Source organism: Cajanus cajan, chromosome 6 (genome assembly GCF_000230855.2).
Source record: "Cajanus cajan strain Asha chromosome 6, NIPB_CcT2T_4, whole genome shotgun sequence".
NCBI classification, from domain to species: Eukaryota; Viridiplantae; Streptophyta; class Magnoliopsida; order Fabales; family Fabaceae; genus Cajanus; species Cajanus cajan.
The window spans coordinates 57,082,668-57,345,812 of record NC_138522.1 but is presented as its reverse complement, the minus strand read 5'-3'; the positions used below and the strand labels follow the sequence as shown (position 1 = coordinate 57,345,812).

The window sequence follows — 263,145 nt, the reverse complement described above, 5'->3', positions numbered from 1 at the left end:
ATTCTGGTTATTTGTTCTCAATTTGGAAGGTAACTCATCCCTAATTCGTGTAAATAATTAGAACTGTAAGAGACTAGCATTTTTTAAAATAATGCGCCACATGCCCAGCTTAATTATGCATTTCAATTTAATGTATTTTGATGCACTATTGCACTTTAATACATTAAATTCAGTTTAATATTTCTCCCTAACAATATATTTTTATGTTTTTTTCCACTGCGTAACAAGGATCATTTTTTCATCGAATAATTCCTAAAGAAACAAAAAGAAAACTATTCTAACATTTTTCTTGTGAAAATCTTAAAATGGGTAAAATCATAAATGAACAACATTATCAAGTAATCGCAAAGTTATATTTATACATATATATATATATATAAAGTACGATAATATTATTAGAGTGATTAGGATATCTCACTTAATTTGCACAAATATACAATTTCTTTTAAATAAAAAGATACAATGCACCAAACTACCTAGTTAAAATAACCTCTTTTAAAGGAAAAGAATAATAAAGATAGAAGGTATTACAACAAAATTAATTCATTAATTTAGATCAAGAAATTATGTTATAACAATAAATTAAAAAGTTTCAACAACAGTTTCCCACCAATGTGTTCCATTTAAAATGATCATTTTATTTTTGTTGACTATGGTATCTTTTGGTTCAAAGTTAGAGATTAATCTCCCAAAATACAAAAATCTATTTAAAAAGTTGATCTATATATCCTAACAAATATTTTTTCACAAAATCATTAAGACAAACTTAGAGATTCAAAGTTAAGAAAGACTTATGAAAAGAGATTTTTTTTTACAAAAAGTCTCATGATTTATATAATATTATAAGTTCATCTCCTTTTTAATTTTGTTTTTAAAATACCCTAAATCTTTCTTTTATTCTCTAAATTTTAAATTTTTTACATTTTCAACTTTTAATTTAGCATTTTCTTCTTCTTTTTTACACATTCTCTTTCCTCTTCCTTTCACAAACTAAAAGAGATCCAGACAGAATTTTACGAGGAAGCATGAATATATGGGACGAAATAACCTCACGAGCAGATTAGTTATTTAATTTTGTTTGCTGTTTCATCACCCCTTTTTTCTTTTATTTTTATTTATTATTTTGTTTTTTATTCGATCACAACAAAAATAAATTGATAAATAATGTCATTACCATACTTGGATATTGCAAGATCTTTTTTATATTTCGGTAAATATGGGGGGCACAGGCTGGGAAGACTGAAGAGACTTCAATGGTATCACGTGCGTTGTGTTGACTCCACCCCTTGTGCTTCGTTTTTATTAGCATATTCACAAGCCAAAATCACTTTTATTTTATGAATGTGAAATTGATTGATTTCACCCCTGTGCTTCACTTTTAATAAGATATTCCCGAGTCCAAAGCACCGTTGTCGTAATGAACCACTGGCTCGGTATAGTGATGTTATATACATTTCTGTGTGAATTATTGAATGTGTATCATCCCCATAATATAAAATATTAAAATGTAGCATAGTTCTAAAGCAGAGAATTTATATGCCAATCTTATTACCAATCTTGTAAGAAAGACAAAAGGAGAAGTTACAATTACAATTACAATTTACCAATCCTATTGAGAACACAAAATAGAAGTCCTATATAAGGTAGAAAGATAGAGAAGAAGAGAGAACAATGCATTTCCTTAATCTCCTATCCAAAATGGAACCAATCCTATTGTTTTATTGGAGTGTGATAGATGAATCAATCTAACACGTCTTGTCTTCAATCCTTGTGTATCAACAGTTTGGTTTTGAATAGATGGCTCATTAGAACCAAACACTAATTAATATTTACGTGGCATACAGTTGAGTAAGAGGCACATAGATATTCCCCACCTTGGCCTAAACTTCAGGACTTGATAATCCCAAGTGCTTGAGGTTGAAGTGACACGGAGTGTCTAACATCACCAATATGAAGACTGTGTTCCCCCAACGGGATTCTCCTGATCCCAGACTTATCCACTACACTTAAAAGCTTGCACACGTGAATATTCACTCCAACTCTCTGTTGACCCTTGGCACGAACATGAACCTTCTCAAACGCCACAAGTTGCTTCTCTAGTGCCCAATGAGCACCAGCACCTGCAGGTGGAGCAGAGAACACTAGCAACGTGTGTGTGCCATCTCTGGACCCCACATTTTTTACGTCCACCTGGAGCGTGATCGAGAGCTTCCCACACCGTGCATGGGACACTCTTATTGCCCTGTTTGACAAATTCGTCGCATTGGCACGCCGGTGACCATTCAATGGAACCGACACCACTGTGGGAGCACTTGCTAATGTATGAACAAAGTGTGTGTATGTTAATCCGTGCCCAAATGGGTACACCATTGGGCCATTGTAGAATCTATACGTTCTTCCTGGGTACCCTGCTGATTTACTTGCTCGCATTGCCATCTTTGTCATTGGCAACTTTGTTAGATATTCTTGCGGGTACCATGTCACAGGCAGCTTCCCCCCTATACTAAAATTGAAACATATTAATTTCAGACATTTTATATTTTATTATTTTATACTATGAGACATTTTACGAGAACAGACAAACCTGGGTTAGCTGTTCCAAACACTATATCTGCGATGGCAGCACCACCAGCTTGGCCCGGATAACCGGCCCACAGGATCCCCACAATTCGAGGGTTGTTCTTTGCAAAGCTGATGTCCAAAGGCCCACCGGACATTAAGACCAAAATGGTTGGTCCTTTTGAGGCAGCTGCCACTTTTGAAACAAGGTCTTGCTGACGCCCTGGCAAAAGCAACCCAGTCCTGTCCACGGTTTCAGCTTCAATGGACTGGTCCAAGCCCATTACCAAAACGGTTGCATCTGCTTGACGGGCTGCATTTATGGCAGGCCCAAATTGCCTGTCATTAGTACAAGCTACATTTTGGCAGCCCAACTGATGAATAGTCCGGGCGTATCTACCTATTCCTTGTAGGGGGCTGGTATATCCACATGCAATACCTATTAATCAGGTAATTAAACGATTAGAGCTTTCTTAATATCATGGGCATAGGTTTTTTCAAAAAGTTTAAGAAGAACATGGACTGATGGACTTAGTTAGTTAGTTACCACTTACCAGCATAGTTTCCAATCATTGTAACAGTGGCATTAGAATTGGGCCCAATAACAGCGACGGTATGGTGACGCTGAGGGGATAGAGGCAAAACAGGGCCAGTGTTCTTAAGAAGCACAATTCCTTGTCTTGCAGCTTCAAGAGCGAGGTCTTGATGGGCCGGTTTGCACACATCTTTTGGGCCCAAATGACCATATGGATGGGCCGATGGCTCTCCGTCAAACATCCCTAACCTCATTTGGACCGTGAGTGTGTTCACCAAAGCAGTGTTGACATCAGCTTCGCTTAGCAATCCCTTTTTGACCGCGTCCTGCGTGTGCACAGCTAGAAAAGGCCCACAGTCTAAATCCAAACCTGTGACATGGTCAAAAAAGAAAAACTAGTCATTAATTGTGGAAAAAGAGTCAAAAGTTAGAAGCTGAATTTCAGTTTTGATGTATTAGTGGTGAAGGAAATAATGAACCGATTAAGTAGTTTAGTGAGTGCTACTAGCCTGCTTTAATGGCATCTGCGGCAGCTTCTTCTGGCGTTGATGTGTAGTGTTGGTTATCATAGAACACACCAACGGAATCACAGTCTGATACAATATACCTAACCACAGAAAAGCAAAAAAGATTTAATTAATTTTTAGTTTTGACTATTGAACAGATGAAGGTGGTATCCGATGAGGAATTTGTTAGCTTACCCATCAAGTTGCCACAGTCCGCGAACAGTTTTCTTGAGGAGGTTGGGGTCGGCACAAGTAGGGACCCCATTCACTTGATTGTAAGAACACATGACACTCGCTACTTTCCCTTCGCTCACACACATTCTGAATGGCACGTCGAATGTATCCTCTATGTCCTGCTTACTCACCTGCACATTATCTTCCACAAAATTACTAATTACTAATTACTATTCAGATAACATCGTGTTATACTAATTCTTTAATGCAATGCCACAAGAATATTGACTCACGTCAATCCACTTATCATTTCTAAGTTTATTCAGATCCAGTATGGAAAAGAAAAACAATATTAACACACTTCTTATCATCTAACTCATACTTATTCCTTTTCCTTTAAAATTAATAAAACCATCCAAAGAAGCAAAATAGTAAGAAAAAAGACTAGAAAGAGGACCTTCATACATATCATCTTGGACTATATCACAAGTTCCAAGTTTAAGAAGTTTCTTCTAGCCGAGATATCATTTGACATATTTGTGAATGAATGATACTATTATCATTTCTAATTTTCCTGTAACATTAAAATTTAACTGCAAATGTTCATTAATTCACCGCCGGTAGTCACAGGTAGGGATGGCAAATATACCCGTACCCGTGGGTAATACTCGAACCCGTCCCGACTTTGACGGGGAATACCCGGTTTGACCGGGTACGGGTACGGGTAAAACCCGATATATTGAATCGGGTACGGGTACGGGTACGGGTATGTACTTACCCGCCCCGTACCCGTACCCGTACCCGTCCCCGTTCTCATTTTTAATTTAATATTCACATTTAATTTAATTATATTAAAAAAATTTAATATTTTTTTACGTATGATTATTTATTATAATGCGAGATAAAAAAATAACCTAATTATAATTATAATATAATAAAAAAAAAATTTAAAAATATTTTAAAAAAAAAATAAAATAAAAATTGACGGGTACGGATACGGGTACGGGTATACCCGATACCCGACGGGGACGGGGATGGGGATGAAAATCCATACCCGACGGGTATGGGGACGGGGATGGGGATGAGTTTTACTTGCGGGGACGGGGACGGGTATCATGAAACCCGTACCCGCCCCGCCCCGTTGCCATCCCTAGTCACAGGTCACCTTCAATAATCCAAGGAATGGAAGCGGCATGCCATGTGTATATATATACTCCATTTAATAACTTATATTTTATGTTAAATTTAATAAATTTAATTATAAATTTTTAATATATAAATTAAATATATAAATTTAAAAAAAAAATTAAAAATTACATGATACTTTATTATATAAATTTAAATAAATTTATAAAATATTTTTATGATTATTTATCAATTTGAATTAATAAAGGAAGTATCACATAATTTTCATTTTTAAATTTATTTTTTTGTAAATATAACCACTTCATCTGCAATATATATAATGATATTATTATGGAGAGTAAATTATTTTAATCTCTTCTAAAGTTCTAGTTTGAACCTCTCTACACAATTTTCAATTTACTAAATTTATAAAAGTTAAATAAATTCTATTCTAGTTTTTATAAAAAGCTAAGCGCAAACTCTCAATCTTTGTTTTGTATAAAATTGAAAAAAATTCTATATTAAATTTTTTGGCTTGTTACAGTGAATCCTCATTATTTCTTTAATATTAGACTAATTTCCTTCTATTTTATGAATAGATTATACTGTACTAATAAAACGCACCTGTGCATTAAAGTGGAAGCGATCGACGCCGTTCCAATTATCGAGGTCATAAGCGGTGAAGTGTTTGCAACAAGCAGCAACCTTCAACCGGTTAGCGTCGGTGCCCTGTAGGCCTCTGACGTAACTAGCGGCATATCTACCGGCTAGCACAGGGTCCTCACCGGGAGTTTCCTGTCCACGGCCCCACCTTGGGTCCCTGAAAATGTTCACGTTTGGACTCCAATACGTGAGCCCTGCTGTTCCACCGTTGTACATGGCCCTTGCTTCATCAGACACAACCTGCACATTATTAACCGCAAATTAATAATCTCTTTTTTCTTTTTCTTTACATCCAACACACTCTTTGCATCTCTTATTTTGTGTACTACGTACAATATATTTTTAAATTTCTTTTTTATGCATGGGAATTATGTTAATAATACTAGGTTCCGAAATTAAGACTCCATGTATATTACTCTAATTTTTTTTTTTATTTATCATTATACAATGTATAGACCTTTTTTACTCTATTATTTATTTATTTTAGAAGATTTTTTTTCTTCTAATTCTCTCTTATATTAATTTTTTTTCTTATACTCATAACTAATAAACATTTTAAACTAAAATTTAATAAATACTATAAATGAAGAGATAGACTCTTTCTCTTTACAGGCAGTAGTAGAACATGGCAAAATTCCCCAAGTTTTTCTTTATGGTTGATTCTGATATTTGGAAAAACATGAGTAGCATTATGTGCAAGTTGCTTAGTAAGGTCCTATAAAGGGGGACGGTATACAGGTCCCCACGGACAATGATATGCAAGTTGAAGCCAACCAATCACGGATGAACTAAACAAATTAATTAAGAGGCGAAAAATGAACCAATCATGATTCTTCAGTCTAATAATCATCATCTTCATTTTTTATATAGTACTACTTGCGAATAGCAATAATTTTATGAGTCACTTTCTCTAGCATACTTTCGATTTTAATTTGAAGAGATGTTAATTACTTTAATTGATAATAATTATAATAAAAATAAATTAGTCTAAAATTCATGTAGACTAAAAGAGTATTGTAATTTTTGACAAATTACAATACAGGTTAAACATTTAATTTATATGTATTATCAGCATAAATTTTTTATTAGATGCTTGTGTAAAATAATTTTATAATGACAATGCATATAAATTATATTCTTAATTTTTTTAAAAAAGAATTACCTTAATTTTTTTAAAACTACTTTTAAATTGTCTATTATATATAAAAATATCCTTAAAGGAATATATATTAATTAATTAGGTAAATAATTAAAGAAAATAAAATCCCAATATTTAAAAAAAATGAAAAAGTATATAATTTATTAACAGAATTAATTAAGTCTCATAAAAGGATTACAAAGAAAGATAGAAATTATTAAGGCAGTGGTTTGCAAAGATTCTTTGGAGCTGCCATCTCAATCTGAGCCCGTGAGTAGAAAAGTGAAGTAACAAATATAATTAAATGAATGGCTACCTCGCCGTGCACAATGCACGCTGTTTCATAACTCTAATTAAGGATGCAACTTGCAACCACGAGTGTGCCCACAATTGCTGTATGTGGTAATCAGTAATGTTACGTCTATGCCTCAAAATAACATTTCTATTACACTTGGTTACTATAATTGAGACTTCATAATTACTCCCTCATCTTTTCATTTTATAAGAGGATAAAATGTAAGTGCAACTTCTTAGATATTTTTAGAAATTAACCTTTTCGGTTTTTTAATTAATAATAAATTCTATTTTAATATATTAAATGTTAACATTCATAATTCTAATTTTGATTTCAAAACAAAAAATGCATAAGATAACTTATAAATTAAAACATATTCTCGTTGATTTATATTAAAAAATAATTATTTTTAGTTACTTAATAACTTCTACTATTATCCTTTGTTTATGACAAGTATGCAAGGAAATAATTATCTTTTAAACCAAGGGTGTGTTTAGCACATGTATATTTGATTGTTAATTAAATACGATATTGGCTGGTTAATTGTATAATAAATATTGAGAGTAATTAGTGTATGGCCTACGGGGTTGTATAGATATTAAAATATGATGTTTTTGGCAGATAAGTATTTAATAGTAGTAGTAAGATATATTTTATATTTTGACCTTAAATGTGTCTATAAATGTAGTCCTTAATTAATTGATGATGGCTAAATATAAATTAATTGTGGGGTTTCTCGTGTATGGTAGCTGAATATTAAGTATGCCGCGCGGGCAGGCGAAAGAGCAGAAATAAAGTACGAAGATGGCAACACAAGTTGACAGAAAACCACAGCGAGAAAAAGAGAGCATAGAAAAGTGAAGCACTTAAACTTATAAAAAATGATCAGAATGCAATTTACAGTTAAAAAAAATAGATGAATTAATGGTATAGAAGTAAAAAAGTAATTAAATTGAAATTAATATGAAAAATGATGGAAAGAAAATCTGACCCGTCCAATTGCTTCCCACAAAGAAGCGTTGAAGGAAGCAGCGGTGGTGATGACTTGAGGGAAGCTAGTGGCGGCGGGAAAGTGAGCATCAAACTTGGTTCCAGGGCCCACATTGGAAACGCCGTGAAGTGCTTCGGACCACCACTCGTAGCCTTTGATCCCAAGGCGTGGAAGCGGCGCGGCATTGTTCACCAGAAGCCTAACTTTCTCTTGCAGACTCAACCTTCCAATGAGGTCCTTCACCCTCTCCCCTATCGCCACGGAGCCCTTGCAGAACGCCATGTTGTTCGTGGTGGCATCTTTTGGGTCGCAGGCGAAGGGGTCACGTGCCTGGCACGTGTGCCAAAGGAGGAGGAGGATGAGAGCAATGAGGGGTGAGAAGGTGGAAGGCATTTGGGGAAACCGAAAGTGTGTGTGAGTTGGGTGAGTTAAGGAAATGGGAGATTATATATAGAATAGGTGAGTCGTGACTCGTGAGTGTGTGGGATATGATAGTACGTAGAGTAGATGCCTCCTTTTATGTATTCTCACTTCTCACTTTCTTTTTATCTTATGCTCATCAAACAACTTGTGAAATCTCAATTATGTCCATCAGATCACTCTTCTCAATGCCAATGCTCATCATGACTATACATATTAGCAACCAAGGAAACTCACCTGCCGCTTTTCATTTTGAGGGGCAACTAATCTCCCCAAACATAATTTCATTTTTACACTTCTTAAAAAATATTTCATATTAGTATGTTTAATTTAAAATACCTTCCTTTTAAAATATGTACACAATTATCATTATGAAATATCAATATTAATTGTTAAATAAGTGTATAGGTGAAAAAAATAATTAATATCATTTAAAATGTGCAAAACATAAAATAATTTGCAACAAAAAAAGTTTAAAATATAAAAAAATTATGGTATGGAGAGAGTGTATCACTGTAAATCTTTTTTTTTTATAACACTTAAATAATATAATTTTTTAGGTTAAATATTAATTTTTAGTTCCTAAAATATAAAAATGCAAGTCATTTTTAATTTTTGTCCACGCAATTTTGTTTTTTTTTTTTTTAATTAAGAACACTATTTTAGTATACTCCTTAACTATATTAAATAGTAGGTCAACTTATTATCTTAGATGATACTTAAAATTATCAAATGAGTCAGATTGATTTGAATCATAATACATGTAAGTAAACTAATTTGATCTTGTATAAGTCTTTTAAGTATTAAACAATTCATCACTCGACCTAACCATTTAGACAAACAAATTTAATGCATTTCCTTTTAGTTTGTTTTATTTGAATTTTATAAAGAAAAGTTAAAATATATTATACAAGGTCAAATAAGTCAAATAAATTTAAGACTAAAAAAATTATTAGTTTAATTAGTCTATCAAGCTAGCTAATATAGCTTCATTCTTCATTTAGTCTTTTTTTTTTGTCCAACTCAGCTTAATCTACTATACACTTTTAATTTGACACCTATAACTACCATTGATATATATTAGCATGTAACACTTAAAAAAAAAATCTAAAATAAATGTTATTTATTCATGAATAATAATACACTAATTTATATAACATTTTTTTTTGTCTTTTTTGATCTATATATTTTTTATCCTTTTTTTTTAAATCTCTATCGCTGTATCACCCATTATATTTATGCAGTATTCGAGGATAATGTGACAATTAATAAGTTAACTAATATATATATATATATATATATATATATATATATATATATATTGACTTGATTTAATTATTCTAGAGTAAATAAATCGAAAAATGTTAATTAAATCATGTTAGAATATGTATAGAAAAATATAATTTTTCAGTTTCACTTTAATAAGATATGTTAAATATGTAACAAAAGAATAATAGATGAAAAAAATTATAAAATTATGATACTTTAGAGTCAAAAGTAAAATTAAATTTAAAATCTTTTACAAAAAGGATTTTTAAATGGCTTATATATATATATATATCAATTAAATAAATCAGACAAAAAAAAACTGGTAAAGCTCATTCTAATCCATCTAATTTCCTCTTATAGTAATAAATATATATAGAATCTCTTTTGTGATTGAAAACTATATATGACCACATATTCCTTTCATTAAAATACAATTATAGTAATATAAAATTCATCCAATCCTCGTCACGTATCATGGTATACTCACCTTTTCTTTCTTTCTCTCACCTCTGCATTTTTCTCTATGCTTCGCACGGGCCCACAACTTAGTAAAACAAAAAAGGAAAATCATTGAAAGCATTAAGTTAAATTAACAATTTTTATTATTAGAAGATTTACTTAATTAATCAAACTTTTTGAATGCTTTAATAGTTTCATTCATTGGTACCGTCCTCATAGGCATGTTGATCCAACGTTTGGGAGGGGGCATTTGTAGTTCTGCTTTGCATCCAGTTGATCATATTTATTATAGAAAATTCACTTTCTCTAAAGCAAGAAATACATTTCGGAGACGATATAACGTTTAATAACAATTAATAATTATGATTATGATTATAGTAAATTACAATTTTGAATTAATAATTATAAATCTGCATGATTTTGTTTAAAACTCATTCCCCCAATTCATTAGAGCCAAATTTAATTATTAGAAACTAATAAGTAGGAAGCATGGGCTAAATATTAGATCAATCGAACTGACCCTCTTAGCTTTGGAGGAAATATTTTCCATTGCTTGTCTTGTTTCGTTGTTGCACGCCTGGCAAGTACAACTTATTTTGGCCAGAAGTATGTTTCAGTGACTCAGATAGTAGTATATATACCATGCTTTGTGGCTAATGTTTGTCACTTAACGACTATTATTTCTACAAAGTCTAGTTTGTTTGGCAAAAAGAAACAAAAACCAGGAAGTTGCATTTATGGAAAGTTGATATAAACTTATCCATTTATTTTTTTCTCTGCCAAATGTCCCATGCAGATCCAGAAAGAATAATTGACATCCTTGATGCAATCCATCAAATGAATCAAAAGTGTGTGAGTCACGTCATTTTGTTAGTTAAACATTTTACCAACATTCAGTAGCTTGATAGTTTTCACCCTTTAAGCTAAGTTGTTAACTTTGCGCAAATTAACCTTTTGTAAAATTGGTTGAGCATAGGTCAAATAAAAAATTCAGACACGAAAAAAGTGGAGTCATTGGTCAATAGTAGTGGACTAAAAAGCAACAATGCGTACTTCGCATAGGCTGAATTTACAACAAGTTAATAATAGAGATCAAGAAGCTAACTACCGGCAATGTTAGCTATCGGCAAAAGTGCTTGTTAGTTGAGAGTAGCTTCACTTAGAAGTTAGGCTAGGCTTAGAGCTTTTCTGGTTCAGAAATTCAAACCCAGAGCGAGCCATAGTGATGGTGGATATATCTCACATCACGACGCTGAAAACTTAACATAAAATTATATAATGCCTTTAGCGTAAGTTAGAAAAAGATAAACATTATTTTATACAAAAACATAAAGATCGACAGGCATTAGCATTTAGCACTAATGAACTCTATTTTTTTCTTTTATCTTTTTATGAACTGGTAAGTAAGGACTAGGAGGAGCCTAAGAAAGTTGAAACAGAGGGGGGACATTACTAATATCACCCAACAAGGACTTCTCTTGATAGATAAAGACAATTTTCTATGAAAATACAAGTTGCTCCTAGCCACCTAGGTTAATTTTACTTAGATAGTCAATGAATTGCTTATCTTTGACTGTTTAAGAGATCCAATTAATCAAGTTTCTTTTTCAGTCGGTGTTGTTGACTCCTATAATTTACATTTTCTAATTTTCCAATTGGGTAGGTGTATTTCATTGTAAGTTTGTAACTATATCTATAAGTGCTCTTCTCTTGTTTAAACCTCGAAGCATCCGAAATTCAAGTCACGAAAACAAAAATGAATGAGTGTAACAATATTATTGTCTGCACGTGTTGTGATGGGTGGAGAAAGAATGGGAAGATATTAAGAAAATATCCACTTGTGAGTGGGTGGTCAGTTGCTGGCAAAAGAACATTAATGAAAAGCATTGTTAGGTTTTCTTGGGAAGGCCTCCATAGTGTATTACACAAGTTTTGTCTGCTTTCTTCCCCCACGGGACCCATTTTTCTTTTCTCATCCTTCTAACCTTCATGTAATGTTTAATACTACAAAATATGATCGATTCCTGTTTTCGGATATTAAACCTAACACAACAACAGAAAGAAATAATTGATGAAGCCTTTTCCATATTCTGAAGAAAATGTGAAATATCTCTCAATACATAATAAGGAATATTTTGTTTTGGTTCAAGGGGTCCACGACTAAAACACATTTTTATATTGGCTGTATTTGAGTTGCCTCTGCCTCGGTTCACTGCATCTATTTTAAAAGTGACACACCTATGCCTCAGTGGATTACACAAGCATTTACCTATCACTCACTCACTGCAGATACCTAGAGCTCTTCAAAACCCAAACAAACACCAATTGGAAGAGAAAAGGAATAATACAAAAAGAGAATCACGGGAAATTGACCACCACTGCACCATCATACATCATAGTTCAGGGTCAGATTCAACAGCAGAAATTATTGGTCTGGTGGACCCCCACCTCTTAATATAAGCGTCTAATATCAAATTTAGTTAAATCTCATACAGCTTTAATTTAAATGATATAAAAATGTGTTAACAATTTCGCAGTGTTGGTCTCTTTGTTGTTACTAAATACTACCAACTAACTAGTGACTTGCAAGTATACCTGATGAATAATGATCTTTTGGGTACAACAAATAGACATCAAATGAATTTTACCCAAGAATTTCATCATAAAGGTATAACTAATATGCAAATGATTTTAAACAAACTTCATAATTGAAATAATGGTAAATGATTCGTAAATATACTTGTAGGCTACGTTTGACCGTATATACTCGAACTGATCATGCATCGGTTAACTACTTGGCTTGCACTTCCAATTTCGGGACTGCTATTGTTATTATTATGTATCATTCATATAAAGATGTCTGTGCAATGTTGTAGCATGACGGCCGCGCTTTATGGTACAAATAAGACCTTGCCTCTTTCAAGGATATAGACATCATACCATGATACCATTAACAACCTATTGAAGCACCATGCTCTATAACTTGGTAACAACACATATAATCTGTCAAAATTTCACATGTTAAAAATTTATATCCGTTTATTTCTCTTCATAAATATTAGCAAATTTTGGTATAAAAAAAAGAAATTTTCACATGGCCTTCTCATGTAAAAGTCTCACACAAAATGTTTCATTCACGAATTGGCAAGCTATCTGACTTTTTGAACGTTGTCCCCTTTTGGATTGTAATTTTTGTGGTCCTTGGATAGATGGATGTTGATCTTAACCCCATATTGAAATGATAGAAACTTTATAGCCCAGCTAAGAATGGTGTCCCATCACGTTTCCCTGAAAGGGAATGAATCCTTTGAAATAATTTTATCACTACATGAGAACCTAACCTTTAAATAAATCTTGTCGATATAATATGCCTTTATCATAAAATTAAGGTTTAAAAGAATGAACTGTGAGATCACAATTCCTGACTATGTCAATTTCTTTTCACTGGAGAAGAACTGTTCCCATGATGAACATTCCTTTTGCAACTTCAATGATGACAACTAGAAATTAATGCGAGGCCAAAAAATAAAAAATGTAAACACTGCTAGAGAGTAAACTCAAGCGTGTGGTATGCCCATGAGTGCATGACGTATACTTAAATTTGCATAAATCTGATTGGAAAATTTGTGTAAACAATATTTGATACGCTAGAGTCAAATAAGAGAAACAGATTGACTCATTTAATTTCTAGCGTCTTTATATTCTAACATTCATAATCATCGCATTAAGTTGGAAATCCAAACATACATGTTTTCCTCACTCTAAATTTTTCGTTGAAATATATATTGGATTTGTGTATCATTGGCTTGTAGCTCTAAACATTTGGCTTTTGTTTAGAAATATAATTTCATTTTCTTAACTTAGAAAATAGAATTTTACTCATAAAATAGAAGCAAGCTATCAAATTTTACTATTAAGCACATGAATTAACTGATACATGATTGTTTCAATTTAATCAATAATCTTTAAATTGAGTTCTAGATATACAATTGTACTAAATGCTTAAATGAAAAGAGAGATTTTTGATCTATAGTGATCTTACTTATTTCATACAGAATTATCTGAAATAAAATATAAAACCAAAACCAAAAGCACTGTGGGGGAGATTAGAAAATGATGAGTATAAGAAGACGAAGTTGACTTGGAGGTCAATTAAACAAAATTGTATGATGATGGATGTGGACATTTACTCTTTCGTAAAGTTGAAGCAAACAAAGCTAATAGGACCCCCCTCCCTGTTACTTTGAGATCAGACTGACAATTTACACCTGCATAGAAAAGCCCACAAAACATACTCCTCCTCTTTTGAATCATCATTCTTAATTTGTTCAAATAACATACATAGAGCAGGTGGAGCCCTCAAATTACGAAGTACCAACAAATTTATTTATTTTTGGGTGCTTTGTTTCTTGTAGTAAGATATACATATATCAGCATTGATTCTTTATGAAACTGTTCGTGGGCAAATATGAAATATCAAGTTCAACCTTTCTTCGAAATAATAAAAGAGTTCACCTCCCCCATAAGGCCCACTCTTTTCGGGTGTAATTATATATCTTGAAGCTCAACTGATTCACGTTAGCTGATCTGCTTTCTGGGCCGTTAAATATGTTTCGTAAGTGGGTCAGTCCTTGTCATGGGTTTATTTAGATTTCCCCCCCAAGACTTAGCTAGGGATATATTATCTATATCTCAATATATATAAACTAACCTATTTTAGGTGAAAATGGAATTAAACAACTCCACTTAAGGTTGATCCATATAATTAAGACAAGGTTTCTTAAATTTAATCGCACTTATTTATTTCACGTGAGTGAGTAACTTACGTAAACATGTAATATCAATATTGTTTTAAGAGGGTGTAAAAATGTTTGTATAATAATATTTTAGAAAGGTACAACTAAAAGAAATTGAAAATTGTGGTCCCCTCGTGTATATGAGAAAGAAAATGACATTGGACATAACCCTAAATTTGTGAAGGTGAATTAGTGTATGGTAGGTGTGAATTAGTATAACTTAGTTTTATTCTCTTACTTTCTTCTCTCTTCCAAAAGAAAAGAGTATTAATCTGAAAAGTTTATTATTATTATTATTATTATTATTATTATTATTATTATTATTATTATTATTATTATTATTAAGAAAAAATACAGTACGTCCTCGATTGAAAAATAAAATAGGTGGATAATTATTATTAATTGATTAGGTAGTTACTTTTTTATGCATTTTTTTCTTATTTTATTCTTAAAAGATATATTAGTGAAAAATATTGAAATATAATAGAGAAATATAAATGTCTTAATAAAATTGCACATCAAAGAAAAGTATCAATTTATATATGAATATAAATTATTATTGTATAATTTCAAAATCATTGTTATCACCACCATTATTAACATTATCACCATCTCACCACTGCTATTGTTATCATTACTACCATAGTTATTGTCACCATTTATAATTATTATCGTTATTTTTTACTACCAATGTCATTATCTCCACTGTTATCACTACCTTTATAAAAAAAATTACATTATTATTTATAAGAAAAATTATATGTAATAAGAAAATTTTTAATAATAGTAAAATGGTGGAATCAACAAGTTATTAGTATGATTGGATGGGACAACCATTATAAATGATCAATTAAATTCTTAACAAAAATTAGTCATCATAATCAATATTTTATGTCAATGTTTATTTAAAAGTTAAAGAGAGAAAATTAATTATCCTACCTCTTCTTCCTTATTATTTCATTTTTACTTTTTAAAAATACAGTAAATATTCTATAAATAAAAAAATGCCCAATTTAATTTTTATAAGATACTAATTGAACACAATTCCTATTTATTAGACATGTTATAAAAAATTTAAGCAACCAAATTATGCCATAGTAATTATATATAAATATTTATATTTTATGTAAATAAAATAAAAGAAAAAATTAAATTTTTTTAGTTTTACATGTGATATATATAAAGGAAGTTAATTCACGTGATTGTAAATTTTGCTTAAAATAAGGATAGAATTAAAAAGGTAAAAAAAAAGTGAGATTTAGAAAACGGAAGAAAATGTTTTATAAACACCGATTACAAGATAAAACATCCTACTAACATCCTTCAAAACTTATTTTTTTATTCTTTAATAAATTAAAATAAAATATTTGTGTGACTAAAAAAATAGTCATGTGGATGCATGTCTTAAGCGTGTATCTAAACAATTGGTGTGAGAAAAAAAAAATGGAACCAAAAGCTATAATATATATATATATATATATATATATATATATATATATATATATATATATATGTTAGGCATACTCGAAAATCATGTGACTCGAAAAGATTGATAGCGCTGCCTGAGAAGTAAAATCAACATATGATGAAATTATGGGACTCGAAAAAACAAGTGTTGCTCGAAAATAGTTGAAAAGTTGAGACTGTCAGAACATGGAGGTTAAGCCAAAACGGTTACTAAAAAATCAATCGAGAAAACAAGGAACGTGGGAAGAGCGGTTAAAGGAAGTTGAGTCAAGACCACGTAGCAAAGATAGTGGATAGCGGTTGAGTCAAAAGCGTACATATACAGAATCAACCGCCCTTGATTGCTCTATAAATACAAGGAGTACGGACCTTTACTAGGGTCGAAAAACTCATACTAGAATTGGACTCTGAAGCACTCTCTGCCTACACATACATATGGCTTTCGTGCACAAGATCGTTTTTGGGTATGACTGACTCTCGGCCACTTTTTTCTCTTTTTAGGAGTAGAAGTAGAATAGTCTTCTTGTTCGTTGTTTAATTACGTAGTGTATTCATGTACTTGGATCAATATGTTCGCATGTGTAACGTAATTTGATCATTGTACGAAATGAACTATGATTTGCATTGCTAACATATATATTGTTCACTCTGTTCATATTATTATTTGTTTGCATGAGCATTGCTTGTTAGTAGTAATAGAAGAACATTTCGAAACAAGTAGTTGCTAAGACTTTTTCATCCTACTCTCCATTCTCGGTAACACGATAACACACAGTAAGGCACCTAAATTGAAATACGTTCGTATGTTAATCTAAATAAAAAAAACCCAGGATTTGATTGTTAATTCCACCGTAAACAATATATATGTATATTTGACATCTAATATTTGTTTGATAAATAAAGTATTTTTTACACTTCTAATAAACACATATTTAAAAGATAAAATTATTTATCAATAATGTCACTCAATATTGATTTTGACATATAATTTTATAAGTTATTTTATTCATGTATTTAATTTCTCAATCTTATAACTTTTTTTTATTGTTCTCTTTTTTATTTCTCATCATATTACATCTATCATTTTTTATGTATTCCTTTTTTATACACAAAGGAGGGTAAAGTCTAAGGAAAACAAAAGTTACAAACGGTGATTATGGGTGAAAGACAATCTCATATTATTCTTCATAAGCAAATTAACTACTCCCAAATGAATTGAATCTAAAAATATGCAATTCAAGTTCCCAATGTAAAGCTCTAGCTAGAGGTAAGAAAATATGCAACATTCCCTCTCGAAGCACATGCGTAAGAGAAAGGTGTCAATCCCTCTTAATACAAAATCCAATGGCGGAGACCATGGTAAGATAGGGGCACTGAAGGATCTACATATAGTATAGTGGGGGCCCCACTATCATTTGATATATATATATATATATATATATATATATATATATATATTTATTAAAATAATATATTTTAAAAAATAAAAATTATATTTTAATAAAATAAATATATATATTTAAATTATCATATGTATAAAATATAAATTTAAAAAAGGTGTTTATTTATTTGATATTTGTTAAAAAAATTAAAAAGTTTAATTATAATATATATATATATATATATATATATATTAATACTCATATATATAATGTAATATATTAACAAAAATCAATTTTTAATAAAATAAAATTTGTAGCATACTTTTTATTTATTGTATACGTTAATTAAAAAAAATTAAAATAAAAAATATTAGAATATTTATGTTCTATTCAAAAAATTTAATATAAAAATATATTTTAAAATAAATTATCATCTAAAAATTTATATTAGACATTAAAAACATGTTTATATCATAAATAAATAAACTTGATTTTTTATAAAATTTAACATATTTATTTTTATATTTTTATTAGTGTTAAATTATTATAAAGTAGATCTTTCGAATTTCATTCCTAATCAAACATTTAAAAAATGTCTATGATAGATAAATAAGTCATATATAAGATAAGAATTTTTTTAAAAAAATTAGATTCAAACCTACTAAATTATAATATAATATAATTTGACCTAATTTATTTTCATCTTTAATTGTAACCGTAGATATAAGAGCTTGTAAAAAATAATTATGATATATTTATATTTTTAAAAGTTATATGCAAAATTTTTAATATTATAAATATATAAATAAATATTACTCCCACTGTCTAAAAATTCTATATCCTTCACGGTGATGATGCCCCTCGCTCCATTAGTTACAAACTGCACGGCCAGTTTGCTATCATTCTCAATCCACAAGAATTGATATCCATGCCTCCAAGCAATTAACTTCCAAGAAGATAGAATCCCCAAAGCTTTGCTATTAACACACTTGATGAGCCAATAATACGAACAAATCCAAGGAGCCACATGTCATCCTCGTTACGAAAAACTCCAACACATCCAACATGATGACCTTCATCAAGAACTGACGCGTCAGAGTTGACCTTGATCTAGGGTCCTTGTGGTGATTGCTAGAAGACTTCCTCCGATCGTGCAACCCAACTATATATGCATGCGATTTGATTGGAACCAGGGCACACGACCGAAAGCATGGTGACTTTGCCACGCTCGTTGCCAAACCTCACGAGATATACCTTGAGGCTGTATGATTTCACCCACAAAAATGATCTTATTCATGTGTTTCCATAACACATGGATACAGGCGATAAAGATGAAAAACCACGACACACCCCTATACTCGAAAACTCTACCAAGATTATCCTGAATCCTCTCTTGCAAGCTATGGGTTTCAAAGAAGAGCTCAGGGATTTGCAAGCCCACTATGTTCCAGATTTAGTTTGCATGTTGGCAGTCCCTAGCCATATATAGGATGATTCCTCATTAAGCAATTTAATCAAATTCATTTGTTGCACAGAAGCCTTAGCAAACAGAAGCTAAGTCATCCGCAAAAAATGACCAATTCCTTGATAATTTAATAGGTTTCCATATGTTGCATATGCAACCTCCTGTTCAATCAAATAGGCAAACCCCTCCTTACAATACACAAACGAAAAGGGTGAAAGTGGGTCACCTTGCCTGATCCCCCTAGATGGGCAAAAGCTTTTTGATGGAGCTCCATCAAACAATACCTGCATGTTAACAGAAGACGTACAAGTCATAATAAGATTACAAAAGTGCACTCCAAATCCCACCTAGCTCCTTTAGTGTATCTAAGAGAAAGCCTCATCGTTGTCAGTCACATGTTTTCTCCAAATCTAAGCCATAAACCCACTCTCTCCCTACTTCTTGTGCATGGAATGAAAAATCTCCTGAGCTATCACAACATTAATTGTTAATCCCATGTCTACCAGGAACGAAACTACATTGGTTGGGTCCAACTAATTAGATCCAGCATAATCAGCTTCATCCTTGTAGCAATAACTTTTTTAATGATTTTATAAACAACATTGCAAAAGCTAATAGAACGAAACTGGTTCATACTAGTAGGAGCATCACACTTTGGAATGAGCACAAGCAACGTACCATTAATTTGTTTCACGAAATCTGGATCAACAAATCTCTATCACTCTTTTTCTTTAACCCATACACCGGAATTTAGGGTGCAAGTTGAGTTTTTTTTTTTAATTGATAAAAAAAATGTCTTGCAAGTGACTTGTGACAGCTGCAGAAGTTGTATGAAATTCTATGTGACGTCGGTCTAGCTTTGCTTGACAATGTCATCCTAGATCGTGTTCCTTTCAAGTATCTTGCTCTACATTAATCTTCATCATCACAAACCTTTATCGGGCTTATATATTATGGTAGGCCATATCCTTACCCTTTCAATCAAAATCACTTTTTTATTTTATAATTAATGTAAAACTAATGTCTGAAATTAATTAATTTAAGTATACATTGTACTTACATCCAATGGTCTAAATTAATTTATTTAACTTTAAATTACAACAAAAGAAAATTAATTTAATTAATTTTTTTTTTATGTACAAACACTTAGAATAAAATCCATAATACCTACATGCTTAAGGATCAAAAGGTTAAATTATATTTTTAGTCTTTTATTTTATTTATTAAATTTGTTTTAATTTTTTATCTATTAAAATGTTTATTTTGATTTTAATTTTTTATATTTGAATCAATTAAATACTTTTAAAATAAAAATAATTTTTAATTTTGTAACTAAATTTTAAATCAATTTTTTTACTAGTTTAAGATCCGCAACTTAACAATAAACTCAATTATATAAAAAATTATAAAATTCAATGAGTTTTAATATAATAAAAATCGTATATAAAATATGTAAATAACTCCAAAATAATATGAAATATAGTATTTAAAATTTCAATTGTCTTTTACACTTATTTTTATATAATTTTATTATGTTTTTAATATTTTTTTATTTGAACTTTAGTTGTGTTTAATATATAAATGAATCTAATAAAATGAATTTTAAATATTAAGTCAGTTAAAAAATAATTCAAAATCATATTTCTAAATTAAAAACAATTATTATTTTAAAATAATTAAATTAATCTAAATTTAAGAAATAAAAATTATAATGAATAATGAACATTTTAAAGATAAAAAAAATAAAATACATCTAAACATCATGCTTTGATCACATGAATTGTTTCCCCATGAAAGGCCTTTACTCCCTTTGAACACGAGTTCTTACAAACAAACAGATCTTAAGATGACAGGAGTACATACATACAGAAGGCATGGCTGAACACGTAAAATGAAATACTATACCCACATAAGCCATTAACATATGTATAATATATTTGTATCTAAATGTTTGCAGAAATAAAAGTTTTGAGGAAGAACCAGCGAGACAGTTTCCGCTTAACCTTCTTCTCCGTAATGGTGTCCAAGCTAGGTTTCCACCCCTTCCCCGATAACTGCCTACTCATATACCCTTCCCTCCCTTCCGCCAAAAACTCACAAAAACCCTCCCTCTCTTCTCTCTTCTCCACCTCCTCCTTCCTCTGGAACAACCCTGCAAACCAAGGAAGAAGCCCCGAAGAAGAAACAAAGTACTTGGAATGCAGAGAAGAGTTAACGATCAAGAGAATCCGGCGACTATCTTCGCTGCTCAACCCCACAGGCTTCCCTCGCATCACCGGAACCATCACATACGTTTTCTTCACCTCTAGCTTCTCGTCAGCGGGTAACGGAGACGGTCTTTTTTGGTTCACGGCGGAGTGAAACTCCACCACCACCTGTTGCGGGTGGTCCAGCATGAGCTCCGCCGCCGTTAGTGCATGTGGCTCGTCAAATTCTTGAACCGAGCCATCCCAGTGAACGATTCTCCCCGTGGCGTCTCTAGCTATTTGGTTTCCCATGAGAGGGTGTGTTTGTATGTTCAAGGTTTTATTTGTGGATCAGTTGCCATTCCCACGACGGAGAATGTGAAATGACTTTATATGGAGGTTGGGACAGTGTACGATGATGTTTAATTTGTTAAACCGCTCCAACGTGTGAAGGATATAATGGTGGACTTGGTAGTTTCATTTGGCTGGGTCTTTGTGTTACGTTACAAGTGCATTATTACTTCACATTTTTTTGACTTGGAATTCGCCTGTCTCCCACGTTTATTAGTTTATATCATTAAAAAAAATAGGATCATCTAGAGTTTGATGTATATTAGATTGTGGGATGGCCCTTGCCCCTTGGTGGTGACCCATTCGATTCTTCTTAATTTTGCCTAGTCTATTTACCTAACTCCAATGTATATTCAAGGAACCGTTCAACTGCAATTTCAATTTGTTAATTTATTTGATTCTATTGTATGTGACGCAGTATAGTTTTATTGGGCTTACCTGTCTTTTCCCTTGTATTAATTCCCGAGCGCAATTTCTAATGACGGTCCAATTTGATTAAAGCCAATTTGGGTTGCTTGTCGGTCGTTTAATTTTTACCTCGTGACCTTTTCTTTTGAGTATTAGTAATATATAAATAATTTTAAAAATACACTTTCATCGCATATTATTTTCAAAAAGGTTTTGTGGACACTTCATTAGATGTAGAGATCATATCAAAACAGAAAAGGAAGAGAAAAATAAAAAATAAAAGTGATCAATTTGATTGGTGATATGAGGTGATAAGTGGAAGATAAAGATAAATGGCAAGTCCCTATAATTCGGTGTTTGAACTGTTTAAGTATCTAAAATTCAACACTCTTATATACCCTTTTAACAATTTAAGAGGTAAAACGAGAAAAGGAAAAAATGTCCATGATGATGAAATGGATAAAGATAAAAAGTAAATTATAAAAAGTTTTTAAAATTTTATTTTATGCAGAGTATTATTAGAAATTGGAGAAAGAAACAAAAAGTACATGCGTTCAAGCTAGGATACCCTACGTTGTGGGGTATCATTATTAATTTGATGTACCATAATATGAACGATGTCAATATGACGAATTAATATGCTCATATCGACTTCATGAGAGGTAGCACGCGAATTCTATGCAAAATTCATTGGAAAAGTTTTATTAAGATTTATGATGTAATAATGGATGATAGTAAGATGTATGCAAAATTCATTGGTAAGGTTTTGTTTTAAGATTTATGATGTAATAATCGACAATAATAAGATATAACAAGACATGTCATATATTGAACATTTATGGGTGATTTTGATTATAATAATATACATAAGTGAGAATTCTCATAATACAAATTAATTTAATAAGGATGAATTATAAATTCAAATCCATATTTTTATTTAGAGTTTATCTTAGTCGATTATGTTGTTGTTGGACATATTAAATCACTCATTATTCGATATTTATCGAATTACTTATAAATGTTTAATTTTACAAATTTCATACTTAAAATGTTTAATTCTTGATGTGATAGTCCCACATCAATTAGAGATATGATAAATAAATAGTGTATATAATTGAATAATAATTCTCATTTTACTAGTTAATTTTGTAAATTTGAATTAAACTTATAACTCATTTTTTTAAAATGCATCAAATGTTCAGTCCTCGACGTGAGTTAGTATATTAAGGATCTCACATCAACTATATAAATATATCTATATATATATATATATATGTGTGTGTGTGTGTGTGTGTGTAGAATAATTTTTATCTAATTAGCTAATTTTGTAAGATTGAATTTAATTATTATTCATTTTCTTAATATGATATCAAATGTTGAGTCTTTAACAAGAAATAAAAGACAATTTTGTGAAGTTGAGTTAGACTCAATCGACTTTCTTAAGAGGGTGTTAAGATAATTTTGTATTTAGGTTTCGTTATTCAAACAAAAAGAAATTTTTTTAAAAAATATTTTTTTATTTTTTTATTTGCAAAATTACTTGCTCTTATTTTCATCCGTAAAAGAAAATTGTTGCTCCCTAGTCTCTTCATTCCATAATATAGTTATTTTACATAGGTATAAAAAAAACTAATAAATAGATTAAAAAATTTAATTATTATACAAAATTAATATTTTAATAATAATTTTTTTTTGTTTAAAAATATTATAACATATTAATCACTTTCTAAATAATATTATAAAAGGATATAAATAAAAAAAAGAGATAATTAATATTATTTTAAAAAAATTAATACAACACTTATTTTAAGATTTTTTTTTCTTCTTTAAAAATGACACTTGTTACGAACCGAATAGAGTAAATAGTGCCAAAAATGATCATTTAAGAACGAAAGAGGATAACAAAATCATTTGTAGGATATATAGAGCGTATTTGTACCCGCCCTTCTCTATTAAAATTTCTTTTATTTAGAAAAATAAGAACATTTTGCTTGTTTGCTTAAATTTTCAAAAGAAAAATAATATTTTTAATATTATTTTGAGATTTTTTTAAAGTATATTTCTAAAAAAATTAAAATTATATTACCTTTTTTAAAATAAAAAGTGATTTATATAATTCATAAACTTTTTTCAGCAAAAAAAAAATTCACAAGCTTTCTTTAAATGTATCACCTTTTATACATTTCCTAAAAATTACTTTTTAAAAATCCTAATGGTAACTCATAAACTTCGTTCAACTCTCAAAATGTAGTTTCCTTATATTGCTTGCCATTTAAAAATAAAATACTATAAAATTACGAGGTTTGATTTAGTTAGCAAATTCTGATTGCAATATTGAAATTAAGGGCCAGCTAGCTAGCTAGCTATTTCATTCTAAGGAAATTAAGCACAAAATTAAAGGAATCAATTCTGTTGAAAAGATTGCTTTTTTTAACCTATCCTACTTTCTTATAATACTTGTTATCTTTTGGTCTGTCAGATATCTCTTTCGGGTCTGGGTCCCTTATATATAAGGAGGCCTTGCATTTGTAATATACACTTAACTTGATACTATTGAAATAAAGACTGATCTGCTGCATCTGTGAAAGAACATTCAAGAAAGATGTCAAACACCATCAGGATCGAGAAGTTTAATGGAAAGAACAGTTTCAATCTCTGGCGCATTAAGATGCGAGCTCTACTGAAGGAACAAAGAGTTTAGGGTCCTCTAGTTTCTGTTTCCGCGAAGAAGGAGAACGTTGCTAAATCATAGGAGAGACCATCTTCTGTGAAAAATGAGGATCTTGTAGAACAAGAAGAGAAAGCTCACTCATTGATTTTACTGTCCTTATCAGATGAAGTTCTTTATGAGGTAGTTGATCAAGAAACGGCTAGTGGACTATGGTTAAAGCTAGAAAAGCTTTACATGACAAAGTCAATCTGTAACAAGTTGTTGTTAAAACGAAGACTGTTTGGTCTTCACATGAAAGAAGACACACCTCTACAAGATCATCTGGATGAACTGAATTCAATCTTGATGGAGTTGAGAGACATAGATGTCAAGATTGAAGATGAGGATGCAGCAATGATTCTGTTAGCCTCACTTCCACCCTCATATGAAAGCTTTGTAAATTCTCTTAGTGTCGGGAAGGAATGCATCACGATGGAAGAGGTAAAATCAAGTATGCACTCGAGGGAGCTCCGGTTCAAGGCATCTGCAAACTCTGAGGGGGTAAATGGAGCAGGACTACTTGCTTTTAATTCTACCAAGAATGGTAAGAAGAAGAAAGAACAAGGGAAGAAGAAAATTAAATTCAATCCAAGAGACATCTGCAACTACTGCAAAGAACCGGGTCATTGGAAGAAAGATTGCCCAAAGAAAAGAAATCAGAAATCGGTTGCTGCTGCTACCCAAGAAGACTCCTCATTTGAAAATGAGCTCGTACTGTCCATTGTTGACAATCATCAACATTCTGCAGAACAGTGGGTACTTGACTCGGGTTGTTCTTATCATATGTGTCCTAATAGGAGTTGGTTCTTAACGTATGAGAAGAAATCTAGTGGTGATGTTTTCATGGGAAATGATATGGCATGCAAAATAATTGGTATTGAAACAATTCAGATCGAGATGCATGATGGTGTGATAAGAACTCTTACTGAAGTCAGACATGTACCAGATTTGAAGAAGAATCTAATTTCAGTTGGAGTTCTGGATACAAAAGGTTTCAAAATGCAATGTTGAAGGTGGAGTGATGGAAATCAGCAAGGGCTCAACTGTTGTTATACGAGGTATCAAGAAAGGAAACCTATACATGCTTCAAGGATCAACCAATTTAATCTCAGAATCAGTATCTGTGGCTGATAAACATACACCAGATTTGACACATCTTTGGCATATGCGCCTTGGTCACATGAGTGAGAGAGGAATGATGGTGCTAAGCAAATAGAAGCTGTTGGGAGATCATACAGTAAAAGAACTCAAGTTTTGTGAACACTGTGTTTTTGGGAAACACCACAGGATTAAATTTCCAAAGGCTCAACACACCACCAAGTCCACCTTGGATTATGTTCACTCGGATTGTTGGGGGCCCTCTCGAGTACCTTCACTTGGAGGAGGTAGATATTTTCTCTCTATCATAGATGACTATTCTAGAATGACTTGGATATTCATTATGAAGCACAAAAACCAAGCATTCAAATACTTCAAAGAATGGAAAATTTTGGTTGAAAATCAAACTGGTAAAAGGATAAAAAGGCTCAGAACTGATAACGGTTTGGAGTTTTGTTCTGCTAAGTTTAATGACTATTGCAAGAAAGAAGGGATTGTAAGGCAATATACGGTCAGGAACACTCCTTAGCAGAATGGAGTAGTTGAACGCATGAACAGAACGTTGCTGGAAAAAGCAAGATGTTTGCTGTCCAATGCTGGCTTGACCAAAATTTTTTGGGCTAAGGCTATGAACACAGCATGCTACCTGGTTAATAGATCACCCTCCACTACTATAGGTTGCAAGACACCTACTGAGGTATGGTCCACTAAACCTGCAAACTATTCAATTCTTAGAATTTTTGGTTGTCATGCATACTATCATGTAAATGAAGGGAAGCTTGAACCTAGATCTAGGAAAGGTTTGTTCATGGGTTATGGAGATGGAGTGAAAGGATATAGAATCTAGTCACCTTCTGAAAAGAAGATTATTCTTAGTAGAGATGTTATTTTTGATGAATCCCACATGTTTCACCCGAGATTGGAGTTTTTTGTTACAGGACAAGGAGTTAGAAGATGAAGCATTCGAAAATTCTCAAGAAGAACAAAGCAAAGATAATGATGTTGATAAGCAAGAGGCAACTTTAAGGACTCAATCTGAAATCGAGCCTAGTCAAAGACCTCGAAGGCAATACAAACCCCCTATGAGATATGGTTTTGAAGACATGGTTGTCTATGCTTTACATGTAGCAAAAGAAGTGGACTCACCCGAGCCTACCACCTACAAGGAAGCTCTAAATCATGAAGATTCAGAGAAATGGATCCTTGCCATGGGTGAGGAAATGGAATCACTTCAGAAGAATCAAACCTGGAAGCTTATCAAGCCACCTAAGGGAAGACATGTTGTTGGATGCAAATGGATATTCAAAAGGAAATATGGAATTCCCGGTATTGAAACAGTAAGGTACAAAGCACGTTTAGTTGCTAAAGGGTTCAGCCAAAAGGAAGGTGTGGACTACAACGAAATTTTCTCACCTGTTGTGAGACATACCTCCATAAGAGTTTTGTTGGCCCTTGTAACTTGTTAAGACCTAGAACTTGAGCAATTAGATGTGAAGACAACTTTCTTACATGGAAAGCTAGAAGAAGATATATTAATGAAACAGCCAGAGGGTTTTGTGAGTCAAGGAAAAGAGGACTATGTTTGTCAGCTGCAAAGGTCTCTATATGGGTTAAAGCAGTCACCTAGACAATGATACAAAAGGTTTGACAACTTTATGATCAACAAAGGGTTCAAGAGGAGTCCCTATGACTGCTGCGTTTATCACAACAAGGAGGAGGATGGGTCTATGATATATCTTCTACTCTATGTAGATGATATGCTGATAGCTGCCCGAGACACAAATGCTATACAAAATCTGAAGACTTTCCTAAATGGAGAATTTGATATGAAGGACTTAGGAGCTGCCAAGAAGATCCTAGGGACGGAAATCTACCGTTATTGGACTCAAAAGAAGGTTTTCTTGTCACAAAAGGAATACATACAAAAAATCTTGCTTCGTTTTGGAATGAACAATGCAAAACCCTTAAGCACTCCTTTGTCAACCAAAGAGAGATTATCAGCTATTTTTCAGACTCAATCTCAAACTGACTTGGATTATATGTCACGAGTACCTTATGCAAGTTCTATAGGGAGTCTAATGTATGCCATGGTATGCACAAGACTTGATCTTGCTTATGCAGTCAATGTTGTGAGAAGGTATCTGAATCAACCACAGAAAGAACATTGGAAAGTTGTCAAGAGGATATTCCGGTACTTGAGAGGAACACTTGACATTGGACTCATTTATGGAACCTGCACAAATTGTCACCTGGCTGGATACTCAGATGCAGATTATGCTGCTGATTTGGATGGAAGGAAATCAATCACAGGTTATGCATTCACTCTTGGAAACTGTTTGGTGAGTTGGAAAGCCACATTACAACCTTCTGTTGCTCTATCTACAACAGAAGCAGAGTATATGGCTTTGACAGAAGCTGCAAAAGAGGGGATATGGCTGAAAGGACTAGTAACTGATTTAGGCATTATTCAAGAGTGTCACTAGTACAAAAGACCCTTTTTACGTCGGGTATTTAAAGCCATTTACGTCGGGAAAGCATCAGACGTCATTACAGGAGACGTAAAATTTACGTCGGGGGTCAAACACCGACGTAAATTTACGTCGGACATACCCAGGTCCGACGTAAAAAATCGTAAAAATTTTATAAAAAAAAAAAGAAAAACGAATGCAGCAAAACGGCCCGTACTGCTTGGAGAACGGCCCGTTCTCCTTGCAGAACGGGGCATTCTGCTTGGAGAACGGCCCGTACTGCTTGGAGAACGGGCCGTTCTCCAAGCAGAACGGCCCGTTCTGCTTCCCAGAAATCGCTTTTCTTCTGGGTTTTCCTCCCAGAAATCGCTTTTCTTCCCAGAATCGCTTCTCTTCTCTGTTCTCCTCAGGCTTGGCTTCAGCCACTGGTTGTTCCTACTCAAAATATATAAAGAAACACACATAATAAGTTCAAAATACACATTTAGTCGTATGAACGCAAACTGCTTGTTTTTGTCGTATGAACGGAGACTGAATGATAGAAAAATTATAAGGAAGGAAGGACCGAAGGAGTAGGAGGCGGAGGGATTTACACAACGCGCGGGAGAAAGAATTTTTGAAATCTCCAGCTAGTACGTAAAGCTTGTTTTAAAGGAGAGATGCGGCTTATTTACGTCGGCCCTATAAGGGTCCGACGTAAATTTTAACATCTACGTCGGACACATTGTATAACCGACGTAGATGTTAAAATTTACGTCGGTCCTTTAAAGGTCCGACGTGAAAAAGTCATAAAAATTACGATACATGCCACCGCGTTTTTATTACGTCGAGTATTTGTATTTCCGACGTAAAATGGGTGACGTAATAGCTCTATTTTGCACTAGTGTGTGCTCTGATTTTCTGTGATAGCTTAAGTGCTATATGTCTAGCAAAGGACCAGGTTCATCATGAAAGGACTAAACACATTGATGTGCGGTACCATTTCATTCAAACTGAGAAAAGGATTAAGGTTCAAAAGATTGATTCAAAACATAATCCTGCTGACACGTTTACAAAGCCTGTCCCTAAAAGCAAGTTTATGCACTGCCTGGACTTGCTTAATGTTGACTGCTGGAAATAGCCTTTTTTTGTGGCAGGTGGCAACAGAGTTTATTTCTAAGATCATGAGGATATCTGTTTCAAAAAAGGTTCAAACGCAAGGTGGAGATTTGTTGAAAAGATTGCTTTTTTGAACCTATCCTACTTTCTTATAATACTTGTTATCTTTTGGTCTGTTAGATATCTCTTTCGGGTCTGGGTCCCTTATATATAAGGAGGCCTTGCATTTGTAATATACACTTAACTTGATACTATTGAAATAAAGACTGATCTGCTGCCCCGTGGATGTAGCCCAATTTCGATCAAGGGTGAACCACGTTAATCTCTTGGTGTGATTCTTCCTTTCCCATTTTTCTGTTTTTCTTTTTAATTGGTTTTTGTTTCTGGGTTCTCTATTCTTGCTTGTTTGTTCTTTTACTCTGTACAGTTACAACAAACTCCATGTTTTCTATAATAGTTTTAGACAATAATAACACAAATATATTTTCTTTTTCTAGTGAATATAAAAAATATTTTTTCTATTACTACGATATGTGCAAAATATCCACAATTTATATTAATGACTAATTTCATCCGCTTGTCTCAAATTGAGACCAATGATGATATATTGGAGCCTCCTCTGGATGTTCCATTGCTTTGAGCGGATGTTGCTGGAGACCGGTTTTTTGAGATTTTAGTTTATGGTTGTCTTGTTGCTTGTCGATTTTCTTTTCTTTTGATTTTTTTTTTACATCTTCAACTACCAAAAAATGATATATTGGTACCGAAAAATGTTCGAATACACGTTTTGAATTTTCATTAATATAAATAGATTTTTGTGGTCGTAATTAAGTTTTTAACTTTTTATAATAATTATTTTTAAAAAATCAAAATATATTTATTGATTAGCTGATAATATAAAAAAATACTGAAAAGGCATTACAACTAAATTCTTGAATTTAATTATTTTCAAAAACTTGTTTTCTACAATCTATTTTCAAAACAAAAATCAGCACAGTTTTTACATGTTTTAATTTACTATATCTTCTCCATCATAACAGGAAAATATATACTATTATTAATTGATGGCAACGTATAGCAAATAATGAAATAAATAAATAAATTTGTCTATAGAATCTTAACAGCATGCACACACTCAACCATGAAAATACATATAGTTTTTTATATACGCAGTAGATCCCCATAACTATTAACTACAACTCCAAAGATTTTCAAGTACGAACAATTTTCACCAAACTAATCATTCAATGAGGAATCTCTATGCAATTTGCATATAGGAGAGGACCCGTACTCATTGAATTCTACTAGAAATATCTTGTCAGTTATGATTATTATCAATTGACGTCTGGATATGAATCAAAAAGTAACATAAATGATTTTTGTGATTTTACTGTAATATTGCTATTTCACTGAATTATGTGATGGAAAGATCATAAAATAGGAATTTTCCTTTGTTATTGTTTTTGTTTTCCACTTTTCCCCAATAAAAAAGAAGAGTGGTGGCAGATTATCCAATTCGTTAGGCTTGCAAATCTTCCTAACAATAGAAGCAACTCAACATTCAAGAATGAGGACAAACATTGCAAAGTGACGCTCATAACTGCATAAGACATGTCACATGCCCACAATCACTTCAGTTCTGCTAATATCATTTCACTAATAATTCAAAAATTATAAAGATTTTTTATTTGTTCGGTACTGCGAATTATTTTACTTTCTCTGTAAACTGAACGCACAAAATTAAATAGGAATGAAAAAAACAATTAATTTATTAAATTTTTTTAATACCAATACATTCATTTACAAAAACTAGTAATTTTTTTTATTAAAATAAATATACACGAGGTTAATTTTCAGGCACTATCAATATAAAAAAAATCATGCTATCAATTAATAAAATATATAATAGATATAATTTTTAAAATAATAATTATAAAAATCAACAAACTTATCAATTGAATTATGATTAAATGACCATGTGATAATCATTTTGAAAACCTTCATATATACATGTTAGTGCAAAGTTAAATATTATGAAAAAATAAAATTGAAGACGCAGAGAGAAAATGAAGATCAAAATTGTGGGCCAAATTGGTGGAGAGGTGAGGGGGATTCGGAGATAGGATCCAGAAGGGGATTCCAGCGTGTTTGGAATTGGTTGACCTTTTTAATTGGGAAAACGGTAACCTCGTTTTGTCCGAGCCTTTGACTTGACCTCGAAATGAGTGACGGCGAAACCTTGGGCATTTGATTTCCCTTTGTCTTCTTTGTTTGGGCACTAACACTATGTTTCTCCGCAATGCCCATCTCCATCTTTGAAGCCTTGCAACGAACCCTATTCACCGGCAATAGCAGGTAAACCTTCCCCGCTACAAGCTCTTCATCGGCGAGTAAAGCCGAAACTCGACCTGTTCTGCGGATTTCGTCCACCGGACTGATGACGTGGCCTAATTCTTGGATCATGAGCTCCCCACATTTGGCGGGTAGCTTGATCTCTCGCCTGTTTCCACTCCTGTACAACAACATCGCTGTTTTTCTGCCTTTTCCTTTCTTCTTCAAAATATTCCCCACACTAACATCATTAGAGATGCAAGAACCACAACTCATGTTCCCCATACACTACCCTCCTTTACTCTACTTCAATTTTATTATTAAGATGCTTCCTTTTCTCTGCTCCAAGATGGGCTTCATCTCTTCAAATTTCAATCTCTCTTTATATGGTTCACTCAAATATTGGATTTTCAATTCGCATTTATTAATTATTAAATAACATTAACTATAAAATTAATATTCTGATATTTCAATATACACCTAATTATAATACTTCCTCAACCTATATTAGTATATATAAGTAAAAATGTTTTTTTTTACTAAAAAATAAGTCAATTTCATTAATGATTTTAATCAAAAAAATACTCATAAGACAATAAATGAGGTACTATTTATTATAAGTATGGTTAAAGATATTTTAAAAAATGTAGTATATATTTTACATAAAATCATAAAAATTAATATATGTAATTAAATTTTTTAATCTATGTAAAATAGATTATATATATATATATAAATATAAATAATAGATATTTTACTATCTTGAACTTAATTAATGTGGGCGAGAAAAAAAATATTATGTTAGACTGCAGTCACAATATAGTGAGTGAGTATATAACTCCATAAGTTAGAAATATCCGTATGACAGAAAAAAAAATACTTAATATATATGTTAAGAACAAAACTTGATTAATGTGTAAATGAATGGTTTGAAATAGATTAGATACGTCTCTTATTGAGTGTTTGACAAGGGGGTCTTGCTTTTATTTAACTTGTCTGTAAATTAAAACTATTAAGTAAAAAGTAAATTTTTTGTCATTTTTTTTACAATGTTGCGTGAAGATAATAGATATGCATTACAATTTCTTATTCTCTATATATATACATTCCAAAATATTCTTTAATCAAATTATGTGATGACAGATTTATACGACCCCTGATTATTAGATAAGATTTAAAAAACAAAAAAATTCAAAGTAAGGAAAGAATCTATCAACAGCGAGGTGTTGTGTGTGTGGCCTTGTCATGTGGGAGTGATGCAAATTTTGGCCATTTGAAAACGTGGATCGTTTTAAGGTAAACTGTATCTTAAAAGCTAGATTATTTTGATAATTTATTATATATACAATTCATTATAAAGTTTGTTTGGTTAAATTGACTGAAAAATAAGTTTGAGATGCTTAACATAATTTAAATACACAAAAATCAGTTTTCATATAATATTTTTTTAAAAAAAAATTATAGAACAATCATAAATTTCAAAAATTTCAAAAATAACTTACTTTGCTATTTAATATAAATTTAATTTAGATGAAAACAGCGAAAATAAGGGAAATCGTCTTTCTCAAAGTAGTGTCAAAAACGCGGATCTCTCTTTTTATACTTTTCTCCTATCTTTTTTATCTTTTTCTTTTTAAAATCTTTACAGTTCAATAAGTGGTATATTATCGTGCTTTTATAACTCGAAAAAGTTATTCTATACTCATCAAGTATAAACTTATGCTCTGTTTAAACAATTTTTTCTTATAAAATACTTTTAAGAAAAAGAAATAAGAATAAAAATAAAAGAATCTTATTAAAAATTATAATTAATTTATACATAAACTAAATGATAAAAAGTCTCTGGTATGGTTCTTTATAAAGTATATTTTAATTTATATAACTTATATAGAAAAATTATTTTATTTAAATTTTATATTTTTCTATAAGTGATTATAAAAAAATTATACATATATATATACTCATAATAAGAGATTTGGAAGGGAAAAATAGTGAGATCAATATATAATGTGATATAACGTAGAAAATAAAGTAAACAAGAAAAAATATTATACAAATGAATGAATATTATGATTATTTACGACTCTAAATAATAGACTCAACCATTGTTTTTTAAGAAGTTCCCGAGTTTGTCAGTTAGTGTGAGGTGCGAGCGTGTGACATAATCCTGCTTTCAACTATACTGTCTGAGTCAGATTCCAATTTTGAACGAAAATACCGAATTGTGGCTAAAATTCACAAAGCTCATGTTATGTTATGTTTTGTCTCTCATGTCTCGATAAAGTAACAAAAAGTTTCCTTCGATCGCTATGTTCAAGGTCTCACAAATGGAAACCTAACCATGCGCGTAACCTTTTCATTTGGTTTGTGTGCTTAACAGAATTACAATAACATCGGATTGCCTTTGCTCTCACTGCCAGCTAAAGCAATCAACTGTGAAAGGAATTTGTTTGAAAGAAAAAGGAAATACAAAATTACTACCTATTTCATGGTGTACGGATGCAAAAAAATTTAAATATAAAAATATAAATACGGCAAGTAACATGATAAAAAAAGAAAAAGAGACATATGAAAAAATAGAATAAAAAAAATAGATATATATATATATCATAAAATCAATAAGAAATTGAAATATCAAAATTATAATTCATTAACAATCAACACATTCTATGTTAGCGGTCTCATATAGAATAGAATTCAAAATTTAACATAGTACTTAAGCTATAAGGTTTTTCCGAGAAAAGATCTTCTCAATTAATTTCTTCCATTTTTTTAAAAACTTTATAGGAAAATAAATAAAATAGAGATAATATATACTTTATGGAGAGTAATATTTATTTTCTCAATAGCTCAATAATAGGTGAAATGGAGAGAATTTTTTTTATGGATAACTAAATGTGTTAGTTCAACTTATTTAAGTCCAACTCATTAGTCCACAAAAAACAAATTTAGTTAAGCTAGTCCACCAAATAAAAACAAGTTAAACACATTGGTCTGTTTTGTCTAAAGGTAAAAATTGGTGGATCAATGAATCAATTCGTAAAAAAGAGTTAAAAAATATTTATGTATTTAATTTGAGTATCTTTTTTAAGGTTTTTTTTTATATCTAAAAAATCTATATAAATTAGATAAATGGAAAGAAACTGATTTTGCTGGTAAGAAGAAGAAAAAGAAAAGTCACTATTTCAAAAACACCTCAATTTTATACTGGTAATAAAGTGATTGCTTCTAAATTTTTGACTGCCTAGCTTATTAGATTGACTATACAAGGCTCATCAGATCAACTCATGGAACTTAGACAACCCTAATTATTACACTGACTAATAAAAAATAAAAGTAAATATTTTTACACAAGTGACAATATATAAAGTTTATTTTATCGTAACTTCTGTAGACGGCTTTTTATTAATATTTGTTACAAAGTTGTGATAGAATGACACGTGAATGGCCTTAAACTTGAAGTAACAAACGCAATGTTAAGTTGCTGATTGCAATGCTGTTCTAGTGAGGAGTTCCATGGTTCAATCTCTTGAGCTTTTGTTAGCTTTGTAACATGGTCAGTACTAGTCATCATTATGACATTATATACAGCTTTAATAATATATATATATATATATATATATATATATATATATATATATATATATTTCTTATTAACAGAATTGACTTTTATTACTTGTCATTTGTAAGACTTTTTAGGAGCCGAAATAGCAGTTGAATCTTTGTATAATCATTTACTAAGGGAAGCCTGATTCTGTGTGAAGCTGGACCCACAAGCTAGTATTGTCTCTTCAGGTAGCCCTAAGCCAACTTGCAACTGAACTTCTATACTTAATCGTGATTGTTGAATATTTATTGTCTAATCTGATAAAGCATGCATGCCGAAAGATACACGCAAATTAGGAATATCTATTTTCTAGTTTGTACCCGTATGGACAGTTAATCGTGCTTGTTGCGGTGATTTATTTATTAATTATATAGATAAAACAGACATCACATCACATCACGTAAGTATGTTTTTATTTCGGATATATTTCATTGGAAAATAATCAAAGACAAAGAGTAGCTATTTCAGTATTTCGACTATTTCATAATATAACTGTAGATGAAACAAGCAATTTCCACTTAAAGGGCTCAGGATTCCCAAACATTTTTCCTGTTACATTTGCATTATATTATATATGTATACTAAAATCAAGCAATCTAATTTGTGTGGGGCAAACAAGAGTTAATATGCTCCGGAAAATGCTGTATCCTCCAAAAGCGAAATTCGAAATATCGTTGGAATTATTAAAAAAATTATTATTCTGAATTATTAAAAAGTTATTATTTTTAATAAATTTATTATAAAATAATTATTTTATAATAAATTTATTAAAAAAAATAATTTTTTTAATGATTTCGACAAAATTTCAGATTTCCTTTGGAGGCTGCAGGAATGCTCATATGCTCCTGAGAATATAAACGTTCTCCTCGGGAAGAAGGTAATAAATAAAAAAGAAAAGGACAATTATTGGTCTTATGGTTGTTTCACGATTACAACAGCACACTTTGCATGGCTGGCACAATAATCACTTACACTTCCAACAACCACCCTGCAAGGAGGTTATTTTCAATCACACTCATTCCTTAAAATTATAAATTGAAGGTGTCTGCAAGCTCCACGTACGTAGTACCTCTTAAAGAATCCATATCCATGTGTTCCTAATACCAAGGTATCAGCCTTAAGTTTTTGAACTGCACTGCATGCATATATATCACATCCTTCGCTTCTCCACACCCTATTACTTTCTCCACTTTGATCTGCACACACCCCTTATCATACGCGGAACTAATAAACTTTTCTATACATTTATTAAGAGCAAATACGAAGATAAAATAAATTTAATTGTTGGAATCCGAGAGAGATAATTCCAGAAAGACTTTCTAGTTAGAATTCGAGGGAGATTAAACAGATCATGTTAAGTGAACTTGATACCAAATTTTAAACCAAAATCTTAATGCGTCATATTTTATTAGTCTTTCCCACTGAGATTTAACTCAGTATACCAGCATATACTCATATCTAACGTGACATGAGACGATCATTTACACTTGTACATGAAAAAAAACGCTAAGATAAAAGAGAGTCGATAAGTAGGCATACATTTGTGGTGTTCAAGTTCTTGCAGATGGCTTCAGTTCTTTCCATTACTGAATTAGCCAAAGCATTGCGGTATTCTTCCATAGGTGAGATAGCATTAGTGGAAGACAAGTACCCTGTAAGAAATGAAGACTGGAACTAGTGAAACATGGAAAGAAACCTCAAATAACATAAAAAAGATGTGATTAGGAAATATGGGGAATGGGAAGAAAAGTAAAACATGCATATAGCAGCATTGAAGGCGTGGACAGGAGGAGGTGGCTTGACATAGAGGAGGAGTAGTTTAACGTTGGGGGTGTCGGCAACAAGGTTGGTGATACACCAAGAGAGTGCAAACATGCTCTCCTCGCTCTCATCCACACCCACCACTACCTTTACCTCTTTTCTCTCCATTATTATCCCTCACCCCCAAATTAAGGATCCTGCTATTGTCTCCCAACTTCTATGTGAGCAATGCACTACTAGCCTTAAAATGTAGAAAGCATTAATATGCTTTGCCTTTCGGGGTATAAGGAGAGTGTTAGGAACACGTACACTCTTTCAAACACTTATTTGATTCAAAGAAAAAAAAATTATAAAATCATAATAAATAACAACTAAATAATAAGTGTAACTTGCAAAATTTTATATTTGTCAATAAAATTCAACTCAATAACATAGTGTCTTCAAAACAGTGTATTAACATTCTTTATGTTCTCATTACATTATTATGCATAAAGTAATATATATATATATATATATATATATATATATATATATATATATATATATATATATATAAGTATCCGTTTCCTTTAAAAGTAGGTTTATTTATATTTACTTCGTTCAATAATTTATATTTTACATCAAATTTTAACGATTTAATCGTTGAATTTAAAATTTTTAATGCATAGATCAAATTTATAAATTTTTAAAAATTTTATAAATCATTTGATACTTCATTTTAAAAATTTATAAACTTAATCTATATATTAATAATAAATTTAAATTTAACGGTTAGATTGTTAAAATTTAATGTAAAATATGAATTATTAAACGAAATAAATCTAAGTAAATTTTTTCCTAAAATAAATAGATCCCTTATTATATATATATATATATATATAATATCTTCTCCCTCTTATCATATCAAATACATATTAAATATATTAGTTTTCAATTTTTTTTAGGTGTATATTAACGGGAAAGGATTCTCTCATGCGAGATTTTTACTTTATTTTTTTTCAATGAAAATTTTCACTTTTAAAACTTTATACCTTTCTTTGTTTATTATTTAAATCTTCTCTCATTTTTATTTAACTGAGATTTTACTAGACAAAAATGGCACATGAGATAATCTAAATTCATATATTAACATATTTTGTGTGCAAGAAGGTCTAAGCAAAAAAAAAAGGATAAACTTAAATATATCAAAAATAGTTTATTCGATAGATTGGCCTGATGGCCCAACAACCTAGGTTTCGAGAAAAATGACTTAAAAAAATTGTTTCAATTTCGTTAAATTTAGAAGACTAATTAAATTAAGTTGGGACTACTAATTTTTAGGCTCAAAGCCTACCGATTTTATTTGGTATGATATTTTTTTATATATTTTTTCTTTTAAAAATTTAAGTAAAAATAGAAAATAAAATAAAATAGGAGAATTTGGCTTCTTTAACAAACTAAAAAGCCAAAATAACATTGTTCAAATTCAAATAACCAAAACAACTCAATTTAGTTCAAATTGTGGCTCAGTTCAAATATTTAAAGTTTAGTTCGTTTGAATCAATATCAAATTCAGTTTAGTTCAAATGAACTTTATTTCAGACTCAATACAATTTTTATAAGTTTATTTTAGTTTAGTTCATTTTGTTCATCTTAGTTACAAATTGATTTCTAAACATAGTCAACTCGTTATCAAACTCTATTCATTAATGTTTCTCTCTCTTTTCTTTTTAACCCACGATAACATTGTTCACTTTCGAGAGAAAAGCAACAAATGGAGATGCAATAAATTTATCATGGAACTTTTTTTTTGTTTCTCTCCAACCCAATGTAAATATAAAAGTCTTTGAATCAATAAAATTGAACGAGACTAGTCAAAATGAAGCTACTTCTAATTTATGGTGAGAGAATTATATTTGCACTCTTTTTTTTTCTTTTTCTTTTTTACTTTTCTCAATTCAAATAACCAAAATAATTTAATTTAGTTTAAATTGTAGTTCAGTTCAAATTTTTAAAGTTCAATTTGAGCGAACTTTATTTTTAGCTCAATACAATTTTTTTAATTCTAGTTTAATTTAGTTCAATTTGTTCACCTTACTTACAAATTGATTTTCAAACATAATTAACTCATTATCAAACTCTTTTTTATTAATCTCTCTCTTCTTTTTAGTCCACAATAACATTGTTCACTCTTACGAGTACAATAACAAATAAAAATGTAATAAGTCAATCATAAATATTTTTTTTATTATTTGTCTTTGACCCAATGTAACACTAAAAGTTCCTAAATCAATAAATTAAATGACTAATTTTGAGCTACTTTTAATTTATTAGCACTCTTTGTTTTTACTCTTCTCACTCCCCTCTCATTTTCCCGTACTTTTTAAAATATTCAAACTATCTATCTTTCCTCCCCCTCTCGTCAATCTCCCCACCGCACCCGTTGTCTTATTTTTCTCTCTTTTATTCACTCTAAAAGTCATATTGGTCTTCCATTTTTATTTTTTTTTCACTTTTTACCAATCTTGTAAAAATTAAATTTTGTAATGTAGTTTTTACGTCTCGAAATCTAGTTTCGGTAACCTAGTAACGTAGTTAAAATTACTGAGTCACACCAGTCCAAAATACATATCAGAAAAAGGTAGGCAATGTAAAAAGCAAAAGGTAGGTTGCAAATAGTATCCTCCTTCTGGTATTGGCTGATTGGGGGGTGATAGTACCCAATAAAGGCCCAGACAAGTGGAGCAACAGAGCTTTGACATTGGCCCATATACTATACTTTCCTCTTACGGGAAATTGGGAATAGACTATTAAGTTGTGACAAAAAAAAATGCTTTAATTTACAGATATATATGAACCATCTTATCTAAGATATTCCACCTTTCGTGTATTTATCTTATATTATATGACCTTAATCTTAACGATATTATCCATAGAAATGCATGAACTTTGAAGCTAAGCCATCGGCATTCAACAACTAAGGATACCTTTCTAGTTTGCACTCCTTTATCAAAAGAGTTTAATTTGCAAACTTTGGGTGAGTGATTGCTTTGCTCCCCCTTTATTCTGTTTATTAGAGGACATGTTTTGGTTGTATTATAGAAGACTTAGCTTAAACTAAACTCAACAGTGACAGCATTTGCTTGATCTAACGGTTCGGAACAAACTTCGTTTTCAATTCAAACCACCACCAAATATCTCCAACTTCTATACATTACAATGATTCTATTAGGCAAGGTAAATCACTCTATCGGTTTACTAACTTTTTCAAGTTACCATTATTAAATTAACAATTAGCATGGAAGTTAATTTCTTCTTATCCCCAATTTTTTTTTTTTAAACTTAAATCTATTTTTAGTCCTTAAAATTTTGAAAATGTGTAATTTTGGTCTCAAATTTTTTTATTACAAATTTAGAATCTCTAGATTTCAAAGTTAAGTAGTATTGATCTACTATTAACACTTCATTCAAAATTAAACTTTAAAAACTAATGTATTTGTGAGTACTATAACTTGATAGTTACTTAAAGTCTATTTTCTTATGAGTTAGAAATATTTTTGAAAGTTTAATTTTTTATAAAAAATAAAAAATATTTCTTAATAAATAAACTCTTAAAAGTCTTTACAAGTTTGTATCTAAAATAATTCTTAATCGGATTGACTTTCGTATAAGAAAAAGTAATAGCACTATTTTTACAACGTATATTATTTTTCTTTTTAATTTTAATAGAAATTTATAATCTAATAGAATAATTTAATTTTAATTTTTAATACTACTATTTTCTCATGTGATACACTATTAATTGCATCTGCATGTAGTATAATTCGTAAACACTGCTCAATATTTTCTATTTAATTTTAAATAACATGTTTATTACTTAATTTTAAAACTTAAATGAATGAAATTCATAATAATAATAATAAAAAGAGTTGATTACTGATGAGGAAATGGGTAATAACAGGATGGTTAGGTGTGAAATTAGAATTAAAAGTTGGATAGATGAGGTACAGTTTTCTCAACGTAAGGTTATTGTCCCCACAGAGTGGCGAGTGGCGACCACTTGCTTATAGAAAAGCACCCATAAGAAAGTGCAAATTCAATCCCCATTAGTTGTGATTTGTGAGTTGTGAATCTTCTAAATGACAAGGATTGCTCATAATTGTTGGATAAATCCACATAGTTTCGAAGGGAACGATAAGAACAAACCAGAAAGGGATAAGCACGTGCGTCAGCTTACGAAACGGATTAAATAGCGTTGCTTTTTCTTTTCTTCACACGGCAGACAATTTTGAAATCGATTTTGTTAAGGAAATTGCATGCATGAGATCTAATAACAACATTAATAATACCATGTCATTTGTCACATACGTATGTAGGGTGTGTAATTGAACTATTTTCATGAATTAAGAAATAGTTGAACTACTGAATAATTTCCTTATCCATGCACTATTCATCACCTAAAAAAATCCAAAGATTCTAAAAAGCTTGGCGTGTAAAGGAGGAACACCGAAACCGAACAAGTCTAATGATGCGTTAGGGCGCGTTTGTGATTACTGATTAATCTAACCAAAAAGCGGGGTCCATGATTTCAAATTTCAGTTTGTTTTGAACGTTTGTTACCGTTGGCGAAGGATCATAGGTCCCAGATTTTAAACCTGTAAAGGGCAATTTTCGAACTGTACTTGGAGGGTCACTAGGAAAAAAGTATCTGTGTCTCATAAATTTTCGTTTCGTAGATGCAATTATTTGCAATCTTGCCCCCTTCCCTCCCAACAAGAAATAAACAAATAAAAAGGTGCACAGGATGTTTCATCCCGTTTGTTTTTTCTTTTTCTTTTTAATCCCTGGTTCATTTAATTGAAGCCATACCCATGTATTTCTTTTCTTTTTCTAGACATAGATGGATGTGAAATCATCCATATATTTGGTGTATACTTAGCTCCCTATTTAAATAGGACGTGTAACCTAATGTAAGAAAATGTTTACTCTTTTTCACGTAACACGTGCAAGTGTGTAACCAATGGGTAAGAATTTAGACAATTACTCAACATCATTAATTATTTGCTTAATTTTCCAACCTTCTCCAAGATACTACTTTGGTTTATCACCAAATCTGATAAAAGCGAATTACTAATTTGGTAATAGCAACCACTGATTCTACTGTTAAAAAAAAGTGAATCTAGAACAAATTTCCATTTGTAATTTTCTACTTTGCATTTGTGCAACCAGAAAATGGGAAGTGATAAAAAAGAAAATAACATTTACGACAGGCAATAGTTAGTTGGGTGCACATTGGGATTTCAGAATTATTGTCAACGCATGCATATCTGACCAAACAACAGGAAAATTGAAAAGATCACCTAATAAATGAAACATATTCTAAAATGTATAGTAGATAGGTTAAAATCTAAATAAATTAACAAAATAGATATCTTCGTGGTATGATAGGCTCTATTTCACTCCTAGATATGCTTTCCTTACAAAAGAATAGAAAAATATACATTTCTTTCCCCTTTCTTTTTCTATTTTCCCAATTTGCCACGGATTAAGACTTTTTTTTTATTTATATTTATTATTATAAGCAAGGAATCTGAATAAAATTACTCGGTTGTTCAACAATCTTTACAACCTGAAACCTAAAGGGTATTATTAGAGGAACTTTTTGTTTGATCATGTATTGCAAGCAAGTCCCTTTAGGCAAGGTCAAAGCTAGCCTTCGTGGTTAGGTTCTTTTGAAATGAAGTCATTAATTTAAAAATAAAATAAAAAAAGAGGGGGGCAATATCGGAACTCTAATTGTTTTATCTTTGGTATATAAGCTTGAGATTCCTGAGAGAGCATAGAAAGGAAAAGAAAAACAGAGTAGCGGACAAAATTTGAAAACAAAGGCTGAAATTTGAAGAAACAGAGATCATTGGGTTGAAATATATGGCAGAGGTTGTCTTGCTAGTCGATGATTTGAAATTACTTTCTGGGGTTCCTCGTTGTAGAATATGTCATGAAGAAGAGTTTGAAAGCTCAGAAACCATGGAAGCACCTTGTGCTTGTTCTGGGACCGTTAAGGTAAGTAAATACATATTTCCAAGTGGTTTTTTTTTGTGTGTATGATTCCTGGAATTTTCTTAATTCTCATCGATAACAGCGCCTTTGTTGTGCAGTTTGCTCATAGAGATTGCATACAGAGATGGTGCAACGAGAAAGGAAATACAACATGTGAATTATGTCTCCAGGTATAAACTTGGCTCATTCAATTTTATTTTCTGTGCATCATGTTTTCTCATGTTGTTTTATTTAGCTATAATCTAATTTGATTTCTAGATGGCAATCAATTTAGTTTTTTGTTCTTTTTCAAAAAATGGAAGAGAGTTATCGGTGTGATTGGGTGCGCTTCCCTGTCTGATTTTGACATAGAAACGATAACAAGTTCCTTTCGAAGTGCAGTTGCTTTTGTATTTGGCTTTTGCTCAATTTTGAAGGCTTTCCGTTTTAGACTTTAGTATACAATAGGATATAAACGGACTTACTCTGATATATTTATTTTTTTAATTTGATATATTAGGAAAAAGGGGGGCTGAATTTTTTTATCGTACATTCACTGAACCGAGCCCCATTTATATCGTATTGTATAATGATGTATTTACCTCCAAAAAAAGCAATAGATAGAAAGGTTGGGTGTATTAGATGAGCGCAAATTGATATATTAATTTTGGTTTTGCAGCAATATGAACCCGGATACACAGTTCCGCCAAAGAAGTCTAAGATAAATGATGAAGCAACGTCCATTAGGTACTTTTCCATAATATAATGTAATTGAATCAAAGTGCACTTTTAACTAGTGAAGTAATAAAAAAATGTGAATTTATATTTATAGGGATGAGGAAGAAGCATCAAACGGAAGAATAGAGATTATGGTTGAAGGAGTTGCAATAGAAAGCGAGTACTCTGAATGCAGCTCAGCCGCTGACAGAAGCGCGTCTTGCTGTCGATCACTAGCTATAGCTGTAAGCATTATCTTAATAAAATTCATATTCCACTCTTCATTCCAATGTTGTCAGTGTTGCACTTGTCAAAGTCCACTCAGACACCGCTATTGCCAACTGGGTGCCAACGCAGCCCCGGCATTTTCTTTCATGTGGCTCTTGGATTAAGCTTCAGCAAACTTTAATTCCATTTACCCGTTAACGTGTAGACAGACATGCTGAAAAATTAACTGACTACGTTACTTCTGCAGTTTACACTAGTCTTACTTGTAAGACATCTTTTCGCAGTGCTTACAAATGGAACGGAAGATTACCCATTTACTCTACTAACTGTGAGTAGTTGTTTTACCGTTTTAATTTTTATTTAAATCAAACCTTTGCCTACGGAATGCTAGAGACTAAAGAAACTTGGTATACTATTTTGATGCAGGTCATTATATTAAAGGCTACCGGAATTATTATACCCATGTACATAATAATTAAGACAATCGGCGCCATTCAGAACTGTCAGGATCCTGACTATGACACGTCAACATCTGACGAAAATGAGACGGCATAATGTAAATTCCTAGATTATTTGCTTAGTGTATCAGAGCATTATGATGATGCTCGTCAAATTCAAATATTTTGCGGGATAATTTATAATAAAATAAATAAAGTAATAACTTGTGCAACATTTATATTGACTTCAAAAATCTATTGGATAACCTGCTCAACATGTACAATGGGTCAGAGCCTTCAATCTAGTTATCTATTAGTTTAACTCGTATCGTATCACCGTTTTATCCGTAACTATTTACAAGCACAGCGCTAAACAAAACTTGTTGGACAACCAACATACAAGGCCATTTCCTACAGAATCGATATCAACGTAGAATACGGCCACAAAATTGCTTGCTTCTCAAAAGAATGAATTACTACTGTTATCTGGATGCCGGATGACAAACTCTTGAAATAGTTTAACATCGCAGCATTAGTTCTCTTGCTTTATCCTGAAGTTCACTTAGGGAACCGACGCAAATGGCTTCCTGGCAACTCAAATTTGTAGCAGCGTTGTTCAGTTTTTGTATGATAACTGCTATCTCATCAAGCCAATTTTTATTGGGAGGGTTTGTTTCAGTAGACACCTTTCTGCATTTACCATAAGTGGCCTCAAATTCTCTGGACTTTGCAGCAGCCTTCTGAAGCACGGAAGATGGAAGCCCTGAAAAAAAATTATTTTGCTTTATTATCATATGAATTTGTTAATAATTATACAACACATTAGAATAATGAGGCTTGGCACATTTGTACCAAACAATAAAATCAACATGACACTCGATCACTCATTTACAGTTTTACAGAATCCAGAGTGACCCAAAAGACGTTATGATTGGAAAATTAATGGTTGAAGTTGTGATCAAATACATCTTATAATCGCTAGGTTATTAAATTCTTAAATAATAAGTTTCTAATCACCAGTTATAATTTGGCACTTTACGGTCAGAAAATATAAGAGGAGCACAATCCATGTTAGTGATATTGCAAAACAACAAAAACATACCAGCTATCCGAGCAACATTAACACCATAGCTATTGGGACAAGCACCAGGGGTAAGCCTGTAAAGAAAGGTGACTTCGTCCAAACCTGCAATTCCAGTACCAACTTGGCATGCCATGTGGCAGAGACTGACCTTTACAAGCACAAAAAGCTAATTCAGAAATATGATTTAAGTTTCCAAACTAAAATTGACCAAAACAGTAGGTAGAACAAATTACTAAAATATAACGTAAACTTTCTATAGGACATCGTATCTAAATAGGACATGACTGGCAATCTTATGGGCACTCAAGTAAATTAACAAAACTAATGTAGGGAGATTAAATGCTTCTTACAAGCATTAGACCATGAATTCAATTTAGCACAGTACCACAGTAATGATTACACTGGACAAAAAACTGAGAATACCTTGGGATCTTTGAGATAATCTACAGCTAATCGATGATAGTGTGTAGAAAACAATCCCCGACATTGCACCTTTCGCACAAGATGTTCTAATACGGATTCCCTGACAAATGTTTGAAATACAGAAGGAAGAATCTGAGATGAACTCACCAGAAGCTATGAAATCAATAAGAATACATAAGGGAAAAGAGCATGTCCAACTAATTCCACAATAGACACTTACGCAATGGCTTGCCCATCAGAAGTTGCAGTCCCTCGCCCAAGCTCATCCAGAGCCACCAATGAATTACGTGTGGCTGATGACTACTCACCATCAAAAGTACATATTCAGAAAGAAACAATGCTTTAATAAGATCAGATTCAAACACATCAGTGACCCATAACAAGCCAAATAAAAGGGCTAATAAAGCTTCACGAAATACACACAACTAATTAATCCATTGCGGACAAAACATATAATTATATAAATAAGTGAGCTCTAAAGAAAAAAATGCAAAGGCAAAAGTTTTCTTCCTCCAAGTTGTGTCATTCATTGCTGCTTACATTTTAGAGAAAAAAGTCTATCATAAACCAAATAATCTTGTTCAGATTCAAAAGAAGAAAACATCACTTGAAATACAACTATTTCACAGGCGCTGTCTAGTGACTTGAGAGCAGCCAAATTTTATGCCTATTTAACCTTAATTACCAGTGATACAAGTTGATACTCAAAGGGACAACTTACCAGCATTGTTGCAGTTTCTGAAAGCTCAGTTAAAAATGTACTTTGGCCAGCCATTATATTATCTTTGGCCCCCATTCGAACAAAAATCCGGTCAATAGGTGACAAATCAAAACTTTCTGCTGGGACATTAGCTCCTACCTGCATAAGAAATTAAAAGCATAAATCCACAGATAAAAACTGGCTTATTTAAGACAAGACTCAGCAGGCAAGGCCAACCTTCCTACACAATCGCCCCACCCCTCCCTTAAAAAAAGGCAAATAAAGAATAGATAATGAGAAATGTAACACAACTTTAAAGCTTCACCTGGGCCAAAATTACAGTCAAGCAAACTTGACGAAGAAGAGTTGACTTCCCACCCATGTTAGGACCAGTTAGAAGAATAAAGCTAGCATGATCTGGACCACCAATGGTTATGTCATTGGGTACAAAGGCACTCTTGCCTAAGGTATCACTCCTAAGGACTGGGTGTCCCAAATTTTTAGCATGGAGGTAAGGAGCTTCTTTTGTGCATAATGTGCCTATGAAATTAGGTCTGCATGTTGGTCCTTCATAGTAGTCACCAGCAATAGCTAAACTGATCAAGACATCCAGTTCTGCAACATGTGAATGTAATAACCAATTTAAGCCATGTAAAATAAAAGGTTTTGATTTTATATTTACATGCAGCATCAAAAATCCATCTTGTAAAAACTCGAGTGCAAGGCTCATATTGAATCAAATAAAATGGCCGAAAAATAGAAATTGATTTCAGCTGAAGAAATATAGGTTGTAAATGTAAACAGGCATTACACAAAGCAGAAGATAAACTACACAGCATTACACGAAGCATGTACGACAGAAATGCATATTCTCCAAATTATGTACTTTTCCTTTTAATCCAATAGTCACCTTATTATTGAGCAGAAGATACTATTTTTAAGATAAACTAAATTCCCTCCACAGGCAGCTGGAAAGCCATTACATTAAAAATGACTACCAGTTTTAGTTTATACATCTATTGAAGTATCATACATCAACAATCTTAAAAACCACTTGTGAACTTAAGTGGGTGTGAGCTATGGATGACAAAATGACTGGGAAGGGCCACAGTATGTACCTGCAGTTGTGGACACCAACTGCTTCCACTTAGTGTGATGTTCACAAAAACGCGATATTAATCTCTGAAGTGTACTTTTAAGCAAGGACTCCTTTTCAGATTCAGCTCGGGAGAGCTGTCTCAAAAACAATTTAATATCTGGAGACCAGTACCTAAAAAAGCCCTGCATATACCGGATAGGGAAAATGAGAGAAAAATTCATTTATGTCCATAGTTGGTATATGCAGAATATAATGTATCAAGGACTAACCAACAATTTCACAGGGATTAATTTTTTTAATGTGATGCAACATGATAGTATACTCTTGTGTAAAAAGATAACTCGGGATAAAAGTATGCGCGATTATTTACAAGAAAAGCTGACAAACAATGAAACAGAGCTAGCAAATGGAGACACTCTGCAATTGGTTGGAATCTACTTTAAAAAAACATAATTTAGTGGGTCTCACTTCTTTAACGAGTTTCACTCATGATTTTGTAATTTTTAATATTCAAATCAATAATAGTGTGTTAGTGAATGTGTTAATATTTTTCGACAATGAAATATTGTTGTAGACTCAAATACATAATCTAACGAATTTGCATTTAATTGAGATAAGTCTTCAAAACATTGTGCGTCTTCTTACTTTCCTGGATGAACGCAGTTCATAATCCCGAGGAATATTCCTACTCAAATTTTCTGGCACTTCCAATAGGTATGAATCCTTTCCAACACTGACATAAGTAATCTGTAATAGAATAAGTACATTCAAAATTTGATTTTAAGCAATATAAAAAATATTAAACTCCAATTGCTTTGACTATAGATCTTACTGATGTATCTCCAAGTATTTTCCTTTGTTCCTTGAGATGCTTCAATAAACTGGACTCAATCTCTTTAACTGCCTTACAGGCCGAGTCATACTCTGTGTCAACTCCTTCACGAGGTATTATACGCCCAGAGTTATTGGCTTCCACCCAATCGAAGGCATCCTTGAAATGATTGAGATCCATACAGACATCAGGAAGACCTTTACCTGAAGTTGGCACCATTCAATACATTAAAATGCAGCTCCAGAATAATTTCATGACGTATTTATTGAGACTACTGTACCTGGTGTTAACAGATTATGAAGTTGTCTGGATTTGACATGATTCAAAATGACACCAAGTGAAGAGCACGCTTGTTCCATCTGTTCACAACCACGCAGAGCTGAAATAAACTCTTGCAGTTGCTTCTTGGATGCATCCTCATACAGAACCACTTTGTTAGCATTTCTTCCACTAGCTTCACTGCATTCATGAAGATCAAGGTGCATATATAGTTAAAGACTTTAGATTTTACAAGATGACGACAATCAGGACAGTTCATATAAATATCATACATAGTTGTGTGCAATAATTCTTACCTAGAGGAAAAGATGCGTGCAAGCAACCGCTCCATGTCAGGTAGCTTGGATAATGCTTTTCGAAATTCTAGTGCAGAAGGTAGATTAACTCCCTGAAAAACAAATCATATCTCAAAAAACAATCAATATTATGCACTGATTTTCTATCTGATGATTATCATCAGCTTAATATAGCCACTGTATCATCTTGTAGATGTCAACACCGTACACAACAGCCAACCTTCTATCTGTATCAGTTCAAAAGCAACATAAATAGAAAAGCACATTTCCAATACACGTTTAAAAAGACAACCATATTATATATTATTGAACACAGAAAATCAAATAAACTGCTAGATCTGGGGTCTACATGGAACAAGGGTACATTTCCCCAGAAAGAAGAGTCTGGTAATTATATAATAAACACAAACAAACATGATAAGATGTGTTCTCAGATTTATTTCAAATGAACACAATTTCCCATGACTAGTGCTAGTTAAAGTCCAGAAAATGATATCAAAAGTTGAGAAATTGAACATCCAAAAATAAGACAAGCAATACTAAAAAGATACAAACAAGAATAAATAAGTATAGCTAACATTAACAAAAAAAAAATCTTGAGCTTTAGAGCCCTGCTTGACTTAAATGGTGTATGATATAAAATAGCAACAGGGCATCCATAAAGTTCATTGTATCATGAAGGATCATCAGAATCAGAAGAGAAATACATGGTCAATAAACCTACCTTCAAACCTGCAACAGCTTCTTGGCGTTCCTTAATTGACTCCACATGACATAATGGTCTTGCAAGCCATGTCTTTAGCAATCTCTTTCCAAATGCAGTAACGCATTGGTTTAGTTGGGCATAGAGTGTGCTACAAGAAGCATCATTATTTCAGTAAAATATAGTAGTAATATACACATAAATTAAGTATCTTGTGTAAAATAGAAAGTGTAGATAACCATATCACAAACATACCCCGAAGAATCTCCATTCCTGCTATTCTCAAAAATCTCAAGATTCTCCAGGGCAGCCGCATCAAGAACCATGTAGGGTTTTGAAGCAAAGTCACCAAAACCAGAACATGGAAGTAACTCAAACTGTGCAAATCTAAGCAATCTCTCATCTAGAAAAGCCTGTTTCAGATAATAGAGAGCACCACCTAGTGCTGAAAGTGCACTTCTATTGTCATCACCTGTCTTCACCAGCTCCAGTAAAACATCTGGCAGGCCACTATCTTCAACACTAACATCATTAGTATTCCCATAAATTTTCTTCAATTGATCCACTGTTTTGTCAGCATCCCAGAATTCCACAATTGGGACTAATTCATTCACTAAAGGATTTCTGGTATGCTTCTGCAGTACTCTCTCCGTTTCAGCACTGAGTAGTTTAGCAGGTTTCACAATTTCAACAGGCCTGATCTCAGATAAGATACAGCACAAAGCACTGCACTCCAAGTCATCCTTAAACTGCCATAGAGTGAAGCCAATTACTATTTTTACATAAGGGATAATATAACCAATCAGAAGATTAATTAGGTCTATATTTGGTATGCATGCTCACTTTCCAAATAAATTCAGGAAATTCTAAAATAATAACTGATCACCAAGGCAAATGGAGGAAGGAACAAAGCAACCAAATGAATATTGAAATTTTGTGCAAAAGCCTTATACAGCTACAGGTAGAAGAATTCAATACTTAACAGCCAGATCACATTTGCAGATCCCATTCAAGGTTTGGAATAAGTTTATGCATAATAAAATTTAGCCAGAGAACTAGAATGAATGTACAGTGTCATACCTGTCCAAGAATAACCCTACTTGTGGCAACATCAACTATACAAACACCATAGATATGCTCTGAAATTTCATTTGGATTATTTTCGTGATGCTCGGTCAGGGCCATTAAATAAGCAGCTTCAGGGTTTGAAGACAGCAGCTCCCCATCCGTTAATGTACCTTTTGTAACCACTGCACATATTTCACGCCTTACAACCTAGAAGGAAAAAGAAATATCAAGTTAGAGACCAATGTTGCTCTATCAACACTAGGGTTAGCAAGAAAAGTATCTCATAAAATAAAGATATAAAACAATATTCTACACAGAAATATAAGGCTTGGTAAAAAGAGAATAAAATATAATGACTTCTCCTGGTCATTGTGAGATGTGATCAGACCTTATCTTTAGAGCCCTTTTCCTTGCGACGAAGCTCCAGCTGTTCAGGTGTTTCAGTCTGCTCTACAACAAGAACTCTATAACCCTGCTCAGCAAAGGCAACTTAGTAAGTTCCTCCCTAGTTGCAAGTTGGCTTCTTGGACATAATAATTATCTCAGTAGAAGAGATGAAATAAAAAAATAAAAAAAGCTATCTACGAGGCAAACCTTCCTGGCCAGTTTCTCCACATGCATCGAGAAATTCTTCTCTGGAAATCCACAATGAGGTTGGTCTCCCTGGAAGAGTCATATGGAAACCAGTAAGCATGCATTATTTAGAGCAAGCAAATAAGACACCTTGAGATTCTAAAGAAAATCAACAACCCTAGACACTCATGCACACCTTCATATACTGCAAGTCAAGCTCTTTCACGCCTACATGTGCATCCATTTCAAAAAGCTCATAAAATTTACCCATCTGCACCAACAATGAGGAAAAATATTCAATTTGGTTATAAGGAATGAACTAATTGCACCAACAAAACTTATCCAGCTCAAACCTTGAAAAACAAAACTTTGTCCATATGCTTTGACTTGAAATCCCACCACTGTTTCTGCATTTATCAAATGACAGTATTAATTGCATGCATCATTGAAATTTTGAGAATTTCACCCAACTGCTTTAGCAGTAATACCTGCCCATCCGACAAATTCTTTAAGAAATCAGGAGGCAAGTAAAGAGTTTTTGAATCATAATTATCATCTCCCGGCCGTCTTCGCTTGGCATCCCTGCGATCTCTGTAGCAATACCATACACATAGATAGCAACATAAAATTAAAATATATACCAACAAATTAAATGACTGAAAAAATGGCACAAACAGCCAATAACTGCAAACACATAAATGGTATTGGCATAGCATTTCGAGGCAAGAAAGAAATTTAGGCATGAAAAACTTAAAACACTACATCACTATACTCGGCACTCACACTTTCAGGAAGCGCAATTTCTCAGCTTCACGAGATGCAAATCTTTCAGAAGCCTCGGCAGTCACAACATTATCAGCACCGTTAGACGTATTTTTATCTGCAAAATTTAAAGGCATGACTTAAATTATAAATTACAAAATATAATAATCTCTCGTGTGTTTGGTTCGCATTTTAAAACTTGCAAATGACAGAAAAGACAAAACATTGCGTTCTACTTTCATGCTTTGGGAAGTGTGAACTCCTTTTGCAATGATGCAAACGGGTTGCTTTATGAATTTCAGTTGGCTAGTGACATCATCCAGTGGAATAAGAAGGAGCATCCGGAAAATGGTGCCAGTGAAGACGGGGAAAAATATTAAAGGCATGTATAAAAGTGTTGCCATTGGAGAAACAACTACAAGAGTGATTTCTTCCTTTTCCTTTGTTATGAAATCTTTACCATCGCCATGCAATGTTTTTGGCCATTTCCTTCCGTATTTAACAAACATGTGCTTTTGATCTCAAAATTTGAAAAATCCCATATAACACACTCTCCACCGCCACAAACGTAATAAAAACAAAACTAATAAGATAATGATCAATATCAACATCTGAACGCCAAAATTAATCTGAGAAAATTCAAAAAACAGTTTCTCTGCTAGAAAGCTCCATTGCTTAACTAGGTCACTTACTCTCCAAATTACTCGTAGGTTCCGACACAGAGAACTTAAAAGCTCCCTTGCCAACTTCCACTCCACTCTTGCTCTTTTTCGCAGACTCTTGTTTCACCGTTCCACTTAGCTTCCGCTTTCTACCCTCAACCTTCCCACCAGGTTTCCCTTTAGCCATCTCTGCTTCATCCCCTTCCTCCTCTAAGTCCGTATCTTCATCACCGTCCCCAGCATCCTCCAATGCAGCATTATTCCCCCAATCTTCATCATCGGAATCATCACCATCAGCAGCATCATTACCCTCTTCTTCTTCGCCGTCGTCAATCACCATCTTCCTAACGACGGGGACGCCGCGACGCAGGCGTTTAAGTTTCTTGGAAGAGGAATCCTGAAGCAAGTGGACCTTCTCCTTGGAGAGGTCGAGCGATTCCTCTTCGTCGTCGTCGTAACGAACGAGGTGCTTGGAGGTGAGGCTGTCGAAGGATTTGACGGAACCTTCGTACCAGGCATTGTCCAATGGCCAATAAACCTTGATCCTTCGGCCAACAACTTCTTGGCCGTAGAGAGAAGATGAGGGCGGAGAAGCGGAAGCGCCGATGAGAAGAAGAGGCTTGTGTTTGGCATTGAGAGGGGTAGGGTTAGGGTTAGGGTTAGGTTTTTGGGTGGTTTTGGAGAGGGTGGGAGAGGGAGAAGGAGAAGCGGATTTGGTGAAGAAGGAAGTGATTTGACGCTGCTGATTGACGAGCGGTGATCGACCGTTGGTGTTGCGACGCGAAGAGGACATAGCTGTGTACTGTTGTGTGTTGCAGAAGAGAGTGAAAGGGTTAAGGAGAGGGAAAGGGAATGGTATTGATAACTAGAATTGTTTCTGGGGCATGGCGGGAACACGCTACTACTTTTTTCTTTTTTCTTTATTTTTTTATAACCAATTCGAGTCTCTACTTGCGATGCTAGTACTAGCAGAGTAGTAGTGCTCGTTCAGATTTTGAGCCGTTTCGGAAAACGAAAGAAATGGGCTGCTTTTATTTTGTTACTAATTCTTACTTAGGGACGATGGTAAATCAATTAACCACAACTCAAGTTCATAAAAATGTTTTCTGCTTTTGGATTACAACTGTTATAAAATCATAAATTATTTATTAACTTTTTTTTACCAGAACTAGGATAGAAAATTAAAAAATATAAAAATAAGAAACTCGAGTTTGTGGAATACGACTTCAAAAGTAAAAATCACATTTCAAGACATATTTTTTAAAACAGTTTACATAAAAAATTGAGAAAAAAAATAGGATTGTCCACGTCCAAACTAATAAATAAATAAATATATATATATATATATATATATATATATATATATATATATATATATATATATATAAATTGATCCAAAGGTGAAAATATTTTTTCTTTAGTTTTTTCTGGACCATTTACTTTACATATCCGATCAGTTTTGTTTAGTGTTTACAAAATTAAATTGATCAAAACCAAACCAGTATTTTTTAATACACACGTGATATTGTATGTTGCTTATGTAACTTCTAATATTAATATTAACAGTTAAATAATATATTAACATATCGTTAAACTGTACAAAAATATTTTTTACTATTAATATATTAATAGTTTTTTTTAGGATTTAAAGTTTAAGATTTAGGACTTTTTGACTGAGGTTCAGAATATTCATCATCGACATTTAAATATGAAATGATATGTTTGTTAATTTTGTTGTTGATCATTACAAACATGATGCATATACGTATTTTTATGGCCTTCAATTATAATTGGATTCATCTTCTTTTAAATGCCTTCAAGCCCTTGGGTGTTTGCAGGGTGATTTGTTTCGATTTTTTCTTAAAAAGTTTTCAAATTAAATAAAAAATTAAGTTTGATTTGAATGAATTATATTAAATCAAACCAAATCAATCTTTTAATATTTAGTTTGATCCAATTGTTTTGATTTTAAAAATTTATTATTTAAATATTAATTAAAAATATGTAACATTATATTATTGATCTGATATAATTAAAAATATACAAATATTAAAATATTTCAATTACTTGATATATTTAACATCAATTCTTATTTTATTATTTTAGTAAAAATATTTCTTTAATATAATATTAGTTATTATATTAAATATTTTTTTACATGTATATAGGCTGTCACTTAAAAAAAATTGAACCTTATAAATAAATCATAATTTTTCATTTTAAAATCCAGTTTAATAATTTATAATCTTATAAAATAATTTTTAAGTATTATAACATATATTTAGAGAGAGAAACATATTTTAGTAGCTTAAAATTTTATAAAAACATATATTTATGTTATGTATCAATTTTGTATACATGCATTATGCATTTGAAAAAATATATAAATTAGTACAGTTTGGTTTAATTTAGTTTATAACAGTCTCAAATTGTTATCCAAAAATTAAATTAAATTGTGCGATTTTAGAAATTTTCAAATTAAATCAAACCACTAATTTGGAGAAAATTTTTTTATTGATTTCCAATTTTTTGGATTAATTTATAATTTTTTATTTGAGTTGATTTGATTTTGAACATCATTATTTTTAAAGTTATCATTGAGTTGAAAATGAACAATTAAGACCACGTGAGTGAACTATAATAAAAGTCTTCAAAACTAAGCTTAATTTTCCCGTTTGAGACAATAAAAATTTATATCATATTGTAGACTTTTTTTTTATCTTGTACCTATAAAAAAACTATAACATTACTTTTGAGGAAAAAGATTAAAACTATACATCCAGTGTAATATTACAAGAAGAAAAAGTAAGCTCTAAAATAAATGTTGTTGTAATATTAATTATCTTTTATTTAGTTATATCCTTAATAATATTATTTAAAAAATCATTATTATGTTATATTATTTATAGGAAAAAATAATTATAAAATTAATTTTGTAATATTGTTTTCTTTAATCTATTAAAAAAATTGATGTGTAAAATTATATAGAATGAGCATGAGAAAGTAATATTTTTTATATTAATTAAATATATGTTCGAAAACTTATCACATAAGTCATAACATCTACACGATTGCGTTCTCGTTTTGCCTTTATCTTAACCCTATGCCTCTGCCGTCGTCTGATGATAACTCATTTTTGGCGAGTCAGTGGCATTTCTATCTTACTACAGATGTATTCGGTATTGCTGGGAAAACTAGCTTCGTGAACTTCTAAAGATTTATGGAAGCAGAGATTTAATCAATTTCCGGTCGAGTCACAAATTTGGCTAGATGAAATTTAAATGGTTATATGGCTGAAAACAAAGCAAGGTCCATCGTTTTCCTAAAAGACTAATACCTATTTCCAATGTGTGCTTCATGTAATACTAACTTAAGCATACGAAATTTAAATTTGCAATAACTGTACTCAAAGGTAAAAAACGCAAATCTAACTGTAACAATACAAACAGCCTACATCAAATAAATAAAAACCAAAGTACAAAATATGATTTCCCCAAGTCCACCAAGCACTCTTATCCCAGCTTCTTGATAACAGATTGCCGCAAACCATGTTGACGGGGGAGAAGAAGTGCATCAAGCATCAATAAATCGTATATCAAAGGTGTGAGGATGTATCTGCCATACATTTAATGCTGCATACTCCTCCAAACACTCTTTTAACTGGGCTTCGCTGTATCCCTGTTTGAAAGCCAGAAGTTCTAAGGTCAGAATATTATTGTCTAGAGGGGAAACTGAACAAGTAACTTATCAACAGACAGTGCCTTGCTCTGGCTTCACACAACTAAAACAAAATTCTAAATGCTAGTAGATTTAGTTTAGTTTATAGCCAAGTATCGCATTGTCAGTAATTAATTCCAGAGAGGATCAAGAAACATCATGCAATTGTGCAAAAACTAGGAATAGTATTTACTCAAATTATGCCAGTCTATATAGATTCCCAAACCATTTTGGCTACTCATTTGACAATATATTCACTGTATGACTTTTTATTCAATGAAATAAATGATTCTTCTAATAGTTCCATGATCTTTCTACTGTTCAGTCCTTCGTGTTCAACAAACTTGAATCTAGACTCTTATCAAGTGTGATGCAAAAATCATATGGACAGTATTTGACTTAGACCAGTATGTACTTACCTTCCTAGATATCCAGTTCAGTGCATGGGCATAGCTGACATCCATTCTGTTACCTCTAGCTGCTTCATCTCGCAGTACGGAATAAATATCAGATATAGCATCCAGACCAGATTTGTGACGGTCATCAGAGTACAAAGAGAATTTTGACATCTGCATTAACCTCAGTGCTTCGTCCACATCACTCTGAGCAACAGTTTCAGAAAAACGGAGTCTTGCTAGAGCCTGTTTAGAAATTAAAAATGGAATGATATTTACTTAGACAATATAAATCATCAGATGCTTTCTATTTCACAATGTGGACTTAAAGGCAGAGGCAACATAAATGACTAATAACAGATCTTTAATGCCAAAATTTATTAACCAACACCTAAATCTGTTTTATTTTCAGACAATGCGCTTGGAGCGATGAAATATTTACATAAATTATTAACCCCAAAAATGAAAAGTCAATATAACCTAAATGGAATGCCTAATTTTATTGCTCTCTTTCACCGGTAAAAGATGAAGACTTACAGCTGATATGCGGAGAATACTGAGCAATGTTCTGACAGTTGTGTAGGAATGAGGAGCATTGGACCTTGCTTCTTCTTGACGAATGCTGGAGTATGCACTAGCAATATACTCTTCCAGTTCCCTCGGGACACTAGGAGAAATTCTTCTTGCAGCTGATATGTATGCACTGGATAAAAGCAAAACAATTCAATTTGTAATAGTTTTCTTTTAACGTAGCATACAACAGAACATTGGTAGACTCCTATTTGAAATTATATGAGCAGTTAGAATAAACATGCAATTAATTTAGCAACACATGTGCGCCATATACTCCAGTTTCTAATATTTTTAAAAAGGTTTAAAAGCCATTAGCGATCTTTCTTCAGTACTTACCGTAGAACAGATGGTTCAAGAGGAGTGAATCCTAGGGCGGGAGACTCCTTCTTTTGATGAACATATACAACATGCCTAGCCATTTCAAGATCATTATCCATATCAGCTCGATCAAGGATTAACCACAGAAGATCAAACCTTGATAGGAGGGCATGAGGAAGATTAATATTTTCAGCTGGAGTTCTTCTTAGATCATATCTTCCCCTTCACAATAAAATATGGATAAAATTAGAAATTGAAAGAAAAGGTCTGCACATCTATACGATCATGCTGCAACCAATGAGATGAAAAGAAATAATACCATGCTGGATTAGCAGCAGCAAGGACAGCAGTCCTCGCATTCAGGGATGTAGTGATCCCAGCCTTGGCAATGCTAACGGTCTGTTGTTCCATAACTTCATGTATAGCTGTACGATCCGATTCATCCATCTTGTCAAATTCATCAATAGCACATATGCCCATATCTGCTAGCACCTGAAATTCAGAATGTTCTTTCATAATACCCACTCATAACTGGAAACAACTAGCTAAAAGAACATATATTGTATTTATATAGGAGCTAAAGAAGTAATTTGATGCATGACTTATTATTTACCATCTTAATTTTGTATGAACTGGCAAGTGAAAACATTTCATGCACAGTATTTGAAAAGATTTTTCCTCTTTTTTTTTCAACCAAACATAATATAAGCACCAATAAGGATAGAAGGACTTGTTGCACTTAAAAAAGGAGGCTTCAATTACCAATGCTCCACCTTCCAGAACCATCTCATTTGTCACTGGATCTTTCTGAACAGCAGCAGTTAGACCAACTCCACTACTTCCTCTGCCAGTGGTGTACACCCCTCTGGGTGCTACGTTGATTATGTGTTTAAGAAGCTGACTCTTGGCAACACCAGGATCACCCATCAAACATATATGTAAATCTCCTCTAATCTGCAATCAAACGAAGACTATAATATTTAGTAATTTACTCGTGTATATGAGATACAGCATACACAATAAATCAAACAGAATGCAAAATGAGCTTAACTACAGAAAGTTTGACTAATAGTATTGGAGGGAGAGGGAGAGGGACAAAACACTAATTCCATACTTTTCCTTTAATCACTAATATCATTGTACTTTTGCAAATGACACCATGTCTTAATTCCTACTAATTCAACATAAATTTTGTGTAAAGTTTGAACTTTAATCAGTTAGCAAGTGGTTTTATTTATACACAGTTCATTACCTTCATTCCATCTTTCAACTTCCGATGGGGAGCACCAACAAGGAGAAGAAGCAGTGCCTTTTTAATGTCATCATGTCCAAAAATTTCAGGAGCAAGTGATCGTGCCAATTTGTTGTAGATGTCACCATCCTCTGCTAACCGTGCTATTTGTTCTTCTTCATCTCCTAGAAGTTCATAGCTGACAGAATAAATCAGTTAGGCGGCTGTTGCTTCCCCCCAAACTACTTTAATAAGAATTATAAGATTAACCAGTCGATACATATTCATTATGTTCAAGAAAGCCATTACAATATCAATACTTGCATGGGGTAAAACAAATGGTGCCAGTCAATATCAATGAAGATCTGGAAACTAACTTACTCTTCATATTTTTTCTTGAAATGAGTTACAGACATGGCCTCTAAATAGGTGTCAGCAACTAAGCCGGCACGCACTGCTCGAAAACCAGAGTACGCTATAGGCAGAAAAATCCCGGACAATTCAACCACATCACCAGGAGAAACCTGACAATTTACAAGAAGCATGAGTTAATAAATAGTAGCAGATAATTAACCATTAAAATTCTGCTACTTGATAACATATAAAGTGACTATTAGTTTAATGCCAATTGACAGGAAATAAGCAACCTTTCTTGTGAGTTCTCCTCTTAAATGAACAGTCATTGTTCGTGGAATATGGCCTTTGGGAACATGCTCAGATAATTCTTGAATTTTGGCCTGCAGTTCAACCATATCACAAATCTCTTATGCTAAAGCAAATAAGCAATTGTATAGATTATATATAACAGCATGAATAAAGAAAGCAAATGAATATGTTATGACTGAACCAGAGAGCAAACCTCTTGAAATCTCAAAAATTTTGATGCTCTCAATTGAAGGATAACATTCCCCTTACGTCTATTTGTATCACAACGCTTTGATGGACACTCAAACAAAGGCATGAAGACTCGAGCTGTTACTTCCTGTTTAGGGAGGGGGGGAAAATAACAATGTCAAGGACATACTGGCAAGCAAATTCCATACTAGTCTAGACACATCCCACAAAAGAAAATAATAATCCCTGACTAGAACCTAACTAGGTTTAATAGATAGTTATAATTCTTTAAATATTGTAGTTTAACATCATTGCAATCAAATTATGTAGACAGAGAAAATTTAAAAACTGTAATGGACATTTTTGAATCACCAAGAAAATCCCATGCAATAGTTCTTTTATTTTCTTTTTCCTGCATAAACTATTTTGTCAAAATTGTGCAGTTCAAGCAGTCATTCAACAATCACCTGGTAAATTTCAAAACCACAATCCTCGCATGTGTATACAGCCACTTTCATCAACGGTTTAACATCTGAGCATCGCGTCACAATGCCAGAGATTCTCACAAGCTGACCAATGTTGGAAGCCTTCACCTCCCTAATTGTAAATGGCCGTCCTTTTGAAGATGCTTTAATATAAACCTCACTGCAAAACAAGCACAAGGTAAGATTAGGACTGCGAGTCTGTGACATAAAAGCCAAGGTATAAACACTATACACAATGAGATACTAGTATTTTTGACATTACATAATACCCATGCCTATTGAATTTCTTTCCAAGCAAAACATAAGAAACTGGTCTTAGGAAACAAATTTCAGCAATCCCAATTACACAATTCCTAGAAATTGAATTGAATTGAATGAATGACAATAAAGCGAATCTCACTAGTAGCGCTTGATTTCAGGAGGCATCTTTTGAAGTGGATCAAAACCATCGGTGCCTTCGGGTCCTTCGTCGGATCTCTGAGTCATCAATATGTCATGGTCATCATCAGTGAAGGCCTCAGTGGACTCCGGCATGAGCTCGTCAATTGCATTGGAAAAAATCCCAATATACCTTCGAGTGTTCTCAGTAACACGCCTCAGAAACTCCTCATCCAGATCTTTGTACTGAAATTCTCCAAACATAACAACTTAACACAAGCGTGAATTTCGGTTAAAAACGTATAGTGAAGTGGCAAATCTTACGTTAATTAAGTCCTCGAGGTCGATCTGAACTGCTCGTGTTTTGTGGTTCGCGACATCTTGCTGAAACGCGAAAAGAGTAAGAGAGAAAGGGAATTAGGGCTAACGTCGTCGTTTTCGACGAGAGGCTGAGATAAATAAGAGTGAGAGTGAGAGCAAAATAGAGAAGTTACCAGAATGTTCATGTATTTGGCTTCGCCATTGGCATCTGCGAAGCTGGAAAGAAACTCTTTCGCCAGAGCTGGGAAAAGAACAATGGTTTAATGTTTGGGGTAAAAACCCTAATCGGAAAATTAAAAGGGGAAACCGTTTACCTTTGTCTGCATCGAAATTGAGGTCCTTGGTGCTCATGGTGGCGACGGCGGCTACAGGGCGAAAGACGAGCGAAAAATGTGTTGAGAGACTGAGAATTGGGCGCCAAACCTGTAAACAAGTAGGCAATTTTTGGCGGGAAAGGAACAGACTCCAAGATATGCTGCGGTCGGGTACACGGTAACGAATGATGTGGGAGCATTTAAGAACAATTATAGGACTGTCTATCTAAAAGCCCAAACTAGATAACGTATTCGGGCCCATGCTATTTACACAACCTTTTTACTTTTTGTACTGTCTATTTTCTTTTGTTGTATTTTTTATGGAAATTTGTTTTCCTAATGTAAAATTCCATAAAATGATTTTTTTATACAGAAATTAGTTTTTGTATTGTAACCAATTTTTTTTATTATGCTTTTTATTTTTAATTTTTATCAACAATTTGATAACTTTTATGAGTTGAATAACTTGTTAAATAAAATATACATATTAATGTATTTAATTTAGTTAATTTTGGAATTTAATTTTTATTTATTTTAAATAAATTTGATAATTTAATTACTTGATAAATAAAATATGAGGCAAAAAAATTAGAAAAATTCAAATAAGTCAAATTGTTAAGTAAAAATTAAGGTAAAAATATTAAACAAATACATTTTCTATTTATTTAGTCTAAAAAAACATCATTTATATTCACTTAAATAAGTCTATTTTTTTAGTCAATTTCTTCTCTGTCTTTTCTCTCATAAAATTTTTCTTGACTATTGTTTTTTTTTTTTGTTAAACATTAATGTCAGAACATTCTTGTAATTTCAATACTTTCATGTAGGCACGTAGCAACTAAAAAAAATATGTGGCTCATCTAGCACGTGTTTCACGAAAATTGATAGTGAAAAGAATGTAAGGAAAATTTGGTCTTTGAAGCAAATATGAAAGGCCAACATGATCATAGCCTACACTTCTAAGTTCCATAACATGTTTATGAAGAGATTGCATATTGTTCCTTATGTTTTGCCATCTTTGCATGTATAAGTTTGTCCAATATAGGGGGCTCCAGTGGAATTGGATCAAGACATCGTTCTACAGCAGCAACAATCACCTGTCAACAAAAAACCAAAGGTTCAAAGTAGATAAATGATGAATTATTATTATTATTATTATTTTTTGGAAAAGTATAATGCTAATTTGAAAAGGTCAGAACCAGGACAAGATTGTTTTTCCAACCTCATCAAGCAAGAAGTCCGTGACAGCTTCATCTTCAGCTATTTCTTTTAATGGATTCCTCAAGAACTGAATATCCAATTGAATTTGTTGGAATCCACTCCGGTTTAAAGTATGAAGTCGAACAAATTCTTGTAAACTTTTAAGGCACAATTTAACAATGGCCATAATAACTGATTCCTGCAATTTGCAAGTAAAGATTGATAAAAACTGTTTGCAACAAATTATTTAAATTTTGCATCACTTATATCATGATTATTCAAATTATTACCTGTGTATTTTCCACTTTTGTGAAAATTTCAACTTTTTGCTTAAACAGTTTTGCAAGGTGTGTTTCCAAAAGTTGTTGGCTCCTTCCCTTCTGAATATTTGAGCGACTCAACTTCTCTTCCCGAAAAGAAGTACTTCTTGATGAATTAGTACTTCCATTACTATCAGCCCTGCGGTGCTTTTGCAAATCTTGAGGTAAAATTTGCTTCACTTCAGTATCTGTAATTTTTAGCTGAAACATATATTAAATAAGATAAATCAATATGTAAGAGTATGTAAAAATTGCTTCAACTTATTACCAAACACATTCATCCAATAAAGATTTATAACTCTTTTCGTATATTATACTCTAGAGTAGACAAAAATAAATCAAATAAGATCAGTATTCTGGTACAATCCTCAAACAATTCAACACGACTTTAAAGATGAAAAGAACAGAGCAATTAATTTGAAAGTACCCACCTCTTGAAGAAATAAATCAACAAACATATGAACTTCTCTTGGCTCCTTGTGCTGTGCAAAGGCAAAGCAACAATTTCACATTCAAACTCTTTCAAAGATAAAACTAGTATTTTTATTTTTGAAACAAAGACATAAAAACATACTAACCTTAACCCAATTAGGTGTGGCAAACCTCTTCTTTACGAGAAGTGATATTCGCTGGGTTCTCATATTTATGTACTAAAAATAATAAAATAAAGAATATGTAAATGCTAATTAACTTGTCGATTGATTTTTTAAATAGAAAAAAAAAAAGATTTATTAAGCAGAGGGAGAGGTATAAGGGTAAGAATAATAAAGGCATTAAAGTGTAATGACATTATTAGTTGGAATGATAACAAAAATTCACACTCACAAGTATTCATAGAAAAGATCTATCATAAACAATAAACAAATAACTTAAATATATACTTGTGGATAATGAACTTAAGATTTTTTCCACCTACTATAAATAAAATAGGATAAATATGATAATATCCATCCCTGCATATATGTGTTATTTAATATTGTTTAACTACCCTGTTTATCTTACTTGTGATAAGTTAAATAGGAAGTTCATATTTTTTGTTAAGTTACAATTTCTTATTTTTATTGTGTTGATCAAATGGTAATTTGGTATATTTGAGTTAATTATTGATTATTTTTTATTTGATAAACTTATTTTTTGAAGTGATAAAATAATGTCAAATAAAAAAATACTTTAAAAAGATTTAGGATGAAGATAAGCATAGAATTATTTCAATAAAATTAAAGTTAAATATAAATTAATAATTTTTTAAATATATTTCTTATATTTTTAATTTTTATTCATAAGTATTCACTTAACAAATAACGACGCGTGGTATGGAACGGGAATGAAGGGAGTACTATTCAGTATTCACTCCCACCTGCCTTGGCCCATTGTTATATGTAATGTAAGTATTAGACATGATGTCCATTAAGCTTTAAACAAAAGCACTCAAGAAAAAGTGCTATAACATAGAAACAACAATAAAGTTGAGCAACTAATCCCTTCGAACACTTGATATGAAATCACTTGAGTTATGTCCTGGTTTATGGAAAAGATTATTTGAATTATTTAACAATATGAAATGAAGTGAAATATGATTGAATGCATCCCACTCAAGTCCATCCAATACCCCTCCTTTTCCTTCCCCCAACACACATTTTAGGGGTAAATAGAAGCATTACTGTGATAGGTTTTTTTTCCCATTTTGTTCTATTCAGAATCTAATATCCAAACAACCAAAAAAGATCGTCGACAAAACAACACCACAAATTTAATATATTATAGGGACAAAAAAACACTTTTAAATATATAAAAAAAAAAATTAGTCAACTAGATACACCAAAAATCTAGATAAAAGTGTTAGCATGACGAGGTAAAAATAATAAACACAATTTTTTTATGCTTCAGAAACGTTACAAACAGAAAACAAACAGGGAACAGCAGTGCCCACTACATCAGCAAAAATACAAATAAAAAATTAAACTTGCTACTTCATCGGAGCGAACGAGTAGATAACAAATATTCAAATACTAACACAACTAAGATATTTAAGTGAGATTTTACTTCACATAAATATACAAAAATACTGACCTAAGATATATTGATATTCTTAGTGAATATCCTTTTTCCTTGGAAACAAAAATATTATCTAGCAAAACATTACTAAAACCAAGCTTCAAAATAACGAGGGATCTTGGATACAACTATATGTTATAAATCAATAAAGGAATGACAGTGAGAGGGTGATAAAAGACAAGATAGAACTATATGAAGTTGAAAACATACCAGCTGCAACAATTTTTCACCAGTTACCCTAAACTTTTGAGAGATCTCTCCAGGAGCAAAGGTCAGACCATATTCATAACCTCTAACACTTCCACCAGAAAAGGAAGCTGATAATTCCTAAACATTACAATGCAAATTTTTAAGGCATACATACATGAAAGAAAATCATTTTAAGGAATTAATTATCATATATAAGTCAATCAAGTGGATCCTTGCCTCAGTGATTTTTGGGATGGCAGTTTGTCCAATAAAAGCAGAAAGTTGGGCCAACACTAGAACAAGGCTATGAAAGGTTTTGTCAGCTTGAGATCCCTCTGACAAACCATGAATTTGAGTAAAATTGTTTCTTTTCGAAAACAATATGAATTGAACCTCAAGTTCACTAAAAAAGTCTTGGTATCCTTGTTGAACCCAATCAATTATTAACTCTCTTAGTTTATCAACAATCTCTAAGTTGTCATCTAGAATTTTGTGGATATCCTGAAACAACACAAAACATAAATAATATAAAATTTTGAACAACGATATTACGTGTATATATATAATATACATGCATAAATATAACCATACATGTGTCCATATAGGTCTAGGTACACCAATGTGTTTACCAATAAAAAATTCCTGGCTCCGTGGAAAACCACTTTTATGCTAGCATCTAGGGCAACTTCCAGTGAGGCCTCCTCTTCTCCATCCCGTTTTAGTACTTTTAAGAGGTGATCTGCCAAATAAAAGTTAACTTATAGCATTGTTATTAAATAATTGTCTACTAACTATTGTGTAGCATGCTCTAATCGGGCGAATAAGACTAGAATCCTTGACGATGTAATTAATATTCTCTGTTTTGTGCTTTTGATCATTTACATAAGATGTCATATTAGCCAAAAGCAATGCCTTCCCAAACAGTCTTGAGAATTTTATGCCTCCATTCTCCCAGAGTGTGACAAGGTAAATATTCCAATTTTTCGTGCTTAGATTTAAAAAATTAGAAACATTCTACAAAGTCATAAAACTAACCTGAGATGTCTTGGATTAGATGAGAAAATGCACTTCTAATATACAGCTTGATAGCAACCTTGGCAGCCTGGAAATATTTAGTTTTATTGATGAAATCCATTTTTGAACTAGAAATGTCATTGGGATTGTATTGTGAATAGAAAAAAGAATGTTGACTTGAAACACAACATCTATGAGTCAATGGCAAAGTAGAGCGAATAACTTTGATAGATGACCTCAAGAGAAAGATTAGAGATAGATGCTTCTTCCAAGACTTCATCCATTTGGAGCACATCATTCCAGATAACACCTATGCCCAAGTGTAATTACACATTTGAAGACACCAAAATTAGATCTAGAAACATTTGCTTATAATAATTTTGAAAATAATTTTTGTGAGCACAACCACATTACTGATTTAAAAGCATGGTATTATAAAAGACATTTCTTTTAATTAATTTGATATAGAAAAAATGTCTTATTACAAACATATATAGCCATGATAAATGGAGATGACGACGGGATTTTACTTGCAGACTAATACATATGATTATTTGCCCTTCATTGCAGAAAACAACTTCAAGGTGGACAAAACAAAATCAAATAGATGCATATAATCGTCAATAGGTTTTCCTGATGGCTATAATAAAAACTACTGTGAATTTTTTTAAATAAAAAAAAATCAATCAATGTAAGAATTTAAATTAACAAAACTAAAAGATTGAAGTGATAACATGATTAATCGACGCTACTTACGAAGCACACCAAGTAAATCTGTTGCACAAATCCGTGTCTTTACGTAGTCCTCTATAAGTAGAAATTGTCTGTATAGCAATAAAAGAGTTAATTTAATTGCATATAATGAAAAATTCATGTTATATAATAAATTTAGTAATATTTTTCACTGTATCATAAAGATACTAACTTGGTTACCAAGTCTTGAGCAAGTTTAACTAATTGCTTTTCTGAATCTGGAAAGATTACTTTAAATGCACGAATGGCTTCCACAAACTCGTGAATGGCTACCTATGTTAAGAAATAAGAGCATAAACATATGCTCAGTTCATCAGTCTCCTAATTATAACTATTAACAAAGACGTATGATCATCATCACGGCATGAAATTAACTGCCCCTCCCACAAGAAATTTTTTTTGAACATAAACAATACAATGCTCAAATAATTTTATCTCACTCAATGACTATGAATTGGAAGTAAAAATAATCTTAGAGCAACAAATATTTCATACTCTCTTTCAAAATATTTGTTACTTCAAAAGTTTTTGTTTTAACTAGAAAACAAAAGAAGTTATTAATTACTTTCTCAAATTTTATCGTTGTCTTTTGATATACTATCTATTAAGTGGAATATGATAACAATAATGGTATTAAGGTAAAGGATATTAATAACCCGCTGAATTTGCTTTTATCTTGAAATTGAGAATATTTAATGATTTATTTTAGGGAGTTGCTACGGTACCCTCAAAGATGGAAGGGTTTCAATACATTTTTCTATGTAAATTCATAAATTTTTTTTAAAAAAATTAATTTAATTATAAAATAAATAATTTAAATTATATTTATAAAATAAAAAGTAAGATAAAATTATAGAGATTAAAATTATAAGTTTTCAATAATATTATAAAATATTAAAGAAAAAGAAAAAATTAATAAATAGTAGAAATAAAAAATTATTAAAATTACAATATAAAAATTCAAAAATTTAAGACAAAAAGACAAAAAATATACTTAAAAAATTATTAAAATAAAAATATAAAAATTCAAAAATTTTAAATGAAAAGATAAAAATATACTTAAAAAATTATTAAAATTAAACTATTTAAATATATAATAATATTATTACAAATAAATTAGAATATATAAAATAAAAATAAAATGACTAAATAATTTAAAAATTGAAAGGATAAAATATTATAAATATTATTTAAATAAATTACTAAAAATATAAAATATAAAAAACTGTACCGGTACCCTCTCAAATAAGATGGGTACCATAGAATTTCTCTTTATTTTATCATGTTCAAAATCTAAAAGTTCAAAATTATTTAAAACAAGGGAAATACAATACTGATTCACTATAATCTAGTTTGTTGACAAATAAATTGACAACATCAATCATGGATATTAAATCAATTATCAATTTAATAATTTTTTGGCTATTGTTATCCTTTTGTGCACATGAATTTGATATAATTTTAGAACAACATTTAAATGTCTCCCCAAATAATGTGACAATAACTATATATTAATTCTATACAATGATGCATTAGCCGACATGGCTATCTATATCTTACCATAAATGTTATCTTAGAAAATGTGATTTTAATGTTCGTCAGTTTCCACAAAAGAGATGGGAGTTTATATAAACTATAGTCACTATATAAGATTTTTATTGATAAAGAAAGAATGAGCGAATAGGCAAAAGTTACAAAGAAAAACTGACACACAATGTGACATTTGAACACAACCTTAATCAAACAAACATATAATAGTAAATATAAGCATATATAACCTTTTGAAGAAAAAAAAATTTAAACAAAAAGATAATCCTCTAACACTACGTACCTCATGAGTTGGGGGAGAAGCATTCTCCATTGCTTCAGGAATAAACTGAATGTCTTTAAGGGTAAACTCTAACTTCTCTAGTAGCTTTGTCTTTAAATTTTCCACCTGCCAATAAATAGAAAACCTAACTTTTTTGAATTTAACTAATAATACCAAGAATAATCCTAACTGTGTTATTTCCTCCCTACATGAAATGGGATGGGATGAGTGAAATTGAGACATGTTCGATCCCTATAACTCGCAAAATGCAAGAAAAAATTTATTTATATTAAAAATTATATCATTTTCACCATTTATCATAAATAGTGAGAAAAGAAAATGATTTATCGAGGCCCATCAAGTATTCTCAACACGTGATGCAAAATGTCATTCTAAGGAAAATAAAATCAATACATACAGGAAAATTCAACTGCTTCAAGAGCACTGCAGCCTCGGCTCTCACTTGCAATGATTCAGAATCTGAAAATAGTTTTCCCTGGTTAGAAAAAAAAATGTCAAATCATGAAGAAAAACATCTCAAAACATAATAGCCATAATTAAGTTGTTATTCTATTTAGCATATTATTAGAGACTTGAGATTCATTACATTCCTTGAACTTTTAGATCATGTGTTAGAAACTGGTTTAGAAAGGATAGATTTGAACAAGCTAATGTCATCCAATTTTATCAAAAGTTTGATACCCAAATAAGGTGGGATGTAACTATCCAGCAAGAGCCTTGTATCAAGATGAAAGATGATAGAAAACATAAAAATGCAAAAGAACTGTACCTGCAAGTTTTTTACTATGATAGCTATTGCTTCTTCAGATGCTCGCTTACAATCCTGGAATGATGAATCTCCATATGCCTAATAAAGAGAGGGGAAAAGGGAGCAAAATTAGCAAATATTTATTACATTAATTATAGGAAAAACATGTGCCCAAGTGTGTGTCGTAAGTGTAAAATAATGGAATTAGACAAATGAATTGATTCATTAAAATCTCATCCAAATACGACCTTAAAAATTGGCATTGCACCGATGTAGAACCTGACTGCATCCGCATAAGCCTCAGATTTGATGCACTTGCCTAGTCTATCAGGTAGATCATATATGAACTGCCCTTTCACAAGGATGAAAAATGATATAAAACATTTTGTGTTAAAATCATTGTCCATAAACAAAACTTTGTCAGTCATAACAATGATGTTAACCAAAAAACTAAGATTCATTGCTTTGATACCTGAATTTTACGAAGTAGATTGCATGTCCGATGCATTTTCTCTATATGCTCCCTATTTTCGCATAGAGAAGTATTAACACTGTCACTCCTTGATTGTACAGACATTATCTGCATTGGAGAAAAACGTGGATTACTCATGAACTCTTACAGTTTTCTTTTTTTCGTCTCTTCATGATAAAGTTCCAAGAGTGACAAGTGAAAACATTAAATCTCAAAACAAATTGAATAAATTAATAAATGATTACCTTTTCAAGAAGATGTTCCATATTTTCCTCCATCCCCAAAATATTACTCTTCATTCTGTTTGACAATTTTTTCGTCATTATTTTCTAAAAGCATGCATTAAAAAGAGCATGCATGTGACGAGTGCAGGAAAAGATATAGACAAAATTTTCACGATATAGTTCAACAAATAACGAGGCAAAATTTGCATGTAGCGTAGCAAAAGCTAACAAAAAAGGAAAATCATAATAAAACTAAACCTCTTTATAGTATCTGTAGCGCAAATAAACTTGTTGTAATTCTCGTAGACGAGCATTTGCAAGTCAGTGTCCAGATTCTTTATTTCAGCAACCATTTCAACGTGCCTCTGGAGTAGACCTTCTAAATTCGACTTACGCGCCTTCATGAACGATTGTTTCAATATAAACAAATCATAGTTACTTTCTATCTTCCGCGTAAATGGTTAAAATTTTATATTCTAATAATCAATTATGTTAGTAAGTTATCACTATTAGTCAGTTATATTTTATGTGGTTAAATTAAATGAGTTATATGAGCTTAAATGAGCATGTGTCAGTTTGTTCCATTAGAATTATGAGCTAGAACCCTTTTAATTATTAACATTATAAGAAGATTAAGATGTTCTAATAAACTCATTCACGCATATCGACAACTTTTGCTCTCTTCTCTCCATATGAAGAGAAACACGGTCGTCCATGATGAAATTCAATAAATTTGGTTGAAAAATAACCATAAAGCCATTAGCCTCGATTAATTGGCATAAAAATTCTACAGCAGTTCTTGAAGAATACTTGAATTAAAAACTATCCAGATATTTAACATATCCCTTAATAATCAAGCATGTTATAGATCCTAGAGCCTTTATTATATTGTCAGAAATTTACATTTGTCAATTTTGACTTTCGCATAAAGAATAAATGTCAATATGTCTTTGCATCCAAAGAAAAGAAAAGTAAAGAAAAATTAACAGTTACCATGATATTCATGTACTGATCAGGTTGGAACGATGCAGAATTGATGTCGTCGGGAGAGGTGTGCTTGGAGAAGGGGTTGGAGGAGGCTGAAGGGATGGGAGAGTAGAAACTAGCTAGCAGATCTCTCATTCTCTTTGATTTGTCGTCCAACGGTGTCTCGTCATCGTCCATTGTTTGTTTCTGCGTTTTTGATTCAAATGAATGAGTGTTTTTCTCCTTCTCCAGTATGCAAAATTAATAAGGGAAAGACGAATAACATGTCGTCTTTACCGGAATAACTGTTACTTCCTGGACTACTTTGCATCTGCTACATGTTGTAGAGACTTTTTCAGCTGTGTAACACATGGAACGATGTTGTTACATTATTCACTTTCATTCTTTACACGTTCACAATTAGAGATTCATATGCTATAGAATTGTTTTTTTTTTTATTGATTAATTCCTCCCTTCCTTTTAAAAGTATATAAGCATGTAAACATATATTTTAATATAAAGATGCAAAAATACTGTATATATTATACTATAATTAGTATAATTATTTTGGTGCATAAAACAATTCTTCTTTATTTTATTTGGTGAGAAATTCATGTTTTTAATTCAAGTAGTATTTTAAATTTAAGGAAAATACAAAATAATTAAAAATTAATATTTAGAGCCCAATATTAAAATATCTATATATAACTAAACTAGTATTTAGAATTATACTTTTTTACGATTACAAAATATATGTAGAATGAATTTAAAATAATTTAAATTTAACTTAAAAACGCCTTTAATTCATGTAAAATAAACAAGTCTTAGTTGGTCTTATGCTTTTTTCTTTTTTCTTTTTTTATTTTCTAAAATTTGAAAGTTTATTCTTAATTTTTACTATTATCATGATCACCTTTAACTATTATATGTTTATTAAAAAGTTAAATAATTATCTAAAATATTATTCAGAATTATTATAATATCGTGTTAACACGTGGAACCTATAAATAAATTTATAGTTTTTTAAAATAAATATTATTTATATACCTTTTAAACTAAATTTTAAAGGCCAAAAATAATAATTTAAGACTTTAGAGAATAAAATGTTTAATATATATACATATATATTATAAAGATCAAGATTAAAATATACCTATTTTGTAAAGAACAAAAATAACATTTATATATTTTAGAAAGATAAAAATTTAAAGACTAAAAATAAAATTTATTGATTTTGAAGAACTAAAAATATGGTTAAACTATTAAATTTTGAGTAAAATATAAGTTAATATAAGGAATGGATTATGTGAGTGGTATAAAAATAATGAATTTCAATTATTTAATTAAATCAACGGTCAGATTTAAAATTAACTGGTAATTAAAACACTTTTGACCATCCACGTGTAACTAATAAAAAAATTTAATTACTAGAGTTAGTTAGTACACTTCATCTTTCACTTTCATTTTATATATATATAGATAGATATTGTAACATTCCAAAATTTTATTTTTTTTATGTATTGGAATTAATAGAAGAGTTACCATATTTTTATACGTATTTTACTATTTACATATACGTATTTTACTATTTACATATATGTATTTTACTATTCATGTATACGTATGTATGAATAGTATTCTACTATGCATGCATAGTGAATGGCTGCGCATGAGGGGCGGCTACGAGGGGCTGCGGAATTCAGAATTCTAAAAATTTAATTAATTCTAATATTTTAATGAATAGTGCATAGTAACTTTAATATTATAATAATGAAATAATATTATTTTAATGAATAGTGCATAGTGTATAGTAATTTCAAAATTTCTATAAATAGGGGCCTAGGGTTTTGAAAATTCATAATTCTAGAGAGAAGGAAATTCTAGAGAGATAGAAAGGGAGAAAGAAAGAGAGGAGATTCTGCCCTAGTTCCGGTTCCGATTTAAGAGGAGGAGGTTCTGCCCAAGTTACTATTTATCCAGGTACGGGAGAAAAGAGGGTTATTTATATGTAGAGTACATGAGGGTATTGGGTAGAATTTCTCAGAAGCATGTTTAATTTATCTGAATGGAAGGCTGAGCCTCCTATTAATTTATAATTTAAACGTTTTTTGATAAAAGACTAAAATGTACATCTTTGTTATATTTTTATTACATGATTTGGAAAATATAAATGGATTCCTAACTAGGAGGCACTGCCACCTTTACTGGAATTAATTTATATTTCTTTATTATTATCTGCATATATATAATTTATAATTTAGAATAATTATTCTATTGAAGATATAAATTGATTCCTAACCAGGAGGCACTGCCACCTTTACTGGAGTTAATTTATATTTTCTCTATTATCATCTGTATATATATTATAACTAAGCGACCCATGAACGGTTGGACCATTGAAATATTAAACATTGAATTATTGACCCTTGGAATATTGAACTTTTGGATTATTGGACTAATGAACTGCATTAATGGACAATTTAGATTATAATTAAGGGAATATAATGTGATGTATTAAGTATGTAATAAGTCGAGTGTTGAATCAATAAATATATGACATGTATCATTAATAATCTTGCTATATTTTGTTGGAATTATTAAGAATGATTGAGGGGTATGTAAACTCTATTTTGTTGTCTTAATTGTTATGCATATGAAATTGCATATGTGATAGAAATTGAATTATGAGTTGAAATGTTGTATGGTTGTGATATAGATGTGATTGTGATGTTTCACATCAATGACTAGGATGGCACGGTCCTGTATAAGTGGTGCTATAGGGAAGGCGTGACCTAGCATGGTGTGTGATGAGTAAGACAGTTAACACCACCACTTATGTCATTTATGGCTGCCCTGACATAGGGTTAATTGCAAGAGATTGTATTGATTGTAATGTGATTGTGGATACTCACACTAAAGGATTAAGGATGATACGAACCCTGGGTGGTGGATACTTTAGGGATGAGCGTATTCCTTGTAAGATCAGGGATGATACGAACCTTGGGTAGGTGATGCTTCAGGGACGAGCGTACCCCTGGTATGGTGTGAGTTGAGTGAGGCAATTAACCCGTATCACTTGTGTCAGATATGGCGAGATCTGGGCATAATGTTAACTGTGATATTGACGTGTTTGATGGATTATGAAAATGTTGAATAATTGATATTTAAACTATATATATGCTTGTAGATATTATACTGTGATGTGTTTGTATGTACTTTGCATATAGATATTTTCTTTTCTCACCGTATAAATTGTGGATATTTTAGGTGGAGAGGATCCAGCTGCAAGTGGCATATAAGATGCTAGCATTTTATTTTGGGAAATGCTCTGATATTGTGACATCGGGGCAGAGGATTTTTAGGACGAAATATTTATATGCATTTGGTATTGTAATATTATTTTGAAAACAATTTGTAAAACTCTTATGTTTTATGTTTTATATTTATATTATTGTGATGTGAACCCTGTTACCATAATTGAAATATTTATTACAATATAAGTTGGGGTAGTAAGGGTGTCACATTTAGTGGTATCAGAGCATGTCGATTCAATCGGCCGTGAGTCATGAGTCTACTGTGCTTGTTTGGTAGATGAATGGTGTAGTAAATTGATTATTGAACTTAATTGATATGTTAAAATGACAATTGTTGTTTTAAAGCATAATTGTTAACTTTTCTGGGAAAAACAGAAAAACAATGGCAGGAGGTAGAAACGATCGTGCAATAGCTGATGCTCTGCAAGCAATGGCTCAGGCTCTTGGTAATTTGAACCAACGACCAGACATTGATTGGCTAGAGAGATTCCAGCGAAATAATCCACCAAGTTTCCGTGGAGGATATAATCCTGACGGAGCTGCTGACTGGATATTTGAAGTTGAAAAGATATTCCAAGCTATGGGATGTCCTATAATACAGAAGGTGACTTTGGCTACCTTCATGCTCTCTGGAGAAGCTGGCATCTGGTGGCAAAGTACTTGGAAAAGAATAATAGCTACGGGAACCCAAGTAAGTTGGGATAATTTTAAACTGTTATTCTTGGAGAAATATTTTCCCCGAGATATAAGACATAAGAAACAGGTGGAATTTCTTGAGTTAAAACAAGGAGAGGATTCGGTGGCGGAGTACGTGACCAAGTTTGAAGATTTGGTTAGATTCTGTCCTATGTATGATGGTGTGGGCAATGAGGAGGACAAATGCGTAAAGTTTGTGAGCGGTCTTCGCCCAGAGATTAAACAAGTATTCAATTATCAAGGGATCACGCACTACCACGAATTGGTAAATAAATGCAGAGTTTATGATGAGGACAACCGAGCTAGGGTAACTCATTATAAAAGTGGGGGACCAATGAGAAATAATAAGTTTGGTTCATCCAATAAGGGTAAACCTTATAACAAGCCCGCTGGGAATACGAATACTAAAGTGAATAGTCAAGACTTTGTGCAAAAGAACCAAGCTAGCCAACTTTCTGGAAGTGGGAGTGTGAACATTGTTCCACACAAAAACTGCTATAACTGTGGAAAACCAGGGCATAGGGCATTTGATTGTCGATTACCAAAAGCAATAATATGCTACAAATGTCAACAGAAAGGACACAAGGCTAGTGAATGTCCTCAGAATAAGAAAGAAACAACAGAGAATGGAGGCAACGCTAGAAAACCTCGAACCACAGGAAGAGTATTTGCCTTGAGTGGTGTCGAAGCTACTCAATCCGAAGACTTAATTCAGGGTATGTGTTTCATTAATGGAACTCCTTTAACCGTTTTATATGATTCTGGTGCGACTCACTCTTTTATATCACATGCATGTGTGTCTAAGTTAAAATTACCTGTCTCTTCCTTATCTTTTGAGTTAATTGTCGAAACACCCACTAATGGTTCTGTAATTACTTCTAATGTCTGTCCAAAATGTCCTCTGATTATTGAAGGTAGAGATTTCCTGGTTGACTTAATTTGTTTACCTCTAAGTCAACTAGATGTTATTCTGGGTATGGACTGGTTATCTTCCAATCATGTCCTTTTGAACTGTGCTTGTAAATCTATTGTTTTTGGTGAACCTGTTGAGAAAGTGAGTAAGGATTATTTGACTGCCAACCAAGTTAAGGTATCTATGCAAGAGGATGCCCAAGTATACATGTTGTTAGCTTCTTTAAATTCTGAGAAAAATGTTCTGATAAATGAACTGCCTGTTGTGTGTGACTTTTCGGATGTCTTTTCTGAAGTGTTTAGTTTACCACCTAGAAGAGAGGTAGAATTTTCCATAGATTTAGTTCCAGGAGCAGGACCTATTTCTATTGCACCTTATAGGATGTCACCAATAGAATTAGTGGAATTGAAAAAGCAAATAGAAGACTTGTTGGAGAAGGGGTTTGTGAGACCTAGTGTATCACCTTGGGGAGCACCCGTACTCTTAGTCAAAAAGAAGGATGGTAGTATGAGATTGTGTGTGGATTATCGCCAGTTGAACAAAGTAACCATTAAAAACAAATATCCATTGCCTAGGATAGATGATCTTATGGATCAGTTGGTAGGTGCTTGTGTGTTTAGTAAAATTGATCTTAGATCAGGGTACCACCAGATTAGAGTTAAGAAAGATGATGTACCTAAGACAGCCTTTAGAACTCGCTATGGACACTATGAGTATCTAGTAATGCCTTTTGGTGTGACAAACGCTCCTGCAATTTTTATGGACTACATGAATCGAATTCTTCATCCGTACTTGGATAAATTTGTAGTTGTCTTCATAGATGACATACTAGTTTATTCCAAGACTAAAGAGGAGCATGAGGAACACTTAAGGGTAGTACTACAAACTCTCAGGGAGAATCAACTTTATGCAAAGTTGCCCAAGTGTGACTTTTGGTTGGAGGAGGTGAGTTTCTTAGGACATGTAATTTCGAGTAAGGGTATAGCAGTAGATCCATCTAAGGTTGAGGCTGTGTTGAATTGGGAGACACCTAAGTCAGTTAGTGAGATTAGGAGTTTCCTTGGTTTAGCTGGATACTATAGGAGATTCATAGAGGGATTCTCTAAGCTAGCATTACCTTTGACAAATTTGACTAGGAAAGGGGTTGTGTTTGTTTGGGATAGTAAATGTGAAGATAGTTTTCGAACCCTTAAGGAAAAATTGACCAGTGCACCTGTTTTAGTATTGCCTGATCTTAGTAAGACTTTTGTGGTTTACTGTGACGCTTCTAAGATGGGTTTGGGTGGAGTGTTAATGCAAGAAGGAAAGGTTGTATCTTATGCATCCAGACAATTGAAGGTACATGAGAGGAATTACCCCACCCATGATCTTGAATTAGCAGCTGTAGTATTCACACTTAAGATTTGGAGACATTATTTGTATGGTTCTAAATTTGAGGTGTTTAGTGATCATAAGAGTCTTAAGTATTTATTTGATCAAAAAGAATTAAATATGAGACAAAGGAGATGGTTAGAGTTCCTTAAGGACTATGATTTTGATCTTAATTATCATCCAGGAAAAGCTAATGTGGTAGCTGATGCCTTGAGTAGGAAATCTTTGCATTTGTCTTCTCTTATGATTAGAGAAATGGATCTTTTGACTCAATTTAGAGACTTAAGTCTAACTTGTGAGGTGACCCATAGTAGTGTGAGATTAGGTATGACCCGAGTGACTAGCGAGTTGTTAAGGGAAATTGGAGAAGCACAGTTAATAGACCCATTTCTAGAGGCTAGACGTATGGCTATAGGACAAGGGGTGGGAGGAGAATTTACCTTAGGTGCAGATGGAGTGGTAAGATTTAAAGACCGAGTATGTGTGCCTAGTAACCCTACACTTAAACGACTGATACTAGAGGAAGGTCATAAGAGCAAGCTTAGTTTTCATCCAGGAGCAACGAAGATGTATCAGGACCTAAGAAATATATTCTGGTGGCCTAGGATGAAGAAAGACATAGCTGAATTTGTGAGTGCCTGCTTAGTATGTCAGAAGGCTAAGATAGAACATCAAAAACCTTCAGGACTGCTTCAGCCTTTGAGTATACCCGAGTGGAAGTGGGATAGCATTTCCATGGATTTTGTAGTTGCTTTGCCTAGGACTAGGCGAGGACATGATTCCATTTGGGTTATAGTTGATAGGTTGACCAAGAGTGCACATTTCTTACCTATTAACATTAGGTATTCTATGGAGAGATTAGCTAGACTGTATATTGATGAAATTGTGAGATTACATGGTATACCATCTAGTATAATTTCAGACAGAGACCCTAGATTCACCTCTAGATTTTGGGAGAGCCTACAACAAGCTTTGGGAACCCAACTGAGACTTAGTTCAGCATACCACCCTCAAACTGATGGTCAGACTGAGAGGACTATTCAGTCTTTAGAGGATTTGCTTAGAGCCTGTGTTTTGGACCAAGGAGGAAGTTGGGATAGCCTTTTACCTTTGGTAGAGTTTACCTATAATAATAGTTACCACTCTAGCATAGGTATGGCACCCTATGAAGCCTTGTATGGTAGGAGGTGTAGGACTCCTTTGTGTTGGAGTGAGCCTGGAGACAATGTCATCTTAGGACCTGAAATTGTGCAGCAAACCACTGAAAAAGTTAAATTGATACAGGATAGGATGAGGATAGCTCAGAGTAGACAGAAAAGTTATGCTGACAGGAGAAGAAAAGATTTAGAATTTCAAGAAGGTGATCATGTATTCTTGAAAGTCACTCCGTGGACTGGGGTTGGTAGGGCATTAAAATCCAGAAAACTTACTCCTCGATTTATTGGTCCTTTTCAAATTCTTAAAAGAGTCGGTAATGTTGCCTACCAAATTGCTTTGCCTCCTAATCTGTCAAATCTTCATGATGTTTTTCATATTTCACAACTTCGAAAATACATCCATGACCCTTCGCATGTGATTGAGTCGGATCATATTGAGGTTAAGGAGAACTTGACGGTGGAAGCTACCCCGGTGAGAGTCGAGGATCGAATGGTAAAGCAACTTAGGGGTAAAGAAATTCCTTTGGTAAAGGTTATTTGGGGAGGAGCTATACCAGAAAGCGCTACTTGGGAATTAGAGGAGAAGATGAAAGCTTCATATCCATTTTTATTTGCATCAGGTAATTTCGGGGACGAAATTTCTAAAAGGAGGGAAGTAGTGTAACATTCCAAAATTTTATTTTTTTTATGTATTGGAATTAATAGAAGAGTTACCATATTTTTATACGTATTTTACTATTTACATATACGTATTTTACTATTTACATATATGTATTTTACTATTCATGTATACGTATGTATGAATAGTATTCTACTATGCATGCATAGTGAATGGCTGCGCATGAGGGGCGGCTACGAGGGGCTGCGGAATTCAGAATTCTAAAAATTTAATTAATTCTAATATTTTAATGAATAGTGCATAGTAACTTTAATATTATAATAATGAAATAATATTATTTTAATGAATAGTGCATAGTGCATAGTAATTTCAAAATTTCTATAAATAGGGGCCTAGGGTTTTGAAAATTCATAATTCTAGAGAGAAGGAAATTCTAGAGAGATAGAAAGGGAGAAAGAAAGAGAGGAGATTCTGCCCTAGTTCCGGTTCCGATTTAAGAGGAGGAGGTTCTGCCCAAGTTACTATTTATCCAGGTACGGGAGAAAAGAGGGTTATTTATATGTAGAGTACATGAGGGTATTGGGTAGAATTTCTCAGAAGCATGTTTAATTTATCTGAATGGAAGGCTGAGCCTCCTATTAATTTATAATTTAAACGTTTTTTGATAAAAGACTAAAATGTACATCTTTGTTATATTTTTATTACATGATTTGGAAAATATAAATGGATTCCTAACTAGGAGGCACTGCCACCTTTACTGGAATTAATTTATATTTCTTTATTATTATCTGCATATATATAATTTATAATTTAGAATAATTATTCTATTGAAGATATAAATTGATTCCTAACCAGGAGGCACTGCCACCTTTACTGGAGTTAATTTATATTTTCTCTATTATCATCTGTATATATATTATAACTAAGCGACCCATGAACGGTTGGACCATTGAAATATTAAACATTGAATTATTGACCCTTGGAATATTGAACTTTTGGATTATTGGACTAATGAACTGCATTAATGGACAATTTAGATTATAATTAAGGGAATATAATGTGATGTATTAAGTATGTAATAAGTCGAGTGTTGAATCAATAAATATATGACATGTATCATTAATAATCTTGCTATATTTTGTTGGAATTATTAAGAATGATTGAGGGGTATGTAAACTCTATTTTGTTGTCTTAATTGTTATGCATATGAAATTGCATATGTGATAGAAATTGAATTATGAGTTGAAATGTTGTATGGTTGTGATATAGATGTGATTGTGATGTTTCACATCAATGACTAGGATGGCACGGTCCTGTATAAGTGGTGCTATAGGGAAGGCGTGACCTAGCATGGTGTGTGATGAGTAAGACAGTTAACACCACCACTTATGTCATTTATGGCTGCCCTGACATAGGGTTAATTGCAAGAGATTGTATTGATTGTAATGTGATTGTGGATACTCACACTAAAGGATTAAGGATGATACGAACCCTGGGTGGTGGATACTTTAGGGATGAGCGTATTCCTTGTAAGATCAGGGATGATACGAACCTTGGGTAGGTGATGCTTCAGGGACGAGCGTACCCCTGGTATGGTGTGAGTTGAGTGAGGCAATTAACCCGTATCACTTGTGTCAGATATGGCGAGATCTGGGCATAATGTTAACTGTGATATTGACGTGTTTGATGGATTATGAAAATGTTGAATAATTGATATTTAAACTATATATATGCATGTAGATATTATACTGTGATGTGTTTGTATGTACTTTGCATATAGATATTTTCTTTTCTCACCGTATAAATTGTGGATATTTTAGGTGGAGAGGATCCAGCTGCAAGTGGCATATAAGATGCTAGCATTTTATTTTGGGAAATGCTCTGATATTGTGACATCGGGGCAGAGGATTTTTAGGACGAAATATTTATATGCATTTGGTATTGTAATATTATTTTGAAAACAATTTGTAAAACTCTTATGTTTTATGTTTTATATTTATATTATTGTGATGTGAACCCTGTTACCATAATTGAAATATTTATTACAATATAAGTTGGGGTAGTAAGGGTGTCACAGATATAGAGGGGGAGGGGAACGGAATTTACTTATTTTAAGAGTAAGTCTATTTATATTTATTTTACTCAATAACTCATGTTTTACATCAAATTTTAATATTTTAACTACTAAATTAAAAGTTTAATTTTGTAAAATTTTAAAATATTTAAAAATTATATAATACTTTATTTTATTAATTTAAATTGATAAATTATATTTTTTTATATGTTAATTTGAATTAGGGGTGAATAAAAAATTCGGAGCCGCCCAAACCCGAGTTACCCGAATGAAAAATGGGTGAAGCCAACGATTTAAAATGGTTAAACAGATTTTTCAGTTATAAATACGGTTTAAATAATTATTTTAAATAATTTAATTTGATTGAATGGTCAAACTTAAAATTAATTAACCATTAAAACACTTTGACTGTCTTTTATAATTAGAAAAACCTAAACATTTAGCATACACCAATAACACACTATTTAATACACTTTATCTTATTTGTTATAATTTATTAAAAATCATAATATATAAAATTTTATATTTTTGTATAAATTTTAACTGATTAAAAAATATATTCCTAATATTTGTCGGTTATATACGCGCGTGTGGGTGTGTAGGACGGAAAATTGACATTAATTAAATTACATTTCCATAAGTAATTATTTTCCCATTTTGTTCTATTTCAAAACAAAACTCTTTATCGCAACAAGTGAAACGACTTCAATTAAACTTTTGGAGAAAATTGAAAATATAGGAAAAGATCCCCAAGTGGACGAGATGAAGATGAAGAAGTCAAAACGTGAATCTTCAAGGCGAACACGAAAAATGAAGAAGAAGCAACTGGAGAATTTGAATGATGAAGTCATTATATAAGTTGCAAAGTGCAAACAAGAAGCTGAAAGAGAGCATAAATGCTAAGGAGAAATCGTGGGCTGAGATCGAAGGTTTTGAAAACGATTGAGATTGCTGAGGAGGTCAAAAAGTTGTCTGTTAAGATTCCAAATCTCAAGCCATCAAAAATTCCTCACCAAGAAAGTTTACGTATCGACCCTTTCTCTTTTTTGCTATTGGTGGATTTGTAGAAGTTTAATTAAATATGCTACAATAAATTAAAACTTTATTGGTAAATTTTTAATTTACAATTTTGATGCTGAAGAAATAATTATCTATACATGAAATTCGCTTTATTTAGTCACAACTTTGTAAGAATTTAAAGAAGATATCAGAAAAAACCTTTATAAGATTAGAAAAATATCAAAATTAAAAATCAAAAAACAAAAACAACTCCAAGCATGAATGTCAATTTTTGTTAGAGATATGACCATCATACTAAAACCAACAAGTAGGAAAATAGACATAATTCAAGTATTGTATCCAAAGATACTTACGTATTTTCAACACCAAAAAAAAAAAATACTTACGTATACTTACTCATATTTAAATTGATACCAATTAAGAAATGATTGTATTTAAAAATTGTTATAAGAATTTAAAGAAAAATAGTACAAGAATAATTTTAGGCTTTTCTAATTGAATAAATTACAAAGAAAAAATGGATGTAAATTGATATGAATAAATATATTGGTAATTTTGATTTAATTATATTGTTCTTACATGTACCAAATAATCACTTATTAGGTTATTAATCTAACAACTAATAAATTTATTTAAATTGAAACTCTGGTTTCTTAAGCATTAGAGTTTAAATCCTTTTATTAAACTTTCAATTCATTGCAAAGATTATGAGTGATCAAGTCACAATAAATTTAAGAGTAAAAAGAGAAAACAATTTACTAAATAAAAGCCTTGGAGATTTTGGTCTAGCTACATGATCATCCAACACATATATAAGTTTAGCTACTCATAATCATGAAGAAGACAAAGATAGTGGTTATAGATATCATTGAAGAGCTTTGTAGTATTAACTTTTCTCCAAGAAGATTATATCAAAATGAGATCATTTATAACTTTTTTTTAGCGTGCCTTTATATATCATAAATTATAATGAGTGTTGTTACCATTGCGATTAAGTACATCAAAGTGATTTACTTGAACAAGGCTTCTTTGAATCCTTTTTATAATAATGTTATCCTTTTAAGTGTGAGTAATTTGCACTTAGGGAAGATTTGATGATGAAAATTCTCCTATTTGATTTTGTTTAAATGTGAATTTTTATTAAAAAGTTTTTCATTGATCTTGCTTAAACAAGCTTGTTTTTTAAATTTGACCCTTTCAAAGTTTAAATTCATAATAAATTTAGAATCAATATATACTCGCAAAAATAAAACATATAAAACAATTTAACTCTGATCATAGAAAACGCAAACTTGATGGAATTAGCTAGGAAAATCTTTACAAATATAAACATGAATAATAACAAAAGATAATATAATAAACATGCATTTGATATATACGAATACATTTTTTTATGATAAAAAAAAACTGTGACGAACTTGCTGCTACCACCTGTTAATTTATTTTTCTAAAAAAAATACTAAGTTTCTCGTATCAAACTCTAGAAGATTTTAAAAAAAAAAAAAACATGTATAAATAATTTTCTTAAATTCAAGAATTACAAGATTAGGATTTTCAAAATTTTTCAAAAACTGGAAGTTGGTCATCATAAACTTCTTTTAAATCACACCATTAAGAAAACATTCTTAATACCCTAAACACTGAACTAATACAAATAACAAGTAAGAAAACCTTTAACTTAATAACAGGAGCATATATGTTTCACCATAATCTATATTTCTTTATTTGGTATATCATTTTGTTATGACTTTAACTTTATTCCTCTTATTATGTCTTTTCTCATCCAACTTGTTTTGTTATTACTTTAGCTTTATTTTATTTTTTTTATCTCTTTTCTCGTCTAACTTATCTCAAAAAAACTCTTTTATGTCAATTACTTAATAATCATAGGGGTTATAAACTATCTCAAATACAATTCTCTATTTTTTATAAATTGATTAAGTTTTTTGTCGAGAAAATTCTATATTAATGGTACTAAGATTATCTTAGATTTGTTTTAAAAAAAAGTTATTTATCATTTATATACATAAGCATCAAATCTAATAGTGTTATTGAGTATGAGGAAGTGAATTTAAAAAAAATACAAGTTTCACATATTTTAGATTATTAAAAATAGTCATTTATCATTTATCCACACATCAAGTCTAATAATATTAAATTTAAAGGGATATATTAAAAAAAATAAAGTCACATATTAATTAAAAATAAAATAGATAAAAATATATAAATAAAGAAAAATCATCACCTTACAAATTAATCTTATAGAATTTAGATAGACAAAAATCATTTATTTTACATAACTAGCATCTATTTTACATAACTAACATCCAAAAAGTGATAAGAATAACCTCAACAATAGATTTAGGTTTAATTTGAAACCCTAAACCACATATAATGACAAGCAACTCTAAGAGAATGTTTACTAGAAATTCCACCTTCTTACAATTCCTTCAATGCTCTTTGTTCGTTAATATTTATTAAAACATCTACAAAATCGTAAAAGAACATTTCCAACCTTTTAGGGTGACTTCAGTAAAAAATAACATGAATAATTTTTTCTTTTTTGTCATGGCTCTCTTGTTATACAACCCACGTGACTTACCAGAGTCTGAATATCCAACAAAGATATACTTTCATTGAATTCAGCATTAAACTTTCTCAAAATATCGCTGTCATATATTATTCAATATACGCAACACTTGCAATTAAACGCATGCAAATAAAAGATGTTGGGTTTTTTGTCCTAAGAATTTCAAGGTGAGTTTTCTTAAGAATTAGTCTAATGAGTACTCTAATGATGACGTAATAAGTCGTATCACGACATCCACCGTAAAAGATTCAAGTAATTATTAACTTATATTATTATGCATAGTTCTAAGAAGTTATTCCAGTGTTTACATTCTTATATCAACAACCTTATTTGTTAAGGTGTCTCGAGGGAAGTGAAGTTGTGCTTTATCACAAAATGTTTCAAATACATGATTGTCAAACTCTCTATAATGCATGCAATGTTAAAGGTCTTTCTCATTTCACAGTTTCTTTATTAATTAACCTTTTAAATGCACAATATATTTCATGTTTGTTTGTAATGATCGATGTCCCAATATATCTTAAGAAATAGTTAACTATTACTAAGAAATAAAAAATTTCATCCAAACTCATGACTCTTAAAGCTCTAGAAAGATCATATGCAACAATTGTAATGGCCTAGTAGAAGACATAACATTCTTAGGCTTAAAGCTATTGTTGGTTTTTTTTACGTACCCTTCATACATGCATCCCATAAGTCATCTTGTTCAAATTTTATTTTAGTCAAATCAGCAACCAAAGTTGTCAACACATTTAAATGATCCGTATAAACGTGTGCTATCCTCCTTTGTCAATATATATTCCCTTGTATCATTTTCGTTAGTTAACAAGCAAATTGGATGCTATTATTTGGAATGTTATCAATATCAAACATGCATATGTTATAAAATTTTGCCAAAAAACCATGATTTATCTATCAACATGTTCAACCATATGCAATATCTGTAATCAGATATGATTTCGTATAACCCTTATCACTTCACTAATACTAAATAAATTATCATTATAAAAAAATTATTACATAATAATATACATTTTATAATAATATTGTGACACCCTCTACCCCAACATAAATACAATAGATATAAACCATCTATATATAAATTCTTTCTTAATCTAATATAAAATAATTATCTCAAGTATCATTGGGTAAAAGATGCACATTCATAATTTTCAACTATAAGTATCAAATTGTCAAGAAATAATAAAATAAAGATTATAGATTAATCCCAGTAAAGGTGGCAGGGCCTCCTAGTTAGAAATTAACTTATAATCTTTTAGAAAAATTATAATATGACAAAAATACACACTTTCAACATAAATAACATAAAAATTACAAAAGAAAAATAATAATAATTTAACAATAAGTCTAGCTAATCCCGATGTCACATCCTATCAGAGCGAAACCCAAACAGAAGCCTAAGCTTCACCACCAACATCCTCAGCCTCATGCTAATTATCTGCATCATAATTTAAATATACACAAAAATGACAAGGGAGTGAGAAACTTCTCACTCAGTTGCAGATATAGAAATAAAAGTTAAATAGCACACACACACGCAATATAATTCACATATATAATCAATCTCACATATATGCTTATGTATAATGATTTTCTTGACTTGACTCACTATTGTATGCATGTGGCGCCATACGGAAGTTTCAGAATTTATCACTGGTGACCCAAAGGTACACCTATCACTGGTGTTCATACACCTCGTTAGCATGTTACATCACTGGTGTCCCGAAGGCACACCTATCACTGGTGTTCATACACCTCGTTAGCATATCGTGGGTGACTCAAAGGTACACCTTGTTAGTCGTGGGTATGCGGCCTCAGCGGCACACCTGGAGTAATATGTGCATATGATGCATGTCATACATTCACAGACTCAACCTTTAGCATGTTACACATATTATATTCATATTTCATAATTAAGAATTATTTCAATAATCCAATTTAATAGTCCAATAGTCCAACAGTCCAAACAGTCCAACAGTCCAAACAGTCCAACAGTCCAACAGTCCAACAATCCAACAGTCCAACAATCCAACAGTCCAGAGGTTGCTTAGGTATCATATTTTTCAATAATAATATATTAAGATCTTTTAAGTAAAGTAGGAAGCTTAAAAGGTAATATAAGATAATAATGAGGCTCAGCCTTCCATTTAAATAATAGATGACAAATTTATAAATACTTAGGAGGCTTAGCCTTCCATTCAAATAACAGATTCTAATATGTAAATAAATAAGATATAAAACAAAACACATCAATAATACATATTCAAAGAAATAAACAACAGGCAAGGGATCGGGAGCCAATCCAACAAACAAACTATTTAACAATTATTCCCACACCCCCAAGCGAGGTTTCCCACTCCCCCCTTACCTGGGTTTACAGAAATTTGGGCAGAATCTCCTCCTCTCTATCTTTCCTTAAAAGGAATCGGAATTAGGGCAGAATCTCTTCCTCTTTCTCCTTAAACAAGACACTAGAGCAGAACCTCCTTTTCTTTCTCCTTCTCTCTCTTACTTTCTCTCTCTATTTCTCCAGAATTTCCTTCTCTCTAGAATTCTAAATTTTCAAAACCTTAGGCCCCTATTTATAGAATTTTTGAAGTTACTATGCACTATGCACTATTCATTAAAATAATATTATAAATTACTATGCACTATGCACTATTCATTATTATATTCAAATTAATTAAAATTTTGAAACGTAAAGAATCCGCAGCCCACGTTTCAGCCGCCCCTTCACTGTGCAATTGCATAGTAAAATACTATTCATACATACGTATACGTAAATAGTAAAATACATATACATAAATAGTAAAATACGTATACATAAATAGTAAAAATACGTATACGTAAATAGTAAAATACATAAATAAAATACTTATTCACATAATAAATACATAAAAAAATATTTCTTTTCATTGAATAAAATTTGGGATGTTACAATTCTCCCCTCCTTTTAGAAATTTTGTCCCCGAAATTTTTGCAATGGTAAACTCTTCGCATTCTTACTTCTAATTCTTATGCAACATCACTACCTTGTTGATGTACAACTTTTATCAATTTCCTCAAAGGATTTGCTTAGGGAAAGATCTTGACGAATTTATCCACTTAAACACAAACAAAATCAATTTCTTAAGCGTCTTAGACAAATCTTCCACTAGGGTCTATCTATTCACCATCTTACTTCCAAAATGGAGCATCTAAGTGCTACAAGATTCTTAAAAACTTCTAGTATGCTAACCATAAATATACAATTGCTTTACTCCTCTCTTCATCTTAGGTCACAAAATATCTTCTTAATATTTTGGTACATCTTAGTAGTTTCTGAATGGATACTAAAGATACTCTTATGACCTTCTTCTAGGATTGCTTTATTAAATTCTAGCACACTAGGAATGCACAACTTATCCTTAAATCTCAAAACTCCATCCACTCCAAATTTAAACTCACTCTCCATATCTTGATTCAAGTTCTCTACTTCTCTTTCCATATTAGACCATCACGCTTCCCCTGCGCCACTCTGATACATTTTAGTAACTCCTAAATAAATGTTAAGAGTACTCTTATGTCCTTTCAAGTTTTATAACTAAACATCCAACTGTGTCCTTTCTAATCTCTTGCTTATTTGGGTCACTAATAAAGGATCTAACTCCTAGTTCCTCTAATCTCATCTATTAATCTGATAGTTACTTCCAACTTAAATAATTCAATGCTACTAGGGTAATCTTACACATCAAGCATAAGTTTCTAAATTCTACAATCAAATTCAATCCTTAAATCATCAAAATAATAATTTGGTTATCATTGTAATCCAGATATTTGCCACAACATCAACACCTAAGCATTAGATACACATATCAGATCACTAATTTTACTACTCTATCTACAACCAATTCAAACTCTTCTATGATCAATTCTAAAGATCAGGTACCTAAGCATAATGTACACTCGGTATCCATATCAGTTCTCTAGTTTCACCATTTCATCTTCACCCAAGTCATAATCATATCCATCACCTTAACCTATAGCCTTATAACTTGTTACCAAAATAAATCAACTAATTATGCTCCTATAATTTTCTTCAACAATCCATTCGTTATTCATACTTAATCTCACAATACTAGAAGTAACCTTATAATCCAAACTTAAATTTCTAATTTGAGCCAAAAAGATTCATCTCTCTAATCATAATGAAAGATAAAGATTTCCTCAAAACATCAATCACCACAATGGCTTTAGCCAAATAATAAGATCAAAATTTTACTCCTTAAGAAATTTCAACTATTTCTTTTATCTCGTATTCAACCCCTTTGGTCAAAAGATATTTAAGGTTCTTATGATCACTAAATACCTCAACCATAGAATCATATAGTTAGTGTCTCCAAATCTTAGTATAAATGACAAAGTCGCTAACAAGGTTATGGGTAAGGTAATTTCTCTCATGAATTTTCAATTTCTTAGAAACATAAGCTACTATCTTTTCTTCTTGCCACAATATTCTTCCTAAACCTATTTTCAGAGACATATTTATATATCACAATAATCTTACTAAAATCTAGTAATATTAACACTAGTCAATCTTTCCTTAAGAGTTTGAAAACTACTTCCTCAATTGTTATCCCATACTAATGTAACTCCTTTCTAGTCAATTCAGTCAAAGGTAATAGTAAGTAATTCAAAGAAGTAAGCAACGAAATGATTTGGGTAGTTAAAAATATACATAGGTTCAAGAATTTCTGATATAGATTATCCTTACGGTTGATTCCAAGGGTAGGCAAGAAACAACCTAGTGAACTGAAACATCTTAATAACCAAAGAAACGAAGGCAAAAGCAATTTTTATAGTGAGAGCAGTTTAAACCATGAACAGCTGTTAAAAAAAAAAAAAAAAAAAAAAAAAAAAATTACTCACTGAATTTTCATATAAACTATCAAACAAGACTCCTGATTTTACTAATTGACTCAAGTATCTCTCACTTAAGCACAACTTAGGTAAATCTTCCTCCGCAAGAAATTCATGGTCTAAATTACTCACCTCATACAATCCAAATTCATACTTAGACAATCTAGTTTAAATCTATACTCTAATATGATCATCTCACATCCTAAGGTCAAAAACATTTTATTATCGCAACCCTCCACTGATTGATCCATAAAGTCATCTATTCTTATTTCTACATACATGTATATCAAATCATATTAGAATACCTTTTTCATAAATATCATTCCTAAGCATGTATGAATTGATCATTGCTTACATCCTATAGCATGTACAAGAACCAACTTTTACTACTCTGCATTATATCATTTTAATAGACCTATCAAATACAAAACCTCAAAATATCATATTTAAATCTATTTTTATACCTAACAACTCAAAATATCATGATAGCATATATCTGCCTGATACACAGAGTTGTATTCATCCAAGTGATTTCAAACTTATCTCAAACGAAAGTTAAGTGAATAAGCTACAACTCTTTATGAAGACATGAGATTTCCAAGAGATCATCTCTTTAGCTAAAGATTCAAATATCACCACTAATAAATTCAGTGCTTACTAAATTTCTAATCACCAAGGCAGTCATAACTTGAAGTTCTAGATTTTTGTTTCATCTTATCCTAGTTCTATTGAAAAGATAATATCTAAAGCCATATTCTTCATAAAGACCTCAAAATATAAATTTGGTCGATATAATACTCATACTATCATAACAAACTATAATGAAAATATTTTCGACACCAAATAGCAATAATGTATCAATATATCTAATGCCACAAAATACCTCAACTTTTTCCAAATTCACTACTTAATTTCTCATTCAAGTCTCTCCTTACTTTTCTCAATCAAAACAACTCTCATGCTACCTAAACCATAAATAATTAACATACCAATAATAACACTTAAGGGAATTACCATCATTTCGATCTCTCACCAAAGAGACAACCACCTTTAGATTCAACCTACTACAACTATAGATGTCAGAAACTTCACCAATCATAAACTCTTAGTACACTCAATATATCACCTCCCATCCAAGGTTCTAATAATTCGAGTTGGCTAACACTATCATGATTATCATTCCTCTGATTACAAACTAACTTAACAATCTCAAACTCAACAATATCAACACAGGACGAACATCATCATCATAATACACAACAAACAAGACATAGTCAGAGTACACAACAGAGTCATGATAAGCACATAACACACACGGTTGATAAAATCGACTTGCTCTGATACCACTAAATGTGACACCCTCTACCCCAACATAAATACAATAGATATAAACCATCTATATATAAATTCTTTCTTAATCTAATATAAAATAATTATCTCAAGTATCATTGGGTAAAAGATGCACATTCATAATTTTCAACTATAAGTATCAAATTGTCAAGAAATAATAAAATAAAGATTATAGATTAATCCCAGTAAAGGTGGCAGGGCCTCCTAGTTAGAAATTAACTTATAATCTTTTAGAAAAATTATAATATGACAAAAATACACACTTTCAACATAAATAACATAAAAATTACAAAAGAAAAATAATAATAATTTAACAATAAGTCTAGCTAATCCCGATGTCACATCCTATCAGAGCGAAACCCAAACAGAAGCCTAAGCTTCACCACCAACATCCTCAGCCTCATGCTAATTATCTGCATCATAATTTAAATATACACAAAAATGACAAGGGAGTGAGAAACTTCTCACTCAGTTGCAGATATAGAAATAAAAGTTAAATAGCACACACACACGCAATATAATTCACATATATAATCAATCTCACATATATGCTTATGTATAATGATTTTCTTGACTTGACTCACTATTGTATGCATGTGGCGCCATACGGAAGTTTCAGAATTTATCACTGGTGACCCAAAGGTACACCTATCACTGGTGTTCATACACCTCGTTAGCATGTTACATCACTGGTGTCCCGAAGGCACACCTATCACTGGTGTTCATACACCTCGTTAGCATATCGTGGGTGACTCAAAGGTACACCTTGTTAGTCGTGGGTATGCGGCCTCAGCGGCACACCTGGAGTAATATGTGCATATGATGCATGTCATACATTCACAGACTCAACCTTTAGCATGTTACACATATTATATTCATATTTCATAATTAAGAATTATTTCAATAATCCAATTTAATAGTCCAATAGTCCAACAGTCCAAACAGTCCAACAGTCCAAACAGTCCAACAGTCCAACAGTCCAACAATCCAACAGTCCAACAATCCAACAGTCCAGAGGTTGCTTAGGTATCATATTTTTCAATAATAATATATTAAGATCTTTTAAGTAAAGTAGGAAGCTTAAAAGGTAATATAAGATAATAATGAGGCTCAGCCTTCCATTTAAATAATAGATGACAAATTTATAAATACTTAGGAGGCTTAGCCTTCCATTCAAATAACAGATTCTAATATGTAAATAAATAAGATATAAAACAAAACACATCAATAATACATATTCAAAGAAATAAACAACAGGCAAGGGATCGGGAGCCAATCCAACAAACAAACTATTTAACAATTATTCCCACACCCCCAAGCGAGGTTTCCCACTCCCCCCTTACCTGGGTTTACAGAAATTTGGGCAGAATCTCCTCCTCTCTATCTTTCCTTAAAAGGAATCGGAATTAGGGCAGAATCTCTTCCTCTTTCTCCTTAAACAAGACACTAGAGCAGAACCTCCTTTTCTTTCTCCTTCTCTCTCTTACTTTCTCTCTCTATTTCTCCAGAATTTCCTTCTCTCTAGAATTCTAAATTTTCAAAACCTTAGGCCCCTATTTATAGAATTTTTGAAGTTACTATGCACTATGCACTATTATTAAAATAATATTATAAATTACTATGCACTATGCACTATTCATTATTATATTCAAATTAATTAAAATTTTGAAACGTAAAGAATCCGCAGCCCACGTTTCAGCCGCCCCTTCACTGTGCAATTGCATAGTAAAATACTATTCATACATACGTATACGTAAATAGTAAAATACATATACATAAATAGTAAAATACGTATACATAAATAGTAAAAATACGTATACGTAAATAGTAAAATACATAAATAAAATACTTATTCACATAATAAATACATAAAAAAATATTTCTTTTCATTGAATAAAATTTGGGATGTTACAAATATAATACATGTTACTAAAAATTATTTTTATTTATATAATAAATATAATATATATCAATATATTATTAAAAAATATTGATATAAATTACAGTAACACATAAAATATATTATAATAATATTTTTTATATGTTATTGTATGGAAAATTTGTTGTAGCAACCTAAGATATTTGATATATACAACACACTATAAATTGAGCTAGTGTATGATTTAACATTCAATATACAATACAATCGAGCACACAAGCCAAAACCGTTGAATTGAATTGTTTTTCCTTTTTCGTTCAGTTTTGGTTTACTCAATTTTTTAACACCTCTGTACGTTAGCCAAGCCTCAATAATAATAACAATAATAATAATAATAATTATTATTATTATTATTATTATTATTATTATTTATTATGTATGAAAATATATAAAGAGATAATATCCAAAAAAATTTCTCCACGGTTTTAGAATTACTTTGCTCCTTAATTTTTTTTTTCTATTAGCATTACAATGACATCTTAAAATTCAAACATAAAACTATTTATATATTATTACTTTTTTCTACTCTATTATGTTTTAAACGCATATGTAAAATTACCCACTAACTATAAAATTTAATTTAAAAAATATATATGTTACCATTTCTTATTTAACCTCGATCACTTATTTTATTTTTAAAATAAAAAATAATTGTACAGCTCACTAACTATATTAACAGAGTTTGTCTCTTGTCTTTAGTTTGTTATAAAATTGTTTTTCAAGTCTCATATTATATATTATTTCCATGTTTATTCTCTTGCTCTGTTTTTTATTTTATTTTATTATCTTTTCAATGATCAATAAAAAAAAGTTAAAAATATTATTAATTTACGTATTGTGGACGGTTACGTTTTGTATAATGATATACTTCACAACACAATTAAAATTTTCAACAATTTAAATTTTTTTAAAGTAATGGTATCAAAATAAATAATTGCTATAAACACAACACAAATTAAAATTAACAAACCATTTACTTAGAATATAATTATAATTACAATATATAGTTACATATGAAGAGAATATTTAATTTAATAAATTAAATTTACTTGTATGGTCATATATATAATTATTTTTTGTATTGACTAGGATAATTCTCTATAGAAAGAAATCATGTTCAAGACAAATAAGACTATTATAAATGATTGTAAAACTCTTATGGTGTGTTTGGATGAGGAATTTTACAAATTCAAGGAATTTTAAATTCTTGGTATTTGAATTACTTTGATTTCAATTTCTATCATTGTTAAAATATTTTGTTTGGATAAGTCAATTCAAATTTCTCAAATTTTAAACTGTTAGGTTGGATATGATAATTTGATTCCACCATGATAAAATTGATTTTAAAAATATATTTATATGTTGAGATTTTTAAATTAAATTTTAAAAAAATAAATATTAGCTAATTTTTAAATATTTAATAATTTTAAAAATTAATAGTAGATAATATTTAATAATTTTAAATATATTTTTGAATATTCAATAATTAAAAACATGAAGAGATAAGAGATAAGATAAAATATATAAGTGAAGTAAGAAGATAAAAGTATGAGGAATTTCAAATTCTTACTCTTTTGGGAGAATTTGAAATTCTACTATTTCAAGGAATTTCACAAATGCTTGAATTTCAAATTCCTTATAAATTCCTCATCCAAACAAGGTATTTTACCTCAAAAAAATTAAAATTCTTCAAATAAATGAATTACTCCATGTAAATTCTCCATCCAAACACACTATTAAAGTATCTAACACAACAACATACTCAAAAATTTAACTTGGAATCAATACACTTGCATACCAAAACTCATTAAACTTGAAACAATCACATGCTAGTTGATCTACGCACTTAGTGCTGATGAAATATTTGTATTATTAATAATTATGCTATATAAAATTAAATTATTTTTAAATTTCATTTGACCTATATTTTATTAATTAAATATATTTTTAAAACATTTTTTTGTTATAAATAAGTTTAGATAAGACATAATTTTATATAAGGTTAAAGTCGACCATCAACTTCTTCAAGGATTTTTAATATAGTTATGAATGTTCTATCTCATCCTCAACTTTCAATCCCATATCTTATTAAAAAATAAAGAGATATAACCAATTGTATTATTCTTGTGGGACATGTATTTTAAACTTTAAAATTAAATATTTATTTCAATTAATTAATTAGTCTTTTAAACTACAATCAATGTGATTTTCAATATAAGTTATTTATTCATGTACGTTATCAAAATTACATCTGATACAAATATAAATAATAAATGTTCAATTAATAATAAAAAAAGAACAATAATTGATATGCAAAAAGTAAATTATATTATAATTTATTAAATGAGAAATTAATATTCATGCATTAATACATGGATTGACTTGGTGGTCCTAGATTCGATTTTTATCTATGTTAAAATAATGTATGATCAACAGAAGTCATGCTCTGCCAATGTAAATTAGTTTTTGATTATTAACTTTGATACGTTGCGAGAATTATGTCTATGAATAAATTATATAAAAAAAATATAAAAAATATAAGATAAGTTATTAACACATAGTTAATCTTGACTTGTGTATTAAATTTTAACTACTATTGTCAATATGCAAGAGTCACAGTTTTTCAACATTTTAATTATACAAATTCATTTTTTTTAATCCGACGAACACCATGTATATTTTATCCCAATTTTCCGCCACTAAAAACCGAGATTAGTAATTTATTATACAAATTCATGAAGCACATGAGATGATTTTTTTCGGTACACTTCAAATATTTCAAGGCTGGAAATGCTTTCAAAGCTTGTCAACTTGCCTCAATTGTACGTGATTATCTAATTTTATCTAATAAAAGATAAACAAGTAAGATCCTGTAAGGAAATATAAAAAAAAAAACCAAGATTTGTAAAAATTCTTATGAATAAGTACCGAAAAATGATGCTTAGATTTTATAAAATTTAAATAATTTAACAAATTGAAAGCAATAAATAACATAAAATAAATTAAAATGATATATTAAATTAAAACAATGGTTTTTTGAATGATAAATTTTTATTATTATAAAATTTGAGATTATTTTTCCTAATAAACATCTATCTATTTATCTATTTATATATATTTGAGCATTTAATTGGAAGAAATTGTTAAAATTGAAACCAATTAAAGTAAATCTGAGCATTCATGATATTGACTTTTTTCTCCTCTCACACTCTTCCAAGTATATATGTGTGTGAAGTTCACATTTACACTAATTAAAGTTAAGTTATATTCCTGTCTTTTCTTTTAGTTCTATTTTTCAAATCAATTACTCTCTTCTGACATTTGAAATGGCTTCTGAATATGAAGGAGATTTGCAAATGGATGAGATAAAAAGGAAGAAGAGGGCCCTAAACCGTGAATATGCAAAGAAATCCCGATTGAGGAAGCAAAAGCAGTTGGAGGATTTGGCTCATGAAGTGAACAAATTGCAAAGTGCAAACAAAAAGCTGGTAGAGATCATTAAGGCGAAGGAGGAAGCCTATGCGGAAAACAAAGTTGCTAACAACATCTTGAGGACTCAAACTATGGAATTGGCCGATCGATTGCGCTTTTTGAACTCTATCATTCAAGTTCAAGATCTTAAGCCATAGCAAATTTCACACCCAACAAAACCCTTTATTGTCTCCAAAACAAGTTTATGCATCCATCCTTCTTCCTCCTCGCTCTTGCTGGATTTTAGTAATTTTATTAAGTGATAGAATTTAAATACTCATATTCATGCTGAAAAATATTTATATATATATAGAAGAAGATTGTTTAATTTTCTCACAATTTTCTATGAAATAAACAACTGATTTTCTATTTCTTTTATCAATAAATAAAATCATAATAACAATAATAAAGTTCGAATCTAAGACTTTACGTATATTATTTCAATTTTTTTATTATTGATTGACTTTAATAATTTTTATATTACTTAATTATTATTTAATGACCAAGAAAACTATTTTTAAAAAAACGAAATTTGGCCACACAGTTTTTTACAATACTTTTTGGTCAATATTTTGTATAATTTAACATTTGTGCTAATCATGCAATAAAAAAAAAGGAATTTTTATCAATTCGTACCATTCATGATATTTATTCCTTACTCTCACCTTAAAAAATAAATTTAATATTTATATACCGTCAATATAAAAAGTTTTACTGATAACTAATAAAAAAAATACCATTTTTATAACTTTTTAAAAATATTATAAAAATTAACAAATTTATTATTTGTATTGAATTGTAATTAGATGACTACGTAAAACTATTTTATATTACTGGTATATCATCATTAAATTCATATATATATATATATATATATATATATATATATATATATATATATATATATATCGTAATATATGTATATATGTATTTTTAGATAAATATGATATTAAAATAAAATATTTATCGTAAAAAATAGTAATTAATTTTTATTAAATATGTAACTGTATATTAAATAGATATTTTTTTCCTAATAAAATTTATTTTATACTTAAAAATAGAATTCAAACTTTAAACATAGATACAAACCGTTTATCTATGCATGTAAACTTACTAGTGGTAGCAACATGCCCCCTTTTAATTTAAAAAAGGAACAACTTGCCCCTTTTAATTGAACAGAAAAAACTTTATTAATTAAATTTAAAGGCACAAACTTGATTTCACATTTGTTTTATAGGGCCTTTTCTTCTCCCTCTTTATCCACAATCTAGTGGGTTACAAACCAAGAAAAAGAAAAAGAAATTCTGTCCCCTCTTTCTTGCATCCATAACAGGTTATGATTGAATTGAAGGTGAATAGTTTTGTACACATAACGAATGCAACAAAATTGGATTCTCTGGTGGCATGTACCAACAAGAATCCTAATTGATTTAACCTTTAAAACGGATATATAATAAATTAATAAATATTTAATTACCTCCTCAAGAAGTTGTTCCGTGTTTGTCTTTATCTGCAAAATATTACTTACTCTTCTTTCTGCTTCACAAACAAATCCCGACATTCTTTTATTGGAAACAAATCGTACATTAAATACACATACATAATATAACGTAACAAATACCAAGATTGAAATTACATGAGATGTCGCAAACAAACATAAATTTTACCTCTTTGTAGTATTTATAGGCTATAACGCAAATGAGCATTTGCATCTTAGAGTAATTCTTTATATTTCAGTGTGCTTTAGGAGTAGGTTTTCCAAATTCGACTTAACCCATATTCATCAACAGATGTTGTGATTTAAACATCACATTCTGAAATGTGTCTCTAGAAGAGAGATGAAAGTAGAAAAGAAAGAAATATAAAGTATAAAAAACTACTCACAATAATATTAAAAAGAAAACTACATATATAAGAATAAAATAACTGTAATTAATAAAATTTAATTACGAAAAATTTTAAATTTCCAATTCAAGTGGTATTTTAAATTTTAGGAAAATATAAAATAAATTAAAAAATATTAAATCAACACAAATAATTAAAATAGAATCCAAAAGAACAAATTGAAAATTATTTTTAATATTACAAAATACATGTAGAATGAATTAAAAATATTTGAAACTTTTTAAATAAAATAAATACATTTGACATATATGTTTTAGATTTTTTTTATAAATAAGTTAACATATCCGATCACACACAAATTTTTAGGAAAAAATTATTTTAATTGTTCATTTACTTTCTCGATCCTTTATTTAATTTTTATCTCATTTTTTTATTTCTTTTTCTTTCTTATCACATCACTTATTATTCCATGTAACGAGTCACCTTCACTATAATGATAACTAACATTATTTAAATATGGATTTAATTAAGATTTCAAGTTTGAATTTTAGATTTGATAAAAAAATAATATTAAAATAGATTATTTTAATCCAATTAAGATCTCAAAAGATAATAATTCTTAGCTAAATTGATAAATAATTTTACCAATAATATTGAGAGAAAAAAATCTTTAGTTTGTGTTTCCTATGTATATAAATATAACATCAATTATAATAAAATATACCAACATACAGAAAAATAGATTTTAGTGTATTAGATTGGGATTTTTTTAAAAAAAATCAAAAGATATTTTTTATTATAAAACAAATTATACGGCATTTAATCAAGATATTTTTTATTAATATAAAATGATCATGTGGTATTTAATTAAAATAAAAAAAATTCAAAGTACATTAAAACCTTGTGATATTTAATTAAAAAAAATTACTTTAAAAAAGTTGTTAATATTCCAAAACATAAAGATTTTAATCAATTATTTCAATAAATGAATTTTGTGAGACTTTTTAGAAAAATTTGCATATATTTTACTCATTCAACATTTTCACTAAAATTATTGAGATTATGCATATATATAATTTTTTTGTTTAAACATTATTATTTATGTATGTTGAGAAGTTGGAATATTTTTAAAAATCTATATTATCTTTTGGAATATGATAAAATCATTTCAAATCTTGTAAATTCATAAGATACAAATTCGTTAAAATTTATATTACAAAATCTTTATTAATAAAACTTTTTAAAATAGATCTTAAAAAGTCGTTAGATTCCTACAATTTTTTTTGAAATAAATCTTAAAAAATAAAAATCATCAAATTCCTACAAAGTTTTAAAATCAATAAAAAAAATTATGCTAAAAAAAGGTATGAAATCTCAATTTAATACACTCCCCTAAACATCATCTATACTTAATTTTGGAATGTTATCTAATACCTAACCCAAAAGTGGAGGTGTACATGTGTATCATATATGGTGTTACTACAAAAAAGTTGTCATATAGTGACACACACCTTATAGTGGTACTATACATGTCACTAAAAATTACTTTTATCCACACAATAACTATAATATATGTTGGTATATTATTAAAAAGTGTGAGTATAAGTTATAGTGACACACAAAATATGTTGTTAAATGTCATTCAAAATTAACATTAAAATTGTGTGTAACTATATACATATATTGTACCTATAGTGACACTTTTTGTATATCACTATATGTAATATCATCTGAAAAAATTATCATAAAAGGGATAAGACGAGTTGGTCCAACTTATTATTAGGTTTAAAATAAATTTTAAAGTCAAATTTTTTATAATTAATAATACTATTTTTTGATAAAAAAAATAGAAATGAATCTTTCCTATTATATATTTTTGGAACCTATGACAATTGATGTGAGAACCAAACTCCAATGACTTGTCTGTCATATTCAATTATCCACATTTCATATAATATTGTGTTAAAATATATATATCAAATAGTTATTTTAAACAATCATCCACAATTGATATTGTGAGACCCCTTTTCTTTTCTTTTCCCGGACCCTCACCCACTCTCACTTGCACTCTCTTTTACACTTGGTGGTTGATCCTTTTTCCTCTCAAGCCTTAACCTTGTTCAATTCCCTTCTCTCTAGCTGAAGCCGTGAGTGATCTTGGAGACCCTTCTTTGCAAGCTTGAAGCCATTCGTAGCTAACCGTGTGCGGAGTTCTCTTCCTCTTCTTCTCTTTCGTTTTCTTCTTTCCGGAGCTCAGAGTTCTTGAATCGAGGTAAGGGAAGCTAGAGTCTCGCTGTGTTTGGCTGTAAATGAGTCCAGAAACTCATTTGTTGTTTGATGATTGATGGTTTTCGAGCTGAGATTGTTGAAAAATGGGATTTTGGGATTTTCGGGATTTTGAAGAAATTTTGGGGGTTTTGATGATTTGTGTTTGCATGTTTGAAATGAGGCGTTTTTATTGATGTTTGATGAAAGAGGGAACTTTTGGATGGTTTTCATGTTGGTTTTCTGACTGTTTTTGCAGGATTTGGTTAAGTTTTTCAAAAATGGAGTGTTGCTGCTGAACCTCGCGCTGGGCGCTGTTCTTCGCGTCGAGCGCGTGACCACCTGGAGGCTCCTTTTAGGCAAGCCCGCCGGGCACAAAGGTGTATGTGTCGGGCGAGCTTGAGAAGGAGAGCCTCTAGATGGCCCATGCCGGGCGTGACCTGGACTACGTTGGGCGCGATATCAGTTGTGCTATGTTTTGGGTTTTTTGGTGTCGCGCTGGGCGCCACCATTGTCGCGCTGGGCACGGAGGCTCATTGGGAGTCTCTGCCAGAGGGGCGCTGGGCGCAATACGAATTGCGCCGGGCGCGAGACCTTGGTAGGTCTCTGCCTTACCCACGCTGGGCGCGGGCTAGGCCACGCTGGGCGCGTGAGACTCTTTGGAGTCTCTGCCTGGACGTGCGTTGGGCGCAAAGCTGAATTGCGCCAGGCGCGTGAGAGCCTTGGGCTCTCTGGCTGGGTCACGCCGGGCGCGAGCACTCTTGTGCCGGGCGCGCTGGCCCCTGGTGCTCTCTGGTCGTGCCACGCCGAGCGCAACCATGAGTGCGCCGGGCGCGTATGAGGATGAGGTGTTATATGCTGAAATTTGCTGAAAATGTTGCTTTATGCTGAGATGATCTGAAACCAATGAATATGCTGTGCTGTTTAGATGAAAATGTTGATGTATGATGTTAAGCTGAAATAGATGTATATAGCTGTGCTGAGCTGGGCTGTGATTGATGATTTTTTTTTATGTTGAATGATAGTAAGTTGTGTTGAGTACTACTTGGCTGTGCTGTATGCTGATTTGCTGTGTTGTGCTGTGAGCTGTGTTAGCAGAGTTGTGTGCTGTTATAGCCGTTATGTCGGTGCTGTTATTAGCTACTATTGTGGTGTTGTTATAGCCGCTATATCGATGCTGTTATTAGCCACTATTGTGGTGCTGTTATAGCCGCTATGTCGGTGCTGTTATTAGCCACTATTGTGGTGTTGTTATTGCTACTAAGCAGTGCTGATATTGTTGAATGTTGTGGTGTAATATAAGTTGTGCTGGTGTGCTGATAGTTGTAGCTGTTTTCTATCATATTGCCATATATGTATATTGATTTCTTTTCACTAGCTTACCCTTTGTTGTCTCCATGATGTTTGGACTGCAATGATCATACTATGTATGTGAGCAGAGCAGGGATAGGTTGGTGGCTGATGGTGAGTCTATAGCTGGCAGACGGAGTTGATCTTCTAGGATCTTTTGATGTTTAACTACTTAGTGTAGTAGTCGTTGTTGTATTTTGTACACTTTAACTCTATCCAGACTTGGATCATGTATATGTATATATTCTAGACCCTATATGTGTACACTTGTTCCTTTCTATGTGATGTTTCTAGTGTGTTGTGCCGGGTGTAGTGACCAATTGGATCGTTACAAATATTGCATCATGAATGATATTATAGGTACTCAAAATGTATCATATTCATTCGATAATATATTACGTTGATATAATAGGTACTTAAAAGAAGTCATATATATTCAACTATCACATTTGATATTATATTCAACTATCCACATTTTATTCATTATGAATTCCTTTTCATATTACAATATATTATAATTATAATGTCTTATGGACATAAAAAAAATGTAACAACACAAGTTAATAAATATAAAAATAAAATCATAGTATTATATATTATTTTATTTTACATAAAAATTAATTTAATAAAATATAATTTTAAAATATTAATTAACTTTTATTTCTCATGTAATTTCACTTATTTATCGATTAAAAGTTTTACTATGTTTTTTTCATTCTCACCGATTCTCACCCTTTGTCAAGCTTAGTGTCAGAATTTTTCAATGGCTATTTTTCTTGTACTCGAAACTGGTAGCATGAACAGTAGAATCAGTAATTATATTAGACATGTAATTGGTCGGGTATAAAATAAATTTAAAATAGTACAATTTATCAAATATATTTAATATAAATATTTTTAAATTTTTTTTTAATAAAAACCGAGTCATGCGGTACAATTTGTGACCCACCGGTTCAACCTTTGACCCACTGAACTAGTACCCTAACCGATTTGATGACCGGTCCGATTTTTAAAACTATGATTACATACTCAAAAATAAAATCAAAGATTTATCTTGATCATCAATTTTATAAAAATCTTATTTCACTTATTAACTTTTATTTTTCTTCTAACAATGCATTTTATCTTAATATACATTTTTATATTTTACATGCAAAAATAGACATATAAGTTATCAAGATGACACCAGAACACAAATAAAACAATAATAATTGATATGCAAAAAATACACTATTATTTTGGGATAAAGTATACTATTATTTTGGTATAAAATATAGTCCTTTAAATTTATGATAAATTTATTTTTGTCCTTCAAATTTAAAATTATTGTTTTTAATCCTTATAATTTCAAAAAATTATTTTAGTTATTATATTCAAATTTTGTTAAAAAATTTATCAAATATTATTATATAAAATCTACTTATTGGTGTCACTGTTAGTGAAAATATTGCATTAAATCTAATTGATATTGTATAACCATCATAATTTGTCACTTTTAGATATATTATTGGTGATCTGAGAGACTAAAATAAAATTTTTAAAAAATTTAGAGACTAAAAATAATTTTAAATTTAAGAGATTAAAAACAAATTTATCTTAAATTTAAGAGATTAGAAACATATTTAAACCTAAAGTATATATATGTATCTTTTATGTGAGATAATTATTTTGAGTTAAATAATATTATTTTGTAATAAATGGTTCTTATTATTCAAGTATTTAACACAATATCATAAAAACTTAAACATCATATCACTAGTCAAGTTAAAACAATATTATGTCACTCAACAATTGTACTTAGATATTAAAAGATAAAACAATATAATAATTCACGTTAAATTTAAAAATAATTGTTAAAAACTGATATTCATGTATTGTCATTGAAATAAAGATCAATAGAAAGAGTAATTAATAAACGAAAAATCTTGACTCTTGTATTAAAATTCAATAAGTAATTAACAAATGAAGAATATTGAATTTTATATTAAAATTCAATTTGTAAATAATAAATGACTGACCTTGACTTTGATTTCTACTAAAATCCAATTATTGTTGTTATTATGTTGAGATTACATATTTTCAACATTTTAACATAAAATTAAATATTATTAAATAAAAAATGACAAAGTCAATCTTTGTAATTAAATTTCAAATTATAATTTTCAAATCAATAAATAATGTAATTAAGTGCGTGAAGGGACTAAAGTGAGACATGTGAGGAATGAATCTTAACCATTAATTTAAATAAATGATTAAAATTAAAATTAGTCGAAACGATCTTGACCATACATGGTAGCACGGTGTAGGTTAACTTCTCCACCCTTGGTAATCTTAATGGGGTCATGATAGCATGGTCTATAAGTAACAAAAGAATTCATATGAATTAAACTTTTATTTGTATTAGTTAATTTCCTTTCATTTTGTTATATTTCTTACATGAGAACTCATTGTGACAAGTGAAATGGCTTCAATTCAACCTTGCTCGAGTTCGGGATATAACAGAGATTCGCAAATGGAGGAGAAGAAAACAAATAAAATGTTGAATTGTGAATCAGCGAAGCGAACGCGAATGAGGAAGCAGAAACAATTAGAGAATTTAAATATTGAAGTCAACAAATTGCAAGGTGCGAACAAGAAGCTGGGTGAGTGCATAAAGGCCAAGGAAGAAGCATACATTGAGAGCGAAGCTGCTAACAACATCTTGAGGGCTCAAACGAAGGAATTGGCTGATCGACTCTGCTTTTTGAACTCAATCACTCAAGTTGTTAAAGACAACAATCATTTTTCTATTGAGATTTCAAGGATTAAGCCCTTGTAGTGGTAGATTTCTCGCCCAACAAAACCTATTGTGCTTTCTTCAAACAAATTTGCGTTAATCATTTTTTTTCTATCTTGTTATTCGTGGATTTTCGTAATTTAATTGAATGTTGTTACAAATTTAAACAATAATTTATCAATGACAACCATAAAAAAAATATAATAATTTATCAATGACAAAATTTCAATATACAAAATTGATATTGAAAAAACAATTACACATATATGTCACTACAAGAATTTTAGCTATTATGGACAGAAAAAATCCATGGACGAAGCCCAAAATTTTGACAAACATAAATCTATTGATAATAAGCTTGTAGATAATTATTATTGAAAGTTTTTTTTTCATTTGTCAATAATTATCGATAAATTTGTTCCATAATAAATATTATAAGAGTTAATTATCTATACACTGTCAGTATAAAGTTATTTTACACTGACAACCAATCATATTTTTTAATAGTGACATGTCATTTGTTTATTTAATCAAATTAAAATAAAAAAGACACTATTAAAAGATATAATTGGTTGTCAGTGTAAAAAAACTTTACACTGACAATATATAGATGATTAACTCATACTATAATTGTCCACACACACACACACATATATATATATATATTGATCGGTAAATTAGTCACAAAAGTTACTAATGCATAAATTTGTGAAAAGTTATCAAGATTTATTTGAAGGAAGTTAACCATAGATAAATACGTGGATAACTAATTAACGAATATTTGTAATGTTAATTATAAATAAATTTGTCCTAAATAAAAATGAATATTTCTCAATTCACTCACAAATATGTTTGTAGGTAATAATTAAATTTGTCAAAATGAATTTTAATTCATATATTAACTTGACTTATATTAGGATTGGATAAAAAAATTCTTAATAATTCATCTAATCCACTTACATCTTCCATATCAACTCAATGCACCATTTTTCTAGAAGAAGATAAAGTTGATATTAAACAACATGAAATTGTTATAGATTTATTTACTTAAACGTTCAATAGAATTTAATATTGATAGATTATTACACCAATGACAAGAATTATTATTATTTTTGGATTATTTAAAATTATATTTTTTAAAATTAAATTTAATATGACACTTAATTTGATAATTTTTTATTTTAGATTAGATGTTATTTTATATTAGAGTTTATTTTGATTTAAAATTTATTTAAAATTATATATTTTTTTAAAATTAGGTGAATTAGTTGGTTGGTCTGTCTAGCCCACTAGTCTCTGAAGAATCATGTTGAATTATAAAATTCTAAACATTAAAATTGATCACCTAAAAAATAATTAAGATCGATCGATCTAAACGGATCAAACCAATCTATTTTGACAGTCATAATAATAATTACCTCCAAAATACATTTATAAAAAATAAGAAAATATGCAAAAATAAATATTACAATATATTTGATGACTTATATTTACTGTTTTTTTTTAGTAACTATGATATGCACTTATGCTATCTTTGATACAGGAGAAATAGCGAGAAAATAAAGATAAGAGTTTTGTTTGGTGCAAAATTTGTTAGAAAAAAAAAAGAGAGTTTTATGTCTTCTTTTTTCTTCACAAATCAGTACAAAAGTAAACGGTATAAACTAAAAATATATTTACACATAATCAAATAACATGTTATGTTACTCATGCGAAAAGTCTTTTATTTATTCGAATAAATTAAATTTTATTTGATTACATTTTCGAAAATATTTGAATACAATTTTCATTCGAATGATTCGAATTTCATTCAAATATAAATTGTTTCATTCGAACATTTATATAATTTTTTAAATGATTAGAATAAAAAAATTAATTAATGAAAAAAATTAATTAATAAAAAATATTTTTTGTTTTCTATTTAATTCTTCCCCCCCCCCCCTTTATTTATTTTATTTTTTGTTAATCTTTTTTATATATTTATTTTTATTTTATTAAACACACATAATATTATTTATCACTTATTTCTGTTCGATCAAATAATCAAATTTTTATTTATTCTATTTTATCTATTTTTAATTACTTATGTCTCTCTTTTATATTTTTTCCATTCTATTTCTTTCTTGTTTCTTTCTTTTATGTCAAACAAACCCATCCTTAATGTGACATGTTAATTATAGGAATGTCCTTAGCAAATTTTTATCTACTTATAGAATAATTTGATGAAAAATAAATTGATGGATAAAAACTATTTACAGAACCAATTCGATAATTTATCAATAGAAAAATGAGAAAATATAAAATCGTTTGAAAATTGAATAAAATAAATTAAGACTTATTTATTTTTAAATTTTATTTAATTAAAACCTATTATATTTTTTCTCTATCTTGCCAAACTTTTTATTTATCAAAAGTTCTCAATACTTTAACTTCTTAAGGTCTTAAATTCGATCCGTTTTATTCTTACAGTATCAGTTCCGAAGAAAAAAAAAAAAAAACTGGATTCTGAATTAAATTTTTATAATTTTTTAACCACCGCGTGGAAGAGAAGAGGTTAGGTCATAGGAGGATTTGTGGTGGAACAAAAGTGTCGTCATTGCATACGCCAGCAATGACACGGCCATTTCATTTCACGCCCTCAAAATTATTGATTGAAATTTCCCTTTTAATATTCATTCCCTCACAATCCTTCTTCTCTCTTTTTCTATAAAAGCTAACCTCCCCTTCGTTTATAACCTTCTTTACCATACCCCTTCTCACATCCCTTTTTTTCTCTCCCCACCCAAACTATTTTCCCCCATTTTTTATTGTCCAGCTTCAGAAAATTAGGCCTCTTAGAAACGGATCTGTTTCAGATCTAGGGTTCTCCGCCCCAAATCACGAGCCCATTGAGTTTCATGTGTGGGATGAAAGCATAGGAACTGCAATGTTTTCCGAATTTTTATGACACGCACCTTCTCCATGCGTCGAATCCGTATGCTGCACTCCTTCTCCGTCGTGTTCCTCTACTGGTTCTACGTTTTCTCATGAACTTCCTCTCGATTCCGTCATTAATTAGATCTCCCTAGTTAATTAATCTCTATTATTCCAGTAATTAATTAGATCTGAAACTCCTATTTCCGTTAGTTTTTGTATCTCTTTCATTTCGTTCTGTTTTCAAATCAAATCTCCTTCTCGGAAATGGCTTCGATCCAACGCTCTGCGAGTTCCGGATCCGAAGGCGGAGATCCGCAAATCGACGAGAGGAAGCGGAAGAGGATGCTGTCGAACCGTGAATCCGCGCGCCGCTCGCGGATGAGGAAGCAGAAGCAGTTGGAGGATCTGACCGATGAGATTAGCGGATTGCGAGGCGCGAACAAGAAGCTCGCGGAGAACATAAAGGCCAAGGAAGAAGCATGCGTTGAGACCGAAGCTGCGAACAGCATTCTGAGGGCTCAGACGATGGAACTGGCCGATCGATTGCGCTTCTTGAACTCGATCCTTGAGATCGCTGAAGAGGTCGGCGGTTTATCCGTTGAGATTCCTGAGATTCCAGATCCTCTGCTTCGGCCGTGGCAGATTCCGCACCCGACGCAACCGATTATGGCCACCGCGAACATGATTCTGCGTTGATGCTTTTGTTTTAGTTAATTAATTAGGGTTATCTGTATTAGTGTTATCTGTCTGTGTTCAAATCGTGTGGTCCGCACTGCATCGGATTCCTGAGGTACAGGGTGTTGATTGCTGGCAGTGGCGGCTTCCCTTTTCGGGACTTGTAATCATTGCTAATGCTGTCTGTTTTTATTTTACATTTGAAAGTAATCGTTCGTGGTTATCCTAAGCATTTGCGCATCTAATCCTACTCTTCATATTTCTTTCTTAAAATATAATTTATAATTATGTCTTCTAAAAGATAATGAAAAATATTGCTACGCATGTATGTTGTGTAGAGACTTTAATAAAGAGTTAATTGTAATAAGGAAATATAAAAATTGAGCTGTTCATTAAACGTTTTTATTATTATGTATTATTATGTGACAATACGCTGATAATGTACATTTTTCATACTAACAGTAAATAAGCTTTTAATTTAATTGTTTAAGAAATTATGAGCGTGTTTGAGTTGGAGTCTGGACGTGAAAAATCACGAAGTAAAAAAAAATATTAGCTTCTTCGTAAATGAATATATAAACGTGAAGAAAAAATAAAGTTACGTTTGAAAATGAAAATCAAACACGCACCGTTGAAATGTGATGCATATAAATTTAACTTCCATATATCTTGATTTAGTAAAAAAATTTGCATTATTTTTCTAAAGGTTTAATTGCTTTTATTTTAGTTTTTGTAGTTTTATGAATTTTTTTAAAAAAATTATTAAATGTTTGGACATGTCATTTTTTATCTTTTATTATGTTTTGTACATTTTAGTTTTTATTTTTTTTAGTAAGGAACGACAAATACTAAAAATAAAATGTTATTACTTTTAGTTTATCTAAAAGATTCAACTTAAATAATTATTTATTTATTTTTATATATAAGATTTAGCTTATATTAAAAAAATTAATTAAAATGTGTGATCTTAATTTAGTAAAATATATTAATTATAATTTTTTTTAGAAAATATATATTCTAATTAGTTAAAAAAATATATAAATATTAATTAAGAGACAAATAATATAAAATATGAATTTTAATTAGTTATATGATATATATAAGTATTAATTAAAAAAAAGTAATAAAAGAGTAATTTAAGTATATGTGCGTACGTGTGATAAATTTATGATTATCAATTAAATTTTTTTTTAATTTTTTTAATGAATTGAATAATTAGATCTTATATTATGATTATCAATTAAATTAATTTTTATATTTTTTTTAATGAATTGAATAATTAGATCTTATATAAAAACAATGATAATGATTGTGAGACTAAGTAAAACAATGTAATAGTTGTAATTAAATTTCTCTAAATTTCATGAGAATATGATAAGGTTGTATATTTCTTTAACAATTCATATTTTGAAAGATTTATTTAGAAAGAATTTTAACTGGACAGTGGCATGAAATTGTTTTGTTCAATAATTTATGAAATTATCTATCTATATATATATATATAAATAATAATAATAATAATAATAATAATAATAATAAAAGTAATAATTCAAGTAATCTATAAGTTTTAATAGTATTTTATTTATTTATAGACTTCACGTTTTTCTTTTTATTGTGAAATTTTATGGGTGCAAATATTATCCAATGAATTGATTACTTTGAAATTTAATTTAAGAATGAAAAATAGATTGAAAAACATAAGAGATTAAGAATTTTTTTAAAAATATTTCTGTTGATGAAAAATAATTAAAAATACTTAATAAATTATCAAATCACTTTAAGTAACAACTTTCAATATAATTGATATATCGATTATTTATAACAATTGATGAATTAAATCATTTTCCTCGCATCAAATATTTCATAATAATTTATTATGAAATTCTTATTAAATAATTTTTCCTATTTATATACTTTATATTTTTTATTATAGAAATTATACAAGAACATTTATTACATGATGAAGCTTAGAGCATAATAATGATTTATTCCAAAATTTAATTAGGACAACTATATCCATGCTACTAAATAACTGTGTTAAATTACTCACTTCAAAAAATTAAAGATAGATGAGTAGATCTCTTTTTCTAGTTTTTAAGGGTTGCTTCCATAAATAATTTTTTTTTTATCTTCAACTTTTGATTTCTAATTCAATATAAAATACAACTATTGTTTATAATTAATTAAGCAACCTTAAATTAGGGAAGATTAACGCTGTCCATTTGGACAAATGCAGGCCACAATTTTGCCATTGCAAGTCGCGGATTATCAGACGACTTATCCAAAACTTGTTGGGACAATAACATGGATTAGAGATTTGACTAGGCCTTTATTTTATTAGTAATTACTAAATTACGAGCTTTTAATTAATATACCAGTACAATGAAAATTATCTCTGCATTTTATTATTTTATCCAATGATTTGATATTTATAATACCTTTAAAATATTTTTAATATGATTATATATTGTTAAATTTTGCTCAAATAAGTTTAATTTTAAAAAAATATTGTAGAATATATGATTAATTAAATATTTTATTATTTATAATTATAATTTTAATTTCTTTAATTGATATTATACATTAATTATATTATTTTTAAATCACCATTTAAATTAAATTTATTAAATAATTTTTGGTATTTGAAAATTTTAGATTTTAAAATTAAACTTTCTATATTTTGTTCTTCAATTTCTTTCTATTTTATTATTATTAAGATAATTTTACATAATAATTTTTATTTTATAAATATACTTTTTATTGTATGTAATAACTTATTTATATAAATTTGATTTTTTAAGAAAAATACCAAATAATTTATAAATTAAAATAAATTTTTAACTAAAAATGAATTTTAAAAAATAACTTCTATTTTTTTTTTAACTTTAACTCGAAAGTTATTTTTAAGTGAAAAAAAGCATAAATACCCTTACACTCATCAGAATCACATGTTAATTTCAGCTTAATTAATATTGACATTAAATAATATTACTTTAACAATATTTCGATTAATTATAAATATATTATTAATTAAATATTAAATTTTCAATTAATCGGACACCATGTGAAATATGTAGCATTATTCGGAGTTTTATCGAGATCTCAATTTCAATCCCATTCAAATAGAAAGGTAATTTCTTGAGTTACTCATGATTTCAAGACCCGTCATTTCAATCCCATTCCAATGATTTATTTGTTTCCAAATTTCTAATTATTGTGTTTGTTTCTAATTATTGTCTTCGTGACATGATTTTCGTAAGTTAAATTACAAGTTTAGTTCCCTTGGACGATACTATTTTCATTTTAATTTTTTTTACCAACAAATATTAATAATTAATAAATTGATAAATTTTATTAGTAGAGAAATTTAAACTCACTTTTTCTTTATCACTTAAACCTTGTGTCTTTTTCCACACCATTTATACTATCTTATAATTCTTATTTTCATTTTATTTTCACTTAAACAATTTTTAGCATTTTTTAAGTATATAAATCAAATAAAATATTATTATAAGTAGGAACTAATATGTAAATACATTTTTTTTATATGTGAGAATTAAACTGGATCAGTATTAAAAAATTTATAATGACTCTCATCCACTGCTTAACAAACTGAATTATACTCTTTGATCCAGATGCATTTTAAGTAAAGATTACAATGCAAAGATTTTCATATAATGGTTAAAACAAAACAAAAAGCTAGAAGAACTAAACTTTTAATTTGACTATTTTAGTAATTCACTCGAAGCTGGTTCCATCATAATTATTATAAAGGACTAGTCCGGAGATGTCGTAGAGGGAAGGTCTTATATTACTTGTATGAAGTGTCAAATATACCTTTGATGATATTAATGTGTTGCACGACTAAGCTTATAGTTTCTTCCTAAAATAATTTGTGTCAATGACGAGTTGGATGGCGGATTTATTTAGATAAGCATAAGCGGGAATGCATATCACAAGCAATTATTTTATTTTGAAAATAAGAGATAATAAACCAATTATATAGCATGAGTCAATCTAATCTAAAATGTTTTTCTGATAATCCGGATAAGAATGGGATAGATAATATAAAAGAACAAAATAAATTAAAAAAAAATAATACATTATAAGGGAGCATGATAAGTATAATAATATAGATTATATAAATAAATTTATTATCATAAAAGATGGAAATAGTAATGGTAGTTCTAACGAAAAAGAGTGAGATTGCGATAATCAATGGTAAGAGTAAAAAAGTCAATTTATGTGTTAGTAAAGTTGATTTATATGCAAGTTTAGAAGAGATTTAGAGTTTATTTTATGCTGAAAATAAAGAGTTTTTTTTAGTAGATAAACTTTGAAAAAAATACTTAAAAAGATATATATTAAAATATAGAAGTTAAAAATCATTAATAAAGATAAATATAAGAATTAAAAATATTTATTTTAAATTATAAAAATAAAAAGCAAATTATAATAATTAAAAATATATTTCAACCAATAATGTATGTATTTATATATTTTTATATATATTTATTTTTTTAGTTTTCATTTTTAATTTTTTTTAATATCATTCTTTTAGGTTTGATGTAGTAAATGTTTAAGGTTTAAAATTTCTCAACAATTAATATCACAAGTGAAAGTAAAAAAAATCATGAAATGTCGATGAACCTAATTTAGAATAAATAAAATAAAATTAATAAAATTGACATGGAAAAATAAAATCAAATGCTTTATTATATTAATACAAACAAGACAACATAATAAAAAAAAATACTGAAAACTAAAATAATAAACATTTACAAATATAAAAACTTAAAAATAAAATAAGTAAGAAATAAGTATTAAAAATATTTTAATCTAAATTGTATTTGACAAACTCGAGGTAGTAATGATTACAATGAATTTAGGTAGTTATGATAGTGATAGCTTGTACGATATGATTGTCATAGTAGTAACTTATAGGAATAAAGAAAATAAATTGAGTTATTCAAAGTGCAAGCATAAGGAAAAAGAAGAATAAAATATTATCCTCCTATCTTATATATCTTGGGATACCTTTCTAATTAACAAGATACAAATGAATTAACAGAATAAGAATATTGATTAATCAAATTTCATATATTATAAATTAGAAAGAGTTGTTATTCATAATTGAGAGATTTTTAATAAATTTAAATCAATGATAAAAGGTATATGTAACGACCAGATATATCACTACACTTGTTACTGAACAACCATTGTAGTAGAAGGTTAAACAACATACATTATAATTAAAGTTTATAATACAACTAATAAATGATATCAATATATACATAATATATACAAAATATTGTATCAATTGCAAAATAAACATAAATGTCGATCAATATCTATAGAAAAATTCACTACATAAGAGTAGTTTACAACCAAAAAGTAGCCATCTCCAATGTGATTCTCCTCCAATTATGCAATCATCCTGCTAATCCTGCCCTGCTCATATACCAAGTATGATCATCGCAGTTTCAACCACAAGGAAAATACAGGGTAAGCTGGTGAAAAGAATTCAAGATAAAAGTTGATAAAACATCATCATAATAGAATAATTCAACTTTGAACAGAACAACATCACCATCATAACAACTTAACATCTCAGAACATGTTCATCACATCAACATACATACATTTACTCATCTAATGTGTTGTTACACATATTTACTACAAAGATCTCCTACATCTTAATGTGAGCAATTTAAGTGACTTGACCCTATCAAGATTGTTAATGTTGTAAAGATGTATGATGTATATGTTGTGTAAGTTAATATGTTGTATTAGTTGTGTGTTGTTAAAACTAATAAGTTGAATGATAAAAGATGATGAAGTTGTTAAGTTGATAAATTATAGATATGTGGGTTAGATATATATCTTAGTTATGATACAAAGAAACTAAAAGAGAGTTAAAGATGTGATGTTTTCGAACTTCATATCTCATTGTGTGGATATATGTTGTGGTGCTTCGAGCACCTTGCTAAACCCTTCAGTAAGTAAGTTCACCTCTAAACGGGTAAGTTATTTTTTAGTTGTCTCTTCTAAGTTCTATGTGGTATTGTAAGATGTTATATGTGTTGATATGTAGTAAGTTGAGTAAATCCTACATCATAAATTAGCTTAAGAAACTAAAATAACTTACAACTTTGTAACATACTCAACTTATTACATATCAACACATAACATCTTACAATACCACTTATTCAACTTATTCATCATTCATCAACTGTAAAACAACTTTAACAATCATACAATTTGCACTTGATGCCACTCACTGGGCGCTCGATGTTATTGAGGCACTACAACAAAATTGTCATATAGTGACATACATCCTATAGTGACACTATACATGTCACTAAAAATTACTTTTACCCACACAATAAATACAATATATGTTGGTATATTATAAAAAAGTGTGGGTATAGACTATAGTGACACACAAAATATGTTGTTAAATCTTTTTCAAAATCAACACTAAAATTGTGTGTAACTATATGTCAAATAGACATATACCTACATATATTGTACCTATAGTGACACTTTTTGTATGTCACTACATGTAACATTTCTTGTAGTGAGGTAGGGAGTTTCTTGTCTCACTCATGTGAAGCGTCACACCAGTCACGCTCGACGTAATTGAGACAAAGAGTGCTCCACAATCTCACACCTAGAATGGCAACACCCATGCCTGACCTTGATCATGATCAGGTAGAGGGTTCTTTGCCTGACTCACGTTCGACGCCACACATTTTAGCACCTAATGTGAATCCAGGCAGAAACAAGCTTCTCATTTCACGCCTGACGTGATTTCAATCTGAGAAGAGTCTCTCTTCTCAAGCCTGGTGCATTAATCCTGCACCCAGTGTGAATGAGACAAAGATCTCTCTTTTAGAACAACGTCTAATGCGATATCAGATTTTACAGTAGTGTAGAACCCAATTTCTTGAAAATTAGCAAATCCCACAAAACGCAACACAATAAACAACATTTATACAACATACACAACATGATTTCATCATCAAAAACAACATGTAACAATTAGAAGTCAAGAATGAACTCAATCTCTCCCACTTCTCTTCAAGCCACAAAAGCTCTCTCAAATTCATCATGTTTATCATCCAATCCTCTTATCAACTTAAGAATCAACTCATGCTCAACATTTCAACCTCACAACGCACTCAAGAATTCAAAACACAGCTTCCCTTACCTCTTGGAGAAAATATGCAAGGAAGAGAAGAAGAGAAGCGACTTTGCACACCACTTGCTTAAAGTTTCCAATCCTAGAGCTCGAACTGCTTCACCTTTTATGATCAACTGAGCAATGGCAGAGAAGGAAGGGTTCAAGTGAAAAAAAATGAAGAAAGGGAGAAAGAAATAAAGAAAGAAATAAGTAATCCTGTCTCTAGTTTCTCTATAGAGTTCTTAAGATTGAGTTATGAGCTTCCTTTAAAATATTTTCCTTCTATATCTTTCATGAATCGGTTCCACTTATCTCTGGTCTAACCTTCCAGAGATCAATGTGCCCTCAGGGTCTTCCAACCCTAGAGTTTGAACAACAACTGTCAATTCAAATAACAAGATTATAAAATAATAATGTTATAATGCTATAATATAACAAGCACACCTTAAATAACAATGATAGTTATAATAATGATCTATTTTAGATAAGAATTAGGAATAACAAGTTATCATATTAAAGATGTCCCAAACACTTGTGAGATTAATGTGTCACACCTAAATTAACTTCTTTTTCATTTTTTTTAATAATAATACTAATTTTTATTTAAAAAAAAGAAATTTAATAAACTTTTAAATATAGTAAAATATATTTATCAAATTAATAATTAAGGTGCCAAATCTAAAATAGCTCCTTTACTCTTTTAAGAAATAATAATAATAATAACTTCTTTAAAAAAAAATGAGAGAATTCTCATAATGTCAAGATATTTCTATAAGTGTTCCAAATTCATCTTTTTGGATTAATTAATCATCATATCTAAGTTATATCTTTGTTTTAAAAATTTACCTGTACTTATATGGATTTGTTTTGATCATAATTATATATGTTATTTAAATATATTTGAATGAGTCAAAATATATCTATTTATACTTTAAAACAATAAATAAAAATTAGTTCATCTTATAAGTCAAAGATAAATAAAATAAAACTTAATTAAATTTAAAATAACATATAATCATTTAGATTTAGATTTATGAAAGAAAATTATGAATTCGACAAATATTTCATATTAATAATATAATTATTTAAATATTAAATTAAAAGTAACAGTAAAAAGGTCTTCAATATTTTAGTTTCAATTATTTTACTATCATTCTGTCCCTTATTTTTCTGAAAAAAAATGTATAAATTAATCCAAAATTTCCATTTGCTAAAAAAATAAGATTATGTCCCAAGAAAATAAAAGGAACAAAAGGGCATATGTCATTGAGCAACAAGATTCATCAATATATAATGTCATCCTAAATTAATACTTGAAAAGACATTGAACAATCAGATCCATAGATAGTTGTCATGTTATTTATTAATTAGTTATTTTCCTACATGTCTTTTTTTTTTTTAATGTCTATTTGAGATACAGTAGACACTCAATACAGGCATGCTTTTTTTTAATGATTGATCTAATCATGTTAGGAAAAGCAAACCATTTCCACTTAGACCTAGTCGCATTGATTACAATATTACATAGTTGTCATATCGAAACATGTTGACTGAGATGGTGTAAAAAAAACATCATGAGTGAGATAATAATTTTGTGAAATCCATTTGCAATAGGTTCCTCTCTACCTTGTAACTTAAAAGAAAAATATTGAATCACCCTATATAATAATGCATATATACATATATAGCAAATTATATATAGAAATATTAACTTACATTAAAGGACAAAGTTACATTTTTAAAAGGATTGTTAAAATGAGTCGTTTAACTCAAACTATACGTTATGATAGATCAAAGTTAAAAAAGCAGGTTGAACCAATTTTTTTTATTTATATTAACCATATTTAAAAGAAAAATTAACCCACTTTACCTTTTCTTTAACATAAATTTATATAATTTTATAAATAAAAAACTTGAGCCAATTAAATTATGATAAATTTTTTATTAGTTTTTTTCATGGTTCAATTTAACCTATTTGACCTATCATATCAAGTCAAATTAATTTTATTTTTTGAGTTTCTAAATAAAGAATTTAGCTTAGTTTATTTATGCCTAACACATTACATAATTAAATTAGGTCAATTTTGATAACCCATAATTTTAAAAGAAGTTACATAGTTTTTATATTTTTTGTGCATAATTATTTTAATTAATATTATTATTTTCATTTCAAAAGTTAAAATGTCATCAAAGCAATTTTCATATTAAGTGTTCTTACCAAATTTAATAGGTGTGTGATGAGGTCTTTGTATTCCAATGTTCATGATAGTGAATATCCCTGCAAAAATACTTCGACGTTCAAGTTAGAAGAGACTTTAGGATAAGTGTAAAAATTAAGTTAAAATGATATTTGTTGTCTCATTTATAAGTAATTAATCTTATCTATAAATTTAAATATAATGTTGTATATATATCTTAAAGATATATATTCCAATGATTGTGTGGTGAGATTATTCTTGATAACGTGATCCTGGATTCTGAAAAATATGTGAAGCAAAGTACTCTCATAGCTATTGTGAATGAACCGCTTATTGTGACATTGATGGACTAATTAAAAGCCTAGTATAGACAAACTTGTTCTGAATTTGATTCATCTAAACTGATAAAAAAAAAGCAACTTAAATTGATTGAACTAAATGATACATTAAGTAATATATAAATCATTTGATTATGTCCTAATTTTTTTTCTTTCAATTTTAGTGAATATGAGATGTTAATAGCAATTTGATCATTAATTTTAGAAAAATTAAGATGTTAATAACAAAAAAAAAAAAAATTTAAGAGCCCATTTTAACAACATTTCATATCAACATATATATTAAACCTAAATTATATATTAATATATTTTATACATTAAAACTGTAGTAATAAAAAAAATGGAGAGGGTGTCAACTAATTGAGCCAGAAGTTTCAGTTTTGTTCGATAGTTTCCTTTTTGTATTAATAATTGTTAATAACTGAGGGGACAAAATTAGTAAACCAAAAGAAGCAGAAGGGCAACACAATAACATCAAATCCAAATCGTCCTTTTCTTTCTTTATCTGTTTAACTTCTTCTCTTCGGTTTACACAATTGCCACATCTTAAATTCGAATAAAGAAAGAAAGAAAGAAAAAGAATCTAACCTTTCCCATTCGAAACAATCGATCGTCGTGACGAATATAAATTGAAAGAAAATTAGGGTTACGGTTTGTATTATCTTCACTCAAAAAAGAAAGGAAAAGAAAAAGTAAGAAGAAGAACCGTTCTTTATGATGCAATCCCCTGCAGCGTCGGTCCACGACAACAGCATGAAGGTCCACTACTCAGTCGCGTCTCGGAGCTCCCTTCCGCTACGATGCCGACGTGGCGGTGGAGGAGGCCCTCGACTGCTTCCACTTCGTGGCAGAGATCGATAGAATCGGCGATCAAGATCGTGGTGAGGGACGGCGGCTCGATGGAGGTCTCACTGGATCAGTTCGAACTCTACATGTGAAGGTTCCGGTTGCCGAGATCCAGGCGGCCGGAGCTCGCGAGCACGGTGGTTGTCAATGGCGAGCTTATTGTCACGGTGCCTAAGGAGCACGAGGAAGAGGATAGTGATGGTGATAGAGGTATGGTAGTGGACTCGTGCTTGTACAGTGAAAAATAAATGAGAGAGTGAGTCAGTGATTCTTTTGGTAATGCCTTGTTACCTTCCAAACTTGGCCATAACATGTTTGATTCAAATTCATATTATTTTTTAAATTAGTTTCTCTCAATATTATTGTTAAATAATAATAAAAAATCAGAGAAAATTTTATTAATGTCAATGACAATTTTCATAATTAGGTATAATTTAGGCATTTTTCTTTTTTCAATTTTTATTTAGTGTGTGCGTTCTTTGGTTTTCTTGGTAGAGTTAGAAATTCTGTTATGAAATTTATTTTTTCTTGTTAGAGTCGGTAAGTCTATAGAGTATATTATATTTATAAGAACTCATTTTTAAAACATTAATTCTCTTATATATTTTACTATTTTAATTTTTTTAATTTTGTGTCAATGTTAAATAAAATTTATATATTGTATCAAAGTCGTGTTGTGTCCTATGGTTGATTTTATTATATTGTAGTTGTGCTACATGTGGTAATCATATTTTCTTATCCACTAATTTGTCTTACATATTTAATAAAATCAAACTAATCCAAGTTATACTTAATTTAATGAAACTCAACATGTTCATATGAGGGTAAATTAGCTACAATGTAACATACCCATCTTAATTAGAATTATTAATTTGAGTACCTATGTGATGAATTATTAATTTTTTAGGTTAAGCATTTAAAAAAAAAATAAGTTACAAAATTGGGTTTAATTTACACATTTATAAAAAAATTCATTGCTAAAAGTAGAGTTTTCATCATATAAAATGTTTTTTTTCATATAGCAACAATGATATTGAAAGAAACTAATTTCAAAGATAACCTAAAATCCGATTGACAAATTAAGGCCAAGTTTGTAACAAGACATTAACAAAAGAATCAATGATTCACCTACTCACCCATTTATTTATCTTTGTATAAGGACAAGTCTCCTACTTGTACCTTTGTCACCGTCCTTATCCTCTTTCTCATGTTCCTTTGGCATGGCCGCAATGAGCTCGCCATCAACAAACACTGCACTCACAAGCTTCGACCGCAAAGCATTTGAATAGCGATCCCAAGTGTCTGAGCCTCCAACATCAGGTTCCTCCCATCACGCTGAATTGGATAAAGATGTTGCGCTTTCGCCAACGGGAGCCGGGTCATAAGGGGTGGGAGAACCAATTTATAAAATAAATAAATATTAAATTTTATATAAATGTGCTTTTTTTTTTTTAATAATAATTCAATAACGTATAATTGAAATTATATTTGCATAAAGTTAATCTAAACATTTTTTTTCTTCAAAGAATCAAGATTGCAAATATCAATCATTGGTTTTACATGTCACTAGGAATCTTTTTAATTTTATAATAAAATTGATATCTTTGTTAACTGCATTTTTTTATTATTAAAAAGTTAACTAATTAATTCCTAAAAATATACTTTTTTTTAGAGCCTAAAAATATACTAAATTAGAATAAATCGGGTTACATATTAATTTATCTTTTACACCTAAAATATAACAAAAAGGAAAATAAAGTGTATATATAGGTAGAACAAAAACAAAATAAATATTTATTTAATTTTCTTAAAATTTAACAAACGTTAATCAGTATCTTTGATTTATCAAATTAATATTAAGAAAAATTATTAACATTTCTGTAATAAAAATTTTAAAAATAAAATATTATATACAAATAAATAACATTTAAACGTAATTTTTTATATACATAATATCAAAATAAAAATTACTTAACATATAAAGATTTAGCAATTAAGAACAAAGCAGGACAAGATGTCTCATGTAGGTTCGTTCGTGATAGGGTGAATTTCATATTATTATTGATGATATAGAGAATTGCACCATCAAGATTAGTTTTGTGATGATGATCAAAAGTGCCTTTTCTATGATAAAGAAATTATTCTTCTTCTTTATTGTTTTCTTCTTTCTTTTTTGTGTGAAAATAATTGAAACCCTAATTTTCTTTCAATTTGCAAAAAAAGTATGATTCTTTATTTATTTATTTTCCCGTTATAAAAAAAATGAGCAAAATTGGGATATGATAATTGTGTGAGTTGAGGAGATGAAGAATAAATAAAGTAATTGGATAGATATTACATGTTTTTGCAGGTGTTCTAACGAAAAGAATGACGATTCTTTATACTTCAGCGTCGACGGTGGAAACATTTGTAAAGACATTTTAACTCTTAAATTAGAGAGAAGTTTAGATTTAGAATTTAAATACCTAATATCTTTAAATAATTGTTTAATTCTTATCATTTAGTCAAAGATTTAATTACTTGAAGAAAATAATATCTTATCTATTAAGTAAGTAAAGATAGTATTTTTAAGTAGATAAACATGTAAATATTTTGTTAATCACTTAAGATTTTTTGTTAAACCGTAACTAACAAAGGTTGGATAAATCATTTATCTTGTAGCATAATATTTTTATTTTTTAACTTTTTTTTTTGAAAATAATAATATTTAATTAATAGATAAAAATGATAAATAAAAATTAAATTGAATAAGTAATTAAAAGAATTTTTATAAATCTTTTTATGAAAGGAAAATCTTTAAAGCGGTTATTGTATTATATATATATATATATATATATATATATATATATATATATATATATATATGAGTTAGTAGTTTAAAATAAAAGAAAATTACAATTTAAATCCAAAAAAAAATGATAAAATTCGTTTTGGTTTAACACATAAAATCTCTTTAAAATACTGTTTCAGATGCTAGAAGTATCCAAATTTATCCAAAACAGTGATAGTTGACTCTGTCAATTTTGCACTACATCAATTTTGCTTTATGATGATAATGTGCTGGAAATCCATCGTGGGCCAAGTCCTGCCTCACCGAACTGAATTGTATACATATCAAAGCCTAATCAGTCTAGACCTAAAAAATTGGAAATATGCTACGGTGAAGGAAAATGATTCAATTGAAAATTGGACACTGAGTTGGTTTCTTATAATTTCAAAGAAGATCTCTATATATCAGGAATACCTAAACGGCATTGCAATTTATCACCGCAAACTATATCAGAGAAATTAATTTTAATATGCTGTCTTTTATTAATAAAATAAGTAAGATGTCCGTGTATTTCCATGGATTATTTTCATTTTTACACATGTAACTATCATTTATATATATATATATATATATATATATATATATATATATATATGAATATAAATTTAAATGTATTTTAAACACAATTTTTCAAATAGTGTATCATTCAATAATTCTTATAATGCATAATATGTAATTTAAACTAATAATTGCAATTACAGTAATACATATTATTTGTAGATAGACAATAAGTTGTACCCCAACAAATCATTAGTTAATAAATTATGAGCTTTCGAAAACAATGAAATTAATATTATGATTATTTTTTTATTATCGTTTAATTTTAACAAAATCTTTCATACGTATTTAAGAAAATATAAAGTTAAAATTTAAAGTTTGGATTGACAAAAATTACTTTTATATAAGTTGAACGGTGTTATAATTATAAAAGTTATACTAATGTGATTCAATCATTTTTACTTTTATAAGAGTAACTCATTTTTTATTTACTGCATTCAAAACTCATTATTAATATTAAATTTTAATGATTTTCAACTGTTAAAATAATAGTTGTTAATGAATAAATCAAACACATTTTAAAGATTTTGAAAAGTATATGATACTTAATTATGTAAATTTAAATTAATATATAATATTGGAAATAAATTCATGTATTCAAAGAGTAACTCATTGTTGAGTTATTTTACTTATGATTAATATTGAATTTCAACAATTTTTAACAGTTAAATTAATACTTCTTAATGAATGAATTAAGTTTACAATTTTTATAAATAATTTAAAGACTAATTAATATTTTATTACATTAATTTAAATCGACATATATTCATAAAAAAATATTATACATTAATTTGAATCTACGTAACGATGCATCATATACTTTTCAAACATTATAAATTTTGATAAATTTAGTCTATTTGAGGGTCAATCCTGATATTTCATAGGCTTTGAATGATACAACAAATATACACCTTTATATATAAAATATTTGAAATGTAAATATTTATAATATAAAAAATAGATACATAATTTAGTCAAGACTTATTATATTAGTTAGTGTATGTTTTTTTTATAAAGTTTTTAATTAGGTCTTAAACTTTTTAAAAATTAAAATTTGATCTTTCATCTTTTTACAATTTAGTCCCTACAATTGAAGATTAGTTATAATCTAGGATACATAATTTGATATAATATTTTTATTTTCTTGTACACGAACAACAATATTAAATTACCATTCAATGTAATCATTCATGTGTATTTAGTTTTAAATTTCACTTGTTAAAGTTTTTTAATATTCTAGGTAGATTAAATTTTATAGGTAGATTAAATCTATTAGACATGTATGATTATATATAAAATAATAATTTGAGGTGATTTTGCAGATGTAAAAATATAAAAAAAAATGTCATTTCACAAAATGTGAACAGATTCCTAATTTTAAAGACTAAATTACAAAAAATAAATAAATAAATAAGTGAATGACTCTACTACATTTTTTTTAAAAACCTAATAATTTTTTTAAAAAATTTATAGACAAACAATGTATTAAACATTTAATAGAAAATAACATGTTTTATTAAGAAAAAAATATGTTAACAAATTTAAAATAGATATATTATATTTTTATTTAATTTACTTTTATACTATAATTTATCATAAATTATTATATACATAACTTTAAAAACCAAAAAAGCAATGCATCTTTAAATTAAATAGGATAAAAAAAATTGTAAAACTAGAACCAAGCTTTAAATTTTTTAGAGGGATTGAAAATATAATTTACCCTTTTATAAATTTAATACATAAAAAATAAACAAAGATAGCAAGATATTATAATCATGTTATCTTATATTTCAAATATGAAAAATATATATAAAATATTTCTTAAATTAAGAATAATGTTACATAAATATATTATCCTTTAAACAAGCTCTTAGATTATTATTTTTTGCTATAAATTTTTAGTTATTTTTCTTTCTTCTGAATTTTATAAACATTATTTTTGGTCATAATAAAATGAGAGCAAATTTTGATTTTCATTTATGTAAAATATTTTTTCTTTAATTTTTATCTTTCTAAATTTTAAAGTCACTCATTAAACCTCCAAATTGTTGTATTTTACTATGTTTTTAATTGTTTTGTCCTATTTGTAATCACATTCTTTAGTAAATTCCATTTTTTTTATTAAGTGTGCAATAAATAGGAAAAAAATATAGAAGAAGTAATAATTGCAATTCAAGGCTAAAAAGATGAAAATTAAGTTAAATAGTTATGCACAACTGTCTTTGTTTGGAGCACAACCGTGCTAAGATGAAGCATGTTCCAATCTTGAAGATGCAAACCCATGCTGACATCCACGCCCATGAGTACTAAGATGCATGATCGTGCTTTCCCTTGAAACAATCCTATTTGAAGAAGTACGCCTTTACCATTGAAATGCATGACCAAACTCTCTTGGTTAACAAAATTTTAAAATAATTGAATTCTGAAAATTTGCATGCTCAAATTAATTTTCTTAATTCTTAAATGAATTAGTTTGTTAATTGACTTTTGTACTTTTAAGTTTTATTTTACGAATAAATTATGTACAATTAATTTGGGATTTTCCTAAAACAAAAACTATTAATTACTTAAATCAGGAGTTGTTAACAATCTTAGAAATAAAATTGGTGGCAAGAGTTTGGAGTTTGTGAAATTTATTTGGGAATAAGTAACAATAACTCACAACTCTAGATTTTTATCTTTGATTCTCAAAAACACCTATTTTCTTTGTTTAAGTCTTAATTTGTTATTTTTCTAATACATTCTCAACATCAATTTTATCCCTTCAAATTACTAAAAATTGCGCTTAAGTCAACAATTACTTAAACAAAATTTAGAAATATGCATTAAAGTTAAAAAAAAAAAAAAAACTTTTGTCCGAACATAATCTAATTAACAATACATTATTAATCGGTAATAAACTAATCTTCTCGATCAATAGAACTCATATGGAAGTAAATGGAATTTCTCATAACAACTTTTATCACACAATTTAAATTAAAATAAAATCAATTAAATAGCAAAACAAAATTAATTGAATTAGATTGAATAAATTTTTCATCCTAAAATACTTGAAATTTAAAGATAAAATAAAATGAAGAGAATATCCGTTCTCAATCAAAATTCTTTCCTTGAAGTTCAAAGTCATAATTTATGCGTAATTTACAAAACGAAGCGAATTTATTACCAGCAAGTTACAGCTGTGATGTTTAAGCCAACAAGAAAACCCTCACATTTAGCACATACTAATCTTTCATTACAAAACAATTGAAGAATATAAAACACATCAAGCAAAACGTCAACGTGTGCGGTGATCACGGTGCAACTGTACAGAATCTATAGATGCAATTTGATGCAATCTCATGTAGCTAGCAATAGCATGTTGTTTAGCATAACCAAACACGAAAACAAAAAACTAGTGCATAATTTGGATTTGATTAAACATAAGTTACCATGCGTTATTGGATCATGCTTAAAGAAACATTAATACATAGGTGTTGGGCATGTAACGCAACATTTTTGCACTATGACTCACTCGTCGAAGGTTTTGCACTCAATGGTTTCCGGGTTGTCCTTGCAGTAGTTCTCAAGCGGGTCGGAGTCCTTCTCCTTTTGCTTGTCCCTGGCGTGGCTGGCCGCCGCGCTCAGCTCCTCCACCTCGTCCCACGCCGCCACGCACTCGCCGCTAGTGGGGTCTCCGGCGCAAGTTTCCTGCGCGTTCTTTATGCTCTCCTCCACCTTCTCCGATATCTTCTCCGGCACAGCGCGAATGGGTTGGATCGTGGAGACCCGACCCGACCGGATAATAACAGGCTGCATCCCTTGACCCAGTGGAACTGCGAAGAACTTTATGGCATGCGCGCTTTGCGGCGAGACCGATGCCTTAAACAAAACCCTGGGGCTTGAAAGACTAACACCAGTCGTAGTTGCCATTTTCTCTTCTCTCCGTTCTCACTACTGAGGGTTTTTTGAAGAGGTCTAAGCTTGGAAACATTATAGCTGTGCCTGGGGAGGATTTGTGTACACATATTTCTTATCTGGTTTTAGCCAATTATACTCTTCCACGTACAATCCACAATTTGATATTTTTATGCCACCCAAGTTATCTTTTTCGATAAAAAAGTTTAATCAGATAAATTATTGCTGAAATATCTGGACCTCTTTAGTCTTTACTTCGGTGATACAATACTATGCTTTTGAAATGAAAATTATTATAATTATTTTATCATGTTATCAAAATTAAATGACAATTTTCCGTGGAAAGAATCTCTACCTTTTTCGACAGTAGTGATTGATTCAAGTCGGGATGCAATCTAGATAAGCCCCATTTTGCTCCTTTTATTCCTGCTCAGATTTTTTTCCTATAGGAATTTAGATTTATGTGAAGATGATTTGATGATTTTTTTATTCATATTTTTTGATAATGAGATTATGATTGTTTGATTGTTTATCGATTTTCCTGATTCTTGGGAAAACTTGTGTGTGCCTTTGATTAATTTTGTTCCTAATACTGTTATGATTATGGGTAGCGTTAAAACTACTATTTCAAATGAAAAAGTTCGTAAGAAAACTCAAGGGCATCTTTTTCACAGTTAAGTGTTTTGGTTACAAAAAATACGAGAGAATAAAAATAAAGATAAGGATATGATGATAAATGCAATCATTGTTGTAAAAAAAAAAAAAAAACTCGTTATGAAACATTATTATCGTTAAAAAAAAAACAAGAACAAGCAAAAATAATTAAATAATAATATTAATAGTGATGATCATGTTACCATTGTTATTATGAAAGATATTGTCATGGTTTTTGGTGAGAATATTATTAGTGTATGATGAGTCTAAATTGATTGTTGACAATGATATTTCTTTTAATGTTTCGTTACATCTTACATTTATGGTGACAAAGAAGTTTTGAAGATGAAAAATATGATTTTTCTAAGGTAATTAGTGCAAGCATTATAGATGGACATTGTAACAAAAAACAATTATGCAATAATTCGTTTTGGTTCCTACAATGTAAGACATAACTACTAGTAATAAAAAATATCTAACTTAATACTATAGAATTATAATTACTAAAAACATGTATTATATTGCATGCATATAAATATATACAACTAAATAAATATGTACAATATAAAATATAGTAATCTAGTAAATATAAATTATACATATTAAGTTGTCGAACAAATAGTTACAATTGTCTATACAAATTTATCATTATTGGATACTCAACAAAATATCTTTCAGCTCTTGTGCCACCGAGTGGTCTCCACAGCAACACTTCAGTCCTGTCCTTGTTCTACTCTCATATCATGTATGATCATTGCAGTTCACGTCACATGAAAACTTACAAAGATAAGCCAGAATAAAAAGAAGCAATATATATACAACACAAAAATATCACATCATTGTCATCTCATCTTTAATAACACAACAACAAGACAACATAATATACAACACACATTAACATAAGAACTTAAGTTCAACACAACAACATGTTTTATCATAGTTCAACACAACATATAAATAACACAATTAACTCAACATATCACATGTTCAACATAACAATTATATGCATCGTCGTGCATTTCAATTATGAGTTCCCCTACAACACAACATTAACAATTTAAGTGACTTGACCCTATTGAACCATCAACATAGGAAGATCTTTTTGGACTTGCTAGATTAACAACAAATTGGATATAAATCCACATCACAACAATTCAACTTATCGGTTGTCGTCACTTAAACAAGGAAGTATAGTACTATTGTTAAGGTAAAACAATTGGGTATGAGTCTACCACGACACTAGTTAGCTTAACTATGTCTCTTATGGGAATAATCTACTAATTATCCTCTAAATACTATGCCTTTTCGATACTCGGTAAGAAATTAAGTTTCTAATTTCGTACTTTACTCTATTGGTCACTTTAACCCTCATACTATATTCGTGTCATACATGTGTGCCTCGACCTTGCCCACACACAATACCAACAAAGTCCTATAAGAGAAACAACACAACATCTACTTTAAGGGTCAACTTCCCAAAAAGGCTTTCAACAAATTGGACTCTTAGAACACCTCAACACAATATCCACACAATGAGATATACAACTTTTAAAAAACATCTCCTCTAATTCTAAGTGGTCAACACAACTCAACAACACGACAACTCTTTATAAATTCATCACGACAACAAAAATCAACAAACAACTCAGTTATCACAACTCCTATTCAACTTTATAATCAACAAACATTTCAACAATACTTCAGACACACGCGCGTGCGCGCACATATATATATGAGGAGAGTTATAATAATACTGGTATAACTTTTACTAAGTATTACACCGTTCAATAATTTTATATTAAATATGAATTTTGTAAATTTAACTATTAGATTGAAAGTTTATATCACTTTATATGTTTATATCAAATTTTGTTAAAATTGAATAACAACTTGAAGGTAATCAAAGTGTTTATATTTTAGTATATTTTGAATTATATATATTAAGAATGAGATTAATATAAAATTTTGTATATATGATCTAATAGTAAAAAACTTTTAATCTAACTGTTGTATTTATAAAATTCACATTTAATATAAATTTAATTTTTAAATAATGTGAATTAAATTTATCTATAAATAAAAACATATGATAGGAAATGTTTAATAAAAAAAAAATCACGCTTGATAAGTATAAATTAATTGATTGTCAATTTTAGTAAATTACATGAACTATATAAAAAAAACTACGTAATTTAATTCGAACATGATAAACAACTCAGTTGAATAATTTAAATTCAGTGAATGTGAACATCTTCTCACTTTAATAACATTGGCACGTGTTGGAGTTTTTATTCAAAAATATAAGTTAACTTTTCGTGTTAAAATTAATTGCCAACTTATTTTTAGAAAATAGATTAATATTGTTATAGATTTTCTCAACCACCAACTACAACTTAAATAAAATGTCAAATTTTTTTCTTGAGAAAATAACAATTATAAGTTAGTATATACTCTAACTATACAGCACGTAAATTAACTAGTTTGAAGATTTTTAACTTTCGCATCCGCATTTTAAACACCACAACTTGAATATAATATTTTATACTTAAAGATATATTTGATACAGAAAGAAATATCAATTAACATTTTTTTTTCATAAACATAATTGATAAATATTTCAAAACTAATAACTAAAGATTAATTTATTCTTCATAATATAAATAAATTAATTATAAATTAAAGGATATTTATATTTCATTTTAATAAATAAAAAATGTCCACAAGCCCAGTGCGTTTCATTTTGAGTCACGCCATTAAACAAGGACAGGGTCCTATTATTATTATTATTATTATTATTATTATTATTTTTTATAACAAAGAACTACTTACTTAACAACAGTGGAAGGCTTGCAACGGATACACCGAGAGAAGATAGAAAAAGAATATCAAGCAGGGAATATAATTTTTTAATTTTTATCAATGATGCGACTTCACAAACTGTACCATCGCCTCACTCTTCTCCCCTTTTCGCCATTATCGTTCCCTTCTAATCCCTCTCTCCTCCCTCTCGCTCCTCCGCTGCGTCTCACGCTCCGTCGCCGAACCTCACCCAACTTCGCTTCCATGGCTTCCTCGCGCTTCCGCAATTTAGCACCTCTCGCCGCCGAAGACGGCGCCGGCTCCGTTACTTCCTCCGCCACCGCCGCTACTTCCGTTGATTACGATGGTTAGCTCAACACGCATTTCTTCCACTACTCTTTTTACGGTTATCCAGCAAGATTATGTGTTTCTGATAGATTAATCTTTTGATGCTTATTCACGCGATTGATCGGTCACCTAGAGGAATATAATTTCGCTGCGCCATCTTTGTATCGGTTCACTCGATTCACTCGATTATCATTCAGATAGATACTGTGAAAATACGAAATTATCATGATTCCATCGCTATCAACGTAATTGAGTAACCGATTGTTAATATACTATTAACTGTATTGTTGAACTTATTTTAAACTAGTTAAAATCTTTTACAGCTAGTGAAATATTGTATGTATTTAATTCAACGATTTGCACCTTTTTCACTGACGGTATAGAGTTTTATATGAACAACGATAAAGATTGAGCTACTGAAAAGTTTGGCACATGAAGTGAAGAGATTCACTTCATATTCTATCATATACTTCTTGGTCCTTATTTATGTATTCGAGCCTTGCACTTTCTACATATAGTATTTTGAGCTTCTGACTGGACTAGAATATGGACCGGACATAGTTGTACAATGCATATACATCTATATTATTGTTTAGATTGCTTTACTGTTTCTAGTTGCTGACTTTTATTTTAATTGACCAATGTTAGATGAGTCAACAACAGGAGGAAGGTATCGCGTTCCTCCACCCGAGATCAGGGATATTGTTGATGCTCCACCTGTACCTGCATTGTCGTTTTCACCACTCAGGGACAAAATTCTTTTTCTCAAGCGAAGAGCTTTACCTCCGCTAGCAGAAATAGCAAGGCCGGAGGAAAAGCTGGCTGGTATACGTATTGATGGGAAGTGCAATACTAGGAGTCGCATGGCATTCTACACTGGTATAGCGATCCATCAAATTCTTGCTGATGGTACATTAGGGCCAGAGATTGAGGTGCATGGTTTCCCTGATGGTGCTAAAATAAATTTTGTTTCTTGGTCTCCCGATGGTTGGCATTTGTCCTTTAGCATTCGTGTGAATGAGGAGGACAGTGATTCTAGTAAACTCACAGTATGGATTGCAGATGTGAAAACAGGGAAAGCTAGACCGTTGTTTCAGTCACCTAATGTACATTTGAATGCAGTTTTTGACAATTATGTTTGGGTGAATAACTCTACATTGTTAGTTTGCACCATTCCATCGTCTCGTGGAGCTCCGCCAAAGAAACCTTTGGTTCCTGGTGGCCCAAAAATTCAAGCCAATGAGGAGAAAAACATTATACAAGTAAGAACATTCCAGGATTTACTGAAGGATGAATACGATGAAGATTTGTTTGATTACTATGCCACCTCACAGCTTGTTTTAGCTTCTTTGGATGGTACTAAAAAGGAAATTGGTCCACCAGCTCTTTACACCTCTATGGACCCTTCCCCGGACCATAAGTACATTTTGATTAGTTCAATTCACAGGCCATACTCTTTCATTGTACCTTGTGGAAGATTTCCAAAGAAGGTACAGTTATGGAGTGCTGATGGAAAATTAATCAGGGAGCTTTGTGACTTGCCCCTTGCTGAGAATATTCCAATTGCATTCAATAGTGTGCGAAAAGGGATGCGATCCATTAATTGGAGAGCTGATAAGCCATCAACTCTTTACTGGTACTGATCTGAATTTTTAATTTATGTTTTCTGCTGGGGCAGGTGCATCAGGGACATTACAAATTACTATAACTTAATTAAACTTAGAAGGCATTTTTTTTAATTTAGACATTTTAAGTATGCAGGTGTGTGTGTTTTTCTTCCATTATTTTCTCTTAAAATTTATAAGTGCTCATAAACTTAAACTTACCAATAGTGTGTAATTGTGTATCTTCAGTGTTTAAGTTCATTGACATGCAAATTATACTAAGCATGCCCCTTATAAGCAATAGTTCAGGTCTATAACTTAGCGTGTCTGTATATGCATTTATTAAATATCCACGGCATGAACACAAACTGGATGCATGAATTATATAAGTATGAAATTGTTTATTGTTATTGATCGAGAGTTTTAATTATGACATATCCTGGATATTCTATACACACTCAGAGAGAGGCTAAAGTACATTCACAGCCTCCCTGCCAAAATAACATTGATGTTGGTTTTGCATCACATATATTTGAGGGTGTGTGCTCATGGAACATTAGGTTCAGGTATTTCAAATATAAGGTTTTTTCTTTTAACTAAAGAACTCATGTTGTAGGTCATGTTGGATTACATATGATTTTTTTTCTTCAGCTGACTTCCACTGTTCTCATCATATGCACTTCTCTTAATTAGATGTTTCATCTTCATTCACAATCAAACTTGATTTCTTTTATTCAATATACAATTTGAATTTTTTTTCCCTTCATTTTTACATTGTTAGTTTTTTAATTCCATTTGTCATATGTGGATTTGTTTTGTGATTTCTTTATCTGTTTGAATTGCTTCATTTGAGGCTTCTAGGGTAGAAACACAAGATGGAGGTGATGCAAAGGTGGAAATTTCTCCTCGTGATATAATTTACACACAGCCTGCTGAACCACTAGAAGGGGAACAGCCAACAATATTACACAAGCTTGATCTCCGCTATGGGTATGGATATAATTGATTGATTTACATTGATTTCTTCTTTTTAATTTATCTACTTCTCTGTGTATTATTCACAATGACATTATTGGATTAATTTACAAGATCAGTCATTGCTTCTTGGTATTGAAAAAGGCAAATATGCTTCTGATTGCCGAGGTTTATAGTTGCACTGGTTTGGATGCCAAATCTTGTCCATCAATTGTCTATCCCAACCCAATGCTGTACTTACTATTTATATTTATTTAAATGGTTGCTCATCATGAACAACATTTGGTTTGATTTGCATGCCCCTTTCTTAGTTTGGACTAATAATTGTTCTTGCAAAGAATAGTCTGAGTTATTATTATTTTTATGTCTATCTCATGCCATGAACATCTAAGTAACAGTTGTTAGGAAAATTCCTTGTCATGCTTATGGTAAACTTCTCTATCTTTGTCCCCTTTATTTTTATTGGTGGGGGTTGAGAGATAAGTTGGACACAATATTGTGCTTAGCCTCTAATATCACGGGTGATGTTTCTGTTTTCCATATCTACAGAGGGGTTTCTTGGTGTGATGATTCTCTGGCGCTGGTATATGAATCTTGGTACAAAACACGGAAAATAAGAACATGGGTAGTCTCTCCTGGATCTGAAGATGTAGCTCCACGCGTCCTATTTGATAGATCTTCAGAAGATGTGTATTCTGATCCTGGCTCTCCTATGATGCGGAGAACTCAAGCTGGGACATACATTATTGCCAGGATAAAGAAGGAAAGTGATGAAGGGAGATATATTATACTGAACGGAGTTGGTGCTACAGAAAAAGGAAACATTCCATTCCTTGATCTGTTTGACATGTAGGTGTCTTAAATTGCTTGTCTTGTTTTGCATATGTTCTCACAGATTCCCTGTTATGATATGATGGTTTGAACCAAAATGTTACAGAAATACAGGTATTAAGGAACGAATCTGGGAGAGCGATAAGGAAAAGTATTATGAGACTGTTGTTGCTCTAATGTCTGATCAGGTAGAAGGGGATTTGCATTTAGATAAGCTGAAGATACTGACTTCTAAAGAGTCAAAAACTGAAAACACCCAATATTACTTTGTTAGCTGGCCAGATAAAAACATTGTTCAGATTACAAATTTCCCTCATCCATACCCTCAGCTTGCATCATTGCAAAAAGAGATGATCAGGTATCAAAGAAAAGATGGGGTTCAACTTACTGCTACATTATACCTGCCACCAGATTACAATCCATCAACAGATGGCCCTTTGCCATGCCTGGTTTGGTCTTACCCAGGGGAGTTTAAGAGCAAAGATGCTGCTGGACAAGTTCGTGGTTCTCCAAATGAATTCGCTGGTATAGGCTCCACATCAGCCCTTCTTTGGCTGGCTAGAAGGTATTGATTGTCTTTGCCAAGTATGGGTTCTGTTTGGCTATTTCTAATTTAGCATTATTGATTCAACATATATTTCTCTAATAAGCTGGATCGTTCTTTGAATACTTTAAATACTACAGGTTTGCAATTCTATCTGGTCCTACCATTCCTATTATTGGTGAGGGTGATGAAGAGGCAAATGATAGGTAACTTGATAATGATATTGTTATAGCTGTAGGATCTTTACCATTTACTTATCACTAAATAGTTGTTGAGCACCATGAATTTCATTTTCATTTTCTCTTCAAATTGGAGTTTCATATATTTGGACTTGTAAGGCTTTTTATTCTTTTCCAGCATGTTCAAATTTTGATATGATATAAACTAAATATCTTTGTTCCAGGTATGTAGAACAATTAGTTGCAAGTGCGGAGGCTGCTGTGGAGGAAGTTATCCGGCGTGGGGTAAACTTTTTTTTTACTATATGGAGAATATAAAGTTGTTAGTATGATTGAAATATGATGACTCGACATTTTGGGTTGTCACTTGTCACATCTAGGTAGCTGATCCTATGAAAATAGCTGTTGGTGGACATTCCTATGGTGCCTTCATGACTGCTAACCTCCTGGCACACGCACCTCATCTTTTCTGTTGTGGAATAGCTCGATCTGGTGCTTACAACAGAACTCTTACTCCTTTTGGTTTTCAGGTATTGCTTGTAATGGCTTTTATTTTTTGGGTTCCAGTATCCATAGATTGTCTTTTCTTTTGTCCTATAGTTCATTCTAATCTGCTTTCATACCCTATTCTTTGAACTGCATGTTACATTGAGTGTATTTTAGAATGGTGACAATGGTCTTATGTGTCTTTTCTCCATTTCCTTCTGTAGAATGAAGACAGAACTCTTTGGGAGGCCACTAATACTTATGTAGAGATGAGTCCTTTTATGTCGGCTAATAAAATTAAGAAGCCCATCTTGCTTATCCATGGGGAAGAGGACAATAATTCAGGAACATTAACCATGCAGGTAAGAAAGGATTTCTTGCCCGAGCTATTGTCATAAGCTATTGCTGTATTTTGGAAAAAACCTGGAGTCCTTTCATTAGCCAATTGCTTGCTGCTTACCTTTTGTCCTGCTATGCAGTCAGACAGATTTTTCAACGCTTTGAAGGGTCATGGTGCTCTTTGTCGGCTGGTGATTCTGCCTCATGAGAGTCATGGTTACACTGCCAGAGAAAGCATCATGCATGTCCTCTGGGAAACAGATAGATGGCTGCATAAATACTGTGTGTCAAACAGTTTTTGTGCAGGAGAAGACCACGCAACTGGCACCGTCAAAGAACATGTTAGCAAAGGAACCACAAATGCTGAAAGCAAAGTGGTTGCAACCAGCGGAGGTGGCAACAAAGAGGCGTCTGATCTTGAGTCCGAAGAATTTCATTCTCGACCGAGATCGTCCTTGTGGTAACCACATCTTCAGCTTTAATTTTAATTTGAAAAAGCACCTTCTACTGAAAGTTAATTATTTATTGATGATGGTAAATTTGCAAACAGTAAGTCCCTATATAGCTTGGGACATATTGTGCTACCTTGTGAAGAGGAGTACGGGGAGCGTACCTTCTTGTTGCTAGTTTATCTAAATGTAATTTAGCACTTCACAAGCAACCAACGAATTTAGACAACAATAGTATAAAAATGATTCTTACTGCTTATTTTATCCATATATGCATACTTTTTACCTTGAGCTTTTAATTTTGTAGAAGAATGATCCGATCTTTGACTGTCAAGGACTAAAATGGAAGCATCCAAATGATGCATATGGAAGACAGAGCAGCAAGATGCCTTTCACTGAAAAATGGAATGCGTTCATAGTAACAGAGAGCACTTACATTGTCAGTACGGGAATCTCAAATGCCCTCCATAACGTGATGTACTTGAAAAACTACTATAGCAATAATAGAATTGATGGTGCAGTAGCAAGTTGGCTAAACTATCTTCATAATTTGACAGGATGGCTCACCATCTGTCGCTCGGAAGGCTCGTTAGCGGCTTAGCCGAATAATTTGACAAAGCAATCTAATATACTTGGGGAATAACCAAACTACTACTTATTCTTCCGATGCCGTTTGGGCTTGCTTCTGATTTTGCCTTTCCAGTCGGTGGGGTTGTGATTCTTTTTACTGCATATACAATTGTACTCTAACGCCAAATCTAGGAGATTGGTATGATCAGTGGCCGAACATCAATAAAAAATTTAGGAGTGCCAAATTAATTGTTTTATATATAAATTAAATTTTTTATTAATTAAAAAAAACAATTTTTTATTTTCTCTACTCAAAATAAATATGCATAATAATAAAATTCAAAAAAAATATATTATCATTCATTAGTTATAATAATCATAAAATATATATATATATATATATATAGAGAGAGAGAGAAGGGTTTAAACGATACCGGTGTAACTTTTAGTAAATGTTACACCTCTCAATAATTTTATATTAAATGTGAATTTTATAAATCCAACCGTTAGATTGGAAGTTCTTTACTCTTAGATCATATATACAAAATTTTATAGTAATCCAACATGATTTGATACTTCATTTTTATAAAACAAAATTGACGTAATATATTTATTTCAAAATATATTAAAATATGAACACTTTGATTACCATCAAGTTGTTCAATTTTAATAAAATTTGACATACACATATAAATTGATATGAACTTTCAATCTAACGGTTGAATTTACAAAATTTACATTTAATTTAAAGTTATTGAGCGGTGTAACACTTAGTAAAAGTTACACCGATGTCATTTGAACCCTCCTCATATATATATATAGGGAGCATATCAAGTGAGAGGAAATTTATTATGAGAGATGAGAGGGTTAAAATATAACCCTTAGATTAATTTCCTCTCACTTGATTAAACTCCAAATTTTCTCTCACTTAATCTAAGGGTTATATTTTAACCCTCTCATTTCTCATAATAAATTTTCTCTCACTTGATATGCTCCATATATATATATATATATATATGAATATATATATAAAAAAATATTTAAAAAAAAGTTTGGGGGAGCTACCCTGTCCCTTAAAAAGTCCGCCACTGGGTATGATGTTTGTTTACATAGAACCCTACATATTTTTGCGTAACAAGTTCCATACATTCCATATTTTCCGTGATATTTGAGAAGTTAGGCTTGAGAATATAACTTTATGACCTACAAAATTCGATAAAGAGTATTGATTTGGATTCCTTTTGGTCGTGGAATAATTTGTCTTGAATATTGGATTAAACGTTTTTAATTCCTATAAGTAGGGCAATGTTTATTTATTTATTTATTTTTTGGCATCACATTTATAAAAATGTTTAATGTGGCTTTTATTTTCAAAATATAGAGATAAAAAACATATCTTTGTTAAGTATAATATTGCTATTTTTTTTTGTCTTGCCACAAAGTATCTTTTACTATTGCATCATATACTAATTTTACTTGTGTATTATAATTGGTGTTCGTCTAATGAGTTTTCATCCAAATCAAAGTTTTTACTAAATATATTATTCTTATAACATGTAAACACAGAAAGCTTATTATTATATGTGTGTTTGGTTTATTGTTAAAATCTTATAAACTTACGTTTAACGAAAAAGATAAGAAAAATTACTTTGTATTTTAGTGTTTTGATACGCGTGTTTTTACATTTTCGTTAAAAAAACGAATTTCCAAACATGTCATCTCGTCGAGTTACATATAATACTACTTTTGACACTCTTTACGACACTGGTTTTCTTTAAGAACAAGAATTAATCGCTGTTGAATTTCCACACTGGGGATGGCTAGAATTCACAATGACGAAGCCTGTAATTCACTTTGTTTCTAATGAGAGGAATCATCTCTAGTAGGCAATAACAGTATGATTCGATTCATTCGAAACATGACAACTAATTTGAAAGGGTAAATTTAACTGAGACTGTGTCTTACAGACATCTTCATATTTCATAATCCTACAGTGCTGTCCACAATATTTTCCCACTAACTCTGAACTTTGTACTTGTAAAGATTAACAGAAACAAATGACTTAGTATGTTGCTTGTGCAGTCCTTCAGAAACACGAATTAACCGTAAAAACTAGTTAAAAATATTAAAAACATCTCTAGTGCAGCTACATGAAAATAATTCTGCCATAAAAAAAGCAACAAAACAAGCTTTATAAAATTTCTAGCAGCCAACAATAATATAGTCCATGACTCGGAGCAAAATCTTTATTGCCTAGAATCTTATAGAGTAAGTCAGCTCAACTACATATTAAGAGCCAATTGAATTTAGAGAGAAAAAATGTATAAAAATCGGGGAGCTTAGTTCGGCACAAAACATGGCCATTTTTATTCTTCCTCCGCAATAACACTAATCTCACCCTTTTCCAGCAAATCATAAAATGTCCTGGCCTTTCTCTGTTCATTCCAGTGATGCATCTTCCAGACACTGCCTGCAGCTAAACCAAGTATTATTCCAACACATATCTCCTTCACAACACTTGGTCCTTTCAAAGTAGCATGAGCAATCCTAGGACCAGCCATTTGCTTCCCTGTCTTTAAGCTTGTCAATTCTACAAGTTACCAAATCCTGGCTTTAAATAGTTTAACAATAAAACTGGATGCAGATGCTGTTTAAACTTTCCTAACAATCAGGCTGACAGTAAGTGAACGCACGGTGAGTAAAGGGGAAGAATCAGAGGAAAAAGGAGAGATACTTAAATTATCGTTTGGCAGTTTTTCTCTAATCATGTAAGGAAGAAGTTTATCATTCCCCTTGATCACCCCCAACATAGAGAGTGAAGAAAAAATAAGATCAGGACATTAGTGGTAAAATTTCTCGGTAAAAATAGCAGATTTGGCTTAAAGATCCTAATCAAATAGGAGAAATTAGGTCCTATTTAATTTGAGAAAAATCTCTTTCTATTTCTTGTTTTAGCTAATAATTACAACAATGTTTCTGCTTTTCCGGTTTCCTACGTAGATCTTTTCATGCAAGAAACAAAAGTAAGGTGTTTATTTTATTTATTGTGAAAACAGAAATAAAAATAGAAAGCATTTTTTTTAAGTTACCATGTTATGAATATGAAGTATCTATCGATTTTGCTAATCTTATTGACTTCAACCAATGTTTCTTTTCTAATTTATAAGAGTTAAACTCAAGACTTAAAAAATTTGAATTCAGTATCACTCAAACCAATATAATTTCAATAGATAAAAATTATGCGCACTTCATAAACTCGGTCTAGTGATGGAGAGTTGGGATAGCATGCAGAAGGTCCTAAATTCAAACTCCGGTGCAGCCATTATAATTTTGATGCATCAAAAATCTCAAACCAACATAATGTTTTATTACATTTTATAAATAGAAAACATTAGCTTAGTCTAGACAAATCATTACATTTTATTAATATATTTTATGAGTGACTTTAAACCAGTTTTACTGAGATAATATATGACTCGTCCAATCTACATCTAGTGGTTCCAAGTTGCTAACCGTGTGAATGCGTGAAAAAGCCACTAGAGGGGATCTGGACCAACCCTCTAACCTTCCTCTCCCCATCCTTTTCTTTTTTGGAGAGATATCTTGTGAAAATGACTTTCTTAGAGAATGAAAAAAGTAAATTTAGGCCATAATTTATGGCATATAACCATATATGGATGGTCAAGATTTAAAGTCACATAATAATTTAAAAAGATCTGTTGATCATTTATGATAAAACTCAACAGTTAATATTTATTCTTCCCATTCTCACGCATGATTTATAAAACATTCCCACCGGATACTTTCCCTTTTCTTTTTTCCTTTACTTAGGAACTACAAACTATATGAATCTTATATCAAAGGAATTCAGATCAGATTGAGGCCACTAATCAATAACATGTTGGATGGGAAAGAAAATTATAAATCCTATGGTGGGATAAATTATAAGTTGCATTAAAACAAATACCATCTCTGGCATCAAAACCAGCCGCTCGTTATCTAAGTAAAACTTTCTAAAAAAAATATCAATTTTAAGACTTTTACAGCAACATTTTTTTCTTAAAAGGAAACTTCACCTTAACGTTATGAATTCTACCTCATTCTATCTGATTTATTGGTATCAGGGGAAAGGACCCTAAAATTCCAATACAGCTGCCAATTTACCATTGGTTTTCCAAACAAAATATATCGTAAACCAAAGAAATGAACAATCCAAAGAGTGAGTGAAGAAATTCTTCCACATTAGAATTTGATCGAAAATCTACCACTACAACAAGAATCTAAGATCTAATATCATGGCGAAATTAGAGAACTCACCAGAGGTTGAGCTTGAGGATCTCTTCTTCTCTCGATGACATTCGAAATAAAAAGAACTAAGTGTATATACACTTTGGAGTTTGGACTGCTGTGGCACTTCTGCTGGACCTATCTGGCCCAATCCAAATGTATTTGGGCTCAAAATATGGCCCAAGTGTGCATGCAAGTGCAACAAATGATCAGTTTCAGCAATTTTAGGCTTTTAGCTGACATGTTTTTTTTTCTTTTTTGTTCAGCTCATCTATTTGAATTTCATTTAAACTATAGTATTTAACTTATATTATATCGGATAAGATTTTTTTTATAAAATTAAAATTTAATCCTGCAATGTTTATTAACTTTGATTACTTTTTTTTTTTTTAAATTTAAAACAGTTTCTAATTAATTAATTAATAATTATAAGTATTAATATAAAGTGAATGAAAGGTAAACCCTATCCGATTATTCAATTAGCCAGCCACAAACACTCCATCTTGCACAAAAGCATGCAGCTACCAACTTGAAGAGAATTCATAGCCGATTCTACTGAAAATAATGTCAGAATATAACTAATAAACGAAAAAGTACATTGAATTGCTTATTAATTATATGAATTTATAACCTTTTCTAAATATTTCAGATAATGTTGTGCAGCTGACTTAGAACCCCATTAGGTTGTTGTGTACACCATGCAAACAAGACAACAGCTGTTCAATGTGATTAAATATTATAATTGAAGCAATGAAAATATAAAACCTATAACTTAGAAAATTAATTATTTCGACAATAAGACCTGAACGTGTTTTGTTCCCACTGCATCGCCGAAGAATAATGATATTGGGTGCATGTGAATTATGAGTCTGCTCTCTGTGGTGACTAAAGAGGTTCATTGCTTGTACTTTATTCCCATCTTAAAATAATTAAAAAAATGGTGGATGTCATCATGTGGGTTTAGTTAAAGAATAAAGATAAATAATTAAAAAGTGGTGGATGTGGGTTTAGCTAAAGAATAAATAACACATTCCCTGATACTGTAATTCAATTAGAAACTAGCAGAATAAATAATATTTTTATAATAATCAGGTGAATGTACTATTTCTTTTGTTTTTCAAAAACGGCCCTGGATAATGTAATTTAAATTACTATATTTTGAATTTTAAAATTAAGCAATTTATTTTCTATTACCTAAATTTCATTTTATGATTTATTTAAAATTCTCTCATTTTAGTTATTATGTAAAAAAATTGTATTTTACTTAAAAATCTTCTGTAAAATTTTCATAATTTCCAAAATTCTCTACCAAAACATACCATAAGAATCATAGTAAATGTGATTTTGAATGATTAATATTCCTCATTTTAACATTAAATAATACATTTATCAAACCTTGATTAACTCTTAACTTTTTAATATTTATTATTATTAAGTTTATTGATGATTAATTATTATAAAAAATCAATTTGATCACTACAGTACAATTTTTAATTACATTTTTTCTATATATAAAATTTGAATTTAAAATTTTGTTTAAACATTTCAAATTTAACTATTTTGGTACTAATGTAATGTTGGTAACCTATAGAAAAATCACACTAGATAAGAAGAACATATCTCTCCAGTCCCTACAAATATTTAATTTAGTTATAAACAGAGGAAACCAGTTCAGCACCGTGAACCGATGGACAGTACATACCAGAAAATATGAGATTTATTTATTATTCTGGATCCACATCCACCCTATTCTGCGTCACATTGCCTTTCTTTGTTTTAACTTAATTCTCTAATATTAGAAACATTAATTTATTTTTTCTCTTGCAAGTTTCCATTATCGAATCCTGCATGAACCATGACACCACCATTTGACTTGTTTTGAAGCATCAATGGAGAGACAGAGAAGTTTCTCCTTCAAACCCACTAGGTTTTTGGTTTTCTCATTCACAATCTTTTCCTCCTTCCTCATCCTTTCTACTTTCACCATCTGGCTCACCAATTCCTCACCTTTAATTCGTCAACAGGTTCATCTTCACTTCAACACTTCTTCTAATTCTTCTTCTTCTGTGGGACCTCCTCCTTTAACTGTTCAATCCTTGACTGGTTTCACCAAAAACTTCACTGTAAGTGGTGTCAAAGTTCCAACTTTGATCGATAACCGTCTTGCTAGGACCCAGAGAAGCTTCTCTAGATCCAAATCTGAACCTGTACGACACCATGTTGATGTTGGTGCTTCAAATGTTAACTTCACGGCAATGCAAGAGCGTGGAAATTCACCTGAGAGAGGACCCGGCAACGAAGAGAAGAAAGTAGTTGCGGGTGGTTTAGTTGGGGAAACTCAAGTTGCTATTTTGACGAAGATTGAACAGAAGAGAGTTAAAGGATGTGATTTAACAAAAGGGTATTGGGTTTTTGATGAAAGCTATCCCCTTTATTCCAAAGGTTCGTGCCCTTTTGTGGATGAAGGTTTTGATTGTGAGGGAAATGGAAGATTGGATAGAAACTACTCTAAGTTGAGATGGCAGCCCAAAGGCTGTGACCTTCCAAGGTACTCTAAGTTTCAATCTTTTGGAACCTTTTTTTTCCCTGCTTCATTTTTAGACTGTTGCAGTATTTAGGAAGAAACTTAAATTATTTTTGGTACTGTGTTTTTTGGCAAAGGTTCAATGCAACAAAAATGCTGGAGTTGATTAGAGGGAAAAGGCTTGTTTTTGTGGGTGATTCCATTAATAGGAACCAATGGGAATCAATGTTGTGCATGTTATTGGGGGCTATTGAAGATCCAAAGAGAGTGTATGAGACCCATGGAAGGAAGATTACCAAAGAGAAGGGAAATTATAGTTTCAGGTTTCTGGTAATTCTGTGGAACCTCACTTGGATTATATAATGTGTGTATGGATGGCCCTGGAGTATTAGACGTTTCATGTTTTGCACTTTCAACTTCGCAGGATTATAAATGTACCGTTGAATACTATGCCAGTCATTTCTTGGTTCATGAAAGTAAGGCAAGAATAGGGCAAAAACGAAGACCAACCTTGCGAATTGATGCTATTGATCACGGTTCTTCTAGATGGAGGGCAGCTGATATTTTGGTTTTCAACACTGCACATTGGTGGTCACATTACAAAACAAAAGCTGGGTTAGCACTTTGCTTTATCTTTTTCATTTTTCAGGCCTTGAAACCTTTTAGCTGATGTGGGCATCCTTCAATGCTTGCATTTTTATACATTCATAATCTTTTCATCTCCAACGTTGGGCATTTCAGTGTGTGTAATTATGTTAAAGAAAGGATTGAACCCAACGCAATTCCTAATTACTAAAATAGAAAGTCTTCGACTTTAATTTAGCCCAAAATGTCTCATTGGTAAAGAATGGTGGTGTTCTGTTCAGTTAATGAATTTGATACCCAAATTAATGCAGTCATCAAATCTAAATAATGAAAATCAAATAATTCATATTTTAGGATTTGACTCTTCTGAACTGAGAGTTATGCTTTAAAAGATAAAATGTACTCACAATTATTGATTAGAAAATTAACTATGAAGAATTGTGATAAAATTAAATTCTTGCAAAATTAAATTTAAAATTAATTATATGATTTAGAGGAGCCAAATCCCATATTCCAATGCATGCTTTAAGCCTGATTTGCTGAGATGAAATCTGAATCCTCATCTTTATCTGATGGATCTGATTTGCTGACTGCCTGAATGTGTAAAAAAAATGATTGCAGGGAACTTTCTATTAATTGAGCTGGAAAAATTGGCATCTCTGTTAACATTCTATTTTTGGAAAATGAGCAACCAAAGCTTAGTCGTCAAATTTTTTTATCACTTATATTTCTAATTTCCTTTCAGTATATTACATTTGACAAACCTTTGATCGTATAACAGGATTTATTACTACCAAGAAGGAAGTCTAGTTCATCCCCAGCTAAATGTTTCTACAGCTTTCAGGAAAGCTTTATTGACTTGGGCTTCATGGGTGGACAAACACATTGATCACAGAAAAACCCGAGTTTTCTTTCGAAGTTCAGCACCATCACATTTCAGGTTTGCTTTTGATATCCATTGACTCTGCAATAGCTCTTACATTTTCCAAAATCTAAGATGCTATTTCTCAGAGTAGCTGATGAATGAACTTGATCCTTTGCAACAGGGGTGGTGATTGGAATTCCGGAGGGCATTGCACAGAAGCCACTCTTCCTCTTAATGAAACCTTAAGCACTACTTATCCTGAGAAGAATATAATCGTAGAGGAGATAATAAAGCAAATGAAAACTCCTGTGACATTGTTGAATATAACTAGTTTGTCAGAATATAGGATTGATGGCCACCCATCAATTTATGGGAGAAAAACACGGTCCTCTAAGATTCAAGATTGTAGCCATTGGTGCCTTCCAGGGGTTCCTGATACATGGAATGAACTATTATATTTTTATCTACAAAGTAGATGAGGGTGACATGTTCAAACTGGTGTACCCTTTATATTTTCTTGGGTGAATCTGGCGTATTCCGTGGTTGATAATCATATACTAATTTTTAAAAAATACTTAGATCCATTTAAGATGATGTTTTCTAATAGATGTTCTTCTATACACATGGATTTAAGAATCAAATACTTTAATCGCTTGCTTTTCGACCATATTATACCATGTTGGTCATTAATCTGTACATATAACCTGTGAAATATATTCTCGTTACGAGACTAAATTTTATGTTCTCTTTAACATAGTACTATTGCAATTCCCCTCATTCTAAACGTTAACGAAGGAAACTTCAATTTTTGGAGTACAATAAAAAGGTGTGTAGCCGAACTAGCTGAATCCATGTTTTGGAAAATATTTTGAAGATAGTATATAGAGTTTAACCCGACCTAGTTCTGCATTAATCGAAACTAAACCAACTTTTTATTTATTTATTTTTAAACTACCTGTTTTATTTTAGGAATTTGCAACGGGGCTAAAAGATATTACAGAGTAACTAAATGGGGGAAGTTGGAACTCCCACTTGTTTTCCTTTCCTTTCCCTCTCGTTTCGTCTCTCTTCTTTAATAATTTTGCTTGTTTACTAAATATATTAATTAATTAATAGTTGATTTAACTATTGACTCAGTAATTTGACCAATATTTCATCCATTTGATATCCTGATTAAGTCAATAATTGGTTCAGTTTTCGTATCACTCACGTGAGGTATACTAAAATTCATCATTATCAGTAAATAATCATAAAATTCACGCACACTCGTACACGTAACCCATTAGACTCCCTTGAGTCCTTCCCACTCTTTTCTTCGATAACGTTCTTTTCCTGTTTTGAGTATAGCATCTGCTAATGCAATAACATAATTTTATATTTGTATATCTCATCTCTTTTGAGGAACCAAAAATACATATATCTAATAATTCTCTCTTCTGTCAATTTTGTTAAGTATCATGACTTCACAGTTTATTCATTTGTTTAAATGACATCATTTAAAAATATTATAGTTACATTAATCATTCCAATTTTTAAGTGAATATATTGAATCACATCCTTCACTATTTTAAATATAGCATTTTTTTTAATATAATTGTGAATATATTTCACTAGGAAAATCACCTCGATATGGAGATTATCAATGCGAAAATATGATTTTTTAAAGGTTAAAATAGTGGATTGATAATTTTTTTACTCTTTAAATTATTTGTATTTCACAAATGAATCTTAAATACATGAGTATCTTACATTGTTATCCTTATATCTCAAATTTTTTAGGCAAAGTCAAATTTTGCAAGATGGGAAGTCTTCACAAGGATTGACATATTTATACTTGTTTATTTTCAAATAATGTGATATATATGTTTTCCCTACTAATTAATGATGCATTTTAGAATCCAATTAACAAAAATGTTTGTCTAGGAGAGTACTAGTGAACTGATCACTCAAGTAGAAACAAACAAGCGTGGAAAATTATATAATTGTATAGAAACTTATTTCCCTTTTAACCTCAATGATCAAGCAAGTGTCTCTTTTCAACTATATTTTTTGTTAACATAATATTGTTCTAATCTTTCTCCCATAGACTTGAGCATTCTTGTAATTTACATGAGAGTGTTTAAATGATATAAGATCCAACAATAATTGGATTGAGTAATCGGTTTGACTTATTAAAATATTAATATATTATTTTGAAAAAGAAAGAAAAAAATCAAAATAATGAAAATGTATTGTATGACCAATACTAATATAAATCATATGATCAATACATATCCCAAACAACACTAATGTAAATTATATGATCCATACATGTCCCAACCAAATACATAATTAGTATTTTATTATTAATATTTATTTTAGGTTGTGTTATTCGAGTTAGAAACTCTTTAACTCATTACCTAATTCAATTATAATTGGGTCAACTAGAATATCTCCAACCCAATCCACTAAAATATAATTGAGTTGAGTTAGGTTGATCGAGTTTGTGGGTTAATTTAGACTCCCTTACACTTTTAATTGTCACAAATAGTAAGCTTTGTGAAATAAGAGAGTTTCAAGACTATTTAATGGGATATTTGAAAAGAAGAACTTTGAAGCCCTAAAGTAATTTCTTGATATTCATGTATCTCAATCTAAATATAAATTTTTTCTCTCTTAATGAAAGTATACATTAGATCTTTTAGCTAAAATAGACAATGGACTCGTCAACTAGTAGATAATTGTGTAAGTATTGATTTACATTCCTAGAGTAAATGTGTGCTCTATCTAAAAACCTTATGAGACATATGGAATATACACCAATTCAGCTATTTTCCAAATCTATTGCCATCTAGTTTCTAAAACTACTGTGTTATCTTATCTTTCATCAATTTACCTTCCCCTTTACATCTTTTTTCTTGGAAAGCACAATATATTATGATTTGAATTTGATGACTTTAAGGTCATTTCTCGCACATCTTTCACCAATCTAGTATCCATTTTTTTATAGTGGGTTATTGATGCTTATCACTTAGGAGATAAGTTAAAATTTGCAAACCACTCATCAAAACCTAACTACCACACAAAGGTCAGTTCAAATACTCCATTTTTAGACAAACATGACATTTACCCTTTGATCTCAACAATTTAAACTTCATTATAGATTTCTTATAATGATTGAACTATTTTATCAGTTGCATAGGTGATGTTGGCAGGAAGGGATCATCGAGTTGACATATTTGCTAAAGAGAACATTGAAGCCGGTGGTGAACTTTTTTATGATTATTACTATGCTTTAAATTGTGCACTAGCATGGACTTTTTTGCCTAAAGTTGAAGCTTCCAAAAAAGATGAATTAACAACTTCTCGAGGCAAGACAAAGAAATATCATACTCGATGAATAACCATCATAACCAAGGACTAATGTATAGAGTTTATTGTGTCCTTTCTCCAAAAACAGATTTTTGACATCTTATGGGATATACTCAAGAGCAATTGTTATGAGGATATTGATATGGAATACTAATATGTATAAAATTATCCTAGAAGGTTTGAATCAAAGTATGAGTTTAATATTATTTTAAGCATATTATTTTTCCATTTTCTTGATGCTAATTTTGATAGTTTTTACAAATACCATTAATCAAATTGTAAGAAGGAATGCATGATTTCAATTTACTAATACCTTTTATTGACTATGATATTTTTGTAACCGAATTTTGATTTAATCCGTAATTTAGGACTCAAATCAAATCCTTGTGTGAGATACTTTAGTTGATAGATTTATAATGTCAAGAATACTCAATATTTTGTTAGATGACAAATGAAGAGAGACTACCTTTAACAAATATAATGATGTAGTAAATGTGTGGAGAAGCAAAGTAAAAAAGAAATAACAATAATTTATGCTCAAGTAATACTCATGGTTACAAATGTGAGAACCAAATATTCTTTGAGAACCTCATTTATAGTTTGAGTCTTATTGACATTGACATTAATAGAGCTTCCAATAAAATAAGGATTTAACAAAAATTATTGGTAGTTTAATATTTTTTTTCTTTTTGTAAATAATTAATCATTTCCATTGCTATAGAATTGTGAATACATTGTGGAAAATAGTGAAAAATATAATGACTAGAATTCACATTTGGTGTAGCAAATGAGTGAGTTACCCCATTTGCTTCTCTTCTAGTGAATTGCACCTTGAAATTCGATTAACAATAAGTATCTCCTTAATGTGATCAATAAGAATACCACATTTTTGAATGATTCACAATAGTACCATGACTGATATTATTTGCTTGTAACTTACAATCAGTCTAAAAAATAAAAAATTGGATTCCCAAGTTAATTAACCAAGTCATAGCTTAGAAAAGGTCGACAAATTCCCTTTCTTGGGCATTTGAAAGAGACGGAATTCAACCATTTTTTGCTAATATAAATGAACTTGCATCATTCCTTATGAAACAACCAAATCCTATTTTGCATTCCTCCTTAAAGAAAGTTGCATCAGTATTACACTTGAGAAAACTAACTGGAGGTTTTGTCCAAACACAAGAATTGTTAGTTCCCTCGGAAGAAACTTGAACGAATAGATTGGATTGTGTTTCTTTCTTTAAGAACAAAATAAGCTCTATTAATCACTCTTACGTCCTAATCCTCCATTAGATTCCAAAGCTTTGAATTCTTTCTATTCCACAAACTACAAAGAATCATGATAAAAATGCTGGAATTTGTCATCCAATAGACTACACATCTTAATCAAATCTTTAAAAGAACCAATGCCGCTCAACAAAGGCTGAATCTGTTGCCATAAACCAATACGATTCCAAACTAAAATACTAACTTAGCAAGTAAATAAGGTATGAAAAGAATTTTCCAAATCTTCCCCACATAAAACACAAAAGGATGGACATGTTATACCTCTAGATTGCAAACATATGAGTAAGAACGCAAACCCTACAAGCATGCCACATAAACAACTTGACTTTTTGTGGAAGCTTTAAATTCCAAACCATATGCTAATACCCATCCTCTTGAAGTTGATTTACATAACCAAATTGATTCATGGCCACTTTATAACCCAATTTAACATAATAGAGACCTTTAAGGTTGTATCTCCAAATTCTTTTATCCGTCAAAATCACTTCGAATAGAGGATTTTTTAAGGTAGGCTACTCTTCATTTGCTATAATAATTATTTGTATCTTGTAACTTAGATATTCAAGGGAGTTAATTCACATTGTTCAAAAAGCTTGGATATTTGTTCTTTATTAAGACAGACAAGCAAGCATCCGAATGACAAAATATATAAACTTTCAATGAGAAAGTAAAGTTTATTAATTTATCTTCATTTAGTTCTTAATGATTACTTTACTATATTTTTTAGCAACTAAAAAGAAATTACATGAGAAAGAATAAAAAGAATTACAACACCAACAGCTAGCTGGTGACTAACATCGAAAGGAGGAAACTCATGGATAGTCATGTCGTTATTTGCAAAAGATCCCATTTTCGCCAGAACATCTAGATTGTTGTTCTCTTCTCACAAAGTGTGAAGCAAAATCAAATTCCAATCTCTTTCAACCAAGTTTCTCAGATCGTAGATTAGTGTAGCATATTGTGATAAGGACGGGGGTGGATGCTTTAGTAGCATAAGAGCCATTACAAAATCTGAATAGCACATTTTTTTTTGAAACCTCAATCTCATGAGAAATTCAGACCATACTTGAGTGATAGGAGTTCAACATAAATATTACTAAAACCCCAAGAAGCTAACAACCCGCCCTCCATATTGATTACTTTACGTTATTGCTTTTTTACTTTTCTTCTCCACGTATTTACTACATCATTGTATTTGTTAAAAGACAATCTCTCATTATTTGCCATCTTACAAAATGTTGATTGTTCTTGACATTATATAAGCCTATCAACTAGAGTAACTCACAAGAATTTGATTTGAGTTTTAACTTACGAACAAAATCAAAGCTGGATTATGAAAAATCATTGTCAAAAAAAGGTATTAGAAAGTTGAAATTATGCATTTCTTCTTACAATTTGATTAATAGTATTTGTGAAAACCACCAAAACTAGCATCAAGAAAATGGAAAAATAATATGCCTAAAATAATAGTAAACTCATACTTTGATTCAAACCTTCTAGGATAATTTTATGCATATTAGTATTTCATATCAATATCCTCATAACAATTGTTCTCGAGTATATCCCATAGGATGTCAAAATTTGTTTTTGGAGAAAGGACACAATAAACTCTATATATTGGTCCTTGGTTATGATGGTTATTCATCGAGTATGATATTTCTTTGTCTTGCCTCGAGAAGTTGTTAATTCATCTTTTTTGGAAGCTTCAACTTTCGACGGAAGAGCCCAGGCTGGTGCACAATCTAAAGCATAGTAATAATCATAAAAAAGTTCACCACCGGCTTCAATGTTCTCTTTAGCAAATATGCCAACTCGATGATCCCCTCCTACCATCATCACCTATGCAACCGATACAATAGTTCAAACATTATAAGAAGTCTATAATGAAGTTTATCTTGTTGACATCAAATGGTAAATGTCATGTTTTTCTAAAACTAGAGTATTTGAACTGACCTTTGCATAGCAGTTGGGTTTTGATGAGTGGTTTGCAAATTTTAACTTATCTCCTAAGCGATAAGCATCAATAACCCACTGTGAAAAAATGGATAATAGGTTGGTGAAAGATGTGCGAGAAATGAACTTAAAATCATCAAGTTCGAATCACGATATATTGTACTTTCTAAGAAAAAGATGTGGAGGGAAGGTAAATTGATGAAAGTTAATCAAAAGATAATAAAATAAAGAATAGTTTTGGAAACTAGGAGGCAATAGATTTGGAAAGTAGTTGAATTGGTGTATATTCCATATATCTCAAGGTTTTTAGATAGAGTACACGTTTGCTCTAGGAATGTAAAATTCAATATCAGACAATTATTATCCATGGGTTGACAAGTCCATTGTCTGTTTTAGCTAAAAGATCTAATGTATACTTCCATTAATAGAGGAAAAGTCTATGCTTAGATTGAGATACTTTAATGCCAAGAAAGTATTTTAGGTTTCTAAGTTCTTGATTTCAATTTCCTTAACCAAATAGTCTTGAAACTCTCCTATGTCACAAAGCTTATTATTTATGACAAATAAGTGTGTAAGCGAGTTAAGATCAACCCACAAACTCGATCAACCTAATCCAACCCAATTATATTTTAATGAATTTGGTTGGAAATATTCTAATTGACCCAATTATAATTGGGTTTGGTAACAAGTTAACGAGTTTCTAACTCGATTAACTCAACCTAAAATTAGTATTAATAATGAAATTGTAACTACGTATTTAGTTGAAATATGTATTGATTATATAATTTATATTAGTGTCCTTTGTGACATGTATTGATGAGTTATGTTAACATTGATCATATAATTCATATTTCATTATTTTGATATTTTTTTCTTCAAAACTTTAAATATATTAATATTTTAATGAATATATAGTTGATTACTCAATGCAATTACTGTTGGATCTTATATGATTTGAACATCCTCATGTAAATTACTAGAATGCTCAAGTCTATTGGAGAAACACTAGAACAAGACCATGTTAAATAAAAATGTAGTTGAAACGAGACACTTACTTGATCATTAAGGTTAAAAAGGAATGAAGTTTCTATTCGATTATACAATTTTCCACGCTTGTTTGCTTCTGCTTGAGTAATTAGTTCACCGGTGTACTCCCCTAAGCAATCATTTTTGTTTATCGAGTTCTGAAATGCATCATCAATTAGTAAGGTGAACACATCTATCACATTATTTGAAAATAAACAAGTACAAACATCTTAACCTTTGTGAAGGCTCCCCATCCTGCAACATTTGACTTTGCCAAAAGAATCTGAGATATAAGGATAAAAATGTAAGATACTCATGTATTCAAGATTTCATTCATTCATGATATATACAAATAATTTAAAGAGCAAAAGAATTACTAACCCTTTGTTTTTTGCCTAAAAGAAGATTCATATTTTCACATTGACCATCTCCACATCGAGGTGGCTCCCCCAGTGAACCATCGCCACAACTATATAAAGAATGTCATTTAAAATTTTGAAAAATGTTACTGAATTTCACTCACTTAAAATTGAAATAGTTAATGCAACTAAAATATTTTTTAGTTGATATGATTTAAACAAATGAATATCTTATGAAGCCAAGATACTTATCAAAACTGGGGAAACACAAAATTATTACGGATTTGAATGTTTTGGTTCCTCAAAACAGCTAAGATACTAAGATTATGTTCTTGCATTAGTAGATGCTATGCTATTGAATTATTAAGACCAAAAACACTATCATAGATATGACTCTCTGAATAAGGTGAAGTGAATATAGGAGATATATTAATAATAAATAAAAAAAGCCACACAAAATCAAGTTCAAAAGCACAAAATAAAGAAATAAATAATAACATTACCTAACCCAACAATTTCGACAGACATCTGGGTCACATTCGCGGTTGGCTGCAAAGCATGGACATAATCGACTTTTGCATTGACTCTTAGCACAATAACATCCTCTGAACCGATTATTGCAAAGCTTTAAACACCTAAATGTAAAAATATGAAAAACTAATTTATCACATTTTAAAAATAATTTAATTGGTTAACAATTAATTTGTTTCAAATCATTAAAAAATAGTTTAAAGTTTATGTTCAGATTGTATTTTCTAGCCTTGTCAAGCATGGTTTTTTTTATTAGTTTTGTTTTTCTTCATAAATGTCTCTCATGGCACTCCAAAAAACGAACACTTATTTCGTTTTGATTTAAAAACATGATTGAAAAATATATATTTCACAAGATATCAGATCACCCTCGTTAGACTTTAATATTCAAGCTAGATGCTCCACTAATATTTTTAACAAAATAATTCAAATAGACCAACAAATGAACTTGAGAAATATGAAATATCTTGCAAGTATTGTGTTTATTTCAAGATCAAAAAAGGTTTTAAAGATACATTATTAAAAGAAATTAACATACCCACAATATTTTTCACAGCAAGTTCCATTAAGAAGACAAGGACATTCCTTTCCGCACATTCCATGACACTCACAAGGAGTATACTGCTTATTACACAGATCTTCCTCGTAACCAATTCTTCTCAATCTAGGTGGGAGGCCAGCAGACTTTCGATGATAATTGAACTTTCTTGCTTTCCCCTTTTTTCGTTGGGGCTGTTTTGATGACATTTCTTGGTCCTAGAAAAATAACCCAGATATTCAAAAGTAGATACACGCTATCTACTAAATGACATGTTCGTGATTGCAAAATTATGTATATCCAAGTGCCAAAAGTTGAACGTCCAAAATTATATTCTTTCTTTAATTGATTTAAAAAATTTGTAAAGACAAGAACTGTACAAGAATTCTTAGCTACCAAGAATCTCATAGCACAAAGGTTTGTTGCTCGTCAGCTCAAAAGTTCAAATCAATCCCTTTTGCATGTCTAAAAAATACTGATAAGAATTTAAATTTTATCAACTACTGAAGTTAATATTAATTATGCTATTTGGGCAAAAAAAATCATAATATATTAATGATCCCTTTTTAATTATGTTCCTTCAATAAACTGCATCTTAAGGTAATAGAAAAGTTTTTTTTTTCTTTCCTACCACAATTTGGTACATTTTAAAAAGTGAAAGGATGAATTTTTTTTTTTTGGGACCTAGAACTAATTTAAGTTCTTTCAATTTGAAGAAGAAAGAAGGTGGAAAGGGTGATATTAAATAAAAGACTAAATTAATTTTATTTTTAGACACCTTCTATTTTATTAAAGATATTTTTATTATTTTATATACATGGTTAATAATATTATTTTATTTTGTTTCTTTCCAAACAACGAAGAAAATCATCCCATTTTTCACTTCTATTTTTTTTTCTTACGCCTTCTTTCCTTAACTAAACCTATAATATTACACAATATGGGTGTAAAACTTAACTTTCCATCATTATTCGGTATCAACAAGGCAGTTTAAATAGTAAGTCCACCGAGACACTTGCGTTAGGCCTCAACGTACACAATAATATATATATAACTTGTGTTACATTTAATTTTTAATAACTAATTGAAGTGAGAAAAATGATAACTGAGCAGCTCAATTAAAAGGTAAGTACAAGACTTTAAATTCCTAGACACCCGTGCACATGCATGTGTGCTAACTTACGCATATGCATATATGATCCATGTATACATTATAAATTTAATTATTATGTATATAAAGTTAGGTAAAAATTCTTATAATATCATCACATGATGTCATAAGATTAAATAGATAAGACATTATAAACAAAATTAAGAGAATATCATTATTAAGATTTTGTAAGAGAAATTCTAAAGTATTCTTATATATTTAAAGGGTTTTGAAATTGTTTTTGTTTTTTGTTTTTTTGTTTTTTTAAAAATATTTGACCATTTGATTTAGAATTGTTTGATTTTTAACATGTGTTTATATTTGTTAATTTAATATATATTTTCTTAAAATTTTTAATATATATACGAAATATTTGAATTTAGTAAGAACATTTTTTTATATATTATGAGTCATGATTAATTAGAATTTTTTACACTTGTGTACAAATTTAAGGAATAAATTGAATAAGAAATTTACAAAATCTCTCTTAACTATTAACAAATAAATCTTATTGTATTCTTCTCAGTTATTTTAATTTTTACAAAATAATTTAAAACACTTGGATTAATATTTGACAAAAAAAAATAGTAAATTAATTACTTAAATTATTTATTTATTAAGAATACATCACTTACCGTAGAAGAAAAAAATGAAAATGAAAAAAAAATTATATTTTACATCATTTTTATTAATTTAAAAAATTGGCTGTACCAAAACATTCCAATTTATAGGAATACTGTAGTAATTTCCTAAATAAAGTTAATTAATAGTATGTAAATTAGACAAGTTTCATGTAAATTAAGTAAGTATTATGTAATGTGTTTTGTCGGAACATTTCTCATATTGAATATTTTTTGTAGATAGAATTTTAATCATTTTTTTAATTGTTTAGACTTTATTTAAACAATTTTTAAACATGAAACTCACCCAATATATTGTAATTAATAATTAGTACATTAAACTTTTTTTTTAATAAAATTGACATAGGCCGAAAATTTCTAGGCACGACATTCATCAAACCATTCAAGACAAATATATATATATATATATAGAAAAGTAAGGAAATAATTAATGCTCGAAATTCTTACTGTGCACTCTGCATTAATCTTTTCATTTGTGTCGGTCATTGAACTTGGAATGGATCCATGGGGCATTGACTCTCCACCAGCAAACATGTACTTGGCTACTTCCAAACAAGTCTTTAAGTCAGAAAGCAAGATACGTGCTATAAGGCAACTGCATAGCATGAGTAGCACCACATAAGCAAAAACTCAAAAAATATCACAATTAAAAAAGTTAGCTACAAATGAATTTCAAATATAAGTATTTTAAAAGTTGCTCTATTACTATAGTAGTTGAGAAATAATAACTTAAGAATGCATTCAAACCTTGACAGAAAACATTGAGTGCTTATTACAACGCAAACTATATCAGTTGAGCTTAATTCTTGCAAAAGAAAGAAGAGCTAGTACTTTACAAATGTATAAGCACAAACATGATATAAAGAAAATTATTACAACGTAAATTGCTTTGAATTGAATATATGCCTAGATTATGTACTATGCAGTAATTAACTTTACAAGTTCCTTCCGATGTAGTGAATATGTCCATTTCCATTACTATTCTTAATTAAGTCTTGGAAAAAATTAACTAAACAAATAGGTAGGGTTTGGAATTGGAGGCATTGTGGATAAATGTCCCCAGATAATCTAAAAGATTTCTTTCTAACACCATATACTTTTTATGCTCTTCTAACGTCTTAAAATCATAAGTAATAGGGGAATAAATAATTTTAGATCTTATTAGTTCATGTAAAATAAAAATAACTAATTATTATTATTATATATGTATATATATATGTTCTTTTTCTAAATTTTTGGAAGGACCATGGCCTCTCTTGGTCACTACTAAGATCTTGCCCTAGTCTAGGGTTGGTCAAATCCATGATGCGAGTCTATAGTGCTGCATACAAGAGGCTGATTCACGACTTGAACCTGTGATCTCCGGGTTCCAAGGTGACAAATCTGACCATGGCCTTCTTGCACACACAATAAACTAAATTGCATGTCAGTATATATTCTAGTACAATACAGAATTTTTGGAAAAACAAATGTAACAACCTAATTACTTAACAAGGTTCAATTGTAAGTGTGAGAAGCTCCATACCTATTTTTTCCAAACAGTTCTAGTCCTTTCAAATATAAATCTCTCTCGAGAGGTTTCCAATCCGAGTTACTTGTCATCTCATCAACTTGCATTTCCATGGAATTGGACTTCTGATTAAATTCTCTCTCATTTGTCAGATCTTTTTGTCCATCCACAACTCCTTTATCCTTTTCACCACGGCCCCAGCATGAAATGTTGAGGTTATTTAAAATTTCAAACACAAATTAAAAGAAGAAAAAAGAAGAAGAAGAAGAATACCAGAAGGTAACACTGATCACTGCATGGTTTCGTATCATCTTCAGGTTCAGACCAAATTGGTTGCTTTTCACTCTGTGAAGTAAATCATCAAGTTGACTTACTGTATTGATAGAGTTGGGAACACAGATTAAGGTAAAAAATAACAAAGAGAAATATTCCTTACAGGATATATTAAACGTTGAGAAGTGCCATGCAGGGGACAATCAAATATCTGCTCGAGGAAATTATAAAAGCATAGATAGACAAAATATTTAATATCATATTAGAAATCATGGCAATGGCAAGAATGTTAAACTGTTAAAGAATGTTGATGATGTTTTAGTATGTACATAGCACTGACGACAGAAGAGGATATCGAAAGTTTCTAAAGTATCACTCAAGTTTTTCTCCAAACATATTCCAAGATGAGATGCACATCCTCTGCAATCACAAGCTCCAGATTTCTGATCTAGACTTCGCGTATTCTTTTCCTTGAGTATTCCATACCTCTCCTGCATATTTTGATGAAACAAAATATCCCAGACATAAAAATGGCTACTCAAACTATCCATGGTAAAACTTAGTTTTCCAATAGTTAATTAGGATTAACAATCATCAAGCATGTAACATCTCCATAAGTTATTCTAGATTACCTTAATTTGTGAATCGGTAGTTTTAATAGACTCTTTAACGATATTCGGTACCTCTCCAGTAGACTCGTATTCCTCAAGTGTCATCCTAATATATTCAAGAGTCAAATATATAAATTTTAAAATAGAGAAGCTTCAAACATTAGAATGAAGTAGAAAAATGATGCCCAATGAGTTTAAAATTGGTATAAAATGTAAACATATTGTGTGATGCTGATAAAGGTTTTATTTACTAAGAAAGGAAAACCACTAGAGGTCTATCAAGACTTCTATCTTACTCATCAACCAAATATGTAAAATAAGGATTTATATGACCGACAACAAAAATTGCAATCAAGATCTCTAGCTCTTGTTGTAATTTAATTTTTCCTCATGAACAGATAGAATTTCTACACGCAAGTACAACGTCTGCATTTTAATTTACCGCAAAATTTGGTCTTCAGCCTCTGTGAAGTCATGTTTAACTTCCTCTATCTCTTCTTCACTATCACTGCATATCACCATTTCACCTCTATTTTTATCATAGTACATTTGGAATTTTCCAATAACTGACTGATCTTTGGCCATTCTCTCATTTCTGTTGATCATTAAAATTTTTGAAAAATCACAAATATGTAAGCACAAGTTGCGTATGGATTTATCAATATTATTTGACATGGAAGTTTCTATTTGAAAAGAAATACAAAACAAAATAGAAACATGTAATTTTCGCTTTGGTGACAATTGTGTTAACATTGATACATCTAAACAGAAATTAGTCTTTGAAAATTGAAAGTCAAGCGCACCTGGCCACATATACCCAAGATATATATGGTGGAATTTTTTCCATGTGTGAAATCTTAATGCCTTTTGCACATGATAAGTCCACATTGTTGATGCGATCCTTCTCTACCATACCTTTAGAGAAACCACTGAACTTACCCAAAGGGTTGACAATTTTTGAAGAAAGCATATTAACATTTTTCTCTGTCTGTAAAGACTCCCTCCCTGATATTACTGACTCAATCGTTGAAAACAAAGGCTCAAGATTCTTCCAATGTCTCTGAATTTTTTCCTGTGGAAACACAATTGAGATTAATTGTTAGCTAGCCAACAATGTGAATAAAACAAACCTTTCGTAACCTTGCATTTTGAAATTGAAAAAGACATTCAAATAAGCAATGATAAAAGTTGAGCCACCGAAAGTCTTTAAAAAAAAAAAAAAAAGAGATGCATGCAGGGAAATAATTGAAGAGCCCATTAAGAATCTATGATATTATAACAGTCAATTTGCAAAATGTTTCAATTTTCAGCATTTGTTTCTCAACATGGGGGCACTATCCAGTTTTCCATACACAAAAAAAAAAAAACATATAATATAAAATGAAAAAAGAAGCATTTCCGAGAATCAAGCCACCTAATTGAAAATTTAGGAATTGTTTATTCTCTTTTTCTTTTTCATTTTAAAATTTTTATTATGAAACAAATTCACACTACCCACTTTACCAAAAAAAAAAAAAATTCACACTACCCAATAACTAATTTCAAAGGTAAAATCAATTAGAAATTTGTTTATAAACAAGTGTTTACAAAATAGAGAAAAAAAATTATATACGTTTTCTCATCTCTGTCTATTTTATGAGAAAATAAAAGTTTACTTAAGAGACAAGCACTTTATAAAATATGCTGGTAAACAAATTTTAAAAAATATAAAAATATTTTTGAAAATATTAAATAAACAAGGTCTTACTTTAACGCATTCTCCTCGCTCTGCATGTATTTGATCTGTGAATTGATTTATCTTCTTCGTCATGGCATCATCTTTGGTCACCTCTCCATGTTGTTTCTGTCAATATTATCATGCAAGAAAATCTGACACAGATTTCTCCAAGGAAATAAAAAAACACAAAACTCCATATAATTGTTACATAAAATAATATATGTCTCCATGATATCATGTTTGGCTGCAAACACACACAAAGTAACGAATGCAAAGTCCTTTCTCATGCTTTGAAGCACAGGTACTATGCGTCATTTACAAAAGGAATTTTCAGCAACCAAACACGGAGTGAAATTCACAACCTATGATATTGGTGCACACACAGAGACAAAGGAATAGATCAGAGTAGTTGAGTTTTGGGCTTTAATATCTGATTGATAAAAAATATATGATATACACAGTCTGAGTTTAATTCTGAACCAAAATGAGAGAAAAAAACCACAAAACATATAAATGAAAGGACATGAAGAAAGCGAGAGAAGAGCAAAATGAGGAAAAGAGAAACAAACCTGATGTTTGGAGGTAGAGCGAGAAGTTTTGGAGGCCATGGATGTAGGCAGAGGATGATGAATGAAAGGAGAATGAGATGAGAGGAGCAAATGGAAAAGGTGAAGAAGAGAGTGAACTGAATGAAGAAAATAAGAGAAACGCTCTAAAAGTGAGTTGGCTGGCTTTCTATCAAGACTACGTAATTTCTGGTGCCGTTTCATGCGCTGAGTGATCCTTCTCTTCTTTCTACGTACCGTGTGTGGACCACCGCCTACAACGCCAATTTTATTATTATAATATTTTTAAGAGGGTACAAACATAATTTTTTAACATATTTTCTTAAATATATATATTAATCGATTTATTTACTTCACTTAATAATTTATATTTTACACCAAATTTTAACGATATAAATATTATATTAATAATTTTTAATAAATAGATTAAATTTATAAATTTTTATAAAATTTAAAAATTATATGATATTTCATTATATAAATATTCAAATCAATGTATATAATATTTTTATAATTATTTATTAATTTAAATTAATGAAATAAAATATTAATAATTTTCAAATTTTATAAAAATTTGTAGAACTTATATATTAAAAAAATTTAATTTAACATGATTGTTGAAATTCAATTTAGAGAGTGAATTATTAATTGAGTGAAATAAATTTATCAAAACTTATATTTAGAATAAGTGAATATTTTTTCATTATTATTAGTTAAATTTTTTTAACTATATTTTTAGTCTCTATAAAATGAGCAATCTTTTATTTTAGTTCTTGTAAAAAAAATTGTTTTTCATCCTCCTAAACTTTGTAAACATTATTGTTGATTTTTGTAAAATGAACAAATTTTAGTTTTAGTCCCTATAAAATATTCCTTTTATTTTATCTTTCTAAAATTTGAAGTCACTATTGTTTTTAATCTCTAATGACTATTTCAAAGTATATAACAATTATTTTAAGAATTTATTGAAAAATATAGAAGTGTCATATACAAATAAAGTATCACATACAATTATAGATATTACTTGGGATAGCTACATATATATCATTCTAATGAACACATAAATAATTAAAAATGGTCACATAACAATAGGATTAAAACTAAAAATTTGAATTTTAGAGAGATAAAAAACAAAAAAAAAATTATGTATAAACCAAAATCAAAACATGTTTATTTTACATAAACTAAAAATATATTTAAGCTTAATTAAAATTCATTAAAAAATAAATTAATAGTGTATTTCTTGTTTATCTTTTCCTAATAGTTTTAGGATTTAAAATTTATAATCAATAATTAATTTATATTCATGAAACGTGAGTTATTTTTGTTAAGTATTATTTTAATATTGTTAAATCATCTTGAAAATATCATATCGATCTATCGTATTTAAGTCTATAAACTATTGAAGAAAAAAACTCAATTTTCAAACATGTTCATTAGTAACGTTTTTCCTGATATATTAATAGGAATATATTTAATAAAAGTTTAAAAATTTAATATATTAAAATATAAAAAGTATGTATTATCTTCCTCGTTAAATATTTTATGAGAAGAGCTCCAATATTGAATAATTATTAAAAGAAAAAATTAAATTTATTCTATTTTTAGCATTTTCCATTTTTTGAATTACTTTCAAAAGAATATATATATATATATACCTGCAATTTTTTTATTGAAAAAATATAGTTCATGCACTATTTTTACATTGTTAATAAAAATAACATGATAGATATAATTATTAGAGAAGGTTTATATGCTGAAGACATAATTATGTTATTTTATTGAAAGGAACATTGTAATAATTTAAAAAAAAAAAAAAAAGCACAAAAAACAAGAGTAAGAAGTTATTCTTTAATGAATGAGCAGATTTTTTTCTTTTTTGAAGTTAAATAAAATGGATGAATAAATTATTTTTTTATACGTATCTTTTTCTATTCCATCTTTAAAATATATATTAATAGATTAAAAGTTAAAATATAGAATAAAGATATAATTTATTTCTAAAGTAGACACCTAAAAAATAATACTCTTTATATATTGTGATTCTATTTTACATTATCATCATTGTTGTTTTATTAAAAGGAAATTATAATTTTTTATTTTAATTTATAAAATAATTTATGTTCTTTAATGAAACCTAATTTAGCTAATATATAAAATAAACTATAAATTTAATAATATCTATAATCTATAAATTTTCATTTAATAGTTAAAAATAAATGAATTTCGAGTTACTATATTATCAGCTTATATAAAAATAATTGGGTCAAATTTAGTTGTTAACTTATAAAAAAAAAAAAAAGACAACGTGAGAGCATTAATATGTCTTTCATTTTGACTTCTTTAAAGCATATTTTAAATATATATATATATATATATATATATATATTAAAAATAATTTTAAAATATGCAATAATTAAATTATTCTTTATAATTTATTAATAAAAAAATTGTTTCTATTTAAATTTTATTTTAATTTCTATTTATTTTTTACATTAAAAAGTTGTTATTTTTAGAAGCCTAATTTATAAAATACATTTTAATATTATATATATATAAAGAGGGAGAGAAGGGGAGAGGGAGGGAGTATCAAATTATTATGTAATAATTAATTTATATTTAATAATAATTTAAATGCATTAGGCTTAATTTTGTTTAATCCTCTAATTTAAGATAAATTTATTTTTGATCCCTCAAATTTAAAATTATTATTTTTAGTCTTTATAATTTTAAAAAATTTATTTTAATTCCTCAGGTCACTAATAATATATATAAAAGTGACAAATTAAAATAGTTATGCGATATAATTAAATTTAATGTGATATTTTTACATAAAAAGATATTAGTAGGTAAATTTTATGTAATAATATTTAACGGATTATCTAACAAAATTTGAGTATAAAACTAAAATAATATTCTTTTAAATTATAATAACTAAAAAAATTAATTTTAAATTTTAGAGACTAAATTAAAAATATATTTAAGACGCATATACACACTAATACACTAAAAATATATTTAAGACATACATTAACACACTGTATATATCAAAAGTCAAACATTTATTAACTTTAATAACTATTTTATAATAAACAAATTTAATATTTGATGTATTGATTACATTAATAAAAGCCATGCATTTATTTGCTATAATAAATAATTATATTTATAGTCAGTAAAATTTTATGGCTTTAAAATATTTGATGTATTGATTACATTAAAGGTCATACATTTATTTACTATGATAAATAATTTATAGTCAATAAAATTTTATGGTATTAAATTATGAAATAAATATATTATAGGTTTAAATTCTACTTTGATTGGTAGTTGTCAAGTCATATGTCAAATTAAATATGAATGAGTTTGGATTATTCAAGTAAACAATGACTACTAGATTTTAATCTTTTAGCAACATTTTTTTGTTTACATTTTATTAAAATGTTATTATATATTAAATAAATATTATTTTGTAACATTTTTTTGAAAAATATCATTATAGATAGAGTAACATTTTTTATTTCAATATTATTTTTTCTAATTGTTTTCAAAATCAAAGTTCCATATCGAGTAAAATTTTTTTACATAAGTTATTTTACAACATTTTTTTGAAAAATGTTACTATAATTGCTTCTAAAATCAAAGTCCCACATCGAGTAAACAAAGTATATTTCTCTTATATCTAATTGTAACTCATAATTAAAGTCCCACATCGAATAGATTAATGACTTATAAAGAGTATATATACTCATATAGTTATATTTAAGATAAATAAAATTTGATATTCTATATATAATTAGTGCTGACTAACTAAAAATGTCTTTTCCTAAAAACTTAAAGAACTTTTAGATTTTTAGGAGACATAAAAATATAATAATTGATAGTAATATTTAAACTAAAATTAATTATTATTTTATAAGATTAACAAATATTGGCAACATCATTAAAATGTTACAAAAAATTATTAAAATGTTACAAAAATACTACTTTGGTAATATTTAAAAAATGTTACTTAATTATGCAAAAATGTTATTAAAAGTCTTTAACAACATGGACTATATACAACATTTGATAATATGTTACTAAAACAAATTAGCAACATTTATACATAATTAAGTAACATTTTTCAAATGTTGTTAAATACTATTTGTGTTGTAGTGAATGACACTTGATCTAAAAATCTTAATCTCTATCTAATAATTAAGAGAGCGTTATCTCCGTATCTACTATTTTATGTAAAAAAAATAATATTTTAAGTTAAATTAATCTAAAAATTTATATAACTTTTTAATTTTTAATTAGGCTCAATAGTTAAAAACACTTTAATTTTTTTTATAATTTAAAAATCTTATAATTAAATCTCCACTCATTAATTAACAATAAAATAACAGTGTTGTAGTTTATGTTGACGATAGATTGTGACATAATAATTAACATGTTAATTTTTTTTTTTTCAAAGGCTTCTAGTTAAGTTCATTATTTTAAGTTTTAACTGTCAATGAAAAATGGAGAAGCTATAATACTTTAAGTGGATGGTATAAATACATAAAATATTATTATTTCTTTTTATATATTTTTATGCAAAATTTTAAATGTTGGTAATAAAGCTTTATAAATTTAAAATTTTGAATAATTATTTAATATGTGATTCGTTACTTTTATATTCGTCACTTTATAAATTTCAAATTTGTTTAAAGGCTTACACATGAGAACCATTATGTGAGGCCGGTGATGAGAACCATTATGTGAGTCTAGTGGTAAGAGATAGGATTAGTATAAAAACAATTTTAAGTTCAAATTTTGTTGTTGTTTTCGTAATTTTGATGGATAAAAAAAACACTATACATAAATTTTATATATTTGAACAAATTTACTGAATTTAGAAAATAATTATGATCAGACCAATAAAAAATAACAAGAAAAAATTTAAGTCACGTTATAACACATTATATATGTAAAAAATAAATATCACCTTATAAATCAAGAAATTTGAATAATAAAATAATTATTTGAAGTAAAAAAGTTATACATTATAATAATATCAATCAAGTTTTCTTATCATGTGTTAATGAAATATTAATCGCAACACTACTAAAATTTCTTTTATTACATGCGATTTTTCTTGCGAATTTTTCATAAAAATTCGCAGGAAATGTTGTTCTTGCAATTTTTTTGCGAAATTTTATCTGTAGGTAATACCTTCGTAGATAATATGTTTTTGCGAATTTTAAAATTCGCAAGAAATTTTCCTGCGAAATTTCTTGCAAAAAAAATTCGCAGGAAAGTTTCATGCAGAAAAAAATTTGCAGAAAAGTTTCCTGCAAAAAGAATTTCGCAGGAAAGTTTCCTGCGAATTTTTTCGCAAGAAATTTTGCAGAAATATTTTTTACAAAAAAAATTACTATAAATTCTATCAATAATTTTTTAACTTTCAAATGCTCACAACGAATTCATCCGAACCATTTGTTTCTATGCCTCCAACATGTGATACATAATCTTTTAAATTCTAAGATCGTAAATTATAAACCTAACACTCAACCATACAAATCAACTTGTAAGGTAAGTGTTGCCCCAACTTATATACTCTTTAATTGCTTTATTTTCAATCGATGTGGGACTTGAAGTTTTTTTAAAATATTAAATTTATAAATTTAAATATTTTTTTATTATTTTTCTTATGGATTAAAATTTGCAGGAAAATTCGCAGGAAAAGTTACCTGCAAAATTTTTCTACCATTTAGTAAACATTACTTGTGAATTTATTTTTGCAAGAAAATCTGCAAGAAACAAAATAAAATTATTATAATATTTTCTGCAAATTTTTACCATGGAAAAAAATTTCTATGATTATTAAAATTGTAGCAAAGTTTGTAAGAAATATTTATAAATTATTTTTTGTAAATAAATTCGCAAAAATATTCTGCAAATATTTTTTTTCAAGAAAATTCGTAAAAAAATTTTGCAAATATTTTTTTACAAGAAAATTCACAAAAAATTTCTGCGAATATTTTTTTGTAGAAAAATTTACAAGAAAATGACACTTTTCTAGTAGTGCAAGTAAAAAAAAGATTAAACGAATTGGGACAAACTTGTTATATGAGATTCCGAGAATGCATACATTAATGAAGTGAAAAAACAATCAATGAATTTTTCTTGATTATAGAAAAGGTAAGGAGATATTGATTGTTATATTATATCTCGTTAACAACTAGAACTAATTTTTCTTATGAGAAACTAATATCTTTGATATATTACAGTCCTAAGAACCTTAGATTTAGTTAGTCATTTAATTGTTGAATTTCATAAATTGTATTATTCTCTTTTTTTGTTATCATTTTTGCTTTATCTAATTTTTGTTTCTACTCAAACACTCTTCCTTTCTTTTTATTGTCCAATCTAATTTCACGAGAAATAAGTTTAACGATCACAGTATATTTGACCTACTCACTATTTTACAAAAAAATTATTTATTTTATTAAAAAAAGTAAGAATAAAATTTGTTCATTTGGTACTCATCAATATCAAACCTCGGTTTGGAGAGTAGAAAACTACAAATTGAGTTTGACTCCCGAGTAACTTGTTTGACAAAATTATAGCTAGGTTTCACAAAATTGAGTAATGTTTTTGGGTTCTCAAACCAATATCTGAATAGAAGTTTTTTTATTATTATTTTATCTTTATTAATTACGCTAAATCATGATTTACAAACTATAGACCAAACAAGTTAATTTTGTTAAAGAGACCCCTTAAAATTTCGCTACCAAAATCAGTATTAAAATAATATTTAATGAGTGACAATTACTATCTATGAGTACACATTAATTTTTGTGTATCAATTTTTAAACACTATGCAAATTATTTTCATGAAAAAAAAAATATAAAGTAAAGAATAGTTAAATCGGAACTGAGATCAACAAATCGGGACAAGCTTGTTATAAAATCCAGAGAATCGTACAACAGTAAACAACTACAAATTAGCATTCTACTTTACAAATGATTCAAATATGTCTCTATTCAGTAACTATCTCTAATAACTTTGTCAAAGAAACCTCCAAGCTGAGATTGAATGCATTGGGGTCCCCTTCCATCCAACTATAAGACACTTACCATTCTTGTCTATAGTGCAGAATTTCCCAAAAGCAAACTCTTTGGCCACCAATTCAGCTTGGTACATAGATGACTCACTAAACCCGGTTTCCACCATTCGGTACCTTGCAAAGAACCTTCTCCAAACATTTATCTTCACATTTCTCACTGTCCTTTCCCTTCCTTCCATTGCAACAATGTTTCGTATCCCTTCAGATAACACTTCTTCGATTGTCATTCTGCTCTCAATCTCATGTTTTATGCAGGTTTCAAGGCAATCAAAAAAAGCTGAGTAGAAGAACAATGCCTCAATGAAGCGAGTCACAAAGGAGGGTGAATTATGGTTTGCTTCTACTTCAAGGACTATCATTATAACTGGTTTGATATTTCTTATAACCCTCATCAGGTTTTCCATGCAATATGGCCTTGCTACCATGCACCTTAGAAAATATGGAGAGTACACAGCCACAGCTTCATCCTCTTCAATTTCAAAATGATCGTCCCTTATTTCTTCCATGTCATTCACAAAAACTGTCTTATATGAAAAGGGTAAGTTCAAGGATTCAGCAAAACTAGCTAATCTTTTGCAAGTCTCTTCTATCTTGGTTTTGCATTCATTAAGTCCAATGGCAGTTATCTTCAAAAGTTTCACTGTGCAATCCTGGCGCTCCGTCAGCGCTTGCATCAAAGCTATGCAATGCACCCCACGTTTTATTTCAAGGTCTAAAAGATGGATTTTGGTCTCACGTGCAACATGTTCCACTATAGCTTGTATCCCGGTAAGTTGCATTACTTGATTGAAAGGAATTTTTTGATGGCATGTGAGGGCAACATTGGTGTCCATCTTCTGAAGTAACTCCCTTTCTTCATTTTTCTCTGATCCATTTACCGTGATCCTTCCTATTTCTTTGTCAATTCTCTCTCGAAGTGCTCGAGCGAAATGAAAGATAACTCTTTGAACAGGGGTTGCACTGGCAGATGCATTCCATTGGCAATGGAGAAGTAACCTGTTTGCACGTTCAAATTGTTGGCAACCTACCCTCTCAGCTGCACCAAGGAGAAACTGAGCAAGTTCTACATCTCTATTTTCTTCCTCGGACAAACCACCAAGGTCCAATCCGTATGGGTGCATAGGGATGCAAAAACTATCATTCCAATGTGCAGAATATTGGACATACCTGTTGAGAAGCATGGCAAAGCCCAAGATCATAAGAGAGATGTTGATAAATATCATAAAGGACAAAAGACACATACAAATTTTTTTTCTAATCAGATATTCGAATTTCACCTCCATAATTTACGTTGTTGATCTTTAAAGCAAATTTTTGTTATATATATTACCAAGGCAAAACACCTATTATAAAAGAAAAACAATACAAAAACATCTAAAAAATAATTGCATGTTAGTTTTGTCCAATGAAAAATGTGTTATTGATTGAAAATGAGAACAATTAGGCTATATGCGTAATATACACGTACGTGGAGAATAACAACTCTCCAACTATTTATTTCTAACTAAATCTAACTTCCTAATCGAGTCAATTAATATATGAAACAATACCTTGCTCCAGCCACTCTTATTATTTCTTCAGTTGACATCATCTGATGATCCAAAGAAGTTTCAATATTGCTTAAGGTGCTTGTATTTTGCTCGCCTAGCCCCTTGAACCTGCTTCCGTAATTTCTCAGAAGCTCTAGGGATGCCAATGTTGGTGGCAGCTGCTTATTGTATTCAACTGATTCTGATATTGCCACACCGTGTTTTTTTATCCCTGTAATTTCATGAAATAGTTGTGTTTCTTGCATTTTCATACCAGAGTCAAAGTTGATCTCTTCTAACACCGAGTTATCAACTTGGGATTCTTGTATCTGTTTAAGATTTTGATCTTTGAATAATTTGTCTCCTTTTCCATTCTCATGAGGGAGAGACTCAATCTCTCCCAGCAATTCCATTCCAGAGAAGCTCTCGTTCCCTTGGAACGCATCCTCTTGTATAGACTCGTAACCCACCTGGATTCCTTTGAAGTTCAAAGCTGGGGAAGAAAATTGGTCAAATTCCATGTCGGATTACAACAGAAATCAAGAAAGTGTTCAGCAATTTACACCCGAGACAGTGTGGTTGTCTAGATAAACATCGAGGAGAGGGTATCTATTATCATGGTTCAAAGTGGAAAATGAATCTTGTATCGTATAAATGATTGAAGAAACTTACCATGCCATCACAAAATTTATGAAAGTAATTGGAACATGTAACTCTGAGGGTGATGTCCTCGATGTTATCATATCGCAGTCGTCGTCAGCCAGCAATTATAAAAGACCCGATAATTTGATCAAACAAAACGTAATTATAGATTGGTATTTAATTATGAATGGTGTTTGTCATTGTTTAAGGTGGAAGATGCCAGAAAGTAACAGCTGAGTAAAGGTTTTCATAGGAAGTTCAGCCAGATGGTTGATTAGACGGACCAAGAAAATGAAGGAGAGATTTAATAAAACTAGGAGATTGACGCTTCCCAAGAAAACAAGGGAGTCCAACAACACTACACTACAACACCAAAGTGACTTTATCTGCATTTTTTTAATACAAGTGTATGTGCCAAAATAACTATGAAGAATATTTATTAAAAAAAATGCTCATGAGATACTATTATAAACGACAAATTTATTATATTTAACATGAGAAAAATATTACTCACACACTCTTTAACACTTTATTACTAATATTTTCTGTTAAATTTTTAAAAATTACTAACATTTGCTGTTATTTTTTTAAAATTAAAAATTTTAGTAATTTTTACCATTAAATTAAAATAGACTTATTAAATGAGATATATGATTTACAAAATACGTGATATTTAAAAAAAAATTGCAAATGAAAACCGTTAGAAAGAGAATATTAAAAAGAGTGTAGTACACAACAACAATTGTCTACTCAAAATTCAAATTTAAAATAATTAGTTGAGTTAAGTTAGAATAATTTTGTTTTAATTGATCACACGGTAAAATAAATATGTTATGAGAAATAATAATATATGAGATAAAATATAATGAAAGTATTCATTTTAAAAAGTAATATGCCATAAAAATTAATAATTAATTATGTAATTTGCTAAGTGAAAAAAAAATGTTTGCTTTGTTTTTTTTAAGAAAATAATTGATTTTAATTAAAAATATGTGATAATCATGTAAGATTCTATTAAAAAAATATCTAAAAATTAATATTATTTTTTAAGATTTAAAGTTGTGGTAACAATTGCAATTCCATCATATTTCTTGATATTATAAGAAATTACAGATAAATGTGACTAATGAGACCACAATTGAAGCCATGTTATTGTCACAATCAAAAGTTAAAAGGGAATGAATTAATATTTTTAATAATCTTTCTTTTCATATTTTCTAAGCGGATTTTGATGAATTAAACCGTCAATTTTTTAATGAGTCAATCTATTAATTAAAAGTGACAAAATGAATTAAATCTGAATGAGTAACTTATCTTTTTGTAGTACAAGTTGAGGTTTTCAACCCACCTTGACATGCCATAAAACAAGTATATGTACGTGAATAAGTCAAAAAGAAATTATCATAAACTAATTACAATTAGTGTAATATAAAATAAGCACCTTTTTGTTTATAGATAAATAATTAATTTGAATTGTTTGTCTCGGAGTGGGGCATAGGGTATGGAAATGAGTCGGTCCATGGGGAAAGCTTTTAACAGAGAATGCCCATGGATTTCAGCCAACAGAACCAAATTGTGGTGGACTTCTGCTTGGGCCAATGGTTATGCAACCAATGGTTATGCAAACATTGGGCCGCGGACCAGCTAATTTCATGCATACATCTTAAACGAAAGGTTTTTTTTTTTTTTTTTTCAGATGATAAACACACCTCCACTCTCGTATAAACACACTCCCTTTTTTTAAAAAAATATATAAAATGTCTAAATTACCCTTTAAAAAAAATGAAATTCCTAAATTTACACCTCCCTTCCCCGTACTAGAACGGCACCAGAACGACACCAGAACGGGTCGTGCTGCAAGAAGAACGACCCGTTCTGATTACAGAACGCCCCGTTCTGATTGCAGAACGCCCCATTCTGATTGCAGAACGCCCCGTTCTGATTGAAGAACGCCCCGTTCTGCAAGCAGTACAGGCCGTTCTGCTTGCAGTACGGGCCGTTCTGGGGCCGTTCTATTGCAGTACAGGCCACCGCGTCACTTTTAAAATGGCTACCTTATGACTGATTTTAAAACTCCGATTTTAAAAGTCATTTTTGTACTAGTGTGTCTTTCCATAGAACAAGTAAGAGTCTTTCTCTTACAAGACTACCTGCTGACATTGCGCACCCCTCTTCTTTCTCTTTCTAGCACTCCTCTTCTTTTTTTTTCCCGCACCTCGCACACCCCTCTTCTTTCTCTTTCTGGCACTCCTCTTCTTCTTCTTCTTACTGTTACGGAAAGTTCTTTCTGGAATTATATAAAAATGTTCCGGAAAATACTTTCCATAATATTAAATTCTTATTCCGGAAAGTATTTTCCGGAAATGTTGTGTTACATAATTCTGGAAAGTACTTTCCATAATATTAAAGTTACTATTACGGAAAGTTCTTTCCGGAATTATATGAACAATAATTTTACTATTCTGAAAAGTACTTTCCGGAATGCTAATGACTATAAAAGTACTTTCCGGAATGCTAATGACCGTAAAAATACCTTTTTTATGCTGGTTATGGTGGGGCTAGTCCTTTTTTTCTATTCAGAATGACTGTAAAAGTATATTGCTTAATGACATTGAGCAGAAAGAGGCTTTGGTAAGAAGATGAGTGTGGAGTGTAGAGTGTGGAGTGCGGGGAAAGGGGGTGCAGGGAAGGGAGGTGTAAATTTAGAAATTTCATTTTTTTAAAAGGGTAATTTAGACATTTTATATTTTTTTTTTCAAAAAAGAGGGTGTGTTTATACGATAGTGGAGGTGTGTTTATCGTCTTTTTTATTTTTGTTATGCAAAGAATTGTTCGCATTCACCCTCTTTTATATACGAACAAGGCCCTGTTTGTAATTGTAAAAGCATATTTCTTATTAAGAATTTTTTTATTATAAAAATTATCACATTATATTTATATATCACTAAATAACTTTTATTTTAACTTATTAAAACAAATGGGTCTTAACTCTTAAGTGAAAGCTGGAGTATCATTACGAATGTAGTTACTTGATTTTTGGGGGAAAGAGAATATGATTAGAAAGAAGTTGCTTCACATTACGAATGTTTCCCTTCTTACCTTCCCTTATTGAGACATGTACAATCACAATATTTATGATATAATGTCATCCAAGAAGAACTCGTATTGGAAGTGAAGAACTTGGATAATTAAGTTATACCCGTCCAAGTAAATTATCATAACGCGGAATACATGTGGTGTGACTGGTGTCAATACAAAATGGAGTCCAAGTTGATTACAATTTTGAGAAGTAATAAATGCAATATTTGAATAGCTCTAAATAAAAATAAAAATACAATTACAGCACTGGTTAAATTTACACGTTATGATCATTCTGAGAATGTTCCACGGTGGAAATTGTCGCCCTTATTCTGCACAAACAAATAGTGGCAATCCACAGAAGAGCCTTTACGAGCCTTAGCATCCCAATTGTGAGAGTAAGATAATAGAGGCAGCAGCCAACAAAGTCACTTACTCTCACATCGACCAAACTCTCCACGTCCTCCCTCAACCTCCACCACCACAAGGCGCCTAAGCTCGCAGCCGCGGCCACCCTCTCCACCCATCTCTCTTTTCTCGCAAGCCCAAACACGGTGTCATCCACCACGGGCCTCACCACCATTCTGGCCCAAACCTGCGCGGTCTCGTGCAGGCCCAACAGGAAAACCACTCTGCTCATGAAGCCCATCTCCGCGCCAAAACTCGATCCATATAGCCCCGCTTCAATGGTTCCCTCGATGCCCAACCCAACGCAAACTTGGAACGCGCAAAGGAGAATCCACGCTAACAAGAGACGAGGTTGAAAAAGAGCGTTGGATGATGAGTCACTTTCACTACTCAGAATGATTATTTTCCCCGTGAAGGCGTGGATGAGGGTAGCCATGCTAACGATGGAAACAAGAACATAAAGAATGAGTTGGTTGATGTGAAGTGCGAGTGTTAGAAGAAAGGGAAAGTGGTGCCAAGTGAGGGTTTGGAGATAGGAGAATTTTGCTAGGAGCAGAAAGGAGAGGGGTAAGAGAAGGGTGAGGAGGGTGAGGGTGAAGAGGTGGAAGATCTCTTTTGGGCTTGAGTACTTCAAGAGCTCTTTGGCTTTCTCATCATGCATGTTCATGGTGCCCATAGCTACCATGACGAGTGTTTCAAACAAATTAAACACCAATATCCCTCTTTATTTAACATTCAGGCATACGTGACTTCACACCTAGTTGCTGGATTACGAATTCAAGGTGGTTGCCACGTCCGTTGCTTGTTCAGTTGACATTTTACATGACATTGTCTTCAATCATCTTGCCAAATATATTTTTATATATAAATATGAACATTGTTCACTATATATACATATAAACACTTTATTCTTCTTTTTATACGTGTTTTCATTCTTTTGCGCGTTGCTTTGGTTGTGGACTTGTGCTATCTTTCGAATTCGGATTTAAGATTGCCTCCAAATTTGACGGATAAAAGGAATCAGCCATTTGGAAATCTTTTCTTTGTCACAAGACCGATTCTCTCAACTTTTATTCACTAAATAATATTTTGTCTTCAGGTGTTATACTTATTTCCAAATCTTTTGCAAGTAATATTCACTACAAATATATTTAAAATTAGAAATATGTTTTATAAGTATTGTCAGGATTATAAATTATTTTTTACAACACCTGATAATGTTAAAGAAAGTTTGTGTACATTTCATTTGTTTGAGAAAAAAATATGATTATAATATTAATATTGTCGAGTTCATGTATTCTTAAAATATACGTAAAATAATCTGCTACACTCCCTTTTAATTTTATATATATATAAAAGTGATTTTAAAATATGAAACCAACGTGACCTCACGAATATTTAATTTAACCAGTTTGAGGGATAAAGGAATCAGCCATTTGGGAATCTAGGAGGCCTATTCGGCGCTTCCGTGGTTCCCACCTTTCAATTATATATAAGATTGATCCAAAATCCACATCCACAGTTCATCTTTTATGTGTTTAAAATATTACAATATTTTTTATGATTAGATTGTTAGCAATTTAATTTGACGTTTAAAATTTTACCAGTAAATAAAGGAGGCGTAGTATTGCATTATCATTGTCATTCTGTATGTCGTTCTTGTATTAACTTATATAGTTAGTGAAACATAAATATTCAGAACAATATAATCAAATAATACCCAACAAAAATTTCTTCAAGAATTGTTGTCAATTGAGTTAAAACCTCTTCGAGCTTATCCAATAGTTATTATACATATTTTGTACTTTTGTAGTTTGTGGGAGGAGGATATAACTGACAGTGATCCTCCATTATCATAATCACAAGGATTGAGAAAATGTGTACTTATTAAGAAAAGATAATTAATAAAACATTTATTTGAATGATTTACCATTTTTTTATAAATATCTTTTCTCTTTAACCTTTAAATAGGGTGTCCTTTACATATACAATAGGACTATAGGTATCACTGTTACTCTGATTAAGAAGGGGAAAAACTACTAATAATTGTGTTTTTTAGGATTCGAATTTTATTTCTCAACTTAATAATGTGACTCATCATACCTATGCTTTATCTTTTATTACTAAATTATAGTATTTTGGTCACGTTTAATTAATTTTTTTTATAACAAGAAAGTAGAATAATTCTAAAACATGTACATTGCTCAATGAATCTTATCGATAAAAATTTAAAAGTATTTTGAGAGTTTTATTATCGAAAATAAGTTTTGATTTTTCAACATGTCATCATCATAATTCACAGGAGTCCCGATTCACAATTGATCATTTACTGTGTTTGGATTTTTTTCTCTTAGCCTTTGTTTAGATTTGAAGATGGAAAAAGGGAAGTAAAAAAGGAGGGATTTGAAGAGAAAGTGAGTGGAAAGTGAAGTTGTTTGGATTAAAAAAAGTGAGTGGAAAGTGTAGAGAAAGTTTGTGAGTGAATTGATTGATGTGATAGATAAAAATGAATTTTTTAATGGATGATTTTGTAAGATTACTATTTTACCCTTAGGTTAAAAAAGTTTATAATTATTATAATTAAAAGATAAATATAAAAATTTTAACTAAAAAAATAAATATAAAATCTTAATTTAAAAATAATTTAATTTAAATATTTGCCTTAAATTTAATGATAAAATTAATTTAAGATTCTTTTTTAATTTTATTATTAGCAGTTTTATAATACAAATAAATAATATTATTATTTTAATAATTTAATTGATATTTTGACTATATTTATAATATTGAAAAAAATATTTTTTCTATGATTTAAATATTATATATATATATAATATAAGATAATTTTTATTTAAATATTAAATAGAGACACGTGTATATATTATTTTAAAAAATTAAGAAAAATGCTAAAAGAAAATGCGTTTGACAGAAGTCGAACCCAGGTTGGACTAATCCTAATCGTTAGACTACTGGGTTGTTTTAATTTATTTGAAGCATAATCGATTATGTACTTGGTCATAATCGATTATGCCCAGTAAATGGCCCCGTTAACCTGTATCGTAAGATGAATCTATGCATGCAACGTGATGGATAATTGCATTTTTAGAAGGGTAACCACGTCTTTCTATCCTTACCAACGTGACTTTCTTCATCTTTTTCCATGATTTATCGAAAAACCCTCCGTACAGCTCTCTTACTTTTCCCCACTTTTCTTTCTTCATATTTCACTCGAAACAAACACGTTCCATACATCGCTTTCTATATGCATAAATAGTCCATAGAAGCAAAGAGGACTTAAAGTTACTTAAAGTTACGGTTTAGTTTCTAAATAAAGACCAGAACGTGCTATCTATTTTGATTTTTTTTTTAGTTTAGGTTAGAAAACAGGTGCAAATAAAGAAAGTAAAATCAATAACGTCACGTTACATAGATATTTGATACCTATTTTTACTTTTCCAAACAGTGTAAAGTAAAATAAACTCATACATCTCTTGACAATGGAGAGTAGACAAAGTTTTGAAATTTTTACTGTCAATGGATTAATTTTAAAAGTTGGGCAGTTGGTATAAAACAAAGGTGAAGAGTCCTTGTTGTTGTGTAATGTGTGGATTATTTCCTTATCTTTGTCTATATCGTGTTTGGAAAAGAGGTCAAGACCTTATGGATTGGTTAATCATTTCTCAAGCCCGACAATCTAAATTGGACACTATCTTCCAAGGCCCTTTTCTGCTTTTTCACCCTCTAAAGTAAAAAGGCCTACCTAATGATGAAATTCCATTGTCATATCACTGGATCTTTGGAGATTTGTCTGATAGAAACAAAATGAGTAGGAGTTTCCAATCATAGTTAGAAAACGAGATAGCCCTATACTGAAATGGCATTTATTTATATTGTTCTAATCCTTATATATATATATTATATAATTAAAAATTATAATATTATTGATATATGAAAATTTAAAACATAAATATAACAACAATAAATAAAAAAACATTTGAAATAAATAACTATAACAAAAAACGACTATTTCATTACCATTTATTTACTTTATTTTCATGCACCTATTTTTTTTTTAATCTGTGAGAATCCAACATATGTTAAGAATTTATAATAATTCACATATCCTGTTCAACTAACACAATAAGACTTCCTTTATTATTTTTTTAATAATAACTGAAATTACTAAGATAGCATTTTTCATTCCAATGATCAAGTCAACGCAAGACTGTTGCATCTTTTTATTTTATTAGCATTTAATTTTTCTGAATTTATATTTAAATTAACTTATGTTAATAAAAATAATTTGGTACAAACGCCTTAGTTATAAGAAAAGGTAATTATTTTTTTAAAACAAAAATTCATAAGAAAATTAAAAAGAATATTTTTTAAACTAAATGTGACTGTTTGGATGGTCACCGAAAATGATTTTAGTAAGTGATAGAATCAAACTTGCCAATAGCATATTTCCTCAAAATTGGGATTTCATTTTTGGTTTTACATAGGATATCTATTCCACGTGGCAGTGATGAATTCTGTGCAGTGACAGCATGGCCAACCTTGGTGCAGCTAATTCTGAAATTAAAATATCTTATTTAAGACTGTTTATTAATATTAATACTATATTACAAGGTGGGGTTGCTGGGGCTGCTGCTAGTGATATGTGCATACTTGTTCATAACTTTATATTAAATGAGTGAAAAGAAAGAGAGAGAGCAACTTGCTGCCTTTGCCATTATCTCTTCCCTCTCCTTCTTTCTACTATACTATATTTTCTCTCTCTAATCAATCATAGCTCCATTTTTCAGATCAAGCTAGCTTGCTCCAAGACATTAAAAAAGAGAAATACATAGCTATGGACAGTAATACTAAAGCCTCCCCCCAACCTGACTCAGAATCTCAAACATCAAAGAAAAGGTGGGTTAAATGCTTTCTTAAAAAAAATGAAAATAGACCATTTCTTTTTTCTAGTTTTCTATATGTTGTGCATGTGACAGGAAAATGGTTGAGAAAACAGTTGTGGCAGTGAGGATAGGAGAGAATGTTGGCAAGCTGAAAAATGAAGGGCTACCCTCAGATTTTTGGTCTTGGAGGAAATATGGACAAAAGCCAATTAAAGGGTCTCCATATCCAAGGTGTACATTCTTTCTACTACAACATGGTCTGTTCTTGATCCATATGACCCCATAGTCCCATATTCACAGTCTTTGCTTGTCCTTGTGATTCTAAACCCACATAAAAATTAGAATTGAGAAAGAAAAAAAAAAGTTGTTCAATTTAGTGCCTTTTAACTCTTAATTGATTGCATTATAGTCAGATTGCATCGATTGGATGTATCTCTCTAACTAGAATCACCCCTATTTTAATTCTAATTAAAATGCTAACTTCATTTATGGCCTAAAGTTTAGCAAGATCTATAAGTTTGGTTTTGCTTCAATTATGCAGGGGCTATTACAAGTGCAGCACATCCAAAGGTTGTTCAGCCAAAAAACAAGTAGAGAGATGCAGAACAGATGCTTCAATGCTCATCATCACATATACCTCTACACATAACCATCCATGTCCCACTACCACAAATTCACCTCAACAACCAAAAGAATCTGAATCAAAGACCATCCAAGATGTCTCACCTACCCCAAAGGAGGAAGACCAAGAAAAAATAGAAGAGCAAGAGAATAATAACAAGACAAATGATGAAATCACAAATGAAGAAACTTTTCAATACTTGCAATCTCCAATACGATGCTCTCAAGACATCATCATAGAACAAGAAGACCCTTTCAAACTGAACACGGAGAAAAGCCATGACAGAATGGATCTCCTCTTGGAGGAAGAGCCCCTTTGTTATGCACAATTCAAGAACTTGTCTGCTTCCAAAAACGAAGAACTTGATTTCTTCGATGAGCTTGAGGAGTTGCCCATGTCTTCTTCTTTCTTGCACTTTACGAGGAGCATTTTTTCCGATGAAAGGATTCCCGTTGCCCCTTCTTGATTCACTTGTTGTTTCGGTACTTTCTTAACTATATTGTATGTATTGTTTTCATCCATGCTTGTATACATTTCATATAGTTTTTTAAATGACCAGGGTTAGTGTGTAGACAAAATCATCAGCTCTTGTAGTTAAAGAATGATGGCTCACAATCAATGGTATATAATTATTTCCGTAATCAATTTTCTTTATATTATGCACTAATTGCATGCATGTTTACTAGGTAGAATATAGGTGTAATAAATATTATTAATAATTTATTTAATTTTTATGTACTTTATGTCTAAAATAATTTAGACAAGAGGACCAATAAAAACTAATATATTCAAACTAATAATTTGTTGGTATATGACAACTGCATACAAAATTATTTTATATTTTATTGTTTCAAAAATAAATTTGGATGGTGAAGATGTTGTACACATTAAGGAAGATAATTAATATATTTGAATAGACTTTTCTAAAAATATTGTTTTTAAATTTTTTTTAATAAACTAAAATCAAATTATGTAGTGTAACCTAATATGCATGTAGCTTTAAAAAAAAAATAACAAATATATGTAAGCACATGGTGATGAAGCAGAAACATGGAAGGGAAAGTGAAGATTGAAGAGTGGAGTTTATTGTCATTTACTTAGTTGTATTAAAAGAAGGCACGAGGTTCTCAAGTTAGTGCTGGTGTGTGTCTATCTAAGAAGCACTGAGCAAAGGAGGTCTTGGGTGCCTCATTTGATGGAAGATAAAGTGTTACTTTCTTTTGGCAGTTGTGACATGCTTTATTTATTTATATATATTTTGCTATCATGAATCTTTGAGTGGTTCGTTTCATGCCGGTGCCACACCATTTTGGCAGTACTAACGTTGATGGAGAAATGTGCTTCTTAAAAGTCCATAGTACTCGAGTTTAGATCTTTCAAACGAAAAGTTCCATTACAGAAGATGCCAAACTCGCATAGTAATATACCAATAGGATCATTCTAGTAATGGAATTCACATAATATGTACAATATCTTTGTTATCGTTCTACATATTTTAGTAAGCTCTTTGAGTTGCTGCCTATATGCTTTCACAGTGAGAAATCTAACTATTAAATTCTTTGATAATCTATCTCATACTACTGAAATCAATATCCATAGTCTAAAAATGTTATGTTATTTTCACTTTATTTCTTTAAATACTTTAAAATATTTATATAAAAATGGTAAAAACATAAAAGGATTAAACTATTATTCATTGGAGATACATATATAAACACATAATAATTTAATGCGGTATGTATGTTATTGGTGTTTTGGGTACTTGAAAATATAGTGTTATTTTGGTTACTTTCAATAAAAGCAATATATTCCTCAAAAATCAATAAATAAAAGCAATATGTTTTTAGTCTCTTGATAAGAATTACAGATACATGGCTTTTAAATATTTAAAGAAAAAATGGCGCAAAGATCAGTTTGAGTTCTATGTAAAAAAATAAATAAAAAATCATATCAATCGGTTAGAAATTATCATTAATATATTTTTAAATAATTATTATAAAAATTAATAAATTAATCATAAATGAAAAAATTTTAATTAGTTGGCCGTATAAAAACTTACATCTTCAGTCCATAAAACTATTTACTCAAACAAAAATGTTAAAAAAAAAAAAAAAGGCAAATACATATTTATGTCTAATAAACCATATTTCTAAATATAATGAATTTTAAAATTAATAATTCAAGATGTAACTAAAATATAATATAGAAAATTAATAATCTTAACCTTAAAATAAATTTTAAAGTACAACAACGACATTAATATTTCATATATTAATGAAAAAAAATAAAATGTTATTTATTTAATAATTATAATATCATATTTTTCTATATAAAAAAATTAATAAATTTTAAGTTTTTTATTTATGAAAATGTGATATTTTAATTTTAATTTACTATTAATAAAGAAGAGATATATACATTTTTTAGTCATACACATGTTACATTAATAAAAGAGATTATTTCATTTCATGTATATATATTTTTTTAACATATGTATATTATATGTACACATTTTCTTGTAGACCAAACCCCTATTGTGTTAATCATTCCTGCAATCAATTCTATGTTTTATTTTTTGTAAACTCATTTGTATTTAATTTTGATATATTTTAGAAAGATTTGTATACCACCAACTATTAAAAATTATTATAAATATGTTTTTTTTATAAATATTTTTACTACCTCTAGTCGTAATCATAATCAACATAAGATAAATTATAAAAAAAATTAATTAAGTTAATTGTTTTTAATTAATTTTACCATAAATTCTAATTTTATTTACCATTTTTTTAAGTTGTTATATTTAATGCTAATTATAATTGCATGCATAAAAATAGAATTAATAATAATCAAGAGTATATAAAGAATTTTGATATGTTTTTATAAATATTTGTATACCATCAACTATTAAAAATTATCATAAATATTTTTTTTTTGAAATATTTTTTACTACCTCTAGTCCTTATTATAATCAATATAAAATAAATTAACAAAATTAATTAAATCGGTTGTTTTAATTAATTTTACCATAAATTCTAATTTTATTCCAAAAATACCATTTGTTTTAAGTTGTTATATTTAATACTAATTATAAATGAATGCATAAAAAATCAAATTAACAATTAATTAAGAATATAAAAGAAATTTTTATAATTTTATAAAACAATTTATTATTTATAATTAGGAGTAAAGGTAGTATAAAAATAATAATCATACCTAATAATTTATGATTGGACATTTAGACTCTTAAGTATATTCTAATAGAAAATACTAACTTATATCTTTATCTAGTTAAAGAATTAGAATAATTTCTAATGCAACTGTAAAGTAATTTTAATAAAAATATTTTTATATATTAATTTTTTAATTAATGTCCTTAGAGCACTTGATAGGACTAGCTATTCTAATAAATCTATCATTTATAATACAAGTAATCTTACTTTTTGGTGATTAAATAATGCTTTTTATCCTACTCTATAAGCAAATTGTTACATGATTTACCTTTCTTGTATGATTGATGGTTTGTTGTACCAGAAAATACGACTACATTAAAGATGATGTATATCCATTGTAGTTTTAAAAATGAGAATTTACGTAACCTAATCGTTTTCTCAGATTTTATTATTCTATCCGGTAACTTCAATATCCGATTACATGAACACGCAGAGAAAAGGTCACGATTGCCTCGTATCATTTCCATTATTACGAAGGAATCCAACTGCAGACACCTTATCCAATAGCAGTTGGAATCCATATCCCGAACCTCCAAATCCTAAAACACCGGTGCACGGCTCCATAAGTGAGAAGTGCATTGGGAAAGCTTGACGATGTAGATTTCTTTCTTAGTTAAAAACAAAGTTGGCCGTTAATGTTCCCATAAATCCAATTCCATGAAACAAGTATGTAAAGAATAAAAAAGATTGAAGAGATGAGGGGGGCTTCCTTTCTACCTCGACATATGGGTGCATGGTTACACTGAAATCAACGTGTAAAATATCGTTCTTATTCAACACTAAGCAATTGTCTCAAGTTCAAATGCTAGCCCGATCTTTACCCTCTGCTGCAGCCGGCAATGGCTGGAGAGCCTTGAGAGGATTCATGATGACACCGTCTATGAGTCCGTATTCTTTGGCTTCTTTTGCACTCATGAAAAAATCACGGTCTGTATCCTGGTTGATCTTTTCTAAACTTTGGCCAGTGTGATAGGAGAGATACCCATTCAGGTTTGCCTTATGATGCAGCATTTCATTTGCCTGAGGATCATGATTCATAATTAGTTATATCTAATAAGAGTTATCAGACTCAAAAAGCAATAAAACTGGCAAATCCATCAGGTCCTCCTTTGGTAAACTCATGGGTAGTATCACTGCTTAATTGCAAGATGCTCTAAAGAACAAATAGGAATTCAATCCAACCAAATCCTAATGAAACTAAAACAATATAATGGTAAGGAACGGAAAAGAAAAACAACATTAGGGTTTTCGGGGCCATTTCTACCTATATAAAGTATCATATATAAAAAACTAATTGATTCCGGATTGGATTGCTTCATCTGATGAAAGACTGGATTGCATACATTTTAATTTTCATAAGCTGATTAGGTTGATGAAAATGTAAAATCTGCCTCAAACTTAAACCCAAGTTTTTAAATATTCAACTCCAAGAGACTTTCTTGAAAGAAGACAATCAAGAGCTAGATGTAGCCATAAACTTAATCTATTACTCAACATTTTGGCACCTTGTACTACAGCCATGTGAACAAATCTCAAGAATTGTAATTTAAACTGAATTGCCACATGGAGAATAACTCCCTGGCAAAGAAATAAACCATTTGTGGTTGAAAACTGCAGAAGTTAACTTAAATATCCAACAAGGATTTTCTCTCTATACTGAGGACCAATTTGATTGATTTGTTACATAAGAAAAATTCATTTCTATTCTTGGTATTTCATCAAGCTCAATTAAAAAGAGAAAAAAATGGGTCTTTCTACCAGAACACTTACTCAACTTCAAATACCAAGATACACTTTAATTTCCAACAATAAAAGTATGTAAACTATTAGAAGCAAATAAGCGGCTCATGCAATAGAAGGTGGAAAACAGAGCCAATACCTGAATATCTATGTCAGTTTGTCCTCCTTGAGCTCCACCAAGCGGTTGGTGAATCATTATCCTTGAATTTGGCAAGCTATACCTCTTTCCTTCAGAAGAGAGGAAGGGACATAAAGTTAGAAGCAGCATTTTTCTTTCATGGAGAAAATAGGGAAATGAGAATCACCAAAAAATAAAAAACAAGGAACAAATACACGCAATGATTGCAAATTAAAGGAATCATTACCTTTGGTCCCTGCACTAAGCAGAAAAGCACCCATACTGCTCATGGAAAGGGCAATCGATATAAGTATGGATGGAAAAAAAAAGATTTATTACTGAGTGCACAATCAACTATCAATCAATTTCAGTGCCATTTATTAATGCTAACAAGAAATAGAGGGTAATATAAACTATAAGATTTTCAAGCGGGGACTGGAAAGTGGATGATAGCCCTATTGTAGAAGTAGAGGAACTCTTAAGAAATAATAAAGACGAAACTATAAAAAGAATTGATTTGTCTACAAACAAGATTCACAATAAAACATTATGGTGCCATTTGATCCATTTGCCCGATCATACAGAAAGGGTGTTAAGACAATAAATTATTAATGTGTTAATTCACCAAGCAGCCAGCAAAAGGGCTGAAAAAAGCTTTCACCAGGGGTAACTTGGGAAAATGAAGATAATCTTGCCCAGAAAAAGAACTAAACATTACCTAGCTGCTAATCCTACACAAACAGTGGACACATCAGGTCGAATATGCCTCATTGTATCAAATATTGCCATGCCTAACAAAAAGGAAAAGTGAAGCACATCAGATTTTAAAAAAAAAAAAATTAATACATTGCGTTTTAAGTCTATGCATAGATCGAATACAATAAACTAATCCAAGGCAGGTTCACATAAATAATTATTACCAGCTGTAACTGATCCTCCTGGAGAATTTACATACATGACAATATCCTGATCCATAATTAGTAGTTGATTAAATCCTTGCACTCCCATAATTAAGTTCAAAACTAACACAAAAAAATTAAAGCAGACACAGGGTACAATCCTATTAACAATGAGGAAAAACCAAAATATAAACACTGAATTTGGATGTCATCCTCAAAGGGACTGCTATATAAGGACTAAAACAAGTTTTCAATAACCAAAAATGAAGAACAAACCTTGTGAGGATCGACAGCGTCAAGATAAAGAAGCTGGGCAACTATGATGTTAGCCATATCATCATCAACGGCTCCCCCACAACGTATTATTCTCTAAAAGCCAAAATATATTAATAATTGAAAGACAAAGACTAAACAGAGGGTGAACATTTAACATAAGGGTGAAATAAGGGCCTACATGTTGAAAAAGCTGACTAATAACACTCTGGAAGCGCTCCTGCACCATTGGTGGTGGTCCTTGTCCTTGTGCATATGCAGGGAAATAAGGGGAAGATGGGACTTGCAAATCATCCCTTTCAAGACATAATCAAAAAAATTATATATGTAGTGAGACAATGATAAAAAGCTAAAAGTCTAAAGCAAAAAAGTGATAACAAGAGGGGGAAAAAAAAAAAAAACCTTATGGACCAAATTCCCTGAATTGAAGTCCTCTTTGGCGCCCAAAATTCATTAGCATACACGGCCTTCAGCTTCCCGGGAGATTTTTTAGTACTCTTTATATTCCCAACTAATTTCCTGCAAAACATTGAGAAAGAAACAAATAACCACAGTAGCAGAGAAAGAATAGAAAATTGAAGGCATTGCTAATGTTGGGAATATATTTGATAAACCCTAAACTAAACCTGAGATGTCGTAAAATGAAAAAATGTGTGGCGAATAGCTTACCAGGAGAGGGTGTGAGTGTGTGTATGAGAGTGAGAATTAGAAGTATGGGAGGGTGAGGAAAGAACAAGAGAGCTGCATAGAGCATGCGCCATTCTATAATTTGCTTTGGCTTTTGCTTTGCTTCCTTCAATTACCAACAAGCTACTAACATAAAGTTCAGTTTTACATTCTAATGAAATTCAATTTTGATTATGGCTAATTACACATTTACTACAATTTTCATTCTTTTATTTTAAAATGAAAATATTTAATTTTTTATTTTTAAAAAATATAAAATTTTGATGTTTTTATTAAATTAATATTAATTAATCTATAAGTTTTAATATTTTTTTTATATTTACATGATGTAATATTTAATATTATGATAATTAAAAATAAAAAATGTATATATAAATTATAAATAAGATATGTTAATAAAATAAATGTTTATTACTTATTAAAATAAATTTTTGTATGTTATTCTTTAATTTTTATTTATATATGTTGTATCATTAAATATTATGTTACTTAAATGATAATAGATCATTGGATAATGTTAAAATTTAATTATTTGTAGATATCATGATAAAATTAAATTTTTATATTTTTAAAAAATAAAATGACTTAATATCTCTATTTTAAAATAAAATAACTAAAATAACATATTGACAAAAATAGTATAATTTAAAGTGTAATTTAATTTAACAAGTTTATCTCATAATTCATCCTACTTTAATTAATTTTAAATTTAAATATTATTTTTTTGTAAGTAAGTTTTGATTTTTCCTTTACAAAAAAATAATTCTTTATTTTTATCTTTATAATTTTAAAATATTTTTAATTCATACTATTATATATTTTTTAATTGTTTATATATTTACCAAAAGATTAAGTGATTATTTTAGTCACTCATAATTGTTTGTGATACATGTTAGTGAAAACTTTATGCATTTTTAAAATAAATATTATTTATTTATTTTAGTTTTTTTTATAATTTTAAAATAAATATTAGACTTACTTATTTTTTTAGTCCTTCAAAATTAAGATAATTATTTTTTGAACTCTCAAATTTAAAATTGTGTTTTTAATCCTTCTAATTTCAAAAAATAGTGTTTTAGTTTCTTTATATATTTTTTTATCCCTCAAATTTAAAACATGTGAATTTAGTCTCCAAAATAAAAATAAAATATATTATTTTACTTTCTTAAATTTAAATTTTATATTTTTAGTCATTATAATTTCAAAAAATGATATTGTTTTAATCTCTCAATATCACTAATAACATAATTGACGATAACAAATTAAAACAAATATATAATACTAATTTGTTTAATTTTAGAAGACATTTAGTATGTGAAATGTTTTTACATTTTTAAAAATCGTGAATCACAAATCTTGTTATTTAAAAAAAGATTCTCAAAAGTATAATTTTTTGAAAATTATTTTTATCTCACTTTTCTACAAAAACATTATCGTAAAAAGATCACAATATCATTTTTACAATAAAAAATAAAAAATTATTTGTCTCTCTACTTCTTTTTATTTCTCTCACTCTCACTACCCCTCTCCCTCTCCTTCTCCCTCTCTCCTCCATTCCTCTTGTTCCTTTTTCTCGCTCTTTGTCTGTCTCACTCTCACTCCCCTTCCTTCCTCTTTCTCTACCTCTCCCAAATCTCTATTTTCCTGGCTCTTTCTCATATCTCATTATTTTTTAATCTTGTTAATTTTAATAATATTATTGAAGTTTATTTTTTTTATATATTTTAATAATATATTTTAACACTTTTTTATTTGAATGAAATAAAATAATATATATTTTTTCTTCTTAATTATAATATAACATTTTTCTTTTCTTTTTTATTGAATTCTTTAATTAAATAAGTTCAGTAAATTTTTAGCTTTTCAAAATAGCTCAATGTGATATTTGTAATAAATTTTGAGTAAAAAAATATATCTAATGAGTTTATTTTAATAAAATATATTTTTATAAAAAATTTATTTATATATTCAATAATATATTATTGTAACTAAACATGAAAAAATTTAATTTTTGAAAATCCTATATTAACCATAAACTTTTACGAGTAACTAAATATATTTTAGCTATTTTCAGGAAGCATAATTAAGTATTTGAAAGAAAAAAAATCCTACCAAATGTCCCCTTAATATGATAATTTAATTAACAATGACTAATAAAAGACTTATTTGTGTCAGATTTATTAAATAATGTTTGAACAGAGAGACTAAAATAACAATTTTTTATATTTTAGAGACTAAAACACATATTTTAAATTTGAGGACTAAAAAAATGTATGTCGGGGCAAAAACAGTTTTTTTAAAATTACAATGGCTAAATTTTTTTTTTAATTTGAGAGACTAAAATAATAATTTTTAATATTTTGGAACTAAAAATATAAATTCTTAATTTTGGAGACCAAAAAAATATATATATCAAATTTGGAGGATTGAAAACATAATTAAACCTGAATACCAACTCTTTTATATTAAATACGAGTTTTTATTAAATAAATAAAATATTTTTTACTACAATATAAATTATTTATCATAAATTTAAAATAAAATTTATATGTTTAAAAAATATATTTATACAAACCTTTTTACATTTAAACATAATATTTATTTATATATAATTTGTTAATTTTAATTATATATAATAAACATGACTATATACAGACTAAAATATTAGTTAAAGACCAAAAATAATTGTTTTTTTATGCACTAAGGAAAGGAATTTCTTAATTTTATTTTGTTTAGTTTGAAAATTTGCGAGAAATAAAAAAATGAAAAAGTAATCACGAGAGATTTGAAAAAGAAAAAAATGTTTATATTTTTTTTATTGTACAACATTTATTCTTGTATATAAGGATTTTTTTTTTTGAGTTATCATATTATTAATATGAACTAAGGAATATATTTCAGCTTTGCGCATTATTCATCTTCATAGGAGAGTTTGGTTAATTAGTTTTGATAAGATCTTTTCTCTTAATTAACTTTATTATTTGCAAAACTCGAATTCAATACTTTGTTTAAGGAAATTGAGTTCAATACTTTTTGAATCCACAACTTGTTAGTTTGTATACAAGAAATTAATATCAACTTCATCAAAATTAATTAAGGTTGTAAAATTAATTAGTTTTAATTAACAATATCACAAGTTGAAATTTTATTTCAAAGAACTTAGATAATTAAATAGTGTAAGTGATAATTATATTTTGATGACACAACACATAAATTAAGGAATAATTTTTTCATCCAGTTAACATGACTAATTATGTTACTAATCCCAATAAAATCATCAATTCCCATAGAAAATGAGTGGATGACTCATTAATAGACACGTAATAAATCAAGATTATAAAAAGAAACTACCAATTAATTATAATTTATATTTTTTATAATTTATATTTTTTATAATTAGAATCAAAATAATACTCTTGTTTGTTTCTTGTAAATAGGAATTATTAACGAAATTCCATTAAACACGTAAATAAACTAATGCCAAATTATTTTAAATTAATCAAAGACCTTAAATTTGAGTCTTGAACATATGATTACATTAAATATTAAAAAAATTATTATATATAATAATCTTACCCAGATTAATTAAAATTGCCTCGAAACAAAATATTAAAAATAATGTATTCACAAAATTATCCTATGATTATATTCGCCTACCTTTCCCATTCATTGTTATTTTTTTTCCCCACTCTTTTGTTAACCATAACCAAACAAAGAAATCCTACTCTCTTCTCCCCCTCACGTTTCAACTAACCCAAATAATATCATAAAAAAAATTCCTTTGTGACTTCGTCCAATAAAATCACTCACCCCTCTCCCAAACATATTAAAATCTCATTAAAGAAGTTGTATAACATATAACAAGTTTAAATTTTCACATTTCAGTCTATCCTCTTTCCCATCTCTTTTCTCCTCCCTCTCCTTCCTATGGGTCAAGTGTATCACATACTTAAATAGTGTTTAAATATAATTTTAATTGTTATAAAATGTACGATTTTTAATTTATAATCGTTTTCGTACTTTTATCCATCTAAAGTTAAAATTATTTTTTTCAATATCTAATATTAAGAGATCTTTGTTAACTTGTGTTTATCAAATGATTAAATGGTCATTTTAAATAACATTATATTAACATCACACACTTTATATTCAAATTTTGTCAAAGAATTTATCAAATATTGTCCTATAACAGTATTATCTTATGCACTCTTGCGGCAGCATTAAAAAAAGTATGATTAAGCAAATAAGTATTCCACAACATGACCACTCAAGGCATCATTGCTCTAAACTATATCCGCTACCTGGAGATATAAACTTAGAAGGTGGCACATAACTCGGCATAACCCAGTGATACTGTCATACTTACAGAGGATCACTGGCAACATCAAAGTAACATAACAAACTAACAATACAATATTAACTATTTTAAAAGGAGCAACCATGCATTCATCGCAAAAACATACAAGTTCCTTTAATTTTCCTATTGCAAGTTAACGTCAAAATGACTCATCTAGTATTCCTACTAAAAAAGCCAGGGTAATAAACAAAACAAGACAGGTCTGTCCATGCTATATATGTATCCATTCCCAGTTAATTGGATACCAATATCACATAACCTCTTATACCAGCATTTAAAAAAAAAAAGTATAATAAAGCAAATGCACAATCCGCGATATGAGCTCTCTACCAAACGATCAATGGACAATTGCTTAGCAAAAGCCTCTGTGAAAGATAAAAACATGACGGTGCCATATAACTGGCAGAAACCAGTGATAGATGATCAATGACAGCATCAACAGATAGTTTCAGCCGCTACCTTCTCCTGAACAGCCTTGTAGCATTGGAGACTGCAAAGAGGAAGCTTTGATTTTGAATCCCGATACTTGTAAGGATTTGTACAAGATGGACCAGCACACTTCTCGCGAGGTGGGGGATAACTGAAACAATACCCAGTAATAGATATCATTAGCAAAGAAGGAAAGTTTTGATATGTTTACCAAACAAACAGCATGAGTTTCTAACATTTGACCAGCATTTGTAATTGTCAAAAATCAGGGAAATAGCTAAAGATTTCTTTATTGATAAACAGCATAAATTTTTAATATCAATTCCTCTTCCCCCTGCCCCCAAATATTTTATTTCTCAAGCCTTCTAAAAGTCATCAGGAAGACAATCTGACAAAGTCCCATACATCAAATTAGCAAAGCTGGATACAAGCATGAGTATCTAACTTAGGTCCAATGATTGTAGTCAAATCATGGAAACAGGTAAAGCCAACACTGTTTCTTTTGATATAACACAGTTTTTTAAAATCAATTTTCATTTTTTTTTCATTCTAGTTGCCTTACATATTTAAACAACTTAACAGGAAGATGGTCTAACAGGTCCCATATATCAAATTAGCATAGCTTGATACCTAACAGGTTTGGAGTTCAATACGCTAGGAAGCCCCATTTCCTCAGGAAAAGTCACAATTGTTCCAGTTGGGCCCATTGTGTATCTGATGGTATCTGATGCAAGCATTAGTGCATTGGCTGCCTTTTCCTGCAAAGAATAAATTAATAAAAACTGAAAGCAACACAAAAAAATTGAGTGTTGGAAAGTGCAATACCTGTGCCAGTTCTTCCTGGCGCTTCTTTATTTTCTCTTCTCGCTTTTTCCTGCTGGAGTCTTGACCAAGTATTTTTCTGATAGCTTCAGCCTACAAAATGAATTCAAATGGACATACCTTTTAGTGTAAAATCCAACATCAGAGAGGAAAAAAACTGTAATTTGGAGAGTGGAGAGAACAAAAACAAACCTCAGATTCCCTGGCAGCTTTCTCAACTTGCATTCTACGCCTCTGGGCAGCCTCAGCTTTCTTCAATTGCTGGTCTACCTCTGAAAGCTTCTCCTTTTGCTCTGTAGTTAAGCAAGATGGTTAATGATCAAGTATATGACATGGAAAAAACAAAATACAGTACAGATAAATGCTCACTTCTAGGTGGGGCAGGTGGTAATCCATTGGGAAACTCGATTAAACTAGCACCAGATGCAGATGCATCTTTGCTTGATTGAAGGGCACGTTGACGAGTTGTAAGAGTCATTTCCCTCTTACTGTCCATTAATACATCAACAGATTCCTTCCTCTGTTTTTTCTTTTTCTTATCCTCAACCTCACCATCAGACCCTGACTCCTCTTCGTCCTCATAATCTGTGTCCTCATACACTCTATCAGATCTAGACCTTTTCTTACCGTCTTTGCCTGACCTAGTTGAGGCAGCATTTTCCATATTAGAGACACTGGATAGTTTTCGATGTTTCTTGCTTAATTCTTCTTCATCTCTATAGACTGCAGAAACTTTGGACGTTTTCAGCTTTTCCAAGTACCGAATTTCATCGTCGTCGTCATCATCGTCGCCAAATTCTCCATCAAGTACACGTCTCTTTGGTACTCGCTTGCTCTTACGAACCGGTTCAGACTTGTCTCCCACCTTACTAGATGTGTTCTTTCCAGAAATCTTCCCCATCGACGATTCCTCCTTCCCAAGACCGAAACCACCTCTTGAGAAATCCTTCCACGGAACACCTTGTAGACCACTCCTCTTCTCAGAAGGAGAATTATTATCGTCTGAATTACTCTGTAATAAAACAGATTGAAGAGAGCAATCAAATTAGATTCAGTAAGTTAAAAAGAAATGAGAGAATAATATATTTACAGATAAGAAATCAAGGCAAGAGATACTCTTCCAATAGTGTGAGATCTAAGAAGCCCATACCAACCTCCCACTCCCGGACAGGTCAGATAAGAGAGGCCACAATAACCTCGTGAAATGAAATTTTATAGAGACTTCTTACCTATTAATGATTAAATGTGAAAAAGGCAAATATCTACAAACCAAAACCTATATAAGGTATCTCAGAGCAACTAAGCTTTTTGGTGGAAGCACTTAAATTATTCTAAAGCAAATGCTCTCTTTCTCGCAAGAGCTATTAGAGCCTGACACATTGGCAAGGCACGTGCCCACTTTAGCTTCCATTGAAATTTAATGTAATTAAGAACAATTAGGACAACGGGATCAAATTCATAAATACTTAATGTATGTTTAGGAAAACGTTTCGAACAATGTAACTAACCTTTCCCACTTTCCAATGCTAAAATGTAGAAGCAAGGAGATACTTGCTTTATGTTTAACATGCGTTTTTTTGAGTTTCAACACCAACCCAAACACACTGTTAGCCATAGAGGCTCAGATAACAAGTCAAGGACCAATTATCCTAAAAGTTTAAGCTTTTATGTACCATGTAGACACATTCAAATGGTTCTATATCGATAACATATTATATAACCATTAATATGGAGGAGTAAGATGCCACCACAAAATACCTGTTGCTTTTGGCGTGGTCTGGACGCATCCAATGAACGAGAACTCTTCATTGTTGACCCACTCCCTGAAGCACCATTGGTTGCTGAATTGGCTTGAATAGTACGCGTCACCCCGCCAACCTTGAGTTTAACCTTTTTAACCCGGCTCTCATTCCCCAATCCATCCTGAGAGCCACCAAATTGCCCCAAACTCAGACTCTCTGGATTCCTTCCACCATATAAATCCACGCTTCTCAACTCTGAATCCAAGCTATCCTTTGCTTTGCTAGAACCTTTCCAATTTGCTGGAGCAAGAACACCTTCACTACAGCGTTTATTATGCAATCCACTACGTCCAGGCTCACTATTATAAAACGCATGGAACCCTCCATCCTTTTTACTCTTTTTATGGGATTTATCATCTTCAGCTCCGGTAGCAGACACGGTTTGAGAGACACAGTGATTAAGATTGAATTCCTTTCTCTTGGAATTCGCATCATAACCAACATTCTCATCACTAGAGGCCTTGCCAACATCCTCTGAAGGCGTCGAAGACAAGGGAGACATTTCTTGACCTTCTGAAGCAGGCTGTGAATCAGGTCGTGGCCGGCGCAAAGTTTGACTCCTCTTCCTCCTCACAGCACTGCTGAGGCCATCGAACCGGGTACCTCCCAAATCTTCCATTATAAAACTCGTTATTATACAACAGCACAGGTTCCTGTTCCCCCTCTTGCAGTTCCAACTACTCCTGAGGGAAAACCCTCACAAACCACTATTGCTTCCGCTGCAATTGAATACCACGAAACCATCATCAATCAATCAATCACATTGATCATTATCAAGATCAAACATTTTCCAATTTAACCTAACTATAACTTCGTTCTTCTACTGTACACGCAACAAACTAGAGTTGAACACAATGAAATTCAAACCCGAATATTAATTAAAACTATTCTCTTTAACACAGGTTCACTACAAAATTCGAAGCAATAAGAGTAACGCGGCACTTGGGCATTACGTTGCGGTTCCATTCACAGTTAAAATCGACATATAGGAAAAAAAAAGTAGATAAATTTTTGTTTTAAGAAAGAAAAAAAAAATCAAAACCTAAGCAGAAAATTGAAGGAAAATAAACACATAAGACACAGGGGTTGAATAAAAATGAGATTCGCAAGGGTGAATTGGGTAAGAACCTGAATGTAGGCGCGTGGGTGTTATTAGCTGAAACCCTTGGCCATAGGAATGGGATGAAAGGGGAAGAAGGAGGAAGGGGTTCCGTTCCGTTGAAGTTGTTGGGTGTGCGAATAGTGAGAGTATCAAAAGTGGTGTATTTGGGCCGTGTGGCGCGGGTTTGGGTTTGGGTTTGGGGAAGATGGCGAAGGAAGAAGATGATGAAAACGGAGATGAGCTTTTGAAACACAACCAAATACGGGGTCATCTGCTGCTGATTCTTCATAAGGAGCCATATTTGGAACACCGATACAACGAGGAAAAACGCATGCGTCAAAAATCTACTACCTTTTTTCTTTTTTCACCCCGTATTCTCGCTATACCTTATTATTATTATTCACTTCTTCTTAATTGAATAATTGATTACATAAGTAAAATAATAAATCCTTGTTTGGAATGCAAGACAGGTAATGGAAAAACAAAAGATGAGAAACAAAACACACTCATTTGAATTTATAATATATAACGTGAATCTCATACTAAATTTCTTCTTTTTTTAATTTAGAAAGAAAATAATAGTGAAGAAAGTGGAGATGAAAATATACTATTATATTATTATGACTATAATAAATAAAAACTAAATTATTATTTTATTATTTAAAAAATATAATAAATACTTTTAAATTTATATTTAAATTTATTTTGGATTTTTATTGATTTTTTTTCCTGTTAACTACTTTTTTTCTTAATTTTCTTCTTTTTATTTTTTTTATTATATAGTATAGACATTCATCATAAATATTTTAAAAAAAAACATCTTTTTTAAATTTATTTAATATAAAATTATTTTAAATTTTGTGACTTTCATTTATAACAATATACGCGGGTGATTTTTCACAAGTTTTTTTTACTAATGGAGCTTTGATCAATAAAATGTGTGAAACTATTTATCACGAATTTTGTCATTTATTATATTTTAAAGTCGAACAATAGATTCAAAATAAACATTTACATTCTAATCTTTGAATGCATGAAGTCCTCCCCTTTATAATATAAATAAATAAATGTAACTTTTGTACAAAAGATCTCATGTGATGAAATGAAACACGGCATTGATTTAAATGAGGTAATATTATTTTAAATATTATTAATAAAAATTAATTAAAAAAAAATTATTTTGCATCATCTGAAAACTGAGGTAAAAAATGATGCGATGATATTTTTACGATTAAAACAACTTTTTTACGTTAATTAAAAAATAATTGATATAAAAAAATATATCGGTTCAAATAACAAATCGTGTAGTATACTGTATTATATATTGATGCCCAAAACACAAATGACGCTCAAAAAGAGGGGAACGTTACTGATAAACCCCAAATCCTAAACCATAAAAAATTCTAAAGCAAGTTTGCTTCTCTTGTCTTGAAATTTTGCGTTTTTCTTTTCTTTTGAGTCAATATCAAATAATGTTACTCTTGTTAGCAAAAATTTGACACTTCTTTTATTAAATTTAATTTAAATAAAAAAGCACTTCGTGAACTTATATGATAAATAATTATGCCAAACACATTCTTAATATTTTAATTCTTGAAAACAGAAAATAGAAACTTAAATCAAACATAATTTCTAATTTTTAAAAACTTGAAAATGAAAACTATTTTCATAAAATAAAAAAAAATGTAATTAGTAAATATCTTTTCAAAGCAAAAAAACCCTTTAACTATTATGGATTTCATATTGTTGAAAGAAAAAACAAACAAATATGGAGTTTAGGAGAGAATGTGTGAGGTGGAGAAGAGGCGCGTGCGACTAGAGGAGCAAGTAGAGAAGGAGAAGAGTGGTGGATTGAATTGGGTTTCTTTTCACATTTCTACATCGGTTCAAATCTAACCCAAGTAAAATTCTACTTTAATTCTTACAACTAATGTAGATTGTGCTTTTTAATTGATGGAAAAAAAACCTCTCATGCGCTAGTGAAATTGTATTCCAATAAACAAACAGTGAAACCAACAATAGAAACATCAATAAAGAAAACATTATTCTCTCGTAAAAACAATAATGAAACAAGGCAAAATAATAAACCACATTAATAATCAAGCAAACAGCACCTCGCATTTAAGTAAAAACATAAAGAAGTATGTAACAAATAGCTATAAATACCTAAACAAACTCTACACTACATAATATATATATGGAAAAGGTAAAACAAAGCGACAAACAACCAAATATATGAAAAATCATACCGAACATCTCATAAAAAAGGAAAAAAAAAATAATGTAAAGAAATAATATAAATATTACTTTTTCAAACACAAAAAATAAACTTGTAAAACCCAAAATCTTCTTTATAAATACTTGACAAAATCTAACATAAAGTCACAAACAAAAATCAATCACAATCATACAAATGTATACGTATAACTAGGTTTAAATCTGAAGGTAAGATTACTAAAACTTAATCTTTATACTTATCAATTAAAAAAATTGTTGTAAAATTTTCTAAAGTAAAAAAGGTGCATATATTGATAAATAAATAAAAACTCATATTGATAAAATACTCAACATTATCTTCATTTAAAGAAAATTTGATCACTCAATTTCTTTTGTCTCATTTACTCTTAAATTGACCTACACATAGCAAGTGAGTATCTCTAACTTCATCGAAACCTCAAATTAAGATTTTGCATGATGACACAAAAAATTGACAAATTTAGAAATTTTCGAAGAATATGTGAGAAATTGATAAATGAAAATCTAACAATGATATAATGATTTGGATTTTTGAAAGAGTAAATATGATCAACAACTATTTGTTTTGGTTTAAAATTTTAAATCCAAGTCATTGAAAATGTATTTAAAAATTAATTTTAGTAAATAATATATTTGTCAAACTTTTTAATACTTGATTGATGTGTAAGAGACTTAGAGGCATTTAGTAACTTAGTTATTGATAACTATTGGTGTCATTTTCTGCCTCCTTTGTGTTTTAATTACTGTTTTTAGTAACTATTTAATTTCGTGATTTATTCATATATTATTACTTATTAGGATATTGTGAAAAATTATCAAATATCAACAAGTAACATATAAAAAACAAATATTTAAAAAGTCATGATTTAGATTTTCAGTTTTTTTTATAAATAAATATAGTTTTATATATTTTCTCAAACTGTTATCTTTATTTTTGATTCATGGATCGACCAGTTTAAGTGTAGGCTTTGAAAGGTTTATGCAAAAAAAAAAAAAAAAAAAAAAAAAAGAATAGCCCATTTACTTTGGGTTATAATGTATACAAGCCTTGAACAGGATGAGTTGTTGACCCACCTTTACTTAAGACCATTAAGCCACTAAATAGTATTATCTTTGTCTAGTTATATTGGCATTGTTAATACATTTACTTATTAATTGTTTTATAAAATCATTTTGCAAATGTAATTATAAATTAATTTGGACAATAAAATTGAAAGGAATTAGTGATTAGTCTTATAAAATGATGTTGGAATTAGGACAAATGCAGAGTTTTGATATAGAATCGAGACACATGCAGGCACAAGAAATGCATATGATGAAAATCAAAGGGATAAGAAGCCAAGCCATGAATAAAAGACGTGTCCTTCTGCCATTAAAAGTAAAATAAAAAAGGCACAGAAAAGCAGCTTCTGATCCAATCATACCTACTACATACATACATGTAATAATTTAATTTAACTCTGCACTCCCATCATCAGTTTCACCCCCACAACAAAAAACTGAAGAGCGTCAAAACCTCTAGCTCGCAGTTATTCCCCCCGTTAATTAAAAACAAAACTAGACAAAACTGTGATCACAACACGTGACCAAACCCCAAGAACCACCTGAAATGTAGGATGACAGAAGCAGCAGTTAAACCGCATGCATGCATGCAGATGCAGATTCAGTGAATTCTCCTCCCACGTAGCAGCAACAAAACTAGAAGCGGTTGCGGCCATTAACCAAGCCATCCATGATGGCCAAGCAATTGCCACCGAGCTGAAACACGGTCAAGGAGTCGTGAGCGAAGGGATTTTCAACGCCGGGAGATTCAGCGAAGGCGTCCTCGCACGAGGATTGGTAGGAGATAACGGAGTTGAACTTGTAGTAAGCATCGACCACGTTCTGTCGGCTCAAAAGCTCCAAGGACTCCTTGGTGGTGTCGACGATGCTCTCGTACTGCGACTTGCATATGTCGAGGGCGTCGAGGGCGTTTTTGTCGGTGGCGGGGTTGACGAGGGAATTGGCGATGACGGAAGCCACCTTGAGGGTCTGGTTGAGGGTGGCTTGGATTTCGGTCTCGAGGGCCTTGATGGGGTCGAAGGTTCCGTGGAACAATGGGGCGATGGTGTCGGCGCAGAGAGTGGGGTTTTCTGTGCCTTGGCAAAACTCTATGAGCTCGGGCTGGAAGATATTTTGGGAGGCTTTTAGGGCTTTGTCGAAGATGTGTTGTGATGGGGAGGAAGAGGGAGAGGGAGAGGGTGCGATGAGGGAGAATAGGGGCATGGCGTTGGTGGATATGAGGAGGGTAGATAGTGACACGAATAGGAGAAGGTTTTTGTTGAAACCCATTGTCCCTGCTGCTATGGTATTCTCTTCTCTCTTTATTCTTAATTTATTAATTGGTGGAGCCGGAGCGAGAGGAGGAGAATACTTGTTATTGCGGTGTAGCAGAGACAATGAGAAACACTTCACATCGAAATGAGAAGGGGGAGGGGGGGTTTTATATGCCACCCTGCCTCCTCAAAATAACTGTTGCAGATCAATTCGGAAGCCTTTTGCGGTGTTTCTGAGAGAACTCAGAACTCTATACCGCACGTACGTGCGCTTCCTGCGGAAGGTTACGTAATTAGAGAATCGCAAGTTGACTCAATCTCTCATGTCACATTGCTCAATTACGTACAAGTATTAGCATGCAATTCTATACTTAATTTCATTATTCACTAATAAGAATGGCTTATATACTTGTTAATAAGTCACACTTAAAAAATAACAGTTAATACATTTAAAATAGGTTAACAATTCTTATATTTAAGACAAGAATACTTTCATACTTTCTAATGTAAAAAACTGGAGGTAGTGTTATATTAAGATGGACATAAATCTTATTATATTTGGATAATTTCACATTATAAGAAAAAATATAAAATAAAATAAAAAAACTAATAGACATTAGATATAGGTTGTTAGAATTTAATTAAAATACGTCAATAGTATAGATATATTTATATTTTCATCTAAGTATATTTTTTTTAAGCTGAATGCATTAAAATTAAATTAAAATACTCATCTTTGTATATTTGATTATATATAAGAAAAATAAATAAAATGATTTAAGGATAATAAAAAAATAGTTGATATCATTTAATTTTACCATTTATAAAACAACCTATTTTACTAAATTTATTTTTGTTTGGACATGATACAAAGAATAAAAAAGAACTATTAAAAATACGGTTTCGATTAAATAAGTGATATTTTAAAATTATGTGCAAAATTAGTCTGAGACTTCCTTATTATATATAAAAGTATTATACACATTTAATAATTTTTTGCTTATATATTTGTTATCAGTGGAAGTATTTATTTATTAGTATAGTACCTGCAATCATTCGTATAAGAAACCAATAATTAATTTATTCAAATCAATAAAAGTAGTTAAATAATTAATTATAATTAATAATATCATAATTCTAAATTTTATTTCAAATATTCTTTAAATTAAATGGTTATATTTAATGATATTTTACCTAAATCAAGATATAATTTTTTTCACCAGTGTAACATGTATTATTAATTAACTAATAAACCTATTTTTTATCCAACTAATAAATGTATCTACTGGCCCTAGTGATGAGTAGGTGTCTCATTAAAGCTTTCTACACAAAGTTATTGATATTTTAAAATTTTCAAGTCTTATTATTATTATCATTATTATTATTTTTACATAAAACCTCTACTAGTAGTATTTAACAATCACATCTCACTTGGTGTAAAAAAAAAAAATCACACCTCACTCCACAATTACTTCTATATTGGAATTAAATAAATTTATACATAATATATTAAATATTTATTAAGTTGTGTACAATAACCTTAAATATCAATAGATGGATAAAAAAAATATATCAATAGTTTTCTTAGATCGGATGTAGTAGTAGATTTCAGAATAAATGAATAATATGTCCTTAAAAATGAATAACATAAAAATAGAAATGAATACATTTTTAAAGTGAGATTATGTATTTTTATTTTTTATAATTAGGGCAAAAAAACTCATTTATTTCTTATGTGAAGAGTTATTTAATACAAGTTATTTTTCATACCACAAACCAATATGTATATATCATTAAATTTTGCTAGGGAATCTACTTTAATAAGTTGAACAAGGTACCTAAATTATTGTAAACTCTTTTAATATCAAATTCAATAATTCTTATGGTTTAAAATAAATAAATAAATTGTGGTCTACATATGTGAGATGTTTTTAATTCAGACGAAGCTTCTAGGTTTCGACTTTCGACAATTAAGTTACAGCAAAACTAAACAAACAAACAAAAAAGCCCGGATATTGCTTTCCGATTACAATTGAATTTCAATTTAATAATATGCGTAGATAACATTTATTATTAATATAAAATTTTAATTTTAATTGAAATACAACACTAAAACATCTATCAAAATTTTGTCCTCAGAGTAAATAAAACGTAGTAGTTTTGCCCCTACCAAAAAACGGAAGACACAAAAGTTATATATTTTTTTTAAGAGTAAATATTCTTTGTTTTTTATTATTATAAAATTAAAATTATTATTTTTAGTTCCTATTTTTATATGATTATTTTTAACTACTTTTTATTTATTAAAAAATTAAGTAATTATTTTAAGTCTATAACCATTACTGATATCATATTGATATTTAACACTTAAAAAATATTATAGATCTTTAAGATAAATGTTATTTATTTATCTTAAAATGACTATTAGAAATTAAAAATAATTAGTTTAGATTTAAAAAAGATTAAAATTAAAGAAAAATATTTTTCAAGGATCAAAATCAAAATTTATTCATTTTACAATGACAAAAAATAATATTTATATATTTTAGAAGAATCAAAACAAAGAAAAAAATTTAGAGGATCAAAATCAAAATTGTCAATTTTATAGGGACTAAAATTTATTTAAGCCTTTTTTAATTTATTTTTAAAAAAATAATAATCAGACTTGACTTTGGTGGGGGAAATTTAGAGCAGTCACAGAAACAACCTACAAAGCAAATGTAGAAAACTAGTTTGCCACGCTGGCACCCTGCATATTATTTTTGTCCCATCTTTATTTGTAGATTTTATGAATCAAATCCGGCATCAAAATATTTACAACAATTCACACGCATTATTTAACCAACAGAAATAGACTTTTAGTTCTTAATTTTATTTCTAATCATAGAAAACATTAAAAAAAAATACACAGTAATACAATTAATCTTAAATAAGACAAAGAATATTATAGAAACAAGACAAAAAAATGTATAACAATAATAGTTTATCAATTATGTTATATTATATTTTTTAAAACACAAAATAAACAAACAGGATCCTGGGTTGGATTACCGTTAAAGATGGCAAAAGCAAGCACAAAGAATCCTCCTGTCTACAAGTAATCAATTAGCACACAATCGAAGAATACAGGTGATCTCAAAAGTTTATAAATAAAACTAGTGAGCCGTTTGGCAAATTTTGTTCTATTTATACAAGCTACTACCCTCCTAATCATCTTTTAAAATTTTAATAACTAATCTACTACTTATTACAGTCATATTGCCCCCACCCACTCACCAACAAAATGCTCAAATAAATCTTTTTGGAAAATTCCATGGCTTATGATTGAAAGTGGTTCAAAATTCAAATCATGAGGTTAAAAACTTCTGATTCAAAGCTTGAAAGTGCCTCCAAAAAGAATGGGGAAAAATAAAACCATTATGAATGGCTCACGTTTTCTCAGGATTCATCGTCCTTCACAAAGATCCTCAGAGAAAACCACAGTCCTAGAAATGTTGTCATTGTCAAAGGCACTTAGACCAGAGTAAGGACCCGAAGAGAACATTGAAGATGTCCCATCAAATTCAAAAGTGCTAGAGGACTGTCTCAGGTTGGGTCGTGTATTGGATGAGGCTGACACAGAATCATGGTATTCTGTGATGCGCTGCACCATTTTAAGTGACTGCACCACTTCACCCATTGTGGGTCTTTGATTTGCTTCGGGAGCAACACAGGCTGCAGCAATAGTGCAAACACGTACAAAATCTTCCACCGGATACTTTCCCCCAAGTTTTGGATCAGCAATCTCTTCCAGCCGTTCCTTATCTCTAAGGATTGGCCTAGCCTGAAAGGAAAAATGAACTAGCTGACCCAGTGTAAAAATTTCAAAGGGTTGATTTAAATTCCATTCTCAAGATTCTTAGGGTTTTGTTTGGTAAAGGGGAAGGGGAGGAGAAGAGTAAGGAAGTGTAGGGAAGTGTGGAAAAGTTGGAAAAATTGTGTTTAGTAAAAGAGAATCAAAGGGAAATCGAGGAAAGTTTTGATTAGTGTGTGGAAATTGTATTTATTATATATATATATATATATATATTAATTTTAAAAAAAATAATAATAATAAATAATAAATAATTTAATTTTATGATAATAATAATAAATAATTTTTATTTGATGTTTTAAAATTAAAATTTATAGTTATTTATTTATTTGTTTTAAAAATAATAACTTCCAATAATATAATAATAATAAATTAGTTATTATTTATAAATAAAATTACTTATAAAAAATCAAACTTTCAATAATAATAATAAATAAATAAATATTATAATAATAATAGTTTTTGCTTATTATTTTTATAAAATTATTAACTTCCATTTTATTTCTCCTTTATCAAACACTTTTATTTCTACTCTATTTCTTAACTATTTTCTTACACTTCTCTTGATTTCTTTTCCATCCATTTCTTTCCTTTTTAGCAAACATAACCCAAGTATAAATACAGAAAACATGGGAAGAGGTTTTGAACTTGACATAAACAACATCTGATTGACAAGGTATGGCACTAACCCAAGTAACAAGGTTCTCTTGTCCAGTTGGCTGTGACATGTCCACAGGCTTCCTACCAGTAAGCAGTTCCAGCAAGACAACACCATAGCTATAAACATCACTTTTAACAAGCAGGTGTCCAGTCATGGCATATTCAGGAGCTACGTACCTACATAAAAGTTTCATTTAACCTTAAAATATTAAATTATATGTATGGAAATAACAAGTCTAAAAGAATAACCCAAATAAAACTCAAATAACCCAAATGATATCAAGACTAACCCAAATGTCCCCATGACACGAGTAGACAAATAATTAGATCTGCCTTCAGGTGCTTGCTTAGCAAGACCAAAATCTGCAACCTTAGCATGAAAGTTGTTCTCAAGCAATATGTTGGATGCCTTGAAGTCTCTATGTATTACACAGGGCTGAGAGTCTTCATGCAGGTATGAAAGTCCCCTTGCAGCATCTAGGGCAATCTTCATTCTGGTGTCCCAATCCAAAGGACAACTGATTCCCAAGGGACCTGACCCGAACAAACAAATCAAGGCCGATTTCAGTTTAAGGCATAAAACACGTTTTGGAAAAAACTATACTAGGTACAATAAGTCAATAATAGAACAAAGAAAACATGTAATGTTCAATGCTAAAAGCTGAACCCGTGATTCAAAAAATTACATTACCATGAAGCCAAGCCTCCAAGCTTCCATTAGGGACAAGCTCATAGCAAAGTAAATTCTGTGATGAGTCACGATTACTATAGTATCCCACTAGTTTTACAAGGTTGCGATGATGCAACCGGCTAAGCATCTCAACCTCAACCAAAAACTCCTTGTCACCCTGTTGCCCTCCACTTGTAAGCCTCTTAATTGCTACAGGAGTACCATCGTTTAAGATGCCTTTAAAAACTCTACCAAACCCTCCTTCTCCAAGTACGCTCGCTGGTTCAAAATTGTTTGTTGCTTCTTTAAGCTCTTCAAAAGCAATAAACCGTGTACTAGTTGGGTGGGGAAGAGAACCCACAGTTGAAATTGCACTCTCTGTCCTTGGCTTTTCTGCACGAGAGAAAACATTAGTAGCAGAGACAAGAATGCAATACAAAAACCACAAGATAATGAAAACAAATTTTAAAATAACATCTACAACTATTACTACCACTACTAATACGAATCCTATACAGATGGGAGCATCATAAAATTCTATTAACTTCATCAACAACCTGTCATTTCTTCATAAATCACCCATTTTGAGTCTCATAAAACATTCTACCTTAATGCTCAAAAAGTAAAAACATGTAGGGTGAAATCCTGATGAAAAATTAAGTTACTCAACTAAGATCAATAGATGTCTTTTCTATTTTGCTACAAACATACTTCAAGCTGTGAGAGTGGTGACAAGTGACAACTGGCAATTCTCATCCTCATTTTATAAACATTCTAGCATGAAATCCTAAAGAAGAATCAAGTTTCTCAACAAAGTAAAAATAATAATATTTTTTAAAAAACATTACTATCATTGTCACAATTCGCAACCTTCAGCATAAGATTTTTGAACGAGTGGGAGTCAATAATTTCAATCTTCATTCCCGATTCAGGAGGAGATTCTCAATAATTTCAATTTTCTTTCCTGATTCAACAGTTGAAATTATATACTTCAAGTTTCATGATCCCAAGTCAGAATATATTCACATCCCACTCTATGATTTCAATTTTCAATTATCAATTCCGGAGGATAAAATTGCATTATAAACAAGGTTCAAGATCCAAATCCACAATACACTCATAAACACCCACATTCAACTCCAAATAAAAAGTTCCGATAATTAATTTATGAATTGTTTTCAAATATTTTAATTTTTTTCCCAATTCATCAGAGGATAAAATTGACATATAAACAAGATTCATGATCCCAATTCTTAACACACTTATAAAACATTCATATTCAACCCCAAAAAGAAAAAGGACTATACATTAATTTATGAACGCTTTCTTTATCACTTGTGCCAAACAATTACATCTTTATAGTGGAATATGCTCCTTCCCAGACAACTCTATTTGTGTATGTGTGTGCATGTGCAGGAATGTGACTATCATGTGAGCATACTAGTTCATTTTCTTTATGTCATACTTGTAGTTGTAGTTTTCTTTTCCCTTTAAATACTCTCTCCCTGGTTAACGTTTCTATGACAAGTAATTTTTACCTTTACATGGATTAATTTGCTTCTATCTACTGTTAATATTCTGTAATTACTGAAGCTATAAGATCCAAATTATACAAAGGTAGCCAAACATAATCCACAATAACTAGGTTGGTAAAGGATTCCAAAATATGTCATATAAAAACAGAATTACAGTCATAGATAATTACCAGTTTCTATGGGAGGTGTGTTCGCTTTTGGCAGGTATGTACATAAACAAAATACAAGTATGGATACAATAGCAATGAAGAATATGCCAATAGCAATTCCAAGAATAAGAAACAAATTTGAATCCCTTCCTCTTTCTGGAGAACTCGATGATGTTGCAGTAGGTGAATGATACAAAGGTGTTTTCACAGGTGATGCAGCTAAAGTAGGAGCTGCGACATAGAAAGATATGTTAATATACATAAGGGACTTGTTTATCTAATTTATCTAATTATAGATATTAGTTAAAAAAAAAAAGTATCTGACTTTATTTTAGATAAACACCAAGGCCTTAAAGTGTATATAATAGTAATACTACCTTCGGTACTAATTATAAGCAATATAGGATAAATCATCAAGACCAAGAGAAGTAATTAAGTTGGTTGTTTTAAGTGGTTGTTATATTTAATGCTAGTTATAAGTGAATGTATAGAAATAGAGTTAGCAATTAATTAAGGGTATAAAACTTGTTATATTTAATTTCCCCTTGAATAACTTTAAAAACTAATGATTGTTGCTTATAATTACCAAAGAGAAATTCAATTTGTTTCTTATAATTAGGACCAAACAGTACTTAATTCAAACTGAAAAAGTAAATTTTTCTAAAAGCACTTCTAGGAGAGAGAAATAAGAAAAAAAATTAAAATAAGTTTTTCCATAAGCTAAACTTTATGCACGAGTTAAAATAAGATTTTGGAGAAACTAATATTAGAGAGTTTCTACAAATTAGCTTATACATAAGCTAATTCAAGCTTATGAAGAAATTTATTTCATTTTTCCTTCTTATTTTTCTCTCCTAGAAGTGCTCTCAAAAAAAGTTTACCCAAACAAGCCCATAGAGACATATTCTCTTAATAGTAGTATTCTCCAATTTTCTAGAGAGAGTGTCTATGTTCTCTCCTATAGTTTAGAGAGAAGTGTTGTAATTTCTTCCAAGTAGTGGAGTTCATCTTTTTTGCTCATTGTATATTTTGTTCCTCTTCTCTTATTTTAGAAACAAGTTATTATTTTGTTACTTTGATACTCCCAATGGTGATATTAGAGCTAATAGGTTGTTGATATTATTTCGTTGCGATGCACATTGGTATAGTTCTGAAGAAAATTCTTGGTATGCTATTTGATTGCAACATAGTCTGATCTACCACGAGTTATTCTTGTTACTGGATGTAGAGTGTGCTAGTGTGAGGGTGCATGTCTAGGAAAGATTTGGTATATAAGTACATCCATAAGTGACCCACCTCTTTTTCATAAGAACCTACGTAGTGTACTAGTTCACTGCCTATCGGAAAAATGATGGTAGACTATGAACTATACCAATGTGCATTGCAGAGGAATAATATAAATAACCTATTTGTGCCAGATGATGAACATAACTTCCTCTTCTCTTTACATTTCATAATCAACAAGGCAGAGAAAAACTTTCATAAGCGTTAGATTCAGTGGTAAAAACAAAAAATCTATGAGGAATCGCTCAGAAAGTTATCAAATAGACCCCTATAACATAAACATAACTTTCTCTTCTCCTTTCACTTTGGCAGAAATAATGTTATACATACAATAATATTGTCTTCATTAGTTCCAATGACCAAGAACACCAAAGCACCATTGATTAGTAATGACATATTTAAATACAAAGGCTCACTTACCTTGAGAAGGCGGCGGAGGTTCAAACCACGTTATGTTGAGAAGTTTGTATCCACCCACTAATCCAGGGTCTAGTTGAACCTTATGCATTGAAAGCGTAGAGTTTATTTTAGAAACTTCATTGGCAGAGAAACTGATGCCTTTATGTGGAGTAATATTCATTGATATATTTAAAGTTGATATGGTGAGTACATAAAAGTTTATCAGTTCAATCTGGGTATTTCGCAACCCAAGCTGGGCAGCTAATTCATCAAGAAAAACATTCCAATTAGGGTTTTGAGAGACATTCATAAGAAAAAGGTCTAGCTTTATGGGATATGCACAGTGGCAATTCTTACTGCCTCTTTTCAGCACCATGTCTTGTTTACAACAATCTGACAGAATAAAATGAGCAACCATGTCATTATCGGTTTTAGGTTCCAAAGCTCACAAAAAAACATGAAAGATAATGTAACGTTTATATTCAAAATTGACGTGCCAGTTTTTCTAAGGTAGCTTACTTTGAAAAAGAAAAAAAAAAAAAAAAAAAGAAACAAAAACATTATAAATAAAGAAAGTTATCCATCTAGACGAATTAAAAATAAAAAGTCAAGACTTACTAGAAGCATATGGAGACAATGGTGGCTCAGCCGAAGCGGAAGGGCCTGCAGCTGCAATAGAATGCACAGGGGAAATATCTTTAAAGCCAGAGATTGGAGGTTTCATTTCACTCTTCTTCTTGAATGGTACGGATAAATGGGAACTTGTAGGGGATTGGTCATTACTTGTGAAATGACCATATGAAGGAGGATTGACCGGTGACAGTGCTGCAATTGGTACACCACGAGAAAGCACGTGCTTTGACACATGGAGATTTGTTGGTAGAGGTAGATCATGAACAACAACAAAGGCCAAAGGTGATCTAGAATCATATAAAGAAATGGGCTCCATTGTTTTATCATTTGCACCAGACTCAATCGTAAATACCAGGCAAGATAATGTAAGCATCCATTTCAGCACCAAGCCTTGAACATTTTTCAATATACCTGAATTATGAATAAAAGGCCAAAACAACAATTAAGGACACTTTACTAATTGAAAAATGCAAAAAGAAAAAAAAATGAAAAACAGCCTGAACTGAATTTCAATCTCTTCTCAAGTAAAATCAGTAATAATAAGCAAAACTGTATAATAAGTATTTTCATTTAATATCAGGAATTTGTTTCAAAGTTTGAACTGGTTATTATCCTGCACACTTTGTGACCATGTTCTAGTCTTTTGTTCCTTCTGACGACCTTTGAATTGGAAAGAGGATTAAATTATCAATTTGAATTAATATTTTATGATTCAAGTACTTTTAGAAATGAGATATTACAATGTAATTTTTCCACTTTCTAGCCTTCCTTTACTCATCTTTATAAAAAAAACGGTAACTCCCTTAATTTATAATTGAAAAATCCAAAGATAGTTAGTTCGCACGGATTACAAAATGAACAAAACCTCACTACTAGATCCTATCTAAAAGGTAAGAAGAATCCTTTACAGTTATCCAAGTTTCAATAGTTGGTTTTCTTCGTATTCTTCAATGAGTTCAATCACACGGTCATGTCTACAGACCGGCAACTCGCAATACCAATATCTTACACCGTAATCGTATTAACAAATTTTACAATATTAAGTCATTAAGCACAAATTCAAACAACTTGTACACTTCTTGTGGCAATTTCAAGTGGAATGCAATGTACAGCGCCACTTTTTGGTTGTGCAGCATTTCTCAAGAGGAAATAACAGCACGCGCGGAACTACAAACTGTAACTCTCGGTTACTTGAACAAACAAAATAACCAACCATGCAATCAAAACAAAGCTCCGATTCCATTATCTCGCGTTTTCCGGTGCATACAAAAAAATGAAAAGAAAGCGTAAACTAAACGAAGGAAGAAGCGGAGAAAAGCTACGATTACCGATTGACATGACCGACGCCGTTGATTGCCCCGAACGTCTCAGATCTACGGGATTTTGACGAAATCAACGGCGAGAAGTGGCTGAAGCAACACTAGGAGCAAGGAACGTCATTAAGTGAAAAGAAAGGTGGATCCAAACCCGGAAATTTGATCGATGGTGATACAGTTCCGGGTTGAGATAGTGAGCTCCGAGTCAAGCTCGCCATAGCTGAGTCGAATCGGAGAACCGCGATTGCCAGCGGAAATGTCGTTATTCCACTGGGGAGTCCAAAGGGTGGGTTTTCCCTTTTTAATATAAATAAATAAATCGAGTGATGGTTTTCAGCGGTTTTTTTTTCTCTTTTTTTTTTTCCGTTGCGTGGGGGGCAGAGGCGTATTTTAAATGCGGGACCGAACGTGCGCCGTTAACGGAAAAGAACAAACTAACGGTAAGGGCCTAAAAAGGAGAACTACGATAGGGACAGCGGGTCTCGCTTTATTTGTTTATTGGTTTATTTTCAGTCATGTTGCGGTCGCATAGATGTGAGTGGGTTTGACCATTATCACGGTGTGGTGTCGGTAGTGGGTTCCATAGGGAGTTATGGAACACAATAAGCATTCACAAAAGTAATGGATTTAATTGACTTGAGGTTTTGAGCTATGGTGTTAGGTTGAGTTGGGATGAATTTATGGTTTAAGATATAAAGATAACGTATATGGCATCACATTGTGATTGCTATCACGTTTCCTCTTTGGTTCTTTACTACGACAGACCAGAGGTGGGCATGTGACATTTTCCAATGATTTTGAGCCCGATCTACCAGTGAATCATTCAAGTTAAATTGCCAAATTCGTTTCGACCCAACTGATATTTTTGGGTAACGAAAGAGGGGGAGAAAAGCAAAAGATGACCAAGGACAAATTAAGAATGGATAAACATGGTGCTAGAAACATTCACAATTAACTCCTCATCAGTATTGGCGGCTAGGTGGGCAATGCAACCCATTCACAGGTTCATATTCTTTTCTATTTCATTGATTTTTTATCTTAGAATCGTGCTTGATTCAAACATAATAACTACCCCTAAAGAACATGTTTTGTTTTGAAAAGGTCTCAATTCAAATACCACTAAATTCAAACCTAATCATCTCGTATGATAAATGGTGTGAGGGGCTGTGAGCAGAAAGACTATTCAACTTAACAAGTAAACTTATACACCATCTGTGTTGAAGTCTAAATTGTTATACAGGTTGAATCAGCTCATTGACTTTTCACCCTTGTTTATGCGGATTAAATTTTTTATATTGAAATAATTTTACTTGATACAGATATTTTATAGTAAATATGTGGGAAAATAAAATGGTTTGGAATTATCCTCGAGGCATTTTTTTCTTGTCTAAAAAAATGTATGTAGATAATTTTATGCAACTAATTAAAATTTTCCATTTTTATTACATAATTTACAGTTATTATTATTGTTATTCGGAAATTACTCTAACTAATTGTATTGGTTTTTCAAATACGTTATTTTGTAAATTAAAATTTTGTCATCTCCAACCTTTTTACTTCTCATATTTTAAATGATGGGAAGTTCTTTAAGTTTTATACTTCTTTTCGAAGTCTTTAATTCAAAATTTAAATCTTTGTTAGTCTCTTTTTTTCTAGTATGGAAAATGTATTATGGTTAATCTATCTTCTCATCTAAAGTCACAATATTCAAAGATGTATTTTAGCTTTCTTGGTCCTAGAGTTGGAATTTTACACTTAAGTATTATGATTTTTAGACACGGAAAATTTTGAGATTTTATAAGATTTTTACCCATTATTGAATATAGTATTTTAATGTGTGATAATAGTACCTAAAAATAAGATTTTGTATCAGCAAAAGAGTCAGACTAATTCTAATTGAACCTTAATGAACTTAATTAGTTACATGTTAAATACAATGTTTGACTAATTTCAACTATCCTTGAGTACATGATAATTACACGAATCGAAAATTTCAACTATTTCAAGAACAAGTTTTATCGGTTACATGCTGTCAATTATCCCAACTCGATATGATTTTGTCGAAAAATATTCGAGACACTTTTATTATGTTTATGCTGAGTTGAACAAAACATTTTTTAGATTTTCGATTCAAATCATTCATCGCTATTTTTCTCTTTACCAATACGATCACACGCATGTTCTTTAATCTAGTATCTGAAATAAATCGATGACAGGATAAATTTAACAACAACCAATATATTAAGTTTTTTTTTTTTTTTTCCTTGGAGTATTTACTGCCGGTAGCAGTGACTAATATTTTCACTACGTTGGAGATACCTGGATAGCTAGCCCCAAAATTTAATGTGATTGTATACACAAGGTAGGATTCGAATCCCTGACATTGCTTAAGCGTAAATCAACCCTACCGCTGAATCATACGCTTGAAATTATATATTGAGTTGTTGATAACACACTTTTTCTTTCTTTTATTTTATTTTTTCTTTTTCTTTCGGGGTTACAAGGAGGAAACGAAACAAGGCAAGGAGCCTAAACCAACAATTACAGCATTTATACGGGATGTTGTTTTCATTCCCTATCAACATCAACTTTTTCCAATATTTTTTAACAAAAAATATTATTTTGAAACAAATTTATAAATTTTGACCCACCACTATAGTATCAATAATAATAATAATACATAGATTAGTTTCTCCTGTGTAATTGTATCCAAACATGTTATGAAAAATAGTTTTTAGGGATTAAGTTACTCTAAAAATAAATTTAAAACAGTTCTGTTGAAATGTATTAATGCATTTTGTCACAATTAAAATACAAATATTATTTTTTGTTGTGCAGCTAATTCAATTATTATACGTGATGATTTTTTTTTTATTAAGTAATTTAATAATGATAATGAAATTTAATAAATTGACAAATAAAATATTCCCATTGCATCGCATCTGTTCATTCATCACAACATGTGCATGAGATTGCAAAATCATTTTTCAAAAAAATATATAATACCAAAAAACCATTTAAAAAATAATAATACGAAAACTAGTTTTTAATGTATATTAAAAGGATACATTATGAAAACTATTTTCAATAAGCTATGATTTGATTATCGTTTGTATTGAAACTCTTATTATAAATTAAATGATATAACTTTCTTTTTGTAAAGAAAAATAAACATACACTCATAAAATAATAACAGACCTGGATAGTGTTGACAAGAAAGAGGGGAACCATAAATATTTTTCGCAATGAATGAGAAGGACATGCTAGAGAAAGGTGGAATAAATGTGAAAGGGTGTTAGGAGGGGAAATGGCAGTGAAGGCAGGCGCGGACCTAGGGATGGCAACGGGACGGGTTGAGTACGGGTTTCATGATATCCGTCTTTGTCCCACGAGTTAAACTCATCTTCTTCCTGTCCCCATATTGTCGAGTATAGATTTTCATCTTCATCTTCGTCTCCGTCAGGTGTCGGGTGTACCCGTACTCGTACTCGTCAAAATTTTTATTTTTTTATTTTTTTATAAAAAAAATGATATTTTTAAATTATTTTTTTATTATATTATAAGTATAATTAGATTATTTCTTTATCTCATATTATAATAAATAATCACATAAAAAATATTAATTTTTTTTAATATAACTAAATTAAAAAGTGAGTATTAAATTAAAAATGAGAACGATGACAGGTACGGGTACGAGTATGGGACGGATAAGTACATACCCGTACCCGATTTAATATATCGGGTTTTATCCGTACCTGTACCCGTACCCGATCAAACCAAGTATTCTCCGTCAAAGTCGGGATGAGTTCGGATATTACCCGCGGGTACAAGTATATTTGTCATCCCTACGCGGAGCAAAAATTTATTTTGAGGAAGTCTAAATTTTTAATATTTTAACTTCATAAATTTATTATCATTTATATTTATATTTTTAATATTATATATATATATAAAAGACTCTCCTCCAACCCCAAGCGTGTGGTTCAGCGGTAGGGGTTGATCCACGCTTAAGCAAGGTCAGGGGTTCGAATCCTGTCTTGTGTATGCAGCCGCGTTAAATCTTGGGGCCAGCTATCCCACCCTTTGAGGTGGATACTCCAGGAACGAACCTAAAAAAAAAAAGACTCTCCTCCCTCCACCCCTAATACTTTATTTAGGAGAGGATTAAGAGTTTAGGGAAATAAAAATGAATATGTGCTAATCAAATTGATTAGATATGGAATAGGTAAAAAATAATGCAAAAAATTATAGTTATTTGATAAAATGATATTATGTGAGAAAAAAATAATATTTTAAAAATATATTTTATATAGTTAAATTTATATACAAAATTATATAATTTAAATAATTACATTTTTACATTTTATTACCTAACTATTTAGACAATAATATATGAGTAATCTTGTTTATGCATTTCTTTTTTGGAAAATTTCACACTAATTCTCTCTTAAAAGAGTAAAATTAAATTCACGTAGATTTTATCACAATTTTTTCACAAATTTATTTAAATTATTTCCTTTAAACACACATATTATTTTTAATCATTTGATAATTTCCTTATTTCTTTTTCATTCCCTACTAATCACTTCTCAAACAAGGAAGGTGAAAAAATTTGAAGATGATAATGGGGTGAGTTGCAAGAGATTAAAAGGAGGAGGGAAATGATTTTAAGAGATCGAAATTTTATGGTTAAAATATTTATTTAATTATATAGTTTTATTTATTTATTTTTTAATTATTATATATATATATATATATATGTTTTTTAATATTATGTCTTATATGTTAATATGATAAAGATATTAATTTAATTTTGTGTGTATTTGATATCAAATTTATTTAACTAAAATTATTCTAAATTTAATTTCTCAAAATTTTATATGTTTTTTTTGTTGAATTAATATTTTTTTATCTCAACACATAAGAAATAATGTTAAAAGAAGTTAGAATATTAATTAAAATAATTAAAATATAAAAACTAAAAAATTTATCATAAATTATAAATACTAAAACTTATTTAAAAAATATAAATATAAAAATTACATAGATTTATTTTTAACTGTGAAGAAGATAAGTGTGAAAAAGTGATGGTGTTTTGATTATTATTTAAAATAAAAAAAAAAGTGTAAAGAGTGAAAAGAAAAGGGTATCTGAATAACAATTCTCCCAACCTAGTTACTACGCTATCCATTTTACTCGCGTTAGTTAGGTCGCAAAGTAGAAGGCCCAAATGCAATACAGTCATTGAGATAGCCCAGTTTCGTAAAAATTAACGGGTTTCCACATTCGGATCGGGCACCCGGCTACCCATATCTTCACACCCGTGGCCACCACCTTCCTCCTTTAACCAGAAATCGTCCACGTACGGTGGTTCCTAAAATCACTGCCCGCAACGTTTAGCTCGCGGAACCGCCAAATCCCAACTCACTCACCACTCTTCTCCCAACCAAACCCACATCCCTAAATTCCGTTATCTTCCTCCTTCAACACCGCGCAAGCTCAGCTAGGGTTTCCTCTTCCCCTTCGTCTCCCAACCCTCCACCATGTCGAAGAGGAAATTCGGATTCGAAGGCTTCGGCATAAACCGCCAATCCACCTACAGCTTCGAGCGATCTCAACCCCCTCAGCGACTCTACGTCCCTCCCTCCTCGCGCCACGGCCACGACAACTACGAGGACACCGACCTCGACAACATCGACTACGACGACAACAACAACGAAGAGGGGAACAAGAGCAGCGCAGCCGACAACGATGACGGTGAAATCGACCCCCTCGACGCCTTCATGGAGGGCATTCACGAGGAGATGCGGGCGGCGCCACCGCCCAAGCCCAAGGAGAAGGCGGAGGACCGATACCGCGACGACGACGACGACGACCCCATGGAGAGCTTTTTGAAAGCGAAGAAGGATTTAGGGTTGACCCTCGCCTCGGAGGCGCTGCACGCTGGGTACGATTCCGATGAGGAGGTTTATGCTGCTGCCAAAGCTGTTGACGCTGGTATGATTGAGTATGATTCCGATGATAATCCTATTGTTATTGACAAGAAGAAAATTGAACCCATTCCTGCCCTCGATCACTCTTCCATCGATTACGAGCCCTTCAATAAGGATTTCTACGAGGAGACACCTTCTATATCAGGTACTTCCACTGCATAGCTTAGAATTAAACATGTCTTATTGCTTAGTGCTCATTTTTCATGTTCCAATTGAATTTTTCTGTTATAATTTATGATTATAACCAAGGTTTTGAAAAGGGTCCGTTACCACAATTACGGCAGCAATGTCAAGGTTTATAGCAATTTTCCACTGTTACAATGTCAAGTTTTATAGCAATTAAAGAACCGCGACTGTGACCACAATTTGAAACCTTGTTTTATAACTCCTGTTATGATGTTTTAATGGTTTAGAACATGTTCAATTTGTGGAACCGTGGGCATGGAAGAGAATGTCATTGACTTGAGTTAACTGAGATTGAATGTTGGTGTTATTGATTTTGATTCCAGGTATGAGTGAGCAGGATGTAAGTGAATACAGGAAGAGTTTGGCTATTCGTGTATCCGGTTTTGATGTTCCTAAGCCAATAAAGGCATTTGAGGACTGTGGTTTTCCTTCTCAGATTATGAATGCTATTAAAAAGCAGGGGTATGAGAAGCCCACGTCTATACAATGTCAAGCTTTGCCAGTTGTGCTTTCTGGCAGGGATATCATTGGTATAGCAAAAACTGGTTCTGGTAAGACTGCTGCTTTTGTGCTTCCTATGATTGTGCACATCATGGATCAGCCTGAGCTTCAGAAGGAGGAGGGGCCCATAGGGGTCATATGTGCACCTACCAGAGAGTTGGCACATCAGATATATCTGGAGGCAAAGAAATTTGCAAAAGCATATGGAGTGCGTGTCTCTGCTGTTTATGGTGGAATGTCAAAACTTGAACAGTTCAAAGAACTCAAGGCGGGATGTGAGATAGTTGTTGCTACCCCTGGCAGACTGATAGACATGTTAAAAATGAAGGCATTGACGATGATGAGAGCAACTTACCTGGTGCTTGACGAAGCTGATAGGATGTTTGATCTTGGATTTGAGCCGCAAGTAAGGTCCATTGTGGGGCAGATTAGGCCGGACCGCCAAACTTTACTCTTTTCTGCAACAATGCCTCGTAAAGTTGAAAAGTTGGCCAGGGAGATCCTTTCTGATCCTATTAGAGTAACTGTTGGGGAGGTGGGGATGGCAAATGAAGATATTACTCAAGTTGTTCATGTAATTCCTTCCGATGCTGAGAAATTGCCTTGGCTTCTAGAAAAGTTGCCTGAAATGATTGATCAAGGTGATACCCTAGTGTTTGCTTCCAAAAAGGCTACAGTGGATGAAATTGAATCACAATTGGCTCAGAGAGGCTTTAAAGTTGCTGCCCTGCATGGTGATAAAGATCAAGCTTCTCGTATGGATATTTTACAGAAGTTTAAATCTGGCTTCTACCATGTGCTCATTGCAACTGATGTTGCTGCCCGTGGTCTTGACATCAAGTCAATTAAGTCAGTTGTAAACTTTGATATTGCAAAAGATATGGACATGCATGTCCATCGCATTGGAAGGACAGGCCGTGCTGGTGACAAGGATGGAGTTGCATACACTCTCATAACTCAGAAAGAAGCACGGTTTGCTGGAGAATTGGTTAATAGCTTAGTTGCTGCTGGTCAGAATGTGTCAGTGGAGTTGATGGATCTTGCTATGAAGGTAACAACATATTTCTTGATATTCTTCATTTCATAAATCTGTATTTTTTGAAAATTGTTTTAAAAACTAAAAGCACATTCAAACACACTCTAGATTAGTAAAAAAATTGATTTCCACTATTGAATATATATATATATATATATATATATATGTATGTATATATATATATCAATAGTTTTCTTGGGTTTTCCTGTTTGAAATTTGCCCATCTTTTTTGTTATGGTTTTAAAATGATTTAATTACACCTTTAAAATATGAAGAGGGGCTTGTGGAAAAATAAATGGGTAAGGCTTTTTGTTGCGGAATTGAATATTAAACAAAGGCCATGGAAGTATACAGCTAGTGAAATCTGTTTGTTATGAGCAGTTTCGCAAGAGTATGCAAGTACAAAGTATTTACAGGGTGCCTGACACGAACCCCCCACCCCACCCCCTGTTTCACTAGAGTTGTTGACCTTGTTATTTTGCCTTTGCTGTAATCTTTAATCCACAAAAGCCTTGTGACCTAATCTTTACCATGTGCAGAATAATAGATTAGTTCTCATAACCGTTTATCTTACTATATCTGTATGGCTAGTGCACTGAAAAAATAGTTTATCATGGGAGGTGCCTTTCTCTTTTAAAATAATATATTTATTTTGGTTATGTTGTTCTTATATTTATGTGTTTTCAAAAGCGTGTCTATTGATATTTTAAGATGATCTAAAAGATTCGCGTCCCTTGGACCTGTCTTGAAAGTATTTAATGACATCTGTCTTGTAATTCAATAGGATGGGAGATTCAGGTCGAAACGTGATGCAAGAAAAGGAGGTATGAGATGCGAATTGCATTATTATGAATTAATAGTTTGCTGAGTAAAAACTCAATGTAGAAAAGATCTGAAGTTTGCTGCAAACACCAGTTTTTGAACTTGTCATGATATTTTGCAAGTACTTGTTTGGAGAATGTACATCTTAGCATGTTGTGTATTATGCAGGTGGGAAAAAGGGCAGAGGTAGAGGTGGTGGCGGGGGTGGCCGAGGTGTGCGTGGTGTGGATTTTGGCTTGGGCATTGGATATAATCCTGAATCAAATAACGCACCATCTAACACAGTTCCTAGTCGATCTGCTGCTGTAAATTCTCTGCGAACAGGAATTATGTCGCAATTTCGAAGTAACTTTGTTGCTGCTTCATCAAACTCTCAGAGTCAAGGATTAGGTAACAATACAAGCATGGCTGCAAATAAGAGACCTGCACTCCCTGGTTTCGTATCTGGTGGGTCAATTGGTGGTGACATAAATACTTATCAGCATACTGCTTCACCCAGTCCTGCTACATCAGCAGTAAATTCCACCAGTCAAAGTTCCGGAGTAAATCCTGGTCAGAACAGCACGAACAGGTTACGTTTCAAAGTTAAACTTGCTGCATGCTTATCTTGATAAATTATTTGGTTGCTGATGTTATTGTTATCTTTGGCTGCAGTTCTAAACCCAAAGAAAGGAGGAGGCCATCAGGATGGGATAGATAGTTTTTCACATTGAATGACACCACTGTCAAATGTATCAATGTTCCTATATTCTAGGTCAAGTCTTGAATTGATTTTCTTTGTATAATTATTAATTAATGCTCTAGTTTTCAATCACCTATACTATTTTAGCTTCCAAGTTGTAGAAAAGGGTTGGGGTTTGTTTGGTTCTATTTTTGTTTTAAACGCAGTATTGCACAACGAAAAGAACAATAATGCCTCATACTCCGAATCATCGATTACATGGATAGATCAATCAAATAGTATTTGGGTAAAGAAGTAATTAAACTTTTTTTTTCTTCTAAATTGCTCTTTAGTTCCTTATTTTATTTAATTTGTTTAATATGCTCTATTTTTAAAATATTTAATTAGGTTCCTTTTTTTATTTTTAATCCAGACTCCTTAATTTTTAAAAACAACTCAATGCGATCCTTTTTATCTAATTAAGACTAATGACATTAACATTTTGTACATGTGACAATAAATAATAATTAGTATTTTAATTGATGCAATTCATATAATACAGTTTTATTTTACATACCTATATTTTAATAAATATATTTTTTATAATATAAATTGTGTTAAAGTTAAAATTTGTAGAAAATAATTATTATCATATAGATTCTATTTTATATTTGTGATAAATGATAATTAATTCATATTGCCATGTAATATAATTTTTAACTATTAATAACTAAAAAACATTAAAAGAGAGCCAGATCCCAATATAGCTCGTTGACTGTTATACAAGAATGTCAAGTATTTAACATAGATTTTGTAGTTTTATTTTTTGACAGCATGAACTTGTAGTTATTAATTATCTATAGAAATTGTAAAATCAGGCATTTTTTATTTTCAATTTATTATTTAACAATTTTATTATTTTTACACAATTTTGCGTAAATTATTATATAAAAAATTATATCAAATTTGATTCTAATAAATAAAATCACTATTTATAATGAGTGTTCTATTCATCAAATAATAATTACATTTTTTTTCCAACAAAGTTTTATTTTTTTTATTATTTATAAATATGTCTAATTTCATTCAAGGAGAACAATACTGTGATTACATCAAACTCAACTAAAGTAAATATCTGGTGGGGGATATTCCTCCATCCAATGTCTCTTAAACTAGAAAGTTAAATTGACAAGCATATCTATGTTTTTTTCTTCTGAATGACGAGCAGATCTAGATATTACATGTATGTGAACATTGTGAAGTATGAAACAATGAAATAAAATATTCATTTAATTCGATGTTTAGTAAAGAGTTTATATAACACATTGATCTTTTAACGAAAGAATAATGTTTATTTCAAAATAACAGACATGAGAAAGTTGTATTTAAACATCTCTCGGAAGAGAAAAATATTTTATGCTTTTTTATATTTTTATTTTTAACCTATTTGAAAACCATCATAAGATATAATAAATCATTAATTACTAACGGGTAAGGTACTTTTTAAGGGGTGGAAAAACAAATTTATCATAATTCTTGATGAATTTGCTTTAAGCAAAGAGAGTTGCAAGAATGAAGAAAAAAACAAAAGAAAAAAATTGACAAGAAAATATAAAGATTACGATCTAGCAAAAAATTGTTCCTCTCGCATTAATACAGAGACAGAGCAAGTCATTCAATCGCCACACTCATGAACCAAAGTTGGTCATCCGAGGAAGCACCAAGCTTAGGAAGAGTATCTACATATCCATTGCCTTCCCGCGACGTATGATGCAGGGTGCAATCCCACTCTTTAGGCCGGATCTTATTTAAAATGAGCTCACTAGTATAGTTGTAATGAATCTCTATCCACCAAAAGCAAGGGGTCAAAATAACACTCAACTCTTTTAAAACCTTCATTCTAGTTGGAAGACAAAATTAAATGACTTATATTATACATAAAATAAAAATATATCTCGTTTCATTCTATCATATGTTGATGGCTTATGAATTAAGAAGTTTACTCATCAAAATCTAATGCAAAAAGTTAAAAATATAAGACAAATTATGAAAATATTGAAAATAATATTAAGCAATTTGTTTTTAACATACCATTTATTTTATTTATAAATGTCTACAAATTATATCACAAATTATATCTTGTAAAATTATACAAAATATATTTTTATATATACATTTTATATTAATAGGTTAAGAGTAAATTAATTAAGTTAATTTGTGTATCTTCAACCCATCAAATTACTAAAAGATAGTCAAATTACTTTTAAGTTTTAACTAATAACATAACTGTAGAAAAAGTTGAGATATATTTTTTAAAAAAATTCATAATATTTAAATGTTAGAAGAGAAAAATATTTGAACACCTTTTCAAAAGTTAAAAATAATAGTATGTTCCAAAAGTCTATAAAATATAAGATCACAACATCGTGATTTTATTTTTTTTGACGAGCACAGCGCAACATCGTTATTTTAAACCTAATCATTAATTTCAGCACATAATAAAATAAGCCCCAAATTTTGAATAAATAATTCTTAAAAAAACATTTAGTTTCTTAAAATTAAATTAGAAAAATGCCATAAGTTGTGCCATCACTCTAACTACGGCCCTTTTGTTTTTCGTTTTGTTCCAAAATCCCATAAACCCTCTCAGTCCCAGACCTATCTGGGAGTGAAGTAGCTCTATTAAATAAATAAATATAAATATTCGTATGATTCTCCAGATCTGTTCATCCACCTTATGTTGAATTCATCGCCGATCATGAGATCTGAAATGTCGATTAGAGATGCTTTTCTATGCTTACTATTCATCGCAACTTATTTGATTTCAGCTGCTTCTGCTGATTCCATCTATGGCTGCGGTGGATTTGTCGAGGTAAAGTAATATCAGCTTTGAAACGCCGATTACGTCATGATTAATATCGCTCTTTATCCTCAGCAACTGTGAGATTGATTTTCAGGCATTCGAATTGAAAAAAAATATGCACGGATCTGAAATTTCTGCTCTAACTCACGTTTGTCGTTTTGTAATTCCTGTTTTTCTGTTCACATTTATCTCGGATGATTTCCGTTGATTATCTTAGTTTGATATTTACTTTTTGCCTCTTTTTTGTAATATCCGCTCGATGCTTGTCTTTGCTTATAAATTTGAGTTTCCGCAGGCGAGCTCCTCGTTGGTGAAGTCGAGGAAGCAATCTGATGCTAAATTGGATTATTCCGATGTCACGGTAAGTGCGTGTATTTATATTTTGTAAATATTTTCATGAACTGTATTTTTACTGAATAATTCTCTAGTTTACCAAAAATATGAGAAAAATGAATACATATGAGTTGTAAACTTAGGGTGAGTTTAGGTAATCAACAGTGCTTATTCAATAAGCTCTAATCACAAGAGAGCTTTCACCATAAATTTGATTTTGAAATAAGCTAAAAGGAGCTTATGTTGATAGGTTAAAGTTAAACCAATAAACTTAAAGTGAGTTGGGTAAATAACTTAATTAAGACTCTGTTTAGGTAAACTTCTCCATAAGCATTTATAGGAAAAAAAAGAAGATAAAATATATTAAGCTTCTCCCATAAGCTAAAATTAACTTGTGTACTTCAGCTTTTGAAAAAGTTAGACGAGAGAGCTTTTATAAAAGTTAAATGCATAAATTGATTTTAACTCATGGAAGAAGCTCAATTAGTTTTACCTTCATATATTTTCTCTCTCTTATGAGTGCTTATGGAGAAGTCTATCTAAAACAAGGCCCAAGTAGATAGCCAATGAGCTCTTATCACATGAGGGGTTATGCCTTAGATTTGACTGTAAAACTTATTGGAATAAGCTAGAAAGAGCTTATTTTTGATAAGCTATTCCAAGAAGCTTATTGAAATAAGCTAACAGAGCTTATGAGTCATATGCCATTTTCATAAACTCAAATATGCTCCCCGTAAGTTCTCTTTCAAATGCCCCCTTACTTTGCCATTGATTTACATTTGATTTTGAATTCTAATTTTTTTTGTAAAATAGCTGTGATCATGTTACTGGCTTAGCTTGCAGTTTGCTGTTGAAATGGGATATTATAGGAAAACAAGAGATGCATAAGAAAGCCCCTTCATGTCTTTTTTGTTATATACTATTTTTTGGTAACATACTGGGAGGAGGATGCAATGTTACACATCCAAGGGCATTCCTGTTTGTTTATTCGATGTAATGCACGCATTTTAACTGGCATTCAATGACAATTGATCCATTTGTTGTAGGTTGAGCTTCAAACTGTGGATGGACTGGTAAAGGATAGGACACAATGTGCTCCAAATGGGTACTATTTTATTCCAGTATATGACAAGGTAAAACTTGCATGAATTTGTCCACATATAAGCATATTTGGGCAACTTCTGTCTGCATAAAAATAGAACAGCATATATATGCCTTAGATGTGAATACATTATTCAGTTATTCTAAATGCAATTATTTTCACCACAGGGTTCCTTTGTAATTAAAATCAATGGACCTGCAGGATGGACATGGGATCCAGAAAAGGTTAGTTATTTCTTAGTTATAATCAGGATGCATGATCTGTCTCACTTGACATATTCTAAAAGTATTCTTATGAACTCTGACACTTTCTTTGTTTTCCCCCCTCATATCCCTACAGGTGCCTGTGGTGGTTGACAATAATGGTTGCAATGGCAATGAAGATATAAACTTCCGTTTCACAGGGTAGGCTATTATTCTGATTTTTTTTAAACTTTTACGTGGTTTTTTAATTTTGAGGAAATTTAAAAGGAATCTTATGGTGAAAGGTGAATGATATCCTTGAGAGTTTAGTTTTCAACTGGGCCCAATGGCGTCATGTGATCTATGTAACAAACGTTAGTGGAATAGGGCTATTGTTGATGTTGCTGTATGTCCTGCTGCATCCTATGCCTGCTTATTTTGAAATTACCTGCAAAGTTTTGTTTGTGTATTGTAGGTTCACTATATCTGGTAGAGTTGTGGGAGCTGTAGGGGGAGAAAGCTGTCCAGTTCAAAATGGAGGCCCTTCAAATGTAAAAGTTGAACTATTGTCCCTTTCTGGGGATCTTGTCTCTTCAGTCTTAACTTCATCCTCAGGCAGTTACTTGTTTACAAATATAATTCCAGGTAGGGGAGTTTATGTTTGCTTTTGGAAAGTTCTCAGTTTTAAATTATTTTATTATGTATGGAAGTTCTTGCAGTATTGTGGAAATTATTACCGCATGTAAGTAGTTGTCCAAGATTCATGTATATAGGATTTATATTTATGTAACACAAAGAATATTAAAAACACAAATGGTTCCCAGATAGGCAAAACCGCAAAATTGATTCAAGTTTCCAGATAAAAAAATATGATATCATTGGAGGTGAACAAGATTAATTGATTTGACAAGTAGTTGAGGACGAACAAGATTAACTGGAGGTGAACAAGATTGTCTTACTAGTTTTATATGCTGTTCAGAATGTGTATAGATAAAAAATAAAAAAAAAGGGAATGTTTACTTTAGTTGGGTAATTAGGTTTAATGGATAAATTTTTTCTCTTGTGCACTTTGCAACGAGTAATGTTGGAAATGGGTGCATTTAATGAGTATTACTCTTCCAAGTAGCTTAGTTACTGTGTTTAGCTGAGCTCAATGTATCTTAGGAAGTAGTGATATTTTAATTGTTCTCTTGAAAATAATAATGTTACTATCTCTCTAATCATCATCATTATTATTATTATTATAAATAACTGAGTGATATTCTCACTCGAGCAAATTCAGAAAATAAAATCTTTGTTTCTCTCTTCACAAATGGTTTCTGAGCCCCTGATCTTAGGGGATTTTCTACTGCAACAAAACACTATGAATATGGTCTATTTGTGCTCTTAAGCTGTCAGCAACTTGTAAACTTGATTGATATTGGGAAAAATTCAAGTACCACATCAATTAAAGGTAAGGCAAACAAAGAGTTTATAAATGAGAGACTACCCTCACCTTACAAGTTGGTTTTGTAGGATTGAGTTGGACCCGAATTCACATTCTAAGATGGTATTTTAGTTATCTTAAATCCATCCTAAAAGGGTCACTAGCATTGATACATGTACCAAACTCAATAGTGTTAGACGTGAGAGGGTGTATTGGGAAAAATCCAAGTTTTGCTTATCTTAAATCATTAAAATGAGCCACGCACCATATTTATCCATGTACCAAGTTCAATAGTGCTAGACATGAGGGGGTGTATTGGGAAAAATTCGAGTCCTACATTGACTAAAGATCACAGTTGTCAATAGCAGCCGCTATCGCGGTGCAATGAACTGTGCTGCCATGCTGACCTCAGAGTGGAGCGTTTTCCAATAGCGGTTGGTGTGGCAAACTTTGTAGTGCGGAGTGGATCTGCGAATTTAAAAAATTCAAAAAATACCTCATTAAGGGTATTTTTTCCATTGAGTATGAGCAACACATCCCTTGTCCCTTCTCTTCTATGCGAACAACACAACCCTACTTTCGACACTCTTGTCTTTGTGCGTCATCTCAGGCTCTCTCCATGACTCGTCTTCGTGCGTTTTCTCTGACGGATTCTTCGACCATGTCTCGGTCTGTCTCTGTGTCTTCTTCCTCTTCTCAGACTTCCTCTTCTCGCAATCTCTCTCCAGTCCTCTTCTCCTGCGGTATTCTTTCTCTCTTTTTTTTTCTTTGTTCTTTTTTCTTCTATTTTTTCTCTCCTCTTCTCATTCCTGTGATTTATTTTTCTTCCTTTATCTTTCCTCTTTTTTTTTTTTTTTTTTTTTTTTTTCTGGTTCACTTCTTTTTTCTGTTCCGTTTTTTTTTTCTGTTCATTTTTTTTTATTTGGACATTTTTGTTCTTTGGTGATCAATAGAACCATGGCCCAACCAAAAAATCAGAGCTTAGGGGCTGGTGCTGCTGGAATTGGTCCCTGTCCTGGTCCCACACCATCAATGGGTTATTAAAAATGATTACTGCATGAATTTAGAGTTATTTTCTGTTTTTTAGCTTATATATATTATTAATCATTTAATATATATAAATATAATATTAAAATAGTGATCATCCTGCTATTTGCAATCCCGCTATTTCATTTTTGGAGTTGGCCGCTCTGCTTCACTATTCGGGATTGACAACTAGGTTAGAGATGAGGCAAACAAAGATTTTTATAAGTGGGAAGCTACCCTCTCTCACGTTACAAGTTAATTTTATAGGATTGAGTTAGGTTCAAATCTACATTCTAAGAACTGGCATCGAGTGCTGTGAGTCAAGTTCTGCCTATCTTAAATCATTAAAATGTGTCACCCACCATTTGTCCATGTATCTAGTTCAATAGTGCTGGACATGAGAGAATGTATTGGAAAAAATCCAAGTCCTACATCAATTAAAGATGAGGCAAACAAAGAGTTTTTAAGTGGGAGGGGCAACCCTCCCTTATGTAACAAACTGATTTTATAGGATTGAGTTAGGTCTAAACACACATTCTAAGAACTGGGGACTGAGTGCTGTGAATCAAGTTTTTACTGTATTACCGCCTTTCTGGTGACCACCTGATTTTCTGACTACCTTTTTGATGATCATTAGAATTTCTGGCAATTGTCAGGATTCTGCACAACTGTCTGTATTTCGGCGACTTTTCTGGTGACTGTCAGAACTTAAAACTTATCCAATGTCTTTCCCAACCACTGTTAGAACTTTCCAGCAGCCTCTAGACCTGTTTAGAGTTCTGTTTGTCCCACTTTTTTTTCTTTTGCTCTTTTGGCTGGGTTCATCCTCTCCTTGTGCTGTATTTTTGTGTGTGAATTGTGCCAATTTTTTCATCCAAACAACATGACTGGCTCTCTTCCCTGCGTTTGTGTTCACTATGAAAGGGGAGGTTGCAGTGTTTCGGTAGAGTGCATAGTTATTGAGTCACTCTGAGAAGAGTGTCGAGGAAGCTAGTGACACAGTGCTGACTCAGCACTGATCTGACAGACAACAAACTATGCTGACTAACTGAGATATAGTTACAGAGAAAAAAATCATCTACTACAGAGACTAGGATAATACTGTATGCTACATTAACTTGTATACTCTAACTTGTGATTTGCAGGTAAATATGAACTACGTGCTTCAAATCCTGATATGAAAGTTGAAGTTAAAGGTTCAACACAGGTTGAAATATTATGTTAGGTTCTGCTTTCAGCATTTTACTTTGTGTTCATACCCATTTCTTTTGTGTCACTCTTTAGTCTCTTAATACATTAAATGAGCTTGCATATTGTGCTTACTATTTTCCTAATATTGTGCTTCTCGCAGATTGAATTGGGCTTTGGAAATGGGGTAGTTGATGATGTTTTCTTTGTCCCTGGGTATAGTATCAGTGGATTTGTTGTTGCTCAGGTAATATTTGTTGAAGGGACAAATCTTATTTAAAATTTCACTTTCCTTATGTAATTGCTATATCATATATATATATATATATATATATATATTATGATATAATCTTGTGAAAAGAACCATATATGTCTGTGACATACAACAACACCAAAGCCTTATCCCAAGGATGTCTATGACATACAACAAGTAAATTATTGTTTGCACCGACTGCTTCATCTATTCACATTTTTATATGTGTTGAACACTTGAAGGATGTGTTGGTTCTCACTCACTTTAAACTTCCAAAAAAGTTAGATATGGTTTATATTTGAACCTGACAGTTTAGTTTAAACCTTTCTCATGTAGTTATGCCTTTCATTTTGGTTCTTCTTTTTGCAGGGAAATCCGATATTAGGAGTCCATATTTTCTTATATTCAGATGATGTTTCAGAGGTAGAATGTTTGCAAGGTTCTACTAATGGCCCACGACAAGGAGTAGCTCTCTGTCATGCTGTATCAGATGCTGATGGAAAGTTCACATTCAATTCAATACCTTGTGGTAATTACTTTTTTGAGTGCTTATTCTGTCATCTACCCCCTGCTGATGTGTATCAAAGTGTGTGTTTTTCAGCTGAAGTGGAACCCTCTTAGGAGCTTTTGAATGTCCTATGGGGAATGTTGAATTTCTTGTGCACCTAAACAGGAGTATTCTTTTCCAGAGCATTTTTGTTATCTTGTTTGTAATTTGTGCATTAAACTTTTAAATAAACACTGCCAACTTGCAATTACATGCATGGAATTTAGTTTTCAAGATTCTAGGAACTTCACCCTTCACGAATGTACTACAATTGGTCTCTCCTAGACATGGTTGTTGATCATATTAAATTTTACTTCAATTTTTTTCTTGTATTTTTGCGTACTTTACAGTTGCTGTTCATATTTTTGTGGAGTGAATATTTATCATTTTGCTGAGCTTGTAAATTGTTTCTTCTTACTACATGCTGCTAGAACCTATTATGCTTAATTTAGTGCTCACACTTTTTATCATTGTACAGGAAGTTATGAGCTTGTGCCCTACTATAAGGGTGAAAATACAGTATTTGATGTTTCACCACCCAGCGTCTCAGTTAATGTTAAGCATCAGCATGTACCAGTGCCTCAAAAGTTTCAGGTAGATTATATGAATAAAAATGTTTCACCCACCAACCATCTTCACTTTTTGTTTCTTATGACATTCAGAATAAATACAAATGCTATCAATGGGGGGTTAATTAAAAAGCCTATTTTGTATTACAATTTACAATTGAGTTCAGGACTGTAGGCTTTGTGAAACTTTCATTAAATGAAATGTGAATGATAGATTGTGTTGCAGTATTTCTGAAAAATCTCTTAAAAAATATTTTCACATCTGTGTTCCACATAATTGTTGTATTACTGAACATACACCATCAGATTCAGAGGCATGCTAGCAAAGCTCTATCCAATATTCATGTAGCTTGTATTCATTTTTTTTTCTATTTTAAATGATATTCCACTTGCAGAATGAGCTTTTATGTGCAATACAGATTATTATGATTTAATGATTAATTGAATATACTTATTGGCATCAAAGTAACCAAGGATAGCCGAGTCCCGATTGACCAAAACAGTTAACAACTGTTGGGTGATGGCTATGGTTAGCCACTGTAAATGTTAATGGAAGAAAAATTGTTTGCTCAAAGTTGCATATATTTCTGGCTATCCCTTAATTTATTGAAATTTAGAAGTACATATTGCTGCTGAAAAAAATGTGAAAGAAAAACCCAAAATACAAAAATTTGCAAATTAAGATTGGAATTGCAAATTATCTAGGTATCAAATATTGATATGACTGTTTGAGAAGTTATAAATATTTGGTATGTTGAAACAAGTTTGGTTTTTTAATAATTATATTATTGTAATTTTACTATCTGTATTATTGTGATTGTGCATGTTATTTTGCTTTCTCAAGTATCTGTTGTCAATGCTAATTCTTACAGGTAACTGGATTTTCTGTTGGAGGCCGTGTAATCGATGGAAATGGCATTGGAGTGGAGGGGGTCCAAATCATAGTTGATGGCCATGAAAGGTCTATTACTGACAATCAAGGATATTACAAGCTTGATCAGGTATTGATATGTGTAAACGTGCTTCATTTAACACATTCATTGGCAAGGCATTCTATTTTTTTGTCTATGGACATAAGTTTCTGAATCTCTTGGCTGTTTACTTCCGTCTCAATAATGTTTCTCTCCCCACTTTTCTTTATTTGGATAGGTTGGCTTCTGTCAATCTGAGTATGTAAGAGATTTTTCAATCTTCCTGGATACTAATTAGGGCTTAGCTAGGCCAGCTTATTTTTTTCTTCTTGTTTCTAACTCATTGTATATTGTGCTGAGACCTTTCAATTGATTGTAGTTTCTTTTACATTTTCTTTTTTTGTTTAATTTTTTAGGTTACATCCAAGCACTACACCATAGAGGCCCAAAAGGAGCATTACAAATTCAAGAAATTGGAGAATTATATGGTAAAATATGTCATATAAATTTTAGCAGATTTTTGAGTTTGTTATATTGCTCTTTTAATCTGATGATGAAAATTTGTTAGATGGTGGAAAAAAGCTTGTAACTTAGCCTTGATGCCTATTTTGTAATAATGAAAAATGCTGCTGCGTAGCTCTTGTTTCAAACTTTGTTTGCTTGCTCAGGTATTGCCAAATATGGCTTCAATAGAAGACATCAATGCCATTTCATACAATCTTTGTGGTTTGGTTAGGATGGTTAGTGGTGGTCTTAAAGCAAAGGTATGCATTTCTTCTTCGTGTAATTATTTTAGTAATATTTTCATGTTAAAATTAAACTTTGTCTTTTCATAATTGTTATACTAGGTGGCTTTGACTCATGGACCTGATAATGTGAAACCACAAAAGAAGCCAACAGATGAAAATGGAAACTTTTGCTTTGAGGTATGTTAGGTTAGAGGAATAAATCAAATCACTTTTTTCCTTTCTGTATTGTTTTTACTTGATAGTGTCTCATAGTATTGTGTGGATACAAGTAGCTGAGGCTGAAACAGAAAAGGTGGTGGATTAGGATGTTAAATAACAGATTCAACCATATGCTCTGGGAGTGTTAGCTAATTTAGTAAGCAGCATGATACATTGAATCTATCTAATTTATTGAATCTAGGTTTTGTGATAAACACACACACACACACACACACACACAAAAAAAAAAGAGTATATATATATATATATATATTGTAATCATTAAAAATAATTTTTATTTTTATTTATTTAAATTTTGCATAAATTTTCAAATATTTTTAAATTGTATTTTTCAGTTATTAATAATATTAAGTCATTGAATGATGATGATAAATAAATTTATTTATTTCTAAATTATTAATAGTTTTAAGTCATTAAATGAGCATGGAAAATTTTAATACAAATATTTAATCATTAAAAGAATATAAAGAAACTAATCTGCAGTCATTCTCTTTATTATAATTTTATTTAAACTTTTATGTCAACAATGCACTTTTTAAGTTTTTGATTTTTATAACACCAACCACTATAATTGATTTAATAATACTTTTATACATTAACTATTTCATTATAATTTTATAATATAATGTAACTTGAATCTGTGGATTTTTATTGCATGCAGATTTTTTTAATGAATTTTTTATTTTTTCTTTTCAATTTTTTCCCCAAATTTTTCCTTTTTTTTGAAAAAAAACTAGTTATTTCTTTATATTTAATAAAAAATTCACACACACATATATATAAAAGTAGTTTAAAAAATGTGAAGAAATGTTATTAATAAAGTAGAAAAAATATTTTAATATCATAAAAATATTAATATTTAAATAATATCATTAAATATTTAAAATCATCTATAAAAATTATATTATTAAAACTATTACATTTAATTTATACATTTTTTAAGTTATTTTTGCCCCTCCAAATAATTCTTTCTAGCTCCGCAACTCCTGAAATGCATTAATCACATATTAGAAAAAGTCAGAAACTTGTAGTTAGAGCTTTGAGTTTCTGACATAGTTTTTCTAGGAGTCTTTTATTTGAACAGTTTAGAATATGTTATTGTGGGATTTGGGTTAGATATGCAGTATTTTATATTGAATATTTTAGTTGAAATGTACGAAAGAAAGGCAAATTTTCAGCATCTGCAGTTCATAGTTTTTTTTTTTTTTTTGTATGTTGATTTTGCATAGCTATCCAAATCACATGTCTTGAATTCTCAATTTTATTGAGTGTTGAAATAATTTCATGGTTTTTTACTTTAATGATGTTTCTAGAGTTTCTGCTGAAGTTTGATTGTTCCTTTCTTATTACTGATGTGTAAATTTTTTAATGTCTAGGTTCTTCCAGGTGAATATCGCTTGTCAGCCATTGCTGCTACTCCTGAGAATGCTGCTGGACTCTTGTTTGCTCCATCTTATATTGATGTTGTGGTCAAAAGTCCCCTGTTGAATATTGAATTTTCACAGGTAATTTTTCACTCACATTAGCTATTGGTTATCTACTTATCTTGTATGCTTCTTAGTTCTTTCTTCCTTTTCCCTAATTATCTTAAGTTTTTTTATGCACTATGCATGCTGAGTTCTTTGGGGGATCAAAATTAGAGTGCTTTATCAACATAGTTGAGCACTAGATGATCAGTCTCATATGGTTGTATGATTTTTTCAGCAAAGTTAGTATGCGAATGATGTTATATAGCAATGAGTTTGGATAAAAGAGTTTAAAGGGGAGTCTACTATGGTAGAAATTTAAGACTCCTTGGCTTCAGTGTGTCACTGTCGCTGTCAAAGGAGAAAATGACAGGGTACCTCACAATGCTATCAAAATGAACATAGAAGGTGCTAATCTTATGGTAGGCTTTGTACGCCTTCATTCAGGAGATGATGGGGGTTTGAGGATAAAGAAAGATCAAGTTGCTATCTTTGCTCCACTGTTGCCAATGAGAAAAACAAATGGGCCTTCAAGTGTTCTTCCCTTTTTCTTTATAGTGTATATTCTCATCAAGGATAGATCAAACAAGATGACTGTAAAATGATTCAACAAAATTTGGAGCCTCTCTTTCAGTGGCATAAACTTCATATGATTCTCAATGATGTTTTCTGTGGCTAGATGTGGGTCATCTATGGTATTGCCGCAAGTGTGGGGTAGGTATGCTGGATGAATGTGATGCTATGGTTGTAGCAGATTTGTTAGCAAAGAAGATAGCAGATTTGTCAATATGGGATCTCAACATATTATAATAGAATTTCTAACCTTGATTTTATTTATTTATATATAGATTTCCTATATGGTTGAATTTTTATATAATCCCTTTAAATATCTTACACTTATCCATTTTCTTTGTGAATCTTTTTGACCTTATCCCCACAAAGACTAGGACACTGGAGCTAATTATATATTGTTATATTCTGATTGTGTGCCTCATGATTGTAGGCTCTGGTCAATATTCATGGTTCTGTATCATGCAAGGAGAAATGTGGTCCATTTGTATCTGTTACTCTGGTGAGAAAGGTTGATAAACATAATGAAGAGAGAAAGACAATTAGCTTGACCACCGAGAGTAGTGAATTTCTGTTTTCCGATGTTATTCCTGGAAAATACAGGCTTGAGGTTGGCCTTTTTTTTTTTTTGCCTTCCCATTTTATTTGGGTTTTTTTTAAGTGGAATTTCTTTGGTTGTTTTGAGTTTTACTGCCTGTAAAGTTTTCTTTTAATTTTTTTTAAAACTTTTGGTTCATTATCAGTTTTTTTTTTTGGAAAGTTCTGACTTACAAGTTTTTTCCCCACTGTAATAATATTTGTTGTAGGTCAAACATAGTTCCCCTGAATCAGTGACCTTAGAAGATAATTGGTGCTGGGAACAGAGCTTCATAGATGTAAATGTTGGAGCTGAGGACTTAAAAGGAATCCATTTTGTTCAAAAAGGCTACTGGGTCAATGTTATCTCCACACACAATGTTGATGGTTATCTGACTCAACCTGATGGGTCAAATGTGAATTTGAAAATTCAGGTACAACAATTATAGTCAATCCAAATATGTCAGTAAATTGCAGCTTCGCAAAGTTAATTTCTGTTCTTTTTATCATATCCGCAGAAAGGTTCCCAGCATATATGTTTAGAACATCCTGGTGTACATGAATTTAGTTTTGCCGACTCTTGTATCTTCTTTGGGAGTTCATCGCTGAAAATAAATACATCTGATCAATCGGTATGGAGAATCAATAAATCCATGATTATATTTTCCAGTTTTTCATGTATTATTTATATTTGGTACTTTTGAGGATTTTCTTTCATAATTTTTTTCTTCTTTTGTAGCCCATCCATCTAACAGGAGAAAAGTATCTTCTTAAAGGACAAATAAATGTGAAGTCTGGCTCACTTGATGCATTGCCTGAGAATATAGTTGTTGATATTAAACATGACAGAGCTGGTGTTAATGACTATGCTACAGCCACACTTAAGTCCCATGCGAAAGATCAAACAGATACTGCTATATTTGAGTATTCTGTTTGGGCCAATTTAGGAGAGAAGCTTACCTTTGTTCCTCGGGACTCAAGGTACATCTATCTAATCTAGCTGGTTGTCTGAACAATTTTAGTTAATCTATTTTAGTTATAAGGCTTTTGTAAAAGCAGATTGGATCAAGGGAAGGAAAATCAATATCAATTGTGTGAATACATAATAGTGACTATCTCATTACATCTTTGCCTATTATAACGAAGGGAATGACTGTGTACAGCTTACAGTATAGTAGATTTGTATCATTTTATGCTAACTGCTAAATGCTAATTCCATGCAAACTATTTCAAAAGATGTATTTTGTTCCATTTTGATTTTATGGAGGTTGGAAAGTGTCCCTAATTGCAGTTACCCCTAGGCCAGAAAAGGGCTACTTACAATGGGGCTGACCAGAAAGATTGATTTAAGTGTCATAGAGTGCAGCCATAGCTATCGAGAAGTGGCTCTTAGGTAGTTTAGTCCCACATCAACTAGATATGGCTCAAATAGAGCTATAAAGGTTGGGAAGTTTTCATCTTACAAGTCGGTTTTGTAACATTTGACTTAAGCAAGCCCAAATTCTAAGATGGAGTTACACCCAATATCTAGAAAAAGTAGTTATAAATCTCAGCTTTGTATTTAATGCTTCCAGCTTTCCTGTAAGGTTAAACATTTTAATTGACTTACCATTTTCTTATGATTCCATGTTGCTTATTATTGTATTGTGCATATAATGCACACTATGCTATGATTCTGGTTGTACACTTTTCCCTTTAGTTCTTTGAATACTCATTTCTTTTATCCCACCCCTTTCCTCCTCTCTCTGTATCTTTCAAATGAAACTAATTCAGGCACTTCAATTGCCCAATTTATACTGTTGATGTGTTCTTGTTTGGTTACAGGAATGATGGGCAGAAAAAACTTTTATTTTATCCTAGAGAACGTCAAGTAAGAATCAAAAGATTATTTTTTGTACTGATATTTTTATGGGACTAACACTGTTTTATTTGCAAAATCCATATCCTTAGGTATCAGTGACAGATGATAATTGTCAAGCTTATATTCCTGCATTTTCTTGTCAACTGGGTGCATATATTGAAGGATCAGTTTCGCCCCCTCTTTCTGGTGTCCACATCAGAGTTTTTGCTGCAGGGGACAGCAGCATTACTGCACTTAAAAGTGGTGATTTAGTTCTTGAAACGGCCACTGGTACTGATGGTTCCTATGTGGCAGGTCCTCTGTACGATGATATTGGTTACAATGTCAAGGCTTCAAAGGTAGTCACTTTCTCAGAACAAACCAAGTAAAATAAATGCTTTAATTTAAAAATACTAAAATGTAGTTGTAAAGTTTCTCTTCTTATCTGTAATGTTCGTTAAAATTGATGGTCATAGTTACTTGTGTATATTCTAGTTTAGTATGAGGAGTGTAGTAGAGATAAAATACTGGTGGAGAACCACAAGATGAAAGTTATCTCATTATATATGTATTTGTGGTCAATTTTATTTGTCAATACCCTCCCAAACTCTATAGTCTTAGGAGCCTACTACATCGGGTTCCCCTTTTTTATGAATTCTGTTACCATCTTGTTTTCTTACACTGATTAATTTTTCTTCTTTTGTTTATATTTGCAGCCTGGATATCATTTGAAAAAAGTTGCGCCTCATTCCTTTACTTGTCAGAAACTTAGTCAAATTTCAGTACACATACATCACAAAGATGATGCTAAAGAGCCCATTCCTTCTGTTCTGTTATCTTTGAGTGGTGACAATGGTTATAGAAACAACTCAGTATCAGGAGCTGGAGGGACATTCCTGTTTGATAATTTATTTCCTGGAATGTTCTATTTGCGTCCTGTTTTAAAGGTACTAACTATACTGTAACTCGACACAACTGTTATGATGTTGCATTCTACTGCTTGTCATGTCCTTGACATGCAATTTTTTATTGCTCAGCTCTGGTTCACACGTTACTGCACTAGCAGTTAACAGTATACTTGGTTTGATTATGCACATCCAAGACATCTCTTATTAAGCACCAATACTTGCATTTACTTCATGTATGTGTATCCAATACTAATACCCTTAGATACTTCATTGATACGTGTCTGTGAAATATCAAAGCTTGTAAAAGAAGTTATGAAAGCATGAGACAGAAATATGTATAAGATAGAAACATAGAAGTCTTGTCTCTTGATGAGCTAGAAATGGAAGATATCCTCTTTAAGAATAATGCTGAAGAAGGGAATGAGATTGGTGCTATTCCTATGTGTTGGCAATAGGCAATAATTTATGACAATTTACAATAATTTATAATATTTGTGTTTTGTAATTTTGCAGAAGTATGTTCTTAATTTGAATTTGAAGGACTGTAATTCTATGTTTATTATTCGTTATGAATTTTATATGAATCTAAATATGTATATGCACATATCACATTGTATATTACCGCATCGGATAAGTATTGTATCTGATACACATTGTGTCTGTGCATCATAGTTTCTCTATCTCGCAAAGGTTGTAAAATAATAGCCTTCTTGTGATTGGCAAACTGAAACATGAAAAAGAAAATGACAACTATTGCATTTCACTGTCATGTTTAATCATTTTGCCTGCTTGTCTGGAATCTTCACGTGTTTCTTTTCAGATTGAGAAGGTCTCCTTTCTTTATGCTTGTACTTAATTATTCGTATTTTCTGCTTGTGTGCAACTCAACAATATAGGCTAAGAAGTTGCAAAGTTTGTAAATATCAGGATTTTTTAGAAATTGATGATTAAAATTATGTCTGTCGTTGCTGAAGGTAAACCCTTGTCAACTTCCTAATTCAGTGTATATATTATTATCATTATTATCTTATTTGCCAGGAGTATGCTTTCTCACCTCCGGCACAGGCAATAGAGCTTGGAGCAGGGGAGTTCAGAGAAGTTATTTTCCAGGCCACACGTGTAGCTTACAGGTTTCATTTTGTTATTCACCTTAGTTGCCCTTTCTATCATTTAATTAAAAGCAATTATCAGTATGTTCAAGTATTTTTAGCTTTGTAGAAATGGTTTTTCCTGTATATTATGGTTCAAGTATTTGTTGTTGCTTATCTTGCCCTTTTTGTCTTTTGTAGAAAAAAATTGATTCTTACATTTGATTGAAACCAATTGTCTTACATTATCTGAAAGTGTACTTTCAATGTCTTAACCTTGGATTAGAAAAGATATATACTCTAGTTCAAGTATTGTTTCTACTTCATATCTTTTCCTGATTTATATATCTGGTCTCATTTGTTATTTTCTCTTTTGATATTATATTTTTGCAGTAATTACCGGCCTAGTTATATTTATTGAGACTCTGGACTAATTTTGAGACTACATAAATACTCTGTAATCTGTTTAAAACAAAGACATCTCTCGTTTTAGAGCAGTGGAAGCGGCCACCACTGGTTTAACTGAGTAGCTTTATTCTAAAGCCCTGGGATAAAACAGCCGCACATCAGATATAGATTTGTTTTTTGGGGAATTTGGGTGAGAGTAGGAGTGCAACTAAAGGAGTATCATCCCCACGAAAGTATATTTTCATTAGTAATGTTACATGTGATACGTTCTTTCATTTGCAAGTCAAGCTGGTTCCCCTGCACCTAACTTAAATGATCCAGATTTTTCACATACCTCACGTAGTGTATATATATATATATATATATATATATATATTCCTTTATCAATGCTGAATTGTTTAGTAAATTCCATTTGAATTGGTAGTTGATCAAATAGATTGAATCATATCTATTCAAGTATGCATGAAGCATATGATTAAATGCAATGCTAAACTGCCCATTCTGCACGAGATTGCCTCAGACTTGAAGATGCACACATCGTTGTAAGGTTATATAAAATGAGTAATTTTCCTTGTATAAAAGCTTTTAAAACTATACTGGTGAATTGGGTAGAGACAAAATAAAACTGGTATCCAGGGTAATCACAGACAGCCGAACTACAGAGCATGGACATGTTTGCATTATATATTTTTTACAAAGTAATAATTATATTAAATTTCTGTACACCCTGAATCCTTTTCTATCTTTCCCTATGCTTGCACTTTTTCACTTAAGCATACTTTACTCTGGACGAAACTGAGGTAAATCAATTCTTACAGTGCTACAGGTATAGTCACTCTTTTGTCTGGCCAACCCAAAGGAGAAGTTTCAGTTGAGGCCCGGTCAGAGTCAAAAGGCTATTTTGAGGAAACTGTGACAGATTCTTCTGGAAATTATCGTCTGAGAGGACTGCTGCCTGATACTGTCTATGTTGTTAAGGTAGCTAAAAGGGATGTTGTGGGCAGTTCTAATATAGAGCGTGCATCTCCAGATTCTATTGCTGTCAAGGTTAGTTCCCGCTAGCTATCTGTTTTAGATTTGCTGTCAATGTGCTAACCTGTTATAAGCTTGTTGGTTACTTTTCCCAGGTTGGAACTGAGGATATCAAGGGTTTGGATTTTATAGTTTTTGAGGAGCCGGAAATGACAATTATAAGTTGCCACGTTGAAGGAAATGGTACAGAAGAACTACGGAAACACCTGATGGTGGAAATCAGGTCAGCTAGTGACCTAACCAAGATAGAGTCAGTCTTCCCCCTGCCCATTTCTAACTTCTTCCAAGCCAAGGGATTATCAAAGGGCAAACACCTTCTTAAGCTTCAATCTGGTCTGCCGGCAAGTTCGCTTAAATTTGAATCTGATATCATTGAGGTCGACTTGGAGAAAAATGTTCAAATCCATGTTGGACCACTAAGATACAGGATTGAAGATCACCTGAAGCAGGTTTCTTTTTAAGTCTCCATCCTTTCTATTTTTGCCCGTCTTTGTATTTCAAAGTTTGCCATTAATTGTTTTTTTTTTGGCTGTTTCTGTGGCACATATATTAATTCTTATTTCTTGTACAATGCAGGAGTTGACTCCGGCGCCAGTATTCCCTCTTATAGTTGGATTTCTAGTTGTTGCACTATTTATTAGCATGCCGAGGTAAGATAGATATTCCTACTTTTTCACTTCAACTGCAACTATTTTGGATTTCCGTGGTCATGTATCCTAATTGATCTTCTTCACCTATCCCTATACGAAGATTGAAGGACTTGTATCAAGCCACAGTAGACATACCCACACCAGGACTCACTGCGGCCTCAAGAAAAGACGTGAAGAAGCCAATGTTGCGAAAGAAGACTTTCTAAATCTCCTTTTCAATCATAGGAGGCATACGGTAGCATAACTGCTCGTAGACTGTTCGTTGAGTTAGTTTGATAGCATTCACGTTCTCTGATAGATTCGGATGGTTTTCTTTTATTAATCTGGTGGGGCAAAATGCAAAATAGAATGTAATTAATAATTCTTCTTTCATTGTCAGTATCATTATTTCTTGGCTGAGGAGCAAACGTAAAAGCAGCATGTGTTTGTTGCTTCTGAAGTTTTGTTTCATTTTAGTTTTTACAGCCAAGGGATTAAGCTTGAATATTTTGACCCTCTTTGGAAGTGCCTGATTTGTTTATCATACAAGGAAGAACTAGGTTTTGTAACTTAAGTAGGGAATTAATGGAATGGTGCTATTCGTTTAATTGATATAGCCAAACTTGTCCTGCTGCATACACAGTATATTTTCCGTATTTGATAGGAAAATATTGTAGTTCGTTTAGTTAAACGTAGGTAATTTAGGTTGGTATTACAATTTAGTTCACCGGTAGTTATGGCGGACTAGAAACGTGTATATTACGGACTTCTATTGTCGGGCAAAGGAGAAAACTTCCATATTTTAATACACGAGGTTGTATGTACAGTTTAATTAGGGGTGTGAGCAAAGACTGAATTGGATTATAAAATTCAAACTGCTTTAAAAAAAATATAATTAAACCGACTTACTTTGTAAAAATGGTATCATTAGTTCAAGTGTTTAAAAATGGTGGTTAGTTTAGTTTTTTTTATATATTTTAAATATCAATTTATATGGGTATAAAGTGGATGATTAAATTGTACTACATCATCCATTTTGAGGAAAAAAAAATGAACTCTTTTTTGGATGAAATCACGGTCTATTGTAAAAAATAAAAAAAAAACGTTTCAAAAAATGGTCCGTTTTGGAATTGTGAACAGTCCTACTTTTAATCTAAAGATTTGTATTCTATTAATTATTTAAAATTACCTTAAAATAATTATTATAGGATTTAATAAACACGGATGGTAAAAGCTTTTATAAGGTCAATTAATTAAAAATTATTTTTAATTTAATTTTGAAGATAATTATTATAATAGATAAATATATCATATATGAAAATTTGTAATTGAGTAATAGCATAAAATACTTTTATACTTAAATTTTAAAAAAATTGCATGATAATTTATCATAAGATGATGCAGGTTTTTTATTTTATTTTATTTTTTTAATACTGTTAGCATACTGCTATTAAATTCTTGTTTTAATTCTTAATACCTCTGTAGCAAACAGAAAGAATTACATATTTATGCTCACTCTCCCCTTTATAGAGCTTTCAAAGAAAGAAAAATTATTTCATTTATCACCTGCAAATAATCATGCCCACTTAATTAGAACATTTGTACCTATGTATAAGATTCTCAACAAAACCAATCCCCAACAATAACTGCAATGATAAATTACGGTACAATGGAAGAAGATTCTTTCCATATTCTCGAAACCGGATAAAATCTAAGGCTTTTATCTATTTTAATATTTAATAATTTTAACATATAAAAATATAAAAACATGCAATAAATGGTTATATTTATTTAACCTAGACTCTTCAATTTTTTATAAACGGAGAGGATTCGTGTCCCCATACAACAGTCTCAATTCTAAACTGAATTTGGCAACTCCACTCTGCTGTGTTGAATTGAGAACATGTTTGGTTCTTAATTCTCTTACTTTTTAAAGTTTTTAAATGGTTATTTTTATTATCAAGTCTAATGTTGCCACTTGTTTTGCATTGCATTTTGTTGGTCTGCAGTTATCGAATGCAGGGTTGACATCTTTGTTCGAGCTGGTGCGCAGCAACCAGAACCTTCGAGTCCCGTGTTTAAAACGAAGTCGGAGAAAGGAAGGCAATCAAATCATAAAACAACAATTATTATTTCACGTGTATCGATCGTTATTCTCGTAATAATTTTTATAATAAAAAAGAGATTTATTACATTATGAAATAAAATATATAATTTGATGATATAAATAAAATATAATAAAATAATTACTACATAAAATTATTGTAAAGATAGTATCTTATTTTGTTTATATCCTAACTAATATAGAATATATATATATAAGGAGCATATCAAGTGAAAGAAAATTTATTATGAGAGATGAGAGGGTTAAAATATAACCCTTAGATTAATCAAGTGAGAGAAAATTTAGGATTTAATCAAGTGAGAGAAAATTAATCTAAGGTTATATTTTAACCTTCTCATTTCTCATAATAAATTCTCTCTCACTTGATATGCTTTCTATATATATATATTATGATATCGTTTTATTTAATTATGATAATTGATATTTAATAAATAAAATTATAAAATACATTTTCATTAATAAATTTGTAAAATATAATAATTAAAATGTTCATGAAAATATTTGACATGATATATGAAAATTTTACAATAAAAATAATTATCACAGTATCAAGTAAATAAGTGTAAAATATAATGTAATATGAATTTTAAAAGTAAAATATATATTACTTTAATTAATTCAAATTATTTTTTATGCGAAATTAAATCAATCTAATATAGTTAGTTGGTTGTATTAAATTGTTCACATTTTATACCAAATAATTAACTTTTTGTATCACCCTGAGTAATTAAAAACAACAAAAAAACGTAATTAACATTTGCCACTAGTTATATTAAATGATATAATGAAATTAAAATATATAATTTTAATATTCATCGCTGATAGATTTATTTATGTATTGAAATGTAAAAACATGTCTGTAATTAATTTAGAAGTATGTTATGCTTAATTTTTAATTATTTATTATATATGATGACAAGATTACTATAAACTTTAGGTTATTATTTTTCTTTGTTGTATATTTAAGGCAACAGATATGAAAAAGAAAATGAGAATATCATATTAATTTATCATCATTTAATAGTACCGAAAATAACCAGTGTAGAAAAACACTTCTGTAACAGTGGCAAAAGAGGTAATCCTTGCTGATTGTGCTCCAAAGGTGACGAATACTTCTTCATTGCCAATTTGCCATGTTAAGGATAGTAGTCACGTACCAACTTTCGTGCATACATTAGAAAGAATCAGTAATACCTAAGTTGCTGCAGAATTGGAATGCACTGGATGGAAACAAAACAAAATTCTGATCTCCACCTTTGAGATTAATTGACGCATATTCCCTCACAATTGATGCGCGACAGAACCAAAAGAAGCACAATTTTAATAGCACCAGGCGCATTAATCCAATGAGTCTAATGCCCAAAACATCGATTTGTAGCACCAAAAAATAAACTTCAGTACTGTAGCAACATTGTTAGAAATTTTCTGAACAGCAAATGAACGACCTTAATTATTTACATTTGATAAGGCATGCATAATTTAGCTCTTCTCTGCCAGAACCAAAGATTGAGCTTTGGGCTTGCAAATCAAAATAATAATCTCTAACTTTCATTATATCATTAGTTATATTTATCATTTTTCTCTTTCTTTCCTATCTTTCTCTCCCTGTGAATGCTGTGTACAATTAGGAAGTAAACAAAATTGTTTGATCATAAAAATGTTTCGGTTGACTTGCTTTTGAAAAAGCAGGCCATGCATGCAAAACGTATTAGTGAGGGAGAAGATATATCCTTCATATTGAGGGGGCGTTCTTCTACAAAATGAACGAGCTGGAAATTTAACCAAACGTGTCACCAGTCACCACTCCAACTTTCACCCATTAATTTTAAATGCTCCAATTCCAGGTTCATTGTTGTGCACTGATATTGTTTCACGGATCCGTTTCTAATGCGTATCTGATATCCATAATTGTTTTTTTTTTTTTTAATATTTTACCGACACAGATCTGGTAAGTATTCAAAACTTAAAAAATGTTATGAGGACCTAATATAGTATATAACTGCATACGAGACGGAAAAGAAAATATGTATATTTAAAAGCATGGAAGCAATATTTCTTAATAAACAAAAAATGAAAATCTTTATGTATGATCTCAAGAAAAAATGAGATTATACTAGAGAAATAGACAATGATTTATAATAATAATGTTTTATAATTTTTATTTTGTTTTTCATATAGTGTTCAATAAACATGTCCTTAATTTGGATCTACAGAATTGCAATTATATATTTCTTAAATTTTATGTATTATATATATATATATATATATATATATATATATATCTTATATGCATCATATAGTTGTACAAATACTTTTAATTTTCTATAATATGATCATTCGCTATATAATGTTGTTTATAATCCGAATAAATGACAATGGAATTCAGAACAAAAATATGAAATCTGTCTTCAGTTATTCTCGAAATAGCTAGGGTTATTATTGTTATGCTTTATGCTTATACTTATACTGGAGCCAGTATACAAGTTATACAGCGTTGCAGCACATATTTCCTTCAATCCTTTTCTCTCATTTTAATTTTTTGGTAGTAATTTCAGTAGCTGTTAAATTTGTGTGTAAACATGTGAAGACAGATATTGTGGATGTGTCACACCTTGGTTCCCCAAGGGCGGACGCTTATTTATTACAATTTGTATTTTAACAATTACTTCGTATATCCTTCAAACACGTTCCATTAATTAAGCTTCAGCAAATACTTATTTTGAAATGAAACGAGAGCATTAGGGGAACGTTTCATTAGGTAATTTGATGAGCTTATAATGGAGAATCAACGGTGCAAATTAAGGGCACGATAGAATAACTTAAAAAATTTATCTGGAGATAAAATGACAGGCAAACTATACATATACTTAAGGGCGTATTGACACGTATTTTTTGGTATAGATAAACGCATGGCGGCAGAGGCACTAAATCTGGTTGAGAATTTTAGTTCACTTAGAGGTAGCACGCGTGGCCATCAACTATCTATAAAAGCAAGTAGAAATTTCGGGCAACTTTAGTGCTTCTAGCCACATCATCAAGATCTTATTCCAAATTCATGCTATAAATAGCATGTTAAACTAACCCATCGAACTACAAGCTTTAGCCAAACTATATATTATCTTTTCTCTGCAACATATATAATCTTTCTGATATTTTCACCGTCGAACAAATATGGCCGGATCTTCGCATAATGTTAAAATGCCTATCGTTTTACTGATGATAATAATCATTGGGACAATAGAAGGGCGAAAAGTTCAAAATTGTGGTAACGTAGGAAACGGAGGAGAAGTGGGGGGGAGTTTTAATGGTGATAAAAATGGTGGTCAAGGTGGAAGAAATGGAAACGATATGGGCATAGGAGGTGGAGGAGGAGCAAGTTTTGGTGGAGGTGGAGGTGGGGGAGGTAGCATTAGTGGTGGAGGTGGAGGAGGTGCAGGAGGAGGTGTTAGAGTTGGTGGAGGTGCAAGTGGTGGAGGAGGTACTGGAATTGGTGGAGGTGGAGGTGGTGGAGGTAGCATAGGTGGTGGTGGAGGTGCTGGAATTGGCGGAGGAGGAGGTGCTGGTCTAGGTGCAGGTGTAGGAGGTGGTGCTGGAATTGGCGGAGGTGTTGGAATTGGCGGAGGTGCTGGTGGAGGTGGTGGAGGTAGTGTAGGTGGTGGGGGTGGTGCTGGAATTGGTGGAGGAGGAGGTGTTGGTGTTGGTGCAGGTGGTGGAGGAGGTGCTGGAGTTGGTGGAAACGCAGGTGTTGGAGGTGGTGGAGGAGCTAGTGTTGGTGCAGGTGGTGGAGGAGCTAGTGTTGGTGCAGGTGGTGGAGGAGCTAGTGTTGGTGCAGGTGGTGGAGGAGGTGCTAGAGTTGGTGGAGGTGCAGGTAATGGTGGAGGTGCTGGAATTGGTGGAGGAGGAGGTGCTGGTGTTGGTGCAGGAGGAAGTACTGGTGCAGGAATTGGTGGAGGAGGAAGTGTTGGTGTTGGAACAGGTGTAGGAGGAGGTGCAGGTGCTGGAATTGGTGGAGGAGGAGGTACTGGTGTTGGAGCAGGTGGTGGAGGAGGTGCTAGAGTTGGTGGAGGTGCAGGTGGTGGTGGAGGAGGAAGTGCGAGTGTTGGTGCAGGTGCAGGAGGAGGTGCTAGTATTGGTGCAGGTGGTGGAGGAGGTGCTAGTATTGGTGCAGGTGGTGGAGGAGGTGCTGGAGTTGGTGGAGGTGTAGGTGGTGGTGGAGGTGCTGGAGTTGGTGGAGGAGGAAGTGCTGGAGTTGGTGGAGGAGGAGGTGCTGGTATTGGTGCAGGAGGAGGTGCTGGTGTTAGTGCGGGTGGTGGAGGAGGTGCTGGAGTTGGTGGAACTGCAAGTGGTGGTGGAGGTGGTGGAGTTGGTGCAGGAGGAGGTACTGGAGTTGGTGGAGGCGGAGGTGGAGGTGCTGGAGTTGGTGGAGGAGGAGGTGCTGGTATTGGTGCAGGAGGAGGTGCTGGTGTTAGTGTGGGTGGTGGAGGAGGTGCTGGAGTTGGTGGAACTGCAGGTGGTGGAGGAGGTGCTGGAGTTGGTGGAACTACAGGTGGTGGTGGAGGTGCTGGAGTTGGTGGAGGAGGAAGTATTGGTGTTGGTGCAGGTGTAGGAGGAGGTGCTGGTGGTGGTGGAGGTGCTGGAGTTGGTGCAGGTGGTGGAGGAGGTGCTGGAGTTAGTGGAGGAGGAGGTGCTGGTGTTGGTGCAGGAGGAGGTGCTGGTGTTAGTGCGGGTGGTGGAGGAGGTGCTGGAGTTGGTGGAGGTGCAGGTGGTGGTGGAGGTGCTGGAGTTGGTGGAGGAGGAGGTGCTGGTATTGGTGCAGGAGGAGGTGCTGGTGTTAGTGCGGGTGGTGGAGGAGGTGCTGGAATTGGTGGAGGTGCAAGAGTTGGTGCAGGTGGTGGAGGAGGTGCAAGTGTAAGTGGTAGTGGAGGAGGGGGTGTTGGTATTGGTGCAGGAGGAGGAGCTGGTGCAGGAATTGGTGGAGGTGGTGGAGGTAGCATAGGTGGTGGTGGTGGTGGTGTTGGTGCAGGTGGTGGAGGAGCTGCTAGAGTTGGTGGAGGAGGAAGTGTTGGTGTTGGTGCAGGTGTAGGAGGAGGTGCTAGAGTTGGTGGAGGTGCAGGTGGTGGTGGAGGTGCTGGAGTTGGTGGAGGAGGAGGTGCTAGTGCTGGTGCAGGTGCTGGTGTTGGTGGAGGTGCAGGAGGAGGTGTAGGTGGTGGAGGTAGCATAAGTGGTGGTGGTGGGGGAGGTGCTGGTGTAGGTGGAGGTATTGGTGTTGGTGGCGGTGGAGGTGCAGGTGCAGGAGGAGGTGTTGGTGGTAGTGGTGGTAGAGGAAGTGTTAGTGTAATAGGAGGTACTAGAATTAGTGGAAATAAAGGTGCTAGTATTGGTGCAAGTGCAAGAAGAGGTGTTGGTGTAAATGGAGGAAACAAAATAGGTAAAAGTGTCGGAGTAAATGGATCTGGTGGAGGTACTTAAATTGGTGGTATAACCATACTAGTATTTATATAAGTGAAAGGAGAAATGCTAATGTATATTGTGGTTGAAATGTTAGAATAAGTGAAAGGGTGGGAAAATAATAAATTTGATTCAACAATTGTTGGAGGTGAAAGTCTTTGCGTATATCTGATAATGGTATTATAATTTGTATAAATAAATTAAAATTAAATATTGTACAAGTTATAATAATATAAATATGGGATGTAATATCAATGGTAGATAATTATAAAGTTTCATGATCAAAGTTTGAGTATTATTTTAAAAGAAATTATAAGTTATGATATTATCATATTATATAAAATAGTTAATGTTTGAATATTTTTTCCTAAAAAGAGTAGTTTTCATATGGGAGACAATTTAGTCAATTTTTCTTTTGCTCAAAATAAGGTTTAAAACACATTTTTAATAGTATTTTATTATAAATTAGTTATAATTAATGGTTGTTTAAAATTATACATTGTGGCCAATTATCTATTAATTAAGTATAAATATATATTGCGTAATGTTAGTACATGTATGAACATATATTGCATTATATCTAAATTTAGAATATATATATATATATATATATATATATATATATATATATATTTTGAGTTTTTAGTTATGGTAGACTTTAATTTTATATATTACATTTAATTTAAAAAATGTATTATATAAAGTTGTTAGCAAAAACTTCAAAATAATTTTTACTTTTTGATTACTAATTTTTAGAATATGCGAATACATAGTGCATTTGAAAGGTAGATAATTTCTCATAATAAAGAATAGATATGGAAATTGTAAAAATTAGTACCACAATGACACGGGTATAAAGTAAAAATATAAAAATTAAGTAAATCTAAAGAATTTGAAAGGTGATTTTTTGAATTTATTATTAGAAATTTATATAATATTTTTATATCTTAAATAAAATGATGAATGTTGAGAAAATTATATTATTGTCTTGAGTTTATCAACATTTTTTGTGTTAGTTTAATAATAGGAAATTTTATTGCACAAAGTTTTGGGTTTTTAATAATTTTTATTTTAATTAATTTTTTACTTAAATATATTTTTAGTCCATTAAATTTAGGTTAATTTTTTTTTATTCTTAAATTTATATTTATTATTTTTAGTTTCAATTTTAAAAAATCTTATTTTAATTTCCTATGTTAATAATAATATACTTAAAAATTATAGATCGAGACAATTATACACTATCAAATAAGTTTAATATGATATTTTTATTAATAAAAATATCAATAAATATATTTTATGTGATAATATTTGACAAATTTTTTAATAAAATTTAATTATTATGAGTAAAACAAAATTTTTAAAATTACATGGACTAATTCAATAGTTTGTAACTTTGTACCTTTAATAGTTTTGGAGATTCATATTTGTATGCTTATTTCATGTTTTAAAAATTTAAAAAGATGTAAAATAAAAAATGAATTATAAAGTTAAATTGAATTTTGAGAACTATGCGATAGTTGAATTCATTATAATGATTGGTCAGTATTCATTTTTAAGATCTTGTATTTATAGAAATGAAATTGTTATATTTATTACCATATTATTTTGATATTATTATTAATGTTATGCATGTAATTAAGAAAGACAGGAGAATAAAAATTATATTGTGACAAAAATTACTATCTTGAAAGTAATTTTTAGTGCAATCTTATCTTCATATATATAATGTGAAGAAGTTTTTCAACTTTTTTTTTTTTTTTCAAACTAAAACTTAATATTTTTTATTAAATAATTTGTTATCATATGAACTGCATGGTTATTAATTGAAGGTTTAAATATATATGTTTTTAGTTTAAGATAAATTTTCTTTTAATCATTATAATTTTAAAAAAACTTGGTTTACGCCATTAACATTTTCTACATGTGTCAATGTTTTCAATATGCATTTAACTCACATTGATTCACATTTTGTATCTATCTATATTCACAATGAAACACTCTTGTTACAAAAAATGAGAATGTTAAATGTAAGTTGCATCTTCAACTTCCAAATTCATTGCCACTTTATCTTTTTTATTTCCAATCAAACTATATATACTTCTCAACCATGAGCATGTTAAATTATTTTGATTGTAATTGAATTAGTATTAAACAATCCTTTGAAAATTAGGAGAAAACTCTCAACTCAAGATGATTTATCTTTTCTCTAAAATAATTTTAAAAGACCCAGGTCAGTAATATAATATTTCTAATTACATATATTATTATATAAACATGTTATAATTTATATTTATAACTATTAGATATGATAAGGTTCAGTATTTTTTATTAATTGATATCAAAGTCAACTTACATATATTTTATAGCTGCTATTTTTTAAGATTCATTTTGTTTTGTAAAGGATGGCTTTCAGAAATTTGGTTGAGGGGCTTTTGTAGATTGAAAGATTCTAAAACAAGGATATTTTCTTTCATTCACAAATTTGAAATAATTTTGTGGAAAATGATTTTGGAGTTGTTTATGAAAATGTATTATTTTACTTTTAGAACTAATGTCTTGACTGTTGCATTTTATGTGTCTTGCATTAAGCCAATTGCAGTGTTAATATATATAGTTTCATGATTAGAGCTTCTTAAATATTGGATCATATGTTATTTGAAAAAAAATAATTAAAATTATTTATAATATATTATATTATTTTTATTAGGCATAATATATATAATTTATATCACTGCAATCTCACCTATTGTAAATACATTTATGTGAATTTTTGTTGTATAGATAATCAAATATTATTGTTAATTTTATTACATTAATAATAATATATCCTATCAATATATTTTTATTAATGTGATTTGTTAATACAATGTGTTTCTAGTTTTTAGTTTATGTTTATCAATTATTGATAAATTGTCGGTTTTTGTTATGTAAGTTATACTACATTGTATTGTTTAGTTATTTATTAGGGATTTATTTAAGTATTTTCTTGATTTTGTTTTTGGATTATGTATCAAAACTGTTGATAAGTGAATTATCTCCGTCAATCCGATCAAGAAAATCAAGAGTTAAAGAAAAAAGAGTTACACGTGTATGTTATATAATGGTGATATATATTATATAATAAAGGATCGTTATTGTCGCAATATAAGTAATTGGCGGTTTTATTTTTCGTAATCATTGAATTCAAGTTTAATGGACTATTAGAGTTGCTACAAAATATATGAAAGGCTATTGCAGAATAATAATTTTTTTGCCATTTAGTAATTATTATTATTATTATTATTATTATTATTATTATTTGAGCAACAAATGTGTGGTTATAATTTATTATAAATAAATTATATAATTTTTTTTATATGAATCATATATAATTAATGATTTATATTTGGAGCTTTTTCTTTATGATGATATTATACATTTTATTGAGTCATTAAAACTCATTGATCTATACACAATAGAATTGGTAACATTTGATGAGGTTAATTAGTGGTAAAATCTTTAATATCTTTTAGCTTATTATATAATTGTGTATATATGGATAAATTTGAAAATGAATGATGTTTGTCCTTTTAAGTTTTTAAATATGCAGTTATATATGGGTGTAATGTTTCCCATAATATTATAAAATTGTTAAATTTTACAACGAATTTATTGGTTGTTCATTATAATAATGTAGTTCATAATTTTATTCTAATTTTAATTTGTACATAGAGGATTTTACATCTTATTAGTTCTAAAACTCTATTTTGAAATAGATGCATTTTTTTATGCCAAAGTATAAATTGTTGTCAATCATAATTATTTGACAATTTATGTAATTATACACTCATTTATGGGTATAACTATGTAAAATTTTGAAATTAAATAATTATAATTTATCTTTATATATATATATATAATAATTATATCTTATCAATGTATTATTATTTATATAATTTGTAATTAGAAAATGTACTATTTGTTTTATATTTTTATTAAATATTTATTTGATTACCTTTATACACTGAAATTTTGATGATATAAATTTTTATTGTGCACTATAATATTAATTTTATATTTATTTGTGTTTCGAGATTCATGAACGAGATACAAACAAGAAATTATCTCTAGATAAATATTTTTATATGTATTAGTTTAACTCTTTAATTATATGATAATATATTTACATTAAAAATTTTCTTTTGTTGTTTTATGTCAGCTTCATTGTTTTTTAATATTGGACATTATTTTATTTTATGACAATTTAGTATTATTCTAAAATTTTGCATTTGTCTATTATAATGCAAATCTATTTAATAATTTATTTTTAATTAGAACACATTCTTATTACATTCAGCATGACATTATTTGATATGATCATATGTGATAAAAGAAAAATATAATTGATGTTTTTCTTTTAACTATATTTTTTTAATTATTAACTCAACTACATTTCTTTATCAAGTGGGAGAATCTTGCATATTGAATACTAAAAGTAATATTTTATTAATGAAATTGTGTTTATACAAGATCTTTACTTCAATATCAATGCCAAATTAATTATACATGCATAAACACATATATTAATTTATGTATTATTTGTAATCACTTTATTGTCGAGACTTGTATAAAGAATTGTAAGTGTCTTATAGTGGTAACTCTCTATTATCTTATATTATTAGTGAACAATTCCTGTTGAGACAATACTTTTGTACATTATAATTTGTGGTGAGAATTAGAAATTACTTGTTATATCCTTAATTTTTGTATAATGTAAGTCCTATATATTTTTGCTACAAATAACTAAATCTTGTACTCAATGCTTGTGAATATTATTTATATTTGTAAGTTGTAACACCTAAGCTTGAGTTTTGAGTGAGTAATTGAAAACTTACAAGTGATCCAATAATTTTAGGAATCTTAACTTTTGTCACTCATGTTTGTAAAGTAAATTTTTTTATGTTTATCTGATTCTTTTAAAGAGATTTTATGTATATCTATGTTAATAAAAATATATTTTGTTATTAAGTGTTAATGAAACACCTATAATTTTCTTAATTTTTTATATATATATTATTTGGTTAATGATGAAACCCACTTTTGTAAAGTTTGTCTAATGAATAGATGTAATACATTATATGTTGGGTTTCATATATATTCTCGATAATTTGCACATATATATTTTTCTCTAACAAATATTTCTTTGAGAGAAAAATAGTAAGTTTTAGACTTACATTGGATATTATTTGATACTTTTATGATTCTATTATCAAATGTTATATCATTAGAATATTGCAATATTAGTGGGAGTATTGTTATGTTAGGATTAGTATTAGAGTATAATTTCTACAATGTAAATGTGCTTGTTATGATAGTACTCTTATTGAGTATAAATTTGTACGATTGAAATACTTATAAATTTTGTTTTAACTAATAATCTTATGTACTTGCTTGCTATTGATATTTTGTGGTCACATTAATCTAAGACATTTTTTTTAATTTAAATCAAGTGTCTATGTCATCCAAGTAAGAAATAAATTGATTTCCTTATTGTTTCTAGATTTACATAATCACTTATTTTGTGAAACTTAAATTAATAAAATGTTAAAAATTGTAGAGCATTTTTTGACCTAACCATGCATAATTACATATACTATTGGGTTATTATGAGTACTTAGATACATGTGAATTATATATATATATATATATATATATATATATATATATATATATATATATATATATATATATATATATATATTGCATTTAAAGTTTTCAGACTTAACAAATCATGATGTTAAAAAAATTTTGTAAATCCACATATTATAAACTTAACTATTGGAGTTTATCAAAACATTGCAATTCATACTTTGATAAGTTTTGATGTTTTAGATCAATGGAAGTCTAAAATTATACATTATGAGATATGTATAAAATAACACTTTTTGTTATTGTATCTCTTATAGCATTTTTTTTAATACTTGGACCATTGTTGAAGTGCATAATTTTTTCTTAAATTATGTTATTCCATATTATAAGAATTGAGTACTTAACATTATGATATGTATCCTTTTCCAATATTATTTTTTGTTATGTTAAAACTTATGTTCCTTATATATTGTTGATTGACATGTATTTTCATAGTAATTCTTTTGTTCCAACGATTACAATATTTTAATAATTGATTAATATTATCTGTGAGAATGTTAAATTATTTTGATTATAATTAAATTAGTATTAATTAATAATTAAAATATTATTCAATTATAATTAATTGTCAATTATGTGTTAATTATAATTGTTATAGAATTTTAGTATATAGGTTTTATGATGAAAATGACTCTATGAAGGGTTGGATCATTTACTATGAGTAGTCTGTTGAGAGGTCCCTACCTATTGCTAAGGAGTTATATATTGGCTATCTTATTAAGCTAATATAAGCTTTTGACTTAATTCCTTAGAAAGTGAATAGAAAGTTCTCAACTCAAAATTATTTGTTTTCTCTCTTTAGTGAATCTAATGGACCCAAGTCAGTAATATGATATTTATAATTATATATATTGTCATATATAAACATGTTGTAATTTGTATCTATAGCTATTAGATATGATATGATTCATTATTTTTTATCAAAACAAACCACAGTTACCTTCATATAAATCCCTCTTCATTTTCACTAAATATTTATTTATTACTTTGTATTTTTATTTTTATTTCATCATATATTATTTGAGTGTAGATTTACATTTTAAAAAAAAAGATGTTATTAACTTCGAGGGCATTTTGTGAGAAGGAGTTGTTTGTTGTGCTACTTATGTATAATGGAAATTCATTGACTTCGACTACTAAAACTTAAACTCAAAAGACCAATGAAAGGTGCTTGTTTATTTGTGGGTGAGATCATAAGTAGCAAAAGATAAAAAAGATAACAAATGGTGAAAAGTACAACTGTGGGAGAGGATGATGTAAATCATTCCTATGTGTAGAAAATTGTATTTTATTATTACTATTTTTGAGATTTTTGAGGTATAATTTATTGAATTTGAGGCTGTAAATTGTTTGGTAAGGTTATTGAGTTTTTATGGATAGAGTGAACTGAGATCACATTTGAGGTTATCAAAATATTGGGTTAGTGTTGTATTTTACAATTTGGTGTTGTTTATACGTGTATAACATTAATTGATAGCTATGGGAAGTGAAATGAAGATGAGGATGTTACGATAGTATTTGCAAATTTGATTTATTCATTAAACACTTTTAATTTAATGATTGTATAATTGAAATTTGAAACATAATGAGTTATTGAGTAGAGTAAGTCTACCAATACTTATTCTTGGAATAAATGAATCTCTGCCTATATATATATATATATATATATATATATATATATATATAGTGATCTATTTATTCAACTCAATAACTCATATTTTACATCAAATTTTAAAAATTCAACCGTTAAATTAAGAGTTTTTAATGAATAGATCAATTTAATAATTTTTTTAAAATTTTAAAAATTATTTGATACTTTTTTCTTTAATTCAAATTAATGGATAATCATAAAAATATTTTATACATTGATTTGAATGAATCATAAAAATATTTGGTGTAGGTTACTAAAATACTCACCTATTTTTTAGTTGGAATATGTTAGCAACCTACACCAAAATTTTTGGACAAAAAAACCACTCATTTCTTTTGATTTGATTAATTTGTATAAAGGATATTATAGTAATTTAATTTTAAAATAAAATAAAAATATTTTTTCTCTCCTATTAATTTCATTCTCCAACTCATTTTTCTCTTCTATTAATTAAGGTTTTAGGTTATGTTATAGTGTCAAGTTTACTTACTACTTATAAATAGATTGCTACCACACACGACCCAACAATTTTTACTTTATTTTAAATTTATGTGAGATGAAACTTAATTAATGTAATTTTGTAATTGGTAATCTATGTTAAAATTCTTGTATTTTTTTATATTTTTTTGCAAAATTTATATTTAATTAATTTCTAGCTGGATATGGACAGGTACGAATATACCAAATATTTGACAAGGATAGGGACAAGACATAAATGTCATACCTGTCAAATATGGAGATAAAAATGAATATAAGAGACAAACCTAGGAATGAAAACGAAGATATTAAAACTCGCACTCTTCATCCATTGTCATCCCTAATTTTGAGTCATAATATATAAGGAGAAAAAAGAAAATTAGGAGACGAATGGTTTAATTAAATTTTTTGTTTAAGACCAATTTGATCAACTATTACAAATTTAATGATTAAATAAACTTTTATATAAAATACAAACGACTATCTTGTGCGACAATATTTTTAGAAACTATTCTTCGAAAAGGTTTATAAAGATCTTTCAATTGGATATCTAATTAATTTTTTATTTATCATAATTATTTATAAATTAAATTTTAATAATTTGAAAATAAATTATTAATAAATAAAAAATATTTTACTATTATAGAAATTATTTATCATAAATTTAAAATATAATTTATATATATTTAAAAATATCTATTCATCCAAATTTTAAATATAATTTATATATAAAAATATAATACTTATTTATATTCATAATTTATTTTAAAATTTAATTATTTATAATAAACACTTAACCTGTACTTTATACAAACTATAGTTGATTGATAATTTAAAAGTTTAGAGACTAATTTTTATTTAATTTATTTTAGAGGCTTTTATATCTATACTATTAATTAATAAAGACAATTTGTCTTTTTCATATATACATTTTGTTAATCATTTTGATTCTTAACTTCTAAAAATCTTTCTCTCCCATATGGTTTTTTTTAATTTTTATTTTTTTGTTAATTTATTTTTCAAACATTTCACACCTATTAAATAACTACTAAAAAATATTCACATTTTTAATTATTAATTACTCACCCATATTTAATATTAATTATTTTTGTTGTTTATTTTATTTTTATTGACAAAAAGTAACTTTTTTACTCTGTGTATAAGTATAGATCGAGGAGACTTAGTTGTGTTAGTTAAACATAATTCATGAGTTTACAAAAGTTAGTCACACATTTTAATCCATAAACTTTTTCAGTGTAGACATTTTATATTCAATTTTATCTTATAACTACGCGTTTGTAAGTTATTATTTTTTTATCTTTTTTTTTTTAAATCATACTAAAAGTTACTCACGCTTATCAATTAATCACACAGTAACTTTTTATAATTCTTTAAAAAAAAATAAAAATGAGAGAAGCAATCAGGAATGTAATGTTTTTTTTTCCTAAGTGAGCGTGCAATTTTTATTATTATGAGAGAAAGGAGGATAAATATAGATCATATAATTATATATACATTTTATTCTAGATCATTCTATTTTATCTGAAAAAATTAAATTCAATACTAAACAGATTTATAATAACTCACGTCCTACTCCAATTGAATTAGATCCTCTTATAATCTTCATCATATATGATAAATATATAATAATTATTATTTATTTCTCCTCACGTTTATATGAAAAATATATATAAAAATAAATAAATAAACCTTCTCCCTATAGTCTATAAATAAACGATAAGTATGCCTGCAATGCTGTGAAACAGGTTATAAAAAAAAAAATACGAGACCACACTGAACCTGACCCACCCTCAGAAAGTATAAATAATTGGGAAGAAATTCTAAATTACAATAAAGATAAAGGAAAAGAATTCAAATCAAAATCCACAGGACCTCAACAGAGGAAGAGGAAGCAAAAAAGGAACATCAAGTTCCGCAATTTCCTTAGCCTGTGTTGTTGACCAGAGAAAGAGAATTTGAATGGCATTGTGAAAAAACAAAAAAGGAATTAGACTATAACTCGCTTAAAAATGAATTAACAAAAAATTATAAAGACAATCAAAAATACTTATATTTTTTATAAGATTAATATTGGGTTTATTATTATTTAGGTTCTACGTTTTAGAATTCTGAAAATATTTTTCATTTTATATTGGTCATGTTATTGTATGAAATAACCACTATAATTAATTTATAAGAGTTAGAATAGTATATATAATATTATAGATTTTCGTGATAGTGACTTTTTAATAAATAAAAAAACTATATAATAGGAGTGGTTCAAAATTGGGAGGTGCAAAGAGTTTTTTTTTTTTTTTTTTAATATGTTTAAGATTTTTAATTTAATTATATGATTACTTAAAGTTGTTGTTAGTGTTGATTGTTTGAAAATTCTAAAGTCTAGAAATTTTGAGAGTTAAGTTTTCTCTGTAATAGAGAAATCATAATTAAGTTATTTCAATATAAGGTAAAATATATAATTTTTTTTTAAGACATAGATCTTATAAGTTTATTTCTGAACTCAAAATCTTCTTCTCCTTTTTTTAGACTAAAAACTCTTTTCTTCTTCCTTTTTACAGTTGATTTGCTTGGCTAAGTTGAGGATTCAAGGCCTGTAGCAAAGAATCTTAGTTGGTGGAAGTCGTAAAATGACTCGAAGTTTATTTCTTCTCTTCTCTTCTTGGTTTGGGTTGATAAGAGGTAAGAGAATCTTTCTTATTTGAATCATTTGATGTTGAATGCTTCTTGTTAAGGTCTGAATTCATTATATGCATGTTTGAATTAGTATAGATTGTGAATTGAATATGTTCTAGAAGGTGCTCTTGAAATGGTGTTCTTGAGTCACTTTGAATTTTTGAATTTTGTTGGTTGCATGTAATGTATGATGTAGTTTTCGAGTTGTTTATCATACCTAGATGTTGTATATCATGTTGCATGTTAGTGGATTTCTATGTTTCAGGTAAATTGCCCAAATTGAGTGTCTGCATAAGTGCAAAAACTGGTTTTGCATTAGGCGTCATTCAAAGTCAGGAGTTCTCATTCTCTTGACGTTAGACATAAGAATGGTGGCATCAAGTGTGAGAGGAGAGAATAGTCTCTACCTGGATTGAAGTCGAGCACCAATGAAGTGACCTTCGGCGTGAATCAAGTAGAGGCCCTCTACTTGATTGGAGCCAAACATGGGGTTTTTCCATGTTGAGTGCAAGAGAGTGGGAGACTCTCTACCTCAACGATGCCAGGCACGAGTAGTTTGGCATCATGCGTGAGCAAGACAGGAAATTCCCTACCTCAATGGTGTTGAGCACCCAGAGGATGGTGTCAAGCGCCCAAGGGATGGCGTCAAGCACGAGTTGCATGATTATAATGTGATGATTTAAGTTGTTTTATGATTGGATGATAATGATTAAGTTGTATGGTGATACTCATTATGCTTTGAGTTGATAGGTTATTTAATGATATTTATGTTGATAGGTTGTAAGTTGATAGATGATGATGGTGTATAGTTGTATGATGTTATAGTTTATTAAGTTGTTAGGCATGTGGTGTAAATGTATGTCTTTGTTGAGATACATAAAAACTATAGGAGAGTAAAAGATGTTTTAGAAATTAAAATATCTCATTGTGGGATATAAGTTGTAGTACTACGAGAGTCTGGTTGAAAATTTTTCAGTAAGTAAGTTGGCTTCTAAATAAGTAGTTATTTTAAATTGTCTCCTCTAAAGTTTATGTGAAATCTATATGTGAGTAAGGTCGAGACATACCTGTATAAAATGACTAACCTAGTAAAGTACAAGGTCGATGACTTAGCCCCTAATTGAGTTCAAAAGGATGTAATATTTAGAGGGTAGTCGATGAGTTAATTCCATAAGAGGTCTAGTGTTGTAAGCTAATGTTATGGTAGGCTCATATCCAAACTATTCTACCTTGTACTATATTTCTTAGTTTAAGTGACAAAACATAAGAAATCAAATTTAAGTTATAAAGTTGACATTCTTTGAGGCCTAAAGTTGTCTATACTTGACCTGATTGGAATAGGTTAAATATTGCGAACCGGTAGGGTCTAGCCACTTAAATTATTCATCTCTGTTGTATGAGATTTTAGTAATTGATATACGTGACAACGCATTAGTTTTTTAAAGTTGTTATGAAGATATTGTTGTGGCGTTATAAGTTGTTGAAATATTGGTATGATGATATGGTTTATAAGTTGAAGTTGATATGTAGAGTTGAATTAATTGTTGATTAAGTTGTTTACATTGTATTATTGTAAACTAATGTTGTGAACGTATGTTGATTTTATTTCACAAGCTTACTCTTTCTTTTTCTTGTGGTTGAAACTACAATGATCATACTTTGTTTGGGAGTAAGACAAGAATAACAAGTTTGCTTGGATGATTAGTAGTGACTGGTAAGTCATATTGGTGATGGCTTTTTAGTTTGATGTTATTCTAATATAGTATGGTTGATGTTTAGACGTTTAACTGACGACTATGAGTTATTTTGTGTACAATTATGTAGTCATTGTAGATCATATATATGTTTACAAAATATATATGTAATCCTGTAAAAGGATTTGTTCATTTAAGTTGTTTTATTTTCTATCTTATATATGTATATATTATATGAATAATCAGGTAATTATTACATGAAAATCTTATATTAATTTATTTGAGTTGATATTTTTGTTGAGTAATAATTGAAGTGTATTAAATATAGAAACTTGTTGAGTTGTTATATTCTTTTTCTTTTTCTTATACGATTAATAAAAAAAAATTCCAAATATTACATCTATATCATATGGAGTCTATATCACATGGAGTGTACTATATCATATAGCTCGGCTAGTTAAATAAATACATAAATAATTGTATTAAATACATCCGCCTCATATGAATTATGCTACATAGTTTTTTTTTTTTTTTGCCGGAATGTAGCTTTAAATTATTATTATATATATATATATATTAAATTTAAGTAACAATCTATTTTTAGCTATACAATAATATAATTTTTAATACGATGCATAATGAAAATTTCTTAAATTTATTTATTAATTTAATGCCGTTAAAATATATTTAATAATTACTCAGCTTAACTCAACGCATTATAGTGATCTGATGGTAACTCTCCATTAAAACTTTCGGGTTCTCCTAACTAGAACATAACCGTTAAAAAAATACAAGTCAAATTTCCATTTATATATTTTTTTAAGGGAGTTGCTACGGTACCCTCAAAGATCGAGGGGTTCCAATACATTTTTCTATGTAAACTCATAAAATTTTTTAAAAAAATTAATTTAATTATAAAATGAATAATCTAAATTATATTTATAAAATAAAAAGTAAGATAAAATTATAAAAATTAAAATTATAAGATTTCAATAATATTATAAAATATTAAAAAAAAGAAAAATTAATAAATAGTAAAAATAAAAAATTATTAAAATTACAATATAGAAATTCAAAAATTTATGACAAAAAGACAAAAAAAAATACTTAAAAAATTATTAAAATTAAAATATAGAAATTCAAAAAATTTAAGTGAAAAAATAAAAATAAACTTAAAAAATTATTAAAATTAAATTATTTAAATATATAATAATATTATTGCAAATAAATTAGAATATATAAAATAAAAAATAAAATAACTAAATAATTTAAAAATTGAAAGAATAAAATATTATAAATATTATTTAAATAAATTATTAAAAATATAAAATATTAAAAACTGTACCGGTACCCTCTCAAATAAGATGGGTACCATAGAATCTCTCTTTTTTTAATGAAGAGCGCCCCCACAACATGAATCTTTTCGGAACTATGCATGCCAAGGAAAAAATGGTCGCATGTCTACGTGGAGAAAGATAGGGGAATAAAATAAACAAAACCGACAATCCACACAATTATCAATAAAATTTGTCTCAACATTTCAAATTATCAATGCAGACACCGATTGATTTGAAGAGAATGGCTACCATATTTCCCTAAATACGACTGTACTAAAATAGATTATACGATGATAACTCATTATTAATCTAAACATTATCAGGTAACAGGGGATTTTTCTACTAATTTACGTGCTCTGTACGGGTTTTACTATTAAAAGAGAAGATAAATAACATTATAAAAAGATTAAAAAAAATGAATGAAAAATAGGAAAAAGGTGAAAAAGAACAAAAGGAAAGAAAGAGGAGACAAACATTGAAGCTCATCCATTGCCAACAAACAACCACACTCATATGGCGTTTATTTTCAATTAAATTAAATTTCTCTGACAATTCATTACCCGTTTTGGCCTATATATATTCTCATGACCCCCATCTTTCCGGTGCCACACTTCAAACCAAGCTTTTCTTCATACCAACTTGCCATAATCACTCCCCAGTTCTTCCATTTAAACCGCTAAACACCTCTTTCTCTTCTTTTAAAACCTTCCACCTTGGTTAAATATTCTATCATTTTATTCTGTCCTACTCCTTTCCTGCCATAAATATAACCGATGAAATGAATGAATTCCCATGATTCCAGAATCATCACCAAGTATTAGTAAAGTACACTAAATTACCCCATCCTAGAACTTTCTTTTCATTGTTTATAGCCCAATTGGTGCATATATATAGTTATAGTTTTATACATAACCCAGGAGATAGCTAGCAAGCTTTCTTCACTTCTGAAAGCAAGGTTAATTTAAATTTCCTTTGTGGTTCATTTTCCATGGCTCCCCCTGACGATACGGTGAATCCCACCTTGGAACTCAAGTCTCTCGAAAAGATGTTTGATTTAAGCGACGGAAAATTCACCGTGAGAGGCGTGCCGTTACTCTCTCAGGTTCCCAATAATGTGACTTTCAGTTCGTTCTCCTCACTCTGTGAACCCCGTGACGCCCCACCTTCCATCCTTCAACGTGTCATTGCCGCCTCACACAAAGGTGGCTTCTTCGGATTCTCCCAGGTTTCCCCTTCTGACAGGTTGACAACCTCCCTCGGAAGCTTCAGCGGCAGAAGCTTCCTCAGCATCTTCCGCTTCAAAACCTGGTGGTCTACCCAGTGGGTCGGAAACTCCGGTTCAGACCTACAAAAAGAAACCCAGTGGGTCCTCATAGAAATCCCCGAAACAAAATCTTACGTTGTAATTATTCCCATCATTGAAAGCAGTTTCAGGTCCGCTCTTCACCCTGGCTCTGATGGCCACGTCATGATTTGCGCCGAGACTGGTTCTACTCAAGTGAAAGCATCGACTTTGGGTGCAATCGCCTACGTCCACGTGGCGGAAAACCCTTACAACTTGATGAGAGAAGCCTATAGCGCTCTCAGGGTTCACCTCGGTTCGTTCAGGTTGTTGGAGGAGAAAACCGTTCCCAGAATCGTTGACAAGTTCGGTTGGTGCACGTGGGACGCGTTTTACTTGACTGTCAACCCTGTTGGGGTTTGGCATGGTCTTAAGGATTTTGCTCAAGGTGGTGTGTCCCCCAGGTTTCTTATCATTGATGATGGATGGCAGAGTTTGAATTTTGACGGTGATGATCCCAACCAGGATGCTAAGAATCTTGTTCTGTGTGGGGAACAAATGAATGCAAGGCTTCACAGGTTTGATGAAGGTGACAAGTTTAAGAAATATGAATCAGGACTCCTCTTGGGACCTAATGCTCCTTCTTTCAACCCAAAGACGGTAAAGGAGTTGATTGCGAAGGGGATTGAAGTTGAGCGTTTGGGGAAGCAGCGTGATAAGACCATCTCATGTGGCTCTGATTTGAGTGAGATTGAGTCGAGGATCATGAAGGTTAAGAAGGAAATTGAGGATCTCTTTGGTGGGGAAGGGAAAGAATGTGGAGGGTGTTGTTCCAAAGCAAAGGAGAGTGGTGGGATTAAGGCTTTCACAAGGGACTTGAGGAGTGTGTTCAAAGGTTTGGATGATGTTTATGTGTGGCATGCGCTTTGTGGCGCGTGGGGTGGTGTGAGGCCAGGAGCTACACACCTGGATTCCAAGATAATCCCTTGCAAACTCTCCCCTGGCCTTGATGGGACAATGGAAGATCTTGCTGTGGTTAAAATCGTGGAAGGTTCCATTGGCCTTGTTCATCCTCATCAAGCTAATGACTTTTATCATTCCATGCACTCTTATCTTGCCCAATCTGGTATTTCAGGAGTCAAAGTTGACGTCATTCATGTGAGTCAGTTTTGTTATTTTCTTTCCTTTTTCAGTAACTAGATTCGATTATTTTCTTGATCCCAATATTTTGAAAAGAGATGATTTTGATCTTTTATTTCTATAATAAGTAAATTTATGAAACTTACCAAAATTAGGGTAAAAAATGAGAATTTTTTCTGAAGACATAAAGATTGACACCAATTTTAATCGAGAAGTAACGGATGTAAAACACGTTTTCATCACTGTACATGCAGTGTCTTGAATATGCGTGCGAGGAATATGGAGGCAGAGTCGAGCTTGCCAAGGCTTATTACGATGGGTTGTCAAACTCCATTGTCAAGAATTTCAATGGAAATGGAATCATCGCTAGCATGCAGCAGTGTAACGACTTTTTCTTCCTTGGAACCAAGCAAATTGCCATGGGAAGAGCTGGTAAACATTATACACTCAACATACGATGTATATCATTAAATTTTGTTGTCCTAAGAAGTTGACCGAATTCAATTCAATAAAATTTGATTTCAGGGGATGACTTTTGGTTCCAAGATCCCAATGGGGACCCAATGGGAGTGTTCTGGTTACAGGGGGTGCACATGATACATTGTTCCTACAACAGCTTGTGGATGGGGCAGATGATTCAGCCTGATTGGGACATGTTCCAATCGGATCATGTGTGTGCCAAATTTCATGCGGGTTCGAGGGCTATTTGCGGTGGTCCTGTCTATTTGAGTGACAGTGTGGGCTCTCATGACTTTGATCTCATTAAGAAGCTTGCGTTCCCTGATGGTACTGTCCCCAAATGCATATACTTTGCCCTTCCAACAAGAGACTGTCTTTTCAACAACCCTCTCTTTGACCACAAAACTGTTCTCAAAATTTGGAACTTTAATAAGGTGCTTATGTTACTCACATTTTATATAAAATTTCAATACCACATAGTTGTCATTTAGTCTAATAACAAATTTGTTAACAGTATGGAGGAGTTATTGGTGCTTTCAACTGTCAAGGGGCTGGTTGGGACCCTAAGGTGCAGAAGATCAGGGGTTTCCCTGAGTGCTACAAGCCAATATCTTGTACTGTTCATGTAACTGAGGTTGAATGGGACCAAAACAAGGAAGCATCCCATATGGGTAAGGCAGATGAGTATGTTGTGTACCTCAATCAGGCTGAGGAACTGCATTTGATGACTCACAAGTGTGAACCACTCCAATTTACTATCCAACCAACCACTTTTGAGCTCTACAACTTTGTCCCACTCACAAAGCTAGGTGGTGGCATCATCAAATTTGCACCAATTGGGCTAACAAATATGTTCAACAGTGGAGGGACAATTCAAGAATTGGAGTATGTTGAGAAGGGTGCTAAGCTTAAGGTCAAGGGTGGTGGGAGATTCCTTGCTTACTCAAGTGAATCTCCAAAGAAGTTGCAACTCAATGGTTCTGATGCTGCCTTTGAGTGGCTGCCTGATGGCAAATTAACTCTCAACCTTGCTTGGATTGAAGATGCGTGTGGGGTTTCTGATTTGGCAATTTTCTTTTAGCTTTTGTTTTGTGGTTGTCA

General features: G+C 30.6%; 25 protein-coding genes, 2 long non-coding RNA genes and 2 pseudogenes across 40 annotated transcripts in view; 11 read left to right on the top strand and 18 right to left on the bottom strand.

Moving 5' to 3' along the window:
* Positions 1-1,516: 1,516 nt before the first annotated feature.
* BXL2 (beta-xylosidase 2) lies at positions 1,517-8,506 on the bottom strand. Its single transcript, XM_020379219.3, has 7 exons — positions 7,987-8,506; positions 5,524-5,802; positions 3,796-3,965; positions 3,604-3,701; positions 3,114-3,464; positions 2,585-2,998; positions 1,517-2,498 (listed from the first exon to the last, which is right to left on the bottom strand). The coding sequence occupies exons 1-7, from the start codon at positions 8,377-8,379 to the stop codon at positions 1,888-1,890; spliced, it is 2,316 nt and encodes a 771-aa protein (XP_020234808.1). The 5' UTR covers positions 8,380-8,506; the 3' UTR covers positions 1,517-1,887.
* Positions 8,507-20,885: 12,379 nt separating this feature from the next.
* On the bottom strand, positions 20,886-21,936 carry LOC109814726 (multidrug resistance protein ABC transporter family protein). The gene has a single exon (XM_083077748.1). The coding sequence runs from the start codon at positions 21,740-21,742 to the stop codon at positions 21,188-21,190; it is 555 nt and encodes a 184-aa protein (XP_082933874.1). The 5' UTR covers positions 21,743-21,936; the 3' UTR covers positions 20,886-21,187.
* A 9,557-nt stretch (positions 21,937-31,493) lies between these two features.
* Positions 31,494-32,235, bottom strand: LOC109814732 (uncharacterized). Its single transcript, XM_020379229.3, has one exon. The coding sequence runs from the start codon at positions 32,177-32,179 to the stop codon at positions 31,637-31,639; it is 543 nt and encodes a 180-aa protein (XP_020234818.1). The 5' UTR covers positions 32,180-32,235; the 3' UTR covers positions 31,494-31,636.
* Positions 32,236-36,367: 4,132 nt separating this feature from the next.
* On the bottom strand, positions 36,368-37,557 carry LOC145959164 (universal stress protein A-like protein; annotated as a pseudogene). The gene is made up of 4 exons (XR_014434923.1): positions 37,262-37,557; positions 37,041-37,153; positions 36,571-36,697; positions 36,368-36,489 (listed from the first exon to the last, which is right to left on the bottom strand). The product of XR_014434923.1 is annotated as a universal stress protein A-like protein (transcript).
* Positions 37,558-43,066: 5,509 nt separating this feature from the next.
* Positions 43,067-44,897, top strand: PIT1 (RING/FYVE/PHD zinc finger superfamily protein). The gene is made up of 6 exons (XM_020379226.3): positions 43,067-43,304; positions 43,400-43,471; positions 43,960-44,027; positions 44,113-44,242; positions 44,473-44,553; positions 44,652-44,897. The coding sequence occupies exons 1-6, from the start codon at positions 43,170-43,172 to the stop codon at positions 44,778-44,780; spliced, it is 615 nt and encodes a 204-aa protein (XP_020234815.1). The 5' UTR covers positions 43,067-43,169; the 3' UTR covers positions 44,781-44,897.
* Positions 44,876-54,165, bottom strand: MSH6 (MUTS homolog 6). The gene is made up of 21 exons (XM_083077747.1): positions 53,174-54,165; positions 52,503-52,599; positions 52,208-52,310; positions 52,073-52,126; positions 51,916-51,990; positions 51,741-51,809; positions 51,535-51,618; positions 51,159-51,353; positions 50,334-50,827; positions 50,100-50,229; positions 49,376-49,467; positions 49,081-49,259; positions 48,801-49,003; positions 48,614-48,715; positions 47,988-48,150; positions 47,195-47,484; positions 46,891-47,028; positions 46,390-46,469; positions 46,170-46,269; positions 45,765-45,894; positions 44,876-45,425 (listed from the first exon to the last, which is right to left on the bottom strand). Exons 1-21 carry the CDS (start codon positions 53,934-53,936, stop codon positions 45,181-45,183), a joined length of 3,786 nt encoding a protein of 1,261 aa, XP_082933873.1. The 5' UTR covers positions 53,937-54,165; the 3' UTR covers positions 44,876-45,180.
* Positions 54,166-56,395: 2,230 nt separating this feature from the next.
* On the bottom strand, positions 56,396-61,870 carry PRL (Minichromosome maintenance (MCM2/3/5) family protein). The gene is made up of 15 exons (XM_020379252.3): positions 61,710-61,870; positions 61,569-61,636; positions 61,399-61,458; positions 61,097-61,320; positions 60,679-60,856; positions 60,237-60,359; positions 60,025-60,114; positions 59,759-59,901; positions 59,399-59,576; positions 58,909-59,100; positions 58,466-58,638; positions 58,165-58,368; positions 57,793-57,958; positions 57,280-57,501; positions 56,396-56,821 (listed from the first exon to the last, which is right to left on the bottom strand). Exons 1-15 carry the CDS (start codon positions 61,744-61,746, stop codon positions 56,717-56,719), a joined length of 2,163 nt encoding a protein of 720 aa, XP_020234841.1. The 5' UTR covers positions 61,747-61,870; the 3' UTR covers positions 56,396-56,716.
* Positions 61,871-62,548: 678 nt separating this feature from the next.
* Positions 62,549-71,926, bottom strand: LOC109814733 (vacuolar protein sorting-associated protein 51 homolog). The gene is made up of 21 exons (XM_020379230.3): positions 71,779-71,926; positions 71,509-71,688; positions 70,774-70,913; positions 70,537-70,591; positions 70,292-70,399; positions 70,068-70,166; positions 69,841-69,918; positions 69,469-69,546; positions 69,072-69,176; positions 67,413-67,513; positions 67,244-67,311; positions 66,724-66,797; positions 66,509-66,575; positions 66,103-66,212; positions 65,711-65,974; positions 65,495-65,611; positions 63,808-63,879; positions 63,661-63,711; positions 63,200-63,430; positions 62,932-63,108; positions 62,549-62,806 (listed from the first exon to the last, which is right to left on the bottom strand). The coding sequence occupies exons 1-21, from the start codon at positions 71,851-71,853 to the stop codon at positions 62,687-62,689; spliced, it is 2,370 nt and encodes a 789-aa protein (XP_020234819.2). The 5' UTR covers positions 71,854-71,926; the 3' UTR covers positions 62,549-62,686.
* Positions 71,927-86,376: 14,450 nt separating this feature from the next.
* Positions 86,377-93,070, bottom strand: LOC145959162 (uncharacterized). Its single transcript, XR_014434922.1, has 2 exons — positions 92,849-93,070; positions 86,377-91,918 (listed from the first exon to the last, which is right to left on the bottom strand). It is a non-coding gene; the product is annotated as an uncharacterized LOC145959162 (long non-coding RNA).
* A 3,700-nt stretch (positions 93,071-96,770) lies between these two features.
* On the top strand, positions 96,771-97,073 carry LOC145958787 (bZIP transcription factor 53 pseudogene; annotated as a pseudogene).
* A 7,763-nt stretch (positions 97,074-104,836) lies between these two features.
* On the top strand, positions 104,837-105,193 carry LOC109814734 (bZIP transcription factor 53). The gene has a single exon (XM_020379232.1). The coding sequence runs from the start codon at positions 104,837-104,839 to the stop codon at positions 105,191-105,193; it is 357 nt and encodes a 118-aa protein (XP_020234821.1).
* Positions 105,194-107,847: 2,654 nt separating this feature from the next.
* Positions 107,848-108,971, top strand: LOC109814751 (bZIP transcription factor 53). Its single transcript, XM_020379259.3, has one exon. The coding sequence runs from the start codon at positions 108,332-108,334 to the stop codon at positions 108,761-108,763; it is 432 nt and encodes a 143-aa protein (XP_020234848.1). The 5' UTR covers positions 107,848-108,331; the 3' UTR covers positions 108,764-108,971.
* Positions 108,972-113,961: 4,990 nt separating this feature from the next.
* On the bottom strand, positions 113,962-121,051 carry LOC109814756 (uncharacterized). 6 transcript variants are annotated; one of them, XR_003805595.2, is made up of 4 exons: positions 119,053-121,051; positions 118,147-118,206; positions 115,956-116,307; positions 113,962-114,193 (listed from the first exon to the last, which is right to left on the bottom strand). It is a non-coding gene; the product is annotated as an uncharacterized LOC109814756 (long non-coding RNA). The 6 variants fall into 6 exon arrangements; XR_002241090.3 differs by having other exon boundaries at positions 115,956-116,289; positions 119,053-121,048; XR_002241091.3 differs by having other exon boundaries at positions 115,956-116,062; positions 119,053-120,990.
* A 5,033-nt stretch (positions 121,052-126,084) lies between these two features.
* On the bottom strand, positions 126,085-126,666 carry LOC109814754 (calvin cycle protein CP12-2, chloroplastic). The gene has a single exon (XM_020379264.3). The coding sequence runs from the start codon at positions 126,611-126,613 to the stop codon at positions 126,212-126,214; it is 402 nt and encodes a 133-aa protein (XP_020234853.1). The 5' UTR covers positions 126,614-126,666; the 3' UTR covers positions 126,085-126,211.
* A 3,435-nt stretch (positions 126,667-130,101) lies between these two features.
* On the top strand, positions 130,102-136,473 carry LOC109814744 (Prolyl oligopeptidase family protein). Of its 2 annotated transcripts, none has more exons than XM_020379250.3 (11): positions 130,102-130,418; positions 131,048-132,035; positions 132,865-132,993; positions 133,528-133,827; positions 133,916-134,374; positions 134,494-134,559; positions 134,757-134,817; positions 134,913-135,062; positions 135,243-135,380; positions 135,498-135,817; positions 136,117-136,473. In XM_020379250.3, coding segments are annotated over exons 1-11 (2,859 nt in total). In that variant the 5' UTR covers positions 130,102-130,171; the 3' UTR covers positions 136,118-136,473. The 2 variants fall into 2 exon arrangements, with proteins under 2 accessions (XP_020234839.1, XP_020234838.1); XM_020379249.3 differs by having other exon boundaries at positions 130,103-130,418; positions 136,114-136,473.
* Positions 136,474-138,544: 2,071 nt separating this feature from the next.
* Positions 138,545-140,824, bottom strand: LOC109814753 (cytochrome c oxidase subunit 5C). Of its 3 annotated transcripts, none has more exons than XM_020379262.3 (2): positions 140,694-140,824; positions 138,545-138,949 (listed from the first exon to the last, which is right to left on the bottom strand). In XM_020379262.3, the coding sequence occupies exon 2, from the start codon at positions 138,935-138,937 to the stop codon at positions 138,743-138,745; it is 195 nt and encodes a 64-aa protein (XP_020234851.1). In that variant the 5' UTR covers positions 138,938-138,949; positions 140,694-140,824; the 3' UTR covers positions 138,545-138,742. The 3 variants fall into 3 exon arrangements, with proteins under 3 accessions (XP_020234851.1, XP_020234850.1, XP_020234852.1); XM_020379261.3 differs by having other exon boundaries at positions 138,545-138,966; positions 140,694-140,809; XM_020379263.3 differs by having other exon boundaries at positions 138,545-138,945; positions 140,694-140,795.
* A 1,497-nt stretch (positions 140,825-142,321) lies between these two features.
* On the top strand, positions 142,322-145,149 carry TBL6 (TRICHOME BIREFRINGENCE-LIKE 6). Its single transcript, XM_020379251.3, has 5 exons — positions 142,322-143,211; positions 143,325-143,517; positions 143,612-143,802; positions 144,554-144,712; positions 144,819-145,149. Exons 1-5 carry the CDS (start codon positions 142,553-142,555, stop codon positions 145,114-145,116), a joined length of 1,500 nt encoding a protein of 499 aa, XP_020234840.1. The 5' UTR covers positions 142,322-142,552; the 3' UTR covers positions 145,117-145,149.
* A 2,265-nt stretch (positions 145,150-147,414) lies between these two features.
* On the bottom strand, positions 147,415-160,311 carry LOC109814762 (histone-lysine N-methyltransferase EZA1). The gene is made up of 17 exons (XM_020379271.3): positions 160,157-160,311; positions 159,618-159,713; positions 158,674-158,942; positions 158,313-158,465; positions 157,892-157,976; positions 157,589-157,750; positions 157,423-157,470; positions 157,260-157,331; positions 157,002-157,168; positions 155,924-156,071; positions 153,686-153,903; positions 153,120-153,251; positions 152,639-152,726; positions 152,493-152,540; positions 152,287-152,415; positions 151,232-151,309; positions 147,415-151,117 (listed from the first exon to the last, which is right to left on the bottom strand). The coding sequence occupies exons 1-17, from the start codon at positions 160,193-160,195 to the stop codon at positions 150,920-150,922; spliced, it is 2,130 nt and encodes a 709-aa protein (XP_020234860.1). The 5' UTR covers positions 160,196-160,311; the 3' UTR covers positions 147,415-150,919.
* Positions 160,312-165,672: 5,361 nt separating this feature from the next.
* On the bottom strand, positions 165,673-169,940 carry LOC109814735 (DELLA protein RGL1). 2 transcript variants are annotated; one of them, XM_083077746.1, is made up of 3 exons: positions 169,452-169,937; positions 168,801-169,272; positions 165,674-168,417 (listed from the first exon to the last, which is right to left on the bottom strand). In XM_083077746.1, exons 2-3 carry the CDS (start codon positions 169,190-169,192, stop codon positions 167,193-167,195), a joined length of 1,617 nt encoding a protein of 538 aa, XP_082933872.1. In that variant the 5' UTR covers positions 169,193-169,272; positions 169,452-169,937; the 3' UTR covers positions 165,674-167,192. The 2 variants fall into 2 exon arrangements, with proteins under 2 accessions (XP_020234822.1, XP_082933872.1); XM_020379233.3 differs by having other exon boundaries at positions 165,673-168,417; positions 168,801-169,940.
* Positions 169,941-172,606: 2,666 nt separating this feature from the next.
* Positions 172,607-173,828, bottom strand: LOC109814768 (uncharacterized). Its single transcript, XM_020379276.3, has one exon. It carries the CDS (start codon positions 173,590-173,592, stop codon positions 172,777-172,779), a length of 816 nt encoding a protein of 271 aa, XP_020234865.1. The 5' UTR covers positions 173,593-173,828; the 3' UTR covers positions 172,607-172,776.
* A 3,762-nt stretch (positions 173,829-177,590) lies between these two features.
* LOC109814759 (uncharacterized) lies at positions 177,591-179,071 on the top strand. Its single transcript, XM_020379268.3, has 3 exons — positions 177,591-177,821; positions 177,902-178,039; positions 178,350-179,071. Exons 1-3 carry the CDS (start codon positions 177,760-177,762, stop codon positions 178,894-178,896), a joined length of 747 nt encoding a protein of 248 aa, XP_020234857.1. The 5' UTR covers positions 177,591-177,759; the 3' UTR covers positions 178,897-179,071.
* Positions 179,072-182,237: 3,166 nt separating this feature from the next.
* LOC109814738 (ATP-dependent Clp protease proteolytic subunit 5, chloroplastic) lies at positions 182,238-185,518 on the bottom strand. The gene is made up of 9 exons (XM_020379236.3): positions 185,363-185,518; positions 185,096-185,212; positions 184,875-184,989; positions 184,697-184,789; positions 184,442-184,487; positions 184,240-184,312; positions 183,769-183,803; positions 183,543-183,631; positions 182,238-182,683 (listed from the first exon to the last, which is right to left on the bottom strand). Exons 1-9 carry the CDS (start codon positions 185,452-185,454, stop codon positions 182,462-182,464), a joined length of 882 nt encoding a protein of 293 aa, XP_020234825.1. The 5' UTR covers positions 185,455-185,518; the 3' UTR covers positions 182,238-182,461.
* Positions 185,519-189,801: 4,283 nt separating this feature from the next.
* LOC109814737 (HIT zinc finger and PAPA-1-like domain-containing protein) lies at positions 189,802-194,252 on the bottom strand. Its single transcript, XM_020379235.3, has 7 exons — positions 193,919-194,252; positions 192,747-193,509; positions 191,358-192,000; positions 191,181-191,281; positions 190,992-191,081; positions 190,797-190,924; positions 189,802-190,317 (listed from the first exon to the last, which is right to left on the bottom strand). Exons 2-7 carry the CDS (start codon positions 193,407-193,409, stop codon positions 190,173-190,175), a joined length of 1,770 nt encoding a protein of 589 aa, XP_020234824.1. The 5' UTR covers positions 193,410-193,509; positions 193,919-194,252; the 3' UTR covers positions 189,802-190,172.
* A 3,242-nt stretch (positions 194,253-197,494) lies between these two features.
* LOC109814763 (putative pectinesterase/pectinesterase inhibitor 28) lies at positions 197,495-198,611 on the bottom strand. The gene has a single exon (XM_020379272.2). It carries the CDS (start codon positions 198,477-198,479, stop codon positions 197,847-197,849), a length of 633 nt encoding a protein of 210 aa, XP_020234861.1. The 5' UTR covers positions 198,480-198,611; the 3' UTR covers positions 197,495-197,846.
* Positions 198,612-201,523: 2,912 nt separating this feature from the next.
* On the bottom strand, positions 201,524-209,301 carry LOC109814739 (protein CYTOSOLIC ABA RECEPTOR KINASE 9). Of its 3 annotated transcripts, XM_020379238.3 has the most exons (9): positions 208,975-209,301; positions 207,797-208,057; positions 207,632-207,682; positions 207,035-207,406; positions 205,352-205,561; positions 203,668-204,039; positions 203,267-203,510; positions 203,006-203,153; positions 201,524-202,286 (listed from the first exon to the last, which is right to left on the bottom strand). In XM_020379238.3, exons 1-9 carry the CDS (start codon positions 208,982-208,984, stop codon positions 201,909-201,911), a joined length of 2,046 nt encoding a protein of 681 aa, XP_020234827.1. In that variant the 5' UTR covers positions 208,985-209,301; the 3' UTR covers positions 201,524-201,908. The 3 variants fall into 3 exon arrangements, with proteins under 3 accessions (XP_020234827.1, XP_020234826.1, XP_020234828.1); XM_020379237.3 differs by having other exon boundaries at positions 207,632-208,057; XM_020379239.2 differs by lacking the exon at positions 208,975-209,301 and having other exon boundaries at positions 207,035-207,113; positions 207,797-207,841.
* Positions 209,302-214,213: 4,912 nt separating this feature from the next.
* LOC109814748 (P-loop containing nucleoside triphosphate hydrolases superfamily protein) lies at positions 214,214-218,370 on the top strand. 2 transcript variants are annotated; one of them, XM_020379253.3, is made up of 5 exons: positions 214,224-215,100; positions 215,465-216,693; positions 217,463-217,502; positions 217,669-218,071; positions 218,155-218,370. In XM_020379253.3, exons 1-5 carry the CDS (start codon positions 214,506-214,508, stop codon positions 218,198-218,200), a joined length of 2,313 nt encoding a protein of 770 aa, XP_020234842.1. In that variant the 5' UTR covers positions 214,224-214,505; the 3' UTR covers positions 218,201-218,370. The 2 variants fall into 2 exon arrangements, with proteins under 2 accessions (XP_082933871.1, XP_020234842.1); XM_083077745.1 differs by lacking the exons at positions 217,463-217,502; positions 218,155-218,370 and having other exon boundaries at positions 214,214-215,100; positions 217,669-217,956.
* A 2,385-nt stretch (positions 218,371-220,755) lies between these two features.
* LOC109814730 (Carbohydrate-binding-like fold) lies at positions 220,756-238,654 on the top strand. The gene is made up of 27 exons (XM_020379227.3): positions 220,756-221,033; positions 221,320-221,385; positions 222,404-222,490; positions 222,627-222,683; positions 222,799-222,863; positions 223,117-223,286; positions 226,239-226,300; positions 226,445-226,528; positions 226,904-227,063; positions 227,560-227,675; positions 228,523-228,651; positions 228,978-229,049; positions 229,230-229,325; positions 229,410-229,487; positions 230,906-231,034; positions 231,999-232,175; positions 232,372-232,575; positions 232,660-232,773; positions 232,881-233,122; positions 233,966-234,011; positions 234,092-234,340; positions 234,698-234,928; positions 235,928-236,019; positions 237,204-237,432; positions 237,513-237,866; positions 237,994-238,067; positions 238,168-238,654. The coding sequence occupies exons 1-27, from the start codon at positions 220,899-220,901 to the stop codon at positions 238,271-238,273; spliced, it is 3,624 nt and encodes a 1,207-aa protein (XP_020234816.1). The 5' UTR covers positions 220,756-220,898; the 3' UTR covers positions 238,274-238,654.
* Positions 238,655-243,212: 4,558 nt separating this feature from the next.
* Positions 243,213-245,905, top strand: LOC109814736 (uncharacterized). The gene has a single exon (XM_020379234.2). It carries the CDS (start codon positions 243,343-243,345, stop codon positions 245,638-245,640), a length of 2,298 nt encoding a protein of 765 aa, XP_020234823.2. The 5' UTR covers positions 243,213-243,342; the 3' UTR covers positions 245,641-245,905.
* Positions 245,906-259,681: 13,776 nt separating this feature from the next.
* STS (stachyose synthase) overlaps positions 259,682-263,145 on the top strand; it is a 3,586-nt gene continuing 122 nt past the window's right edge. The window contains exons 1-4 of the mRNA XM_020379275.3: positions 259,682-261,603; positions 261,840-262,017; positions 262,111-262,478; positions 262,559-263,145. The exon at positions 262,559-263,145 is cut by the window's right edge and continues 122 nt beyond it. Of these exons, the coding sequence (XP_020234864.1) occupies positions 260,152-261,603; positions 261,840-262,017; positions 262,111-262,478; positions 262,559-263,125 (2,565 nt within the window). The 5' untranslated portion in view covers positions 259,682-260,151 and the 3' untranslated portion in view covers positions 263,126-263,145. The remainder of the gene's footprint in view (positions 261,604-261,839; positions 262,018-262,110; positions 262,479-262,558) is intronic.

What these genes read in the sequence shown, in the direction of transcription:
- LOC109814737 (XM_020379235.3), bottom strand. Translation starts at nt 193,409, where the DNA reads ATGGAAGATTTGGGAGGTACCCGGTTCGATGGCCTCAGCAGTGCTGTG. An exon ending in GACCACGCCAAAAGCAACAG is followed by an intron (nt 192,001 to 192,746) that starts GTATTTTGTGGT and finishes GTTTTATTACAG; the next exon opens with AGTAATTCAGACGATAATAA. An exon ending in GCCAGGAAGAACTGGCACAG is followed by an intron (nt 190,925 to 190,991) that starts GTATTGCACTTT and finishes TATTCTTTGCAG; the next exon opens with GAAAAGGCAGCCAATGCACT.
- LOC109814739 (XM_020379237.3), bottom strand. An exon ending in CGTGTCATGGGGACATTTGG is followed by an intron (nt 203,154 to 203,266) that starts GTTAGTCTTGAT and finishes ACTTTTATGTAG; the next exon opens with GTACGTAGCTCCTGAATATG. An exon ending in AAGAGAACCTTGTTACTTGG is followed by an intron (nt 202,287 to 203,005) that starts GTTAGTGCCATA and finishes TTTTCCTTTCAG; the next exon opens with GCTAGGCCAATCCTTAGAGA.
- LOC109814726 (XM_083077748.1), bottom strand. Translation starts at nt 21,742, where the DNA reads ATGGGAAACCAAATAGCTAGAGACGCCACGGGGAGAATCGTTCACTGG.
- LOC109814733 (XM_020379230.3), bottom strand. Translation starts at nt 71,853, where the DNA reads ATGTGTTACACAGCTGAAAAAGTCTCTACAACATGTAGCAGATGCAAA. An exon ending in TGGAACATCTTCTTGAAAAG is followed by an intron (nt 70,400 to 70,536) that starts GTAATCATTTAT and finishes TCTCCAATGCAG; the next exon opens with ATAATGTCTGTACAATCAAG. An exon ending in TCTAATCCAAGACATCTCAG is followed by an intron (nt 66,213 to 66,508) that starts GTTAGTTTTATG and finishes TTTATTTGGCAG; the next exon opens with ATCACCTCTTAAAAGTACTA.
- LOC109814748 (XM_020379253.3), top strand. Translation starts at nt 214,506, where the DNA reads ATGTCGAAGAGGAAATTCGGATTCGAAGGCTTCGGCATAAACCGCCAA. An exon ending in GGAGACACCTTCTATATCAG is followed by an intron (nt 215,101 to 215,464) that starts GTACTTCCACTG and finishes TTTTGATTCCAG; the next exon opens with GTATGAGTGAGCAGGATGTA. An exon ending in TGATGGATCTTGCTATGAAG is followed by an intron (nt 216,694 to 217,462) that starts GTAACAACATAT and finishes GTAATTCAATAG; the next exon opens with GATGGGAGATTCAGGTCGAA.
- LOC109814763 (XM_020379272.2), bottom strand. Translation starts at nt 198,479, where the DNA reads ATGGGTTTCAACAAAAACCTTCTCCTATTCGTGTCACTATCTACCCTC.
- LOC109814732 (XM_020379229.3), bottom strand. Translation starts at nt 32,179, where the DNA reads ATGGGGAACATGAGTTGTGGTTCTTGCATCTCTAATGATGTTAGTGTG.
- LOC109814768 (XM_020379276.3), bottom strand. Translation starts at nt 173,592, where the DNA reads ATGGTAGCTATGGGCACCATGAACATGCATGATGAGAAAGCCAAAGAG.
- LOC109814759 (XM_020379268.3), top strand. Translation starts at nt 177,760, where the DNA reads ATGGACAGTAATACTAAAGCCTCCCCCCAACCTGACTCAGAATCTCAA. An exon ending in TCTCAAACATCAAAGAAAAG is followed by an intron (nt 177,822 to 177,901) that starts GTGGGTTAAATG and finishes TGCATGTGACAG; the next exon opens with GAAAATGGTTGAGAAAACAG. An exon ending in AAAGGGTCTCCATATCCAAG is followed by an intron (nt 178,040 to 178,349) that starts GTGTACATTCTT and finishes TCAATTATGCAG; the next exon opens with GGGCTATTACAAGTGCAGCA.
- MSH6 (XM_083077747.1), bottom strand. Translation starts at nt 53,936, where the DNA reads ATGTCCTCTTCGCGTCGCAACACCAACGGTCGATCACCGCTCGTCAAT. An exon ending in ACCTACGAGTAATTTGGAGA is followed by an intron (nt 52,600 to 53,173) that starts GTAAGTGACCTA and finishes TAAATTTTGCAG; the next exon opens with ATAAAAATACGTCTAACGGT. An exon ending in AGGAATGGAGATTCTTCGGG is followed by an intron (nt 50,230 to 50,333) that starts GTATGTTTGTGA and finishes TGCTTCTTGTAG; the next exon opens with CACACTCTATGCCCAACTAA.
- LOC109814744 (XM_020379250.3), top strand. Translation starts at nt 130,172, where the DNA reads ATGATGCGACTTCACAAACTGTACCATCGCCTCACTCTTCTCCCCTTT. An exon ending in TACTTCCGTTGATTACGATG is followed by an intron (nt 130,419 to 131,047) that starts GTTAGCTCAACA and finishes GACCAATGTTAG; the next exon opens with ATGAGTCAACAACAGGAGGA. An exon ending in CTTCTTTGGCTGGCTAGAAG is followed by an intron (nt 134,375 to 134,493) that starts GTATTGATTGTC and finishes TAAATACTACAG; the next exon opens with GTTTGCAATTCTATCTGGTC.
- LOC109814738 (XM_020379236.3), bottom strand. Translation starts at nt 185,454, where the DNA reads ATGGCGCATGCTCTATGCAGCTCTCTTGTTCTTTCCTCACCCTCCCAT. An exon ending in CAGGGAATTTGGTCCATAAG is followed by an intron (nt 184,990 to 185,095) that starts GTTTTTTTTTTT and finishes ATGTCTTGAAAG; the next exon opens with GGATGATTTGCAAGTCCCAT. An exon ending in TTAGTCAGCTTTTTCAACAT is followed by an intron (nt 184,790 to 184,874) that starts GTAGGCCCTTAT and finishes TTTGGCTTTTAG; the next exon opens with AGAATAATACGTTGTGGGGG.
- LOC109814734 (XM_020379232.1), top strand. Translation starts at nt 104,837, where the DNA reads ATGGCTTCAATTCAACCTTGCTCGAGTTCGGGATATAACAGAGATTCG.
- LOC109814736 (XM_020379234.2), top strand. Translation starts at nt 243,343, where the DNA reads ATGGCCGGATCTTCGCATAATGTTAAAATGCCTATCGTTTTACTGATG.
- LOC109814735 (XM_020379233.3), bottom strand. Translation starts at nt 169,300, where the DNA reads ATGGAATTTGACCAATTTTCTTCCCCAGCTTTGAACTTCAAAGGAATC. An exon ending in ATAAGAGTGGCTGGAGCAAG is followed by an intron (nt 168,418 to 168,800) that starts GTATTGTTTCAT and finishes GCTTCTCAACAG; the next exon opens with GTATGTCCAATATTCTGCAC.
- LOC109814754 (XM_020379264.3), bottom strand. Translation starts at nt 126,613, where the DNA reads ATGGCAACTACGACTGGTGTTAGTCTTTCAAGCCCCAGGGTTTTGTTT.
- LOC109814730 (XM_020379227.3), top strand. Translation starts at nt 220,899, where the DNA reads ATGTTGAATTCATCGCCGATCATGAGATCTGAAATGTCGATTAGAGAT. An exon ending in GGACATGGGATCCAGAAAAG is followed by an intron (nt 222,684 to 222,798) that starts GTTAGTTATTTC and finishes ATATCCCTACAG; the next exon opens with GTGCCTGTGGTGGTTGACAA. An exon ending in ATTTGCGTCCTGTTTTAAAG is followed by an intron (nt 234,929 to 235,927) that starts GTACTAACTATA and finishes CTTATTTGCCAG; the next exon opens with GAGTATGCTTTCTCACCTCC.
- PIT1 (XM_020379226.3), top strand. Translation starts at nt 43,170, where the DNA reads ATGGCAGAGGTTGTCTTGCTAGTCGATGATTTGAAATTACTTTCTGGG. An exon ending in CTTGTTCTGGGACCGTTAAG is followed by an intron (nt 43,305 to 43,399) that starts GTAAGTAAATAC and finishes TTTGTTGTGCAG; the next exon opens with TTTGCTCATAGAGATTGCAT. An exon ending in CATGTGAATTATGTCTCCAG is followed by an intron (nt 43,472 to 43,959) that starts GTATAAACTTGG and finishes TTGGTTTTGCAG; the next exon opens with CAATATGAACCCGGATACAC.
- LOC109814753 (XM_020379262.3), bottom strand. Translation starts at nt 138,937, where the DNA reads ATGGCTGGTCCTAGGATTGCTCATGCTACTTTGAAAGGACCAAGTGTT.
- PRL (XM_020379252.3), bottom strand. Translation starts at nt 61,746, where the DNA reads ATGAGCACCAAGGACCTCAATTTCGATGCAGACAAAG. An exon ending in CAATTTCGATGCAGACAAAG is followed by an intron (nt 61,637 to 61,709) that starts GTAAACGGTTTC and finishes TTCTTTTCCCAG; the next exon opens with CTCTGGCGAAAGAGTTTCTT. An exon ending in CCAAATACATGAACATTCTG is followed by an intron (nt 61,459 to 61,568) that starts GTAACTTCTCTA and finishes TTCGCGTTTCAG; the next exon opens with CAAGATGTCGCGAACCACAA.
- LOC109814762 (XM_020379271.3), bottom strand. Translation starts at nt 160,195, where the DNA reads ATGGCCTCCAAAACTTCTCGCTCTACCTCCAAACATCAG. An exon ending in GCTCTACCTCCAAACATCAG is followed by an intron (nt 159,714 to 160,156) that starts GTTTGTTTCTCT and finishes TAATATTGACAG; the next exon opens with AAACAACATGGAGAGGTGAC. An exon ending in AGATTAATGCAGAGTGCACA is followed by an intron (nt 153,904 to 155,923) that starts GTAAGAATTTCG and finishes TTATTTTTCTAG; the next exon opens with GACCAAGAAATGTCATCAAA.
- TBL6 (XM_020379251.3), top strand. Translation starts at nt 142,553, where the DNA reads ATGGAGAGACAGAGAAGTTTCTCCTTCAAACCCACTAGGTTTTTGGTT. An exon ending in AAAGGCTGTGACCTTCCAAG is followed by an intron (nt 143,212 to 143,324) that starts GTACTCTAAGTT and finishes TTTTTGGCAAAG; the next exon opens with GTTCAATGCAACAAAAATGC. An exon ending in ATTATAGTTTCAGGTTTCTG is followed by an intron (nt 143,518 to 143,611) that starts GTAATTCTGTGG and finishes TCAACTTCGCAG; the next exon opens with GATTATAAATGTACCGTTGA.
- LOC109814751 (XM_020379259.3), top strand. Translation starts at nt 108,332, where the DNA reads ATGGCTTCGATCCAACGCTCTGCGAGTTCCGGATCCGAAGGCGGAGAT.
- BXL2 (XM_020379219.3), bottom strand. Translation starts at nt 8,379, where the DNA reads ATGCCTTCCACCTTCTCACCCCTCATTGCTCTCATCCTCCTCCTCCTT. An exon ending in AATGATTGGAAACTATGCTG is followed by an intron (nt 2,999 to 3,113) that starts GTAAGTGGTAAC and finishes CCTGATTAATAG; the next exon opens with GTATTGCATGTGGATATACC. An exon ending in GTTTGGAACAGCTAACCCAG is followed by an intron (nt 2,499 to 2,584) that starts GTTTGTCTGTTC and finishes ATTTTAGTATAG; the next exon opens with GGGGGAAGCTGCCTGTGACA.